The sequence below is a fragment of the Amphiprion ocellaris genome, chromosome 6 (genome assembly GCF_022539595.1).
Source record: "Amphiprion ocellaris isolate individual 3 ecotype Okinawa chromosome 6, ASM2253959v1, whole genome shotgun sequence".
Lineage (NCBI taxonomy): Eukaryota > Metazoa > Chordata > Actinopteri > Pomacentridae > Amphiprion > Amphiprion ocellaris.
In genome coordinates this window covers 7,163,137-7,421,393 of record NC_072771.1, presented here as the reverse complement: position 1 = coordinate 7,421,393, position 258,257 = coordinate 7,163,137, and the positions used below count along the sequence as shown (strand labels likewise).

General features: G+C 40.3%; 3 protein-coding genes across 9 annotated transcripts; all 3 read left to right on the top strand.

Annotated features, from left to right (window-relative positions):
- The first annotated feature begins 52,492 nt into the window (after nt 1–52,492).
- Nucleotides 52,493–148,356, top strand: tncb (tenascin Cb). 6 transcript variants are annotated; one of them, XM_023269448.3, is made up of 24 exons: nt 52,493–52,633; nt 92,528–92,719; nt 104,971–105,541; nt 106,411–107,631; nt 109,899–110,162; nt 110,245–110,360; nt 110,857–111,010; nt 116,441–116,710; nt 117,918–118,103; nt 119,863–119,952; nt 122,380–122,643; nt 128,602–128,877; nt 131,984–132,256; nt 133,456–133,578; nt 135,357–135,500; nt 137,538–137,657; nt 138,578–138,721; nt 139,888–140,018; nt 140,127–140,259; nt 141,029–141,180; nt 142,379–142,475; nt 142,947–143,108; nt 146,215–146,378; nt 146,834–148,356. In XM_023269448.3, exons 3-24 carry the CDS (start codon nt 105,055–105,057, stop codon nt 146,942–146,944), a joined length of 5,082 nt encoding a protein of 1,693 aa, XP_023125216.2. In that variant the 5' UTR covers nt 52,493–52,633; nt 92,528–92,719; nt 104,971–105,054; the 3' UTR covers nt 146,945–148,356. The 6 variants fall into 6 exon arrangements, with proteins under 6 accessions (XP_023125216.2, XP_054867216.1, XP_054867215.1 ...); XM_055011241.1 differs by lacking the exon at nt 52,493–52,633 and having other exon boundaries at nt 92,403–92,719; nt 105,019–105,541; XM_055011240.1 differs by lacking the exon at nt 52,493–52,633 and having other exon boundaries at nt 92,403–92,719.
- Nucleotides 148,357–150,343: 1,987 nt separating this feature from the next.
- Nucleotides 150,344–153,646, top strand: b3galt8 (beta-1,3-galactosyltransferase 8). The gene has a single exon (XM_023269451.3). It carries the CDS (start codon nt 150,487–150,489, stop codon nt 151,444–151,446), a length of 960 nt encoding a protein of 319 aa, XP_023125219.2. The 5' UTR covers nt 150,344–150,486; the 3' UTR covers nt 151,447–153,646.
- Nucleotides 153,647–156,399: 2,753 nt separating this feature from the next.
- On the top strand, nt 156,400–193,542 carry zgc:162952 (PKc_LIMK_like_unk domain-containing protein). Of its 2 annotated transcripts, XM_023269456.3 has the most exons (10): nt 156,400–156,603; nt 159,079–159,149; nt 176,859–177,052; nt 177,712–177,833; nt 182,299–182,347; nt 184,786–184,935; nt 189,531–189,704; nt 190,056–190,139; nt 190,357–190,443; nt 192,156–193,542. In XM_023269456.3, the coding sequence occupies exons 2-10, from the start codon at nt 159,119–159,121 to the stop codon at nt 192,258–192,260; spliced, it is 996 nt and encodes a 331-aa protein (XP_023125224.1). In that variant the 5' UTR covers nt 156,400–156,603; nt 159,079–159,118; the 3' UTR covers nt 192,261–193,542. The 2 variants fall into 2 exon arrangements, with proteins under 2 accessions (XP_023125224.1, XP_023125225.1); XM_023269457.3 differs by lacking the exon at nt 159,079–159,149 and having other exon boundaries at nt 156,401–156,603.
- Nucleotides 193,543–258,257: the final 64,715 nt, after the last annotated feature.

Sequence of the window (258,257 nt, the reverse complement as noted above, 5' to 3'; positions counted from 1 at the left end):
AATGGATATTCAGGATAGGAATCTATAATTCAAAGTTTCCTTCAATAAAACAACCTGCTCCACACTGAAATGTGCTTAAATTTGATTATGGCTCTGAGTACTTGATTGAACATGACAAATGCTAGCCAATTACATTCTGCTTGGACCCAGAAAAGTGGGTGCAGACAAACTGTGGTGCCAAAAAGCTATTTAACTCCTCAGCTCAGTGGAAGTCTTTCTAGAGTCTGGACTGTGAAGTGTAGATTTAAAATGAAACAGGATCTAAGCTTCTTACAATAACATAAAAAGTGACTGCAGTCCAAGACTTCACATTCTGTTTCAGATGGAAGATTTAAAGCACGCAAGCAAACAAAAAATGGATTGTATCAGTCAAAGACTAAATCATGGGAGACCAAGTCAAAGGTATGGCAAAAAAAACAACAACAACAACAACAAAAACAGTGGCTTATTTAGTTACAAAGACTAAATAGTGCTTATAAATGTGCACACTTGTCTTAAAGCAGCAATTTTTTGTTTTGAGATTCTGGCTGGTTTGTGAATGAAACTCTAATATTCACTCTTTTTTGCTCTGTTTTGGTCGTCACCATCTGACTTTTTCTAACTGTTAAATGCTTTACTGGCTCATTGCTAACTTTCAATTATTTGTTATCTATCTTTCTCTATATCAGGTGTTGTGATCCTTTCTCACTCCTTGATTCTCCTTCCCAATTTGATTGATGGTGGGCAAGAAGTTTGCGCCAGAAAATATTCAGTCAGTTGTTGGCAGTTCTGGATTTTATTTTTTTTTCTTCCTGTTGTTTTTGTAAACTCAATTCATATTTAAGACACGTAAGCACCTTTTCATAAGACACTACTACTCAGCAGCCATTTGTTGCTGAGCAGTAGTGTCCTATGAAAAGACACAAATGAGCTTAATATTATCTAGAAGCTCTAAATAGCAAGAAAAGCACTCAGAGAGCGCAGTCCTCCACCAAAGCTGCTCAGTCCTCCGCCAAGGCTGCTCAGTCGTATCATTTCCAATGGCTGAAATCTTGAAAAAAATTTGTGGCAGAAATCACAGCACCATAGAATGTGTCCATTTAATATAATGTACTCACAAACAAAATGACCTTGCGCTCAGCACAGACGTGTGTTCTGTATGTGTACGTTATGTATGGATACCGAATCACGTGACCTAAATATGTAGCGGGTGGTGGGAATTGATGGGATTCAGAAACACCCCCACAATTTAATCAGTTGTTCCTTGGATCATTTCTGATGGATAAGTCCTGATAAGTCCTCAGCGGTGGACTTGTAGTAGGATCACAATCATGTGATCATCAGCAGGCAGCTGACGTAGTGTTCACTTGTTGTCATGGTTACAGTGACACCGTGCTGCTGTCCGGCAATGACACAGAAATCTGTAACAAATCCGTGGATCCAGACTATAAGCTGCATCACTGCCAAAATCTGATCACTTGGTCTTTGTGTCATTTCTGACCTTCCTTGAAAATTTCATTTAAATCCGTCTGTTTTTGAGTAATGCTGCTGACAGACAGACAGACAGACAGACAGACAGACAGACAGACAGACAGACAGACAGACAGACGTACGCAGATCATCACATAATTCCACCACGTTCCTTGTTGTGGTTCAGAAAACCAAATCAATGAGCTAATAGATACCAAAGTGATCATTCTCTGTGGGTTGATGAGCAACTCTTTTCACATTACACATTCATCAATTACTAGTATAAAAATATTGATTAATGTATTTTGTAAACTAAGCTTGTGATCCAGTAGAACCTCTGGTGTGATCTGCATTCAGCTGCCTTACATAATAAGAATCCCACCAGGAACGTTTTACTAATTCAACCCAGCTTCTCTGTGCAGTTTAGAACAAAGCTGCTTCACTCTGATACAATCTAATGTTCCACAGATATATTCTAAAACCCAAAATGTACATTCTCCTCACGCTGGTGGTGTGCTGGCAGTGATGTTCTTACAAAGCCTCTATTCTTTCAATGGTTTTATAACATCAGAACATTCATCCCTTCCAGATCTGCTTGTGGTTGGCTTCCGAGAGGCTTCAGTCTGTCTGTCTCTGGACGGTCTGGACTTACAGGAGGCTTTATTTCCACTGCTGTATCCTCTGCAGCCCCGGGGCCTCTCACTGGGGCTGTGTTTTCCTTGTCAGTGGCTACTGTTTTCTTTTGAGGCCTCTTGCTCCAACTGATAGAGCTGCAGTAGCATAAGGTGAAGGGTTTCCCCCACTGAGTGACATCTGGGGAGCAAAACAAACAAAAAAAAATCCATCTTTGTAGAAAAAAATCCCTGAATGGTTCTCATTATCACACGTTCTGTACTGAACCTTGGATTTATGAGCCCGGCTCAGCTCGGAATGGACTGCGACACAGATGTTGCTGTTCTGTGAAATGAATGCCTGTTGCATGTGATGTAGAGGGATGTAAATCATGTTGTGGAGCTTAAGTGATCTAATTTAGACTCGGCCCTCTAACTGTGGCCCTCCAGTGGCACAGTGTCTAATATCCTGCAGATGTGTGTAACCCAATTTAAAAATTGAGATACATGTCTTTAGTGAAGTAAGAAAATGGGTCACCAAGTCACTCACCCATTCAGGCCCAACTGTCTTTTGATGGAAGTGAACCTTTTTACTAGGGGAGGTATAAAAGTCACTGGGATGGAGTGGGTGTGGGGGGATTAAATGATAAAAAATAGATAAAAAGCAGGGCCTTTAACCACTTTATTAACTCTTCTGCACTCACATTTTGTGTCCAAATTCACATCCTGCCTTCTTGGTTAAATTGAAGTAGTAGAAAGTATTCAATATTCATTGTTTTACAGATTTGTAGTATGGGATGGAGCATTACCACATGGGACACCAGCATGAATGTTACTGAAGAAGGATGTCATGAGTTTGTACAGCCACTGACAGGACAGTTTAAACCCTGGATCAGACCAGCTGGATTGTTTCAAATGGCGTTTTCAATCAAAATCAGTTAATTGTGTCGCTCTAGAACAGGGGTGTCAAACATGCGGCCCGCGGGCCAAAACCTGCCCTCCAGAGGGTCCAATCCAGCCCTCAAAGTGTGAAAATTACAGAGAAGACATTAACTGTAGATTGTAAATTTGTAAAACTATAAATTTAAAATAATTTCTAGACCATGACAGGTTGTTTTGATCATAAAGTCAAATACTAGACTGCTCATTGTTTTTTAGTCATTTTGTCTTGTTTTTTGTCAGATTTTTGTCATTTGTCTCATGTATTTGTTGTTTTGTGTTTCCTTTTTGTCTCGCTTGTGCTATTTGTCTTATTTTTGTCATTTTGTGTTTTGCTTTATTCAGTGTTTTGTCTTTTGTGTTTTTTTTTGTCTTGCTTGTGTTTTTAATCTACTTTTTTGTTGTTTTGTTTCTCACATTTGTCATTTGTGGTCTTGTGTCATTTGTGGTCTTGTGTCATTTGTGTAATTTTTTTTGTCAGTTTTTTTGTCGTTTGTCCATTTTTTGTCACTTTGAAACTTTTTTGTCTAATTTTTTGTCTCTGTTTTGTTTCATGTCGTTTGTCTCATTTTTTTTTATTGTTTTGTGTCTCGTTTCTGTCCTTTTGCATCAGATTTTTGTAATATTTTGTCTTGTTTTTGTTGTTTTTTTTGTCTTTTATTGTCTGACATTTGTCATTTTGATCATAAAGTAAAATACAATGTCACTCAGTTCCAGATACTTGTGACTAAATGTTGTGTTCCTTTGTAGAAACACTGTGATCTGGAAGTTGTAATGTGGAAATGATGAACTGAGGCATAATTTTACATTTTCAGAATTTACTTTTTTGCACTAAAACAAAGGGAAACATTTGGAGTTGTGGTTATTTTTAGGTTATTATGCTGTGATTTCACTGGTCCGCTCCACTGAAGATCAAACTGGGCTGAATGTGGAACCTGAACTAGAATGAGTTTGACACCTCTGACCTAGAACCTACCCTCTCTGCTGTTTCTATGTGTGCCAAAAAGGAATCCAGTCTTGAAATTACAGCTAATTTCTGTATTGCCTTTAGCACAGGGCTGACATTACTGCCTTCTTTTTTTGATAAATAAACACAACATATTGGATTTCCTTTACATTACAATGATTCCAAAGTTCAGGTTAAAAGACAACCGCAGTGATACCCAAGTGGACAGCAGGGATCCAGGAATCTGTGGGGCCCAATATGTCCTATCATATCATATCATATCATATCATATCATATCATATCATATCATATCATATCATATCATATCATATCATATCATATCATATCATATCATATCATATCATATCATATCATATCATATCATATCATATCATCAGGATAGTAGGGTTATACATATTGGTCCTTTTTACAGCAACCAGGTCTATCTGTGTCAATTCAGACAGAACCCAGAAAATATGTTGTTGCACCGTCTTAGATTCAGTTCAGAGTTTACTTATTGTTAAATCTGAGATGGTGCTGCACCCCTGCTACCTGAGATGACACAGAGTAACACTGCTTCCAGTTCATTATAAATATAAAAAGAATTGTTGTTATCTCCTCCCTCCCTCTGCTTTGCTAGCATCAACAAACAATGAAATGCCATAGCAAGGTGTTGCCATCTTGTATAAAGTTGTCTTTACTTGACCTGCCTCTTCTTTGCTCTACTTGCTTTGTGCGAATGTGTTTATTTAAAGTCTGTGATTTCAGTGAGTCTGTGACACCAGCAGAAGAGACAGACACATATGGAGCAGAGCAAAACAGAACAGAACAGAGTGAAAGAGGAGCAGAGGAGAGCTGCAACACAGAACTAGAGACTATCACACTGAGCTGAAAGAACATGAGTGCAACTAAATTATGCATATAAGGTAAATAAAAATGATTAAATTTAAAATTTTTGGGTTTCAAAAGGAGGAACTTACATACACTAACATGCATGTGCTGCCATATCAGCTGCTAAAAGATAGAACAGAAACAGAAAGAGTGTGACTTCATTGTCTGGTAAGGATGCTAGTTCTCCATTGTATCTTCCCAAGTAGATAGTTGTTTGCAGCTTTGCTAAATGATGTTAAAAATCTTGCCTGCAGAAGCTTTCTATACACACAACCATTCAAAAGTTTGACTTCACTTAGAAATATCCTTATTTTTGAAAGAAAAGCAGTTTTTTTCAGTGAAGATAACATGAAATGAATGATAAATCCAGCATAGACATTGTTAATGTGGTAAATGACTATTCTAGCTGGAAACAGCTGATTTTTAATGGAATATCTCCATAGGGGTACAGAGGAACATTTCCAGCAACCATCACTCCTGTGTTCTAATGCTACACTGTGTTGGCTAATGGTGTTGAAAGGTTCACTGATGATTAGAAAACCCTTGTGCAATTATGTCACCACATGAATAAAAGTGGGAGTTTTCATGGAAAACATGACATTGCCTGGGTGACCCCAAACTTTTGAACAGTAGTGTACATTTAAAAATAAAATTGAGGTGAGATAAAATGAAAAATGTAAAAATGTCTCTTACATTTTCATAACATGAAGTCATTGAACTTTTTCTTCCCACACAACCCTTGGAGACTTGAAGTAGCATTCTGGGGTACGTAGTGGAAGAAGCTGAATTATAGAGTTAAAAGCTACTAATTTTAAGAGGTAGGTTCACTTTCAACTCAATGCCACTAAATCACTGTCCTGCCGTTAACACCTTCACTGAAAATGCAGCTAGCTTTAAGTAGCTACTCATTTAAAGTGCCAGCACTACTTCGCTAAGTTTTACCTGGCAGTGTTACAGGTGAAGTTTCTAATAATGTCAATGAGTCTCCTCTGGTTCTGCTTACATTATGAAGGACAGTGTTTGTGCATTTCAGGCCCTCCCTCAAGGCTTTGATGGTCCATGTTCAAAGACTGCTGCTCTACTGGAGCACCTGGATCCTCCTCATGGTTTACAAGGGGCACCTATGTTGCAGAAATGGTAATAATAGTTATTATTTCCATCTGCTGCCGTCTGAAAGGTGGGTGTTAACATGGAATGGGGGCATCTGAACATGACCATTAAGCTGAGAAACAGAAATGGTGGATAGAATTCACAAGAGGTTAAGAGAAAAACGATAAGAAGGGAAATTGTATATTTATGCAGTTTTGTAGCCATAGGATGCAAAAAGTTTCAGCAACAAACCTAGCTGTTGATTTACATTTTCACACTCCCTCCTGCAATGCTACCATTTCATTGTGTGTGTCTGAATCGTATCAGAAAATGAGTAATTTAGTATCTCAGTGCCTCTGGCAACTCACCTGACTAAACAAATGCTGCTAGCTCCAGTAGTCAAAGCATCAGCACCACTATCTTGGCTTCCTGCCTTTTCGTTCTGCATTTTAATGGTAAATCCTTGACTTGGCTGAGCTTTCGCAGTCTCCATGTAACACGGACTGATGAATTTGAAGCTGTGTGGAACAAATTACTGGCACATATTCAAGGAGCCGACCAAGTTAAACATCATTAATGACTGAGCTGAAACTTTGCCGTGTGGCAGTTTTCTAAAGCACAGCCATTCCGGATGCTTTTTATTGTGGCTGTAAAGTCATTCCAGTTTCAGCTAATGGCATTTACCCGTGAAACCAGTGCAGAGACACATATTTCAGTCAGCGAAGACACCACACTTCAACAGATGTTTATTTCAGCAATTAAAAGATCTTTGACACTGATCCCCCTCAGTGAAATCAATTTATGGGGGTGAGACCCTGTAAATTGCAGTCATTCCAGACATCCCCCTGGGAGCTGTGGACGGAGCCTTGACAGTAGAGGTAGAGTGGAACAGCAGCACACACTGCAATGACAGTCAGGAGACAAAACAAGGTGGCATTACCAACCAGTCAATGCAGGGGATGTTCTGGTCCCGGACCCTGCAGGACCAAAAACACCAGGTCCAAGATGTGGCAATCTGATGCTCTTAAAATACTGTACACACAATGTGAACTTAACACGCATTATTATGTAATCGAGGGACCATGTGTTGTATATTGGTCTGGGGTATGCTACTTTCATTACTCTACAGCTGGCTGGATCATTAGTGGAAGGAAAAGAAGCAAATCTCCATGACCCAGTGAGCTGAGATGGGCTGCGAGGACCAATCATGGATTTGATTGGTATCTGCAAGAACTTAAGCCTGATCTGCTGCTTTTGTTCTCTGTCACACATATGGTGTAAACATGAATAATCCACTTAATATTGGGAAGCAATATCAATCAATAATTGTTCAACTAATAATGTAAATTCACCACATTTTATTGATGATGTGTTGATATTGCCAGTGAAGCCACAAACATGCACTATCATCATTACATATTCCACTAGGACAGAAAGGATGACCTAATTGATCCCGATTTGATTTAACATGTGCTGTGGCCGGAAGTCATTAAGCCTCACAGAAGTCGTGGCGCCCCTTTACTGCCTAAACTCCCACAGTGGTTGCTACAGTGTTAAACAGTAAGACTCTCCACCTGGTTGTATGACCAGAAACTACAGCTAGTCTAAAGCACCTGAAGTGTGTATTATCAAGGAAAACGTTATCAGTTATTGGCAGACATTAAATATTGAATGACTTGGATTGGATCAAAGGCAACCTTTATTTTGATTTCACCCATTTGAACTCTGTATAGTGAACTGTTGTGTTTTTTTTAAGGAGCCACATCAATACTTTCTACTTTCATTTAAAGCAGAATGTTGTCATGCATACATAGATACATACAATCAGTTCAGTTCAGTTCAGTTTCTTTGCCATTTGCAGTATAAAACCACACTGGAAAGAGGTGCAAGAAGCTCAAATGCAACAAATACAGGAGAAAATAGGACAGTAAAAAAAACAGAGAACAAATGCCACATAAAATATTTAAGAATAAGGTACTAAGATCCAATAAATAGTTCATTAAAAAAAAAACGTGTTAGAATCAAGGTGCATTATTTAAAGTCATCACAGCTTGTGGGAAGAAGGTCTTAAAATGACGAGACCACATGCTGAGCAACAACAGTGTCTTTACTATGACCCGTGTCATAACTCACTCCCCTTTTAGCTCCATTTCGGCCTCCACCAAGTCCTGACAAAAATACATAATGTTTTAGCTGCTAAATAAAATTAGAACTTTGTCTGTCTGCTGTTTATTGCTGGTCAGGTAATGCAAGGTTTTTGTGCTGAAAACACATTTTTGTTGCTGCTGCTTAACAATGGGAAAGAGCCTTGACACTGAATCAATATATTCCAAGTTTGGGGCAGTAAAACCTAAACATTGATTTGTAAAAGGCTACAAATGCTCTGTGGAGCTGAGGGAAACTGCAAGACAATTACCTGTGAGTTCAGCAGTACAAGCAGCCCCTTCACACAACACAGTAATTTAATCCATTGTTAATATAAAAACTATTGATTATAGCTGGCTTTAATTACCAATTCTTGAAAGCAGTCCTCACAACCTGCTATTTTCCAATTTTGTTCTATAAATGAACTTGTCTCAGTTGGTTTGATCAGGGGATTAGGTTTACCTTGCCCAAAGGAGGTGCCGATTCACCTGAAAAAAATCTAATTAGGTTTTAATGGAAAACTGTTTTAGCATTACCTGCTTACATAAATTCTGTTTTGGCAGCTTTTCCAGCAAACTATAAATAAAATAAATAAATAAAATTGGGTAAAAACATTCAATAGATCAGGCGTTGTGGGATTTCGGTGGTAACCCGTAAAATCATTGGGAGCCAATGTCTAATATTCACAGCATCAGTACAACAGTTCAGTCCTGTTAGCGGCTTTAATACACACAACTTTTGATGTGATTCATGGTTCTAGTGGAGCTAAAAAGTGGTGACATGGCACATTGCACTTCATAAACATACAGCAAGAAGCAGCACGGTTGGACTCACCTCATGTTACATGATTTCCTTCATTTCTACCACAGGACCAAGAGGTCAGCAGCGTGGCTTCAGCACAAAGACTCTCTGTTCTCTGAGGTCATCCATCCTCTCAGCTAAAAATCATCTCTACAGAACCAGGCCCTCCCTGAACTAGGTTCTGCAGGAGGTTTCTTCTTGGTAAAGGTAGTTTTTTCTTCCCATTGTTGCCAAGATCTTGCTCAGACGGAATCTTTGGGATGCAATGGATTTTCCGGTCTTCTCTCTATATATTTGTCAAGTATCTTGGTATATAAAATAAACTGAATTTAAATGAATTGTATTGAACTAAAGTCCCTGGACTCTCTGGAAGCCTCTTAGGGGTCCTCCAGCTGGGCCCTGCTGGGGGCCTCGACATGACAATCAGGGACAGTCTTCTGGACATCACACTGCCCTCTAAAGGTTATAACCATAAACTATGACATAAAGCCATGTAACCTCCCCTCAGGGACACATCACCTTCCTCAAACAATGACCCTTTTCAGATCTAGAGGGAGAAATTTAATGGTGAGTGGTACAAATGAAGTGTGACAGCTAGTCACAACAATAAACTTTCCAAACAGACGCATGAGGCTGACAGAGGAGGCATGAACAAGCAGACTGGAGGTTTTGCGTAGGCGAGTCATTGGACTCCCCAAACCCCATGAGAAATGTGGGTGGGAGGAAGTGACTAACGTTTTCCCTCTCCTCACTCGCTACTGTTGATGTGCCTTTAAGCAAGTAACTCAGTAAATGAATCCTCAGCTGCTCTGGTGGAACTCCTGATCTGTTGTTTTGGAAAGTGAATGTGAAAGTTTTGTTTAAATCCTCTTGATGAGCTAACGGTTTCTTACGCTACATTTAAAGATGAAGTCTGTTCACATGGCATAGTTTTCTCCTGACCTTCCAACAAAGGTCACTGTGCTGATTTGAATCCCTTTGCTTAGTTCAGTTCAAACGTGCGTGGTCACTGGTTATGTAGTTTGTGCACTTTTTTCCTCAGCCAAGCGTTCACACCTCAATACAACGGTCAAATGGACTTCAGAATGTACACTACCAGTCAAAAGTTTGGACCCACCTTCTCATTTAGTGGTTTTTATTTATTTGTATTATTTTCTACATTGTACATTAATACTGAAGGTTAACACTTTTTTGTTTACAGCATAATTCCATATGTGTTCTTTGATGATTTTGATGTCTTCAGTATTAATCTACAATGTAGAAAATAAATAAAAAAAATTCACAGAATGAGGTGTGTCCAAACTTTCGAACAGTAGTGTCAGTTAAATGTATTATTGTTCTTCTATCCTGTTATTTACAGCAGTTGTCAATTATGTTATGTTAGATTGTTTATGGCTTTTGCAGTCTTGAAATATGGTTTTAACAAAAAAGTAACACATTGTGTAAGACAGCTAAACTATAAGTGGAGATATGCTGCTCAAATTTGGTCATTTTTCTGTGAATGAAGTTTAAGTTTACATTTGGAAAGCTGTTGTACTACCTGTATCTCACTATTTAATTACATAACTGTAGTTTGGCAACCATGAAAATACAGGAGGTCCTCGACTTACGTCAGAGTTCTGTTCCTATGGTGTGACGTAAGTTGATTTTCACCATAAGTCAGAACGCCGGTGAAAATGTAAACAAGGCCGTTACCTGCATCACGATATCAGTCAGTTTACATATTTGTACAACTACAGTAACGACAAACGGTCATTATCTCACACTGAAACACAACTCGGTAGGAAAATACCAGCAAAAATGTAAACTGTAAGTCTGACTTACACTTGGGATCCATAATGAAGTTAGTGAATGTAGAATAATCCAACATGGCAGCAAATGCAAACAAAGCGGTCTTATAGCGCTGCGTGACTACTGTACATACAGTATTCATTTGCTCTGCTCACCAACTAGTTCAACTGAACCAGTTTCGATGTAACGACGAAACGCTGTATGTTACACTGAGGACTGGCCTGTAATCAGTTCCGATGTAATGGCGAAACAACGTAAGTCGAGGATGGTGTAAACCAAGGACCTCTTGTACTTGGGTCTGCACATACAGTACGTCGGTATTGTTATTAGTTCATTTAAAGGGTCAGCCATGGTACTAAAAAATTTGCAAAGGTAGGTGTAACATAATGTTGCTGGTTCCTCTGATGGAACCTAAATTACCCAAAATGGTCTTGTTTCTGATCTTGAAAGGTTCCTTAAGTGGCCTCTGCAAACTGCTGACACGACTTCTCTAACTGCAAAAAGGTGATTTATTGCCAATTGTGTTAATTATTTTTATTTTATTTCTTATGTGTTTGACCTCAACTTATCATAGAGTCAGCAGAAACACCAGCCTGGGGAAGGAAAACAGACACTAATGCACATATTAATTGGGCTACATGGTGTGGCTGCAGAGGGTCTAAATGTGTTGTTGTGTGTTGTGTCGGGGACAAGTACCATTCTGACAGTACAGCAACATCTGGGTAGGGACTTAACATTGTTGATTTGTAGCTGATTCCTGCCTATCAGCAACCATTTGTAAAAACCTGATAGCTGAAAACAAGTTTATATAGTTTTTGTTCATTGTGCTTTGAAACATCCATCCATTATCTATACACCACGTAATCCTCAGTAGGGTGATGGGGGGTGGAGTCTATCCCAGCTGACTGAGGGTGAAGGCAGGGGACACCTGGACAGGTAACAGTCTATCACAGGGCTACACATAGAGACAAACAATCACACTCACATTCACACCTACAGACAATTTAGAATCACCAATGAACCTCAGCATGTTTCTGGACTGTGGGAGGAAGCTGGAGAACCTGGAGAAAAGCCACACATGTACAGGGAGAAGATAGAGACTCCATGCAGAAAGATCCCAGGAAGGCCGGGATGTGAACCAGGGATCTACTAGCTGCAAGGCGATGGTGCTAACCACTGAACCACTGTGCAGCCCAGCCCCTTTGAAACAACAATATAAAATTCCTGAAATCCAGGAATTGTAACACCCACAGTGTGTTTTGCAATGGGCTTGCAGATTGTAGATCTGACCAAAAGCCACAGCAAAGATTTTAAACATGATTACTGTCACACACACATAGTTTAAATTAAGGGAAGATTTTTAAGTTCATAGCCACACTCTAACTCCTCAATACGCAGAAAAAGGAGGAGAAAACATTTCTATTCCCAAGGGAAGGGAGAAAATGCCAGTCCAAGGATAAGGGTCAGCTGTCGCAGGTTAGTTGCTTCTTTACAGTCCAATGGTAGCTTTTACACGTCCCTTGATGGCAGCCCTCACTGGTCCATCGACACGGACTAGGGGTGGCAACACATGTCAACTTTTGGAAGCCAAACTCTGCCTTCAGACTGTGGCGCCAGGAACAGACCCTGGCCTCTGTACACAGAGAAACACAGAGGACTAGATATTCAGACATTCACTGGAATCTTCCATGAACACCACATCTGCATGCAGAGAGACAGAAGGATGACGGGCAGCAGTGGCATTAGTAGACCACAGAGAGGAGGCACACTCACACACACCTGCCTTCAATTAGCACCACCACCACACACACACACACACACACACACACACACACACACACACAAAACCACACTAATTGGTGTCATTTAGTGTAAATATATATCTATCTTGCTATATGTTTGTCAATGTTTGCTGTGTCAGTCCCAATCAAATAAACATTAACATTAAATGAGAAATCATTTAGCAGCAGCCTTCTCTTTATTGTTTTCCAGCTGACTCAGTTGGCCAATCTTCACGGGTCTTCATACTGCGGTGAAAACACACTTAACAAAAAGTTCCTCAGGAAACTTGTAGTTCCTTGGAAAGTTCCAGGAACTTGTGATGGAAACGCATCTTTACTGTAGTATCTCATCCGTTTCAGACTCCAGTAGCCTCTTGGCTGATGTCACCGTTTAACTATGAGGAGCTCCTGGTGTGATGATTGTAAAGGAGCTCAGCTAACTTTTCATCTTACTTCCTCAGGCTGAGGCCATGTGTGGTGACCTGTGGCTGGCCAGGAGTCTGTCTGGGGAGGAGATCCCATGCGGTGAAAGGAAACACACAGCAGCACAATGACTGATTCCTATCTGTGACACAGTCCTCTTAGCGTAGGGATATTTTCCCATTGCATGGAGAGCCTCTGGGGAAAGAGGTAATCCTCTCTGAAGACTGATACCACTCTGGATTTCTGTGCGTCCTCCACTTTAACAGTTCAAAGAATCACTGAGTTATTGCCAGTGACATTCAATTACACACTGAATCTGTTGTGTACTTCTCCTATAATATCTCTGCAGTCGTCAGCTATTTAACATTTTCCTCTCCACACAAATTCACTTCTCGTCAGGCTCAATTAAGTCAACATATGGCAATTATTACCGATTACTATCTCCCATTGGCTAGGCTAATTGGAGGGGTCTGATGGCATTCTGCTTTGGCCATTAGTGTTCAATAGGATTTACCAGACTAAAGCCTGACCTAAGCCTCTGCAGTGATTTATTCTATCAAATTAAGAGCGTCGGGCACTGGGACCAGTTTCAAAGCCTCCCTCTACACTCTGGACTGAGGGCTGATAAATTCATTAGGCGTTCACTTCTTTTCATCTGTTTAATTGCCACCATTAATCAAAATTAAATCTCTCCCTCCCCAGCGCTTAGCATAACCAGAAGGTGGTGGCGCTCAGCTACAACTGCATTTACACCTTCTGCAACGGTTTCCAGTCTCAGCTCACCTACTGCGACCTACGCTTCAGTCGTACTTTACTTGTGCCAATAATTGTTCCCTCTGGATTAAGCTGAAGTTGCTAATGATCACATAAGTGTTTGAACGTGACTCAAGAGGATGAAGTCATGTGTTTTCTTTGTACTCCAGAGGTCAAGCCACTGGGGTGAGTGAGTGGGGGGTGTTGGATGTCTTGTCTGGAGTCTGCAATCCAATCCTGCACCCCTTCTGTCTGCTCATGTCTGCCATTGAATTTCAGGGTACTGTTGTGAAATTGAGATAAGTTTACAGCCGGCCGCTTGTGAGTGGATTTTCAGGAAGTCTGCTGGGAACAGAGAAAGTCTTGAAAAGTTAACAATGATGCAGGAGGCTGGAATGAATTCTAAGTGTGTAGTTGACTGTCAGAGTCAAAGGCAGGGCCATGTACTTACACCATGTAGCTTATACCTAAATGACATATAGGTCATTTGTCAGTGCCTTCCAGGATGATCAACATGTTTTCTGATCAGTGACCTCAAGGTTCAGTTGAAATAAAAACTCTGGCATCAGATTTACGATAAAATCCATATAAAGGGCTCATTCTAGCGCAACAGGAACAGTTGGTTGGAGCAGCAGGTGATTATACACTAATGAAAATATAACTATGAATATACATTTCATTAATGCACCCATTCATTATCGATATATCATTTCATCCTCTGTAGGGTCGTTCGGAATCTGGAGTCTATCCCAGCTGACTGAGGGTGAAGGTAGGGGACACCTGGACAGGTAACAGTCTATCACAGGGCTACACATAGAGACAAACAATCACACTCACATTCACACCTACAGACAATTTAGAATCACCAATGAACCTCAGCATGTTTCTGGACTGTGGGAGGAAGCTGGAGAACCTGGAGAAAAGCCACACATGTACAGGAGAACATGGAGACTCCATGCAGGAAGATCTGAGGCCGGTAACTGAACCCTGGACCTTCTAGCTGTGAGGCAACAGTGCAAACCACCAAGCCACAGTGCCGGCCTTTCTGCAAAATCCTCCTAAATCCTACATTGAGACACCAGCACTGATTGAGGAGACAGGACACACTTTGTGTAGCCACTTCCTTGCATCACAAAAAAATGTCAACATTTGATGCTATTGGGAATATCAATATTTTCCACAAACACTATGAAAATACAGAGAATAACTCCACACAACGAAAATTACTTTCTCGGACCTCCATGATTTCTAGAAACTTAAGCAAACATATCACACCTTATGAACTCTGAGGTTTTAGGAAATATCAGTGTATGAGGCTGTGAATATCACAAGACAGGAGCGTTCATGTGGACTCTCCTTGGCTCTTCTTTAGTCCTCTCACCTTTCATTTTTTTTCCATGTTAAGGTCAAAATTATCAGTTTATCTTATTCAATTGAACATTCTTGGTAATGACCAAATGAAAAATGTACAAACTCAATTTGCATCAGCTTTTGCATGTTCTGACTACTTTATCAGTGCTAACATACACTGACATGTTAACACATTAAACAAAGACATGGAAACATGGAAACATTATCGCTGCTCAACATCAGCATGCTAGCAACAAGGAAAGCACTCAGAGAGCGCAGTACTCCACCAAGGCTGCTCAGTCATTGTATCATTTCTGACCGACGAAATCTTTAATTAAAAAAAAAAACATCTTGTGCTGAGCAACACGTGTGCATTATGGATGGATACTGAATCATGTGACCTAAATATGTAGCGGGCGGCGGGAATCGATGGGACTCAGAAACAACCCCACAATTTAATCAGTTCTTCCTTGGATCGTTTCCGACAGATAAGTCCTGATAAGTCCTCAGCGGTGGATTTGTAGTAAGATCACAATCATGTGATCATTAGCTGACGTAGCGTTCACTTGTTGCCATAGTTACAGTGACGCCGTGCCGCTATCTCGCAATGATACAGAAATCTTTAACAAATCCGTGGATACAGACTATAAGCCGTATCACTGACAAAATCTAAACACTTGGTCCTTGTGTCATTTCTGACCTTCCCTGAAAATTTCATCCAAATCCGTTAGTCCATTTTTGAAACAGACAGACAGACAAACATCCACCGATTGTTACATAACTCCGTTGTGTTCCTTGATGGAGTAATTAAAAGCACAACCGATCCTAAGTACAGCTATGCAGAGCTACTAGCATGACTATGTGTTGTTTTTTAAAAGTGCCAACAAAATTTTGCTGTAGAAATGCAATGACAATAAATATCTTTGATCCTATGAATAATATCTTAAAGTTCGTTTCAAAATGTTACTGTTTCTTTCAAACATTTTTATTGATGGCAAAATGTACAATATGCTAATAAAATCTATTGTTTTGTGATCAAACATTATGATGTATGAGCATGTGTTTCCAGGTTTGTTTTTAATGACTCAATGCACTGGCTTCCCTCTGAGTGTAAACTATTGGACCATTTAGATTCATTCATTTACATTTTATCCCTTGTCTCATTTCCTATTCCTGGTTTAGATAGATTACACTAATTAGTCCTGTAGAAAATGGAAGATCCATTTTGTCATTAATCCGATAATATTTAAGAACCATTATTGACACATGTTCTCGGCTTCAGAATGATTCCTTGTGCTGCCTGTCAGTTCCGTTGTCAATATTTACATGGGAATATTTTGAATTAAACAGTCATGTACTGAGGGCTATGCTTCATCAAATACCTCTGTCAGGCTTAACAGGATATTGTATCTGTCAATATCAAAATGGATGTGGAAGAGTAGTGACTGAGAATGAAGTTGGTGGAAATCCCAGGATAGATCATTAGAGTACCTGCTCATGCCTCTCTATCTGCTCGCAGCTCACAAGTAGGATATGAGATTTATCGATCAAACCTCAGCTCTCTTCTGTGTGCGTGGAGGTAATATAAGATGAGCAGGACTGCTTTACACCCAACCATGTACTTAGCCCTCTGATACTGTACTTTGGAGGGGGATGAACACCTCCAGGCTCACTCTTTTTACACACTCTCCAATCTGGAGCACACTTGAGCCCTCTAGCTGGCTCGGCTTATTGAATATCATCTCGCTTTGCCGAAAACCTTGAGTCTGCCTCATGAAATTGTGTCATCTAAGCTGTCTCGTTGTTCCTGAAAAGGCTGTGAAACATTTCACCTTATTCCAAAGAGCAGAGCAACGAGCAGCGTGTGGTTCTGCTCAGAAACAGGCTTCCTGGTATGTATGAAGTGATTAAAAACACAGATGTGACGACTGGGGCTCAGTCATCCAGATAAATCAAAAAGGGAATGATAAAAGACGTCCTCTGCACTCCACACAAGTAAAAACACTTTCTGTCAGCATGTTCAAGCCTTCCAAATGTTAGCTCCCACACACTGGAAAGACTTAACCCAAAAACAGAAAGCAGTTCTACAAATTTGAACTGAGTTTTGACTGCTCTTGGTATAATGCCTACAGCATGTTCTCCCTGCAAATAGTCTGCTAAATACTGAACCCTATTATGTTTTAACACTTAAAGCATTAAGAAGTGTTTTATTTAACATTTTAAATGATGTTAATAAAAAGTAAATAAAACCAAGTAACCCATCTAAGCAAACCAATTAGGCAATAAAGGTTCTGCCTGTTATTGTAACTCCATTAGAGGTAAATATCTGTTTGAGGAAGCTTAGTATTTGAGGCCACTAAAGATGTATATAATTTTGATGTGTCTTGATTATTTAATGTGTTCTGTTTCAGAATATGTGAGTAAAGTAGCATCTTCAGCGTAAAAAAACAAAAAAACTCACAATCAAGTACTGATAATTTACACTTATCAGAAATAGTAAAGCAGTATCTACATCTAGACCTGGATCTCAAGATACCCTCAGTATCAATGCACTGAATGAATACAGTTAATATTTTTGATTAAATATCTGTTGCACCATCCTTTTTAGACGATAAGTCCTCCAGCCTACATGACAGTATCAGTTGCTAGTTCTTATCATCTGATGCCATCCCTGAAAGCATTACTGAAGCAACATGTTTCCAGTATAGTGACCACATTTTTCCACTTTGTTTCGTCTTAGTTTGTTATAATAAGCTTTACTTTCATTCACTCTTTAGTTTTCTTTTTAGTCAAAGCTGTGTCTACACAAAGGTGCAGTGTGAGCAGCAGCAGGTTTAGTGTGTAGTGTTGAGTGAAGCCCAATATAACAGGAAAAAAACATACAGCATTTTACCTGCTGGAAGGATCAGCAGCCAAAAGTCAAGACAATCCGTTTGATGGTTGTTCAGGGTGGATTGAAGTGCAAGTAATAAAAACATCATGTAGCAGACTGTGTGTTGAGATTAACCTGTAGTCTCAGTGCTGTACATGTCCCCCTTCACCTGAGCCCTGGGCTGCATGAATGCTATTTGAGAATATGACAGTGGGTAAAGGACATTTACCCTCCACTTGAAGACTGCTACAAATGAAGGCATAAATTTACTAGAATCAAATACTGAAGCAGTCTTTGGACGCCGTACAAATGTGCATGTGAGTGATTGTGCTTTATGTGTAGAAACACTTCAGGTCCAGGTTTCCCTTTGGATGCAATTTTTTCATTGTATTTTCTTTTTTCTTTTTTTTTTTTTGCATTGCCATATTTGGCCTGAAGCTCCAGCACAAATGACTGCAGCAGTGGAATCACGGCACTCATTCATGGTTTATAAATAGAAGGCATCCTTTTTTTTTGCAGGATCCTTTGTGCTTCCTATCAGCTGGGCAGTGATGTCAGAGGGAAGCCCTGGGTCTGCTGCCGTCTGAGCTGGTGGAACAAAGCCACTTGGGTGGGGGCTGGTGGAGGAGCAGAGAGGGGGGAGGAAACCCAGCTGTCTGCCTCACAGAGCCACTATTGTCTCTTTGCCATTGTACCCAGACCTGCTCTCAACTCGCAGAGAATGAATGGGATTACTGAATCTGGTCTGTCTTCCAGCTTCCGGCTGCAAACTCAGCATCCTGTTGAACTTCTTATACGGTGACTGTAGCAGTGAAGGAAGCTGACGGGTCACTTCTGTTCTGTGTGATGCCCACTTCTACCTTTCCTTGTATGCCTTCAAGACCAATCATCATGACATTAAAGGTGTATTGCGCAGGGATTTGTACAATAGCAGAGATCTCTGGGATTAAATGAGAGTCTAGGCCATTACCGTCCTCCTTCATCCCTCATGGATTGCGTTCCTTGCCAGATATGAGCAGAATTTGACGATATGAATAACTCAGATCCATTTGATTTTAATCAAACTTTGCCATGCATTCCCTGTGTATTTCAGAGTTCTGTTTACTCTGTGTCATCTTTGGTCTGATTAACATATTCCAAAAACTGAATAAATTACACCAATGTTTGTGTTTCCCAAAAAAAGTAATCCCTCTGACTTTGGTTATCTTCTCATTCATCAATCGCCATTACTGGGTCATGGTTTTAATTTGTGCAGTAATTTCATTTATGATCAAATGTCTGCAAGACTAAAGACATCCCTCTCAATATTCAGCTGTGCATCAACACCAGTAAACACCAGTGCATCATATTAATACTAGCCTAAACCAACATTGCTGCAGGCTCTTTGTATCTGGAAAATGATTTTAATAATTACTTTCTTTATAGAACACTTTTAATAGCAAAGGTTTACAAGTGCTTTGACACACAAATCAAAACCAAGTAGTCCAGAAAGCAATAAAACAACAATATAGATAAAGAAGACAACAGATGCAAAATGCAATAAGTAATATTAATACAAATAAAGTAATAAAAGCATTAAAACCTTAATAAAAATCTTAATAAGCAACAAAAAGACACATCACACAAAAGCAAGTCTATAAAAGTGCTTTAAAAGAAGTCAGTGATACTATGAATCTTCTCATGTAGGTCGGTCCAAAGCTGAAAGACTCTGATGGCAAAAGCTTGGTTTAGATTTAGACCCCACCTGAGGATCTAAGGCTTTTGCTGGTGGACACATTTCTGCTATGTAGCTTGGAGTCAAACTACGGTTTTCTTCAAAAGAAATGAGGAAAATCTTAAAATCAATTGTAAAATAATTAAACAGGAAACTAGTAGAGAGAAGCCAGGAATGGGGTGATGTGATCTTAAGCTAAATCCAGTAAGAAGCTAAGTTGCTGCATTCTAAACAAAAAAAGCACTCAGACAGAGTAGTACTCCTCCAAGGCTGCTCATTCCCCCATATGGCATTGTCAGAAATGCAGCATTTTTAAAAAAAATAAATGCAGCATTTGTTTATTAGTTATTGATGATCAGAAATCCCAGCAACATAGAATGTGTCCATTTAATATAGATGTACCCACAAACGAAATGACCTTGCCCTGAGTACAGGCGTGTGTTATGCATGTGTATGTTATGTACAGATACTGAATCACGTGACCTAAATATGTAGCAGGCAGCAGGAATTGATGGGACTCAGAAACACCTCCACAATTTAATCAGTTGTTCCTTGTATCATTTCTGACGAATAAGTCCTGATAAGTCCTCAGAGGTGGATTTGTCGTAGGATCACAATCATGTGATCATCAGCAGGCAGCTGACATAGTGTTCACTTGTTGTCATGGTTACAGTGACACCATGCCGCTATCTGGCAATGATACAGAAATCTTTAACAAATCCATGGATCCAAACTATAAGCCGCATCGCTGCCAAAATCTAAGCACTTGGTCCTTGTATCATTTCTGACCTTCCCTGAAAATTTCATCCACATCAGTTAGTCCATTTTTGAGTAATGTTGCTAACAACCAAACAGACAGACAGACACAGACAGACCAACACTGATCGTCACATAACTCCACTGCGCTTCTTGGCAGAGTAACTGACTGGAGGTGAGGGAATTTATTTTGGTTTATGCCAGAAAGGAGAGATCTGAAGTACTGAAGCGTGGAGAAAATACTGAAAAGTTCTTGATTTCATCCAGAAACAAAGGGTGTAACTCCCGTTTTGGGGCAAAACTGTATTAAAAAGCCTTATTTCACTGTCCACAAAAACCTAAATGTTTGAAGCAGAAAAAAAATCAAAGGAAATCTTCAAACTGGAGTTCTGTTGCTCCGGGAAAAAGCTCTCATTCACACAGCACAGGTGACAGAAGCAGCCAAATGTGGCTTTCAGCTGTTACTCCATCCACCTCACTCACTAGACTTGCACTGTCTGACTTCTGTTTCCCAAACATTGAAATTCACATCCCAACTGCAATGTTCACAGTAATAATAAAGTCATCCTGCTGTTAAGGAGTATCCAGAGGTTCCAAATGTGACCTTTTCCCACAAAGTAATAGCGAAGCTTGAACCTTGGTGGACCAAGTTCACTGAAGTTAAAGGAGACGATATTGAAAAATAATCCAACAATCTTTCTTTCTTTCTGTGACATTTTCTGGTGAGGCCGAGAACTTTCTGAAGTAACCTCATATGTGAATGAGTCGTCGCAGGTTGAAGTGTGAGATCACTGGTTTAATTCTGGAGATGGTTCCTAACTGAAGGAGTCAGGGCAGGACAACTTGTTGATCTGTTCTTCAGAGGTTAGATCTGACTGAAATAGTGCTGACAAATTTATTTCAGCAGGTTTCACATTAGCCGACGTTGAACCAAAGCCACGCTCAGTGAGACTGGCATGGTTTTGGGGGACTAAACGATATGAGTAACATTAAATTTTATGCCACCCAAGTATCGAAATCACTGAGACAATTTAAACCAACGGTTAAGCTTCTTGGGTCTCAGGGGAAAGTAAACCTGGGTGTCGTCTGAGTAGCAGTGAAAAAATACGTTGTGACATAATCATTTTTTAAATGATTATCTATCCTCAGTAGGGTCATGGGAGGCTGGAGTCTATCCCAGCTGACTGAGGGTGAAGGCAGGGTTCACCTGGACAGGTAACAGTCTATCACAGGGCTACACATAGAGACAAACAATCACACTCACATTCACACCTACGGACAATTTAGAATCATCAATTAACCTCAGCATGTTTTTGGACTGTGGGAGGAAGCTGGAGAACCTGGAGAAAAGCCACACATGTACAGGGAGAACATGGAAACTCTATGCCCAGGCTGGGACACGAACCGGGGATCTTCTAGTCCTAACCACTGAGCCACTAAATGGAAACATTAATGCAAAATAAAAATTTACCTAAAATTGAACCTTGCATCGTGCTGCAGGTAATATGAGCTGCAGAAGATGAGTAATTCCATATAGTGACTAAACTAAACCGACTTCACCCAAGACGGTTGTGATTGTGAATGAGGTACAGCAAAATGACAATAAATGATGTTTATTACCCACTAAACTATAATTAAGAAGCGTCAAACCCTTGAAGGATCCGTCTAAAGTGCACAGAGAGTGGAGGAAACAGGGCGTCAGCCAGTTCCACATCTAATATATTTTGTCTTCTGCAGCTTTGGGTCTTCTAACATTCTGCTGTCATTGTTTTCCAGGTACAATATCAATAAAATTTACCAGCTCCCAGTCTGAGATTTGTACAACGTTACATATGTGTGAACCAGCAGTACTTGATTCTGCTCCATCAATACCAGTGCACCTCAGCTTCCAGCACTCTGGCTCTGATGCTGGCCCAATGGGACATTGTTGGCTTGTTCCCTGCCAGAGATCTGGACCAGTTATTATCCCGGCTGAGAAAACTGAGCCCTGTAAATCATTCCCACTGCCTCGCCTCCACTCCATTCCTACTACCGTACATACAGTCCTCTAAGCATGTCTGAGCTGTGGAAGAAGCAAAAGTGTGGGACAGCTGTCAAGAGAATTGCCACTGTTATGTAAGACTTGTTTCCAGCATACTTACTGTAAGGCAATTGTAAATCCACATGGAACAGACATTTATACACTTTGTACCTGCAGATATAGATCTGGCAACATGCTGCATTACACAGATGGGAAAGTACTGTTAATATTCTGCTCTTGCTCTGTATTGAGGAGTCAGTGATTGGAAAGTGTTTTATCCTAAACTATAATGCTATATGTGCCTATGTAGCCTGATAGTTGCTGTTAATGACAGTGAACATGCACACTCCAGGAGTGAAAAACATATTCAAACATTTTACTTAAAGCAGCCATTATCTTTCAGATTCATCAAATGCCAACATGAAGGGGTCGCTTACAGTAATGAACCTACAGAGAACCATCAGCTAAATCTGGCTTTGAGCTCTCATTGTTGAGGTAAACTCCTTGTCCAGCTGTCCAGTCTGCAACATGTCTTTAGTTTACTTTCACTGCTTTTATAGTGATGTTGAGAAAAAGCTCTACTGTACGTTGTACCGTACCTGCCCAGCACCAAAGATACCAGAGCATATATCTGGCAAAGAACCAGGTGTTTTTCTGTCAGGTGTTGACAGAGAACAAAGACTAAGCAGAAAGAGATATTGGACTTACATTGGTGTACAGAAACTCCAAATAACAACAATGTTGCTCCATGACTGCTGGATGTGTCAGTTTTCCAAGTTCTCCGTAAAATTAAAATGTGATGTTGTGTACATACAACTTGCTTCCTGCATTTAAAAAAAGTAAAAATACAACCATAGAAAACTACAGTTAAAAGTGCTACAAACATCATTTAACTTTAAGGTGTTATCAGAAAAGGACTCATTGCACTCTTGGAGTTCAGTATTTAGAGGCTGACTCTAAGGGGGTAGGGTCTATTTTTGGTCTGCTAGTTGGAAGTTCTGCCATTTAGGGTTTGTTGGAAATATCTCATAACTAACACATACAACTGAGACGGACTATTGTGATATTTGAACACCAATAGTCCACAGAAGAAGAAGAAGCCCACGTTATAGATGAGCTAGCACAACTTCCTTCCCACATTCAACATGGATGTGTGGCAGGATAATAATTAAAAAAGCATCAAACCTTCCCGGGTGTGGAAAATATTCTACCTTTTATATTACTTCCAAAGGACATGATGAGACTGACCCAGAACCGTCTGGACCCAAGGATCAGTCGCATGTCTGATATTAAAAAGGGTAAGGTCTGTAGGACAGGAGGTACTCTGTCCCAACAGTTCAGTATAGAGGGGGCTGTTGTGGGGTGTGTGGTGCTAAAGGAACTTATGATACTGACTATGATGATGAATGCCCTCAGTGCATAGGTTGAGACTTGGCAATCAGTGAACTTTTCATGAGACATGGATTCAAGTGGACCAAAGCCTGGTTCAGGAACTGTTCCTGGAACGTCCTTATATGACTGTCTTTGTCCCTGGATTTAAAACCTACTGAAAAATTCTGGACTTGTAAGAGAATGTAAACTGAAGAATATTGACCTTGGTGGTTGAATAATTTTCCTTATGGGCCTTTTTTGAAGAAACATTTCTTCATCTTTAGTACTGTTACTTATTTACTGTAAGCTCACTCAAATCAAACATTTTTGTTTGCCAAGGCTTTCATGGACATATTTTCATTACATTTAATTCACGTCACTGAAATGTTGTACATCATAAGGGGGTGGAATAATTTCCCTTGCAGGTGTATGAACTTTCATTTCTCGAGGAGTATTGTAATGAGGTGATACAGTGCGATGATGCATGATGGACATGCGCTATATATAACATGAGATGCATTCATTGGGGCTTTCATCAGCCAGCTGTGCTGTTCAGTGTGTGCCAGTACTGTACGTTAACAAATGTTGACAGTTATCATGCAGCCATTGATTAGAACTTGGCACATCTCCTGCACATCTTAGATCAATGGGACAGAAATGTGCTGCAGTCTGGAGTGCTTTCCACACTGGTGTGGGTAGTGCAGCAGAGGGCAGCACGATCTGCAGGAGAATGGTGTCAACAGCTTACGATGCTGGATCGCAGCAATAATCTGACCCATCTTATTGTAAGTCACGGACCCGTAGCTAATGGGATTCCTGCTATCAGAGGATTATGATGATCTAGCTCCCTTTGTACACCAAGCGCTGCCTTTTTACATACATTCTTTATCAATTTGACACACACTTTGTCAGCAGCACTTGATAATGTGCCTCCCCCATAAAAAATCTGAATTACAGTATAAAGAACGTAATTTGATTAATAGTGAGAAAAGTAAAGGGATTTGAGGTGTCAGAGTTTTTCTTCTCTTTGAAGACAGTCTCATCGCTGAGAATATTACTTTGTGGAATGCTTCAGAGGATTGCCGTGCATTACATTTTCCCATCGATGACAGGGGATTAGTTCAAATGACAGGCAGTGGGAGAGGCAGGGGGTCGCCTGCAGTCTGGACAATTTACTTCTTGATTACCCATCCAGTCTTCAGCACAGGGTGCTTCATCATGAACATTGCTGTATGACTGGGGAATGATGAGGCTTTCAAATCAAGAAAGAAGCTCACAGACACCTCTCTGGCACAGAGTAAATCACTTCATATAACAGCTCATGACAGACTGGTGTTCCATATAATGACACTGTGTAAGTACGTGTATAAGAGGTGCTCGTGGCCTCAGAGCCCACTCAATCTCACAGTCCTTAGACTAGAAGGTCGTGCCTCCTGTCCTGCTGATGCACTTGATTTTCACAACACATCCCTTACAGCTGGCCAGAGCTATGATGATGAAGCCAGGCGTGATGGACTAAACTGACCCCTCTCTCGTGTGAGACCTCTCATGCTGCCATTATCGAGCCGATGGTTTCTCCTGCTTGCCTACATGTCTGTCCCTTAGCATCTCTTGGAAGTGGATGAATGCAGTGATGAGTGAAGGGATGGAGGGATGGGAGGCACAGCGGCGGGCTGGGAAGCTCAATGAGAATTAGGTCATTACCCGGGGCAAGTTCAATAGATGATTAGAAGGAAACGCCAAAAAGTGGGCCGGCCCCCCGTTTTCCTGATGCCACCGCTGTGAACACACACAAGACTCACGGCTCAAATGAAAATTCTCTTGAGGGTCCCTGCTGAGTGTGCAACAGAGATAGTGTCGTATTTTACTCAGCAATTTTCTTTGGGAGGATGTTCCACTGTCGAGCAGGTCAGAGCCCAAAGGAAATTACAATGTCTTTGTGCTGTATTTATCAGAACTGTGCTTATTTTTCAGTTTGAACTACTTCAACTCTTTTCGAAAACCGTGCACACATCCGTTACCATGGCAACAGCCTCTTTCTTCCAGTCATTTCAGGAAGTGTCGGCTTCCTAAGCTGACAGACTAAGAGGAGGGTATCGACCATTTTCTTCTTCTAACAAGATAAACGGTGCAGTTTAATGAGGAAGGGCATCTACGTATCGTCGTAGCTTGCTTTAATTAAACACATAGAGAGACATGCAAATTGATTCAGCACATGGCTTCCTGCATGTGTTTCACTTTGTCTGCATTGAGTTTGAGTAAGGAGCTAGTCGCACACGAAGCGCTTCCTCCCTCTGTTTGATCATCATAACCATTCTGTGCGTGGAACTCACTTTACATCCCGACCTTGTGCTGTAATAGATTTGCAATGGAAAGCTCATTAAGAATTTCAGCATAGAGAGTATATTCTGCAGTTACCACAAGCCACGGCATATTGATAATTTCTCTAAATACACAGTTTGCATTCAATGCATTATGGGCTATATTAATTTTTTTTTCTTACTGCACAAAACTGCAAAGGCATTTTTATTTTGGTGCTGATGTTATTTTTAGAGAAAGAAATATGTATTAGTTTTAATCAAGTTTTAGTCTACTCATTACTGTCAGTTTAGTTAGTTATAGGTCTTTTCCCGTAAGTTGTTAAGTGTCAGGAAGCACTGGTTCCAAAAGTTTTTTTCCTTTACAACTCCAAAGGGTTATGTTATGTCCACCAGTTTTAACTATTTCAACTTTGTTTCTTAAAAATCATATTTCTTTTGTCATTATGGTGTGTTAAACATGTCTAAATGTCACATGGACCGACAAGCCTTGAGACCTATTTGTATATATTTGTAACAGAATCAGAACAGCAGGTAGTTTAAAATGCATCATTGTAGTAGCATTACAAATGCAGCCCCCTTGTATCAGTCTCAAGCCTGGATGAATGCAAAAGCTTGTGTCAGGAAGGGCATCCCACGTAAAATCTATGCCAAATCAAAAATGCGAATCAGTCCTTTGACTTCCCAACCGGATCAGCCGAGGCCTGGGTGACCCCCATCGGTGCTGTTGACCTACAGAGGTGCCAGTGGAAATTGGGCTACTGCTGGTCAAAGAAGGAGAAGAGGAAGGCATGTTCAAAGGCAGAGAGAGAAGAGGAAAGTCAGGAGTCTAGGACTGAGAGTAGAGGCTTTGAATGTTGGGACTATGGCAGGAAAAGCTAGAGAGTTGGTTGACATGATGCAGAGGAGGAAGGTGGATATAATGTGTGTTCAGGAGACCAGGTGGAAAGATAGCAAGGCTACAAGTTCAGGAGCAGGGTTACAGCTGCTTTATCACGGCATGGATAGGAGAAGACATGAAGTTGGAGTTATCTTGAAGGAGGAGTTTGTTAAGAATGTTCTGGAGGTAGAAAGAGTGTCAGATAGAGTGATGAGTCTGAAGCTAGAACTTGAAGGTGCGATGTTCAATGTTGTTAGTGGTTGTGCCACACAGGTAAGATGTGAGCTAGAAGAGAAGGAGAAATTCTGGAAGGAGTTTAATGAAGTGATGCAGAGTATATTTGGAAGTAAGAAAGTGATGATTGGTGCAGACTTCAATGGACATGTTGGTGACAAGGCAGTGATGGGAAGGTTTGATATCCAGGATAGGAATGCAGAAGGACAGGTGGTGGTAGACTTTGCAAAAAATATGGAAATGGCTGCAGTGAATACTTTCTTCCAGAAGAGGCAGGAACATAGGGTGACTTATAAGAGCAGACGTAGGAGCACACAGGTAGACTACAGCTTGTATAGACGGTGTAATCTGAAGGAGATCTGTGACTGCAAGGTAGTGGTAGGTGAGAGTATAGCCAGATAGCATAGGATGGTGGTGTGTAGGATGACTCTGGTGGTGAGGAAGATGAAGAGGGCAAAGGCAGAGCAGAGGATGAAATGGTGGAAGCTGAAAAAGGAAGAGTTTTACGTGGTTTTCAGGGAAGAGTTGAGACAGGCTCTGGGTGGTCAGGAGGTGCTTCCAGATGACTGGACAACTACAGCTGATGTGATCAGGGAGACAAGTAGGGGAGAACCTGGTGTGTCATCTGGAAGGAAAGTAGATAAGGAGACTTGGTGGTGGAATGAGGAAGTGCAGGTGTGGAAACAGAGAAAGAGGTTAGCTAAGAAGAAGTGGGACACTGAGAAGACTGAAGAGAGTAGACAGGAGGACAGGGAGATGAAATAATGGGCCAACAATGACTTTTATGCTAGGTTGGACAGTAAGGAGGGAGAGATGAATTCGTACAGGTTGACAAGGCAGAGAGATAGAGATGGAAGATGGGTGATTAAGGTAGAGATGGAAATGTACTGATAGGTGGCAGAACTGTGATTGGAAGATGAAAGAGTACTTACAAGAGTTGATCATTGAGAAAAATGAGAGAGAGCAAAGAGTAGAAGAGGAACTGACTGTTGTGGACCATGAAGTAGCAAAGACTGGTAAGGGTGAAGTAAGGAGAGGGGGCATTGAATAATACATTTTATTTATAGGCGCCTTTCAAAACACCCAAGGACACCATACAGTAAAGTAAACACAGTTAAAGCACATTCACGTTAACGATATAAAACCTAAAGATGCAAAAAATTGAAGAGGATAAAAGTCAATTGATCCTGATGATAAACTACCCGCGGAGGTATGGAAGTGTCTAGGAGAGGTGGCAGGAGAGCTTCTGACTAGATTGTTCAACAAGATCTTAGAGAGCGAGAAGATGCCCGAGGAAAGGAGAAGTGTGCTGGTTCCGATTTTTAAGAACAAAGGAGATGTGCAGAGTTGTGGCGACTAAAGAAGAAGAAAGCTGATCAGCCATACAATGAAGTTATGGGACAGAGTAGTGGAAGCTAGACTAAGGACAGAAGTGAGCATTTGTGAGCAGCAGTATAGTTTCATGCCATTGAAGAGTACTGGAGATGCAGTATTTCAGGATGTTGATAGAGATGTACAGTGAAGGTCAGAGGGAGCTACATGACAGGGTGCCGAGAGAGGAACTGTAGTGTTGCAAGAGGAAGTCTTGAGTGGCAGAGAAGTATGTTAGAGTGGTGCAGGACATGTATGAGGGCTGTAAGACAGTGGTGAGGTGTGCTGTAGGTGTGACCGAGGACTTCTCGCTGGAGGTGGGACTGCATCAAGGATCAGCTCTGAGCCCTTCTTGTTCGCTATGCTGATGGACAGGCGGACATGTGAGGTTAGACAGGAATCTCCATGGAGTATGATGTTTGCTGATGACATTGTGATCTGTAGTGAGAGCAGGGAGCAGGTGGAGGAAAATTTAGAGAGGAGCAGGTATGAACTGGAAAGGAATAAATGTAAATTCTGAAAAGGGGATTTCTGCAGTCTGGACTTGCACAAAGGTTCAGAATGCCCCAAAACAGCCTGCAAAGTCCTGTAGTGGAAAACAGTTTTATGATGTCACTCATGACCGAAAATCCAAGATTCCTCAATTTTATCAAAAGATTAGAAAGACACAGACATGAGCAACATTTCTTTATAGAGCTTCATGCTACCGACAGTCTAATTCTTTGTGAAAAACGTCAGTTTTGTTTTCAAAACTTGCATTTTACATTTTTTTGGCATTTTGTGGTCATATTTTAGGTTTGTATATATAAAAAAAATTGTTTGCAACTGTCAAAGAAAACCTAGTAGCTACTCAGGGAGCTTTAGCCTCCACAGCGTCATTTTAGTTTTGCCACGTTTTGGACAGAGTTTAATCACAGAAGAGAGTGTTAACCTTCTCCTTTGTGTTAATAACAGCATAACCTCTAGGGAATGCAAGACATACTAATTAGAAACTTTGCCTTGTGTACATTATAAAATACCTCTCTCACGGATGCAGGACAAGTCGGTAATCGGGTTACGCTAATCCATCCCTTCACCAGTGTATCAGAATGCTAAATGAAAGCTTAGTTGAACGACAAAGCTTTGAAATTCACAAATCTGAAGGATTAGATGACTTTCAAGAATCAGACATTTGGAGTGCAGGGATACGGCGTGTGCAAACGTGGATATCATCTTCCTCCCATAAAGAATATTATATAAAAACACAGACACCAAGGGGAAAGTGGATGGAAAAGCCGAAAAGGGAGCAAAGACAGAAAGACACTGTGTCTTCTGCTGACTTTGTCGTTACATAAATACAAAGAGGTGGGGGATCCATGAGCCAGGTTCCTCTAATGACTAGCAGCACTCTTAGGTGGTCCAGAATGTTGCCTCGAGAAGACAGAATCTATAGAGAGACATTTATGTTGAAGTTTGCCATCCCTCTCTGGAGAATGGAAACTCAAATTAGTCCCCCAAGGGACCGCCTATGTGCCCATATATGCCTAGAAGACAGCTTTAAGGCAGTTTTTTCCACAGTGTTCCTTCTCCTTCAGGGAGACAGTCTGAAAAATAGCAAAAAATAGGCCTATATGTGCAGCGACATCCGACGTCTGCCAGACACTAAAAACAACCAATAAAAAAACAAAAACAAATAGATACCATGTAGAACATCATTAGCATTCTGTTTAACATCATTTAGTCCAGTGCTGTTGTTGATTTTTACAGTCATCAAGCATTATTAATTTTACACAATCAGAGGAGAGCTCCCCTGATTCTTCACATAGTAGTTGGCTATTTGCTGCTGTATTGATGATAACTGTATGTTGAAATTCTCACAATTTAAAATTGCCTTTAATATGCACTTTGTGCTCCAGTCTTTTATGGACACATTTACATTCCTCTGTTTAATATTCTGATTTAAGCTTTTTGATAACAGGGACACTATCTGAGTGAGATTCAAACATTCATATACTTAAACACAGAGTAAAAACATACGATAAATTTAACAGAATACCTGTATGAAACAGTATGTAACTGATAGAGATTTAGATAGGAAATAGTAATTCAAATCGAGTTTCTCTGTAATTAGGAAGGTTCTCATTTTTGAAACATTTTTTAGGAGCACATTGAAATTTGTTGTCATGAATAACAACATAGATTTATTATTTCACAGTTTTATTTTGCCCAACTGTGCTATTTTATAGGAGTCAGACAGTAGATGGATTTGAGAGTCATCCACATAAAAATGAAAACTGACATGGTGGTGGTGCTCAAGAAAAGGAAAGCTGTCTCCATGGAAGTGAAATTAGATTTTAGAAACTACTGGAAACAGGGCGAAACACTGACAAACATGGGTCAAGTTGTAAAAACAGGTCAACATATTGTAGTGACCCTCTGTGATGAATGAGTGAGACTTTATCTGGTTCTCTGGTGGTTTATTGAACCTTCATACAGGCTACTATGGGCCGTAGCCAACACCAGAATAACTAGAAAAACCCCAGAACTTAGCTCCAGAATTAGCCGCTGTTCCCAGCTCTCTCTACTGCTGACTCTCAGCCAATCAGAGGTGAGCTAACTAAACATGGCACATTCACTGACATTAGGTAAATCTGGAACTGATCAATAAACACTGAAACCTCAACATCAACAACAGCATTAGTCCGTTACAATATTCTGTTATCTTCTAGTAAAATGACTCATACATGCATGAAAGTCATTGATATTCATGACTTTTATGAAGAACTGATCATACATATCATGATGCACTGAACGGCTTTGTTTACATTTTTGTCCAAGTTGTGACTTGTGGTGAAAATCGACTTATGTAGATCAGTAGGAACGGAACTCCAACACAAGTCCAGGCCCTCCTGTGTGCTTTTAACACAGTGAAAAACATATGTTCTAGTGTTCTGGTGGAACAAACTGAGGCATGGACTCAGTTATTTGAACTACATCATGATAATTTGAGCAGAGTGGAGCTGATGCAGGTTAAGGACAACAATACGCTTACCAATTACAAAAAACCTTTTCATATATGCCTTTTTAACAAGCAACCCACCAAGCCATTTCAGACTGAACACATGCCCTTCACATGTTTGAAAAATTGTCATGACGTAACCTTACCCATGTGGTCTGGACCACCCCCCTCCCTTTGTCTCCCCCGTCTTCAATGAACATGTTTCAGTTGAATTTCTCAGATATCTGTCCGAAAAGCTTCAGTTTTAATCAATACAGCTGTCTACACCAGCTGCTCGTATTTCACTCCTGCAAATGTGACCCAACTGAGGTGTGGAGTGCGAAGCAGCGTTACAGATTGTTTCAGCCTATAATGAAGCAAAGAGGCAAATAACTGCTGTTTTAATGCACTACAGACAGTGACCTGAATCTATTACATGACAGACTGTGACATACAGTTAATTTCCTTGCAAAGAAGCTCAGCAGGCATTTAGTTAGTAGCAAGAATTTGTATAATTATCACATAGACATGATACGAGCATTTCATGCTAAAATCCACTGTCATGTCTGTGTTAAAATGCAATGCTGTCACAATGCGCTCATTGGCCTAGCTTAGCATAAGAAATGAAAACAGGGACACAGCTGGCCTGGCTCTGTCTACTTGTTTTATTTTTAAAAAAAACTCTTTAAATCTATTTAAATCTATGACAAATTCTGTCTTCACTGGTAAATCTGTACAGCATGAAGCCAAGTGGTCTTTATAGGAGTGGATTGGCTGAGATCAGTACTCGCACTGGGGCAGCACTTCCACTAATATCTCCTCAGGTTTGGTTCATATCGTGACGTCGAACGGGGAGACACGTTCGGTGAACTGACGAGATCGGGGGTGGGTGGGTGGGGGAGTGGAATCCGAATATTCGGATCTCAAAATAAATATTTGGATGCCACCGTCACGACCGAATATTCGGATATTCGGGTCCAGCCCTAGTGTGTAGTCCTCTACTATTGGTTGTATGGTGGGCCTGACTGTAGTCTATGGGGACCATGGCCACCCTGGGCCACCCTTGGCTCTGCCTCTGAGTCAGTATACAAATGAAACAACAAAATTTTGTTTTACATAGGGGATACTGACTGGAACTGCTGATTAAATCAATTCTGCAGTGGCATCCACCTTCAGCCTTCAGAAGTTGCCTCTTGTTCTGAAACTGAATATGAAGATAAATGACTCCCACCTCCAATGCATGTAGAGCTCAACCAACAGGTATTACGTTCCATGGAAATACTGCATCACATTCCTTGAGGAAACTCCAGCAATCTGCTGTATTAATAAATGTTTTATTCAGCCAAGTCACACTGAGGAATTTTAGCCCATGCGTGATATACAGTGCGAGTAACAAAAACTATGTAGTGACAGGAAAGTATGTGTGATTGAAAACTTACCTACGACTGTCTGAGCTGACGTACAACTGAACCATCTGGCAGTGAACACAGATTAAACAAACACAATTATTTACAGCTACTACTTGACCCAGTTCTCCCTCAGTTTATTGTCCTTTTGCCAGATGTTACACACCGTTCATGTCATTCATCACACAATGGAGAAACACTAAGTTCTCTAAGGTGCATGTTACTCCTCTACATCCTCTCTCAATTAGGAACGGCTGAGGTCAAAAATAAATGACTGGAACAGACATGCTGGATGACTAGCTAGGGCAGGTGAGGCATGAGTTGTAAACGCCTGGTGTCCATGGATGGGAATGGAAACCTCCTTTACAGTTTCCTCAGCGGGAAATGAGCAGTTGAAGAAGAGTTGAAGTGTGACACGGAAAGAAGAAATAGGAAGACTGGAGTGAAGTATTGGTCTGTTCTGTGAAGCATCATGTAGGACTGACCAGACATAGTCATGCCTTCCAGCTTTAAAAATATCTCATTAACATGGAATCATTAAATAACACTGTCTGCAAAAATAAAATGGTAAAAGCCTTACGCTATCAGTCAAAAGTCTGGTGAATGAACACTTATGGAATTATGTAGTAAACAAAAAAGTGTGAAATAAGTCAAAGCATGTTTTATATTTTAGATTCTTTGCTTTGACTCCTGCTTTGTACATTCTTGGCATTCTCTGGACGAGCTTCATGGGGTAGTCTCCTGAAATGGTTTTCACTTCACAGGTGTTCCTTGTCGAGGTTGATTTGTGGAATTTCTTGCCTTCTTAATGGGGTTGGGACCATCAGTCGTGTTGTGCAGAAGTCAGGTTGGTCCACATTTGACAGCCCTATTTGACAACTGTTGGAATCCATATTATAGCAAGAACCAATCAGCTAAGTAAAGAGAAACGACAGTCCATCATTACTTTAAGAACTGAAGGTCAGTCAGTCCGGAAAACTGCAAAAACTTTGAATGTATCCCCAAATGCAGTCGCAAGAACCATCCGGCGCTACGACCAAACTGGCTCACATGAGGACCTCCCCAGGAAAGGAAGACCAAGAGTCTCCTCTGCTGCTGACGAGAAGTTCATCATCATCAAGAGTGTATATTATTCTCTTTCACCACCTCTTCCAATTCATGTCAGGTCTTTCAGAGAAAAACTCATAAAAACCCAATTTTAGTTGTGATACCTCAGAGTCCAAAAGTTTAAGACTGCCAATGAAGAAATTTCAATGTATGCATTTGTTTTGAAATTAATAAAGAAATATTTCACTGCGAATAGTAGTATCAGTATAACAATGTGTGTGAAAGCTGAGTCTTGAAAAAATTTTCATGATTTTCAAAATTTAACCGTATTTATTATCTTCCATTTTTCTTTAATGATAGCAACAGTCCGACTACATGGACTCCAGCAGTTTGTGATGATCCATGTTCTCCCAGCAGGATGTGAGCTTCTTGTACTGTTCAGGAATGTCGCGTCTTAGTCTTCAAGTGCTGCGTAAATCCTCAGCGGGGTTGAGGTCAGTGTGGACCAAAGCCCACTTCTAATGCCAGGCCATAATACCAGTTAGTCAACAAAGTCCTGCTGGAAACTTGAGGCACAGCCATGTTTCTAACAGGTGAACAAAGGCTCTCAGAGTCGATCAAATCCAGCTGAGCGTCAGCAGAACGCTGCTTTAACTGAAGGGTACAACTCAGAGAAATCTAAGCTTTTTGCACAAAGGAGAATACAATATCACTGCAAGTAATGTGATTCAGTCTGATTTCTCACCTAGAATTAGAGCAGAATCTGAAATATTTACTCTCCATTTTACATGTCAGTGTCATGTGATTTTTAATATTTCTAAATCCTCAAACTTTGATTATTTCCAGGTTTGCATTAAAATAAGACAGGTTTTCATTGTAGTCTCAGACTTTTAGACACTATTATTATCACCATGACGACATGATTTAGATCCTCTCACGATTCAAACTTAACATAATATTAACCTGTCAAATCGTAAAATAGATTTTAACAGTGACTTCAAACTGCTTGATGTTTTCCTCTCCTTGCAAATAAATGATAGAAAATACTTGAGTTTTTGTGGACAATGACATAAGGCTTTAGAGCATACAGTTAATCCCTGAAATGGGAGTCGAACCCCTTATTTCTGAGGATTTTTTTTGAAGTACCCTCATATATACGAGTCGTGCGTCTTCAAACGACTTTGCATTTTTGTAGTCTGTGATTTTTGACTGATAATCTGTTATTGTCGGATGACATCAGCCAAACAGATTTATTGGCTGAGCTCTATTTTTAAAAATATATAGCTGAAACCCTTAGTCATCCACCTACAGTATGGCTAGAACTGAGGTCACTTGTGTTGTTCTCTAAAAATAACATAAACCTGCAAAGTAAGAGGAGGAAGCACCTCGAATCGGTTTGTCTGCCGGCTTCAAAAACATGTGACTGTCAGAATGATGCACATATTATTCTTTGCTACTGTGTTTGCTGTTTAAAAGCTTGTCTTTACCCGAGTCTCTCCCTGGCTTCCTCTGTCTCTGGCTTTAATCAGCCTCTTGGTGTCCAGACTGAGAGTAATGTTCAGCTCGGTAACTTGAGGATGACGGCCTCCCAGGGGCCTCAGAACTCCTTCCCTGGGCTTTCCGCTCTGGCTTGATGGCTGAAGTCTTCTTTTAGCGATTTCTGGCGGGTGGGCGCAGTAAATGAGAAAACCATCTGACAAAGAGACAGACATAAGGTAAGCAATGAAACCCTGACATCAGTGGGAGGACAGTCTAGGGGCTTCTGAGGGTAATACACCAGGAACATGAAATGACTGTTTCCACCATGACTTCTCAAGTTTACTTTTAGGTGAACGACAGTATGACTGTGAGTTTTTGGCTACTAATTCCTGAAACATGTCACACAGGGCGACACAAACACTAAAGGTGCCGTTCTGTATCCCTCCTTATCAAGGTGTACCCAGAATGTGTATTATAAATTCCGATTCAAAATACTCCACAGATCATTAATGCTACCGTGCTTTTACTTCCGGCCCTCCTGAGGGTCCAATCTGGCCTGCGAGATGACTTTGTAAAGTGTAAAAATTACAGAGAAGACATTAACTGCAGATTGTAAATTTTAAAATGATGAATTTAAAATAGTTTCTAGACAAGTTGTTTTGATCATAAAGTAAAATTGTGTATTGCTGAATGTTCTTTTGTCATTTTGTGTCTCATTTTGTCTTGTTTTTGTTGTTTTTTGTCTTTTTTTGTCTGACTTTTGTCATTTATCTCATGTTTTTGTAAGTTTGTGTCTCCTTTTTGTCTCTAACCCTAACCCCGTGTTTTGCTTTATTCTGTGTTTTTGTCGGTTTGTGTTTTTTTTTTTTTTTGTCTCACTTGCGTTGTTTGGCTATGTTTTTGTCTTTTTGTTTCCTCTTTTGTCATTTTTTTGTCTCATTTGTGTAATTTTTTTGTCTTAGTTTTGTCTATTTTTTGTCACTTTATTACTTTTAATCAGTTTTTTTGTCTCTTTTTTGTTTTGTTTAATGTCATTCGTCTAATTTTTTGTCATTTTGTTTCTCGCTTTCGTTTTTTGTCTCATTTTTGTCATTTTTTTGGCAATATTTTGTCTTGTTTTTTGTCTTTTTTTTGTCTGACTTTTGTTGTTTCAATCCATCCATCCATCCATTATCTATACACCGCTTAATCCTCACTAGGGTCGCGGGGGGTGCTGGAGCCTATCCCAGCTGACTCGGGCGAAGGCAGGGGACACCCTGGACAGGTCGCCAGTCTGTCGCAGGGCTACATATATATAGACAAACAATCACTCTCACATTCACACCTACGGGCAATTTAGAGTAATCAATTAACCTCAGCATATTTTTGGACTGTGGGAGGAAGCCGGAGTACCCGGAGAAAACCCACGCATGCACAGGGAGAACATGCAAACTCCATGCAGAAAGATCCCGGGAAAGCCGGGACGCGAACCAGGGACCTTCTTGCTGCAAGGCGAAAGTGCTAACCACTACGCCACTGTACAGCCCGTTGTTTCAATCATAAAGGAAAATACTATATCATTTGGGTCCAGATACCAGTGACTAAAAGTTATGTGCCTTTTTGTAGATAAACTCTGGAAGTTGTAATGTGTAAATGATAAACTGAGGAATAATCTTATTGGTAGGGACAATAAGCAGAGCAGAACCAGCAAACTGTAGCCAGAAGTGTCAGGATATACTGGCTACACTTTATACCTGCACACATTACTGGATGTTCAACTACAGCTTCTTGGAGGATCTTCCATGGTCAGTCTGTGGAGACATCCATTGTCATCTAATAAAATGGATCATACTGTCCTCCGTCACCAGTAGCTTTCCTAGAAAACAGTAACCTTTAAGGATTGTACCAGAAATATTCCCTGCACCATATTTTTTTCCCAAAAGAAACAATCCATGGACGTCAAAAGCACTTTCCAGAAATAACTGCTGGGGAATGTTTGCTAAAGAAGTATACTGAACATTTATTATTTTCTGTTTATTAGCACCCTGAACACAGTACATTACATTTGCCGATAAGAGAAATCAAGCAGTTTTCAGCTTGAAGTATTTCCCATTAATGTGGCCTAAAAAATTCAAGAAACGTGTGAATGGAATTAATGGAAAATACAGTATGTTAAAAATCCCCTTTATATCAGCATGCTGTCATTGTCAGTATGAGATGTTAGGATGCTAGTGTTAGCATTTAGCTCAATGCAAAGCCTCTCAGTGCTAAGTTAAGTGATTATCTTCATTGTTTAAACAAAAACTGTGTACACTAAGCTTTCTTGCTGATTGTAACCTGTTTATGATGTTCACATTACTTTTGCCAAACTGAGTGCCATCAACATGATCAAATCCAACGGCCAGTCAGCATAATTATGTACCTCTGGGCACTGTGATGCAAAATACAGTAATGATTTTAGATGCTTGTGAAAGTTAAAGTAGGTAATGAAAACTGGAAAATGTGAAGGTCTGCATTTTATTTTTTTCACCTCTGGGAGAAACATGTCATGAACTCCTTACAAGTTCATGACAGGCAAATGTATTTTTAGAGATCGTGTAGTCAATCTGTCTTTGAAAGCTTCATTGTGCATGGTCTCTGTTGGAAAAAGCATGAATGATGTTGAAATATGAGCTGTGGTTGGTGGTTGGACCTTTCTACTGCATGTAGTCATCATACATGACTCACACTGTCTACATGCTGCTGAGGCAATGAATCAGGCAACTTTGACGAAGCAGATGGAAAGCTTGAGCGTCGTATTACCTGTTGAAAGACCAAGCTGAAGAAGCCCACATGGAGTTTTTATTTTGAAAGTTGACCTAATTCCCCAGTCTTACATTGTCTCCATGGCAATGACTCCTGTTTGTCTGTGTTATGATGGACTTTACTGGATGTTGTCTTTTTATTCTGGTGCCTTTGATTTTGGTTCTTCACTAAATTGTACACATTGTAATCTCACTGAGTGATCAGATTGTCATATGGCAATAAAACATCTTAAACTACCATTCAAAAGTTTAGGGTCACTTAGAAATGTCCTTATTTTTGAAAGAAAAGCAGTTTTTTTTCAGTGACGATAACATGAAATTAATGATAAATCCAGTCTAGACATTGTTAATGTAGTAAATGACTATTCCACCTGGAAACGGCTCGTTTTTAATGGAATATCTCCATAGAGGTACAGAGGAATATTTCCAGCAACCATCACTCCTGTGTTCTAATGCTACATTGTGTTAGCTAATGGTGTTGAAAGGCTCATTGATGATTAGAAAACCCTTGTGCAATTATGTTAGCACATGAATAAAAGTGGGTGAAATTGTCTGGATGACCCCAAACATCTGAGCGGTAGTATACCTCCAAGGTTAATATAACCATGAAATCCCTCTAGAGGTATGTAGATACACTGAACTGAACTGAAAATGGGGTCCATGTTGGTCCAAAGTGCAATGACAACTGCTAACTGTTATTTACATTTCTTTTTTCTTCTCCTTTTCTTCTTTTCTCTTCCAAACTATCAAATTGGTGCCATCAAGTGCGTATCTCGCTGAACCATCAGTTGTAGTTAACAGATGCGTGTCAGCTCCATGTTTCCTTTGCTAAATCTGCCTGCAGGCTAGTTAGCTTGACAACAAAGCCATAAACCAACAGTGTGTTTAGGAAAACTGTGCTTACTCTTCTAAAGCGCCGACTAGCAGTGCTTTGATGTTGAGAATACAACTCTCAAGGGACTACAGCTAAAGACAAGACACTTTCTAGTGTCCCGGTAACCTAAATTTGTAAAAAAAAAAAGCCTACCCTACTATATTTAGACTGTATTCACTTTCATTTGCAATGTTAATGAATGGATCAACCCCCACATCACAACAGTCCTTTTCAGATGTTTTTCTTTGTTTGAGTTCTGCACTATATAGCAGGCACGTCGCTAAAAAATGCTACATACCATAACTTGAAATAAAACTGCACAGGAGGATGTCAGGATTAAATATAAATCATAAACCCCATCATGTCTAGAAATAAACAAGGTGCCGTGCCGTCATGGAGAGTGATTGACAGCAGACTTTTCTAAGTATAGGTGGTCTAATGGAGGGATGAATAATTACTTCAGTTCTCTTTCATTCAGGATCACTGAGCATTAGTCATATTTAATGGGAGTGATAGAGAGCAGCCATAAATCTTACAAGGACATGAGTTGTGTGGTCTAACAGAGGTCAACAATGGTGCAACCTGTAGAACCAGACAGGTGTGGACAAAGGAAAAATCTGTGGAGGCCTATTTTTTATTAATCACCGCCATGTGTCTTCTCTCCAACGCACCCGTCCTCCAGGGTGCAGCAGCTTCTCTAAATAATTGTAATTCAGTAGAGCATGATTCAATTTGGCCCTTATGTTAAAAAAAAAAGCAACAAAAGAATTAATAACTGTGAATGAAAATGAAATTTCTAGTGTCAGCAAAGCCAGCAGGGTTGTGTCTATCACAGGCACAAAATGCCGATAATTTTCATCTGAAGCTCCTGTTTTCTGAGCATGTTCAATCAATTTGAAATTCCCATTGGCTACAGATAAAAACATTTGACCCAATCTAGTGCTCCTCATTCATTTTAATGAGTTTTCTGAAATGATATTCCTCTGTGAGCATCTGTCACTGCTCATTTCTCTCCACACAGCCACCTTGTTTGGCAGTGAACAGTGGACGCTTTCTTTCACTACAATTTCATCTCATCTGGAAGGCAGTAGAAAAAAAATCACATTCATTGTGGGTTTGTTCTGCAATATTTCTGTTAGCAGGTTTAACGGCTCCATTACAAGCAGAGAGTTTGATGTTTCCATTGCACCCCACAACCTCTAACCTTCACATCAGCAGTGGAGTCTAGAAACTACTATCAGATACTGTTTGATGGTTTAAAACACATTGTTTTTATTTTACCAGGAAGGGATTAAAAGAATCCCTGGATGCTGATTTATGCTTTACATATTTTAATTGTTCCCCATGCTATCTCCATGATATATGCACACTGTGGACCTCTCACTGGTTTAGTTTTATGGATCGCAAAGATTGGTTTTCCACTGTCATCAACACACCCTCCAAGCTAATAGCTGAGACCTCAGAATTGAACTGTATCATCTGAAATAAGCTGAAAATTAACTGACTCCTTGTGTTTCTTGCTTATTTATAGTAATGTTCCAAATGATCTGAATCCAGTGTCTTCATAACCAACAGAAATGATGGTGAAGGCTAAAAAAATAACACCCAGGTAACACTATATTACCCTGTTTAACAAGGTGCTGTGGTGGCAGAAAATGTCACCTATCAGCACTTTATGTCCAGACATACTGGCATCAGTGTCAGTCTTCAAAGTCCCTAATCTGAACCGTGCTGATTGTAAAATCCTTTTATAGTCTTTTGTGTTGCGTCTTTGAAGTTTTATATTTGAGCTACAACTGTTTTCACACCCGGTATTGATATAGGCTCCCATGGCCTTTATTTATCTTTCCACAAAGCCATATTTAATCTGTGGAGGCAAAAACATGATCGTTAATGAGATTTCCTATGTGTCCAGACTTTAGGGACTCCCTGTACTGTTATCATATTGCTGTTAGGAGTAATTCCATGTTATCTATCACATCTAGCTAGCTACCATTTACTTTTAACTAACTTTTTCAGTTTTTCCATTACATTTTGCTGTTTGGGCCATTTATCCGTAACGTTTACCTAACTATTTAAAACTTTTAGTTATCTCTTTCACCCATTTATCCATAACCTTTAGCTAGCTCTGCTATTTTTAGCTAACTGTTCCAACCATTTATTCATAACTTGTATAACTATTTAAACTGTTACTTTTAGGTATTTGTTCCAACAATTCACTGCTACTTTAAGCAATTTTCGACCATTTATCCATTACTTTAAGATAACTTTTTCATGATTATTACTTTTAGCTATCAAATCCAACAGCTTATCCTCTGCATTTAACTAGTCACTACTAACATTTTTTAATGGTTTATCCATTGCCTTTAGCTGTTTGGGCTGTCTATCCATAACCTTTAGCTAAGTATTTCAAACATCTACTGGTTGTAATTCTCTGTTTTATACATTTACTCATGACTTTTTTACTGTCTATCCATTGCACATTTTACCATAAATCCACTGTTCACCCATTTAAACCACACCCCTAACTTAGGAACTATGTAAACCATCTGTTACTTTGAGCTTTTTGCTTGTTTTTCCATCATTCTTATACTTTAGAAAACTTTTTTTAATTATCAATTTGCTTGTCTACAATGTGAATGCAGAAATGTTCAGTCCTATAGAGTTTTACGTTAGAAATATACAGTACGGGTCCCCAGCGTTCAGAAGCTATTGCATGCTAATTTGCAAACGTCTGGTAATTTGCATAATTAGCATGTATTAGCATAATCACCTAATGACTTTTGGCTCATGGAAACAGTATTTGCGTGACTTTGGGGTTACTGAGGACACTGAATTCACTTGAGACGCATTAAAAATTCAAAATTGCAGTTTGTAAATGCTAGGGACCCATACTGCACATTCCTAACATGAGGTAGTGAACATGTAGGTCAACGGTGGGGATATATAGACGAGCAAATGAACTACATTCATCACCTTTAACTTTCATTACGCTTATCTGCTCCAATTCAGTTATTTTACCATTTATTAATAATGTTTAGCAAACTGTTCAACTATCTGTTATTTTTAGCATTTTTTTTCTGTTCATCCTTTAGCTAAATATTTGGATTGTTCATTTATTAGAAATAATTCTTTCATCTTTTGTGCTTGCTTGCTAGATTTTCATGCTTTCTAAATATCAATGTGGTGTTTAGTGTTAATTGACACAATATGTGGAAATATGTTTTTTTTAAACCAAGTCATTATCTTGTTTTCTACAATTATAAAAATTAAGCTGTTCCACAGTTTTTCCACATACCCCATTATAGTGTCATTAAAGCAACAGCGACATGTAGTTTTCACATTCATGAACACTAAGAATTAGAATAAGATCAATAACTTTACAACATTTACACTATGTGCACGTCATGTTCCAAAACCACGGCCATTACTGTGCTGCAACAGAGCCTTCACTATTCAGGTTTCATGTTTTCTGCCAGATGTTGGAACGTGGCTGCAGGGATTTGTCTTTTTTCACCCACAAAAGCATTAAGGTCCAACATTATTTGCTGATAAGGTCTGACTCACAGTCAGAATTCCAGTTTAACCAAAGCTGTTAGAAAGGTCTGAGGCAGGTAAGTCATTTTCTTCAGAAAATCATTTCTTCATCGAGTTGCCTGAAGGCCACTGTCGTGTTCAAGCAGGACAGTGTCCCCAAACTATTCATGCAAAGTAAATTGGCACTACTACCGAAAATGTCAGTGTATGCTTTATAGCATTTTTCTGGAGCTGAAAACTTAATTTCCTCTCTTTAATCAACAGTTTGGTCTTTCAATTTAAGAGAATTATTTCTTCATTTTGTGTTCACATTTTGTAATATGTTTCCTCAAAATCCTCCTCTTTTTTTTCAGATTAACCTCTGTTTGGGTACAAATCAGCTCAAACCTATTTGAGAAGACAGGCCAGAGTTTAGAGAGAAAGTTCTACAAAATCTGATTGAACAATAAAGAAATTCTGAAAGCGCTGTTGTCGTACACATTAGTGGATACATCTGCTTGTGCTTTTACTTGTAGATGCCTCCACCACTTTTTCTTCAGCATTCTGATCACAGATCCTGTATGTGTGATATGTCCTGAATGTGAACATTCAACATCTAGCTGAAACACGAGTGCAGGGTTTTATGAATAAATTAAAATGATTGAATCTATCATTGACATTAAAAGGTGCCACACACACATTTAAAGAGGTTTATGGCCCCAAACATGACTTATAAAAGGACAGAAGAGTAAGCAATACTAATAAATTAGGAAAGATAATCAACACAGTTTCATATTTGAAATTAATACAGAATTCCTGTGAGTCTTACTGCATTAGACATTCAAAATACTGACTCTCTTCAAATCCAGACTCAAAACTCACCTGTTCAAGACTATTTATTCTCTTGATTGCCTCTTTCTTTATGTATGGTTTTTATCTGTTCTGTTGTATTTGTTTTTCCTGTAAAGTGACCTTGGGTGTCAAGAAAGCCGCTTACAAATAAAATGTATTATTCTTCTTCTTCTTCTTCTTCTTCTTCTTCTTCTTATTATTATTATTGTTAGATGATGGTGAAGATGGCGGCTCTGAGCTCTCTACCCCGGTACATTTCAAACTCGTGTGGTCTCAGCAAGGCAAAGAAGATGCTGTCTGACCACTCAAACCCTTCAAAACCTTGTGGCCAGAGGTACAGAAACACTGCTTACCGGGCAAAACGACTGAGGAACAGTTTTTATCCATGAGCAATTAGGCTTTTAAACTCCAAGGAGTAACACCCACGGATACTGCTGGACAGTTTTCACTTGATGAAACATGGGACAGAGCAACATGAGCATGTGTGCATGAAGACTTTTATTGTTCTTTCTATTGATTACTTTTATTTTGTATGCATATTGCATATTTGTATTTGTAAAGTGCTCTATGGGGAGATGTGTACAATGACAATAAAGCTATTCTATTCTGTTCTATTTAAATCGGTACATAAAAATTCACCAGAATACTGGATTTTAGTGATTGACGTTTAATATTTTGTGGTGATGGTAGACTGGGAGGAATAAAGTGACCTTTTTTCTTTACTTAATATTAAAAAACTATAATAAACATGATTTTCCTGCAGCAGCACAAACCATCTCTACCATCACGAACTGAGCAGCAGACTTCTTATGTGAAAATCTCAGCCTCTTATTTCTGCCCTCCCAATATGGGAGATGCATGGTGGGTAATTTATTTTAACAAATGACCATCTGCCTGGCCAGTTTGACCGCACACACCAATGACCTCAACTAAGGTGAGCAGCAGATCTCACACATAGTGGATGATATTTCAGGATGGATTTCTTATCTTAATACCGCCAGCAAATATGGCTGAAAATTCCAGATTTGGTTCTATAAATTTAATCTTGTTACATGCATCCTATAAGAGCTGGACTTACAGGGCTGTATTTATGAGAACTAATGGTGTGTAGCTCAATCCCAGTCAAAGGCACGTAGCACAAGGGCACAGTGTCTGACTTTTAAGTTTATTGCCAGAGGCGTGCGGTGCATGTGTGGTGCAGATGGAAATGGGAGGAATACATTTTCGGTAGGTGCTGTGGGCCTGGCATCAGTCCTGATTGATCAAATCACCTCTTTTCTCTGCCATTAAAAGCAATGCACACAATGCCTCAGTGATCTGACAACTTCAAGAGGAAACAGAGTATTCACAAAAGCAGATGCAAACACAAAAGGCACCAAAGCTCCTCCCCTCAAGGACACAGTGTCCTTGTGTGGCAAGTGCGAAATCGCTATAAGTCAGCATAAGACACATCAGAAACGCTGAGGCTAAAATCCCAATGTGTGTCCATAGTCTACTCTGAATGGATTATTTAACCACAGCCACATGTACATACACTGCGTGAACAATTATTCGGCAAGTTTGTATTTGAACTTTATCGTCAATTTCATGCGTATTTTCTAATTACAAGCTAAATAAACTTGAAAGGCGTGATCACCAAACAATCCAATGTTTTGTTGCAAATATTCAACAGGGCCGCAAGCAATGTGGAGAAAAAAAGATGCAATTTAACTGCTAAAGGCTTGAGAAGAATTGAACATGAAGCTCCCAGGAACCCATTAACCTCCAGCGCTGCCATAAACCTACCTGGAGGGTCCAGAAGTAAACTAAATGTCAACACTGGGCCAAGAGATTTCTGAAGACAGATTTTTTGAAGGTTTTATGGATGGATGAAATGAGAGTGACTCTTGACGGTCCAGATGGAGGGATGGATCATCAATGGACACAGAGATCCACAGGTGGAGGTGGGGTTCTGGTTTGGGCTGCTATTATTCAGGAGGAGCTAGTTGGACCTTTTCGGGTTGAAGATGGGCTTAAAATCAACTCCCAAACCTACTGCCAGTCTTTAGAAGATACATTCTTCATGCAGTGGCTCAGGAAAAAGTCTACATCAGTCAAGAAGGCCATGATTTTTATGCAAGACGAAGCTCCATCACATGCATGCAAGTCCTCCACTGTGTGGCAAAGACCTTAAAGATGACAGAATAATGATGTCCTCACCGATCTAAACCCTGCAGGGAACTCTGGGCCCTTCTTAAACGTGAGATTTACAGTGAGGGAAGACATTACACCTCTCTGAACAGCATCTGGGAGGCTGTGGTTTCTGCTGCAGGAAAAGTTGATATTCAGCAGATTGAGAAACTAACAGACTCCATGGATGGAAGGCTCCTAACAGCTACTGAAAAGAAGGACGACTACATCGATCACTGAATATTTGTTGAAATGTCAGAGGTGTGCATTTGTTCTTCTTACACTAAAATGAAAATGAATAAATGAAAAAAGTGAGATGGGAATTTTTTTTTGTTGTTTTTCATTTAGTTGCATAATAATCCTGCACACTAATAGCTGGATATTAATTGTACACACATAGATATTCTCCTGAGAAAGCCAAAACCCACTTTTTTCTGTTATTTCTCTGGTTTGAGGTTGATTACCGCTTTGGATTGACTGAGAGAATTTTAGAAATAAAATGAATCCTCAGTAATACAACTTGCCCAATAATTGTGCATGTATATACAATATACTATGAGACATGCTAGCATCAATTAAACTTGGTTATGTCCATTCTCAGAAAACTCAGTGTTGTCTCCTGATGCTGCTATTGTCTGAACTTCCACTGTGCTGTCACCTCTCTGGTCTATTATTACATAAATGAAGGACGGATTATCAGACAATGGACTTCTGAGCGCATTAAAAGAAGACACCCAGACTGAAGGAGATACAGAACAGTTACAATCATTACTTATGTGTGTCTTTGTGGTTCTTGTGTTTCTATTTGCAGTCATTTTCTCTGTTTGCACCTATGGGCATTTTGTGTTGTCCTGGTTTTGAGTTTTTTAGGTTCATTGTGTGTCTCCCTGTGGTTGTTTTGTGTTTCTGTGGTTCTTATGTGTCTCTTCTAAGCTGTTTTGAGTGTTTGTAGTTGCTTTGTGGCTTTTTCTGGTTTTTGTCTTTGTGGACCTTTAGTGTTTGTCAGAAATGTGGAGTTTTGCATTCAGATGTTCTCACTTTGCGTTCAGCTTCTTCTTTTTGTGGCCAGTTTGTGTCTTTTATGTCATATAGTTGATTGACTTTAAAAAATGAAATATAAACCATCACTTCAGCGAGAGGCTCTGGGGGTCCCTTACTCCGCCTAAAGGCTGAAAAAACATTAGTGTTGGGAGGACAATGACATTAAATCATTTATCCTCATTCTTACCTGAAATCTTAAGTGAGTTGTACAGTCTACTGTTGAGACAGGCTCAGTTACAACACCGTATGTTCTGATATTAGAAGTTATAAACAGTTAGTTCCAAATGTGAGGTTGGATTGAGGCCCAAACGTCACAATAATTTGCAACTGAACGTATAACTAATTAAGTCTTGTATACGCCACCACTCAGACTATGATTTTTAAACTGCTGTATGTGTGTGTGTGTGTGTGTGTGTGTGTGTGTGTGTGTGTGTGTGTGTGTGTGTGTGTGTGTGTGTGTGTGTGTGTGTGTGTGTGTGCTTCTGATTGAAATCTGACCTTGTCTTTGTGGAAAAGACCAGCAGCACAGGTGTGTAATGTGATCAATATGATCCCCTTCACAACTCCAGCTCCAGATTAGCTGAACCTTTCAGAGAGACAGGTTTCTATTGTTACACCTCCAAAGATAAATGACCAGTTTTAGTCATTTGTCACGTTGAAGTTAAAAAAAAAGACCCCTGTGAGGTTTACTATGATCTGAGTCACAAAAGTTAAAAGCAGCAGAAGCACAGCCACATCAAAGTGTCACATGTTGTTTCACAAGGATGTCATTTTGTCATCCATGCTAGTTATTGTCTTTGTAGATTCAAGGTTAGGATATGCGATGACTCTTCTAATTACAATAGAAACCTTGCCACTAAGCAAGCCAGGCTGTTTTATATTTATTGTAACTTTTAAAGAAAAAAAAGGCTCACTTGTTTCTTTTTCAGAGTGAGAAGATGTCAGAATGTGGTTAGACAACATTGGGAGACAGAATGGAAGCAGTCTGATTTTATACTTCACAGTCATATGAAAAAATTTGGGCAACCCTGACAATTTCCATTATGTGTTAGCTTAGAACAGCCCTATTCAATTAACGGCCCGCGGGCCACATGCGGCCCGAAAGCAACCGTCGAGTGGCCCTAAAGCAAGTGCCGAGTGATTGGGACTTGAGTCCGAGAAAAACAGAAAAACATCTTTCAGTAACACTGACAAGTTCTTACAAAAATTCCAACATTATTGCAAACATTGAATGCAACACTTACCGTAACCTAGCAACTAACCCACAATGCATTGTGTTGAGGAGACGCGTTTGAAAAATTAACATTAGCAGTTCTATACAGGCGAAAATAGCAGCATGTCTTTTTCTATCCTGAAACGACAAATCGGCGAGGAAAACCGTCGGTTTAATCCTGCGTGGACTGACAAGTATTTATTTATTTACCACCAAGTCCGAACGCCAAACCAATGCGTTTACTCTGCAACGAGTGCGTTGCAGCGCTGAAAGATTATAATGTCCGAAGACACCACGTTGGAAAAACATGCCGCGTTTCGGACAAACTTTCCCGAGGAATGTCATAAGAGAGCGGCTATAATTCAGAGTTTGACTGCATCTTACAACCGGAGCTGTACTACAATGAAGCGGACCTGCACAGCTCAGGAAAGGGCCACGAAAAAGAGGCTGTTCACAGACTCAGAAACTGTGAAGGACTGCATGTTGGCTGTCGTGGATGAAGTTTTAACGGACGATAAAGTTAAGACGAGTGTGACATCTGCTATCAAACAGGTCTGACACGTCAAACATTCTCGGCACAGATGTCTTCGAGACATGGTAAGTGCAACAAAGCAGCGTGCTGTAGCAGACACTAAAGGTAGTTTTATGTATTTATGTGACTATTTTCTGGTCACTTATTAGAAGTTTAATATTTAAGAAAGACATTTTGTTTTGACAGTTATTTCACTTAGTTGCACTTTATTATGCACTTTGATGTCAGCTTTATTTCGTTTCAAAGGGATAGTAACTATTACTGTGCCCACTGTTTATTTTTTTGTTATATGCACTGAAGATGCGGCTGTCTCAGATGAGACCAAATATGGACAGGGACAAACTCTGTTTTTTGTTATTTCAAAAGAAGAAAAATGTCTCAAGTTCTGAAAAGTTACTGTTAAGCAAGTTACTTTTTAATGCACTTTGAGATGTGACCAAAACAAAAGATGGTGTTTCTAATCTGCACTTAGTTTTTATGTTCATATGCACCTTAACCTGTGCTTATATTTACCTATCAAAATGTGTTGAAGTTGTGTGTTTGAAATGTAAAATTTAAAGAAGCAGTATTTCAGCACAGGTTTAGTTTAAGTACTGCTCTTCTATTGTGTTTATGTACTTTTGGATGTGGCAATACGTTTATAAACATCCAGTGTGTTTGTTATCTGATCTGTTTGTGTTTATTTTAAATGGTTAACTTTGCTCACTGTCTGCTAAAAACATCCGGCCCAGCTCATGTTCTTAGTCTGAAAATCCGGCCCGAGTCAATTTTTAATTGAATAGCCCTGGCTTAGAATTAGTTTTTGGTGACTTATAAGCACAAATTTGTTAAATAAGTTGCTTCATGATATAGAAATACTATTAACCTATAAAAGTGATTGAAGGTCAGAATGCCTCTATAACATGTGATCTTGACTGAACACTTCTAATGTTTCAGTTTGTAATGAGCTTCAGCAGCCCTTTAAATAACAAACTAATCTACTGTTGAATGACCAAACATGTATGAACTTAAATTTGAACAAGAATATTGCGTGTTGCGGTGAATTATGATTCTGTTGGTCAAACTATAGTTTCTGTATACTTCAGTGTAGGGTAGCATCACATAGTTCCTGGGACTTTATTGGTGCCTTACAGGATGAATGCATAAGTTTGGAAGTAACACAGTTTAGACAAAATTGGTACAATGTCATGAAAGATAGATATCACCCATTGGTTTGTAGACGACCATTTTGAAGCCTTGAACTTGGAATTTGCCTTCTCATGTTTATTGAGGAAATAAATTGAGGTGGAGTAGTAATTTCTTCTAATAGACGTCTGTACAATCAGACTTCTATTTGTAACCAAAGGAGTCGCCCCCTGCTGACTGTTAGAGAGAATGCAGGTTTAAGGCGGTTTCACATTGGCTTCAGTTTTCAGACCCGGAGGCTACCTAGCAGGTAAAATGTAAAAATGAGCCATATACAAAAGTAGAGCTGAACTCACCTGATTTTGTCTAACAGTGTTGTGGAATATACTTTCTCCATGTGCGTAGTGTGCTTACCTTCTTATAGTCCTGGCAGAATCCAGCATCACATTACATGAGTTATGTAGAATTACATACAGTGGCATTTTTCAACCCTTATTTTTATCAGTTTGAATGGCTACAGAAATGCTTAAATTCTTTTTCACTTTAACATCATTTAGAAATCCGAAGCTGTGTACAGTATGTCAGTAAGTATATCGCAGTCTGACTGGTGCACAGAGACCACCCCATCTGTTTACTCTGTTTGGTTCCTTCCACCTGGAGATCTCTGTAGTAACATTGGAGGATGTAGAGGTGCTGTGGATAGGCTGTTAGCTGTGATGTTAACATTGACATTATATAGTCTATAGGTGTTAACGAAGTGTGAGCATTGAATAATCAGTCTCATTTTATGCCATGGAAATAGTGTGAATTAAATACATTTGTAATTTACGAAGAGCTTCTAATTTTTCCTGTCTATATTCACTTCACATCCATAGTTAACTAAGTAAGTTAACAGTGATGTCAACACTGCCACTGTAAGGAGTCTTATAAAAGGGAGAACTGACAAATGACTGATGCTATGATGAGTACCGGCAGCAGTGAGGTCTTCATGTTCTCACAGCTTGTTCCTGTTTAATGCTATCAAATACAGGAGTGAACAGTAAGTAAAATCATAACAAGATAGAATTCATCCATTTATAAGTGAAATATCAGTTTAAAACAATGAAATTAGCTCGTTAAAAAAGCTGCGATTTAGAATATTTGTCATGTAGTCTGTCTGACCCAATTTAAACTGTCAAGTCAGTAGTTATACAAATTCATCCGGTCCTCCTTGTGTGACAGTCCCTCTTTTAATGGCGTCTCATCTGGTAATGCTCAACCACATGTTGAAACTCTATTACACACTGAATACTGAATTTAAGCTTGGCTGTAAAGAAATACACTACTGTTCAAAGGTTTGGGGTCACCCAGACAATTTCACGTTTTCCATGAAAACTCCCACTTATTCATGTGCTAACATAACTGCACAAGGGTTTTCTAATCATCAATGAGCCTTTCAACATCATTAGCTAACACAATGTAGCATTAGAACTATGACTGGACCCGAATATCTGAATATCCAAATATTCGGTCGTGACGTTTGTATCCGAATATTAACTTTGAGATCCGAATATTCGGATCCCCCAGCCCCGAACGATGTGGCGCGATCGATATTCATCTGGTGAATTCGCCAGACGTGTCCCCCCTTCGGACGTTACTATACGAACTGATCCTAATATTCCCCTCGCCTCGACCGCCTGCCGCCCCCCCAGTTACGAAATGGACCGAATATTCGGATATTCGTCATTAATTGGGGCCGAATATCCAGAGCCCAGAAACTGCTATTCAGGCCAGCCCTAATTAGAACACAGGAGTGATGGTTGCTGGAAATGTTCCTCTGTACCCCTATGGAGATATTCCATTAAAAATCAGCTGTTTCCAGCTAGAATAGTCATTTACCACATTAACAATGTCTACACTGGATTTATCATTCATTTAATGTTATCTTCATTGAAAAAAATGCTTTTCTTTCAAAAATCATAACATTTCTAAGTGACTCCAGACTTTTGAACCGTAGTGTGTTTACAAATTAATTTGGCACATCTGACAGAAAAATTGCATTCAAATGGCTCAGCCCTAATATGCTAAATGTTTCACATCCTGCTGAATGGTAGATTTTTTTTTTATAACAAATAGAAGGATTCCTGTGGATCTAGTGTATGCTGCAAATAAATCTGTATAACGGATCGACACTTTACAGGACTGTGGAACGTGCCCCCTCAAGAACTGAATGCATGATGCCCTTGATTACACAGACTATACTCCAGAAGTTGTGAGCTGTGTGGCGTGCAGCTGTAATCACTAAAGAATGAGCACATACTACTACTCTGCAGCAAAGACACTGGGGACATCTGTCGTTCAGATGAGGACGAATATAGGTCACTGTTCCTCGCATCTTTGCTGAGCAGGGTCTGATTAATGCAGCAACCTACAGCTGACAACTCCGCTCTCCCGCCGCTGCCAAGTTACACAACATTTGATTTTTAAATGCGTTTTATTTTGCCGTTGTGAAGGCTGCGTGATTCTGGTGTCCTTCGTCACAGAGAACCTTTGGCTGCGACTAACGGTCTGCCTCTTAGAACAGCAGAGATTTGATCTCCCGGCCGTCAATCAATCATCCGGCCGCTGATGCGAGCCCACCATGAAACAGATGGTCGGCCACGGCCACATGCGTGCACCCCCACCCTCCCCGAGCACAACACTGTAAGCTCCTTACAATTTTTTTCCATGCTTATCACTAATTTAGGTCTTTTCATCAAAGCGATCATAGTCATATTTTTTGCAGCAGCATCGACACTCATAATACCGTTTTAGCGTGTAGCGGCTACTATTTCTGTTCATGTTAAACATTTAACTGTCATGCAACAGATGAGAAATGTGCGAAAACGTCTTAATGAGTCCACAAATCTGCGGCTGTGCTTAAGACAATAGCATGCCAGGGGGCTGAGCGATGGGTGTATTTTGGGGCAGGGCGGCGACCCCCCGACACCCGGGCCCGGCAGGCAGTGGAGGAGGAGGCTGAGCCAGAGCAGGTGTCTCTGCTGACATCTGCTTCAGTTCACTGGGGAAACACAAGCACCCTGCAGCTACAGCGCTGACAATGCCACTGAAGTGCCCCGGCTCCATATAAACAAGGTAGACTTTTTCCACTTCTCCTTATGGTTCTGGAATGATTAGGCTGAAGGCTCCTTTCTGTTCCAGGTTTCTGTTTGTGCTTTAGCTCTTCTATATAACATTAATGATTCATGTGTTGAAATTGGACCGTTGCATGAGTTGCACTCGTGGTTGTTTACACTCATATTTATTTCTTGATTTTGACAGTTTTCTGTGTCCCATGTTCAGCTGCTTAATCCATGAGAAAAACAGAACGTCTTCATATCAGAGCATTAAGAGGATTCGACCCAGATCTCTTACAGACATTAAAGAAGGAAATCGTTGGATGTTCAGTCTCATGCAATATTGATGCTGTCATGTTTACTCATCAACCCACTTTCCTCCTGAATCTAATCAAGCTGACAAGACAAACCCACAAGGCTGTTGATTCAGAGGCGGTATCGATCCAAGTTTGCGTTCCACTGACCCGAGTGCATTTTTAAAGACTTTGTAGTGTAATCAAAGGCTCTGTGGACGCCTCGCTCCTCTTTGACCTGAGCTCAGCAGATATAGCAGATGTAATGTATACGTTTCTTTTCTTTCTCTGCAGCTCTGACAGGCTTTCACATCACAGCGTTTCACTTTGTGTGTTTGCTATGATCAGACATTGATCTTTCTGTCTTCTCCTCAAACAATGGATTATAATAGGACAGCAATATGATAGCAACTGTGGAGGAGGACGATCTGCTGAGACAGATTTATGCTGAACTGAGGATTGGGGGGGGTGTCAGACGGCAGTACCTGATAGAAATTCTGAGCATGCACTGGGGTGGCGGTGAATCCCAGTCCATATGTGTCCTGTAAATGAAAGAAGTCTTATCACTGTAATCTGATCTATTTCAAAAACTCCCAACAAACGAGCAGCATTTTTAATCTCGGTTCCTCCAGATGTACTTTAAGATACAGGCTGTTTTAATGAGGCCGTGATGGGAATGGTATTGACCCGTGTTTGGCCCGGCTTGTGTTTTTCTCTTTCCAATGGTTTGCTCTTTTGCCCTTTATGTTCAAGACATAATTTTATTCTGCTCACACACTGTCTTTCCAGCCAACAAAGTGGCACTGTTTATCTCTTAGTAGCCAATAAGCGCTTGTAAAAAGCTAAATGTCAGGAGGTGAAATTGATCCTGGGTTATAGACGGCTTTGTTTGTTTTGACAGATTTAGGCATCTTTAAGATGTTGAGTTCTGGGAAAGCAGAGAGGCAGCAGGGTGTCTGTGGAGCAAATCTAGAGAGGGTTACAGCAATTTTCTTTTGGTATCCTGGGTTTGGTGTCTGGAAGTTTGCACAGCTGAATCCCTGAATCCCTGAGGAGACATGGAAAAGTCACATCACCTTACCTCTGGGCAACATAATTTCATATCTGAAGAAAGTAGTTCTAGAAGATGTGTCCAGACATTAGAAAGTGTCAGTGGGGATGTGTGACTGCAGGGCTACTTGTACAACTATTGTAGTCTACCTGCTGAGTATTGTTACCATTAGCTCCACTCCATAATAGTCTGCATGGCTGAGCCTTTAAGCAGAATGTTGATGGAAAATGGAAAATAAATCATTTAGTGGCACTTGTCAAGGGTGATTAATTAGTGTATGCATTTATAATGCATGCTATTAGTTTATTTGAAAAATTTTCATGAAAGTCTAGTTTTTTTCTTTCCTCAGGAAATGCAAATAATTTTTTCAAATACCTCAAATTTCCTGAATGTAGTCACAGAGTTTCACTGTGGTGCTACAGTCTGAAAGTCACTGGGAATGTTGTATATTTAAGATGTCATAATAACTTTCTACAGTGTTTACTGGAGCAAACTATGTCACTGGTTCAGCTTCTAAAGGAAGTGCAGTATTTTTTTAATGTGAGCTAGTTAGTGTAGCTGATAGGGAATCTGAACACATCAGAGAAGCAGAACTGACTAAAGCACACACAATAGTATTCTGTTTCAAATAAATTAATACTTACAAAGAAATTATTATTTTATCTGTCATCAGGTGAGTGTGAGGAAAGCATTGTGAGAGCTGAGGTGCAGATTAGTATAAAAAAAATCCAGTTTGCAGTGTCCTGAGGTAGCTGTAAGGTGCTCTCCCACACCTAGGACAATACATGCTACAGTGGTGACTTATGGAGGCTGATCCTCATGAGGAGACAGGGGTCCTCCAGCCTGAAGTCACTGCTGATCTGGCATCAGCCTGTCTGGGGACAGGATTAGGGGGTGAATGTGGAGTTGTGGACTTGCAGATAGATCAGTGGCCACTGACTGAGCCTCACATGCAAACAAGCGCATTATCAACCAGACTAATTTAGCTAGCATTGCTGAACACATGTCCACTGTGGATCGATCTCCTGCTTAATCCGCTCGTTGCAGATCCTAGAATATGATGTGATTACTACCAGCATATGAAATGTATGAGCTATTGGTAAACACAATAAACAGATGTGCTCTCCCACTGGAGATTGTATTCTACTGTGATTTATGAGATCTCTTTAACCCGATTTAGCAGATACACAGGGCAATGCGCTCAGCTTCTCTCCTGTTGAACCCAGTAGATTTATTATTGTTCTGAGTAGCCACTTATTGCATTTTAGAGTTAGCACAAACTGTTATCATTTTGCTCTTACAGAAAATCCCGACTAGCTTTAATCCTGTGTACAAGAAACCCAAATAGGATAGCTGGGATCTAGTGTAATTAGATGGGATAGTAGAGCATGTATACACCTTATCCCACTGAGGCCTGGATGGACTTTGCAGTCTTTGTTAATTGAGTTTCTGTGTAATTGCCAGAATATCTGTAAAGTTTGCTGGTAACTGCTGCATTCCCTGTGATACAGCTAATGCTAGTTTTTTGTACAGTATACTGGGCTCATCAGATTGCTTTTGCTGAAAAGAATCGGTTTGATGGGAGCACAATAAACCAAAACAGTTCCCCCCATGCATCCTGTCACGGTCCGTGTAGTCATTTGACTGTTTGTGAATACCAAAATATTGATTAGCACAGCTTTAATGAACCGTTTTGTTTGACAGATCATGTTTAAGTCCCATCTGGAACATCTGAAGTTGCCTTTAAAAAAATGCACACCATCAAATTTCAAAAATCAGATGATGTGTAGCTGAAGAGGGCGGTCAGTTTGAGCTTTGACCCCTGTAGGATCAATTTTCTGACCCTCCAATCTGTTCATACTGAGATGCTGCCATGTCCTGTGGGAACACACGGTGTTTAGAGCCTTGACACTATGTGACACACCCACCCACACTCATCTGTCTGCCTCCATACGTCTCTAGGTGTGTGTCAACAGCTACTTCGTTTTAGCTCATTGCCAAAGAATTCTCAGAGAGGGCTTCGGAGTCAAACTGTTTCCAAGTCTCTGAGTGGATGCGAACAATGGGTAGGATGAAAGGGGAAGGTTAAATAGGGGGTGAAAAACGCCAGCAGCAAAGCCTGTGTGAGGATGGATGAGGAGGCTGATGCACAGACACATGCACACACACTCACACACACACACACACACACACACACACACACACGCATGTAAACACACGTGCACACGCCCCTCCAGCAAGTAGATATGCAGGAGATTTAGTTCCCATTTGAATATGTAATGAGTTTAACATGCGTGATGAGCTGGTGGTTGATTCCTGGCAAAGCAGCTGTGATCCACGCAGCACATTCAGGATTATCTGCTGCTGAAGATAACGGCAAGAACAAAGCTGGGGAGAGCGCTGCAGGCGGAGGAAGCCCTCGCTGTTCAGCAGCGCTAGCCCCTCGCAGCTTACTTGATTGGAGAATTCCCCCCACATTACCTTTACGTGCCTCCAGGCTGGGCTTCACTTTTGGGGGTGGGCATCCTTGGGGGAGGCAGTTTTGGCTTGGAAGGCGGCAAAACATCAGCCAATGTTGTTTCTAGACTGAGTCTGTGGAGTAAAGGATGGGACTTTTTAAAGCTCTGCTTTCCATCAGCTTAACTTTGATCTCACTCAGGCGTCTGATAAACTGAAGTAGCTCAGCTGGAAGAATAGATATTACCATTAAGTTTGGGCTCACTTAGAAATGTTGTTTATTTTGAAAGGAAAGCATATTTTTTTCAATGAAGATAACATTAAATTAATCAGAAATACATTCTAGACATTGTTAATGTGTAAATGACTATTGTAGCTGGAAACAGCTGATTTTTAATGGAATATCTCCATAGGGGTACAGAGGAACATTTCCAGCAACCATCACTCCTGTGTTCTAATGCTACATTGTGTTAGCTAATGGTGTTGAAAGGCTCATTGATAATTAGAAAACCCTTGTGCAATTATGTTAGCACATGGATAAAAGTAGGAGTTGTCATGGAAAACCTGACAATGCCTGGGTGACCCCAAACTTTTGAACGGTAGTGTGTGTAATTTTTTGACTAAAACTCATATATTTAAAAAAAAAAAAATAATGCAGTTTATTTCTGTAGCATTGTTTATCCAACCAGTCCTACAATGCACTCTGCAACACGTGGGCTCTCACTAAAAGGTACATACCAGCCAAACAGAAGGGTTCCAATCAGTGCTGCAAACCTCCTCCTGAGACAAACAGAAATGTTATATTTCCATCAAGTTTTCTGCATCGTTTTTCCCAACTTTAGCTTTGACTGGCATTTTACCAAGGTCATGCCATTGTGTTCTCTTTTCTCCAGCACCAATTAGTACCACCTGCTTTATGGTAATTGATGGACACACGCCCTAATGATTAGAACTGTGCTGAATGGAAACCTAGCTACTGTGAATAGTAAAAGAAAATGTTTACTCATATTCAACCATTACCATTTACCGCACATGCTACTTGCACAGCAGCCATCAGTGTAAATATTTTATACAGAGAATTGGAAGTCTGTGTTCAGTGAGGAAAATATGGATTGGTGCTACTGAAGGTACCAGACAGTGTTTCAGAAATAAAAGAAAAGACAAATTCACTAAAAGGTCTACAGCAAACTAACAGACGTCCTTGGATTACACTGCTCTCGCACTTTTTACCACAACCGTCCTGAAAATTTAATGGTCCTGCAGGTGCTCACATTTTCTGCTGTAGTCTCTCGTTTTAACCTCAAGTCATTGTGGTGTAAGATGATAACTGCAGAAGTGGCTGAGAGTCCCACCGTTTAGCTTGAGAGGACCTTATTACAGGCAATTCAGCGCTTCTTTTCAGAGCTCCGTCACCTCGAGCAGCAGCCGCCGACTGAGGCTGTCCGAAGTTGTCGGCTGTTTCTGAAGAGGTGCATTTTTCTATAAAAACCTTTTCAGATGAAGAAAGGAGCTTCTTGACTGGCATGCCGACGACCACTAAGACTAATGACTTGGCTTTCGGTTCCCGTCGACAGATGAGACTCTTGACAGCGCCAGCCGCCGCTTACATTTCTGTAAAATGATCCTGAGCCTGATGACAGCATGTCAACAGAAAAACGACCCTTATAAAGTTATTAAAAGCTCTACCATCTTATCAGTTTAAAGATTTATATAATGGTCAGAGTTGAAACATATTCCTGTTTTCCATCCTGAGCCCACTGCAATGCATGATCCAGTAGATAAACTGCAGTCTGGTTAAACAGGAACGTGTATAAAATAGGATATCTTGTTTGTTCTAGAAATGAAATTAGGGTTGTTCTATTTTCCCTCTTAGTTTTCTGTGGCATCTTTTAACAAGATCTCCAGCGGCGGGTGAGGGGGAGTTTAAACATTCAGCCTTCTCTTGCTTCCAGTCTCCTGCTGGACTTGAATTACACGGTGACCTAGTTAGGAGGGAGCTGATGATCTCCCCCCACCTTGTCACCAGTGGCCTGAGACTAACGGATGAAATAATTTCCCTCTGTGTGTGATGCCATAAAGACAGTTTTCCTCCGGAGAAGGAGTGGACCCAGCCTCAGCCCAGTCTTGTGTGACACATAACAGAGATCTGATCAATGCGAACGATCCGGCTCCCTGGCGGCTTGGCGCTGGGAGCTGGCAAAAACCTCTCCGCTCATCTGGGCCCCGGCTTTTCTCTGGATCGAGCTAAAGACGTGCCGAGGGGGAGGATTCAACTCGCTACAGTCAAGTGCTGTTGGCAACCAATTAATGTTAGTAAAAGAGGAAAAGAAGGTTAGGAAAAAGCACCTTGCACTATGCTTTTCTCAGGCTCCTGTTTCCATGGGCACAGGCCCTCCAGGGGGGCTGGTGTCAGATTGTAACAGGTAGTTACGCCACGCTGCACCCTCCTCTCAGCTCAATTACGTCTTTGTAGGATTTTTTCACCTTTTTTCAGCTGCAAACTTTGTGACTTGAAGATTGCTGGAATGTGTGATTTCTCAGTTGTCCCTCGGGTCTGGTGGTTATGTGAAGGCGGATTCTGTTCGAGACCTTTTTCTTTTTTTTTTACCCCTTCTCCTCTCCCTGAGAGAGGGCGGCACTGTGCCACCGGATCATCTGCCAGCAGAGCTGCCCCACTGCCAGCTTCTTTTCATTCAAACAGAACAAATGCCTGCATTATTCAGGCTGCCATCTCCCTAGAATGGATCTCCTATCGCTCTGCCATGCCGCTGGGCTACATACTTACCAACCGATATGTTTACTGTTCATATTAGCAGATATATCTTTTCAACAGAGTCCATTTCAGACCCTGTTTTCCTGCACAAACCCCAAAGGCATGTGCCAGACAGCATGCCAGAGGATCATTCTCAGAACTTAAACCCCAGCAGCGTGGGATGTTCTCTGCTGATTTATTAGACAGTGATGAGCCTGAGTGATATCAGAGTGCTGCTGTGAAGTGTTGCACTTTACCACCAACACCAGCAAACCACCAGCGAAGTAGATGTAAGCATGTCCACACTCCATACATCCCAGGATAAATGAGTTTACATAGCATGCTCGGCTCCGCGCTACACTCTCGCTAAGTGGCTGTTAAAACGCTGCCCTTCTCCTCCCCTCCCGCCCGGTTGATGGCCAAGTGATGATGTGCGGAAGGTCAGACAGTAGGCTGCCGTGCCAGTGGTCCAGTGTGTCGACCTGTCGCCTGCCTGCCGCTCAGCGTCACTCCACCCACTGCTGTATGCCATCAGTGGTAATGCATGGGGAAGTACCGCATTCCAGGATATAATCAGTGCCTGAATTCTGCCCTGGTTCAACTGAACTAACAAAGCAGTCAAGACGGCTAATAAATGCTGGCAAACTACACTGATGAGGTCACCATCCTCCAGGGCTGCCTGTGATTGGTGCGACAGGTCAGGTCGTATAATAGCATTAAGACTACCAGCTTCTCGGTTCAGACATGGTTTCACTGTCTGTGAATTGAGAAGAGTGTATTTTATAAATCAAACTTTGCGAGTGAGATCACACCTGGCGTTCATAAAGACGCTACTGTGGTCTCATCAGACTGTATGCAGATGTGTCTGTTTTGCAGCTGCATGACTCATTGGCTCAATAAGTCCAAATTTAAATCTGCCATTAAATCTTATGATGTCATCATTAAGGCTAACTTGGACGGACGTGTGCTGATAGAATTCTTTTGCACAAGACAGAGCAGCCACATGTTTATGCTCTTGTGGTTATGATCTAATATGTCTCTACATGCCTGAAGTGTAACAACAAGTCTTGTTGTAATTGTAATGTACAATAAGTGTCAAACACACCTCTTTAAGCTCATCCAAACCCACAGTGTTTATAGACTGCCTGTGTGTCCTACAGTATGATGATTTTGCCTTAAGGAGCTGTGACTGATGGTTTCCTTGTTAAGACTTATGGCTATGAGTGTGTAATTTCACTACACAATATAATCACTAGATCACGAGCACTGACGGTGATGAGGAGTTAATGTTTTAAAAGGACAAAAGCAAAGAATTATGGAAACAGTAAAGGTGTTTTGGGATACATTCACTGGGAGTAAATTCTTGTTCCAGGCTCACTTACATGAACGCTCTTGTGTTTCTACGTGTTTACAGACCATTGTGTTCACCTCTGTACTGCAGGGGGTTGAGGGCATGATGAGCTTCTTCCTGAAGGCCTCTGAGATCCACAATAGCACAAACACTTGTGGAAGCAATTTATAACTCGGCTTTCCAGATATTATAAGCCTTCCAAGAAAATTTCAATTTCCTACTGCTGTATCCAAATGCATCCTAATAATTATATTTATGTACAAATTAATTGCAACAGCAAATATGTTTTTCTAAAAGCAAGAAGAATTGCATCTTGTTATTCTTTTTTTAATTAAAGAAAGATTAAAAACAACATTTGTGACTTTAAGAGCTGTTGTGAATTTTCTGTATTTCTGCATGATTTTAATACAAATTTTGTAAGTTGCATAAATGTTGATAATACAAGTATTGCTACAATGTAAAGAAGAATAAATCTGGCAGTGTAATACCCATCCAGGACAGGCCTGTACTGACAGTAGAATGAATCAGAACCATGATCTCACTCTAACCAAAGTACTTTTGGTGTTTAATCCTAAACCATGGGTTGGATGTGAGCCCTGGTCTTTGATGTGAGATTTGTGTGGCCGTCATCCACCCCAACCTCCTCCTGGAGAGCATGAATGCAGCATGTAAAAGGCTGCAATCATGAGATAATGAACCAGACAGGCTGGTTGTGTTGAGGTGGTGGCAAGGACATAAACATCTCTGGACAGAAATTAAAGAAAACTCAATTCAAAGCTCAGTGTTTGCAGAAATATTCACACCTTTTTTGTTGAATTTATGAAGCCATGCATGCAGACACCTCCCTCTTATGGATCTTTGCCATTGTTCAGCTACTTGCACATAAACAAGCCTGAACTCTAGTCCCAAAGTCAGCCATAAATAGAAATAAAAAGAACATCTAAATTTTGGGCACATTTCTAGAAAACCTCTTAAAGAAAATGAATATTAATGTGTGTTTGTGTCTACAGCTCCAAGAGCAGGTGGAGCTAATTCTCCAATTGAGTGAAATTTTAAAAATGCAGAAGAGGTGGATGCAACTAGATGATGCAATAAAAGGCAATAAAAAAGCCAAGACAGTTCATGTGTAAATTGTTTGGTAACGTTTAAAATTTTACACAATTTTTGACACTCAGGTTTTAAACACAAGTGGGTGGAATCTCACCTACTGTGGCATTTTTAAAAAAACTCCACCAGATGTTCAAAATGTGGTAACACTGATGAGAAAGACATGAAACAAATAAGAAAATGTATCTGGAGAAATGCTTGATCTTGTTTTTATCTTGTCTAGTTTCTGAGGCTTTTCAACTCTGGCAATGTGTCTGAGGGATCCGGACATGTATTACAACCATATGTGAATATTTCAGGAGGCTACAGTGGTTCCTTTGCCAGGGTTCACTCTTCGGCCTACAGTTCTGAGATGGATCACTGGTTTTCATGCATATGTCTTTTTACTGTCAGAGGAGGATTATATAAGCTAAATGTGTTTGAATTTATTGTCTGACACACATTCTTAGGTCCAGAAAGCTAAATTGAATAATAATGTTATTTTTCTCCATTTCTATTAGAATACTGGAATGTATGGGTTTATTTGACAGTATGTTGGTGTGCACTGGTTGTACAAAATGCTAGGAAGTGTTGCAGCACATTTACACTACTGCTCAAAAGTATGGGGTCCCTTAGAAATGTCTGTATTTTTGAAAGAAAAGCATTTTTTTTCAATGAAGATAACAGTAAATGAATGATAAATCCAGTGTAGACATTGTTAATGTGATAAATGACTATTGTAGCTGGAAACAGATGATTTTTAATGGAATATCTCCATAGGAGTACAGAGGAACATTTCCAGCAACCATCACTCCTGTGTTCTAATGCTACATTGTGTTAGCTAATGGTGTTGAAAGGCTCATTGATGATTAGAAAACCCTTGTGCAGTTATGTTAGCACGTGGATAAAAGTAGGAGTTGTCATGGAAAACGTGGAAATGTCTGGATGACCCTGAACTTTTGAACGGTGTTTACAGGCTGTTCGTTTGATTTTAGCTGAACAAATGATCAGAACACCACTGGGGGCCCAGTAGGTGTCCAGACTGTATTTATATGTGCCAGTCCACTGAGACTTCTGGTATAAATGGGTCTGAAAGTCATGGGAGAAGCAGCGGTGTTCGTTCTCCATGAGAGGAAGAATGAAACGGCTTCTGTTGACTCTAAATGCTTTCACTGCGAGAGGGATTGTTTGCCAACGGAGGCTGGGAAGAGATGAGCAAGTCTTCTGGTTATCTGAAACAGGACACTGATGAGAGGCTGGGTGATCCATCTGACCCTGGGTTGACATGTCATCATAGGGGATGGGTCCCCGGAAAAAGGCCTTTCACTTAGTTGGCGGAAAGACCCTCAATCAGGCCACAGCTCAGTGCTCACAGCAAAATGACTGGAGATCCCACTTACATGATGAGGAGACACAACAAAGTCTACCTTCAGACATCTAAATGAATCTTACAGATAGATATATATCATAAAGGATTCCAATTTAACAGTGGCCTCATCATCACTATGTATTAACAATGGATTTAGTTACTCTGCGTAACAATTTGAAGGGTGTCACTAGTAGTAACCACTGACTGTACATATGAAGATGAACCCAGAAATGAAACCAAAACTTTGCCGTTTCATCAGTCTGTTAGAGTGACTGCATTCTGTCATTCAAACATTGGCCTCATTCCCATCAATGTTCCTCACAGCTTTATTCACACATTCCCACCACAGTGTCAGAGAGCCACAATAAGCATGCAGCATTTGTAATATACGTGAGATAATACTGTAATATAATAGTATCATATAATATAATAATGCACTTAAAGACTAAATCTAAACAGCTTATCAACCTATCCAATAAGCTGATAACCATAACCTTATTTCGGATTGCTTCTTGTCTAATTCTCATTGAGTTTACTTCCTAAATCTGTCAGATAACGTTGCCAACAGACACACAGAGTTACAGTATGTAGGATGATTCTTATCAATGGTAGCACAACAGGTCAGCTGCTTTCAAACGTGAGGTATTTAAGATTGGGCAGAGTGTACATAGTTTTGGCCACCTTTCAAGTTCTATTATAAATCTCCTAATGTGTGGTGGTTTGGTGTGTTCATCTTTTTCATGCTAAACTCACTGGGGACAGTGCATTTATTTGAAATGTGTTTGGTTTCCACAAGTTGTCCTACTATCTCTACAAGTACAGTTTAAGGTTGGTTCAGCATTAAGATTTCCTTTTGCGACAGATTTGTATACTGAACACAGTCAAAACTCAACTCAAACGCAAGCTATCATCAAGTGTGTTACTTAAATCCAACAGCCTTGAAATTCAATGCTGCAACATCACAAAAACCTCCAAATCCAGGTTCTCTCTAGAAACAGTGAAGATCTGAGAGCGTATTGTGGAGTGTCAAGTTTTTTCACCATCTGTTCAGTCATGTGTCCTCATGTTTGGAGTGTCTGTGTTTGGGTTTGACATCAAGCTACTGTATACACCGAGATCGCTCTTGTCGGTCTTTTCTCCACCTAGACACTCGCACACTGAGCTCTTTGTATCGCTCCCCGTCAGGGACTAGCGGAGTTGTATAGAATAGAAGACGAAATCACAGCAAGGGAACCGCTGGTATCCGTCCATTCAGTGGCAGGACTCTCCTAGCATGTCAATGTAAAGGCCTTATTCTGTTTGACTCCTCAGATCACGCCAGTCAGCCATGCAATGAGATTACAGAGGCGGCAGCGCTTGTCAATCACACAACAGGAACTGCAGCGATGCCCGACCCTCCTGGGCTCTCAGGGATGAAAAGGCAAAAAGATGTTCCTCCACTTTACGAGGGAATATGCAGACTTGTCCAAGCACATACCTCGGAACACACACACACACACAAAAAGGCATAAATATTAAAGGGCGATTTCAGCACCAGCTTGGTCATCTAAGGGCATCACAGTTTGGAAAACCAATGTCGACAGACAGCTCTGTGCTATCTTTAATGTACTGAAGTTGAGGGAAAAGTTGTGTTTTGCCTCTGCAGGGGTTTGTGCAGAAGTTTGCTCGAGTTTAAGCTTTCAACTGTTGCTGTGGCCCAGTGGGGTGAGTTCACGCTGCGAGGCTCCAAAGCCCATCGAAGACGACTCCAAGCTGAACTCCTGAAAATATTTTGGATTCAGCAAATCCCTGCTGGTTTCACACTATACCAAGCTCTGCTGCAGCGTTTTGGTTTTCAAGCCGAGTCCACAGCCTCGGTGCTAGCAGCAGTCATAGTGATTGACAGATCCACACAGAACTTTTTGGAAGAAGCAAGTCAGGTCAAAGCCAGATTTATTCACGTGTTTGTTTGCATGTTTGTCCCAAAGTGCTTACCGAAGGCAGAGTACATCTGCAAACACAAGTGACTGTAAGTATATAGGCTGACAGGCTCTCCGGTATGCAGTAATGGGTCAGCGTGGACCCACTGGATGTAGGGAGCGAGGAGAGTCAGGAGGGTCACGGAGCTGCAACTGTAGCTGGGCTTTAGCTCCGGACAAATATGAGTGCTGGTGAAAGCTGAGATGAGCTGTGGCGCTGCCCTCAATGTTTTACATTCACAGCAGTCTTTCCCATAAATCCCTCATACAAGTGCTGAAACGGATCTCTTTCATCCTCACATGGCCTTGCCCAAACCTTAGTTTCACTGCCCTCCTTGTCTTTTCGGGGCACAGCAATGGAATACGATTTACTGCTGCACAGACCGAGGATTCTGATGTACAACCAGTTTTGTGCTGGGTTGGTGAAATGGTCCAGGGTCAGAGTAGGAAGGATCGAGGTCACTGTCTGGTGTTTTATTGCACACACAGCTCACCGGCTCCGACTTGTAACTCAAGACAAAGCCAGCAGAGCGGCTGTGTGTTCGTACAAATGAGCACCCAAGAGGGGTTTCCTCAAGGTGTGTGCGTATGTTCACATGTGTTCTCTGCATGCTTTATGGAACCTGCCCTGTACACAACTCTCACAGACCCCCCCACAGGAACACAGACCATAAATCACTTTCATAATCCATTTCTCTCTTTGCTCTTTTTATAGCTGAATGTGTACTCTATTTTTCTTCAGAATAGCTGTTTTTTGCAAGTTCTTAGAAGGTTTAGGACACATATGATGTATGTTTTTGATATGCGTTTAAATCAGAAGGTGAAAAGGTGAAAGTTGGTTAAATTATGAGGGGGCAGCTGTGGATCAGTCACAGAAATGGCAGTTTGATCTTTAGATCGCCCATTAAAGAACCCTTGAGAGGTAAAAATTATCCCTTGGTACAACTAAATAGTTTTTCCAATAATTACACTACCGTCCAAAAGTTTGGGGTCACCCAGGCAATGTCATGTTTCCCATGACAACTCTTGCTGGAAATGTTCCTCTGTACCCCTATGGAGATATTCCATTAAAAATCAGCTGTTTCCAGCTAGAATAGTCATTTACCACATTACCAATGTCTACACTGGATTTATCATGCATTTACTGTTATCATCTTAAATTCCTTATTCAAAAATACAGACATTTCTAAGTGAGCTCAAACTTTTGAACGGTAGTGTAAGTTCAGTGTCAATGCTTTTTAATGAATGAAGTTATGAATTGCAGAGGAGGTGGCAGATGTACAAACCAGAGAGACTTCTGAACGATGGACTTCCAGAAAGTTTTAGCTAAGAATAAATTAAGCAAACCACTATTTCCAAGAGCAACAACGAATCCTCTAACTGAGTTAATGACATAAGGGGTCACATGGCAAGAGACAGCTCACTGTCTGACAGACAATTAAGGTGCCCTCAAGCAATTAACATCTTCATAAATTTGGTAACTTTAACTGAAACTGCAGAGGACTACATATCCTATAAATATCCTAACTTTTGTTCCTAAGTATAAGTCAAATGTGATAGACCTTAAGGTTTGCTTTTTGGTTTGTCTTACATCGCTGTTCACCTTTTCTGTAGTAAACCAGTCCCTTTAAATCCTTTAAAAAGTAGGTAACATTACAAAAGTCGAAGAATGCTGTAATCACTGCTTGGAATACCGTACTGTAAGATTGGGTTTTTTGATGGGGGAAAAAAGGCTTCATGACAGGTGCAATGTGGAGTGCTAAATGGATTAAAGGAAGTAGACACTTCTCAAGTCTAAGGAATTTACCCCAATGATGGCATTTGACTTAGAGACCACAGTGTCTACAAACCACCAGGATTCTGATTCTTTCCTTAAATAAATGTACCAAAACAGCAATTAAAAAGAAGCTCTGATGCAGTTGTTGCATTCAAATGTAGTTAATTTATGAAATGTATGTAAATATGTCGAGAAATGTCCCATGGGACTTACATCTGCTACAGTGAGTTTTTTATGCTGCTGCATCAAAGTGTTGGTAGTATTTTGCTGCTGTATGTTTAAGGTGAAGCTAGTTTTAAATCCTGTATATTCAGGTTAGTTCAGCGGTTCCTAAGGGTTACCAGGTAAACCTGATTGGTCGTGAAATGATTAACAAAGTTCTGCAACACAGAATGCATTCATTGATGTAAGGCTTTTCTCATTGTCCTATCCTAAGCTGGCTTCTTTCTGAAGTTGTCTTATACAAGTGATTCCAAACTCCCTTAACTTGACAAACTTAAAAATTGCTTGTTCAGCAGATGGGATGTCATGTAATTGTGACGAGGTGGCTGTTCTATAGAGATACATCCCCAAATTTACATTTACAGTATATTATAAAGGACCTATTTGATGACTGAAGAGGTAGAAGAACACATGACTGTCAGAGAAGGCTGAGCCAACATGACCTATTTCAGCTGGAATCTTGTGAAGCGATGACATGTTTAGAAGCATGTTACAGATGGCTGTGTTGTTGCTCTCTCACTAGCCTTGCTCTGATAGCCCCGCACATTTGTCACAGTGAGCTGGTTGTGTGTTTGCAAAAGCATTCTTCACTTGCAGTAAATTGCCAGCTGCAACCCTCTGGTAGCTGTTTGGACCCTAAGGGACATGTCAGATTTTACTGACTTGCATGCGTGTGTGTGTGTTTGTGCTTCTGTGTGTGTTTCAGTGTGTGTATGTATCACTATGTGCTGTAATTAGCTGTCCAGCGTGCTTGGATGAGGCCACTCCAAATGGACAAGGCAGACTGATTTGTGTTATTCTGTCAGGATGTCTTTTGTCATAACTTTTCATGTTTTCCAGACAGATGTTAACCACATATCACCTTTTGCCATCTGGTATAAGTATATCCCTCTGTACAGGCTACCTGCTAGCTAGACAGCAACTTGACAAGAACATACAGTAAACTAGATGTTATGTTTGTATAGACCTAATCTGCGAAATCCAATATATTTTGAAAAAAATGTTATGCTAATTGGGCCATGTCTTCTCTTAACATACTGAGAAATACCAGTTAATGTATTTGGCAAGTTACAAAGCCCCGAAACATCATCTTAACTGTCTTATGACAGCATCCTGTAATTGCAATAGTAATTATGACGGAGGCAAAGAAGGTTACGAACAGTCATTCATAAGGCACCTGTTGACGTCCCTCAGAGTTGAAATGTGTATTATTTACGTTGGAAATTTACCCTAAAAGACTCTCTCTAGGGAAATTCCTGTTTTTTACCTTTTAATGTGTCCATATAGGTTTTTTTATATGCTCTAAGACATATTATGAGTGAAGCAGGCAATATATCCACCTTGAAACAGTAATGTGCTGATGGCAGTCTTAAAAACACAGATTCAGACAGTCTTTCATACTAACGAACCAAAGAACCAATACTGTCAACTTCCAGAGTAGGACTTTCCAGTTAGTTTAGAATAGTTTTTCAGTGTTTCAGAAGAGTCGTAGGTGAGCTGGTGTGCTCAAGCTGCAGTGAGTGGCAGAGGGATGAGTGGAGAGAGAGGAAGGAATTTCATAGATCAGCACATTCTAGAGCAGGCAGCCGTGTAGAGTTACATCAAACCAGCTTGGAGGCATGGAGGGATTATTTTCATGGAAAAAAAAATCTTCTTAATCTGTGATATTGTTATATGAGTTCTTAGGGTTTTAATAAATGACCAAAAATGGTCATACCAGTGAGCATTTAGGCAAAGGCCAGGCCTTTTGAAATTATGAGCATGGGACAGACAAACCAAATATAGCATTATTTGACCACAGTTACAGCAAACATGTTGTGTGCAAACCAAAAGCAGCTGTTTAGGAGAAGAACCTCCTCCTAACTGTGAAACAAGGTGGTGGAAATGTTATGGATGGGGGTTGCTTTGTGATGCCAAATATCTGAAAGGTGAACAAAAAGTGGACTTTTAAAATAGATAACATCAAAAAGAAGAAAAGGACAGTTTATTTAATGGCCTCATGAAAGGCAAGTATTGATTCCTATTAAAACGTCATGGTGGGTTGGAAAATGGGCAGTATATGAAAAGGTAGAGAGATAACTTTCTTTGAACTGAAGGAATTTTTCATGGAAGAGTGGTCAAAACTTTCAGCAAGCCTTTCAGTGTCAGACTGGTGGGCAATTATGCAAACCATGTAAAAGAAGTTATTTCTGCTAAAAGGGAAATACTAGCTTCTGAGTTCGATCACTTTAACCTCAAAATAATATGATATCAGTTGATATGTTTATTGAATAAATAACTGAAAAGGCCTCTTTTCCTTGTGATGTTGCATAAGTATATCACCTTTGATTGTAGACACCATTTCCTAGGAGATCAAATGTGTGCTTGTCCAAACATGTTAATTTCTTTTGGTAGTTTTTTTCTCTCCTTTCTTTTCAAAGTTTAGTTACAAAGTTATTTGAAGGGAGGAGGTTGAGGTGGAAGGATGGGTGGACAACAGATTGGATTTATCAGAGGAGACCACTGTTGTTCTCCTGTTTTGTACTAGTTCTCAACATTAGTTCTTTCAAAACTCTAATCATAAAACTGTCACATCATAAAGGGCATTGTTATTTATGGGTTGTATCAGAGGGTAAGGAAAAATGGCTAATATGTTTTTCCTGACAGTCCTGATGTGAATCCTGGTTCCTGCTGTCTCAGTCCTGTACATCTTCATCCCCCAAACTCAGGGAAACATTTGGTGATACAGGATCCAGAATTTATGGTCTTCCAGCTACTGGGAATGAAGGTCAGAACATCTTGTCATCAGCTGGTTTTGACCATTAGTCACTCAAATTTATCGAATGCAAGATAATTAACATGTAGTGTAAACTGTAGAATATGATGTATGAATTTGTCCCGTCTCTGAAAGGAAACTGGGGTTACAATCCTAATCCTAACTAGCTATGCACATGTATAACATTGTATGTGATGACGTCCATTATCTACACCATTAGCTATTAGCTATACTTTCATCTGTGGAGAGTCACTTGGATACTGGATGAAAACCAAGGTACAACCGAGTCCAACTAGAAGCTCTGGAAGAAATCCATTTAGTTTTCCTTTAGTGTGTTTTTGTTAGTGTTCAGTTCAATCTGCAGAGGAGGTTAAAAATTCACATTTGTTAACTCAACTTCAGCTGAAAGTACTTCGATACCAACTGAGCTCTTCTGATCTGTCTTTATGCAGCCTGTGTCTAGTTGTGTTTTACTAGATATTCATTAAGTTTACTTTTCTTTTGTTTATTTTCTGCAACTTTCAGTCCATGCAATCAGGCTCACGGGAGTTTTTGTGGAACTGCTCAATTTCTGGAACGGCTCGAATTGATCCATTTGAATAAGTGCTGGATGTAAAGGAGCTATATTTCCTTTGCTGCTCTTAGTGGCAATTACCCAGCAGGCACTCTGCTCTCACACTGAAGCTGCCTCTGTAATTATAGGCTGCTGGCACTGAGGCTATAGCTTTGCCTCTCAGCAGACCAGACTTGTGTAAGCAACATAGATGTGCACACACATGCACACACGGAACCAAGGAATGTGTAGAAAACACCGCAGACACAAGAAAAGCTCTGCATTTAAAAAGCACTGCATATTAGCTGCGAGTGTGAACATACAGGAGAGAAAAACCCGCCTAAGACTGATGAGCGTTCAGAGTCTTCCGACAGCAGCGGAAAGAGCAGAAGCACATGTTAAACATGCACATGGAAGCCATTACATTCCCACTCTGCTGTTCCAAAGAGTGCATCTCAGCAGTGTGTGATTACTGCCCTGAACGGGAAGCTCTGAAACCTTCACATATTCTCTCTGTTCCTTCCAGACTTCATTCACTTCACTTCAGCATGGCACCGCTGGTGGCATACAGATGTGCAGAACAGCTGCAGGTCAGACAAGGGTGAGCTGTGAGACGAATAAAACCACCCAACTTTTTAGAAGTTTTGTTCAGGAGTGTAAGCAAATCTAACACTAGTACGTACAGCGAGCTAGTTTTGAAGCAGTTTCATTGGTAGTATGGCTGTGTAATTTGGAAAAAAAAACCAAAAAACTCTATTTATAGCAGCTGTAAAAACAGCGTTCACACAGTACTATGGCAGTAAGAACATGCTAAGGAGATGAGGCAGAGCAGACAAAATAGTAGAAATAATAATGAGTCATTCCAGAAATGGAGGACATTTGGGCTTCAAAATGTTTGAAAAATAAATCTTCTCTTTTTTCCAGTTTTCTATTTGATGTTCATAAATAATAGTCCACTGCAAATCCACCGCTGAGGACGTATCAGGATTTATCTATCAGAAAAGATACGAATACTAAGCAGCCTTGGCGGAGGACTGCTCTGTGTGTGCTTTTCTTGTTTATCTAGTATTCTTTATTTTTATTGATACTTTTGTCTTTTGTTGTCTTTTAGAATAACAATAGAACAAAGAGAGCTGACATTTTTTGGATTTTGAATTTTTTTTTTTTTTTTACAGTTTTTAAGGATTTAAGGTTATTTCTTGTCATATGAAGCAATAGGAGATGGAAATAATCAGTTCCATTCAGTTTTAGTAGTTTTACTTGACAAACAGAGCCTTTCTTCTACCACTGCCAGCACCAACATTCAGAGAGAGAAAGGGTTAATAAAAAGCAAAGTCTGAAAACTAAGCAGTCAGCTGCTAAGGGTCCTTTTAATCATGAATCCATGTTTGTACATATTTATTATCTCTGTTGTAGATGAACTATGAGCTTGGGAATAAAGCTGTGTTTGTGATGAACATTTGCTGGATATTTTAACAGATTAATTTGATATGCTGAAAACTTGTTGCACTTGTAGCGGTTAGCATAGTCAGCATCACCTCCACCTAATGAAGTGTGATCACGCTCCACCATCATCGCAAACACCAGTCTGGATGTGTGTTCTGTATGGAGCTCAGTGTGTGACGGAGAGCTGGTCCTGCACACCAGCAAAAATACATCATAGAGTTGGTGAGATAAAATGTGCAAGACAACATTCATGTGGCAATGATGAAAAGGGAATGGATTTTTTACATTTCTCCAGTACACACAGCAGAACCAAATGTCTTGAAGAACTTAAATCCAGGACCTGTTTAGGGTCAATCGACTCTTTAAAGCTTTAAAGTTCCGGTCATGATTAAAATGTGCCAGTATCTGCGTTCTTATTCACCCAGCCATCTACCCCAACAGCCTCACTAAGCTTTTTTTCCCAGTGGTTTAGCAAAGTTGTGCTCCTCCTTCCGTTGCTACTGAGAGGCAACAGTAATTATTCTTCTGGTTGTATGAGGTCACATGAACAGAAAACCACATAGAATAGTTTTTTTCATTATTTCCTAAAAGGTCAGTGTCATTACTTAGGATCAGTTAAAGCCAGACCAGGTCTCCAGGACTCATTGTCCTGCTGCCTTCCGTTGTCACCATGCAATCATGGACTGTCTGATGTCCAGAATGTAATAAATGACCTGGTGCTGCTTTGGTTTCTGATAACCAGGGTTTAGAACCACTGCAGTGCATTATGCTGTAATTCAATCCACTGACAACATTGGGATGATTCAGTTATTTTCTTGACCACAATGCCACTTTCCCAAGAACACGATGTATTTCTATTATCAGTACTCTCACCGTTACAGGCTGGAAGCCAGCGCTCCTCTACTTCTATAATTTGAATCCATTAGAATTCAACCAGACCTGCCGTCATTAAAGAAAAGCTCTGGGGTAAATTTGGATGTAATTCATGTTTGCGAGGCATTTGTAAGCCTCCATAAGCGAGCACAGCAGGGTTCCAGATATATTCTCTCTTTGTTTCAAATGGCTGACAGGTTGTGAGAATAAATAGAGCACACTCTACACCTCAGGAGATCACTGGAGCCCTCCAGAGTCTCTGAAGCTAGTTTATCATTAATAAACACTTAGTACTTCCCATTTCCTTCCATCCTTCCCTCTCTGCTTCTGCACCTCCATCTCTCCATCCCTGATGAATCATTAACAGCATTTCTTCTCTTTTCTTTTCTTTTCTGTTCCTTTTTTACAGATGAACTTGCCTACAAGCTGAGAGAGAAGGGAAATATTACACATTTCTGCAGTACATCACGAGGGCAACATTCTCTCAGCGTATTGAACATTAGGAAGGATACAGATTATAATGGCCAAAATGTCACATCTTAACAAGTCATTTGAGCACTTTGTAGCTCACATTATATACACAAAAGCAATTTAAAGTGCTTTACATAATGCATTACCACCATTAGAGTAGAAATACAACATAAAAAAAACAAGGCAGAGAAAAGCAAGAAGGCAAATAAAAACACTGCATGAGAAAGAAAAAGCAAAAAATCTGTAAGGTATTGAAGGCAGTAAATAAACAGGTCCTTTTTCACTGTAGGAACTTACAGGCTATTTTAAAGTACCCCAGCACTTTGTGTGTGTTTCAACTGCCTCTTTCAGGAGGAGCAAAAAGTCCAGACTCCACGGTAGCTACTTCAGTGGCCCTGAAGAACTGCTGCCTTAGAGGTGATTGGTTAAACTCAGAGACAACATGTTTCTGCCCCTTTGATGTCCTTGTTGAGTTTCAGCCTTCTACTCTCTAACATGGCCATTAACAACATAAAATTCAGCATATGGGATCCGATAACCAACCTCCATTGTTCTACTTCTGTTGCGCTCACAGAACTGGAGTTACGTCCAGTGGCTATTTTTTGTCTCTGTTTTAGTGTACTCAGGGTTAACGTTAATGTCAGGTCCTACACGACGTTGGAGAATGAAGGGTCACGACTGTAAATGTATGTGGCACCTTGTATGGAAATCCTTCTAATGTTGCCTCTCCCTTTTTAGTTTGGACTCTGGGAACAATTACTACAACTAAACCACTCAGAGCTTCAGAACTAAGCAGCAGGGATTTTCACTCTGTCCGCTGGCTAAACTGAAAGCCAGTGTGGCGATGAGAGAATTTGTGTGATCTGTTCAGCTTTCATTGTTTTTGGTTGAAGTATTGTGAATCTGGGGATTTTTGGGGGAGACGTGGCAAGATTGAGGTTGACAATATGCTGGCCCTATCTGGTGAATGACCAATAAACTGGGAAAAAAGCTGAATTTACTGTCGAGTGTAAATATCTTGAGATTACATTCGACAGTAAATTCACCTTTGACCAGCACACCATGGACATCAAAAAAAGAAGCCACCAGAGACTCTCAGATATCCATAAACTAAAAGGACTTCATGTTGATCTCCATCTTCTTCTCTTGCTAGATTAAACCATCATCCAGTCCATTCTCCTTACTGCTCCACCTGCTTCTATAACGTGCTCTGTTGCAAACAAAACCAAACTCGTAACCACCACAGCCTCGAAAATAATCGGTCTTCCCACACCAAACTTCACAGAACTAAACAACAGGTCCATTACACGAACTGCAAAAATATTAGAACAGGACAAAACACACCCACTGAACACGCAGTTCAGGCATACACTACCGTTCAGAAGTCTGGAGTCACTTAGAAATGTCTTTATTTTTGAAAGAAAATATTTTTTTTTCAATGAAAATAGCATTAAATGAATGATAAATCCAGCATAGACATAGTTAATGTGGTAAATGATTATTCTAGCTGGAAATGGCTGATTTTTAATGGAATATCTCCATAGAGGTACAGAGGAACATTTCCAGCAACCATCACTCCTGTGTTCTAATGCTACATTGTGTTAGCTAATGGTGTTGAAAGGCTCATTGATGATTAGAAAACCCTTGTGCAATTATGTTAACACATGGATAAAAGTGGGAGTTTTCATGGAAAACATGGAATTGTCTGGGTGACCCCAAACTTTTGAACAGTAGTGTATATCCAGAACACTGAGAGGAAAAAGCTTGATCCCATCTATCATAGCAACCGTTAACAAAAGGCCAAGATGATCTGGCCAGAATGAAAACGACACTGATATGTTGAACAGCGTTTTTGTAGAATGTGTGTTTTTTTGTACTATGCTGTGGAAAAGAATTACCCCATGGAGACAATCAAGTCTAAGTCTAAATGAATAAATTTTTATGAAATAATAAAAGCAGTCACAAGTGGAATGTGTCATCCATAGTGAAAAATACTATGAGATTCTGGGTGTTATTTGCGGTTTCTGTTGTACTTTCATATCTTTCAGTGTTGTATTTGGTTTACTCTTAAAGCTTTCAGGCAGCCATTGACAAAACTGTGGCTAAAAGAATTCTGATTCTCATGTAGTACTGCACAATTAATTGAACAGTAACTACAATCACAGTTTTGGCTTCCAATAATTAAATGAACATGATCGACTGTGATACTGACATTTAAAATGCTCAGAAAACACTACAGCAGTCCATGTAGAGGACATCACCCATTAGAATATCTTCTTCACTATTTTCAAAGTAATATTTGGTCACACACCCGTATGAGCGGTTGTGTTGCAGTAACTGAGTGGAGACTAGAGGCTTCTCTGTGCACGGCCACCCAGCTAGCGTCTACCGTAACTTGCATTTTGAGGCATTTAGGGAACATCAGTAAATTGCATTGTCTATCTAAAAGTTGAAGAACCTTCTTTAAGTCCTATTTTGTTCCAGATTTATACATGAGCAGGAATGTAGTACAACATCGAATTGAAAGCAACTCGATATTTTGACAATAATTGATGTCAAAAGCATTGAAAAATGACATTTGACTAAAGTAAGTTGTGTAGTTTGGGATACATGATGATACCAGCACATCATTAGCATCAGCTGCTAAAGACTTTAAATCAAACAATATCGTCAATCCAGAATTAGCATTTCAAAGCTTGCTGTTTCCTTAAAATAAATATATTAATAAATATAAATATAGCATCTTTTACATGTAAGGAGAAGGTGTTTTCTTATTTTGCCCAGAGAATATCTACATTAAAAGCTACTACAAGAAAGGCTTAAGACTGTTTATATTTAAAATATAAGCATATATCTGCAGCAGTAATTGGCCAAATGAGTGGGTATATATCAACTTATCAGATACTGACAATAATTCAGTCTGGTGCATCCCTAGTTTGAGTATTGATGAAAGCAACACACAGCAAAGTTCAATGGAAACAGACTTGAATGAATAAATGATGATGTTCATGAACCATGTGACTTCCACTGAAGCTTCCACTCCACTGGAGAGACCAAAAGTAGCGGCAGATGAGAATGTCAGATCTATGTGGGGCAATGAGGCAATGATACTGTCCCTCAAATTAACGCTGATATTTTCACCATGTTCTCTACGGTCTTTTTCACTGTCTGAGCCGATATCCTTTAAATATCAGTCGTCATCTTGTGTGCACCTCTCAGGGATCTACTGGCGTCTGGCTGGATAGTTTACACCACCAGCAGTTAAACGTAATCATCTGCTATCAAAGTAGCAGAGGTGGGCAGAGGAGCCAAAAGTTGTACTCAAGTAAGAGTAACGTTACTTCAAAATATCACTCAAGTAGAAGTAAAAAGTAGTTATCCAAAAAATTTCTCAAGTATTTGGTGAAAAGACTACTCAAGTACTGAGTAACTGTTTGATTGTAATGTCCAACTTATTTGTTTTAGAAATGATGTGACCAGACAGACAAAAATGTAAAATAATGTGCAAATTCTGGTATTTCCAAATAATAAAAATAGCAAAAATAAATAACATCTTTACAAAATTACAAGTTAAAGCACAAGAAACACAAATTTCCAATTCTCAGTTTTTCACAGCAAAAAGCTTGTAGTAAGGTAACGCTTTTATGTTTGAACAGCAGTTTCTTTTGTGGAAATTTGTTTAAAATTTGCACAACATTTGGATGGAGATCTAGTTGTTGTTTACAGCAACCTTTGCAATTATTCCAAATTACCAGAGGCCCCTTGGCAATACTAGTCCCATGCAAATAGGGCTTATGCTGACACTTAAATATGAAACAATAAGGAAGAGATGCTCTGTTCTACTGCTAATGCTAGGTGTGCAGGACATGCATAGAAAGCAGTTCTGTTCAAACAGCCGCAGTTTGGAAATAATAACACTAACTGGATTTACTGAAGAGAGAGCGTCAGGTGTATCACTGCAGAGCAGAGGGGCATTAACCTGATGGCAGAATGAAGAATGACATCTGCAATCATGTTAACTGTACACCAAACTGGTGGCTGTTGTGGCCTCAAAAAGCTCACAAGATACTTGACAAAAGATATGGCGAAAACTAAGAAAATAAAAACTAAAATTGGATTGAAAGCCAAACATTAACAGTGCAGTGCAGTCAATGCCACGTTTTAATAAACAAAGACTGCAAAATATGCAATTTGCAAGAATGAAATCTCATGAAAGGGTTAATGACCACTTTCTAGAGAGCATTACTGTTTCCTGTGGAGCACAATGCTGACACGTAGAACAGCCTCCTGATGGCTCATCCTTGAAGCTGATAGAGAAAATAGAATAGACGTGGCGAGCGGAGCAGCACTCGGACCTCTTCACAGCTGCTTCATGTGATTTGTCCAATGCTGCCTCTTCAGGCGCTGACCTGCCTGCCCTCACCTCTCACCTCCATCCATCACAGCTGCACCACTCTTATGATGGACGGCTGTTTTCTGCAGAGGCACAGGCGCCTTCTCTGGCTCGCAGGTGATTTATTCAAGATAGCAGTAAATGCCTTTCTTTGAAATCCTATAAAGTCTGGGGCATGCTGCTTTTTTTTTCACCGCTTGCCAAAAGTAACGAGAGAAAAGATTCTTATGTTAAGGTAAGGAAGGAAGGCGTGAGGAAGGGAGAAAGAAGAACAGAAGGTAGACAATGGAAATACAATCCTCCTTCACAGCGTGGCTACCTCCAGCACAACTGCTGGGGAACATAAACAGTGGAGATAAGCTATAAAAGTTAACATCCCCATGCCTCAGTTTCCATTAGAAACACCTCTTTCTAAGTCTTTCTAAGAGAAAAGGCCTCATTAAAATTCATTGCAGCTTCTCCGACAGATATCCTCACGGAGTTTAAATGGATTTCCAAAACATGCCTTGTTTAATGTCTTTGCCTCTATAGCAGATGATGATATTGTGGATAGGTCTGGCATGGTGACATGACTGAAACAAGAGCTACATTTCATTGACATTCAGGGACCCCCAACAGCCTATCAGAGCCCAGTTCTGAGGTGGGCATCAATCATGGGAGCCTGGGCTGCTCTGTCTTGTATAGTAGCTCTTCCAAAGCAAAGGAAAAGGCTGTGACAAGGGCCCATTATTCAGCAGCTCATCTCCTGTCGCTTCACACATCACCTGTCAGCCCGTGGCCCAGCCTTGTACCCAGAGGTCACCATCGTCCATCCGTCACATCAGCGACATCAGAAAACACATCGTTACAGCCGGCTGCAGACGATGTTTAACAAGGTGCTATCAGATGTCACTCAGCAGTGCAGGACAGTAAGACAGTGTCAATTAACACCACACAGAAATGTCCACCTAAAGGCATCCGTAACAACTTCTCCACTGTGAGGCTAAAATAAACAACCTTTTGCATAACTTATGGAGAACTTAACCTTTGTCTCCACCCCTGCTGTTTGGATCTGGTCCATTTCTTGCTAATCCTCCAGCTTATACAGGGCTGAAGTGAAACCACAATGTTGCAGTCATGTTTCAAAGAAATCAAATCAAAACCCCTCAAAATCACATTGATATTTATAACTTCAGAAATAACTAAAAAATAGTGACAGTCTCAGCTCCATCCGTGTCCGTGCATGATGCGGTCAGGTGCAGTACTGCAGCCCTGTCTCCTGAACATTACATTTCTGTAAAAATAAACTGTATTTGTGTTTGTGTTTTGATGAAAACATGTTTTCTCCAGATTATGTGTGTTCATGACGTATCAATAATGCATTTCAAATCAACCTATTGTTGCCATTTATTTAATTGCTTCTTTTCAGTTGAACAGTCATAGATGGTGTGGGATTAACCTAGAAAATGGAGAAGGTAGTGAACGGGTTGTATTTTAACCCAAACCATGATATTTTCCTCAACTTAAGAGTTTTGATGCTTAAACCTAACCAAACATCCATCCATCCATCCATCCATCCATCCCTCCATCCATCATCTATACACCACAGGGGACACCTGGACAGGTAACAGTCTGTCACAGGGATACACATAGAGACAAACAATCACACTCATATTCACACCTACAGACAATTTAGAATCATCAATTAACCTCAGCATGTTTGTGGACTGTGGGAGGAAGCTGGAGAACCTGGAGAAAACCCACACATGTACAGGAGAACATGGAGACTCCATGCAGGAAGATCCCAGGAAGGCCAGGATGTGAACCAGGGATCTTCTAGCTGCAAGGCCCTAACCAAACAGTGAGAGGAAAATGAAACGCTGGTCTAAAGTCTGAAGAAAGTTCTTGTTTCTTTCATGCTAGAAACTTTTTGTTCAATGTCACAGTCTTGCCTCTCCAAGAGAAAAAACATTTCCTTAAAAATGTAAATGAGAATACAGTTTAGTTGTGTGTGGACATCACGTTGTGAGTTGTACTCATGTAGGTTTACGTCATCATCCATGTTAATAGCTGTGAAAGTGTTGCTGGTATTGTAAGATGTGTGGGTGTGTCCAGATAGAATCACAACTGTACAAGATACAGTAATGAAGGTTTACAGGTGTGTGGTTCAGATCAAAATGAAGGATAACTTTAAAGATGGATGTGGTCCAACCCCTGAATACTGTGTAGTCATGTAACAATGCACTATAATTACTGCAGTATTACATAGATACACACTGATGGCGTGATGTCTATTATACACTCTTTTATTTTATGCTCAGACAACGAGGAGACTCACGTTGGTATTTTTAGGACTTCTGTCTAATTGATTTGTAATGCTTTCAAATATTTTTTAACATCCAATTCATGTTTGAAAAAATGAGAGACACGGAATAATGTTGAGCTCTAATCTTCATCAATTCCCTAATTTTGTTACAGTCTGCCTCTTCCACGTGAAGCCTGACGGGGCTCGTTGCACGGTGCACAACGTACTGGACTTTGGATTTAAACATACTTGAATACAGTGCGAAGTAGTGAATGTATAATCTCCCTAGCACACCTCCATGTTCTAATGCTTTCACCTGAAAGAACACAACCACCAGATTGGTCTAAAGAAGTACAAACAAACCGTCATTTGCAGAATGATAATAAGATGCAGTCTCCAGAGCAGACGCAGTACTGTGGAGGCGCAAGATGCTAAGAGACTATCATTTTTCCTCTCGATTCTACAGCTAGTACTAGATGTCACATTCTACTTAAATGTGAGTTTGGTCACAAAGCTTAATTGAAGTCTGTTATAATCAGCGGTTGATAGAAAATCCACATCGATCAGTTACCAGTAATTAACAACTGTACAAGATATTTAGTCAATCATACCCTAAAATCAGTCACATTAGAGATGGACCACATGGTTCTGCTTGTTCTGCAATAAAAAGCTCATACCCTGCTTGTACAGGCCGTGGTCTGCAGTATGATGCTCTCTCTGCATTGCTGTCTGCAGGATTAGCGACACAGGAGAAGGGCTTATAAGCAAGCAGCAGCACACGACAAGCCAAACCACATGGGAGTTTGGTGGAATGACATGGGGATGGTGAGAATCGTACGTGTATGGGAGAAAATGGAGTGCACACAAAGAAATGTTTTTTACAACAAAAAAATGAAAGCATGAAGTAGCAAGGGCAAGCAGAAGGGTAGAATTTAAATGGCATGTGTGATAAGGTGACATTTAGAGAAATCTCAAATCCATCTCCTTTGAAAGAAAAGGTCTTATCTTGATCCCAGGGGGGAATAGAGGTATGGCTGCTGCACAAAAGTTGTAGAGGTGCAGGAATATGTGGTGGCATATGAGTCATGTTAAAGTTGTGATCGTGTAATTGGAAAAAGAAGCAATTACATGAACAGATCAAAACACTTTTAACCTGGAATGCGGAGCTGAAATTTGGTTTATTGTTTGCCTCATCTATGGGATCCATAATCGCATAGTGTTGAAGGGAAAGTAATGATGTATGGATGTTTTAAGTGTGTTGTTATGATCGTTATGAGGTCGTAGTTCATCTGCCTTTTTATGAGGTCTACGTGTTTAGTCAGGGGTTAAGGGTTGCCATGGAGAAACATGCAATCAGCTGGTCTTTCTCTTCTTCTTTCACCAGCCTTTCCCTAGGTATCGCTCCCTCCTCCGCCCATAGACAGAACAGGCCCTGTTGTAGTCAGATAGCGATAGAGCATGTGCAGTGTGGGAAGGAGGATCTCAGCTGTTCATCCTGGAGAACTCATCTCCCCTCCCGTTCCGGTTCTAGGTGAGCCTCAATACTTTTCCAGACCTCCCTTTCCTTTTGGCTGCCATTACCCAAACTAAGCTCATTTGTCCCCCCAATAGACCCATGATCTGCCTTTTGTTCGGGCCCCAACCTCCCATTCATGTCCCCCAGGAGAGCAGACAAAAGAGGAAAAGACGCAGGCCTGAACCCTTTGCCCAGACAGACTGTGGTAAAGGAACCATAAAGAGATGCTGGGCTTGAATGGACGTGAAGCTCTTTAGCTTTAACTACGGCCTCTGTGAAGATGTCCTCCTCTGTCCATATAAACAATGTTGGTTGAAGGGAACTTCAATTATTGTGTGCATCTTTATTTTTGTCTGACTTATAATGTGAACTATGATGGCCCTGAAAGTTCTATGAACAGCAAAAAAAAATTGAGAAATGGGCAACAAATAGGTATAATAGGCTAAAAAAAACACACACATCTTCATCAGTTTAATAGTGCAGAGCCAAATCTACTGCAATTACAGAAAAGCAATTAATGGAACAATCTGCTAAGTCAGACTAATGTACTAAAAAATTTGAGAACAAAGGCAAATGTAAGTTGTACTGCACCATCAGCTTTAATGTGGACGCTGCACCAGACCATCATGGTGAAGAGGAAGCTGAGTCAGAGGGCAAAGCCAGTCCATCCAAGTTCCAATCTTAATCTATGATCAAGAGCTCTGGGTAGTGACAGAAAGAATGAGATTGTGGATATAAGCAGCTGAAATGATTTTATCCTGTTGGGTGGCTGGGCTCAGTCTTGCAGATATGGTGAGGAGCTCCGACATTCAGAAGGAGCTTGGAGTTGAGTTGCTGCTTCGTCGGGTTGAAAGGCTGAGGTGGTCTAGGTATCTGATCTGGAAGCTCCCTGTTAGCCTTCTATCTGAGGTTTTCTGGGGATATCCAACTGGGAGCAGACCCAGATCTCACTGGAGGGATTATACATCTCATCTGGCCTGGGAATGTCTTGGTATTCCCCACGATGAATACGACAATATTGCCAGGATGGACCCATGCATGGATGGATGGATGGATGGGTGGATGGATGGATGGACTTACAATGAGTTAGGTCTCACTAGCAGCAGGTCAAACAAGGTAGCCCAGATGTCCTTCTCCCAGATGTTTTCCAGCTCCTCCTGGGGAACCATCAGGTACTCCAAGTCAGATGAGATTCAAAATCTCTCTTTTCTGGTCTGGGTCTACACAGGGCTCTTCTACTCAAGTGGATGTGCCCAGAAAACTTCCCAGTCCTGCTCCACCATTAGATCTGAATGCTTGAGCTCTATACCTGCCACTAAGGTTGTTCCTTGGGGAACATTAAAGGACTGAGGGACTGGTAAATTGAAAACCTTGTCTATCAGCTCAGCCATCTTTTCTGGTACAACACCTGTATCACTGATGGTAAATTTAGGTATGTGGAAAAGCCCAGTCATGTGTGTGAGAAACTAACAGCACAAGTTTTGGACATGCATGCTCGCCTGGAAAAGCAAGCTCTGAAACATGGGACTGAACTCAGAAGTGCCAGGAAGCCCATAGTGGTGCTTTCTGTGAGCAACCTTTATAGGACTTAATAGGGCCCCATGTCTGGACCCGGGTATCTTATTCCAACTTCTAGCAGCTTGGGATCTGGAGAGTTTGGAGACTAGGTCAATGCCTTGGGCTCCATGTCGTGTTCCTTAAACTGTTCATGAACAGTTTTTACAGTGTGGCAGAGTTCATTGTCTTGCTGGGAGAGACTACTGCCATCTGGGAGTGCTGTTGCCATGAATGGTGTGCTTGGTCTGCAATAATGTTTACATAAGTGGTCCTTTCTGTCTCAGTAACATCCACACAAATGCAAGGACCCAGCAGAACACTGTATTTCAGTTAGGTGATCAATGTTATACATTTGTCCATCAATGGTTTCATTATGTGACTGATCATTGTACTGTGAACTGCCATATACTTGTTTATAGGAAATGTGTTCCATAAGATTTGAATTATACAGTTAGAAAGTTAGAATAGTAATACAGAATTTTGGAATACTATTGATGAGCAGTCAACGAAGGTCTGATCTGTATTTGGTTGTGTTTGTTGCATTGGATTGTGTTTGCAGCACCTTTCTTTTTGGTGCTGTGATGCCAAAACGTATATTCCTCTGGACTTGCTCATGTTTATTTTTTTGCCACCATTTCTCCTAAGAATTGCATTGTCAAATTTCTGAAGGTTTTTACTTAGATTGCATGTGTTTTGGTTGGTTTGTCAGGTTGCAGTGCGTTTAGCTCCATCATAGACGTGTCAGCTCGGTGTTGCAATGCTGAGGAAGCAAGATGCAGAAAATTTAAGTCTTCCTGTGATGCTACAATTTCATCCTGATAATAAAATATCAACCCTGGATCCTTGTTGTCAGATTGAATTCTGCAGCTTATGCTTCTGTTATAGTTTGTGGCACAAATCACATAATATTTAAACCATAAGCGATACTACAGCTTAGGCTTTATAGGCTTGTAGAAATACTCTGAACTCCCTGACATGCTAATCTACAAAGTGATGCAGCCTGACATATACAGCAGCTGTGTATCTGCCTGTGTGATGTTAAATATGAGCTCGGGTTCGGCAAGCAGACAACGGATGGGATCTGCCATACTGTACTATAAGGGCCCCTCTGGAAGCTTTGAATAAAAGAGATAATAACAAAGTCTTGGGAGCCGTCTGTGCTGTTACATATTATCATCCATGTGGGGTTTAGATGTGCTGAAAATGAGAGGTTTTAAAGTCAATATCTGAATCTCCGGGGCTGCACAGTGGCTTGGTGGTTAGCACCAACGCCTTGCAGCTAGAAGATCCCTGGTCCTGGCCTGGGATCTTTCTGCATGGAGTTGGCATGTTCTCCCTGTGCGTTGTGGGTTTTCTCCAGGTTCTCCAGCTTCCTCCCACAGTCCAGAAACATGCTGAGGTTAACTGATTATTCTAAATTGTCTGTAGGTGTGAATGTGAGTGTGATTGTTTGTCTCTATGTGTAGCCCTGTGATAGACTGTTACCTGTCCAGGTGTCCCCTGCCTTCACCCTAATGAGGATTAAGCGATGTATAGATGATGGATGGATGGATCTGAATCTCCAAAAAATAATGCTCCTGCAATATGATGTTGGCATCAACAACCTCAAGTAAATAGGACTCTGCTGTACCTCGTTCACGGTACAGCAGGGTCCTATTTAAAATAAATTTCCATTGCAGTCAGGCATGACAAATGGCTGAACATCCGCCACAGGAACTAACAAACTCCTGACTGTAATAATAAGCTGTTTAATTAACTTGTAAAGTAAATGCTCATCCTGCAGCAGTGGCGGCTCATTTTCCTTCATCACCTGATTCTTTTTTCTAATGAAACTCCATTGGTGTGATAGACATGCTGGATTCATTTAGACATCCCTTCAGCATCCAGGATTGTTCTTTGGAGATGCTCTATTTAAGCCAGTAGAAAAATCTCCACACTTCATTCTAATTACCTCTGGGAGATGGAGATTTTTCCCAGCTGACAGACTCAATAGTAAATGTGACACGAGCTGAGGATTTCAGGACATTTCCGACCTTAGCCGCCACGTCCAGGTGCTTAATGCAGACCTGCATGCTGCTAAAGGTCAGGGGTGTGCTTGAGAAGAAGGAGTCTGTGTGTAGTTAGGAACCTCCCTCACCTCCACACAGCTGGCCTTCGCTGCATCAAGTGACAACACGTCGGGTTGTCAGCTTCAGAAAGTGGCAAAAATTGCCAGTCGCAGCCCCTCATTTCTTGACTACAGAGAGGTGTGGGTGGAACAAGGGTTCAGATGCCGTTTGAGACAATCACACAAGCAATTTGTTTGACTCTTTAAAAGGCGAAAAATTTCAAATCAGTTATATCCCCATAAATGTGCATTAAAATAAATTTCTATTAATGAATTGTGTTAGCATATTGTGACTCTAACTGACAGACTGATATTCACTGCTTCATTCTGAATTCTGTAACTGGGTTCACTGCAGCTTGGGAAAACAAGTGCAAATATGAGATATCTGCAAAACAAATCACACCATTCATTCATTCATTAGAAAACAAAAGAACATTTATGTTAGCTCATTTCCAACACCTACTGACCGTCACTAATGGCACTGTAACAGTGTCCATCACCATCATTTCTTGCCCTCTTGGAAGCACATTTGCTGCATTTCTCAGTTCTGTGTCTGAGACGTTTTCCTGATTTGCTTGTGTTTTATCTATTTGCATGCATTTTCTCAATTTGCAATGTGTTTAACTGTCAGACTAGCATTAGACATGTTTGAAAACCGAGTCATTGGGTTTCTAGAGTTGTATTAAGATGAAGTTTTAATGTTGGGGTACAAATTATTTATATTAAATGATCTATTACCAGTAATTTGCCCACTCCCGTCTATCGATAGCTTTTTATTACAATGTTTAATCACTGTTTTTTTTAAATACTTATACTTTTTTCAACTTCACGTTTTTATTCTATTCCCTCTCATCACTTTTATTTGTTTGTTTTGATACATTTTTTTTATTTGTTTGTCTTCAAGCAATTTTTTTCAAATTGATTCATTCATTATTCCTTTTTTTAATCACTTCTTGTGTGCATTTGTCTCAAATTGTTCCAAAACTCTGATCAGTCATCCTTAAAGCACTTTGAAATGCACTAAGGTGCTACAGTATGCTCATGGTCCAGCTCATGTATTGCTTAGGATGAAACTGTATTATTTTTAATGAAATTAATTTTTTTGTTTGTTGTGTGTCAGGGCATGATGCGGTGCTGTACATGTCCCCCTTCAGCTGTGACTCCTCTTGGCCCTGGTGTAACGCTGCAGGGAGGTTGAAAGATGACAGCGGTGTAACCTGGGCTTGGCTTGGGTTTGTGTGGCATGTCTTCTGACCCGTCACTCCTGGCTGAGGTCAGGTCTCAGAGTCATTTCACCCAGGAGGGTCTCCCAGCTCCTACTAGACACATTCCACTGGTGTGTTTTCTGGGAATGGACAGACCAGCTACTCTCACTCACTTACACTAACTGCCAGTTACACTAAGTTCCAGATTGGCTTCATCCCTGGCAGCACAGATCATTATTTCTGCTTGGAATCAAAGTACTTGGAGTAGATCGGCATTTAGAATTACTTCCTGTAGGTTTGATGGGTCCCTGATATTAAAATTCTCATTCAGTCTTAAACCCCAAGTCTTTTGTGGTTCCTTGACATGTTCTGTTAGAGCTCTGTTTGTTTATAGAAGTGATGTCCAGCGGTTAAACTGGACCATTCATCATAAAACAGGCAAAGACAGAGAATTGCACAAGGGTGGAATAATTGAGGGGTTGGTGTTTGTTGCGTAACATGTGGCTTGTAAGACAATCTGAGACTTAAAAGGGTTGCTTATAGTCTGTGTCGCCATGCAGCTTGCAATTTCTTGACTTTGAAACAGATCCAGAGAGTTGAGGTGTGGAATGGGCACCGCCAGGTCGGGCGACTGAAGCAGTTGTCAAGCATGCTGGGAACAGGGTGCCAACTGTAGCAACACAAAGGGAGGGTGGAGAATGGTTATAGGGTCAGAGGTCAGAGACCACAGCACAGATACAAGGTCCTGACACTGTGTTAAGAACATTTACTGGCCATTTCTACACATGGGTCCAGCAGTTGTGACTGTGTGTGGTCACACACACAGGCTGCTTCCTCGGTATTAACTGGTTCCATGTTAGTACAGGTGTAGCAGGCCAGACCCAGTCCTGATATACTAAACCCAGGGAAAGCCTGGCTGAGGCCAACATATACCTGTAATATAGTCTACTTTATTTGTGTCATGTTTTGTCGGATATATTCACATTATATAATTTCATTCAAATGAAGAAGTAGCAAGTCACTTAGCTAAATTGCTAACATAGCCACTCTTATAGCATAGCACCAGTAGAGTATTTCTAATAAATAAATACATTTCACGTGCATACAAAAAAGGCGGAAACACACTTAGACTAAACCAATACACTGAATTTTTGGGTTGTAAAATCCAAAACAACAAGCTGAAAGTTGCTACAAATCTACAGAGCCCAACAATGATCAGTGACATTTTTCACAGAGTCCTTTCCTCTAGTGTGAAGAAATGTAGACTTTTCCAGTGTAAAAATATCAGTTTTTGCAGCTTTAATGCTGTGGTAGGACAAAACTTCCTCACTAACCCTTCAGCATATTGTAATTTAAGTGATCTAAGAAGGACTGGACTTCCATACCGGCTCCTGGCTCTGTTTTTGGGTCTTACAAAATCCAGGACATGTCGGGAGATGTCAGATTTTCAGATTTTTTTTAAAGATAAAATAGTATAATTAGCAGCAAAGTCTGTGGTGAGTGCAGGATGTAGTGGCACAAAGGATCAGACTTTAACACATGAGAGTGAAGCTTGAATGCTAAGTGAAGCCACAGATGATTGTTGACTTTCATCTTGACTATCTTTGTGTTTTTAAAGCCCATGTTTGTCTGGTAGGAGGAGCTTAGAACAGAGAGAAGAGGGGTTAGAGCTGCAGGAGGAAGGCTGGTTCAGATTCTGGTGCGATCTTAATGCCTTTCCAGATTTGTAGAAGTGTTCCTAATGCTAGGACTCTTGCCTCCCACCCCTTTTCCAGCTGTTTTTGTGCAGTCAGTCATTTTACCTAATGACCTTCAGATCTCAGACCTGTTCCTCTGTTCATGTCTAAACTACTAAACCTCTTAGATAAGGCAATTTCTGCTACAAATATCATGCAGACAGCTCTTCAAACAGCTGCAGAAAGCAAAACGCAAACACTTGCTTTAAGTGCGCCTTTCATGAAAGCTATCTGGGGCCCATCTATTCCCTGTGTTATGAATTATGAAGCACTGCTAACGGACTGTTTCTCCCTTGTTTAACTTACTGTGGCTACAGGCTTAAGGCTGGTGGCTGCTGCTAGGTGGACTACCCACCTCAGCGCTCATCACCAACATTATACCACCTATCACTGTGTTATCGTCTCATTATTGCATTTCAGAGCAGGGGGGCTTCAGTAGCTTAGGGAGGAGGGTTCAGTCTCGGTCTCTGTCCAAGTGACCCTCCCTGAGGACTTAACCCACACCGTCCCACCTCGCTGCTGCATAATGGATGAAGGACAGACACTGGGAGGGAGGAATGGGAGCGGGGCCCTTATTACCTTGTGATTCATTTTTAATGAGGTAAACAGGTCTTTCCAGGTCACCTGAAAGCTCACACACACCCATAGTGGGTGGTGTGTCTTCCCCATCGACTGCCTTATTGCTGCCCGCTTTGACATCCACCATGGCTGCAGGGGCTGCATAGTATAATTAGGTCTCACTGTCATTGACAGAATGTGTCTTACTTCCCACAGAGTCCCTTTCTCTTCGTTCAAGTTAGACGCCACCAATTATGCAGTGGCAAGAAGACCTTATTATAAGTGCTCTAGGCAACCTTTGCCTCACTTCTCTTCTTAGATTAAATTTTCCAGCAGTAAGGCGTTTGCTGTGAATACCACCGCCACAATTAAGTTCCTGTGTATTGTTTCATAATTGATTTCATTGCACTTTGCAGCTTATAAATTGAATTTTAAAGCAGTTATGTCGCGGTGACCAGTGCCTGCTGATGTTTCCAGCCTCTGTAACCTTCAGCACAGGAAGCTGTTCTCCCTCTTTGGCATGTTATTGTAGCATTTTTCTTTCTGCGTATATGTTAAATGACAGCCGATAAAACTGAACATTGTTGTGCTATAATGGAAATAAAATGGGCTCTCTCAAGCAAACGTCTGGTTCTGAAATTGGATGACAGGCGAGGATGCACATACAGGGTGTCATCTGGGAAATCAAACCCGCTCAGCTCACTTGCTCTGAGAGTCGGTGAACAGGTACGCCTTCGCAAACAGGGAGGTGGAGAACTCCCACAGCAATTCTCTGTGTAGCCTGGTGAGGCTGTGAAGGAAGGAGGGAGAAAAAGAAAGAGAGAGTGCGACAGGAAGGTGAGAACAGGAACAGATGGAGAGACGCGGGGATTCTACATTTACATTCATTTAAAACAGGTGCTATAGATAGCCTAGCTTTCAACCCATCATCTCATCTAAACGATATCATTACAGCCAGGAGTCATTAAAAAAAGATCTTTTCCCCTGGACTATATAGATTTTCTCTCTCTCCCTGGGGAGCAGGGATGAAAATGATTTTAGTGCCCCTCAAGTCATTGAATTTGCTTTTTATCAGCCGATAGCCGAGCTACATATGTGCCATTGTGCTGTGTATAGGATTAGAGAGGATCTTTTCTGCCTGACTAGCTGCCGGTTCTCAGCAGCAAGACGTGGATCATTTCCCCTGCTGAGAAAAGCTCCACTCAACCTGGACGAAACCCTCGGCATACATTCCCCACTGATGCTCGGTACCGATCTGCACTCACATACCGACAAATCTATATCAATATGTGGGGATTTATATATTAAATAAGCATATTTCCCCGTAGGCTGCTTTACATAAGTTACGAAAATCATAGATTTATTTAGTTTAAAAATGTTGCCCTGAACCTCCATCATTAACGTCTTTCAAAGTTTGCTCAAGATATTCCAGTTTTGCTGAGCAGCTGTTGTATGATACATCAAGCACAAAAGAAACCCTGGATCCATATCCTCCAGCAGCCTGTTTGATCAGGCTGAGGGGTCACATTCTGACTTAATATGTGTCACACCATCCTTCACACTGGCTCTCGTGGAAGACCTTTTGATGTGCATTTCTCTCCGGTTTGAAGTCAGAGCTCTGATCCAGCCAACAGAAGAGGGTTGTATTGGAGCTGTGTGGTGCAGGATCCTCCTGAGCTCTTTGTTCCTATGTTTATTTGAGGCAGTTTTGCCTGTTTACAGCAAATTCCTGAGCACAGAACGGCTGGTAATTGCAACCAGTGTGCAGTTGGTACCCGGAGCAAACACTAATCAAGAAATGGTTACAGGCACCGTTGTTTTATCCAGTGTCAGGTTTGTGGCTGGTGGCGGTCCCACGAGCAGTTAAATAGATCAGCCATTCTTCTGTTTATCTTAACTGTGACATTCACATCTAAATTTGTTCTTGTCTTCTTGTTCTTGTCTTCACATGTGACTAAGATCAGAGTATGACCTCAACCCCAAAGATGATAATGTCCTAATGAGATGTTTATTGTATTAGATCCCATTTTTTTTGCCCATTTATGGCAGACAGCTTGTCAAAAATCACTAAGTTCAATGATTCATAACACTCACCCAGGATTAGCGAATCAGGTTTGACCGGAGGGAGACGTTACCATATGGTCTCAGTCTTACCTGAGTGCTCTCCTCTATCTAATATCTGCAGCAGGGAACACATAATGCTGTGTTCTGCTCACATTGGAAATTTCCAGGATCAGTGTTCTGAGTTCCATGCTTAAAGCGATCCACAACTCATGATACCAAATGTAAACAATGATCAACATGGCTGACCATGAGGAACTCATTTCCATACGGCAGGTCCAACGTCACCAGAACTTCAGTGAATACTGAAACAGAAGAGGATGAATGATGAATTAAAGAACCTCAGAACTGTTAGAATATTATACACTCCACACTAGACTCGAACCCAGCGCCTTGAAGATGTAAAGCAACAGTGCTAGCCACTTGATCACCATGCCACCCAAGAAAAAAAGTCAAAAAATTTACAGAGATGCCTCTAAATCATAGTCTCCAGATGCAAGGCAACATGCTTGTTTGGTGCTGACCATTCCTACTAAAGGTGTTCTGAATATCATAGTATCGAACTACAGGGTGTCCTGGAAGTCTGGACACAGAGGAAATCTCATTAAGTGTTAACACGTCCTTGGAAGTTTTCCATTTTTATTGCATTTCAACATTCAATTGCTAATTTATTATTACATCTATCTATCTGTCTGTCTGTCTGTCTGTCTGTCTGTCTGTCTGTCTGTCTGTCTGTCTATCTATCTATCTATCTATCTATCTATCTATCTATCTATCTATCTATCTATCTATCTATCTATCTATCTATCTATCCATCCATCCATCCATCCATCCATCCATCCATCCATCCATCCATCCATCCATCCATCCATCCATCCATCCATCCATCCATCCATCCATCCATCCATCCATCCATCCATCCATCTAGACACACTCTATATGCACTCAGACAGCGCAGTACTTTGCCAAGGCTGCTCATTCCCCCATATGGCACTATCAGAAATGCAGCATTTTATTTTATGCATGTGTACGTTATGTGTACGGCAGGAATTGATGGGACTCAGAAACACCCCACAATTTAATGAGTTGTTCCTTGTATCATTTCTGATGGATAAGTCCTGATAAGTCCTCAGCGGTGGATTTGTAGTAGGATCACAATCGTGTGATCGTTCACTTGTTGTCATGGTTACAGTGACACCGTGCCACTATCTCACAATGATACAGAAATCTTTAACAAATCTGTGGATCCAGACTATAAGCTGCATCACTGCCAGAATCTGATCACTTGGTCCTTGTGTCATTTCTGACCTTCCCTGAAAATTTCATCCAAATCCGTTTGTCTGTTTTTGCGTAATGTTGCTAACAGACAGACAGACAGACAGATGTACGCCGATCATCACATAACTCCTCCGCTGCGTTCCTTGGTGGAGTAACTAGGCTGACGCTGCTCTGGTGTAATCAGGTTTTTTTTTAATGAAACAGCCAAAAAAAAGTGCAGCCATGAACAAATCACCAGTTTCAAAAGTTTCTTTTTGATAGGATATTTTCACCAGTGGCTCAGTGCAACATTTCAGTGTATATTCAGTGCTGGGGTCGGCATCCTCATCAGTCTCACAAAGGGAGTCTTTGGCGGCCCTTGTTCATTCCCTGCTTTCAAGTTCTTAAACGCTATGTTAATGCAGGCCCCTGCATTCACTAATATCTTGCTTTCCATTGGCTTGCGCACTGCAATTTGCCACTAATGGTCCGACCACCACCACCACTACCCCCATCCCACCCCCTCCATCCACTTCCCCACCCCCTCCCCTCATTTTCCTCTCCTACTTTCTCCCTCTCTGTCTCTCTCCTTCCAGCCTTGAGGCGTCCCGTTTCAGCTCCTTCGCTTTCAGTCACAATGCTGTGGAGAGGGTGAATGGGTGGGGTGGTGGTGGTGGTGGTGGGTGCATTTAAGAGAGCAGTAGGTGGGAGTGGAGTCTGACCGCAGAGGGTCTACTGTTTAAGAGGAAGAGAATTCTCTCTTTCACTCACTCTCTCCCTCTCCTTGTCTCTCTCTCTCTCTCCTCACTGGCTGCACAACATCAGCCGGCTCTCTAGGTAGACTCGAGTAAACACTCAAAGAGAACAGAGAGAAGAGGGAAGATGACAGAGCTGTCAGCACTCTGAGAGATACAGACCGGTGAGAACATTTGTCAGGGCTGGCTGATAAGACTCTCTCAACACGGCTTCTGCTCAGATTTTCTCATCAGTGGAGAGGCTGTGAGCGTTGTGTGCGAGGTAAGTCACCTTTTTTACCTGCATGGAGCCGCCGGTTTGATTGGGAGCAGAATGAATGAGCTGACTGATTCACCTAATTAAGACAATTCAGAAGATTGAATTGCGAAGCTTGACAACTTCATAAGTTCAGTCACATCCTCTTGGCTCATCTTCACTTTTGCATGAGTTGATATTAAAACTTGCTGCAGGAATTATTTCCAGTTAAAGTCATTTAGATTAATGCACTGTGGTGATTATTTCCATTTTTTCTGTTGGTTATCAATTGTTGATTTTTTTCAGAAAAATGTGAAAAAAAAACATAAAAAACATAAAATGTTGAAATCTTTGGATTTTTGCTTGGTAAAATACTGAAACAGTGATTCTTATGGCAGTGTGAGTGAACAAGCCTGATGCTATATTTTCACCTCCAGTGAAGAATGTGGGTGATGTTAGCAATAACGAGATTCATCAAAGTTGTTGCTGTAATTCATCCTCGTGGTTTATGAGCCCGGTCATGAGAGACTGGTTTAATTTTGCTCTTTACTGCGTGCACCTGGGTGCCAATTATGTTTTACAGTGAAAAGTTTTCCTCTCTTGCTGGCTATTTGCTATTTATTAGCAGAGAGCAGGTAAAAGGAGTGGCGTCTTCAGAGATGGAAGGCTGTGATGATTTGCTGAATTATTCTGCTTGCATTAGGGCTGATGCTGAGTTGTGGTTTGATGGCACAGCAGAGCAGAGAGGGGCTGTGTGTGTGTGTGTGTGTGTGCGTGTGTGTGTGTGTCTATACATGCGAGTGTACGCGCTGCTCGCCGGAGTAGGTCCAGCTGTACACTTTATGGTTGCCAGCAGACAGTAGGCTTGTGTAACCCAGGAGACAGACAGCTGCTCTGCATTAGATGCTGCTGCTTGGTTCCTCTCCCAGATCTCCAGCATACAGTCTGCCGGCTGTAAAGTGGCAGCATCACTGACACACACACACACAGTCGCTTACTGTTCATCTCCATGTGCTCCACAGCCTCCCGTCCCCGGGTCAGCTTCATTTGTTTGTTATTTGCATCCCATGGGGAGACTGCAGAAAGAGAAACAGACAATCTGAAGGAGAGGATCTTTGATGGATTAGTAAATGAGCTGGTATTCACTGGGATGGATGTTGACAGCATATATATATATATATATATAGAGAGAGAGAGAGAGAGAAGAATAACTGACATTATTGAGGCATTTACTGTATCAGTTACACACCAATACCTGTAGAACTAACAAGGGTGTGTTTTACGACTCATTATCAAGAGAATAAATGTGCTGGTTGTGTTACGAAAATTCACAAAGGCTATGTGGCAGTTTAAAGTTTTTAAAATCCCAAACTGTTTATAGAGCACAGTGGGATTCTCCACGGAGAGCGGATGAATTTCTTCGAGGCGCTGTTGTCTAAGGCAGGGAGAAGGCAGGATTTATTGCAGGTTTCACAGATTTACACTGTATACCCCTGAAGCTGTTTGAGGGAAATCATATCCTCATGGCGGCTGATATCGGAAAGCTTCTGTACATCTCAGAGTGGGGGTGAATGGGTGAGTCACAGAGGAAAGACAGCAGTGAGTGTGTGTGGAGACGTGAGGTGGGCTGATGGAGGAGACCCACAGGATACCAGGGCAGTGTCTGCTGGATGGTAATTGTGTATGATGAGGAGATGCAGGCACAGCGAAGGAGCCCGGCTGTGTTTCAGCAGCTGTAACTTCAGGTTCATGCAGGCTTCTAAATCCATCTCAGAAATCTTCAGAACATGTTTGTCTCCTTTAGATTTATCTCCATGAACATGTCAAGCATGGTTTCTCTGTTCAGATACTGAGTAGGTCTAGCTAACAGGAACGCTGTCTGATCGTAGGTAGCAGAGCGAGCTTGGTGCATTAATGTTTTATGTTGCTTTGGCTGCACATGTGAGTAGCCACTGACAGTGACACTCGGCATAACGATGAGTGGGAAATGGGCCTTTGTTTGGACAGCTGTTAGCTCCCAACGCTCCATGCCCTACAAAGCTCCATGAGAGGGTGACTGTCTTTAACCCCACTTAGCTCCTCCAGTGGTGACTGAGAGCAAACAATAATCATGGCATTCATGACGAGCCACAGTGGGCAGGACTCAGGAGACATGTTTTGGTTCCACTAAATGAATATTATGTTTTATTCAGGCTGGTCCAGACTCTCTTTGCTGCCTCTTCTCCTTCTCTTCCCTTTGTCTTTCTTCAACATTGTCGCCGATTCCTGGTCAGATGTTGCGCTGTTTCTCGAAACTGTGGTGTTCAGTGAAGTTTTGCCACATCTGACCTAATTTCCTGGCACATCTTTGGACAGTTTCACCTGGCCTGTGCAGTCCACTGAACATGACCACCTGTGGTCCAGATGGTTCTTCATAAGCAAATGTAGAAAACCTGTGAAACTGAATACAGATATTACAACTTTTCTTTGACATACTGTTGCACTGACATTTGAGGTTCCCAGAGGATGACGTGGTGACCTCCTAACTTTTTGTTGAGCACCATCAGGACGAAATCAAGGTCAAATACATTCAAATTTTATTCACACACACAACCACACACAGTATAAAACAACAGTGACATGCTTTTTCCGGCTTTTTGTGACATAAGAGTGCAGTTGTGTTACACTGACGTTCGCATGTCACCCAAGTACTGCAGTGCATAATTCAATGTACGTATTAAGAAAAATAAAATAAAACAGACTCAGCGAGCTCCACCTTGTTCACAGAGTGTCATTAAATGTGTTAACCACTCACTTAGGATTATCTGCTCATTATAAAAGAGCATCAGCGAAGTTTTGGAATATCACTTGTTGTATAAGTTAAGGAGACACTGTTTCTACCGGGCGTATACTGAGCTTCTGATTTTAAGTCATCTTTGACCAATCCAGTCAACAAACAAAATATCTATTCCAAGACATTTGACTGAATGATTTGATTCTAGACTACTGTGCCTTCTTTTTTTCTGACAAATTTTGAATTCAAATAAATATTTCTATGGCTTGCAATTAACAGCAGTTCTCCACAAAAGTCATCACAGTCTTTTCCTGTCTCCCACTCAAGCCCAGTCAGATTAGTCATAACCAAGTGAACAAAGACCACCAACCCCACCAAAGAAATCCAGTGTTTTAACCATCCCAGATGGTTTTTAATGTTCCTCCGATGCTAATGGGCACCGGGAAAGGAGTGGAAGTCTTGGAGCTGTGGGATCCGGGATGCCTTTGTATTGCCTGGCCCTCCATTGGAGGCAGCCAATAGACGAACACATGTGGTAGACACTTCGCTCTGACACTTTGCCTCCACCAGTGACCTCGCACATTGGAATGCATGAGCCATAATGTTCTTGGAACAAGATGGGGGCCCTTTTGAGAGGGGCAGACAATTTAAATTGGGGAAAATGGTAAAAAACGGGGAAGCCAATGAAGAGCCGACCCCGGGGACTGAGGTCATTAGGCTCATACAAGTGTCTGAATGGAAGGCACTCCCAATTTGGACACGCAACACGCTTCAGGCTTTCATCATAGACAAGGACAAACAGATGTCCCGGTATCACAGCCAACATGCTTGCTTGCATTTCTAGTTGAGAGGAAAAAAAAATCCTTTCCGTTCTGTTTGAATGGAAGTAACCAATAAACCTCCAGAATTTGAAAGCCCATGAAAACTCCACTACGAGTTTGCTTAGCATTGTCTAATTCTACCCTTCTAGTCACTCTACAACTCAAATAGCTGATATTTGGAATAGAAAGGGGCAATTCCTGTTTGCTAAACTAAAACTGGCTTCTTCTGATGCATGGAAAGATTTGGGTCACTAAGCAAATTTTGTCAGTAGTGATTTGGAGTCTGCGGGTCAGCTAATTCATTCTTGATGACTTTCCACACTCCTCTCACATCTACCATTAGTGTCACTTTAGAAAATATACTGGCAGCCACTGGTAGGCAAATAGCAACCTGTAGGCTAGATCTGGCCCTCGAGCAAAAATATTTATTCCCCTTGTTATAATAAGAAGTTTGATTAGATTCCATAAAAACCCTATACGTGTTTTTCTCACAAATCTACTTGAGATGTCAAAACAAGGCCCATCCTTTTCAACATCTTGTACTGCTAGCCCTTAGTTTCATAATGCAACACTTGCCAAAGTAATGATGACGTTTTTAACTGTGATAAAACCGTCAGACACAATTCTAGAAGAAGCAGTTCTGTGAATCTCTCATTTAAATGCACTAAAAGAAAGGCAAAAATGCACATGATAGGGTAGATATGCTAAAGAACAATTGAAACAACTCGCTGACCCCACGGCAACACGTTCAAAAGCTCACAAGAAGTGTCATTCATCCAAAATTAGCCATCCAAAGCTCCTCTGGAGATTGCGCTCTCACCTTTCAGCTGATTACTTGAGTAGGAAGGTGTTATTTACATTGTAAGTTTAGACGAGTCCTAGAAGTTGACATCAATACCTCTGTGTAGCATTACGACGCAGACGGCTGCCAGGTACAAGTCAGATTTTTATAGTAATTGCAGTGCAGCGTGAAAGCTGAGGGGAGGAAGTAGCTAGAAGGGAGCGCGATGCAATTACAAGTGTCTGGAGAAAACAGCAGGTAGATGTGCTCTCAAGGCTGCACATGAGACCGCCAAGCCTCCACACCAAGCAGGGGTTGGGCTAATAAACAGTAGGTCACCAGCAGCCAGCATGTTAAAGAGCTCATGAACAATGACCAGCATCCTACCACTCCATCTGGACTCGCAGGGAAAGAGTCATAAAGAATATTGATGGGCCTCACGGCGAGCCACGAGTCACATCACAATGGAGTAAAAATTGCATTGAGAGTTGATTGTCTGCTGTACAATTGACCCAATGAGCACTGTGGCTCGTCAGCATTCGTTTCCTCCATATCTCTGTGTCAAAGCCGAAAATTGGTTTTGGTTGAAGAAATGGAGCTCTTTGGATGGCATCAGTCAGACACGTCAACTCCAGCTCCAAATCACTCTGCGCTTCTTGTGAGCGCGATAGGGCTCAGCGTTGGCAGAGCACTCTCCCAGAGTATCCAGATAAGTGTTTCTGCCGGTATCTCAGATCCAGCCTCCCTCGTCCACCTTATCAGCCATGAACACACTAACCCCCACCACTCCCCTGCTATCTGTGTCATCAGATCCAATGGGGTCACAGCAGAGAGCCAATGAGCGCAGCCTCAGTTTGATGAAACCAGTCTTCTTTTCATCCATCAAAAAACGTTGTATTCCCCATTTCATTCCTGTTTAGCAAGTCAAATTATTATTTCCTTTACCATATGGGAAATAACGATAGCAGAGAAAGAGTTGTAATGAAAATATTGATATGTTTCATTGATTTAACTTCAGTGCCTTCAGTCAGATCGTTGGTGTGAGAAGCAGAGAAGATTTTTTTCTTCAAAGGGAAAGAACTGGGTAACGGTTGAATGTGTTGACTTTGCAGCGCGGCTGTCTTAAACCAGCACCAGGACCTCAGTCAATATCACCTCATTTTACAGGAGCATCTCAAGGGGGTAAAGCATGAATAGTCATTTTCAGTATTTCCCATTATTTCACTGTAAAATCTATATTTTCAGTCATTTTCTTAAAATGAGGGAAGAAAGGTCACTGGACTATTTCAGTTCCAGATTACTTCATTTTCACTGGAAATTCGTTTTCAGAAAATAAGACTTCAAAACATACACAGCACCTCATAAAATGGTGGTGGACAACCTGTTTAACATCTTCAGTTATTAAAAAACAAATGTATTACATATTCAGGCATTTTGACACATGGTCCCTGGGATATTCAGTTTACTGTCATGAAAACCAGAGAAAAGCTGCAGCTATTTGCATTTACACAGCAGGAACAAGAAATGTAGTTTTTGATATTTTTCTCACTAATCAGTGATTCAAATGATCAGATTAGATTCGGATTTAAGCAAAAACACCTAATAGATACAATATCTCTTGCATTCAACCAGAAATCCAACTTTCAGTTCGTTTTAAGTGTTGTTTTGTCTCCACCACCTGAAGTCAAGGTTGCTCAGTCGTTGTATCATTTCTGACGGCTGAAATCTTCAACAAATTTGTGTCAGAAATCACGTCAACATAGAGTGTGTCCATTTATTGTAGATGTACCCATGAACAAAATGACCGAATATCGAATCACATGACCTAAATATGTAGCAGGCGGCGGGAATTGATGGGACTCAGAAACACCCCCACAATTTACTCAGTTGTTCCTTGTATCATTTCAGGTGGATAAGTCCTGATAAGTCCTCAGCAGTTGATTTGTAGTAGGATCACAATCATGTGATCATCAGCAGGCAGCTGACGTAATGTTCACTTGTTGTCATGGTTACAGTACCGCTATCTGGCAATGATACAAAAATCTTTAATAAAGCCGTGGATCCAGACTATAAGCCACATCACTGCCAAAATCTAATCACTTGGTCCTTGTGTCATTTCTAACCTTCCCTGAAAATTTCATTCAAATCCGTTTGTCCATTTTTGAGTAATGTTGCGCACAGACAGACAGACAGACAGACAGACCAACATCGATTATCACATAACTCCACCGAGGCTCCGCTTCCTTGGTGGAGTAACAATATAAATATGAAACAGTGCATCTCAGAAGTCAAACGGTTTGTAAGGTTGGTACCATTCCCTCTGAAACACCAGAAGTAAAATTCCAGATTTGTAAAAACCATGAATGTTGGTTTGTGAAGCTTGTGCTGACTAGCTGAACCTAGCATTCCTCTGAAACATAAGAAGCTGGAAGGAGGACACTGAGGATGCTTGTCTTCAGTCACTTAGCTGTGTCTTCATGTCATGACCTGAACACACCACATCTGAACCAGACCCTCCACTCAGCCTGGCCCTACCTGCTCATCCACCCTCCTCCTACACACAAACACATGCACACACATAATGAAATGAGCTGAAACTGATTGCTCCTTGGTCTCGTCTTCTAACGTTGCATCTCTTTGGCCATTAAGTGAGCAGTTTTCTTCTTTATTCTGCCGTTGGGGGTTTTGTGTAGTTCAGCACAACAGCACTGGCCATGTCGGTCATAAAAAGGCAGAAAGAGAAAGACGCCGCGTGTCTTTCAGAGCGTGAGGTGATAAAATCCAACAAACCTTTCTGAAGCAGCAGCAACAACCGTATCATCGATCGTGCATCGAGCAGTCGACTCAAGCTATGGCTCTTCCTGGAAATTCATTTCTGTGTTTGATGATTATAACTCACAGCCAGAGTGCTGTCCTCAGCAACTTGCAATCTCTCTGGCTATGACCTTGGTGGAGATACAGGATTCAGATCAATACTCACCTGCAGGACATGCAGTATACGGGAGATTTCTTCCACCTTGAAGGCAAGTTGATTGTGATAAATATGCTCATCAGCAGATGGTGGATTTGTGGTTGTTTGGGATGAGAGAGTGCCCTTTAAAGATAGGTAGGATTAGAGAAAAAAGTTTATTTCCTGATTCCTGACATGTTCAGTGAGTGTTCATGGCTGAGGCCTATTTCCTGCTCATTTTACAGTGTGACAGTATCTCAAGGTGAAAAGAGGCCCAGACAATAACCCCTCTTTCAGTCCTTATACTAGCGACCCACATTTGGATTCTGTACCAAAGAAAGCAAGCTGAGTTTTTGTCATGGGTGACCTACAAAACTAGGCAAGCTTGATAAATACTTCAGAAATGAAAAGAAAGCATGTGCATCCTATCAGACCTGTTTAACATACAGTCCTGGGACTTGAGTTGTAGTTGTAGTCATTGAATATTTACAGCTTTTACACACCAAGTGGGGCACGCTGCTTCATTATGCAGTTTGTTTGTTGTCGAGTTATCAGACGGATGCTGCGTTGTCTGTTCACGCTGCTGCCATTATCTGCTGATAGTTAGTGCATCTTTCTTCTGCTTCTCTAAAAAGCATCAGCTGCACTTCTGTGTTGTTCTGCTTTATAAAAACCCCGCTGCACATTGCACAGACTGATAACACTTGCCTTTCCTTTGTGCCAAAACAAATTGCATTTTCTTCTCAGAAGGAGTATACAGATAACCGCCGCTGAACGCTTGCCAAGTAATAGTTTTCCGTTCTGATTTATCTTGGACCTGCCATATGGTAGAGGTCTCAGCAAAGGTGGACTACAGTGACGATTAAGTTGGTCAGCATGGAGGCCTGGCTGGCTTTGAAAGTTCTGGCTTCTGTGTAAGACGTCTGCAGGAAGAGACAGGAAAGTCTGCTCATCAATCTTTTAACCAACTGAAATTAAAACTTGTGTCTAAAAGATAGGAGGGAGTACACAGAGGGAAGAAAGGGTCACACTGGTCATGTCATCATCCAACCAGGAGGTAATTATTTTCACTGAAGCAGCGCTGTCCAAATAGAAACAAGACTGACCGCTACAATATGACAGACCTTTGCGTGCCATGTTGGGGTGGGGGGTGTCCAGTTGCTTATAGGGGATTTGTGCTAACTGGGCTGTCCTGGTTTCAGTCTTATCTTGATCCTCTTGGTCCTCCTTTGTGTGAAATAAATGCGTTCTCTTGATTTACACAAGGATTATGGTTCTAGACCTAGACAACATGGGGGGAGAGAAAAGAAGCAACACATAGACACATGCTGGAATACATGCCTGGAGTGACGGATGCTTCATCTCATGTAAAGAGGCATTCCTGTGAAATGAAATTTTGTGTCTCTTTTGAAGTGACTAACAATCAAATCAAATGGGTTAATTAGAGCATCTTCTCCAGAGAGAAGATACTATTGCTCATTTAGCAATAATCCTAAAATTAGCAATTTTTTTCTTGAGGCTGACACTCAAACAAAGATCTCCTGAGGTCTTTTAAAGACATTAAATAGAATTTACACTCTGTCTGAACTCCACGTGGGATAGCTGGATAGTTTAGATGTGTTGGAGGGTGTGTTTCTGAGGAGAAGGTATAGATCCTGCTTCAGTGTACTGGAAACTGTAAATTTCCTAAACCGACAATTTGACATTTATGCCTACTTCACAAATGCACGTTTTTGTGGCATTTTGTCTCCGTTGTTCATCGATATCATGTCTTTGTTTTCACTGCAGGAACTTGGGGACAGCATGAGGTGGCATTAATCTCACCTTTCAACCTTTCTGTTTCCATCTGAAAGCTGCAACGGAAACTCCAAGTGCACCAAAATCAAGACAAATAGTAGCTACTGGATATACACTACTGTTCAACAGTTCAGGGTCACCCAGTCTATTTCAAGTTGTCCATGAAAACCCCCACTTTTATTCATGAGCTAACATAACTGCACAAGGGTTTTCTAATCATCAATTAGCCTTTCAACACCATTAGCTAACACAATGTAGCATTAGAACAGAGGAGTGATGGTTGCTGGAAATGTTCCTCTGTAGCCCTATGGAGATATTCCCTTAAAAATCAGCTGTTTCCAGCTAGAATAGTCATTTACCACATTAACAATGTCTAGACTGGATTTAGCATTCATTTAATATTACTCCAAACTTTTGAACGGTAGTGTAATTCCATAGAGGAGGTTTGTTATCTTAGTCTCAATGACATATTTGACTGTCTGGCAATATGAGAGAGAAACCTACATGTTGATGAGGACATCGAGAGGGCAGAAAAACCTTAGATGACAAATCTAACTGGTTGACTTGTTGGTCTTCATGTGCTGAAAACCATAAAGCATTGATTTCTAGTGATGTTGGCAGACAACAGGTGTCTGTCTGGTGCATACAAAAACTTAAATCCTGCAACAACAATGCCATAAAATTAATTCAGCGACAGACCTAATCACTTCTGAAACAGACCCCAACCAAAGCATTTCCAGCTCTCCACTGTGTGAGGTATAAAACTTCAAGTGTTTCCCTAACACTCAGTCACAACAGAGTAATTTAGATCAGTTGCAACAAATGTGTGTGTGCCAGCAGGTCTCCCCTGGTAAAATTCTTCTCACATTCAACCACAAGGCGGGCAACACGCTTTGTTGCTGTTTGAGAAGCTAACTATAGAGCAAAACCAAGTGAGGAAATAACAAAGCAGCAGCAGTCAGATTGTATCAAGTCCATGTCTATAGTGCCAGCAACCAGCTGCATTAGCATAGTGCCAGGGCCACAGGGTGCCATGAAGGAAGTCCAAACACAGGGATCAGCTCTGTTTCTCAGGGTCACTCTCACATTCTCTCACTGTGATCGTTCCGCTTCATATTAAAGAGCAGCGGATGGCAGCTAAGAGGAGAGAAGATCAAATCAAAATATTCCTAGCAGTCGGTGAAACTTTCTTCTGCATATCTATTTCTGTGTAAAGCCGAGTTCTGCCAGAGCCACGGATTCTCACACAAAGCCCGCTTTGGTCTCTCAGGGTTGGTTTTGCTCAGAGGTCCATGTGGAGAGCAGCCAGCCTTCAAAGTGAGAAAGCCAACCATCCGCCCAGAACTAAAACCTTAGCAGCAACTAAAAGCAATTTTCTGGCTATTTTGTTGATTTAATCCCGAGTTTGTGATGCTTGGGTGCAGCAGTGTGACTGTATTGGTGTGTGTGGGTGTGTGTGTGTGTGTGCGGACGTGCATGTACATGTGACATAGTGTGAGACAGGAGGGTGGGTGGTGGTGGCAGGGGGTGTGGGGGTTCTTTTGGACCCCTGAGGGCCCAGATCCTCAACGCTCCCATCAGCAAGATACATTAGCACTTTTACAGTCTACCCATCATGGAGGCGCTCATCCCTGCCAGTCTAATCAGGGGGCTGGGGGAGGGGAGGGGAGGCTGGGGGAGGGGAGGGGGTGAGTGAGGGGTGAAGCCGTGGGATCCCTCCAAGCTGAGCTCATCTGTCAGTTCGCCTAATCACACGTCAGGCTGAGATGAAGAAACCAAGCATCTCTTCATGGGATGTTACCTGTCGACTGTCAGCACGGCCAGCAAAGATGTTTCCACCAAATCCCACATCACTAAGCCAGGTGTAGCAGAGAAACTTAAACCCCGTCATGCATATTCCACCACAGGCTTGGAATACATACACCTGCGATCATGTATTTTTATGTCTGCTTATCCAGACATTTTCATGTTGGCTGCTAACAGCTGCTGTTAACCTTTACAGCAGCCAAGTCGCACATCGCTTTTATGAGAGTCAGGAAATGACCAGTGTCAGCGATTCTGACAAGGTGGGGTAAAAAGTGCAATTATATAAACTCAGTCTGAGCAGGACACTTTTAAAAAGTCTATAGCTCTACACAGAATCTGTCTTCACATTTTTTTCCTGGCTTTTGGTTCTAGTACTGACAGGCAAAGAATTCTACTTTATGTCTCTCATCCTACTTCTGAACATAAATAACAGGAACCAAGAAAACAAAACTCATCAAGAATCACTGACATACATACAGCAAGTGCGTGCCTTTAACCAACCTGCATATCTAATTTAACGTAAGATCAAATGGCCAGAAAACACATCAGGTTTTATGGTTGGCTTTAATGCTCCAACCTCAGCACAATTTTCCAGCAGACCTTTTAAAAGAATCATGTCTCAGACAGTAGGAATCCTGTTACAAAACTTAAAAGAAAACCCAGTGGATGTCAGGAGAGCAGTCCGGAACTGCTGACCTGCCTGTTTGTGCATATGGGAAGCTAGTGCAGACCCCGTGTGCTTTTACAGGAAGCCCACAGATGGTTTAACCACACACCGGTATTAATCTGTCAGCTCGCGTTGTGGTCTGGGCTGCAGAGAAAAGAGGAGACTCCCCAGCATGCAGGTGTTGCCGGGGCTGTTTGTGTCATGGTAACCTGTCTCAACGTGGTCAGTAAAAGAACGTTTCGCACGGATCCCCAAGGTCATACGCCACCCCTGCAGTAATTGCTGCTCTCGGTCCTCGCAGGAATTGTGAAGAATGCCTCAGTGACATCCGCTAAGTGTGTGTCTCCTCCACTGAGAGCAGAGGCGCTGAAATGGTTGAGAAGCAGCAACAGGAGTGGAGCTGGTCTTTTGTTAGGGCAACAGAAGAAGGTTAATTGCTTTTTAGTTGGATACTATCATATTTCACTCTAGCTGTGGGCCCTGGTGTGGATGTATGTGTGTGACAGGACAATGTTGTTCAGTCTATCCACAGTGGCAAGGGCAAACAAGAAAAGTGAACATCCAACAGTGTGGAGCTGTTTTCTACTGTGTGACAAAGATATGTGCTCAGAAGATAAACCCTGTGTCAAAATGAATCACTGACCTTATTTTTTTCTTTCTATTTGCACTTTCTTTTGCCCTAGGACTCAAGCCACGAACACCTATTTGACACCTGACTCTTCCTCACTCAGCTGCTTCCTCAGACGCTGCAGTGCCAGGGCATCATCATGGGGATGAAAGGCATCTTCTTGGGCTGCTTCACCGTGGCCCTGCTCTTCCAGCTCTCCACAGCTGGCCTGGTCAAGAAGGTCATTCGCCACCGCAGAGAGGCCCTGATGCCCAAGAAAACCCAGGAGAACCTCACGCTGCCCCACCCCGACCAGCCAGTAGTGTTCAACCACGTCTACAACATCAACGTCCCCTCCACGTCCCTCTGCTCCGTGGACCTCGACTCACCCGGAGGCACCGAGCTCAAACACAAGGCCGCCCCAGTGGACATGCAGAACACCGAGCACATGGAGCACACGGTGGATGGCGACAATCAGATCGTTTTCACTCACCGCATCAACATCCCCAAGCAGGCGTGTGGCTGCGACAGCCAGCTGCCAGACATCAAAGACATCCTGAACAGGCTGGAGATGCTGGAGTCGGAGCTGTCTAGTCTGAGGGAGCAGTGCAGCAGCGGAGCAAGCTGCTGTGGAGCTCAAGTTACCGGTAGGTCTACGCCTTTCACTGTCTGCTGAGCATGTAGTCAACTGAAGTGTAGTGTATTTCTAAAGTGCTTCCAGCAAACTGGTGCTTCAGGGAAGAAAGGTCATGAATACAGATTACAAACAACAGGACAAAAGCTGCCCTAGCTAAAATTTTTAAAAAGATATTACACATTTGAGGCCATCAAATATAAATTGCATGTGTTTTATCTTATTGACACCCCCCCTTTTCCAAGTTCATAAAATTGATAATAAACATGACGCTATGTTAAAGTGTAAGTATGTAAGTACAGTAAGTGTGTAGTCATCATCATTTACTGTCAGTTACACTATTGGACACTTCCATTGTGTTTTTGACAAAATAGTTATGTTGATCTTTTAGAAAACTCTTGATGTATCTGGGCTTAATATATCCAATTCAACATTAAGCATTTAACTTATTTATTACAACCAATCTCATTGTGTTTTCAGAATGCTGGCTTGTATGTCATACCCTTGTACACTGGTAAATGGTAAACAATTAATGAATAATCATTTTCAGCAGCAGTTGTTCACATTCACACTGTCCAATAAAATTAGGTCTCTTTCAAGTACATTTTCATGGTTTGCCCTGAACTCAAACAAATTTCTTTTATACACGTACAAAACTTAGTAACCTTTATTAGGCTACAACATGTATGATCACTGGACTAGTCCTGTAAGTCAATAAAATTCACAAAATGCAGCTAGAATAGACTGAAGAGTGCTCAATCTCCACAAACCAATAGGAGTTCACCTGGTCTGCAGAAGTTTCTGTCGTTCAAATCTCTGTCTTACCAGAGTTTAAGGAGACTGTTGCCAAAAAAATGATCTTTGTCTTCTTCTTGATCCCAGGTGAAGTGTCCACAAAGCCCTACTGTAATGGACGTGGGAACTGGAGCACTGAGACCTGCAGCTGTGTTTGTGAATCCGGATGGAGGGGCCCCAACTGTACCGAGCCTGAGTGCCCCAACGACTGCCAGGACCAGGGCCGCTGTGTGGACGGCAAATGTGAATGCTTTGAGGGCTTCGGTGGGGACGACTGCGGTATTGAGATGTGCCTGCTGGACTGCGGTGACTACGGTCACTGTGTTGACGGGTCCTGCCTCTGCGAGGAGGGCTTCATAGGCGAGGACTGCACCCAGACCAACTGCCTCAACAACTGCCTGGGCCGCGGTCGCTGTGAGGACGACGAGTGTGTCTGCGACCATCCCTGGACGGGCTTCGACTGCTCTGAACTCATCTGTCCCAACGACTGCTATGACCGAGGACGCTGCATCAACGGCACCTGCTACTGCGACGAGGGCTTCACTGGGGAGGACTGTGGCGAGCTCAGTTGTCCCGGCAACTGCAACAACCGTGGCATGTGTGTGAATGGCCAGTGTGTGTGTCAGACCGGCTACAGCGGAGAGGACTGCTCGAAACTCACCTGCCCCAAGAACTGCAACGAGAGAGGCCACTGCTTCAACGGCAAATGCATCTGCGATCCGGGATTTGAAGGCGAAGATTGCTCCGTCCTCTCGTGTCCCGACAACTGCAGCAACAGGGGCCAGTGCATCAACGGAGAATGCGTGTGTGACGTAGGATACCAGGGTGAAGACTGCAGCGAGCTCTCCTGCCCCAACAACTGCCAAGACCGTGGCCGCTGCGTTAATGGGCAGTGTATCTGTGACAAAGGCTTCGCAGGGGAGGACTGCGGCATCAAGACGTGTCCCAAAGACTGCATGGGACGTGGAGACTGTGTGGATGGCAAGTGCGTGTGTTTTGCTGGGTTTACAGGGAAGGACTGCGGCGAGCTGACCTGCCCCAACGACTGCCTGGACCGCGGCCGCTGCGTCAACGGACAATGTGTCTGCCATAAGGGCTTCACCGGTGAAGACTGCAGCGAGAAGACGTGTCCAAAGAACTGTCTGGACAGAGGCTACTGTGTGGACGGAAGCTGCGTGTGTTATGAGGGTTTCACCGGTCCGGACTGCTCCACGCTGACCTGCCCAGGAGACTGCCAGAACCAGGGCCGCTGTGAGAACGGAGTGTGTGTCTGTGACGAAGGCTTCATTGGAGAGGACTGCTCTGAGGGTAAGAAAGGCCGTGCATACATGCTGGGAAGCCTTCAGCGCAGTGCAGAATGGAGGCACAAGATTACATCGAGCAGTTGTGAAGTTGAACCAGGAGTTAGCTAAATGGTGCCTTTTTACACATAAACCACATGGAACAACGTGCAGGGTTCTGTATCATTACCCTTTCTCTGAATCAGCTTCTGGTTTTGAACACACATGGCTGAATTACTCCAATATTTCAAGTGTAGAGTAGTTTTACAGTGTCTGAGTCATAAGAGAGCTGGTGTGCTCGAGCTGCACCAAGTGGAGAGAGAAGCAGGGAATATATGGATGCACACATTTGAGAATCAGTGATGTAGAGTTACATCTGAGCAGATCTAAGCTGACATCTTTGGTAGAAAGGGATTATTTTCATGAATGAGACTTGTATTAAATATGTACCACAGAGATGAATTTCTTCAATTAATCAACAATCAGAGAAAGACTTGAAAGTAAACATCATTTTCCCTGCTTTACCTGGATTATGTTTGACTAGATAAAAGTGACAAATACACACAAGTACTTTGACTTATGTAGTTAATATTATCTGGGTTCAAGGTTTAGATGTTGGGGTATTTTCTTCTTCATAACCAGCTACCTTTGCCAAAGTAGGGAGAAAGGATCAAGGACACATGAATTTCAGTTTCAGTGGTGGTCATTGTAATGGATGAAGTGGGTTAACTGGTAATGGTGGCCCAGTGGCTAGCATACATCTTCTAACTGGAATATTATGAGCTACAGACTTGGTTGTGTACAGACAAGTACACAGAATCCAGGTATTCTGTGTGTAAAGTTTGTTGTCTAGAAGTCACTGCTCATTTTATTTTCCAGATTTTGTTGTTTTCTAAACCTTTTGGTAAGTAGGCATCTTCAGTTATTTTAAAAATGTGATCAGATAAAAATCACTTAACCTCACTGACAGCAAAAAAAAAAAAAAAAAAAAGCTTATTTCAAGCAAAAGAAAGCTCAACTCGCCCTTAAGTTTTTCATGTTTCACTCTGACCTGGTGATGGGGACAAGAGGTTTGTATTTCAAAATAAAAAAAAAAGTGTCTGTGAGCCATAGAGTCCAAAACAGTTCCAGCTGCTAGTGACACGTAGAAATAGAACAAACAAACAAACTGTTGGATTTCCAATAAACACAGTGATTTCTTTGTCCTATACTGAGTTTTTCAACTTCATAGACACACTAAGGTGATTTGAGTGTTCACTTAACAAAACATAAAATACAAAACTAAAAAAATAATAATATTGATGAGGATCTATTAATGTGTCTTCCAGCACATTATTACTCAGCTAACATTTAGTCACCTAATAAACTCCAGTCATTGGTTTATATCGGCAAAATATATTCAAAGAACATTTTTATTTGATAGTACAAATTATTGCATTTGTTCCCCGCAGCATGAATGAAAAATGTTCCTATTTAATGTTATTGTCAGACGGTGACAGATGAGATTTGATTTCCCGATTCGACCATCAACGCTGTGAAGTGAGGATTTGGTTTCTATTAGCTTGGCTATTTTCTGAAAAAAAAAATCCCAAGGAAAATGTTAAAATGTGGTTTTGGAAATTGCTGATTGCCCTTGGTGAGGAGTCAAGGGTGAATCTGCATCGGGGGAATAGTCAGAAAGTTCCACAGAGCTCAGGTTACGCTACAGATTATAGGGAATAAACTGTGTGCAAAATAGAGTCCAGGGTTCAGACTGAAGAATGCATTAGAATGAATGAAAACAACACTACATCATGTGTTAAAACTTACATTTCTTAAACTAAGTTTATGCTAGCCAGTGGAACATCCATTTTTTGTAGTACTGATAATGCCACTTGGAAAACCGTTGGACATATTGAGCCAGGATTTTATATTTTTTTGTAAAACAATTAATTTTTAAAAAATGCAGCTTTGAGTTTTCTCTACTTCACCTCCATAGAAGAGCAGAACTTTATGTTACAGTGAAAAATGAGCCCAGAGTGCAGAACCGTCCAGGACCTTTATTTTAGAGGTCCTCTCCATTTTGAAGAGACCACTTTGGAGGGAAAACCTACTGAAGTTTTGATTGTGTGTCCCTCAGCTCAAGTCTCTCTTTGCTTATTGGGATGAGGTGAACTTTCCTTGGGTCTGGACCCATGAAGATTCTATTTCATGTTATCTCTCTCTCGTTTGTCTTCATCAAGTCACATTTGAAACTTTTATGCAAGATGTTTGCAGTGTTGGTATGGATTAGTGACTTTCAGGTTCTCTCTACAGTGTCTCCACCCAAGGACCTAACAGTGGTGGAGGTCACCCCAGAGTCGGTGGACCTGTCCTGGGAAAACGAAATGCGTGTGACGGAGTACCTGATCACCTATGTGCCCACGGCCGCTGGAGGTCTGGAGCTGGACATGCGTGTGCCCGGTGACCAGAAGATGGCCACTGTTCGGGAGCTGGAGCCCGGCGTGGAGTATCTGATCAGCGTCTATGCTGTGCTCAGCAACAAGAAGAGTGTTCCTGTCAGCGCTAGAGTGGCAACACGTAAGTGGCAGCTGTCCATTTTTAAAATGCAGTTTATACACTGAAATGAACTGTTTTTAGACTTTCCCGATTTGCTTGTCAGATCTTCCTGAGCCTGAGGGACTCAAGTTCAAGTCAGTGCGGGAGACATCGGTGGAGGTGCAGTGGGACCCGCTGGACATCCCCTTCGATGGTTGGAACCTCATCTTCAGAAACACAGTGAGTTAATGGAGCCTCTGTGTTCCTCCTACCACAGCCTCAGTTATTATCCACATTTTTCTCTGGTGGAAATTCTATATGACCCACTGCAGACCCCCTACTTCAATTTTAGTAATAGCCTAATGTGCATACATGAGGATCAGGGTGAGTATCAGCTGGAAAATACTTTAGCCGAGCCAGAAGGCAAAACACAGCAGTTAAAACTGTTAGCAAGTCCTGACAGCTCCAATGAGCGTACAACACAGAGTGAATGTTACTTTGTTTAAGGCTTTATTTTCCTTTCTGAGTGCTCATAGAAACCTTTCCAAACACTGCTACTGGGATCTGCTAAAAGACACACTCTATTAAACCAAATTCCCTGTCAACGCTTAAGTCCAAACGCCACCCAGAATGCCTTTATGTATGATTTGGCTGTTTTTTTTCAGCTCACTCTGCACATTATGCACTGACTAGTCTTTGTAGTGTCTGATGACTGCTGTTTTTTCGGTGCTGGCAGAAAGAGGAGGACGGTGAGATCCTTAACTCCCTTGGCCGCCCAGAGACCACCTTTGAGCAGTCTGGCCTGGGTCCAGGCCAGGAGTATGAGGTCAAACTGGAGGTGGTGAAGAACAGCAAGCGTGGACCGCCTGCCTCCAAGAACGTCGTCACAAGTAAGTGTATACATTCACGCTGCTAATTGGCTTATCAGTCTTTTGTGTTAGACTCACTGGTAGGGGAATGGAGAAGATCTACTCAGTCTGCTGCTCTAGGAACAGAGTTAATATATGTACATTAAATGTTCAAAAGTTTGGGGTCACTTAGAAATGTCCTTATTTTTGAAAGAATGACTATTCTAGCTGGAAACAGCTGATTTTTAATGGAATATCTCCATAGGGGTACAGAGGAACATTTCCAGCAACCATCACTCCTGTGTTCTAATGCTACATTGTGTTAGCTAATGGTGTTGAAAGGATCATTGATGATTAGAAAACAAATGGATAATAAATAAAAGTGAATTAATAAAAGTGTGAGTTTTCATGGAAGAAATTGTCTGGGTAACCCCAAACTTTACATATATGTATATACACACACACACACACACACACACACACACACACACACACACACACACACACACACACACACACACACACACACACACACACACACATATATATATATATACAAAATGACTTTGTATTGCAGCAGGACGGCAAATATTTTTAGAGTATCTTTGGTGCTTATTGAGCCATGGATGTCTAAATTTGAAAAAAATAATTACTTGCAACCTTTCAGTGTTTTTCCCCATATTTTCTGAATGTATCTGACAAAAATCCCCATGAAATGGTCGGCCAGAGTCTTGTAGAATAAGTGCACACCAGTCCCTATAACTAAGATGACAGGTTTACAGCATTGCCTTCTTGAACCCTAAAACTTTTGGGTTTTGAGGTGGGAAAGTTTGAAAAAACTGTTGGTAATGACACAAAATAGCTCTATTTCCACCTTCAACATTTACACTTGACACCTAGAAAATGTCAGTCCAATTTTTACTCTTTTTTCCCACTGGTTCTGATGTTTCTACCAGATCCTGTAAAATAGATGGGTGCTGTCTTATTGCTGCCTTTTTCTCACTGCACAAATACTTCCCTCTGTTGTTGGTTAGTTTACTTTCTTAGACTCACTTGCAAACTTCGTAGCCATACTATGAATGATTTCTTCAACGAGCTGCCAGTGAGTTGAAGCAGGAACATTATTTTACATTATAGTACATCTCTACCATTGAGGATGATATTGTACTAACTGGACAACATTGCCTTGAGACAACAAATGGAAAATTATTGATTAGGAATATATATAGAGATATATAGATATACAGCCTGTAGCAGAAATCTTCAGGCAAAAAGAGATGGGTAATAGGAAATTATGTAAGTCATGAGAAATTGTGTGTCCTCAAATGTTCGTCTGCCCAAGCTTATCATTCTTGATACCAGTACATATTTTACCCCCCGCGACCCTCAAACTATGCAGGATTTTCAGAAACATGTTGTTACAACCAAGGTTTTACCCCTGACTGATGGATTCCAGAAATGAACATCAATAACTTGAACTCTGTGCTAAAAATAAAACATATATATCAAATAATTGTAATCCCAATTTCTATTCGCTATTAATCCTAACTACTGTATTAAAAGACATTCACAGCAGAATAAGTCTGAACTTGTTTTTCACCATCTGGACTCAGTGCTGCAGATTGAGAGAGTGAGACTTTCTGAAATAGAAGTCACTTAGAGCTGTCAGAGTTAAATGCTAAAACAGGTGTCCTTATATACCTTGCGTAGGTTCATTGGTTGCTGTATCTGGGTTATCCGTCTTGCTACTTGTGAGTATTGAAAAGAGACTGACCTGTCTAGGGTTAGAACTCTAGCCCTAACCCCGTGTCTCCTGTCTTCACCCTAAGTCAACTGGAATAGATTCAAGCCCCCCAGCGACACGAATGAGGATTAAGGTGTAAAGATAATGGATGGATGGATGGATGGATGGATGGACAGATAAACGGATGGATGATGGATGGATGGATGGATGGATGGATGGATGGATGGTGGATGGATGGATGGATGGATGGATGGATGGATGGATGGATGGATGGATGAATGATGGATGGATGGTGGATGGATGGATGGATGGATGGATGGATGGATGGATGGATGGATGGATGGATGAATGATGGATGGATGGATGTACCCTGAGTGATTAGCTCATTAGATGTCGCTGCATTGTTGTGATTCAGCAGGAGCAATAAAAAGAGCTTTGGGTTTCCAGCCCTATTGGCAAGTTATGAGATATCTCCATTGCTCTATCAGGCTATAAAACCCTAAGGCTCGTAAGAGTGAGGAGCTCAGAGCTGGAGATCAATATAAAGAGATGAAACAGGCATGAATTCATGGATTCACCTGCCAGACCAGCCACCAACCACCAGACTTTTCTTCTGTGTCTTGGCCTGGGTTGAGTTAAAACGCTGCTCTGACCCTACTTTAAGCTGTTAAATATGTATTTTCTTTAAAAGTAAGACTCCGTGTCTGGCTTCTCAGGCTGAAACTTAAGCCTGAACTCAAACTGTGCTCACTGTTACCCCAGGGAAACTTCTCTTTTAACAGAGCAAATTCAACAGGCGCAGCAACATCCCCCACATTCAGCACTAAGTTTAATAAATGGCCGCTCCATTCGGGCCTTTTCTTCGCTTATTTATGATGTGAGAATGGTCTGTATGGAAATACCATTAGAGACCTGCCATAAACTTTTCTTATACACACAGCAGTAAAAGCAGGTAAATGTCTGGTTGTGGTTCTGTCTAGTCAATAAAGTGTAAAGCACAATTTTACTTTTTGTTAAATTTCTGAAGTGGCATGTATAGTTCAAGCAGAGGAAAGAGTGCTGTGAGTTGGTGTGTGTCCTGTAGTGCTTCTGTGTCGTCATGGTTGGATGCTTTGGATTATTATTCCAAAGAAAAGTGCACCCTAAACTAGAAATTTACATTTTAATAATGAAATACCCAAGAGGATGTACAAACAGTAAAATTCAAATACTTTCTAGCATTTTTGGGAACTGTGCAGCTGCATATTGCTGCCACTGTTTCTCATTGAACCTTTTTTTAATATAATATAACAAAATGAGTGGATCCATTGTTCTGAGCATCACATGCACTTAATTAACCAACTTTCTTCACTACACGGTTTTATCACCTGTCATGTAAACATGCAATAAAGACCTCAGAGCAAAAATCCAGCGCAGCAAAGTGAACACACTTGGAACACCTGGGACCACTGAAACAGATGATTTTCATGGTTATAAAATGACCTGTGGACATCAGGACCTTCTCAGTTTTGGTCTTATGGGATGTGTCTATCTGTATGTCTGTATCATGGCTCCACATGGAAAAGAATTCCCAGAGGATTTAAAAAAGCTGATTGTGATACTTCAGAAAAATGATACAGGAAGATCTGTAACAAACGAAAGATTGTTCTAAATAGTTGATTTGAGTGGCTTGGTGGTTAGCACTGTTGCCTTACAGCTAGAAGATCCCTGGTTCACATCCTGGCTTTCCTGGGATCTTTCTACATGGAGTTTGCATGTTCTCCCTGTGCATGTGTGGGTTTTCGCTCTCACAGTCCAGAAACATGCTGAGGTTAATTGGTGATTCTAAATTGTCTGTAGGTGTGAATGTGAGTGTGATTGTTTGTCTCTCTATGTGTAGCCCTGTGATAGACTGTTACCTGTCCAGGTGTCCCCTGTCTTCACCCTCAGTCAGCTGGGATAGACTCCACCCCCCATGACCCTGATGAGGATTAAGAGGTGTATAGATGATGGATGTAGATATAATAATAGATAATGGACGGATGTAGATTTTCTGTAATAATGAGGATGGTTTGTAGTACTAATACTATTGTAATACTAACACAAAATCTGTGTGCAGTTTAACCAAAATGTCCTAATGGACACATCTGGAAACACCTTGTTACACAACAAAAGACAAATGAAGTAAACATTTGTGATATTCTGCGTTCACCCGTGTACACGCATGTCAGCACTGCTTGGATTATGAGGTTCAGAGTTCTTCATGTCACTCAGCCTCTCTAAATGTCTCCCATCATACCGGCTTGTGGGCACATACTGTGGGATTTGCATGCTGAGGGGCTAATTGTGTCAAGTGAGTCCCTCCGTTCTCCACTCTCTCCTCCCCCCGTCCAACCCAAGCCCTCCATGTGTGGGAGGTACCAGTCAGTCAAGCAGGCAGGCTCAGAGGGATGCTGGCCTCCCAGGAGAATGGTATTGTGACACCAGAATGACACTCTCGCAGCCTCCCCGGAAGACAAATCTGTGTTAAGCTCAAACGCAGATTCTTCATTTTATCAGCCCTGCACAGAGGATTGACTTTCCTGAAGTTGCTTGCGTGTGACAAATCAATTTGAGCGGCAGCGAAAAGGCGCCCTTCATGGGGCTGCGATTTGATCTGTAAATAGTTTGAATAACCTCATAAATGCAAGTGTGGTGTCACATTTGCATTCATGCTTTCAGTGCTGAAATGGCTGCATTCATGTATGTAACAGCGATGTTAGAGCCTCCTCCCCACACCCACTCTCCTGACTCCACCACATGCTTCCTCCTTTCCAGGCCTCTGGTCAGGGTCAGGGGTCAGATCCGTCAGTGGTGGAGCAGAATGTGACCAGGATTAAAAATGTTCCTTACTGGAAACAAACACAACGCAAACACAAACACACAGTTTGACTGTATCTCAGCCTTTTTGAAAATCATTTACTTTGATTTCCTAAACAACAGTCAGTGTTTTTTTGGAACGTGCTCATCTTCACACTGTATAATCCAACTGAGTTCTGGAGTTGCACACAATTTTAGTCTTTGTTACCTATTTATTTCTAAATAACATATTTGAAAATGTAAGATTTATTGTTAGTATAAATTTCACTTGAGTTTAATGCTATTATTAAGTAGAACAGGAAACAAATAGAAAAGGCCATGTCAAAATCATTCAAAAGATTTACCTCAACAAGGCTGTAAATTGAAATATCTAAATCAAGCTTCCTTCTTCACAGAAACATTTTACTTCTACTAATGGTGCTAATAGTTCCACATCAGACCTTGATTAAGACTTTGCTAGAAATTGCAAAATTACTTTAAAGCTGCACTAATCAATGCTTTTATATTTCCAGTGGGTCTGATGAGTAAATGCAATGTAAAACGCGAATAGTGAAAAACCCACCAGTGATTGTAACACAACTCTTTTTTAGCATCTTTAAGCCTTTTGTTTTGATTTAACGGCTCACAACTTTACTATTTTCAACAGAAAACATGTAAAAACTGTAATTACACTGAAAGCTTAGCGTTAATAAAGACAAAGGTAACAACAGGTCGATGAACAAGAAACACGTTCTTCACTTCAGATATTGCTGCTTTAAGCTTAGCTGTACAAACAAATCTGTAATATTTATGTGTCATCAAATTTCACCATCTGTGCATTTAGAAATATTGGAATTTTTCTGACCGGATCCCTTTAACAGCCACCACTATTCCCCCCTCTGCCCCTCCAGTGATCGATGCCCCCAGCCAGGTGGACGTGCGCGATGTGACCGACACGACGGCACTGGTGACCTGGTTCCAGCCCGTGGCGGACGTGGATGGGGTCAGAGTCTCCTACGGGCCCAACTCTAACCCTGCCGCTCGCAGCGTGGTGGAACTGTCCTCCACCGACACCCAGTACCACCTGGGAGGCCTCACCCCCGACACCCAGTATGAGGTGTCCCTGACGGCTCGGAGGGGCGACCAGGCCAGCATTCCTATCTATGAATCTTTCCTTACAGGTGAGGTAACAACAACTAGATGTGCTGAGTGTTTCAGACCAAAAAAAAAAGAAAGAATATTCTATAATATGACGTTCTTCCTGAAGAACAACAGTCAGCCATTAGCTGTTTATTACAGCCAGGTTTAATGAGCTGCTGTGTGTCGGCTGAGGGGGGTGGAGGGGTGGGAGCTGGACCACACATGCTTCACTTATGGCTATATGTTTACAAGGAGGATATTCTGCTGAGGTGGGTACCTGGATATGTGTGTGTTCCTTGAGGGCCCAGTGTCCTCACAAGTATAGACAGATAGTTTGGTTGGGTTCCTGGATCAGGGTGGAGGCTCTGGTCTTCCTTTGGTTGCTCTGTCTGTCATAAAAACCTTTTTTTAAAAACAAAAAACTAACAAAAAAAAAATCTTCACCACACAACAATTTATGCAATCTGTATCTGACTGTAGACTCAACACTTCTCTCATCACATCTTGTGATTTCATTTTTAGGTTCTGGGAGATGTATTTTTACATTAAACTCTCTTTTAATTTCCAAATCATGGACAAATTTGCTGCGGTATGAATCTACGCCACTTGTAGATGATTTACCTCACAGTGACATGATTTATTTCAAGTAATTTGGAGATGTTTTTAAATCCCTTGCCAGACTCATTGGCATCCACAGTCTTTCAGTGTCAGAGGTTGCAGAACATCAGGTTCCACTGTTAGACTTTCTTCATCTGCTGGTACGCCAGGCTTGCTAGGGTCTGCATGACCGAAATTTTGCCGTCTATCTAAGTCTGCAAGAGTCTGCATGGGCCCATTCATGTGCATCCAGAACTTTTATCTGTGTGGAAACTGTGCTACCAGGGCAGTAGTGCACATGTTCACCGGCAGCATGTGTGGAATAGGCAGACGTATATAATAGAACCGAAGTGCAACCGCTTAACAAGAGTAGGATGAGGGATTTCAAATACAATATAAATATCATCACATCTAATGAGTCTGCAAAACAAGCATCCAAAATATTAATATTTTTTGGGAGCATGCTCAGTTGTCACACTGGGAAACAAGTCTTTTTTTCTGGACAGGCTTCAGCCCCTTTTGACCCTTTACAGAATAAAGTGGGTATAGCTACTGGATGGATGGGAAGGCGCTACCTTTGGTTTAGATGGTCCGGTTACATGCAGGTTGGGGTAAGGCTGCAACTATCTAAAGTCCATTTCTGTGTTGTAGACCTGGACGCCCCCAGAGACCTGCAGACGGTGGAGCTGACAGACGAGAGCATCACTCTGGAGTGGAAGAACAGCCAAGCACACGTGGACAACTACCGCATCAAGTATGGACCTCTGTCTGGAGGCGACCATGGAGAGCTGCTGTTCCCCCCAGGACCCAAGGACTCCACCCAGGCCAAGATCACCGGTACTGCATCCCAGAGTCTAATTCACACACAAACACCCACCCAGATTGACATCACTACTGTCCAATAAGTTAGCATTGTAAAATATCTATAGTCTGCAGACCCACTATTTTCCAGTGTCGGTAACATTGGTAGGGACTTGGAAAAAGGTTATATATGATCATTTTTTTTATTTAAAAAAAAAAAAAAAATCCAATGATGAGTCATGATATTGTAGCTTTATTATACTGCACAGGAGACGTTGGCCGTGGCTGTACTGTGTCCATAGAGGTGGAAGAGTTCATATTACCATGTTAAATTAGCTTGTAGTTAGAAAAATGTGACAGGGGCAAAAACACCCACAAACAGCTTGAAGATGGAAGAGTTAATACAACTTACTGCAGCCATTAATTACAACTTAACAATCAATAAAGCCAGTGGTTAAAACTCATCAATCCCTGATGAAGGAGTGCTCTATTAAAAAATGTTATCAGGGTTTTGTTTCTCCCTGGCAGTCCAGATGGTGTTTTTATAAGTGGCTTATAACTGATATATAACAGGCATCAGTAGATGTTTGTTAGCCAGTAATAAAGCCATTAGCGCTCTTCTGTTATGTGAGACATTTCATTGGGAGATGCTGTGTTCAGGCTCGGCTGTTTTCATTCTGTTGCTGCTCTGCGATCACATTGTCTCATTATCACTTTGCATCCAAATGACACAGCTGAAAAGCTTCTGTGGAAAAAAAATACAGTGTGAAGTGTTTGTTCTCCTAATTCTTGGGGTGAGTGTTTGTGGTGCGCCCTTTTAAACGGTCAGTGTTATTTTCAGCCGGCTCGTTCTCCGAAATTGGTCGTCTTTGTTTTGTGTCGTGAAATGTTTGCCGGTCTACAAAAGGCCTACTTTATTAGAAACCCACCCAGGAGGGGTTTGGCATTCACACATTAAATGGAATAACACTGCCGCTTGTTTCACTGCAAGGTTTTGCTCAAACAAAAAAGCGGCCGTGTTTTCATCTTTCTGCACCGCTGACATTAAAAAGCCATGCTTTGAGGCGGATGTCTTTTTTTCTTGGTTTGTTTCGGCGCTGTGTGCTGCAGCATGGCAGGATTAAACACCATGAGAAACACACTGAAAAAAAACATCCAAAAACGGGCTCGTAGTGTCTTTGTCTGGCCCAGTTCTTTGTCCTTGGGAGGCCCATCCCATGAAAATAAAGCACTGTGTCCATTCAGCTGACGTCCCCCTCCGCTCCACACCTCAGCACTTCTTTCACACACTTATTATCTGTAATTGCCTTCACGCTCGTGATTTTATTGATAATGAGTTTCCTGGGCATTAGGTGTAATTTCATGCTGCAAGACTCTGTGTGCGATGACCTCTGTGGGAGTTAATAAAGGAATTAGAGGCGATCAGACCGAAAGAGGGCTTAATTGTGGAGACCAAAGGGCCTCTGGAGCCCGCTGTATCATAGCGAGTAGTGTTCCTGCTCCGCGACAAGGACCCTATAGATCCATCAATGCAAATACAGCGCTGATGTTCCACGGTGAGCACAGGCTCACCATGAAATGCAATTAGGCTACAATCTATTGTGCAATCAAGCCACAAGAGAGCATTTTTGTGTTTGCCATAGGCAACGGAGCCATTAGCTGAAACAGCTGGCCACTTGACTAAAGGGGCTCCCCACCGTTCATTTGTCGACACCTCAGTGGAATTGTACAAACAAAACATGACATAGCTTTTTATCTCTGTATCACAGTGCTTTTATGTCACCCTGTCCTGCAGGCCTGAGACCCGGTACAGAGTATGGGATGGGTGTGACGGCGGTGAAAGATGAGCGGGAGAGTCTGCCCACAACCACCAACGCAGTGACTGGTGAGATCCTGTGGTTTTAATGTCATTCACATTACAGGGAATTTTTTTTGTGATAGGTATTCATTGATATTACCACTTAGTGAACACAAACTTTTCTCCAATCAGACAATAACTGAAAGCAAAGCAAATAAAAAAAAGAATTTTATACATCTCATTGGGTGTCAGTATAATGTATTGGGAGTCCTACCTGTCCTATGTTCAGTTCCCTCAGGGTGCCTTCACACTTCATGTCATTCACTCAGATTTGACGACTGAACCGTTGTCAGCTAACCAGTCAGCCCTGTCTCCTGAAAATGATGTTTCTATACAGATAAAGTGCATTCTCTGTTGCTTTTTGTGTAAATCGTATGATGCATCATAGGCTGCACGATGTCTCTGCGGTTAGCACTGTGGCCTCACAGCTAGTAGATCCCCGGTTCGTGTCCCGGCCTTCCTGGGATCTTCCTGCATGGAGTCTCCATGTTCTCCTGTACATGTGTGGATTTTCTCCAGGTTCTCCATCTTCCTCCCACAGTCCACAAACATGCTGAGGTTAATTGGTGATTCTAAATTGTCTGTAGGTGTGAATGTGAGTGTGATTGTTTGTCTCTATGTGTAGCCCTGTGATAGACTGTTACCTGTCCAGGTGAACCCTGCCTTTACCCTCAGTCAGCTGGGATAGACAATTACAGAGAATTGATTGATAGATATCACAAAGATGTGTCAGGGTTCAGCCAACCACTCATATGTTAGATGGGGTGGGGGGGGGCGACTTGTTAACCGGTTAGTTCAGAAAACCTACCCACGCAGTTTTGGTGTTTAAACCTAACCAAAATGCAACTGAAAACTAAAGCCAAAAGCTAAACAAGTAAAAACACGAACCCGTGTGGATTTTGACATGTAGTCAGTGTCACTGATCTGCTCGTTACATAACAAAAAGATTTCAAAACACATGTAGCTGGGTTTCTATGAATAAAAACATCTTCCATTTCAACAAAGGTGGACTTATTTCAACTGCTCTGGACATGATTATTATGTTTGTGCCACCACTGGAAAACTAGCAGCTAACGGCATCTTTCCATTGGTTTTATTTGCAATTGCACTGCCTATAAAATGAGCTTGTAGCAACACGGAGCCACATTATCGCACCAGGTCATAGCAGCAGTGCACCTCATCAGAACAGATAATGTCTCATTCTGAGCAAGATGTTCTAAACCACACAGCCATGCCTGCATAAAGATGGAGATTACTTATCACTTAACAAAAATTGTCTCCCCACCACTGCATAGGTCTGGATTATTACTGAAGCTTTAGTCGTCATCGATCTTGTTTCATATTTTCCTGACATTTTTACAGTTCATTAGTAAGTTGAAAGATGACAGGAAAAGAGGCAGCGAGAGATACAACAGTTCATCTTTGCACCTCAAGGTCAACGTATTGACCCCTGGCTGATAGAGACAGCCCTTTTTGGGTTTTATGCTTGAGAGTTTTCAGTTTCTTAGCCTTCTTTGCTGCAATTGTTCCGATTCTTCTGAGGATCAAATGCTTTGTCCTCGAGATTTGTGCAAGTTGCTGCTCACTGGACTGGTGTAGTTTATGCATCCATCCATCTATTATCTATACACCACTTAATCCTAATCAGGGTCATGGGGGCTGGAGTCTATCCCAGCTGACTTAGGGTGAAGGCAGGGGACACCTGGACAGGTAACAGTCTATCACAGGGCTACACATAGAGACAAACAATCACACTCACATTCACACCTACAGACAATTTAGAATCACCAATTAACCTCAGCATGGTTTTGGATGTTTCATGTCCCCAGAGCTAGTCGGGTTGTGGGGGGGGGAGTTGCTTCCCCAAGCGAAGGAGTTCAAGTACCTCTGGATGTTGTCCATGAGTGATGGGAAAATGGAGTAAGAGATGGACATGCAGACTGGTGCTCCAGCAGCAGTAATGTAGGCGTATCAAACCGTCATGGTGAAGAAGGAGCTTCCCCAACCTGACCCCAGATAAATGGAAGAAAATGGATGGATGTTTTTGGACTGTGGGAGGAAGCTGGAGAACCTGGAGAAAACCCACACATGTACAGGAGAACATGGAGACTCCATGCAGGAAGATCCCAGGAAGGCCGGGACACGAACCAGAGATCTTCTAGCTGCAAGACAACAGTGCTAACCACCAAGCCACTGTGCATACCTAGTTTATGCATGCTGTACCTTTTTTCTTCAAAATATTTCATTTCAAATCCCGTGTCCACTGTAATGATGTCTTTTTTTTTGTCAATTCTGCTCTTTTCTTTCCAAACCTCTGCTAACTGCCCTGTTCTTCCTCTCTATCAAATCAAACTATGAAAGCATTCAGCACCTGAGAGGCAAAAAAAATCGATATTATAGTTTAAAACAAATTCATCTCTAGTATCAAACCTCTCCACCTCTCTAACTCACCAGCCCTGGATGCCCCCAAAGAGCTGACTGTGGTGGAGGTGACAGAGACCACCATGATCCTGGAATGGAAGCGACCCCTGGCCAAACTGGACTCCTACAGACTGGTCTACATTTCTGCCGATGGCCACCGGGCTGAAGACGTGGTTCCAAGCAGCTCTGAGTCTCACACCCTGAGGGCCCTGACGCCCGGCATGCTGTACACCATCAGCATCACTGCAGAGAGGGGCCGCAGGACCAGCGTACCCGCCACCATCTCAGCACCCACAGGTCAGCGCTGCCACAACATGCTTCTGAAAGCCGTGTTCCCAACTACACAGTAGGGCCGTGTTTGACATTTCAGAGTGTCTGAAATGTCTGGCAGCAAACGGTGCAGGACAGAGGAAGCAGAGAAAGGTTTATGTTATCCTGTTGGCATTTATTCCAACGTAGCGCTGACATTTCAGATACCCAGATAAGATTTAGGGTGCAGGCTATTTTAACACAGTCTCAGCAATCCTAAATCAGAGTGTACAATTTTCTATGCTTCATTGGATTTTTTATGAAAAATTAAAAACCTCTTATTTTCTCACTTAATCTAGTGGTATGTTTTCATGCAGATAGTTTTGAAAAGACCATCCTGGTAAACTTGGATATAACCAAAACATCTCTACTGCTTCAAGTTTTTGTGAAACTACAAAAAAGAAAAAAAAGTCCCTTTTTTTGTAGATTATCCACAAAAAAAGTAGGAATTTAGCACATTTTAGCTCATCTAGTTCTGCTATTATAGTCCACAGAGATACTGTTGATTTAATTTCATTGTTGCATTTCTGTTTGTAGGTATTCAGTCAGAATTTCAGCGAAACATTGAATGACCTTAGTGTCTACATGGTGCTCAGATCCAAACAGAAAACAGATCACATGACATTGTGTGGGTGACCCCAAACTGTTGAACGATAATGTACACATCCGGAGCATTGTGTGATTATCTCATTGTGGGCGCACAAAAGACAAGATTTCTGCAGGTTTTAGAGCTTTCTGCTGTATTTGGGCACCATTGATGTAAAGCATGTACAAATCAAAGCACCTTCAAAGTTTAGCGGCTACAACCTAAATTCCAACTCTTTTAATGATGAATTATGAAGGCGTGAGCCTCATTAGTAAGCATTAGTTTAAGTTCTATTTGTTCTATTTGTCTGCAATCACAAACTTCAGGCTACATACTGATATCCACGTAGAGATCTACACACAGACACTTGGGCGAGCTTGGGTGAAAGACAAAAATGACATCACAAGTACCTTTGTGGACACGTGGTCCTGAAAAGCATGAATGGGCCTTTATGCACCTCTGTCTGCACTACTGGCCACAATACTCACAGAACCTGTGGTCACTTATGTCACTTAAAAATATCTGCAAATCTGACCAGATAAACACAAAACTATCTGCATACCACTAGAATTAAATGAGACGTTAGCTCAGGCTGAGACTTGGCATGCGAGATCCTGAGTATCTTTATCCCACTGTTTCCATGAGGGTTCTAGCTGGTGGTACGGGGATAGAGAATAAGAGAAGTTTTCATTAACCATAGGTTCATTTTTTTGTCCTTCAGTACCGCAGCCAAACCGAGGCAATGAATTGAATTCATTGTTAGCTTCTCAATGTAAGTCACTGTGTCTCTACCCCCTCCTTCCCTCAGCAAGGCTCATTTATAGCATGTGGGATTATTTTTCTTTTTTCCCCATTTAAAAAAAAAAATAATTAAAACACGCCAAGACAAATGAGGTGACTGTGGCATAGTTTTCGTGCTGCGGCCAGGGTGCCTTCAAGACAAATATTTCAGAAGTAAATCTTCCAGTTATGCAACGAGTGCCCATTAAATGCATGGATGTGGGCAAAAATCAATACGGCATGAGGGAAAGGTTTGTACGCTTCAGAATAACTGCCTTTTGTTGCATTTATTTGTTTGGGATTGCATGCTGTCATAAAGAAGAGAATACAGACCTGTGTGTGTGTGTGTGTGTGTGTGTGTGTGTGTGTGTGGGTGTGTGTGCGCGTGGGTGTGTGTGAGTGAGCGTGCACGTGCATGTGTCTCCTCTTTACGTCCACTTGTGTGTGTGGTCATGTGTATCACGTATGATTGAGAGGCTGAGGAGCTAAAAAGATGGAGATAGAGTGAACATTTGGGGGGTGTTGTAGTGTGTGAGAGCGTGTGTGTGTGTGTGTGTGTGTGTGTGTGTGAGGTGTGGGGGGATCGTACGGACATGTGTGAACCCTGCACAATGTTCATTCATGTGATAATTGTTGGCGTGAGCCCCGCTCCCCTCTGGTTTTGTGCGATTTGACCACGATGAACTGTGGGTCTGTCAGATAAAAGGCCACATGCTGGGACTCCTGTTAAAACATTGTCTCCAAAATCAGCAGCCCTCTAATCCACAGCCTGGCCGATCCGCAGCCTTTATCGTCTCCAGACACGTAGCGCAAAACACAGATCACGCTCGTTTCACAGGAGGGGCTGGAGGGAAGAGGAGGGGTGAGGAAGGGAGGCTTCTGCTTGTACCTGAAAATCACTGAGAAGGATTAAGACCAAGAATTTGACATCAAGTGTTGCTGAGAAGAGCCACCGGAGTGACCTGCTGAGAGACATAATGCGCTTCTAAAAATGAAGATAATACTGAAACAAAACAATGTAATTAAAACAGGGAAATCAGCAAATACAGGATTGGATTGCCATAATTTAAACTAATGAGCCTACTGGAAGAGTTAGGCTCAGAGAACAATGACAAGAGGCTTACAGCCCAATTTGTACAAATGAAACACTGAACGCTGTTAAACAACCAACAGGGAGACCAAATGCAGTCTAATGCTCTAATCAGCTGTGCAAAAAAGTAGTCTAAAGTCTGTTGTATGATTGGTCGGCAGCACATAGCCAGAGTTGCCATCCCGTGGCCTCAGTCTCTGTCAAAAACTCTGAGTCAGATCTCAGATGTCAACCATCAGATCTGAACACACAGGATATCAGTTTCTGATGAATATGACCCAAGTGTCCATAAACACTCTTAGAAATCACAGAAAAGATGCTTCATGAAACTTGGATCACCAAGTTTGTAGGTTTGTTTCAGCATGAAAGTGATCCAGGGATAGTTGACTACTTCCTCCACTACCATTCAAAAGTCTGGGGTCACTTAGAAATGTCCTTATTTTTGAAAGAAAAGCAAGTTTTTTTTCAGTGAAGCTATATGAAATGAATGATAAATCCAGTGTAGACATTATTAATGTGATAAATGACTATTCTAGCTGGAAACAGCTGATTTTTAATGGAATATCTCCATAGAGGTACAGAGGAACATTTCCAGCAACCATCACTCCTGTGTTCTAATGCTACATTGTGTTAGCTAATGGTGTTGAAAGGCTAACTGATGATTAGAAAACCCTTGCACAGTTATGTTAGAATCTCTTCTTTCACTATTTTCAAACCAATACAGATGGTCTTTTTAGACGGTGGTGTATAGTGAAGACAAAAGATGAACTGCTTAAAGGAACTTTCGCATATTTCATTTTACGACATACTGTCAAATACAGACTCAAGAAATAGTGTAGGACTCATGTTATAGCCAACCGTGTAACTCACTGAGTCCACTGTAATGTTCTACTTTGTCACATCTGTCGATATCAGTGAAGGGTTTTAATGTGTAAGGTCACATTATCCAGAACGTTGCACATAATCTCAGTGTATCTTGCAACACTGCAGTCAGTTTCTACGTCCACAGGCTGGCATCAGTTTGGGCTTTGCGTCGGCTCATCTGACGTCACGGTTATTGTACTGCATGGACCGTAAACACAGGAGGAATGGAGATCAGAAAGCATGAACAAAGCAAGATCATTGTCCTGCATGCACTGACATGATCTGTGCTGCAGCTTGGAAACATGCGGACCCTGAATGAACGAGTGTGTATCAAATGGAAGATATCCGAATGAAACGGTGATATCTCAGGGGACCATTTGATTTATCATGACACTCATCTTTAACTGCATGAACTGGTTTGAAGAGTCGCTCAAATAAATAAAAAGACGTTCCGGTTAGCCATGTAGTTGCATTCATCTGATCTTCCACTGAACTGAAGCTAAGCAGCATTTTATTGTGGTGAAGGACAATTTAATGGCAGCATCTTTTTTTTAGAAACAGCATTCCTGCTGACTCATATGAAGTTTTTGTTTGTTTGTTTGTGTTGTGCTTTCTGCTGAAGAAATGAGAAACCACAACAAACAAAAAGAGACACGAGCTGGTGACATGTTTTTCATGCAGTGGTAGAAATGAAGAAATTCCTCTGAAAACCAGTAGCATGTGGAATTTTTAATAGTCTCTTTTTAAAGGTCAGAAGCCACCACAAATTAAAGTCATAACACACATAAAAATACAACACAAGATGGCAAACATCCCACATGTGGAACTATAACTGCGCAAAAAGCCATATTAAAGAGCCTATAATCAGCTCAATAATAAAATGTAGAAAAAATATATCTAGCTGTCCAGATACACCTTTTTAGATTCAAAATCAGATAAATTAACAAAATCAGTAGCATGTTGAATTCTTAAAGGTCTTTTTGGAAGATTAGAAACCGCCACCAATTAAATTTCATTCAAACCTCAAACGTAGACTTTGTTAAACCAGGCTGAATAAAACCCAAAGTTAAAAATGGTTGTTCTTTTCCTTTTAATATTGAGTGAAAATGTAATTTTGCAAATTGTAAAGATTTATAGATATAGGTAAATATATAAGGTTGTAAAAGACTAAAGCTTTCTACATTTGTACTATAATTACAAAAGGATTTTTTTAGCTAACAAATGGAATTAAGCTATATAAAATTATATTTTAGGTAGCTTTCTACTAATATTTTTTCCCCCAAGAAGCTTCAGTTTCCCTTTACTTTCCCCAAATTAATTAAACTGATTTTAGCTAGCTTTCTGATACATTATTTCCCAATTTCCCTTTATTTTCTCCAAATAGTGGCTTTGAACCTAACAAAAATATACAGTTTGCTACTTTAGACCTCTTTAAATAATCAATAATCAGTAATAGCATCGATTATCTGCTGATAATAGATAATAGAGTGATAGTTGATAAACACAGATATGTACATATGTATGCCAAACTATCCATTAAGTGATTATATTTTGGTTTTAAGGGAATTAAACATGTTGCTGTGTTCAGGATTATTTCTAGAAATCTATAGTTTGCATCTGTAACTGCAGCACTGACTCAGATTCCACACTTCAGGGGCAGAAAGTCATCAGACACATGTGCTAAATGCATTTTCCTTGCATTGTCCATGTGAGCTCTTCTACGCAATGATCAGCTGATTTCAGCGAACACTCTCCCTCCTTCAGCCCACATCACGTTCCTATTGTCTCCATCCCATTTACTCTCCACTCTGCCATACAGTGAGAAGAGGATAATGGAGCCTTGATGTTTACCTGTGCCATCTATCTCCGTCTCTTTCTAATCTAGTCTCTGAATGCTCGCACACACAATAGAGTCCAATTACAGGCTGCTGCACATTGCTCTGCATGGCCTCCCCATAGGTTTGAAGTGGACAGCGTACTCCTGCCGTACTGGCCGGGCTACGCTGCACCCTCAAATGTTAATGGCTCATTCACGGCCATTAATGTGCACAAGCTGCATCAGCATGTCTGCCTGCCGCTTTCTGTCTTCACGCCTTCCCACTTATATGGTAATATAGAGGAGATGGCTGTAAGCCGCCAGTAATAATGAGGCTGTTTGTTCTGTCTGGCCCTTTGTAGTGGAAATACGGGAAGATTTCAACTCCAGACAAAGTGACCGTCTTTTCTTCTTTCTCTTGACAGCAAAATCTAATGAGTGAAATACACAAAAGAGGTGATCACTGTTCTGTTCCACAGAAGTTCTGTCCTGTTTGTTTTTATATGTTCCACATGTCCACTCTTGTAAAGCTGAAAGGTTGAATGTAAAATCTCTGACGGATCTTTGTGTGTGTGTGTGTGTGTGTGTGTGTGTGTGTGTGTGTGTGTGTGTGTGTGTGTGTGTGAGTGTGTTGTAACATTTGACTGACATATGGAGCCAATTCTGGGTGTTTCAAAATGTTCACACTTGCAGTCCACTCCTAGTCTCTCAAGTTTCAACCCAAAAAGTCCAGCAGTGGCTTTGAAACTTGAATCAGTCTAACCTTTTGTGTTCACTCTGTATGTTGTTGATGTGTTTGTCATCACCTAGAGGAAGAGAAGCCCGTGGTGACCAACGTCACTGTCAGCGACGTATCGTGGGACAGCTTCCTCCTGTCCTGGTCTGCCGAGGACGGGGCGTTCGAAGCCTTTCTGATCGAGGTTACCGATGCCGAGACGGGCGCCGAGTGGCAAAACCACACGGTGTCCGCCGATGCTCGCAGTCTCAGTATCACTGGCCTCTCCCCAACCACCTGGTACAGGGCCAATTTGTACGGGGTGTACAGGGGGGTCCTCTTAGACCCTGTGTTTGCAGACACCATCACAGGTATCAACGCCGTCAACACTGAGGCCTTGCTCTTTCCTCTGCTTCCTTCTTCTTCTGCTGCACACCGTGAATTAACCAGCGCTTCTCCCTGCAGACGTCTGCAGACTAAATGACGCTTCACTTACCTGCAGATGTCAGACGGTGTTTGTCTATCCGTAGAGCTCTGCTGTGGCTTTTCAGCACTGAAAGTTAAGCTGTTTGGAAGAAAGTTCAACAGATTTTAGGAATACTATAAGAAAAAGTTATCTTGGGAAAATGGAAGCAAATAATTGGAAATAAAATAATTAACTGAGCCTTTTGTTTGACAAACCTTTTAGGCTGAAACTTTATCTGAGAGAATGACACAACATTTTTTATTCTTCCTCATCATGTGGACGCTATTTGAGGCTTTCATTTTCTGAACACAGACTGATTACCTTCAGCTTTGGAAGAACATTTCCAAAAGGTGTATATAAAGAAAATCTACACGAGCCACTGCGGTGGAGGTTATTCTTCACAGGGTAAACTAAATCTGTTCACCTGTCAGACAGCATGTACAGTCCAAACCACCAAACAACACCCCCTCATCAGCCATCTATCATACACGTCTTCTTTGTGAAATGGGCTAATGCTGCAACACCCACACAAAACCCATTCAATCTGTATTAGTCCAGCCACAGATCAGCGTCTGATCGAGCTCTAAGCTGTCTGTCTGCCTGCTGGTATGAGTCCAGCCTGAAACAGCACCTGGTCTGTTATGTGAACAGGCAAAAACCCATAAAATAAAAGATCAGTGTGCTGTTTAACTGGGGACCAACAGGTGCACTGGTTTCCCCTCCCGCTACCCTGGACACAGTCATTATCAGTGATTAACATGCTGTAAATCACAGCAGGGCTGGAAACAGTGAAACCAAAATCTGCTACTAATGCAGTTTTTCAGAAAAGCATAATAACAACATAATACCTAACATCCTCACTGACACCTTTTGAAAGCTTGTTGCCCAGACGAAAAGGTCAAAAATAACCAGTTAAGAGTTTGTTGACAACTTTCTTTTTTTTTTTATGTCAGCAGCTATTCCAACATTATCATTCAGTTTTTCACTGATGAGGATCAGTCAAGTGGAAGAAAGATGGGAGGACTGACAGAGGAAAAAAAACCCTAAGGCGCTTTTGTCACTTTGTGTGAGGCCTCTCTTCTGTATGCATCCCCAGCTCCCTCCAGCCTGGACTGCTCTTCATTCTCATGCTGCCATTGCCCCTGGGCTCTGGTGCTGGGATGCCAGGGGCTTCTGGGGCCACGCAGAATATGGCATGCGCTCAACACGGCCCATTGTCTGCATGCTAATGGTCTGGTGAAACCATCTTAACATTTTTCATTAGCATCACTTAATCCATAAAACATTCCAACTTGTGAATACAAGCGCGGACTAATTTGATTATGTTATGCACGGTGGTCATCGTCGGGCTCCTGCTCGAGGGGAAAATTAAGTCCTCCGCTGAAAAGGGAGTGAGGAAACTTTGATTGCCGGAGAGAGAGAGTTTTAGACAACAAATGATTGATGGAGCCACAAAGAAATGTGGACAGCGCCCAGAACGAGCTCGGCTCAGTTGTGATTCGTATCACCACAAGCTGCTCTCGTAAAGTTATCAGGCGAGACTGGAACCAGGCCTGGGATTCTGCTTGCAGACCCCGTTTTCAGCAGGTTAGCTGGCGCCGGCCGTACCTCCTCCAGTAACAGGCTCTTTTTTGTGCTGGGATTGTGTTCCCTCAGGTCCTGGGTGGGGGAGTGGAAGTGTAGGAGAGGTGGTGGTGGTGGTGGTGGGAGGGTGAAATCAGTACCAAGCTAGCACATATTAGCTGATGGATGTGGCCCTCCCTCTCTTCCACTGACCAGCTAAAGCCGCCCGGCGGCTAATGAAGAGTGACAGCTCCCTGGGATTTGTCTGCTCTGCTTCTCATTTTCACCGCTTCTTCTCACAACACATGCCTCACGCTTTTTCCCTCACAATAAAAAAAGGGTTCCAGGCTAGTTTAAGGACCCCTGAGACCCTCGCATTTGGTGTAGTGTTTTAATGAGCAGTGGCATTGGGCTTCATTGAGCCTTTCCTGAGCCCACTTATATCTGCTTCTATCCAGACTGCTTTAAAAGCTCTGACCGGTCCGTGCATCCATCTGCGCTGCTACTGGAAGTTTCTCTGGCTAATTAGCTGCAGTGGACTCATCCACTGGAGAAGCTTTTTCTCCAGCAGCTGTAGGCTCCTGCTGTCTCTCAGCCTCTCTTCCTATCACTGCCATCTTTAGCTGCTGCTAATCACTGCTTAACTACTGGTTTTTACAGCACCACATGAACACTCTCACATCTGTATGCACATAGCTAAATGTCTGCACTGCACTGGACAGGATTTGAACACTACTCAGAGTGACGCAGCTCCCGTTTGACACTGCTTCTTCACACAAGCCAAGTTTGTTTAGTTAGATTTGAAGAATCAACAGATGAAATTATACACTTGGAATGAAAATATAAATTCACAGAAAATTCTGAGCGTCAAGTTCAGCTTGAACTATGAATGAACTGTGAATCTGAACAGTGGTGACTTGTGTTGGTAATGCTTTCCTGTAAACTAAACTAATGAGCGTACTAACTCACCATTTCTTGTGGTCAGTGACTTAAATTGTATTTTTAGTTATTCACATCAGTAGTGTTGAATCCAAATTTGTCCAATGGTTTCATATTATGATTATCTGTTCAACACACGGCATTTGCTCTTTCCATTTGCAGCAGTGAAGAGAGCAACACCTGGCCATGCTGTGAGTTAGAAGCCACCCCCGCTGGAGGGCAACTCATGGCCTGTGGCCTTTTTACACTTTAAATTCAGGAGGTCATTTGTCAAATGAAATGCCAATAATGATTCCAATTTTTTTGCTAACCACTAACCCGATGGATCAGGCTGGCTCAGGAAGTGAGAACCTGGTGCCTGAACTTTGTTTCCTCCTCTTGTGTTGCGTGTTTTAAACCTCCTTTGAATTCAGACTGACACTCTCTCTTTTGCTACCATGTTCTTCAAATGTTAAAGCACTCTTAAGCTCTACAGAAGAGGAAAACTGATTCTCCCCCCTGTCACTCAGAGACTGAACCGGAGGTCCAGGCTCTCCTGGTCTCCGACGTCAGCCCTGACAGCTGTAGGCTGGCCTGGACGGCTGAAGAGGACGCCTTTGACACCTTCGTCGTAATGATCAGCCAGACCGAGAGCCCAGACCAACCCAGAGAGCTGGTGCTGGGCGGCGAGGAGAGAAGTGCAGCAATAGCAGATCTCAACGAAGACACCGATTACAAAATTGAGATCTTTGGACTCATTTTGGGAAGACGCTCCAAGTCTGTAATCGAGGGGATGAGAACAGGTACATCGAGAAAGGATGGAATCAAGAAGTCCACGCTGTAAACTCCAACTCTGGAAATGTCTCGTTAGCGTAGTCGATGTGGAATGGTGTCATGTCCTGTCAGTTCTGTCTTTGATGGTAACAGCATGAAAACAGTCATTAATCTGTTCTAACCTTTGTCCTGGATATCTCAGATCTTTACGTCACCGTATTTGTCTAGGTGTGTTATGTGTTGGGGTGTTTTGTGTGTCGCTAATCCTGAGTGGTTCCAGCAGTGAGCAGTGTAGCAGGCCGTTTTACGAGGATACACAGGTGAACTACAGCGTCCGGACTGCTGATCTCAACACTGCTGCTGGATCAGAATCACACTGATATCTGGGTTTACTCATATCAGGCCACTATTAAAATGGTTTTTGCCAGTCTGATCTGACTGTTATGAAGCTGCTTTTAAAGGACAATTTATTGTCCCATCATGGTCTTAATGTTATTCCAACCTGTAAATACATGGTCTCATTTAAATACACTGAACATCATTATTGCAGCTTCAACTCAAACGGCCTGTAAACTCATATGATCAGTCCACCTCCACTCAGGACATTTACACGGCTCTTTAGTCTTTTCGTTGTGTCATCTCCGCCCGGCTGTCCTCCAAAGTGTTGTTTGACTGCCTGGCCCCATGTGTCACCGTCTCTCTTTGTGAAGGCGGTGGTGGTTGGGGGTGAGGGGTGGTGTCTGTGTCCCCTGTCCTCCCTCAGGGTAAGGCTTTACTCTTGGGTTGCGTGGCGCATGTTTCACTTTTGTGTTGCCATGAAATGGGGGCAAGTTAATCTCCTCAGGTCTGTCACGCAAGATACTGTGGCTCGCTGTTAACCGGGAAGGGTCTCTGAGCCCGGCCTCCCCAGGCCTCCTTTGTCTGTCTACCTCGCTTTCTCGTCTGCACTCTTTCTTTCGCACTCCCTCTTTCGCTGTGGTCTCAAAAACAAGTGCCTTTCAGTGGTGGATCTGCTCTGGCTATAATAACACAATCTGTGTGTCTTTTAATGTCTGCTGCTTCATTCTGTAGCAGGAAATTGTCACTAAAACATGTCGATGCCACGTGTTTAGCGACATGTTCTTTATGTTCTGCTTATACAGTCCTCTCCCATCTGAAAAGGCAGTACGCATACCGACTAATGCCCTGTTTTTGCCCCCTGCTGCTGTCTCTGTCTTGTTTGTGCCAGACCTGGGCTCACCCAAAGGCATCCGCTTCTCTGATGTCACCGACACGTCTGCCACCGTCCACTGGGTGACTCCCAGAGCTCGGGTGGACAGCTACCAGGTCACCTATGTGCCGGCCCACGGAGGTCAGTATCTGTAGAAATGTGGTGAAACAGGGAGGATGTGGACACTTATTGTCACTGCGCCACTTAAATGTGATGCACTCAAATGTGCAGCTAAAGTGGGAAGGAAAAAGTAAACGCTGACAACCGAACTCTAAGAGTTTTACCATCAAATACGCTGATACTTAAGAGAGTTCAAGATTAGAGTTCTTCCAATAAACAGATGTCACAGTTTATCTATGACTTTACAGCCAGTACAGACACTGACTGCCCTGTAGCTGCTGTTCCATCAGTCAGTTTCATCCTCCAGCAAGTCTTTTCTGCAGTGATAGACTGATGCTGCCCCCTGCTGTCCACCTGTAGGAATGTCTTCTAAGCTGGAGTCTAAGGCAGGACAATTTGATCTCCAGTGGACCGGACCAGTAAAACCACAGCATAATAACCTATAAATAACCACAACTCCTATTGTTTCCTTTGTTTTAGTGCAAAAAAGTAAATTTTTATCTTTCCACAAAACATCATGAACAACTTGAAGTTTCTTAAGACAAATAAGTTCAATTTTAACAACATTCAGCCTTAGTTTATAATTTACACATTATAGCTTCCAGATCACAGAGTGTCTCCAAAGGAACTGAACTTTTAGTCTCAGCTATCTGGAACTCAATAATCTATTATTTTACTTTAATATCAGAACAACTTGTCAAGATCTAGAAATTATTTTAAACTTACAGTTTTACAAATCTACAATTTGCAGTCAATGTCTTCTCTGATTTTTACCATTTCCAAAGTCGTCCCGTGGGCCAGATTGAATGTTCTGCCGGACTGGTTCTGGTCCACATGCCGTATGTTTGACACTCCTGGTCTAAGAGGGAGAACATGAAAAATCATCAGGAAATTAAAAATAAATAAATAAATAAACACAATTCTTCATTTATTCAGATTTGCTGTTTAGCCTCTCAGACACAGTGTCCATAGTAACAAACATATTATATGCTGTATGGAATGAGAATGTGTTCTATAATTTCTAATCAGACTAATCAGACTGGAATCATAATAATTAAGGCAGCCTATAACAACATTAATGAGACGGTTTATGAAATGAACATGTTCCATTTAGTTCCATATAGCTCATGTTTCTCATAGAAGTGACCCTTTAATGAATCTAGTTCATTCCAGGATACTTCATGCACTTTGAATGACTATTTCAAGAACCATTTGGGACTGAGCAGAGGTCATGTTTTGACTTCATCGCCTACAGAAAACCATTTAAATCTGAAATAATCAACACATCATTCATTTCCCAAGAATGTCTTTTAAAATGTAGCCAGAAATAAGACATAGATTTGGACAAATCCCAAACAAAATGTATTCACAACTCATTTACTGACACACAAATAGACAATAACGAAAGACTGCATTTAACATTTAAAATCGGATTAAAACTATATGAATTTTACATTCGGTTCTGTTCAGCCTCTGTGTTAGCTGATGTGTTTGACTTGATGGTGACCAACATATCTGCTCTGTGGGTTTTAAACATCTATAATATAAAATGCAGATTCAGAGACAGAACTGCTATGAGGACTTTGAATAACTACATTTGATTAATTCACTCCAAGTCTGTCCATATGCATGTGAAACACAGACGTGGTTAAAACAGTCTTTAATGGGAACATCCATTATTAGATTGAAAACATTTGTTCTGTCTCAGTCAGCTGTAATGAGCTCACATAAAATGGAATCAATTAGACTTGGCAACTTAACTTTATTCACCAAATGACTCCAGGTGTTTTACCTCCCAGGTAATGCGAAGACGCTGACAGTGGACGGCTCCGAGTCTCAGACTGTGCTGCCCAACCTGACGCCCGGGGTCACGTATGAGGTCACTGTTGTCGCCGTCAAGGGTCAGAGGGAGAGCGAACCTGGATCTGACAGCGTCACCACAGGTGCCTTAGAGTCATGAAGCCCATTTCAGCAGTTCACACACTCACACATCTGGAGACACATCCAGTCACTACTGTTTACTGCTGAAACCATTTCTCTACACCTTTGTTGTTGTAAAAATAACGAGACGTTGTGCCCCCCAGTGGTCTCAGCCTGGCTATGAAACTGTTCCCTGTGCCACTGACTACAGCACACACAATCATTATGGCAAAGCTGGCTATCAAACGGTGTATTATGACTGGATTTGTCATTTTTTGTTATACAGTGGTGGAAAAAAGTTTTTGGACACCCCATACATTTGCATGTATACTGCATTAAGAATCACTCTTAGGTTTTCAAGTGTAATTTGTTTTAGTACAATCACAGCCAAAATACCAAACAAATCCTAAAAAAAGCCATTTTAAACTTAAAATTGATTGGTTCCACAAAAATAATAAATTTTGAGTATAGGGTAGTTTTGGTAGAATTTAGTTTTGTTGATTTTTCTTGAAAACAATAAACAAAAAAAAATATCATTTGTATTTGTTTGTGTCTGTCTAATGCAGCCACACCTTTTGAAACACAAAAACGATTTTTACACAAATATTTCATAATAATATTTGAGATTGTGTAACATTTTACGGGTGTCTGAAAACTTTTTTTCCACTGCTGTACTGTGAGAATTGCTTGTTCAGCTGCTATTTACAATCACCAGGGACCATGCAGATAAACACATACACTCATTAAACAGAACAGCAAATGAAAAAAAGAACAGGTCATTCACTAAAATGAATCAGTAAAAATGTTTGGTTCAAATATCATCACCATCTTAAAATACTGGCCTAAAAATTGGACCATACCACACTGAACCGTGACCGAGGCCGTTATACTCCAGGGGTAGGATGAGGAGGATGAAAGTGATTTTACCAGAGGTAGCCGGCATCATGACAAGATGATTGAGGCCAAAGAATCATTTCTGTGAAACAGTGACTTAGGCTATTATTTTAGGAAACTGACATATGCTCAAGTATAAATTAAAGGGTAGAGAAGCCTTTCTGCTTTTTAAACATGTCCACAGAGATCTATATTAATACGCTGCTCTACAAGCCAAACACAGAAACTACAGTAACATCTGATCAGAACTGAGTTTTGACCAGAGTATCTTACAATAATTTCAAATTTCACAAAATTTCAAATCAAAAGTGCAGTGATAGCGTTTTGTTTGTTTGTTTTCTTTTTTAAAAAAACTGTTATTAAGTATATTGGACAAAAGAATACCACCTCATGACATTTCCCTGCTTAAAGCTGGGCTTTCAGAGAAGCTTCTGACTTTTATTGAATTTTTCTTATTTGCTGTGGTTCAGCACCTTAAAATCAAACCCTGACATGTATGCATGTGTAGATTCATTTATTAGCTGCTCATTAGTTCAAATGGACAAAACAGCTAAAGAAGAATCAAAGACACATTTTGTTTGTTTGCTCAGACTGACCAGACAGTGTGTGTACAGTAGATATTTAGTGATTAATGATCAGCATGAAAAGTGTTCAGAAATGAAGACTTTACAGTTTATGTACACTAACGTTCAAAGGTTTGGACTCACTTCGAAATGTCCTTATTTTTGAAAGAGAAGCAGTTTTTCTTATGAAGGTAGCATTAAATGAATGATAAATCCAGAGTAGACATTGTTAATGTGGTAAATGACTATTCTAGCTGGAAACAGCTGATTTTTAATGGAATATCTCCATAGAGGTACAGAGGAACATTTCCAGCAACCATCATTCCTGTGTTCTAATGCTACATTGTGTTAGCTAATGGTGTTGAAAACCCTTGTGCAGTTATGTTAGCACATGAATGAAAGTGGGAGTTTTCATGGAAAACATAAAATTGTGTGGGTGACCCCAAACTTTTGAACAGTAGTGTAACTTACAGTTTGTGTCAGAGCTTTGTAGCTTCAAATTCTTTTTGCCACCTTCACTTTTTGTGTATTTATCCTTCTCTACCTTCGTGAGCCGATGCGACCAGCTCTCAGTGTTAACTTGGCTGACTGTCTGTGTTCCAGCTCTGGATAAACCCCGTGGTCTGACTGCAGTTAACATCACCGACACTGAAGCTTTGCTGCTCTGGCAGCCGGCTATTGCTACCGTAGACGGCTACGTCATCACCTACACTGCAGATTCAGGTATGAACACATGCCTACACACAGGTAGGACATTTAGTTTCATGGTTAAACACATGTACCGTTCATCAGTCCCACAGGAAAATGATTTTTTTGAAGAAGCTCGGTTCCATATACTCATCCATCATCATCCAAACCTTGAAAAAGAATGATTTGATGATGCTGATGAATGTGAATTACATTTTACAATAAAGAATTAGTTCAGATTTGTTAAGAAAACAGTCATTTTTCCAGAGGAAGGACACTCATATCGATATGAGAGAATATGATTAACACTCCGATGTTCAGTTTTAAATAAAAAGCTTATTTATACTACCAGTGAAAAGTTTGGACACACCTTTTCATTCAGTGCTTTTTATCTATCTGTATTGTTTTCTACATTGTAAATCAATACTGAAGATGAATACTTTTTTGTTTACAACATAATTCCATATGTGCTCTTTTATAGTTTTGATGTCTTCAGTATTAATTTACAGTGTATAAAATATTGACATAAAAACCATTGAATGAGAAGGTGTGTCCAAACTTTGACTGTACATCTGACACATCTGTCCAAAATAGTTTTCTTCCTCTCAGATAATCACCTATTTCTATTTTCTGCACCTTTTTATTTGTACTATGCTGCATTTTAGAGTGAAATATTGTACTTTTCTACTTCAGAACATTTACCTGACCGCTGTAGCTACTTTTGAGATGAATATATAAATATATATGTCACAGGAACTGCTTTTCTGCAAAGTACATTCAACTGATAGAACTTTTTTCTACATTTGTTTTTTTTTGTAGTAGAATCTTCCTTTACTGTTACTTGTAACTGAGACTCTCTGGTACTTTTACCTCAGTGAAGGCTTCCTCCACCGGTGTTCATCCTGCATGTTTGTCCTTGCTGTGCTAACTTAGATCTGTCTGTCTGCGTCTCTCAGTGGCTCCAGTGATGGAGCGAGTGTCTGGAAACGTGGTGGAGTTTGAGATGAGCTCTCTGACGCCGGCGACACACTACACTGTGAAGGTCTACGCTGTGAGGGATCTGGCCAAAAGCGCAGCCACTACAACCGAGTTTACCACCGGTCTGTTTCCATCCTGAGATCTGAAATGTTCACTTCTATCCGTTGAAATTAATGCAAGAACTAAGAGGAGGAACTACAGCGAGTCCCTAAAGTCTGGAAAAATAGGAAATCTCATTAACTATCATGTTTTTGCCTCCACAGATTAAACATGGCTTTGTGGAAAGAAGAAAGAGTTGAACTGGTACTTCTCAGTGAAGGATGGACATATCTAGATAACCTAACCCATGCCAGATAGCAGATGAATTTAATGCACATCATCCAAGGAGGATTCCTCTTGGCTTTTCCATGGTGGTGAAGGTGATTAAAGAGTTTAAAGAAACAGGTAGCATCATGGACAAACCCCCGTTCTGGACGACCAAATGGATCAGCCCAAACTGAAGGACTGATGATGACTAGAATTCATGCTAGCCCCCAAAAATCACCTTCCTAACCCTAACCTTATCTGTCCTTATGTCCATCCTTCTCGTCCACTGAGAAGTACCAGTTCAACTACTTCTTCTTTTGACAAAACCGTATTTAATCTGTGGAGGCAAAAAATTACAGTTAATGAGATTTCTTATGTGTCCAGACTTTAGGGACATCCTGTACATTAAAGAAGAATCCAATATTACTGCAGTAATCAGGTATATTAGCAGGATTAAAGCCTTTCTTCAGTTGCTGTTTTGTGCATATTTTTGCTTTTGGTTTCCATGAACCACTCTTTAATGTTTAGTAACTTGTCCTGTAACTCACTGAGCCATGGGTAATCTATTAAATTGAAGGAGGCCATTGAATGCACCATTAGTTGCTCACTTTTGTGTCTCACATTTGAGATTCATATTGGTTTCAATAAATAAAATATAAGTTGTAAGATGCTTTTATAAATTACAAAGCAACAGCAGCACCTATAAACTTTAAATTCCATATATGTGAAGGTTTCAGTTAAAATGATTCCTACGGCTGCATTTAAGTGAGAAAGACGGATAGACAGCTGGGTGTTTCTCATGGTAGCAAACTGCAGATGCCAGAATCTCCACAAAAAGAGGTGCTGCAGAGAGGGTCTCATGACTGTAATGAAGTCATCTAGAAAACTCACAAAAAGAAGCCGAGACAAAGAGTAACCAACAGGAAAACTAGAACTGCACAACAGGAAATGACTGTTTTTAAACCCACTGCTGTGCTTCCAGACGTGGACGCCCCTCAGGACCTGGCCGCCAGTAACATCCAGACAGAGAACGCCATGCTGACCTGGAAGCCTCCTCGCGCTGACATCACCGGCTACATCCTCAGCTTTGAGCCCGTAAAAGGCACCCCACGGGTCAGTAGATACCTCCACTGATGCTGCTGTCTGAAGGCCGACGCTGTGGCTGATCAGTCGTACATGAAGCCTGTATGATAAAACGTTTGAACGTGGTTCTCCCTCCAGGAGGTGATCCTGAGTCCCACTGCGGTGTCGTACAACATGGCTCAGCTCAGAGCCTCCACAGAGTACTCCATCAAGCTGCAGGCCCTCGCTGGTCCTAAGAGAAGCAGAGTCATCACCACAGTCTTCACCACCAGTGGGTGCATTCATGAACACACCGCAGAACTTTCACCACCATCCACGTGTCCGGAGCTTCAAAGTGTCACACTGAGTTCTGATTAACTTCTACACAATCTGCTATCTCCTGTCTCTTGTCTCACTGCAAAAACTCTCCTAGAAACAACACAAAATGTTCTAATTATTTGTGAATTTTGCTAAACTTAAGCCAAAAGAAAAGTTTTCTTGAAACTGACATCAAAATGTATTCACAGCAAAAAAAAAAAAAAAAATTACATCTTAGCAAAAACAAAAAATCTCAGACTTCAGCCTATAAAGCTTCAAATGAGCAAGTGACTGACAGAACTTAAAAGATTAAAGTTAACGGTTATCTAAATTATTTATCATTATTATCAGTTTGGGACTTTATATTATGAACAACATTCTTAAATTATTGAAATAAGAGCATTTCTTCAAACGTGACATTATATTCATGCTATTTCATTTTTTTTTTAAAGGCTAAAGATGTCTTCTAATTCCACTCAGTTTAGGAATTCATTTTCAAATTAATATCTGACTGTCTCAAGAAATGACATGAATTCTTACATTCAACCTCTTACAAGCTGTTAATGTTCCTGATCATCTTCTTTGTGTCAAAGATAAATAATCTCGTTAACAGATGCATTCTGTTTGTTTCGAGGTAACTGATCTGTAGTGAAATCCTTTAGTAAGACTTGTTTCTTGTCAGCTTAACCTGATATCTTGATGCGTGTGTGTGTGTGTGTGTGTGTGTGTGTGTGTGTGTGTAGCTGGCGTGCTCTACAGACACCCCAGGGACTGCTCCCAGGCCCTGCTGAACGGCGACACCTCCCCAGGCCTGTACACCATCTACCTGGGTGGAGATGAGAGCCAGCCCCTGCAGGTCTACTGCGACATGAGCACCGATGGAGGCGGATGGATCGTAAGTAACACGAACATACACGGTGTACAGTACATTCAGAAAGTACTCAGAGTCCTTCACTTTATTACATTTTGTTATGGTACAGCCTTATGCAAAATTATTTAAATTCATTTTATCTCATCAGTCTACACTCAGTGCACCATAATGACAAGTGAAAATAGGATTTCAGAAATTATAAAAGGTATTAAACGACCCCTCAGTCATGACATCGTATATGATATGGAAGGGCACCATCCTGTGTACACCAGGACCCATGTTAGAGCTCCAATCAAGCTGAGCAGGGGAAGGGCTTTGGTAAAAGAGGTGACCAAGAACCTGATGGCCACTCTGGATGACCTCCAAAGATCCCGTTTAGAAATGGGACAGACTCCCAGCAAAGATACTCATGTCTGCGGCGCTCCACTTATCTTGGCTTTGTGACACAGTGGAAAGACAGAAGCCTTTCCTTAGTTAAAGATGCATTACATTTCAAAATGCACCTAAAAGAAACAAGATTCTCCGGTCTGATGAAGCCAAGAATGAACTATTTGGCCTCAAAGTATCATATCTGAACTAAACCAAGCACTACTCATTACCTCCTCAGTATTATCCCAGTGGAGAAGCATGGTGGTGGCGGCATCATGCTGTGCAGATGTTTTTGAGCAGCATGAACAGGCGTCATCAAATGATTTTAGCTTCATTCAACTCAGTTAATTTAAGGGCTTGTTTTGGTTTAAAGGTTCAAAGCTTCATGGCTCTTATGACATGAACCTCACTTCCAGTCACAGCAGACAGCAGTTCAAGAGAAAAATAATAAAAAGCTCTAACATTATAAAATGACCAGCGTCAAAGCGTTGAGGTGTCTTTTCAGGAGCTGATGGACTGACATTAACACTGTTGCTTGAGATGAATGAAAATATCACTCTGTGGCTGTTGGATGTGTGAATAAGCAACACAATAACAACTTGAACATTACTGTCGCTGTGAAGTTTGGTGCTTGTTCTGTTGTAGCCACATAAACACAGACAGGAAATGAATGCAGCTAATATGAGTTACAAATGAAGAATATTGACAATAAAACTTATTTCTCTTCTTGTTCTCCTCTCCTCTCCATAGCATTTTAGTTTTGATTTTGGCTTCTCATTTTGTTTTACAAATCTATATGTGAAACTTCTTATAAAGAAGTAATAATCTGTTGTTTTGTTTTTTTAATTTGCAGGTTTTCCTCCGACGCCAGAGTGGCAGACTGGAGTTTTTCCGCAACTGGAAGAACTACACAGCCGGCTTTGGTGATATGAATGATGAATTCTGGCTCGGTAATTTCAAACCACAGCATTCTACAGCATATAAGGACATGGTTATATATGACTGGATCCAGCTCATAATTGAGATGCTTTATACGAAATGAATAACATTTAGCATTTTCTGTGTCATTCAGTGCTGTTATGATACATATTGGGATTGCACATTCATGGCTAAATGTGTCTACAAAACTCTGCTGATTCAAAGTGTTTTTTTTCAACATTTTCCTCTCTTGGTTTGCTTCCTTCAGCTTCAGAGGAGATTTAAAGTATTCTGTAGCCGGCATAAAGCACTGCATGAACCATTAAAGCTACTGAGTAACAGAGTAAAACCGATGCACTCTGAATGTTTTTTAGTCTTTATCACACTAAATATTTTTGTTCTGCATGTGTAAAACAATGATGTGATTCCATCTTATGACTACCATGAACATCAGCCGCTATCAGTGCTGCTGGTCCAGCTGAGATATCTCCTCTTTCACTCAGGTCTGTCCAACCTGCATAAGATCACAGCGGGAGGTCAGTACGAGCTGCGAGTCGACCTGAGAGATAAGGGAGAGACTGCCTACGCCCAGTACGACAAGTTCTCCGTCTCCGAACCTCGGACCCGCTACAAAGTCCATGTAGGAGGATACAGCGGCACAGCAGGTAGACCTGACTGATGTCTGCAGCATGTAGGCAGCACGTTCTCTTTATACTTTTTGACTTCATTACGTTGTCTGTCAGCAACAAGCCCACTGGTTCCCACTGAAAATTCTGTATATAAATATTTAGAAATCAATTCGGATCTACACTACCGTTCAAAAGTTTGGGGTCACTTAGAAATGTTCTTATGGTTGAAAGAAAAGCAGTTTTTGTCCAGTGAAAATAACATTAAATGAATGATAAATCCAGTGTAGACATTGTTAATGTGGTAAATAACTATTGTAGCTGGAAACAGCTGATTTTTAATGGAATATCTCCATAGAGGTACAGAGGAACATTTCCAGCAACCATCACTCCTGTGTTCTAATGCTACATTGTGTTAGCTAATGGTGTTGAAAGGCTCATTGATGATTAGAAAACCCTTGTGCAGTTATGTTAGCACATGAATAAAAGTGGGAGTTTACATGGAAAACATGAAATTGTCTGGATGACCCCAAACTTTGGCTGGTCGAGTACATTTTCATATATAGTTTACTCAAATAAGAGGAATCAGTGTATTTAATGGGCACCTTTTCAGCGGTGGATTAATCCACATTTGCTGCTCTAGGTGGTATTTGTGGCAGCAAGATGTTAGACTGAGTCAAAATAAAGCACTGTGGTGGTTTTAATCACATCTGGACAACAATGGAGCTCTATGGCACAGATGGATTAATGCCACACTGAACAGGTACAACACTGGAATAGAAGGAAAAAATTTCCATCCACAAAAAGCATAGAATATCAGGAAAAAATAGAAGCATTAGGCAGAAACTTTTTTAGTGATGCTTTCAGTTATGGATCTTGAATAAATTAAGACGATCTCGAAGATTTTCACACACAAATCATACATTCTTTGCACTTACTATTCATTAATTATTTGCACATTATCTGCTGCTTGTTAGTTTCTAGTTGTTGTTCCTCAGATGCACAACTGCTAAAAAACAAACATCAGTCAGCTTAGCATGAGCAAAAAGAATTGTGAATAAACAAGCAGTCAGCAGGTACTTTTTGGACTTTTCAGGGGTAGTTCAGTATTGAGTGTGAACTGCTGAAATAATAATGTAGATTTAGACCTGAGAAAGCATCTCTACAAATACATGATAAATTCATCTTGTTTACCAAAGCATCCCAAGAGTGAAATCCTTCTGCTTTTATCGAGAATAAACAACTTTTTCCGAACGAGTAGGTGAGGTTTAGCTTTCATTACCACAGAGAACAAAACAGGATTAACATGAAGGTTACAAACAGAAGTTACATAATGACATTAGACCCCTCCCTCTGAAACTATCCTGTCCAAAAAAAACTGGAATTAACTGAGCAAATAGGTAGGAGCCTTCCACTGGATAATTACTGCAGTGATGAAACAACTTATTGAACCCTAGCTGATGCAGTGAGGAGCTTCTCATTTCCTAAACAACCATGTTGGAAGACACATCCTGTGGTCATGGAAAGGATGATAATCTGTCTCAGACATTGCAGAAGCTTATTGAAGCGATGCCACAGTGAATGTGTGTTGTTCTCAGAGCTAAAGGCGCTCCAATGAAATATTAGAGTGTGCGACTGTACGGGCAGGGTATACGCAACAGTCTGTTTGAGAGACATACAATATACCCGCCCACCAGAATGGTTTGGCTTAGGAACAGTCAGAATCTGGCAGCCAGAGGACCTAACTCAGCCCAAGTATGGCTGCTGGACTCTTGTGAAACCCGGAATAAATGACTGTGCAGCATCGGCTCGGGTACACTGGTTTGAGTCTGGCATAAGGCCGCAATCTCCCCCACCACAATGGTAGACCTGAGTCTGGGTGCCGACACAGCCAAGACTGTGGCCAATTGGGCCACAATCTCTCTTGGATAAAACTTTATGACTCAGACTTTGTGTCCATTTGAATTATAGATATAGATTTGGTCCCATTAAGGATTCAGTCTGCCTTAATGCTCATGGTGCATGTCGTGTGTTTGTCCTAATGCCTCAGCATAATAAAGTAGGTTCATTAACTGAGGCCACACAACTCAGTTTCTGGAATTACTAAATGCTTTTAATATTATTTCTCTGTAGTTTTTTTTGAATTGTTGTTAAGAAAAAAGTGAGATTAATCCATTTTGGTACGTGCTTTAGTTACAGTTAGAGGTGTCATATTCAGTTGGGGGGAAAAACCATCTGCTCTACTGTTTTATACCTACAGACCTTTGATCAATGTGTTGAACCAGTGTTACTTTATATCCATCCCATTTGAAGAATGCAAAAAGAGGAGGTGCTTTATGAACTACCCAGTGCCAGACCCCCCTCCCCCAACAAGGGTTGGAGTGTCCTTAAAATAAAAAAGATTCTCCTTAAAATCAGGAAAAGCCTTTACTGAAACATCAAATGACAGTTGATTATTCAGTGCTGGTCATGTTTGATAGTTTCAATGACTTTTTTTTTTGCAATTTTGTGCTCTGTGATAAGAAAGGTACTTCTGAGAGGAGAAACTGTCCCGTGATGGCTGCGATAACGGTGGTATTCGTGCCTTATGCCTTGAAAAAAACAGCCTGAAATCCCTGTGCCACTCCACTGCTGACAAAAAATACAACCTTTTCTAGTTTCAAAATTAGATTTCAAAAGACAGACAGTAGGCTTAGTGTGGCATGCATCCAAGCAAGTCTTTAGCATCACTTTCTCCCAAGCAGCACGCTCATCATTTCTCAAAGCAAGCAGAGTACCTCCCAGTTAGCTTAGGACAGTCTTCAAAACTCTGGCAACTCAGCAACTTACAGAGACTCCTGCAGTGATTGTTACTTGTCTTTTGTGTTAGAAGACACTCCAGTTTGACCCAGGAGGGTCTTCCATGATCTGTTCCCCACCGATGAATTAAAAACCAACCAACCAACCAAAATCTTATTTAGATTGTATGATATTATGGGGGGAAAGCCAACACATTTTCTGCCACACATTAGAAATAAACTGGAAATAAATACAGTCTGAATCAGAATCTGTATGAACATACGAGGATAGAACATTGAATCTCTTACGCTGTAATTTGTCGCTTCATCTGTTGTGAAATTGTCCACTCTCTGCTGTGTCTTTGTAGGTGACTCTATGACCTACCACCACGGTCGTCCGTTCTCCACTTATGACCACGACAACGACATCGCTGTCACCAACTGTGCTCTGTCCTATAAGGGAGCATTCTGGTATAAAAACTGCCACCGGGTCAACCTGATGGGACGATATGGAGATAACAGTCACAGCAAGGTACAGTATTGTTCAGTCCAGGACAACCCACAGTACAGTCAGCTGACATTCACAGAGCTGCAAATAACTGTTTTGTAAACAATTTCCTATATTTGCTTGACTCAAAGCTAGATTTGTAGTTGTGCATTAAGGAGTTGTAGCCGTTGTATGTATCTGTAAAAGTTAAACTACACATCAGGGCTGTAGAGATTCCACATCAGCCACCACTACTGTCTGGAAGTATGTTGCCAGTACCTTAAACATAATTTATTTGCCAGAACTGCAATCTTTTCCTTAATCCTACCCATTCCATAGTTACCATGTGCAGAGACTGATGAAAGTCAAATAATGTGGGGTTTCCACAACTGTCCATTGTTGACATTGATTTAATATGAATCTGTGACATGAACATTGCTGTGGATCTCCACTTTACTTCTCCTTCACCCTCCATCTCTTGTCCTTGTGCTCCTCTGCAGGGTGTGAACTGGTTCCACTGGAAGGGCCATGAGCACTCGATTGAGTTCGCTGAGATGAAGATTCGGCCATCCAACTTCAGAAACCTGGAGGGAAGGAGGAAACGATCATAGATAATCTGGAAAGTTCAGCCACCGTGAAACAACAACAACAACAACATTACTGCTACTATTCTGTCTGGACTCCCCGTAAACCACCTCAACATCCTCACCCACCCACCCACCTTGCAGCGACCAAAGCCACTGCCGAGAGCCCTGCTGCCTCCACGCAAAACCAACGCTCCTCCCCTCATCCAGTCTGCTCAAAGATCGGTCTCGACTCCCTGAACCTTCCCCCTTCCCCATACTTCCCCTGTGATACGGTTGTGCAAATGCTGCCAGTGCGGAAATCGATGTGCATGCTACAAACTGGACTTAAATCAAAGCCCACACAGATTCTGCTCACGCACCAAAGAGAGCAACTCCATCTCACCTGATTCTGATCCCGTCTCTTGCCTTGCAGCGTCCGTGGGGAGGAGTGAGTGCAGCTCAGGCAACATGTTGTGTACAGTCATTAGTACAGTTCCCTATTTCACATTTACACCATGTTTGGGGTTTTACAGAAAAGACAGGCTGTTTATAGTACCATGTGGTCCTGAATAGAACCAGGGCCTCTTTGCTAAAAGTGATATTTCAGCTGGGTTATCAGAGAAATTCTATTGGTTGTACAACACTGTACAAGTATACATCTGATTTAAACATTTGAAAAGAGATGCTCCTCAGATGGCACTGCTCAGATGTCAGATATCTCCATCTAACTTGCCATTTGTTTGTCTTTGTGCAACTTAACTTGTCTCAGTGTCACTTTATTTCACCCCCCATCCCTCCACACGAGCCAACATCAGAAATGATAGAGATGGAAATAAAAAGAGAAAAATAAAAATCTATGGAAAACTATTTTACCCTCTGCGTCCCATGTCCATGTGAACGGCGATGTTTCCATTTATGACGTGAGCCCTTGAAGGCGTCATGCTGCAGCCACAGTATTGTGTTTGAAAAAGCTACAGAGAAAAGAAATTTTGTTTTGTTTCTCAAATGAATCTGAGGCAGGACCTATTATTCAGTGTATAATGACATGCGGTGATTACATTTTTTGTTCTTGCTTTTTGGAAAATGTGAATACAGTACATATATGTGCAACAAGAGAATGTTATGTGATGCTCGAAACATTGAAAAAAGGCCAACTCCAATTGAATTCCAGTTGTCATAGTAAGGTCTCTATGCTTATGTTGATGAAAATAGTGTTTGGACAGGCCAAAACTAGAGAACTAGTTACTGTTTCTACCCCCCTGCCCCTCCCCAGGACCCACCCACCTGCCCCACACCCTCCCTCCCCCACTGCTACAGCAGGATACTAAACCACTGACCTTCTAAAGAATGCCTGTGTAAATTAAGTTTGTTTTTATTGTTTTGTTTGTTTATAACTGGGTGAAAAACAGGTGTTTCTCTGTAAACTGTATTACAATAAAACAGTTTGTTTAAAAGTATGATTTTGACGAGTTGTTTCTTCACACAACGTAAACTTTAGAGATATTCTGCTGCTTTCAGCCACATCTCACGGTCTTCCTCGGTGGATATACACACCACAGTTAAGTGATTTATTGTATAACAAGGAATTATAGTCATATACAGCTGACAGGTGCTCACAATATCCATCCATCCATCCTCTATACACTGCTTAATCCTCATGCTAATGGATGCTAGTGTTTCAATGGTGGCACAAACATAATAATCATGTCCAGAGCAGTTGAAATAAGCCCACCTTTGTTGAAATCAAAGATGTTTTCATTCATAGAAACCCAGCTACATGTGTTCTTAAATCTTCTTGTTATGAGCAGATCAGTGACACTGACTACATGTCAAAATCCACACAGGTTCGTGTCGTTTTTTTATCTGTTGTTTACCTTTAGTTCTCATTCTGGTTAGGTTTAGACACTAAAACTGTGTGGTTAGGTTTAGGAACATACTACGGAAAGGGTTAAAATACAACCCTTTGTCAACACTTTTGAAGTTTCTCTGACATTTTCTGAGCTAACAGGTTAACGAGTCGCACTCCAATCTATCATATGGTTGGCTGAACACTGACACATTTTTGTGATATCTATTCATCAGTTATCTATAATTGTTGACCCCAGCTGACTTATGGTGAAGGCAGGGGACACCTGGACAGGTAACAGTCTATCACAGGGCTACACATAGAGGCAAACAATCACAGTCACATTCACACCTACGGACAATTTAGAATCACCAATTAACCCTCTAGTCCTTACTGGCTGATCATTACACAGGGTAGTGGCCACTTCCTTCTTCATCTGTTCCTGAATAATGCTGAATCAACCAGTGAGCAGCACAAAGCTTCACGACTCCTTCATCACTCCAAGTGTTGCCCTGTTCAGTTCAGCATCATACTCACTAATTAAATACCTTGGTTACTTCATGATTATCTGAACAATATGTACTTCCCTCAGCTGAAGTGTAAGTAACTGCATCATGTTATAACTACAGGTTGAATATTACTAATCATGATTTACCGTTTGGAGCTGTGTCTCTGTAGTGACTGACCAGCAGTTTTCCAACCAGCTGCATGTAGAGCTGACGTCTCCACTGACAGCAGTTCACCACCAGTATCACTGATCTCCAAAAGGATTCAGACATTTTAAGGCCAAAGCTGCTGACTGTGGATATGCACATGACTGCTCTTTTCCTCAGATTAAGCTAATAATTTGTAATTCACATGATCATATTTAAATATTTTTTTATTACAATTAGTCAAGTTAAAAATTCCAATTATGAGATTTGAATTCAAACTTTTATTACAATTATTCAAAAATAACTAAGAATTCTAATTCAAATATAAATTAATAAAATTCAGTTTCTAGTGGCACATATTTCTGCCCATAGCTGTGGGTCAGATTTGGTATGGGTATGAATAATTTGGGGTTTAACTGTATGCCTAACTTAAATATGAACTATTTTCATTAGTAGTAGTGGATTATCATGTCATTATCATATTCATATTGCCCTTACTTATTATAATTTTATAACTTTTTAATAAAAACATATGGAGGATTTTGTTGTTTTAATGTAAATTCTTAATCTTGTGCTTTAATCTAGCATGCACTTAATTTTGCTGAGTGAGTTGGTGTTTTTAGTTGTTTCTGCCGTCTTGGCCAAGCATCCCTTGAAAAAAGAGGTCATTGTGTCTCAACGGGACCGACCTAGGTAAATAAAACATAATAATAATAATAATAATAATAATAATAATAATAATAATAATAATAATAATAATAATAATAATAATAATAATAATTTACCACTGATAAACCACCTGTCTTAATTATTACCTGGTGGCTCTAATAACCAGCAATGATCCTGAAGGCCCGCCCTCTGTCACCAACCTGTCTACAGTCCACCAATCAGACGCCTCGGTGTCTCTCGGTGAGCTTCGGGCAGAGTCGGGTCCAGTCGGGCACAGTCGCCGTGCTGTCTAGATATGTATTTCCTGGTTCCCCTGCTGGGAGATATTTGTCCCGTTCCGTGTAACGCCGCAGGGAGCCATGGCGGAGGCCCGGTGCCCGGCCGAGGGGGAGGAATAGCGGAGCCCGACAGCGGAGGCGATGCGGACAACTTTGTGGTGGAGGTTGGTGAAGTTCTCCGTCGCTTCAGCTGTTCTCGTCCTGTCCGCTCACCTCCTGCTGAGCCCCGGCAGCCGACGCTCCACGGAGCCGCCCACGCTGTCCGCGGGGGAGTACCGGCTCCTCTCCCCGGACTCCTACCACTACCTCCTGAACCAACCCGCCGTGTGCCGGGACAGAAGCCCCTTCCTGGTGTTCCTGGTCCCGGTGGGCCCTCAGGAGGCGGGAGCCCGGGAGGCCGTGAGGAGGACATGGGGCGGCTCGGCCCGGGACACCGTCACCCTGTTCTTCACGGGGCTCCCGGAGGGGGACCCGGGGTCGGCGGTCCAGGAGGAGCTGGAGGAGGAGAGCAGGCAACAGGCGGACATCATCCAGATGAACTTCGTGGATAGTTACCACAACCTGACCATCAAGACCGTGCTGATGATGCGGTGGCTGGCCACGCACTGCCCCGCGGCTTCCTACGCCATGAAGGTGGACGCGGACATCTTCGTCAACGTATTCCAGCTGCTGGACCGCCTGAGGAGCTCCCCCCGCCGGGGCTTCATCACCGGCTCGGTCATCCGGGACGGCAGGCCGAGGAGGGACCCCAGCAGCAAGTGGTATCTGTCCGAGGAGCTGTACCCCGAGGACAGCTTCCCTCCCTACGTGTCCGGGGCCGGGTACGTGTTCTCCGCCGAGCTGGCCTCCAGGATCTCCTGGGCCTCCAGGTCCGTCCGGGTCATCCCGCTGGAGGACGTGTATGTGGGCTTGTGTCTGCGGGTGCTGGGGGTCCGGCCGGTGTACTCCTACAGCCTGCCCTCCTTCAGGAACCTGTTCGAGATCCGCAGCCTGCAGTACGACAGGTGCACCTTCAGCAGACTGGTCCTGGTCAACGGGTTCAGGCCTCAGGAGCTGCTGCAGGCCTGGGAGGACTTCTCCAGAGGTCACCACAGCTGCTGACCGGTTTATACATCTGCTGACCGGTTCATATAGGAAAGGAAGCCATTAGAACCAAAGACGTGTTTAGGGTTTGGAGAGAGCAGTTCTACTGAAGTCAGCTCTTCTCTGGAGTTGAGGTCAATCAGCTGATTAGTTGATGAACAGAAACATCTCAGCGGTTCTGATCATCCACTAGTCACTCCTCTGATGGTGTCTCCTGCAGTAATGCTCCATCAGATGTCTGAAAATGAAACAGGCAGATAATAGCAGCTTTATTTTCATTATTGATGAGTCTGTGGATTGGTTTCTGTTAGTTAATTGATTCATTTTTGTGCAAAAAGTGCAAAATTATTCACTTCAGTCACATAGAAGCAGCAACTACAGTTCAGAAGCTGAAAATACAGAAATGCACGACTAATCAATTACCAAATATCTTAAATTTATTTTGATTGCTACAACAGACCTTTTATTTAAAAAAATGTCACTTTATACAGATTTAAAAGAATGTAGTTATGACAGAAGTATTATGATAATCGATAATTGAAGTCATTTTAAATGCAAAAGTCTCAAACATTTGATGGATTCACTTTCTGAAATGTGACTGAATCTCATTGAGAAAAAGAATCTTCAGATGAATCGATAATTAAAATAAATGAAAGGTGCCTGATTTTAGGGTTGATTTCTCTTTCCAAAATAATGTACTTTAAATAGAGCGAACAACGAATACAAAACGAATCAAAAATATGAATAATGGTCGATTGTTTTCTCAGTTGATTAATCAAATGCCAGAAAGGGAGAAAAGCCACCAGTTTCCCAGAGTTTGAAGTGACAGCTTCCACTGTTCGGTGCTGCTGAAATCCCCAGACTTATTTTTGCTTTTGGAATGAGTAATTAATAGAGAAAAGACTTGTTAGTTGCAGCCCTGCTTGTATTAACCGATCACTGTGTTCTCCAAAGATCTGTCTTCATACACCACCGTTCAAAAGTCTGGGGTCACTTAGAAATGTCCTTATTTTTGAAAATCAGGACTAATGGTGTTGAAAACCTCGTTGGTGATTAGAAAACCCTTGTGCAGTTATGTTGGCACATGAATAAACGTGTGAGTTTTCATGGAAAACATGGAATTGTCTGGATGATCTCACACTTTGACCGGAAGTGTAGATGTATTTGCTTAGTTTCTATATGTTTTTCTGTGCCTCTAAACCACCCGTTAAGCCTCAAACCGATAATTGGTCTTTCTTTCATTTTCTGTATCCGAATAACCAGATTGTACGTTCCAGTTAGGAAGCAATAGTCCATTAACTCTTTAAAGGAGTCTCTTTATTTTTGGGAAGTCGAGGTGCTTGAGCTTCTTCCTGCTGTAGGTCTGACCTGCCACTTTCTGCTTTATACCAAAGACTTTTTGAAGAGTGTTCTTCAGTTGGTGCCTGACGTGTTGAGGTCCATGTGCCTTTACCCAGCAACATACTGGGCCTTATGCAAAAACATTTTTCTATCCTTGGAACCCTGTGACTTCCTCCTCTGAGGTTATGTGACTCCAGGTTAGACTCACCAGACTGTCTGAACTGGACGTTGTTGTAAGTTGCTGTACGGGCCTGATGGGTTTAGTCTGTTCATGACTTTTTTGACAGGCCTAGCTTCCTTCTTCCTGTAGAGACAGTCTGATGAAGGCCACAGATTCCTGTTAATCCACTGCTATGCTGCACTGAACTCCATATTTGTTTGTAGGAGTGGTTCTTGCATGAGACTCAGTATGATAGAAGATTTAAAATCTCAGCTGTTGCACTGCTGCTTTTCATTAGAATCTAGACTTTCTACCAGAACCTGCTGCTTGTTAGTCGGATTACTGTGCCTGTTCATGGACAGAATGAACCTCGTGACACTGTGCCTATTTCTGTATGTGCTGTAGTTGTAGCTGACAGCCAGCAGGTGGCAGTATGGAGCTGTGCTGCTGATAGACCATTACCTTCAACAGTCGTATTTATGAAGGAAATAACTTTTGCTGTGTCCTGAGCACCAAAATGCCTCATAGATTTATACCTCGATAAAATCCTGGGTTTGCCTGTTCGGAAGCCTTTTTTTTTCCTGGAGTAGGGAAACTTGCTGTTGCTGTTTTATTATTGCTGCAATCACTACAGCTGCTACTCCCTGGGCTTCATTGGAGAGTTTTATGCTTGAATGAAATGCTGTTTTCAGACTCAATAAAAGCCTTGGAAAAATACTGAGCACATGCTTTTTATTTCCTCTGGCCATGAGTGAATATTTAAAGATGGATTTGTTACATAGAAAGTCACACAGCACACTGAACAAAATACAAATCATTAAAAAAAGAAAAAATCAGAGTTCAAAAATGAAATATACATAATGCATTTATTAATAGTATGCAAAATAAAACCTGGGATACGACATATGGAAGTAAAATACTATTATTTCAATATAAAATACACTGTTGCAAGTAGATGTGTTGCATTCAGAAGTATTAGCAGAAATCAACCAAACTAAATCAGTGATTATTTTTATTTTTATATATATATATATATATATATATATGTATATATATATATATATATATATATATATATATATATAGGAGTTGTATACACTGCATAGAACTGGTCTGTAACAAATCTGACTAAACTGTTCGCCTGCTATGTTCCTCTTCCCCGTTCAGCACCTAAAGCTGTGTCCTATCTCCGCCGAGTGTCCGTTTGTCTGGTGTTTGTGTGCCGTCTGTTCCAGTCTATTCATTTCCCACACTGACTGAGTGGGTGTTAACGCTCTGGGCCAGCGTTCAGCATTGTTCAAAACACTCCCACCTCTGTGCTGTTTCTAGATACTTCTGATCAGCACAAACAACTGGGACTCCATTTCATACAGTGTTTTAGAGCAGTGTAAAGCGTGTGAAGACTCTGTGCCCCTGAAGTTCCTTTAAAAGGGTCTGGATAGATCTGAAGCTGCATCTTTGACTGAATAAAACAGCAGAAATCTGCTAAAACCAAAACAAATCACTGTGAAAATGTGCATCAGTTTAGAGATGTGACGTTTGTGAACGAGTCAGTCGTTTGAACAGCTCTTTTAACCCTTTGATGCATAACATGGGTCAAAAGTGACCCTAATCCAATGGAAAATGGGTATCTCCTGACCCACGCTGCACATCAAGGGTTAACTGAACCATGAGAACTGGTTGTAGTGGTTCATATGTGCAAATTGCCCACGCTTTCTTCACGTGTCACCTGTGGTCCCATGAGTCTGAGTTGTTCATGCTGTCTTCAGTGAACGACTGCTAATGACATCTCTGAGTCTGAGATGTCCACAGCAGCTCTATTCAGGTGAATGCAGCTCTATATGCAGCTAACTTACAGGAGGAGTCCTACTGACTGCAGACTGGAGCAGGAGATACTAGCAACAACAAAAATAACATAAAATGAGCCAGAGTCAAAGGCAACATAGCAGCATATTTCATATTCCATACTTTATATTTTTTCTGTTTTGTTAAAATGTCCTTGTGTGGAAACTTTTACAATAAAGTTGTTTTGTATGGAAGTTATCTGTGGCCTGCATAGTTTTTACTGAACCACTGGAACCGGTTTCTTCTCTTCTCTGTGTTGTGTTAATTCAGCTGACACAGATCTCTTTTCGGAGGCGATCTCTGCTTATTACAGCCGTTTACAGTTGATAAAAAGACAAACAAAATCTTCCGTCACACAAGACTTGTCCTCCTATACAAACTAAATAATATATAACTATACCAGAATGGGAAAGTGAACTTATAAGTACAATTACATGACATTAACCCTCATGTTGTCCTGTGGGTCAAAATTGACCCGGTTTAAAGTTTGAAAATGTGGGAAAAAAAATATTTTCACGGTGAAACTTCTGATGTCCACATTTTGAACATTTTTGAGAAATCTTTGAACATTTTTTTGGTGGAAAAAAAGAAATATTAAAAATGTTTCTTAAGAACATTCATTTTTTCAGTGTTTTTACAGAAAATAGAAGTTTTACTGATATATATGTAATCATTTCAGATATTTTTAGGATTTTTTGGAAGGTTTTTACTCATTTTTTGAAAATATTTACAAGAATTTTCTTGCCAAATTTGGGGGATTTTTTAAAAAAAATAAAACTTTGAAGGGAAACTTTTAAGGAATTATTGGAATTTTCTTCCTGAAGGTTTTGCAAATTTTTAGAAATTTGTGGAATTTCTTTGCTGAATTTTTTGATTTTTTTCTCAGACAAGGAAACAATATTTTTTGGTGCCCGTAAATGAGGGCAACAGAAGGGTTAAAACACACAAATTACAACAGCACAAACTGGCTGACCTCTCTCTCAGAACACACAAACAAAAGTAGAGCGGTAAGGTGGGAAAAACTCATTTATAGGATGACGTGGGGCGACTAAAAGTGTCCGTAGGGGTACAGGAGCCCCCAGCGAAGGTTCCACACAATAACCAAGAGACAGACCAAACTGTATGTTATTATAACAATAAACATAATTACAACAATAAAAGCTCTCAGAGAGCAGTACTCCTCCAAGGCTGCTCAGTCCTAAAGTTTTTAGGTGATCTCACTGTCAAATCATGGGGGAATGGCGCCACCTTGTGGAATGTTTACAATGAAAACACAAATAAATTACAATCAATATTTCGGAATATTTCCCACCAAGAGAGTACATACTGATGGGATGTGTCACTTTGAATTATTCTCATCCACATCTTATAACTGCTACCAGTGATTGTTTCCTTGATAAAGTTCTAAAATAAATGAATTTAACGACGAGCCAGTCTTTTGAAAGGAACGGTTCACTCCACAGAGCCATGAGTCCCATCTCTATCAGCTCCACACTGTCCTCCCGGTGTCTCCACACTGTCCTCCAGGTGTCTCCACGCTGTCCTCCCGGTGTCTCCACGCTGTCCTGCCGGTGTCTCCACGCTGTCCCAGCCTGCTGCTCTCTCTGGTCGTGGGTGGAGTTAAGCTGCTGAGGCTGGTTCCTAAGACAACCCAGGAAACAAGCATTTGCATGAGAGAGCGTCGTTCCAGCAGCACACTGAGCTGAATGTGTGCAGGAGGAGGCAGGAGAGAGGAAACAGTCCGGTCTGACTGCACCGATCAGGATTTATGATGCTCAGCTCCTCTCCGGTCCTTTAAACCGAGCCGTTAGAGAAGCTGCTGGACATCAGTAAGTACACTATGTGATGTTGTTGTTGTTGTTGTCGGGTTTAATAACTGCTAGAAAGCTGAAACACGTTAGAAACAATGCTGGGAGTGGAGTCAAACTTCCTACTGACTGCAGAGGACCGTGAAGCAGCGGTTCCCAACCTGAGGCTCGGGACCCCCAACATGGTCCCAGAATAAATATGAGGGTCATTCCAGCACTGGAGGAGATTTGGGCTTCAAAATGTTTTACAAAATAAACCTTCTCTTTTCCAGTTTTCTGCTCCATATTGATCAATGATAGGTATTGATTGGCTCAGCTTCCACATCAATGGTAGCATTTTTATTCCACGTTTTATTTGTTGTTTGCTAACCCTACTCTAATCACAGTAACAGAGTTGCTAATCCATGCTAATGTTAGCCTTTTCTCAGCAGTAGAAGCTAGATATTTAGCTAGCTGTTACTGCTGACCAAGAGGACAAACTGACTGATGGAAAACAATCAAAAGAATAAGTCTGATCCTGATAATATGAGGTAGAGTGAGACATTCAATCAAGGCTGACAATGGGATGAAAAGATGAAAAATAGGAGAGGACAAAGCTTTGCTCTACCCATTCTTTAGGAAAACGGTTTGATGATGTAAACGACAAAAACAAGACACAAAATGGCAAAAACAAGACACAAAATGACAGAAATGAGACGCAAAATGACAAAAACAAGACACGATAAAAGCAAGATTGAAAATAACAAAAACAAAACGACAAAAACATCATCAACAGGTTATGCTAGCATGCTGTGGGACACATGTTCCATGAATAATAATTACTACTTCAAATATTATGTTGATTAAAAAACATTCCCACAATTACAAGAGACATCAGTTAAAGAACATTAAAATAAAATTTAAAAAACAACAGGAGATTTAAATATCATTTTAACTGTTTTATTAGAGATTCAGTTTGGTCGTGAGGGGGGTGGGACAAGAGAAAAATGGCATTTTAGGGGGAACTCCAGACTTATTTAGTATTTTAAAATATTGTCAAACATTCTTTTCTCCTAATTTTTTCAAATTTGGTTTCAGTACAAGAACATTTACACAACAACTGCATGTTTTAGGATTTTTTATGTGGATTATTATGTCACAAGTTATGCGATGACTGGCGTATGTTTGTCTGTCTGTCTGTCTGTTAGCAACATTACTCACTTGTTGTCATGGTTACAGTGACGCTGTGCTGCTATCTCACAATGATACAGAAATATTTAACAAATCCATGGATCCAGACTATAAGTCGCATCACTGCCAAAATCTAATCACTTGGTCCTTGTGTCATTTCTGACCTTCCCTGAAAATTTCATCCAAATCCGTTAGTCCGTTTTTGAGTAATGTTGCTAACAGACAGACAGACAGACAATCGTCACATAGTTTCACCGCGTTCCTTAGCGGAGTAAAAATGCCACCATTGATGTGTAAGCTGTGTAATCAAGCCTTTGATAGTTTATTTACTATTATTGATGAATATGGAGAAGAAAACTGTGCAATAAAAGGTTTATGTTTCAAACTATTGAAGCCCAAATGTCCTCCAGTATTCTGGGATGACCCGTAAAATCATCCCCTAATGCAGATTCACTCAGTTCTGTGCAGCTTTTTAGCTTCTTTTCACTCTTGAGCCTCGCTGCTCTCTGTTTTCTGCAGGCAGCGTTTTTTTTTATTATTTCATTTTATTTTTATTTTTAACAACAAAATATTTAAAATCCACTTAGACAGAGCAGAGCTAAAAGCAGAGTGGATAATGGACTTGGGTTTGTGAGCATCAGGAATGTAAAAATAGGAAAGTCTTTCCTAACATGTCCCTCAGTCAGTGTGGTGCTACAGCTGTGGTTAGTGCACATAAATGTCAATAACGCAGCTTTAATGTATCATTAATATAACACACATGGAGCTGGAAAATATTCAAGAACAGACAAAGATTTAGTTTCTTGAAATTGAGTTTCACTTTTAACATGTGTCAAAGTCTGTTTATTTTTTCAGGACGTTTTCGTATTTATTTGTCCTTGTGAAATCATTGTAACTGTACCTCTGCAGGCCTCTTTAGTTCCGCTGCTCTCTGCTCATGTTGAGGCCATAAAGTGTGATGAGGTCAGACAGGTTGGGGACCACTGTCACAGGGCTGGAAAAAAAATAGATCTGTGTCGCTAAGTTCAAGTTCAGGAGACGCACCGTGATTCATTTCACCGAATCCTGAGCATTTCAACCTGGAAACAGTTAATCTGCAACTCTGAGACCTTTAAAGGCACCGTTTTTTCACTATAAATGCATACAGTGTCAGCTGTCTCCTAGTCCCATGTCCTGTCCAGAGTAGTCCTGCTGAAACCTTAGCCTCACGTCTGTATGTTGGTTTTAAATGTTGCTTTCCTGTCAGCCCACATGTGGTTGTTTCTGTGGAAAGTCCTGTCTGTGCCGTTGCTCATTTGTTGTTGCATGTATGTGGTTCCTCCTCAGTTTCTGCGGAGACCTCTGGCTTTGTTCCACCACCTACAAGATGCATATGAATAGCTTATTAAATCAATGGAGTAAGTACTGAGATATTCAAATACTTTTCACTTTTGTGTCTTCATATTGTCATTTGTTTTCCATGTTTCAATGCAAAGACTTCACAGTTTATCTGAGTGAAGTGAGAAACCACAGCTGTCTCCTGATGTTGCAGCGCTGCCTTGCTTCATGTCACTAAAGCCACATCCTCTGCAGTATTTGCTCGTGTGTCGGGTGAACTAGAACTCTAAGCAGGTGTATCGGCTGTGTTGTAATTGTGTTTAGCTCGGCATTGTTCTGAAATAGAAGGAGTTTTGCTCAGCATCCAGCCTGTCTAAACGTGTCCAAAGGTGGTGCGTCAGAGAAGTGTCCTGTTACCTGCCCTCCATGTTCCACACATCCTCTACAGCTGCAGGGGCGTCAGACTCATCTTAGTCCAGGGACACATTCAGCCCAGTCTGATCTGAAGTGGGCCAGACCAGTAAAATAGCAACATAATAACCCAGAAATAACCACAAGTCCACATTTTTTTTTAGTGCAAAAAAGTACATTCTGAAAATGTTTGCGTTCAAGGAATTATCTTTTTACAAAACATTATGAACAACCTGAAATTTAAAAAAAAAAAAAAAAAGTTCAGTTTCAACAACATTATTCCTCACTTTGTCATTTCCACATTACAACTTGCAGATCACTGAGTGTCTACAAAGGAACACAACATTTAGTCAAATGTATCTGGAACTGAATGATATAGTATTTTACTTTATGATCAAAATGACAAAAGTCAGTCAAAAGATAACAAAAAAAGACAAAATATTTCAAAAATGAGACACAAAACAAGAAAAACGAGAACCAAAATGAGACAAACGACACGAAACAAGACAAAAAAGAGACAAAAAAGTTACAAAGTGACACAAAATGACAAAAATTAGACAAAAATGACTAAAGAGAGAAACAAAAAGACAACAAATAGACAAACACAAGCAAGACAAAAAAGTACAAAACAACAAATCGATGCACAAAACAACAAATAAAGCAAAACACAAAATGACAAAAATAAGACAAAAAACACAAGCGAGACAAAAAGAAAACACAAAACAACAAAGCAGAAACAAAACGACAACAACACGAGACAGATGACAAAAGTCAGTCAAAAAAAGACAAAAAAAACAAGACAAAATATTACAAAAATGAGACACAAAATGACAAAAGGACAATGACCAATCTAGTATTTTACTTAATGATCAAAACAACTTGTCATGGTCTAGAAATTATTTTAAATTCATAGCTTTACTAATTTACAATCTGCATCTGCACTGGAGGGAAATGAACTAGAGGTGGCTGACATGTAGAAATACCTGGGTGTCGCTTTCAAACCACATGTGGAGAAACTTGTGAAGAAGCTCAGGCTGAAACTGGGTTTTTATTTTCAAAACAAACAGTGTTTCTCTTTAATGCAAATATTGCTGCAACTTATTTGTCTGTGTTGGATTAGGGAGATGTTTTGTACGTGAATGCTTCAGATGGTTGACACTGTTTACTTCTCTGAGGTTTATTAGGAACTGTAAAGAGTTGACACACCGCTGTGAGTTCTTTGGCCACCAGAAGGATCCATCATTGGTCTACCTTTATATATATATATATATATATATACAGGGAAATGCTTGGACTGCTGCCACCTACATTTGTTCTCTGATTGCACAGAAAAACGCTGATCTTTACTCTCTCCATTCACCAAAGAGCAATAAAAAATGGCTGAATCCATTGATGAAGTCAGTAAGTTGGCACCAGTGGAACACAGTTTGTCAGCTTGTTTACTTGAGAGTCAGGAGGATTGTGATGAATAATGAGAGGGACGTACCATCACCACTGTTACGACAGTCAAATACGTAATGGTATGAAACATAAATGCAATCATCAAATTAATTTGTTGTCATAAATCAAAACAGTGAAAATGTTGCTTTTATCCTCCTGTAACAGATTTAATGCTCTGTAATGAGTTTAAATAATCCCTGAAATTCATTTACAAGCTATTGTTTCATTGAGACATTTTACAGCTTATTGATATGACGGCTGGATTTTAACCACTGATAGATTGGTTCCATAGATTAATGCATATAAGAAGGAACTTTAAAAAGTTCTTGGCCTCAAATGGAAATAGCGTTCCTCCAGTTTGGGCCCATGAAGCCTCAAAGTTTGTTCTTTCTCCTCTCATTATCTAGTGGTCCTGAGCTGAAAGAATGAATCTTTGTTTGCTGTTTGGTTGTACAAAAGGAACCATTTTGTGCTGATTCCAGGTCAAAACAAACCCCAGCATCTGACAGTTTCCATTTAATATTTGATCCACAGAATCACAGAACACGTACGCTACGCTCTGTCTGGGCTCACCCAGACAGTTTCATGTTTTTCATGAAAACTCACACTTTTATTCACGTGCTAACATAAGTGCACAAGGGTTTTCTAATCATCAATGAGCCTTTCAACACCATTAGCTAACACAATGTAGCATTAGAACACAGGAGTGATGGTTGCTGGAAATGTTCCTCTGTACCTCTATGGAGATATTCCATTAAAAATCATCTGTTTCCAGCTACAATAGTCATTTACCACATTAACAATGTCTACACTGGATTTATCATTCATTTAATGTTATCTCCTTTGGAAAAAAATGCTTTTCTTTCTATCATAAGGACATTTCTAAGTGACCTCAGACTTTTGAACGGTAGTGTAGATCTAATAAATGAATTTGTTGCTTGTTCACACAAAGACTTCACATCTACATTGTTTATGACGACCTCAGGCTTGTCAGATGTGAACTGCTCGTAGGAGTAATGACTTAATGATATTTGTTTTTTCCTTTGTAAAGTTTTATCTCTGTTGGCTGTTTGCATTGTAATGGTTGAAGGTCACGATTTACCGCCGTCTTATTTACCTTCACACTTGCCCTGCTACATGCCTGGGAAACCTGGCTGCGTAGCTCCAGGCTTCATGTTTGCTCTGGTGGTGTAGGCTGCAGCGGGCCTTTGAAAGAAGTTCTTTGCGAGTCATCTGTGTTGTCTGCCTCCGTCCGTCACTGAGGACAGCCGTTTGGACTTCAGAGCAGACTTGTTGTGGGAGTGTGTAGTGGGTGGATGAAGGCGAGGGATGGAGATGGAATCCTGATGAATCCTCCCCACACTTCTTGTCCTGCCTTCGATGCTGATGTGGGGATTTGACGGGGATTCCCTCTGGCTGGGGATCAGACTGATCATCAGCCTGTCAGACCTAAGCCTCACCTCCCAGATGGTAAATGCTGAGAATAATCTCTCCATGAAACATAGATGAACGTCACATCTTAGCGTCTTGTGATGTCTCACTGTGCACCATCTGTGTTCTCTTCTTGTTTTTCTTGTTTGCATGGAGCTCATATGACTCAGGTTGCATCTTCGTTCATTGTGGCTACATGCTTGCAACCGTTGAGCTCTAGTCTGCTTCTCTGTAAGCAAAGCACAGCTGCTGAGGGTAGCAGGATTTAAAACACTTGCATTTTAATAGTTGTCTTTTCTATGTAAGGTGCCATCTTTTCTCTCCCTGCAACATTATCAGAAAGTAGTGCCCCTAGCCATTATAGCTTACCACATAGGAATATACTTCTGGGTAAATTCATGTCTCTAGTCTTGTTATCTTCTTGGTTATGTTGGAATAACAGATATTTAAGCAGCTAGTTTTGTTAGCTGGTAGGTTTTCTCTAAAGTAGAGCCTTGTGGAGTTCCTTGCAGTTATCTACCAGGGTTTATCTACCAATACCAGACCATTTTTCTCTGTCTACACTAGGAGTGGGTGACCTGGCCAGAAGATGATATCACCTCTTGGGGTAGAGTCGCGATCCACGATCTGAACCTCATCTCTTCCCACAGATTTAGTTGAACTTGTCAGTTTATCTCAGAGCTAATCATTCAAATAGTTGCATATTGCTTTTGCCGTGATTTTATTACTAGTTATTAGTAGTTATATGAGGATTGGCGTACGTTTCTCCGTCTAACTAGTCTGTTGGTCTGTTCGCAACACTACGCTCTACCCATTCTTTAGGAAGACTGTTGGATGATGTTAATGACAAAAACAAGACAGAAAATGACAAAAATAAGACATAAAATGACAAAAACAAGACAAAATGATTAAAACAAGACATAAAATTACCCAAACAAGATATAAAATGACCAAAAAAGATACAAAATGACAAAAACGAGACGCAAAACGACAAAAACAAGACAAAATGACAAAGGCAAGACATAAAATGACCCAAACAAGACATAAAATGACCAAAAAAGACACAAAATGACAAAAGCAAGACTTAAAACCACAAAAACAACACATAAAATGACAGAAATGAGACACAAAATGACAAAAACAAGACAAAATGACTAAAACAAGGCATAAAACGACAAAAACAAGACACAAAATGATAGAAACAAGACACAAAATGATAGAAACAAGACACAAAATGACAAAAACAAGAGAAAATGACAAAAACAAGACAATATGACAAAAACAAGATATAAAATGACAAAAACAGGGCACATATTGACAAAAGGAGACAAAACTCAAAAACAAGACATGACACAACAAAAACGAGGCACAAAACGACAAAAACGTCATCAACAGGTTCTGCTAACATGTTGTGGGACACGTTCCATGTATAATAATTATTTAAAATTTTATGTTGATTAAAAAAAATTCCCACAATTACAAGAGACATCAGTGAAAAACATAAAACCAAAAAAAGGAGATTTAAATTTAATTTGAACTGTTTTATTAGAGATTCAGTTTGGTCATCAGGGGGGTGGGACAAGAGAAAAATGGCATTTTAGGGGAACTCCAGACTTATTTGGTATTTTAAAATATTTTCAAACATTCTTTTCTCTGAGTTTTTTTTTTTAGGTTTGGTCTCAGGACAAGAACATTTACACAACAACTGCATGTTTTAGTATTTTGTACATGGATTATTGGAAATTTGGCATAAAATGTCCTCCAGTTCTGGAATGAGCCATGAAGTGCATGGCCAGTGGCAGGGTTATACCTACGTTTTGTACATGGAGTATTGGAAATCTGAAAACTAACCTCACCTATGCTTTAGGACAGTAATGCCTGGCTGATGCTACCACTGGACTACTATCATGGGCTGTTGTTTGCCGTGCTGCAGATTATCTCGGGGTGCACGTCCACATTTTTACTACATAGCATGAACCTGACAGAGCTTGAGGTTTGGCTCCAGCACTGGGTCGGTTCAGTGCTGTGGTGGTGGGAGGCAGTAGAGAGGGACAGAGATACATTGTGCTGTTTCCACATTTTCCATGACCTTCAACACTGTTTCCAGCCCACTCGTCCATCTTGCACAAGTGGCATGTTGTTCTCCAACAGGATTTTTCTTTGCAGAAAAATATAGAGAGAAGCATTTCTTTCTCTGCCAGCGTTTCCACAGTGTTCGGGGTGACACTGTGCTGTGGAGTGAAATCCACAATGTTTGTCTGGATGCCATGCAGAACCACAGAGGGAAGAGGCTCAGATTCCCAGATGGCCTGAATATATTTATTAAAATCCAGCGGTCCAAGTTGTTTATTACTATGAACATTACTTGAGGCTCTTGCTATAGGTCAGGGGTGTCAAACATGCGGCCCGCAGCCCTAAACCGGCCCTCCAGAGGGTCCAATCCGGCCCATGGGATGACTTTGTAAAGAGTAAAAATTCCAGAGAAGACATTAACTGCAGATTGTAAATTAGTAAAACTATAGATTTAAAATAATTTCTACACCATGACACATTGTTTTGATCTTAAAGTAAAATACTAGATTGCTCATTGTTCTTTTGTCGCTTTGTCTCATTTTTGTAATATTTTGTCTGTTTTTTGTTGTTTTGTCTTTTTTTGTCTGAGTTTTGTCATTTATCTCATGTTTTTGTTGTTATGTTTCTTGTTTTTATCGTTTTGTGTTTTATTATTTCTCTCGCTTGTATTGTTTGTCTATTTTTTTGTCTTTTTTGATCTCTGTGTCATTTGTGTAATTTTTTGTCTCGTTTGTCTACTTTTTGTGGCTTTGTAACTTTTTTGTCTAATTTGTTGTTTCTTTTTTGTTTCGTTTCATGTTGTCTCATTGTCGTTTTGTGTCTCATTTTTGTAACATTTTGTCTTGTTTTTGTTGTTGTTTGTCTTTTTATGTCTGACTTTTATCATTTTGATCATAATGTGAAATCCTAAATCATTCAGTTCCAGACAACTGTGACTAAATGTTGTGTTCCTTTGTAGACACTGTGATCTGGAAGTTGTAATGTGGAAATGATAAACTGAGGCTGAATGTTGTTGAAATTCTTTTTTTTTCTTAAGAAATTTCATTTTGTTCATAATGTTTTGTAATAAGATAGTTTATTAAATGTGAACATTTTCAGAATTTACTTTTTTGCACTAAAGCACAGGAAACAATTAGGTGTTGTGATAATTTATAGGTTATTATGCTGTGATTTTACTGGTCTGATCCACTGGAGATCAGATTGGGCTGAATGTGGAACCTGAACTAGAATGAGTTTGACACTGCTGCTATAGATGGTGTGTGTAGGTGTGTGTAGATGTGTGCTATCCCCTTACAGGCCTCCCAGCATGGTGAGCATAAAGTAGATCTTGTGTCACGTGTTGGTGAAAGGGCCCAGTGGATATTTGATTACAGTCATGCAATAACAGCTTGAGGCCCAAACTAATGCCCTGTGAGTTATTGCCTGATTTTGGATTACTCTTCAGCTAATAAACACTTAGTTCAGCTTTAGTTTATTACAGCCAGTTGATACTTACTGACATGACTGTTACTTGATCAGCTGACAGGCTGTCTTTGTTAGATGTTACCTGGTCTTCCATGGCATTCCCATGCAACCAGCATCACTGCAGCTTTAAGAGCCAGCAGGTCTTAGAGCAGCTGAGCACTCTTATTTTAAGATGTCTTGGGCGTTTAGATGATAGTATTTCCAGTGGTGTCCTGGTTACTTAGCAAAACATTACATGCATGCCCTACCTGAGCATTAGTTTCCCTATATTAATGTCGATAGGCCTTGAAATAGACGCTCTGTTTTGTTTTGTGCCAATCATACTGTAGGGGCTGCAAAAAAAAAAATAATACCAGTAATAAAAAAAAACCAAACAACAAAAAACAGATGGCTGAGGAGGGCGGAACATAAAATGACAGAAACAAGACACAAAAGACAAAAACAAGACACAAAACGACAAAAGCAAGACATAAAACAACAAAAACAACACATAAATTGACAGAAACCCATGAACCAGGGCTATAGTTCTCTATGCAGCAGCCTGGTTCAATTCCTGCTCATGGCCCTTTACTGTATGTCTTCCCCCCATTCTTCTCGCGACATTCTTGTCTGCCTCTTCACTGACCTATCAAATAAAGGCCAAAAGGCCAAAAAAAAACTTTTAAAAAATTGACAGAAACGAGACATAAAACGACAAAAACAAGACACAAAACTACAAAAACAAGGCATAAATTGACAGAAATGAGAAACAAAATTACAGAAACAAGATACAAAACAACCAAAACAAGACACAAAATTACAAAAACTAGACACAAAACGACAAAAACAAGACACAGAAGACAAAAATGAGGCACAAAACAACAAAAAGAAGACAAAATGACAAAAACAACACATAAAATGACAAGGACAAGACACAAGACGACAAAAATGAGACACAAAACAACGAAAATGTCATCAACAGGTGATGCTAATATGTTGCGGGACACGTTCCATGCATAATGAATATTATTTAAAATATTATGTTGATTAAAAAATGCTCCCACAATTACAAGAGACATCAATGAAAAAAATAAAATTAAAAAAAGGAGATTTAAATTTCATTTGAATTATTTTATTAGAGATTCAGTTTGGTCAACAGGGGGGTGGGACAAGAGAAAAATGGCATTTTAGGTTGAACTCCAGACTTATTTGGTATTTTAAAATATTTTCAAACATTCTTTTCTCTGAGTTTTTTTTTTTTTAATTTGGTCTCAGGACAAGAACATTTACACAACTACTGCATGTTTTAGTATTTTGTACATGGATTATTGGAAATTTGGCATAAAATGTCCTCCAGTTCTGGAATGAGCCATGAAGTGCATGGCCAGCGGCAGGGTTATACCTACAGTCTACATGTAGGGAGTCAGATTGTCATGTCGAACTACAAACCGTTTTCATTGCAGACATTTTGACTTGTAGCAGCAGCAAAAGCTCAGATGTATCATGTCCTTTTGAGACACCAGTTATGCAACATCTACAATGTTTTTGGACAGTGGGGCTGAAATGTGGACTAAAACCATCCTCAGGTCACTTTGCACAACACAAAGTGCATTTCTTGCATGTGTCTGGTGTGTTTTGGTGACTTATGTTGAAAGTGATACGAAAATGCGACTCGGTCCGACCTCGTCGGATTCCTGCTGCGACTCGTTCAGAGAAGAGAGCAGGGTTTTCATTCTGACATGAAGTTAGGATGCCATCACATCAACGGAAAGCGTGCATATGTGAACGTGACTCTAATGATGGCTGCATTCCACTTGGGGGAAGTCCTGCTTTTGTGCAAATGTCACGGCTCATTGGGCAATCATCAAGTCCCTCCCCTGTTGTCCCCAAACTTTTAGTCAGCCGTCCTTTCAGCAGGAACAATGAATACCCTCTCCCTTTCCTGACCGTGCCCCCCCAGCGCCTAAGAGTTTGTGTACAATCCCTTCATATACCACTTCCAAGAGATCACCCTTAAGCTAGCGTCTACAGCTATGACGTCTTCTTCCATGGATCCTGGGTTGCAACATTACCCACATTACCACTTCACCGTGGTATTGGGAGGTTTACCGCAGGGCAGAGCACATTTCAGCCAAGACTACCACGGCAGCTATCTGTTGCGTCCGACAGTGTTTCCATCCTCATGGTGGTTATTACTTAAGTGTTGTGCAATAAGAATAGTTAACACTCTGGACTGCTCTTTCTCAGAATGATCCTCCTTTCCATGCAGTTACTGCAGTAAGAAAGAAAAACGATGCAGTGAGTGAGCTGGTGTGGTTCGTGAATTAACCTCCGAAATAGGTTCCAGGAGAAAGAAAACAAAACAACGTAAGATGAGACGAGAAGGCAGTGAATGAGGTCAGTAAAGAAACAGGAGAAGAAATGTATAATGTATCATTTCCTGAGCAACAAGACAAGAAAGACTTCGACAAGAGTTTACTACAGCTGAGACACTTTGATGAACTGGTTGAGCATCAATCAGTGACATGTAGGTATTTATAGATAGGTTAAAAAGACCGGCTAAAATTCTTCACTCAGGCTAGAAGTTGCAGATAAATGCCAGAAGTCTGAATCTTGAAATCTGATGAATAGCTTTTTACCTCATCTTCTGTATCTTTCTTTTTGCACCTCCCTGATATGAATGCCTTTATGCATACACTACTATACTATACTATACTTATCCTGCTTTATCATATAATCTCTCTCCAAACTTTGCTGCTGTACCATAAGTAATCTGGTCTGTATTAGTCACTTACAATACAATAAATGCAACAATTGCATTTGTAGTGAGCGTGACAAACAACATAAAACGTCAACCGACACTTGACGTGTCTTTAAAGTGGCATTCAAACAGCGCTTTTGTCTGAAATCACACCCTGAACCTTGTGTGTCCTAACCTGTGCTCAGGAAGCAGTAGTATCCACTAAACTATGGCCAGCCACTAGTATAGATCACAACAACAGCGTGATACAGCTGCTAACAGAAAACCCAAATAGCTGCATTTTAATTCCACTCAAAATAAACATAAAAGCAGCAAATCCTGATATTTCTAAGCTGAAACCGAATGATGCAAATAATGTGCAGCTCAAAGAAAAGTAGCTCAAAGGATCAAATTTGAAATGTTTTAAGTAAAGTATTTGAAGAAGAGGTTTAGTTTTAGTTGACATGGTTTTTTTTTCTCTGAAATCCCTGACATGAGCTAGCAGGTGAGTCGGTATGGACTGAGCCACTGCAGGTTAAATGTCTGAACGCATTTGTCAGCATTTGTGTGACGGTTTTTACCCAGCGGCACCTTGGTTTGTCTTGTATGTGTTGCTTGTGACACACTGTTCCTCCTGCCTGCACACAACTAGAAGAAAAAAAATCATCATTGTTTTTCATCAGAACAGTGCTATTGTGCACTACCATCGATAATGCTGAAAAAAACATACCGTATACGACTGAACTTCTACAAAAACTAACAAGACGATCACCAGAAAATATGAAAAGAGGACAGTACATTTACTAAATATACTTTAGGTCAGCATTGCTATTCATTTAGCAGGGATATAGGAAGTACTTGACATTCAAAATCAACCACAAAATTTAAAGGCTCCCTTTGATTTTGACTCTTAAACGTGCACTAATCCATGTTTTTGCATTACCAGTGGATGAACTGACTAGTTTAATGTGAGCATCGTCTTCTTTTGGCCTTAATGGTTAATGTTCTAAAATGTTCTGCATGGTTCTGCATCACTGCTTTGCCCACCATTCAGTGGTTGATGCCAGTGGGCAGCCGCAGCTATGTGTGGTCTACTCTGGCTCTTCCTCACTGATCTGAGGTCAGCCCATCCTACGTATCCGTGATCATGATGCCTGCCTTCTTTTCTTGTGAAAACCTGCAGATGAAGGCAAAGAGCCGAGCCTTCCATGCCTTTGAGTTGAGCATCATCTCGCTTTGGAAAATCCATGAAGCAGTTAACAACTGCTGTGGCTTGGCTGTGGTGTAAATGGAGCGCTCAACTTTAATGCATTAGGCTAAAAATGTCATGACTGCAGGCTGTTAAGGGCAGATTAACGCTCTGCTGTGGTGCAGTTGTCGGCATCATCTAAATACTTTACGCCTGAAGTCACTGTGGCTCTGAGGCTGCTGTTATCCACCCAAACTCTGGACTGTCTCCATTCAGACCAGATGTATTTCTCTATGGGTTGACCTAAGCAGTCATTTTAACCCGGTCAATGATTTATTTATTATTTGATTTAGTCCAACACTTGTATCCTGAAATTGTAATCTCATCCATAACTGTGTCCTTCTATTTGAAATATCCACAGGGAGAATTTCCACCCTGAATGTTATCAGTTCAGAGTGAAATCTGTCTTTTCCATGAAGATCTTTATGCTTGTAGCTTTATCCACACCGGTTTCCCCTACAGCAACATGTCAACAGCCACAGATTTGCTCTGTTGAAACGATGTTTATCTGTCTATCTGGACAAGAAGTCTAACCACAACTAAAATAATCACACCTTCTGGAATGTAAAACATGTTTTGCAGCTGTTTGGTTTGTTAAAAAATGTATCAGTGACTGTTGATATAGGTTTGGTTCGAGATTTTAGACTTAAATAGTTCAAATTCTATCTTTTTTTCTCCAGACTTTTACATTATTAACATTTATTAATGCAAGATATGTCATAACCAAGCAACTGAGAATAAAATTCCACAGTATATATATATCAGTGTATCTGTATTCCAATAAAGGGATCTTTCAGTTTATATAACTAAAAATCAAAGTAACAGGAAACTAAAGTATGACTTCAATGAAATTTAGTAGCTTCTCTAAGCCACCTGGTAAATATTGTAGGATCAGTGTGAAATGTTATTCTTTGTTGCTTGGTTTTGACATTTCTATCATTATAACATCCAAAAGCAACACAACAATCAGGTATTTGTATTTCAACTGGCCCAAATGTAATAGCACAGCAGTAGAGATTCATCACACGAGCCTGATAGGGTAAAATGTACAAATATATCTGTGTTATTTGTCACTTTGATGGGCAGGAAACATTTTGACACCAACATATAAGGCTAACTTCGAATTAATATGATGATGGCAAGAAAGGAAAGCTGTCAGGAGAGCTTTGAGATCATCAGACGGGCTATTGTCCTGGCTAAATGATCTTCCTCAACATATAAAGCCCAGTGAAAATCAAGGTTTCTACCTTGTTAATGTGACCATGTAGTGTTTTTGTTTGTTTGATGGGAGAAGGGTTCCATACATGACAAAGCTAACAGGTAATGGTTTTAAAATCCCCCCCAGAAGAGAAATGGTGAATTGGTCCATCTTTGTGTCATGTGTGTCTTTGCATATTTGAAATATTCTCTGGCAGAACATATCCTCTGGGAAGTTAGCGTGTCAGCAACTTCATTAACACCTGTTTGGTGCAAATAGCAGCAGAGGCTTCTTCCTACCACGGTGTGACTTGTATCGTTTTTACCTCAAGTGTGAACCCTTGAGTGAGTCACTGCTCTGACCTCACCATGACGTGAATCTCCCTGTTTGGGAAGTCATCGCTCAGAAATCATGAGCACACACACAGATCCTCTCAGAGTGAATCCCTGTGCTGAGAAATGGCGTTCTGGGGAAAAATCTCGCTTTGGTGTGAACTGGTTTTTACTGTGCAACTTTCCTGAGCAGCATTCCTTATCAGCTGGGAGGACGTCAGCACGGTGAGGGCCAGCCTTGATATTCCTGTAGGTGGTGGGGATGGTCAGAAACAGGTCAAATTCACAGCAGGTTGCAATAATGACATATTTCCTGTGTAACCGTCTCATCTCATGTCTGACGATAACAGAGCTGTTGTAGAAAGCATGTCTAGGGCCATGAGCAGACCACACAGTTTCTTGTCTCTTGATCGTACATACTGTTTGAAATCTTCACAGTAATGTAGGAGTATGTATTTATATATGTGCTTGTGATTGCTTGTGTGTGTGTGTAAGCAGATTCTTAATCCTATGTCTAAATGTGGATTTTATGGCCTGTGAAAGATCACGGCACGTGGTAAACCCAAACTGCAGGCCTGGAAATGTTCAGAAAGCTAGGGATGACATAACAGATGGAATATCCGTGTTTACCGACAGTGTGCTGGTTTGGATTGAGCCACCAGTGGAAGGGAAATAGAAAGGACGAGGCAGAGACCCAGACAAAGAGTGAAAGAGACTATGGAACAGAGAAATGAACAGAAACAGAGATGTAGACTGTAGAATATGTTCATCATTAGCTGTAAAAGTGAGAAAAAAACAAGAAGAAGCAATCTGCCACCATGGTGACATTATACTACTTGTACTAATCGCATACACAGACAACAGTGTGTACTGTCAGCTGGCATGGGTTCTTTTTATAAATTGTACAATATTTTACAGAAATCAAAAATATGCAATTTGGTTTTTACCTGGAAAATGTTTTAAATACTTTTGGATGATATTTGGAAATGGAGTTAATATTGAAATCGCATTCAAAAAATAATGTTAAAACAAGGCAATGTTCATAGTACACAAAAGAGCACTTCAAAATCTTTTCTCTGGGTTCGTAAGGCGTCAAAGATGTTTTCTTTTATTAGGATACACTACAAGCGATAAAACCATCTATTTCCAGGTAGCTGGAATGGTTTGGTTCCCATAACAGCCTACAACCTGTATGCCAGAAGAAGGAACTTGTCTATTTGTCAGGGTTTTGACAAACTGTGAATGATACCCCACAACTGATGCAAGTACACTGGTCCAGTTCTGGGTACTGAAACAGAGCACTACCACCCTAGGGCAAAAATCACTCCAGCAAAAACTGTAAACCTAGCCTGCACTGTACTGTACTGGAGTCTGGGTATCAAAACCTAACTTACATTGTCAAGTTTGGGCCACAAAATACCTAAAACAGGCCCATACGTAAGCCAGTTGACAGTGTATAGAAAGGGTATGACTGATCCAGTATTCTTATAGATAGATAGATAGATAGATAGATAGATAGATAGATAGATAGATAGATAGATAGATAGATAGATAGATAGATAGATAGACAGATAGATAGATAGATAGTAGCTACACATTACGTACAAATAGATGGAGGAACAATGTAAAAAAGAGCATGCAGTTAACATGCAAATTTGCGGCCACCCAAAGTATATGCTGTCCTGTTGAAGGTTCTGGAAAAAGTGGTTTATGCTTTGAAAATTCTCGATCAGGTTTTAGGGCTTGACACAGCACAGATCCACTGCTACTAAGTGTTTCAAATGACTGGCTGATGTCCTTAGAAGATGCCATTTTCATTTTTTTTTAATTAGTGCCAAATTTACTTGCCTGTTACCTAGCAGATTTGTGTTTTTCAGTAAAAATTGGGAGTTGCTCCTCATTTATGTTCCCATCACATGTGGAGTACCTCAAGGGTCCATCTTAGGGCCCATTTTAATTTCTCTTTACTTGCTCCCTTCATAGACATGAGGTTTCACTCTATTGTTGTGCTGATGACACCCCAATATACTTGCCACCAAATCCTTCTGATTTCTCCTCAACCATTCTAATTTAAACTTACCTCCAGGAGGTGAAGTGCTGGATAACTTCAAACTTCCTTCACTTAAATAAAGATAAGACAGAGGTGATCCTGTTGGTTCCCAGCACAAAATGGCAGCCATCACTAACCACTTAGGACCATTCTCAGCCAATCTGCATCCCCATGTTATCTCAGTAAAAAAAATCTGTTAGTTTTCCCAGTAAAAGCAATTAAAATGTCAACTATCTCATGATACTGCACTAAATGTGATCAAAACTCAGGCAGAAAACTGGGGGGACAAGCATGAATATTTTTCAGCCTCCATCTTAGCGTGCAACAAACAAAAGGTTCAGAACCAAGCAACCAAGACAGAATAGAAGCAGAGTGACAGATAGAGACAGTAGAACAGAGGCAGAGAGTGACAGCTAGATGATAGGGCTGCACTGTAAGCGTTTCTCTCTGACAGCACCGCAGCTGAAAGTGCAGCGATTGTTTAGTCCGAAGCCGAATGAACAAAAGCAGCTTGAATAGCCGGGGTTGATTCCCCTCACTTGATTGACAAAACGTGTCAGCGCGCGCTTTCCACCGGCGTCATTGTGAAGGCGAGCGAGGCTGTTGTCCTGGAAAAAACAAACTCTGACCTTCACTGCTGTCACACCAGGCCTCTGTGACTGAAACTGGGTCAGGACTACCCCCTTTGTGAGGAACAGAGAACAAGCTTCACTGTAGGAAGTTTATTCCAGCTAGCCACATGTCCATCATAAAGGTGCTTTTTTTCAAGTTAGAAAGCAGTGTGTGAATATATAAAGGGTCACTCATCTTAAATATACACTACCGTTAAAAGGTTTGGGGTCACCCAGGCAATTTTATGCTTTCCATGAAAACTCCCACTTTTATCCATGTGCTAACATAACTGCACAAGGGTTTTTTAATCATCAATGAGCCTTTCAACACCATTAGCTAACTAATTAGTCCCTGTAAAAAAAAAAAAAAAAAAAAAAAAAAAAAAAAAAAAATTACAGCTACATTAAATCTCTTGAGGACAAATATGTCTGTTGACAGCTTTGGAAAGTGTCTGTCCAGTGACCTGTTATCAGTCGGCCCTGCCTCTATTTTAAGGCTCACATTATTCATTGTCTTTGTTTGGCCTCATGAAGTGGAAGCACTTTCCCTCATCCATGCAGTTAATAAGTGGGAGAGAAATTAGGCCTTTTGTGAGTCTCTCTTTCATCCTTGGTTGCTTTTATTCAGGTAAATGCATAAATTGCCCTGTTAATTGTCACATAGTCTTTTATGTTACTGTAATCAATTTAGCAGAAGTGTGAAACAATCATTTTAGAATAAGTTGGGCCAATGTATGCCACAATATGTGAATGTTAATAAAGACACAGAATATAAATGTGAATCTAGTTTGGTTCAACTCATTGCTCCGTGATCCTCAGCTGTCACTGACAAACCTACAATGCCTCTAGTTTTTCAGTTGAATTATAAAAAGCAGGAACTCGGAGTAAATAAAAGTCAGCACTATTAGGACATTATGTTGTGGTCCAGTTAGCAAATGTAAGAACTTATCTCATCATCAACAAAAGAAAACTACCCCATTCATTTATTTGAATTCAACACATGCAGCTTATACTAAATGATGTTTTAGAATCAACATAGAATTAAACAATTTCCATTTTGTATTTAGAATAAAAGCTAACCAGACATAAATCTAAAAGAGAATGTGCAGGTGAATGAACAGAAGTATAGGCAGAGAGGGCTCCAGTCTTAGCTGATTTTTACCTGGTCAAAAGGAGCAGTGCTGAAGTAATCAGGCTGAGAATCGGCTTGAATACATCCACGTTAGACACAAATAGACATTTTCACTATGGAACTGACCACCCCATTGCAGAACATACCTGTTAACCCAGGTTCTGCTTTCTGCTGTCGTCCACCCACATTACAGTTCTGTTAGCTTGGCTCCTTTCATAAGTTTGCATTGAATCTTTCTCCAGTGCACAAACTGTACCAACATGCTCTGGGAATGTCATTTTCCCCCCACTTTTTGAGATACAGCATTTATTAAGTACTTTTTTTATCTTTTCATTTTAACATTATTCCTTTCAACAAGAATATGAATAATATCAATAGAAAAACAGATGAAAAGTAAATGCTGCTGCTTCATTTTAACACCATGCAGGGTTAAGCTTGTTGTGTTTTACTTTACCATGGTTGGCATCAAAAAAGAATTAAAAATTGTGCTGCTGAACTGGTGATGAATCGCCCTCATGCATGGATCGTACATCAATAATAGCCTATTTTTACCTATGATCCATTGTGTTGAAGATCCAGAAAAATAAAAATGCAAGGCAAAAAAAGCAAACTGGCAATCAGTTTGAGACCCCACCAAAATTCCACAAATACTGTTTCCAGGGGAGTTCATGTCCTATTAGGATTTTGTGATCAGCCCAAGTCTGTGACACTCCATGTGAACTCCTCAGCAGACGTGCCCAAAATTTGTGACTACGCTACAAAAGCAGTGGTGTGCATGCCTGAAATCTGTAGACACTGCTTACGGCGCATATGGAACGGACTCCTCCAAACATACTCCAAGGGGACTAGAGGGTCTACCAGTATAAGACCAACAGTTGTCTGTGTGCATGTCCCCAAGGGAGTCCAACCAAGGCCTTAAGACTCTCTAAGCTCCCGTCTAGTTCCACCCTATTTCAAGGTGCTCGTGGGTTGAAGGGGTGATGCTTGCAGTGTTGTTGGCCTTGATGAATCAGGCGGGTAGTAGTAGCCACCAGTCCACTGTTGTGTGCACATTAACGAAGACTTGTTAAACTTTTTATAATGAAGAACAATGGAGATCGTAATGTGGAAACATAAAAAAAGACTGTCTGTCTTGCTGTGGCCTTTTTAACAACTTACATTTGAGTCATGTTGTCTTTACAGCCGTTCCCTCCCCGTTTGTTAAATACAATGGAAAGTTCTCATAAGGAAAGGTCCAGGTTACGGGTCTTTTAGTTCCCATAATGAAAAAGCAGGTATTGACATACAGATCTGGGACCTACAGCGCTCTAGTAGGATTCTACCAAGCCCAACCCAGCACATTTACTAGCAGCTGATTGGATCTATAAACACGTCCACCGTCAGTCAGCAAACGTCCCTAGAAGACACATCAAACCCAGAACTGCAGGGAATGTGACAAAGTTAGGAAAATAAGTCAGAAATACAAACATCTGTGTTGATCTATGGTGACAAATACAGTCAAAACAAATCAGTCTGCCTTGATAGGTTCTACCATGGGCTGGACTGTTATTTCATGAGTGATTCCTTTCTACATTTTGTTGTATAAACTGATGAAATGACTAATTACAGCAGAAAATTGCAGTATCCACTTGTATAACAGCTCCACTTAAACAGGCCTCTGTGTGTCTCTGCTTTCCCAGCGGACATCTCCAGAATGTGTGATGTGGACGTGTCCTCAGAGCCCACCAGTCCGACCCTTTATGGTGAATCTTCAGACAAATACTACCATGTGGATCGCTGGCAGAAACTTCGCACAGCTGTCCGCAAACTGGAGTTTTGGGAAAACTTCAGTGCTGAGCTGATCGGGAGTGGCTTCTTCTCCAAAGTCTATAAGGTATTTCTTCTGTCCTCCCACCACCCCCGTTTTGTCTTCCTGCTAGCCTACGTGTGAGTTGACATTAAAGCTTGCTTTGTTCCAGCCACTAATTGGGACATTCTTGCCATTCCTTGATTGGCCCACCAGCTTTGAGACTGTGGGGGAGTAATACTCACCCCCAGCTGAGACTTTACATACTTTCTACCATGATACCAGTGCAGCAGAGCTACAAGAAGAGCTCATTTTCATACATTTAGGCTTTGTCCCTAATGGAATAACCCAGAAAGAGGCCACTGAATAGGTGAGAGACTGGGCAAATCAGAGCTTTGATGTGTCTGAACTGAGTGAGATTGAGGAAGACAGTATTTGCTGATTTTGGACTTTTGTTCCAGTCGAGTCAACTTCTGCCTTAAAGCAACCCTACATAGCTTTTACAAGACAGAAGAACACAATTTGGCTCATGAAATGGTTTGTAAATATACCTTGCTTTGAAATTAATACATTCACTTCTAGAAATTATAAACGGATACATTCACTTAACAAACCTTAGATTAATTTCATTGTGCGAACATGGTCATTTTGATGACTTATCTGCTCTAGCTCTCCTGCCTGCTCCATCACCACTGATATAACCACCACTGCCTCTGCTCTCACTAACGGACACCGCTGTCCTTCAGGTGATGCACAGCACCAGTCGGAAGGTGATGGTGGTGAAGATCTACAAAAACGACGTAGACCAAGACAGCATCATACGAGAGATCAGCCTGCTGCAGAAACTCTCCCACCCCAACATCGTCAGGTAATATTCCACATATTACTGAAACCTCTGGGCTTTGTCTAATGATTCCATCTCTGCAAAAAGGAAAAGAAACTGCTTGAGGATTTTCCTCCCAACAGATGCACTCCCTCCCTTCTCAACACGCTCTACACCATCCCACACATCAAACTTTACTCCAGCCTTCACAGCTTCACTTAATGGGTATTGTAGTTATGCAACAATGTAATGGTAGTGCATTTCAAACATATTTATAATTATTTGTGCTGTATTAAATAATTTCACTGTAGATTATACTGTTGCATTGATAAAAAGAAAAGCACTCAGAGAGCTCAGTACTCCTCCAAGGCTGCTCAGTTGTTGAATCATTTCCAACGGCTGAAATCTTGAAAAAAAAATTATGTCAGAAATCATCATAGAAAGTGTCCATTTAATATAGATGTACCCACAAACAAAATGACCTTGTACTGAGCACAGGTGTGTATTATGCATGTGTATGTTATGTACGGATACCGAATCACGTGACCTAAATATGTAGCGGGCGTCAGGAACTGATGGGACTCAGAAACACCCCCACAATTCAATCAGTTGTTCCTTGTATCATTTCTGATGGATAAGTCCTGATAAGTCCTCAGCGGTGGATTTGTAGTAGGATCACAATTATGTGATCGTCAGCTGAAGTAGCGTTCACTTGTTGTCATGGTTACAGTGACGCCGTGCTGCTATCTCAGAATGATACAGAAATCTTTAACAAATCCATGGATCCAGACTATAAGCTGCATCACTGCCAAAATCTAATCACTTGGTCCTTGTGTCATTTCTGACCTTCCCTGAAAATTTCATCCAAATCACTTAGTCCGTTTTTGTGTAATGTTGCTAACAGACAGACAGACAGACAGACAGACAGACAGACAAACAAACGCGTTCCTTGGCAGAGTAATTACTGAAAAAAAAAGTACAGAGGACACCAAAGCACATCAAACACGCATCATATCACGCTTTATATATGTAAATGAACAGAGACTCTGAAGAGTTGTACAGCTGTGGTTCTTACGCCCGCCTCATGTATGTTAATGGCATGAACAAAACAGAGTGGCCATCATCACCTGACAGGAGCACAAAATGTATTCATTTGAGCCACTATTTTGTTTTGTATTTCTTTAAGAAAATGTAAATATAAAATTTAATTCAAAGTAATTCCAACAACTCACAGAACTTGCAGGTAAAATGTCACGAAATGATTTTATTTTAGTTGCTGGTTTTGCAGCGTGACTTAAGTGCAGCCTTCCTGCCTCTGACATCTGCAGTCAACACAAATGAAAGGAGACTTCAGTGCTGTTTAGTAGTGGCACCTTCATCCACCGCAGTTACGTAAGGTGTGAAACCAGGCAGACATAATGTTTGTCTAAGCAATCTCATTTTCGCCATTTCGCAAGGTCACAGCGGTGAGGTTATCAGAGGGCAGCTTATGTGCTTACAGCTGTGATGAAAGCAGTGGGAGTCCACTCTGTTAGTACCTGGTACCCCGCTCACACTGCGTAGGCTGAGGACAAACACTCATGGAAATGATAATAGCTGCCTGACTGTTACAGCATTAATAATAACTGTGATCAGCTGTAGGCCTCTCAGTCATTCAATAAATCGGTTGAGTGGAGCATCATTTAAATTGTCGTCAAATTTAATGTTTAAGATAAAATAAGTTTTCTTGGTTCCTGAGTCAAAGACGTGATATCTGAACATGTTCAGCTGTGAAGGCAGCGACAGAAGATTAACATGTAAAAAACAAAACCTATTTTAACCATTTGACCTCTCTCTGTTCTCTCTGTTCACATTTAGATGATCTTAAAACTACTTCTCTTCCTGAATCGATTGCCGTGTTTTCCAATGGCAATATTACAGTTTTGTATTTGTATTCAATGGGATTTTATATGTATAGCATCAATTCACAACATATGTCATCTCATAGCACTTCACATAGTAAGGTAAAGACTTTAGGAAACCTTTTATGACATCCCAATCTACCTTATCAAGTCATATGAAGGATGATGTTGTGACGGGCTCCAGAGTTTCGGTAACATTTCGGTAAAACATGTGACCAAAAGTTTGTCAAGTGTGACTAAACATTTTCAGTGGCCACACAGGTGCTTCTGACATTTAGCAGGTCTGGCTGTCTTTGTCCTTGGTGGCCTGCCTAGGTGAATAAAATCACTCTACAGGGGGTCCTCAGTTTACAACATCATCGACCTACAGTGTTTGTCATTACGTCTGAACTACATGGAACTAGTTGATGAGTGGAGCGGATGAATACGTCGTCACGCGGTGCTATAAGATGGCTTTGCTTCCGTTCTCCAGTTGTACGCCACCTTGGATTGTGCTACATTCACTAACTTTTTGTCCTTCATTATGGCTCCCAAGCGTAAGTCAGACTCTTCTGATGCTTGGAAGAAAAGGAAAGCCGTCTCCATGGAAGTGAAATTAGATAGAATAAAACGCTGGGAACAGGGCCAAACACCGACCAACATGGGTCAAGTTGTAAAAACAGGTCAACATATTGTAGCGACCCTCTTTGATGAATGAGTGAGACTTTATCTGGTTCTCTGGTGGTTTATTGAACCTTCACACAGGCTACTGTGGGCCGTAGCCAATGCCAGAATAACTAGAAAAACCCCAGAACTTAGCTCCAGAATTAGCCGCCGTTCCCAGCTCTCTCTACTGCTGACTCTCAGCCAATCAGAGGTGAGCTAACTAAACATGGCACGTTCACTGACATTAGGTAAATCTGGAACTGAACAAGAAACATTGCAACCTCAACGTCAACAACAATATCAGTCCATTACAATATTCTGTTATCTTCTTGTAAAATGATTCGTACATGCACGAAAGTTGTTGGTATTCATGACTTTTATGAAGAACTGATCATAATGTGATGCACATAATGGCTTTGTTGACATTTATACCAGAGTTGCGACTTATGGCGAAAATCGACTTAGATCACACTGTAGGACTGGAACTCTGACGTAAGTCGAGGACCTCCTGCGCTGAGGTAAATGTGACAGTAAAACAGCTCATTAGAATTATTTCAAAATGATCTTTAGCCACACTCCTGTTAGAGTGTGCTGGAGAGACTAAGTGGAAACCAGAAGCTTCAGTGCTCTACTGCCTAACCAATGGATGTGGGACATTTAGGGGCCATCTGTAAATTGTAAAGCCAACAAACAGTGCAGCTAAAGCATGACTTGGAATAAGGCTTTTGCTATTGGAGTGCTAACACTCTGAACATTGAAAAGCTGAAAAACCACAATGTCTCCAGAAAACAAATCCTGTGCTGTGACCGGACAGTGGCAAACCGAAACAATGAGGAATTAGAAATGATAATAAATGTCTCATTGCTCATTATTTAGCTGAAGAAGAGCTACCTTTGACCAACTTTAAGTTCCAAATCACCCTGATGAAAAAAAACAGGAAAAATGTAGAAAACATGTACACTGCCAGTCTAAAGTTTAGACACACCTTCTCATTCAATGGTTTATATTTCATTATTTTGTACATTGTAGATTGATACTGAAGACATCAAAACTATAAAAGAATGCAAATGGAATTATGTTGTAAACAAAAAAGTGTTGATCTTCAGTATTAAGCTACAATGTAGGAAATAATACAAACAAATAAAAAGCATTGAATGAGAAAGTGTATCCAAATTTTTGACTGGTAGTGTATCTGCATTTTTATTCCTGTTTACAGGCCTTTACATCCATCCATCCATTATCTATACACCGTTTAATCCTCATTAGGGTCATGGGGGGCTGGAGTCTATCCCAGCTGACTGAGGGTGAAGGCAGGGGACACCTGGACAGGTAACAGTCTACAGAAAGTTGGAGAACCTGGAGAAAACCCACACATGTGCAGGGAGAACATGGAGACTCCATGCAGAAAGATCCCAGGAAGGCCGGGACACGAACCGGGGATCTTCTAGCTACAAGGCGACAATGCTAACCACCAACTGTGCAGCCTGGACCTTTACATAAAAACATTGTCAGTATTTATGGGAAATGGCAGAAAAGTTCACACTTATGAAGTATTATTTGGTGAAAAAAGATGTTGTGAAAACTTTAGGTTGAGTCTGAGGCTTCAGGAAATTACTGAGCCTTTTTCTGAAAAAAGTAATACGTTAAAAATGACTTCAGTTGGAACCAATTGATTGAATGACCTCTACTTTGTTTTAAACTTTGTCAGACCGTACATGCTAATAGCTTGTTGAAGTTTATGTACAATGGTGCCTTGAGTTACATGCAAACATTAGTGTGCTATTGTTAACTTTATTTACAGCAGGTCACGTGTCATTGATCACGTCACAAAATCAAGTGAGCAGAAACACACAAATTAACATCGACGTTACATAATTCCAAACTAACCCCCTCCTTCCGAAGTGACTTAATTTATCACTTCAGTAATAATGAACAAGTGATGAACATAGCTCTTGTTTTTCCAGATATCTGGGAATCTGTGTGAAAGAAGACAAACTCTATCCAATCTTAGAGGTGAGTGTTATCTTCTCCTGCTTTGTTTGCCAGTTGTGAGTCATTGTTACGGTGTGTGTTCATAGGCTGGCGCTGATCTGAGTGTGGAAAACACACATTATACCAATATTAACTGAGAGTGATAATGAAATAGTGAGTGAGTTTATTGTGTACCCAGATGTGGGCTTCCTGCCCCCACTGTGACAAAAATACGTTTTCTTCAGTTTCATGTTTTACCAGGAGATCTACATGTTTTACAGATTTCTTTTCCTGTTATTAAGGCATTTCCTCCCAGTTTATCCAGTAAATAGGACATTTTCTCACTTAACATCATGTCACGTCCTCTTTTTTAGGTCTCTTGTAATGAAATGACAATCACTTCTACCAAGTATTCACAATTCTAATTCAGAAAACAACCCATAGTCTAGATCATATGTCTAGATCAGACGTGTCAAACTCATTTTAGTTCAGGTTCCACATTCAGGCCAATCTGATCTCCAGTGGACCGGACCAGTAAAATCACTGCATAATAACCTAGAAATAACCACAGCTCCAAAGTTTTCCTCTGTTTTAGTGCAAGGAGTTCACATTTAAGGAATAATCTTTTTACAAAACATTATGAACAACCTGAAATTCCTAAAAAAAACAATAAAAAATTCAATTTCAACAACAACTCAGTTTTTCATTTACACATTACAACCTACAGATCTATAAAGGCATAAAACATTTAGTGACAGGTATCTGGAACTGAATGATATAGTATTTTACTGTATGATCAAAACAACAAAAGTCAGACCAAAAAAACCAACAAAAAACAACAAGAAAGACAAAATATTACAACAATGAGACACAAAATGACAACAACGAGAAACAATGACAAAAAATGTGGCAAACAACATGGAACAAAACAAAAAAGAGACAAAAATTTGGACAAGAAAGTTACAAAGGGACAAAAAAAAAAACGGGACAAAAAAATTACTCAAAAGACACAAACGAGACCAAAAATGACAAAAGCAAGAAACAAAACAAAAAAATAGACAAAAAACACAAGCGGGACAAAAAAGAAACAAAACAACAAAAACGAGAAACAAAATGACAAAAACGTGAGACAAACGACAAAAATCTGTCAAAAAAAGACAAAAAACAACAAAAACAAGACAAAATATTACAAAAATGAGACACTAAGGGTGCTTTCACACCTGTTACTCCGCTAGAGTGGTTCGTTTGGACCCAAAAGTTGTTACAATGTTGCTATTTTCAACTGGTTCGGTTCGCATTCACACCAGTGTTTTCGCAGTTGAACCTACTCCAATTAATGTTATATCTCCCCCCAGTCGTTTGGCGGCGCTGTTTACAAAAGAAGGCGTTTACGATGACGTAGGTGTACGCTGATTGGCGCAGCATGTGAAGAGGGAAAAATCCCGGAAGAAAACAACAGGCTGTGTTTATTTCATGGACCGTGAACTATGATCTCCTGTTCGTTCTTGTTGCCATATATTCGTGTTATTGCTTTATGCAGCAAGCACAAATACTGCTGTTGTTTCAGCATGAAGCTCGCATTCGGTACGAGAACATTATACAGTCGTTTTTGGCACGGAGAAGACGCATTGCAAGACGTTATCGGAGAAAGCGGGCTAGCGCGAATTTTTTTTGCGCCTCCCAAAATTCCCTGTGCAGTTTGCTACGGAAGCTCCCGTAGACCAAAAAGTCTGCTGCGCCATCAAGCCGGTCCGAATGGAGACAGGTTTGTGTTCTCACCAGGAACGAACCGAACTGGAGTTCACATAGAAGCGGACCGAGACCACCTCATCATCATGTTATAATAATTCATGTTATATGATTTCTCAAGGCTTTTTCCTTGTGTCTATTTTTAACAGCATATCATCCATACACATCTTTTAATCATGACAAAATATGTCACAATAACTTTAAAAACTCTTGTGAAAACAGACTGAATTGGTGTCTTGTAATGTAGACAAAATATGTCACAAAATCAGAAAAGGTTATTGGTGAAAATGAAATAAATTGGCATCTCACAATGTAGTTTCTACCACCTGTCTACTATCCCATAATAACAGGAACAGTTTCTGATAAAAGCTGAATATGCTGAAATCTCATCATATACACAATAAATCATAGTGAGAAAAAGATCTTGAAAAAAATGACATAAAATTGTCATTTTCACAAAGTTTCTGATCACAACAAAGGTTTGGGTTTCTTGTAAAAATGACAAAAGTTGAAGTTTGTTGTAAGCAAAGTACACAAAATAATTTAAGACTTACACTTTGACATGATCTTTCTGCATTGTCCTCCTTTATGAAGCTCATATTAATCTATAATAACTCATATATTATTACAGTGTTCCTGTTAAATTAGAATAAATCTGGCTGCTTTTCTAATTCCATTTATTCTGATGAAAGTTTCGTCTTGCCTCAGCTGCTGTTTGCTGCATGTTTCAGTACGTGAACGGTGGCTGCCTGGAGGAGCTTCTGGCCAGGAAGGATTTTCCTCTGTGCTGGAGAGAGAAGGTGGACCTGGCCTGTGACATCAGCAGAGGAATGATCTACCTGCACTACAAGAACATCTACCACCGAGACCTCAACTCCAAGGTGAGGCCGCCACTCTGCATGAAGCTCTGAGTTCTTTTGAATGACAAAACACATGGAAATAAAAAAAAAACAACAAGTCAGTCTGTCCTGGATGCACTGCAGCACACCTACAAGTTTATTAAAGGCATGTCCAGGAAGACCTCTACTGGACGGAGAAAGGAGAACACTATGTGGCCGTTACTGTCCAGTCTCAGAAGAAATAGACACTTACAGGGTATTATTATAAGAATATTATTATTTTAAGAACATACAAATTCAGGAATGATTTTTTCCTTTAAAGAATCTTAGTTTTTGCTTCACTGTCCCTGACTAACTGCATCCTTTACACATCAGGGAAGGAAATCCTTGTTTTCTTCTTCTTTCTTTGCACCAACTAGTTCTATTCTAATCCGTTGTGTGGGTATTTTGGTGTGTGTGGGTGCTGTCTCTGCTTTGGTTGCCAGGCCTCCCAGAATGTCATGCAAAGGGACAACATGACGGCCTCTATTGTTATGGTAATAGATTGTTGCTAACTAAGTGCTGTTGCTGCACACACAACTTGTTGCTGCTCACATGCAGCCTGGATTTGTGTGAGAAAAGAGGCCTCTTTCCTCTCACCATGCACGCCACCCTGAGGCTGCTCATTTTTCTCCATCCCCATTCTCTTTCTTCACACACAAGGCCACAGTTCATTTACGTCACAGAAAGAGGATTGATCCATCCACCGTGTTGATCTGTAATGATTTCTGACAGCTGGTTTGGAGCTATAAAGCCGGGCTAATCGTTGTTTTGTGGTAACAGCAGATAAAGTACTTAGAGTTTTCACACACACCAATCATTGAGAGACTTTAATTCTGTTAAAATTGCCTAAAATGAGCACAGAGGGGAGTGCATCAGCTATACCCTCCTCAGTGTGAAAAGTGCAGGACGACAGAGAAAAAAAGATTTGGAATTTAAATGCATGGAAAGGTTGGACTGCTTTACTGTGATGTCTTTTATCGTCTGTACTCTCTACCAATAAGTTATGTTCTCCAAGTTTTTATTTTATTTCATCTGTTGAACTCAACAAAGATAAATGGCCTTTAGTTTGATTATTATTTACATCCCATAGCTTTAAGCTGTGTACCTCAGGGGTATTTGAGAAAATTCTTTAAAAATGTATTACAGATATAATGCCGTATTGAAACTGCTGTAATCATTACCTATTTACCTAGATGTTGTGGGTGAGACACATGCCAAAAGTAATAAACAGTGAATAATTCAATCAGATTAATGATTAACTACAACACTTGAAACAGGATGAAATAATAAAAGTAATGAATACACATTTAGCTAAAAGTAATGGTTAAAACAGATCCAAAAATAGTTCACAGTTCGACCAGCTGAAAGTAACAGATGTAACAGATTTAAAATTAATAGTTTAACTAAATGAAATGGATAGAAAGTTCAGTTAGCTCCAAGTAATTATTGAAATATAGTCATAAACAAAAGTTCACATACACTTGGAAATGTACACCATGGCAGTAGTGAGTTTCCAATGAGTCCTGTTGACTCTCAGTTTTCTATGAACACATGGTTGAAGCGCGTGTATCTTGTTTGCAAACAAACAAACAAACAAAAAACAATCATTCATTATTTTTTTCATAGATGTCTTTTGGAAATTCGACAAAAATCTAGCATTAGAACACAGGAGTGATGGTTGCTGGAAATGTTCCTCTGTACCTCTATGGAGATATTCCATTAAAAATCAACCATTTACAGCTAGAATAGTCATTTACCACATTAACAATGTCTAGACTGGATTTATCATTCATTTAATGTTATCTTCATTGAAAAAAACTGCTTTTCTGTCTTTCATTCAGTCAGTTACAGCTCCACTACTATAAACCCTTCAGCTTGGGATCTATGGATAAGAGGCACTTGGGAGACTTTTAAAATACAATACATGTCCTCTGTAGACAATGAGATTTAAAAAACAAACCAAAACCTGACAGCCTTTTTGTAATGAGCCAGTGACACTAGGTCTTTTTCCACTGCAGGAACTTGCAATCCTCTTTCACAGAGGACAAAGTTGGTCGGTACTTTTAAGCGGCCTGTTAGGTGTGGCTAAGTGTCATATTTTCAGTCCTGATGATGTTCCTGGAGAGAAGCAGTCTTTATCTCTCTGACATCGACATCAATAAAACACAGCATCTGTAGAGCTAAGTTACCCCAAACAGTTTGCAAAAAAATCTGTAATTTGTACACTATGTGAAAGATTTATCCCAGTCTTTAAAAGTAGGGGAAACACCTGCCTCATGCACTGTAAAACAAAGGTAGTGAAAGAAAGTTAAACTGGAATTTATTCGCTCTGGGCATGTGAGACCTTTGGAAGCAACATTTCAGGATGTCTAAAAGGCAAATTAGATTCCAAAGCCGCCTGGACTAATGCAGTCATTGTGAGTACGCCTCAGTGGATCAACAAGTTAGCTCAACTAGAGTTAAAGTTCCTGGAAAAGTTTAGGCCCCTTTCAATTGATGCTTTTTTCCCCCTTTCTTTTAGTATCTATGGTGCTTTCTATTTTTGTTCCCCAAACTGTTGCTTTTCTTGGCAGAGGTGAAGGGCCATGGTTAAATTTAGAGCTGGAGTCTGGGACTGAAGTTTTCCCCCAGGAGAGCCTCATAATGACAGGCTACTGGACGGAAAAATACTTCTTGTTCAATGGGAGCCAGATGGCCGATACGTCACTTCCACACACACCCAGCCACACAAACACACACAGACCTGTACAAACAGAACAACACACATTACCAGTCCAAAGTCTGGACACACCTTTAATGTTTTGTCTTTATTTTCATGACTATTTCCATTGAAGATTCCCATTGAAGGCATCAAAACTATGAATGAACACAAATGGAATTATGTAGTAAACATAAAAATGTGAAATAAGTCAAAAGATGTTTTATATTTTAGATTCTTCAAATGATTCAATTTTAATAAAAAATTGCCAATAATGACTCAAAATCGGTCCAAACAACTTGTAAAACAAGTTGAAATTAGTCCAAAATGACTCGAAACCTGTTCAAAACTACTCTATTTCCCAAAATGTGTTAAAAATGGAACAAAATGATTCAAATATCTCTAAAATTTGTTAAACTCGTCATAAATGACCCAAAAGAAGTCCCAAATAACCCTGAACAAGTCCCAAACAGACTCAAAATTTGTACAAAATGATTGAATTTGTCCAAATTAACTAAAAATTGCCAATAATGGCCAATAATGACTCAAAATCTGTCTAAAATAACTTGTAAAACAGGTTGAAATTTGTCCAAAACTGCTTTAATTGTAGTAAATGACCCTGAACAAGTCCCAAGAAACTCAAAGTTTGTTCAAAATGATTCAGTTTGAATTAAAAATTGACAATAATGACTGAAAATCTGTCCATTCTGTTAGATTCTTCAAAATAGCCCCCCTTTGCTTTGATTCCTGCTTTGAACACTCATGGCATTCTCTGGATGAGCTTCATGAGGTAGAACCTGAAATGGTTCTCCAACAGTCTTGAAGGAGTTCCTAGAGATGCTGAGCGCTTGTCGGCCCTTTTGTCTTCCCCGACGGTCTTGGGGATATACTCAAAGTTTTTTACGGACTGACTGACCTTCAGTTCTTAAAGTAATGATGGACTCGTTTCTCTTAGCTGATTGGTTCTTGCCATAATATGGATTCTAACAGTTGTCAAACAGGACTGTCAACTGTGGACCAACCTGACTTCTGCACAACACAACTGATGGTCCCAACCCCATTAAAAAGGATGAAATTCCACAAATGAACCTCATGAAATTCATCCAGAGAACAAAGCAAAGGGTGGCTATTTTGAAGAATGTAAAATATAAAACATCTTTTGATTTATTTCAGACTTTTTTGTTCACTACATAATTCCAGATGCGTTCAGTCATAGTTTTGATGCCTTCAGTGAGAATCTACAATGGAAATAGTCATGAGGATAAAGAAAAACCATTAAATGACAAGCTGTGTCTAAACTTTGACTGGTAGTGTCGGTTTATGTACATGCGAACCTGTGCTAAACCGTGTATGCTCGTGCATCAACACCACACTGATGCATTGCACACACTCGCCCCCACCCACCGTTGTTATGCAACTGCAGCTCTTAGCAGCTCTCCCACTTCCTCCCTCTCATCACACCTCCAGCTCTCAGCCTTTAAACTCAGTCAACCAGCGCTTGTATGAAGGTTTTTGTAGAGAATCGTGTGTGAGTCAGCCGCTCAGTGTAACACACAACCACCCAGACAGACCGACTCTCTGATGTGCTCTGGACTCTCACATGTGGTCCAGGTGAATTATTTAGTGAGCCAGAAAGGTGCTGACAGCAGATCCTGTTGAGTGTATTGACAAGTGGAGAGGCTAAACAGAGACTGTTTGTCTGCTAGCAGTTCCAGGAAACACATGCATGCACAATGGAAATAAATACAGAGATCTTTCTTGGTATATGAAAGCCAAAGTGGACAAAATGAGCTATTCATGAAGTCTACCCTTTCGGCTGTCAGCCTTACACTGCCCTCTGCTGGCCAAACATCACATCACAGCTCTTTTCCTGTTCTCTGCCATCGTGTCTCTCCAGAACTGTCTGATCCGGGTGACGTCTCGCGGTCGGGAGGCCCTGGTGACGGATTTTGGCCTGGCCAGGGAAGTAGTGGAGCTGCCAGTGAAAGACCCCGGCAGGAAGCTGTCCCTGGTGGGCTCAGCCTTCTGGATGGCCCCAGAGATGCTCCGAGGAGAGCCGTACGACCGGAAGGTAGCTGTCCTGCCTCCGACTGTCACACTGCTTAACCATGGTCACTGGAACTTTTCATAGAGGATGTCTGAAAGTTAGTTCAAAGCACAACACCTTAAAGAATCGTGTGATTAAGTATAAAAATACATACAAAAATATGAGCATTCGTTATTGATTTATTGTTTTGTGTATAAAATGAAAGCTCAGGCTGATGACTCGTTCTTAGACAAAGAAAGCAGCAGGATTTTATGTGACACAAATGATAAGCAGGGTCTCTGTTTTCCATGATAAATGAATATCAGGTGTATTATTTTGTAAAAGTACATTCTTGGAGGACTCGTTCCATCCAGAGTTTTATTTGGTTTGTTCCAGGTGGATGTTTTCTCCTTTGGCATTGTGCTCTGTGAAATCCTGGCCAGGATCCCTGCGGACCCAGAGATACTCCCCAGAACCCAGGTAGAGTTCAGGAACAAACCCCTGATACAGCAGAGACCACCAGCTGTAGAATTCTAGCGTTGTAGCGTTGAGCGTTAGCATCCAGACAGTAGGTGAACAGCAGCATTAATCTGCTAATATGTCCTAATCTAATCTGCCATGTGATCAAACACACAGATGTTTATTTTAGGAACTTTAGCACCCGTGTACACTGACTGTTGATGTTAATACGTTTCAGGACTATGGGCTGGATGTGAAGGCTTTCAGGGAGCTGGTGGCTGACTGCCCTCAGCGTCTCCTGGAGTTAGCAGCCAGCTGCTGTATGGTACGTAGATGGAGGGAGAAAGAAACAAACACAGAAACAAGGATCATCATAAATCTGACAACACCTTTTGGGACAGATGTCAGGTCATCAGGCAGTTTATTCCAACAGACAGGGCCAAAGTAGGTTCAAGATCTGGATCTTAGTCGAGTTAGGAAATCTGCAGTTACCAACCTGACAGTTCTGAGTGGAACCAGCCTCTCACAGCTGGAGATGCACATCCTCTAACTGTCCTGTATGTTTTCCAGTTTGGTTAAAGAGAATGAGTAGACTTTGGTATTTGGCTCAGTTTGGTGCAGCGTGGTGGACGTGAAGCTAAGTCTAGTTTGTGGATTCCATATCTGTGGACAGTCCACACAGTGTGTAAAACTCCAGACATGGCTGAATCATGACATTTACATCATGTGAAAACCATAAACTGGTTTGTAGGCTGGTGTGGACTGTAGGGGATGAAATAGAATCAGGCTGACAACGTGATTTAGAATGTAATTTTCTGGGTACTACTTGTCACTTCCCTACAGTGGCTCTGACAGCTCAACACACTGCAGCTTGAAACACCAGGAAAACAGACAGAACACAACCGTTACTCCGACAACACAGATGCAGCATTTAACTCTCCCAACCCCAAAACCTGCTGGCAGCTTTGAAAGGAATGTGTGCTCTAAAAATCATCAAATTAAATCATTCACCAAATACTGCAAACACAACCAAATACTAGAACTGCAACCAAATACTGCAAACACAACTAAATACTGAAACACAGCCAAATACTAGAACCACAGCAAAATACTAAAAACACAACTAAATACTAGAACCACAGCAAAATACTAAAAACACAACCAAATACTAGAACCACAGCAAAATACTAAAAACACAACCAAATACTAGAACCACAGCAAAATACTAAAAACACAAGTAAATAATAAAAACACAACTAAATACTGCAAATACAACCAAATACAGCAAACACAACTAAATACTAAAAACACAACCAAATACTAGAACCACAGCAAAATACTAGAAACACAACCAAATACTAGAACCACAGCAAAATACTAAAAACACAACCAAATACTAGAACCACAGCAAAATACTAAAAACACAAGTAAATAATAAAAACACAACTAAATACTGCAAATACAACCAAATACAGCAAACACAACTAAATACTAAAAACACAACAAAATACTGCAAACACAATCAAATCCACAATTGCACTGAAACACATAAAATTCTTTTCTTTTGTATTTTCTACACATGTGATGTCCAGTTTGTCAAGATGTGTTCATTGTTGGTGTGTGTGTTGTTGCGGCAGACAACACACTGGCTCCTGACCAATCACAGCTCGTCATGTTTTATGATCTATGATGTCATCAAGATGTCTGATCCAGGGACTGACTGGCAGACATAAAGAGATGATGTCATCCGATGCAGTGTGTCTGATCCTGACTGTCTTGTGTTTTGAGGAGGCTGAGGAAAGGCTAATGAAATGATGGGTCGCACCAGGAGGGCATTGTGGGATGTCAGCTGACTTGTCTTTGTTGTGTCATTGGTTGTCGTCCTCTATGATGCAGCAAATAGGAATAAACCAGACTAAACTTTGTTCCCTCCACTCTACGTCTCTCAGGCTGACCTATTTTTTCGTGCGTCTGTACTTTTTGTCAAAGTTTTCTGGTGAGTTCTAAACAGATTCCCTTCCCTCCTTCGTCTCTAAGGTGGAGTCCTTCCGACGGCCGGCGTTCACAGAGCTGCTGGATGAGATGAGCGAAGTCGCTGAGAGTCTGGAGCCACCACCAAAATCTGACCTGACCACGAGCTGAACGGTGTCTCTGTAGACCTCACCTGTCCAGCATCAGGAGCAGAGGCTCTGGGATTAGCATCGGTCGCTGTCTGGACAGTAGCCTGGACGGAGTTAAATATAAAAACGCACCTGGATATCTCTGTGGCATCACCTCTGCTCCTCCACACAACACACCACCATGGCTGAACTGGTCCTCACTGAGCTGCTGCAGATGTCGTGTGTTTCCAGAAGGCAGTGGAAACTCTCCTGACGTCCGCGGACTCTTTGCTTCGACCACCATAGTGTACAGATCATTAGCGGTTAGGAGTGAATGCACTCAGTTTAGTTGTTCTTTGACTAAAAGGTCTCATCCTGTCCTCTCTTTGTGGGGGTTTGTTTGTAACTGACGACACAGATCAGCAGGTCTGTGGATGTTCTCGTCCTCTTCTGTCTGCTCCCCTGGTCCCTTTGGATTCTTCTCCATCAGGAAGCTCCATGTGTTGACTGAGTGCTCTGCTCTCTGCTTGGACTTCAACAAAGGGATCACTTCATACCCAGCGGGACACAAAACTCCTTCAGAAAGCAGAGCAAATGTGAATATCAGCTTTAGGTTTGACTTTAACAATCCATAGTCACACTTCCAGTTACAACATCTCAGTTTTAGCTCTTTGTTTTTCCCATAAAATGGTAATTTTTGTTAAAAATACTGAAAAGCTCCAACATATCTCCTCTCCAGGGACACAGAAAAAAATCATTTTGCACCTTTAGCTTTATTTATCAGAATTACTTTGCAGTTTTGAATTAAGTGGATTTTGCTCACAAGAACTACAAATTTGTGTCCAGTGAAATCACAGAAATGTTTCAGAGCGATGTGCCCAGTCTGACGTCTTTCTCTTGTTTTGCTTGGTCACGTTTTGTCTTTACTTCTCTGGGTTAATGGAGTTACTTTGAATATGTGCGTGTAAATACTTAAGCTTTTCTCTTTCACTCACTGCTTTTAAAAAGAAACAAAAAGCATCTGCCACACATTCTTTTGAGTTTATGTTCTGGTCATGTGTGGTCTTCTGGAGGTTTTTCAGGCAGCTATGATACACAGCGCATTGATTTCTATCCTGTTGACTTTAATTTGCCTTTTTTGATGGAAAATGTAAAATAATATGTAACTTTATTTCCCATTTAGCAGACAGCTCTCTATTCGAGGGTACGAATGTTCATTTGCATTCAGGAATGGCTGTTTCAGTTTTCACATTCCATCATAGAAAACAAATGGAAGCATTTTCATTTAATCTACTTCAATAAAGTTTGAAAAAAATGTCGATAAATGTGCTTCTCAAGGCTTTCATTCATGTTGTACATCTCTGTGTAAAAAGTAAGGAGAACTGGGTACCAGAGTAAAAGATGATATTATTACTCTGCTAAGGAACGCGGTGGAGTTATGTGATGATCGGCGTTGGTTTCTGGCAGTGATGCGGCTTATAGTCTGGATCCACAGATGTTAAAGATTTCTGCATCATTGTGAGATAGCGGCACTGTAACCATGACAACAAGTAAACACTACATCAGCTGCCTGCTGACGATCACATGATTGTGATCCTACTACAAATCCACCACTGAGGACCACACATTTTTTGAATATTTCATCCACTGGAAATGATCCAACGACTGAGCAGCCTTTGAGGAGTACTACTCTTGTTATAATTATCATTGTAGACTGCATAATATAAAGATGAACAACATGAAAGCTCCTCAAAAGTGAAGCCAATATCATTTTGATCTTTGAGGTCTGCAAAGTTCAGCCAAGGCCGATGTGCTTTAAACCTGTATTCTTTCTAACAGCCAGCAGGGGGCGACTCCTCTGGTTGGGAGTAGAAGTCTGATTGGACAGAAATCTTTGAGAAAATGATTCTCCTTTGCCCTTAATAATGTCCTCAATAAACATTTTGCTTATGAGTTAATGGCCTCAGTAGCAGGATACATTTTAGGGTGGGGTTACTCTGTGATTGACAGCTTGGTACTGTATGTGTGTGTTGGTCAACTCGTCGCTTGTTAAATCCAGTTTAACAGTGCCAGCCAAATTCAAAGCCACTTTCTTCTCTTTTGAAAACTCAGAAAGGTGTTGCAGCGCTTATAGAAACTATTCAACCCCTTGGAAATGTTCGTATTTATTGCTCTTCAATACTGAATCATGGTCAATTTAATTTGGCTTTTAGACAAGAATTTACAAAAAAACTAATGACATGATTTTTAATTAATTGACATTTTGTGGAAACCTGCTTTCACCTTGACATGAAAATGGTTGTCAAAAAAAGCAAATTAAATTGACCATGATTCAGTGTTGAAAACATTCCAAGGAGGTGAATATTTTTAAATATCTCTACATCAGTCTTTCATATGAAATTTACTCATCTAGGGCTTGAACCAAAAAAAGTTTCAAAGCTTCTGGGTTTGTTTGTGAATTGTGTGGCCCAGTGCATCAGCGTTTTCTTACTGTAAATCTGTTCCTGTTTGCAGTGTGAGGTGTCCTGTCAACAGTTCTCCTTCATAATGACGGTTTATGGGGAAAATACCTCAAGAAGCCAATGACTGTATTGAAGGGAATTTGGTTCATTATGTTAAAGTTATATTCCAAGACCTCTTTAAACTTGCACTGTGGAAAATTAAAATACATTGTCTTTTCTCACGTTCATTCCATTGTAAAATCTAAGTCGTCCAACTACCCAACTGAGAGTGTGAAGAAGAAACAAATCCTCCCTTTAATACTGTGTTTACTGTTATATCATCCATCTGTGATGTCTAATGGATTCCAGGGCTGATTTTGTAATTCAGATTCTCTGGAGGCTAGCTGCAGACCAAGAGCATGAGGAATACTTCATTTATTTCAGCAGAGCAGCAGTTAGGAATAAACACTTTCCTATGCAGATGTGGACCGTCTCATACAGCAGGGTAACTTTCTTATTCCCCTCTGAAGGAAGCCGCCTGTTTGAGGCTTCAGTCTGTTCAGAACGAGTCAGCTGCAACAGGAACAAGAGGAAGCTTTAACTGAGACGTGATGTCAGACAGTGTTGGTCTGGCTGTGTGGTAAATGTGTCTCCTTGCACCTGCACGGCTTTAGTTTTCAGCCACTCCAACGCTGCTTTACAGATTCTACAAAGGTTGACAAAAGGTCTGAACTGTCACAGATCTCACATGAAACCTAGAGAGCATTCACTGCACCGCTCTAGGTGGAGCATTATTATGTTAGTTTGTCCAAAAAGTTCCACCTCCTGGAACCAAACACACCTGACATGCTGATGGTCCCAGCATTAGAGTGGCTAAAACCAGTGGTTCAGCCCTTCTGTGTTTCAATGATGCTCCCACAATCCCTTACTTTTAATAGAGTCCAGCAAGTTCTCAAACAGTTGCATGTGAATCTGCAATAACCAAACAACATGCAGTGACCTTGGGGTTATAGGGCTGATAAGGTTCTGAAACAAATTAGACCTTTATTAATCATTAATATAGGAGTCATTGTTGACTTGTATTTCATTCCTCTTAGGCTTCAAAGTCCTCAAGCAGCAACTTCAGTTCTGTTTGCTGTTTAGTTTCTTCTGGATCTAACAAACATCTGCAGCTTTCATGTCTGTTCCTGGAACACTTCATACCTTCCTGGAAGCTGTTGACCATGTTAATGATGAGGCTTTGAAGCAAACCTTTTCAGCATAATCTGTGTGAAACATAATGCAAATATTTCCAATTAATGGACCAGAGTGAGACGTCCCTTTGAGCCCTTATGAAACACTGAGTTCTTCAGGTTTTCTCCTGCCTCTCAAGACTGACCACCTCCTCCTTCTGCTCACAGTCATTCATCGGCTCATTTTTATTGCTAACCTGACATAGAGCCATTGTGCAAACACATCAAAAGATCATGAAAGATTCAGCAGCTCCTTTCAGAGGCTTCAACAACATGCTCTTTCTGAGCTCCACCTTCCTCCACGGCATCAGAATATAAAGAAAAGCCTTGATGAGGATGAATTATGCAACACTGATATGTTTTTTTGTCCCTTTGTGGCTGTGTTTTATCTGATGAGGAGGAGCAGAACAAGAAGAAGGGATGGTTTTTAATAGGACACACACTGTGTGCCTATAAAAGCTCTGGATCATGAGTTCTGTATTGCAATCAAACTACTTTCTCAAAAAAAATTTGCAACATTACCTCAACTGTACTGTTGCATCATTTAAAAAAGCTAGACTTGGAAATAATTACACAGCAAAATAACAATTATTATAGAATACAAAGTACAGATTCAAGTAATAAAGTGTCCAAACAGACTAATATGTTGCAGGAACATAAAGCTCAGCTTTTACTTTGGGTCTAAAAGGCTCTTATAACTTTTCCGTTCAGCTTGTAACTCTTTAAATCTGTGACCTGTGAGGAAACCTTCCAGGAACAGTGGAGAGGATCAGACGAACCTTCACCATCTGATTTTTCACTTTGCTGACTGCCTTCAGACGGCGGTGAGTCACTGGAGGTTACTGTAGTCCAAGAAGGTCCAGATTTACAGAGAAAGATATGGGAAAGAAGATCTGGAGAGTTTCTAGTGGTTACAAAGGAACACAGTTTGCTTTAATACAACTCTGGTGCATCATTACCTCACCTCTACTCATCATAGAATGCTGTTTTTGTTGTTTTACACATATTTTGAACTAGGAAATGGACAGAATCATAAGCTTTTATAAATGTATTGTTTTTGTGTTATTTCATGTACGTATGAAATTCTAAACTGCAAAGAATTCACAAATTATTACTATTTGTGTTATGATCCTGCTCCAGCCTCTGCCCTTCTTCCTCCTTTTCTCTTTTCTCCCATTGTTCCTCATCTGTTTGTGTTGACCTGTCTCTCTCTCTCTGGTTCCCTCTGTCTGTCTGTCACCTCTCCCTCATGTGTCTCTCTCTCTCCCTGTCTCTCTCCCTCCTGCTTCACCTGCTTCACCTGCTTCACCTGCCTGCACTCTGTCTTGCTGATTGCTACAATGAGTTTCAGCTGCAGCAATCAGTTCACACCATTCACCTGTTCTCCACCTCACCTCCACCTATTTAAGCTCTGTCCGTTCATTCACTCCCTGCTGGATCATAGATTCACATCCCTTCATGGCTTCCTTTGCATTCCTAGATTCTGTTTCTCCCCACCAAGCCTCCTACCCCCTGTCAGCTTCAGCCCTTGGACTAAACTGTTCCCCCCATCCTGGATTTCCCTCTCGTGGACTCTGTTTAACTTTTGTTTGTTCTTGGATACTCCCCAGTCTTCAGTCTACCAGTTTTGTTTCCCCACTAGCTTCTGATTCCCCAAGCCTGCCTAGCCCTTAGTTCTGTTTTCCCCTGGTTTGTTGTAAGTACATTGCTGTGTTGTTTGGTTCAGTTTTTTTCCTGTTTGGTTTTGTGGTTTTTGTAGCTTTAGTAGTATTGTTTCTTTTAGTGTTAGATTCGGCTTAATTTATCTCCTGGTTTGTTTTTCCCTTTTCTGTATTAGTTTAGTTATTTGGTTGAATAAATCCTTTTCCGTAAATTCACCTGTCTGCCAGTTTTCTGTGTGCCTGCACTTGGGTTCTCCTGCTTCCCCCCGTAACAATTTGTTATTAATAAATAAGTAGATCATAACAGCAAGAAAACCATATTTCAGTCTGTGATAATAATCTAACAGTAAAATGAAAATACCAACCATACTGGCTCAGAACAAGCCTTTTATTGGCTCAATTACCGCTTTCGTATGTTATATTATATTTGTTTTATATTGTATTGTGTCTGAGGTTTACTTACATATGATCTGTAAGTGATTAATAGTCTCCTACAAAGAGGCAAAACACAGCATTGGTCAAGTTTGAGTTATAACCCAGATAATACAGAAAAATACTCTCAACTAGAAGTGAGCCATCTAAGTGAATAGCCTTTTAAATGTGCAGTAACTACAAAAAGAGATGAAAATCCAAAGTGCAGTATGTGTGCTTGGTGTGTGTGTGTAGTTGCTGCCTTGTGTTTTTGTATTGTTACAGACTGCAGTTACTGTGACTTGGAATCTCAGCACACTCACTGTGCCGCCATAGAAACACAGCCAAGCACACAGGTAAAGCTGATGTCCACCTCACAAAGGACACCTTTAGATTTAATGCAGCAAATTATTCAGGGAGGTTTTTCTCATATTTCTCCCAACGCTGTACCAGCAGATTCAAGATATACGACACCTTTTTTATGATCTAAATTGCTGGAGGGACACAGTGAATAGCGGTCTGTCACTATGAGCATAATTCTGTTCGGTGACCATCAGGGTTAAATTTGTCACTTTGATGATTTAGGACGCTGCTCTGTAGAGCCTATCGATTTACAGAATAGTATAGAACCGAGAATTTATAGTGTGTAGTTTAAAGAATGTCTTAGATCAAAGATGAAAGTGACTGAGATAAAACCGCCCAGTTCCAGTTCCATGAGCTTCTTCAGCACCACGGACAGCGTCAGAGCCGTGGTCCCAGTCTTCTACTGTAACATGTACAGACTGAGTGATCCAGTCACACTAGACTAACACATGAACTGAGCCCTCTGCACCTACATCTGCCCTCTGTTACTGTGGATGGTGAGAGTCAGGTTACTTTTTAACAAGCTGGCTTCACAGTTAGACTCATAGGAAGAGACTAACTACACAAAGTCCTGGGGACAAGCAAACCACGCTGTTAAAGTTAAAGGAAGAAGCTGATACACAGTTAAAGTCAGTGGTTAGTACTGTCGCCTCACAGCTTGAAGATCCTCGGTTCACGTCCCGGCCTTCCTGGGATCTTCCTGCATGGAGTCTCCATGTTCTCCTGTACATGTGTGGCTTTTCTCTAGCTTCTTCCCACAGTCCAGAAACATGCTGAGGTTAATTGGTGATTCTAAATTGTCTGTAGGTGTGAATGTGAGTGTGATTGTTTGTCTCTACTGTTACCTGTCCAGGTGTCCCCTGCCTTCACCCTCAGTCAGCTGGGATAGACTCCAGCCCTCCTAATGAGGATTAAGCGTGTATAGATCCATAATGGATGGGTGGTTTGTTATTCCATATAAACAAAAAATCCATGAGTCAAATCAGTTCATAATAGAAGATTGAAAACAGCTAAAGGCAGAAACCTGAGAAGTTCTCTGTGACTGCCATATCATTTGTTGACTCTAGTGATTTTCATATTATTTGGCATGTAGGCTGCCTTTAAATCAAATACTTCACGTGTTAAACTCTAAAATGTCACATTTTGATTGAAGAAGTCAGCTGGAAAAACTTTTTAGCACCAAATGAAAGCAATTCTTTTGTTAAATATAACTTTAAACAATTGTTGGTAGATAATGTCTTCTACCTATTAATGTGTAGATGCCTTTACAACCATTAAATTTCTCATAGGAGAGAAATTCAGGTTTCAAATCTGCTACTGAACTGTACTAGACTGAAACACAGGCAAGACCGTGTCTGTTTAGCAGATATTACCAACACTGTCCACAGAGTGGGAGTGTTTGCTCAACCAACACTCAGCTTATTGAAGAGCTGTGGATGGAGGCTTCTGGGACAAACATGTCAGTGCAGCAGCACCAACAGCACTGTTTTCTGGAAGCATCTACTGTAAATGACAGCTGGGGGCAGGTCAGTGTCATCGTCAGCTCTGAGGCTTCTGTTAATACTGCATTCTACCGCCGCTGGTTATTAAGGGATGCTGCCGTGCTTGTTTCAGTTGTCAGGTTACAGGGAGCAACGTCATGCATTGAAATTTCAGCTAAAGAGTTGCTGCACAGCACAGCATTCCCAGAACAGTATACTACAGTCACATCCCACCTGACGCAACAACAGAGGAGAAATCTAGCTTTATAAAGGCACCTTACCTTTCAAAAAGCACTTTTTTCTTCAGAGCTATAAAGCAGCATGTTTTTCTGCCCTAAAACAGCTGGACTGCCATTAACCCTGACTAGCAAAGACAACAGAACAAATGTCCCCACATTAGTGCAGTAATCTATAGGCAACACTCCACTGAGTGCTGAAGAGGTGGACTTTACTTACAGAGGGGAAAAAATGCAAAATGAACAAAAAAACAAAGCAAAAAAAACACAAAAAGACAAAAAATGCCACAACTTTTGTTTTGCTTCAGTCTCAAGTGTTTTTGTTTGTCTCCAGCAGCAACATGCAGCTGATTTCAGAACAATGACAGTCCTCCTGCACTCCTGCAAGCATCACCGCCACTGAGGCAAAGCTGGCAGGTATTTATAAAAATAAATAGAAATATATAAAATATAAATATAAAAAAATCATGACTAAACTACAAGAGTCTAGGTCTGTCTGATATAATACACTCTAAGTTTCAATTTAATGCTTTTCTTCTTACCTTTATTTAAAAAACACAGATTTTGCATGTGTTTGCTTGTGTTTGTCTTGTTCCATGATATTATAGCTGCTGTTTGTATCGACAAACACTGCAGTCAATACATTTTATGCTTTTGTGGTCTGAAAATCTCGTTTTCTAGACATTGTTTTGTCTTTCCCACATACAGCACATGGAGCTGTATGCTCATTTAAGTGTTTCAAATGTTAGGCTTTGACTCAGCAACATGCTGCTGATGTGAAGAGGCTGATGAAATGACCACATCTGTGCTCAGTCCTCCTCCTTCAGCTAATTAAAAACCTTAAATTATCAGCAGCAGCATAAATTTGACAGGGCTGGGATGCCTAATTCATTTGATGCAGGTTTTATCCAGGTTGTTTTCTCCTGATTAGATGCTTGCTTGTGTTGGATCTACTTTCAGAATGTGTAAAAATCACAACACCAGTCTGTCACTGGTCTAGTCACTGGTCTTCCTCGTACAAGTTACTCCCCGAACATATAAGACTTTTTCCTAAAGTGACACTTTTTTTTTTTAAAGAACTGTTTGTTTAAATAAAACAAATATGACAGGATCAGACTATGGCAGTGTCTGGCTCCATCTAACTCCCAACTAATACAAAACTAAGGAAAGAAGTGGAGCATGAGTGCAGCTGAGGTGGACCATGTGAAGGTCTCCAGGCCTTGGACTGTCCTCTGTCCACACCTGTCACTCAGTGTGACCTCAATTTTACATAACTTTAAGCTTCAATACTATTTATTGGTCATCGTATTTTGAACTCTGTGCAGTTTTCATTTTGCACCAGCCTCTGTGCACAAAGCTTGAAATACTGGAAACCTCTCATTTCACTGTGCAAAGTATTTTTACTGCCTGATGTACACTACCGTTCAAAAGTTTAGGGTCACTCAGAAATGTCCTTATTTTTGGAAGAAAAGCTTTTTTTTCCCAATGAAGATAACATTAAATGAATGATAAATCCAGTGTAGACATTGTTAATGTGGCAAATGACTATTGTAGCTGGAAACAGCTGATTTTTAATGGAATATCTCCATAGAGGTACAGAGGAACATTTCCAGCAACCATCACTCCTGTGTTCTAATGCTACATTGTGTTAGCTAATGGTGTTGAAAGGCTAATTGATGATTAGAAAACCCTTGTGCAGTTATGTTAGCACATGGATAAAATGGAAAACATGGAATTGTCTGGGTGACCCCAGACTTTCAACAGCAGTGTAAATCCAAAGGGTGTATTTGTGTAGTAATGTGAAACAACACAGTCTCCTGATCCCCATCAAGGCTCCATGTTAGGATCCACTCTGTTACATTAGTTTAGAGGACCTAAAATAAACAGGGTTCTGCTCTAAATACTCACTTAAAGCTTCCCTGTGCCCACCAGGAAACACCAGGCAGAGCTGTTGACAGGGTCCACTTTCTCTTGGGCATTAAGGGAAGATTAGTTCAGCATTGCAGTGGACCTACCTGCACATGATGGCAGCATCTATAACCAGGATACTTCAGCTTCATTTGTGTTCAGTGGGAGGAAGAGGAGACATGCCTTTCACCTTCATCCCTCTGAGCTCAGATTCAGCCTTCCTGACATCTGTCCTGTTATCACCTGTAACAGAGGCTGCTCCTTGTCCCTGCTGGGTTTCAGGTGGTTTAAGTTTACGGGGCAGTTCTGTGTGAGGAGGTAAAGATGTGCATTCACTGCCTCCCTCTCTCCCGGATGTAAATGCGATGGACCCACACCTGGCAACTTAATGAGTTTCTGGTCTTGTGGGCGAGACTATAAAGATTCATCTCTCTTCTGTCGCACATACAAACCACCATAAAGACCCGCAGCGATCCAACAGTGAGCACACAGAATATGAGGGTCTGTCTGGAGCACATGTGTTTGGGTTATTTGTGCATGCCTGGTTGTATGTGAGTAGCTGTGTGTGGTATATATCCACACGGCTTCCTACACATGCATTAGTGTGTGTTAATGTGTACCATAAGAACCTGGATATGAGCTTAGAGCACCATATAAAAGGCACTGTTCTGCTTTTTTATGAGTCTTCCTGCTCTGGAAGATTATGGGTGTATGGGTGCAGTAATCACTGCAGGCCAGACAGAGCGTCTTCCAGTTTAATGTAGTGTGTAGAATGGAGGTGATAACAGCAGGAAGGAAGGGAGGAGGAGATGATGATGATGATGATGATGATGATGGGGAGTGAGGTGCTCCTGACCTTCATCTTACATCTTCAACACTGCAGCCCTGATCTGCATGCGGCGAGAATACAAAGATGAGGCCGAGGCCTTCAGGCTCCTGAGAAATACTTCTCTGCTGATGAGGTTCTACAGAGGAACAGTGAGAAGCAAATGATGCCCAGGAAACCAGATTACTGGGAGAAATTAGGTTAAGAGAGGAAATCACAGCAGGAGTTAACATCCACTGCAATGACCTGGAAATATTCCCATTTCCAGCAACTATCACTTCTGTGTTCTAATGCTATAATTTTTACTGTATTTTTATAATGTTTTTATTGTATTTTTACTATATTTTCACTGTATTTTTACCATATTTTTACTTTATTTTTACTGTATTTTATTACACTACCATTCAAAAGTTTGGGGTCACTTAGAAATGTCCTTATTTTTGAACGAAAAGCAGTTTTTTTCAGTGACGATAACATTAAATGAATGATAAATCCAGTGTAGACATTGTTGATGTGGTATTATGTTGTGCCGGTTGATGAGAGCAGTGAGATTGATTCAAAACAGGGAATTTGTCTGCCATAAAAACCAAAACAGGCCGCTGAACGACTCTAAAATGCATTTAAGCTATGAGGGGTTTGTGAAGGAAAAATTATTCTCTTTCCTTCTACTAAGGAACTTCCTTGCAGCTGTTAGCTGAAGCCATCATACAGGTTTCATCTGTCAATTGCAGTCACCTTAAATCATCCCATAGATCCTCTGAGTCACTTCGGACTGGCCTACAGGCCTTTGATCCCTGCTCCTATTTACTTACAAGCTAAGGTTGTGAGCACGTTCAGGCCTTCTCTCACCCTTATATGACCCTGAGAAAGGCAGATGCTGTAAGAAAAAGACATGAGAAAGACAACTGCTTAGGGAGAAGACATGTCAGGACTCCCTGGCCTGGTCACGATTAAATGTTTAGTCTGACATGTCTGAGGGGATGAGTTGGCTCCACGTTAGGCTGTAATCTAAATCTGGCATTCCTCCCAACCCAATATGTACCCATGGTCGAAGGGAATCCTCAGAACTGATGCTGGCAGAGCTCACATGAGTGTGCTGCTTCGTTGTATCACTTCTCCTGAATTCAGTAAAACCTTATTCTCAGCCGGAACCACCTGAGTCTCCAGAGTGTCTCTGAGTCTGCCTCCTCTTCCTCTCTCCACATCGCTGAAATTCCACAGCAGGGATGTGGGTGAGGGGGTTAGCATTACCGGGTCGCATCCCGGCCTTCCTGGAATCTTTCTGCACGGAGTCTCCATCTTCTCCCTGTACATGTGTGGCTTTTCTCTCCCACAGTCCAGAAACATGCTGAGGTTAACTGGTGATTCTAAATTGTCTGTAGGTGTGAATGTGAGTGTGATTGTTTGTCTCTATGTGTAGCCCTGTGATAGACTGTTACCTGTCCAGGTGTCCCCTGCCTTCACCCTCAGTCAGCTGGGATAGACTCCACCCCCCCATGATCCTGATGTGTGACTTTCACTCTGTATGAGGACTCATAAAGACATGGTGAGGTTGTAGAGAGGAGGTCATCCTACAGCACCTCATCATTATTTTGCTGAATAAGGAAAACATTCTGCCAAGCGCTCTGTTTGTCTTTTCTTCAAACCATACTCAGCTGTGTTGGCCAGAGCTGAAGGAAGGATGCAGCAACTGTCCTCAGCGTAGAGACAGGTGGAAATGTCTTAGTCAAACATTTCTATCCAGGGATGTGATCACAGTTATTAAAATGACTGATTCAATAAAAATGGCTGCTTTACTGCACGGTCCCATTGCTCTGCAAAACTTGATCAAAGGCAGGTTTCAGAAACTGACCTGTTTAAGACGCTGGACAAAAGAAACGCCACCTGATCCCTCAGTACTGTATGCTGAATGCAGAATGCATGTAGTACTGTTGGATGGTGTCTCATATAGTAACACTCCATCACATATTTTAAATCTATTACACAGTGACTATTGAGCTGAAGCTTGACTTAAGAAATTAAATAACAAATGAAAGCATAATATTTATGGAAAGATTTGATGTTTTCCCCAAATCAGTCAGCACCACTGCAGAAGCTTTCTGCTGTGTTGACAGCTTTGAGGGGAATGCGCTTGAACTGCTGAACATCCCATTCTGTAGCTTTATGCTGCTTCGTCAGGAGCAGAAAAGTGGAAATAAAAGTCTTCTCTTTTGGGTTCCAAAAAGAGAAGTCCACTTACTGTCTTCTTGGTTCTTTTCACATTAGTCATTTAATTAGTTTTTCTTGCTCATGAGTTCAACCACATAATGGATGTTGATGCACCGCGGTTGAAGAATAGGAGGTCTGATAGATTCTGGTGTCTGTGTGCACGTGTTGAAGGCCAGAGAGGCTCTTCTGATGCATTCTTACGTAGATTACCCTTCAGATATGATGCATTGCTGGGTTCTGTCTGAGGTTAATCAAAATGATCTTTGGCAACTCAGCTTTGTTCTCCTGTGTGATTTATGACTAAAACGTAGAGAACAGAAGGAGAAGGAGAAGAGGGGAAAGGTGTGAGCGAGGGAGGAAAACAGAGACAGAAGGTAGGTTTGTGTGAGAGAGAGAGAGAGAGAGTTGTTGAAAAAAGGAGGCTAGAAATGATTATGAGACTTCAGGATGTTGTTAAAATCAATGAAGGTGATTTTGAACCATGTCCGACTTGTTGATGATGGATTCACAGATGTTCTTTTTTTCCTCCCTCTTATCACAGATACAGTATTTTATAGCTGCTATTGATTGAAATCTGTAGAAATCCAGAAGCATTTCAGCCACAAACACTTCAAAGGAGGTTTCCACTTTCACCAGCTGGTGACAGTTGATCAAATCCAGCATTCACACAATTTGCAGACTTTACTCTCTGACAAACAACAACAACACAATAACTCTGCTTGCGTATTTCAGTCTTCTTTGCACCTCTGCCAGCGTGTGTCGGACTCTTTCAACATACCAACCGACACACGCAGCCTTTGATCGATGAGCAGCCTGGAAATGTCAAACCCCAGACGTGCAGAAACAGGCCAGAGGGATGCAGCAGGATGCGACACGGCAGCAGATCTGTTCCCTGCAGATTCCCAGTGAACGATCCAGTCAGATGGGGTGTCGGTGAAATAGTGCATGAAGGTGTCCTGCAGGGTGGGGCTGGCGTTTTAGATCAATAGTTGGAGGTAAACAACTGGGTTACGTGGAGGTTACTGATGTCTATGACTGTATCTTCTGATGCTGAATAGCTGCTGTGTGTTTCTGACATGCCCAGGTGTTTCAGATGTGTGGATAGGAAAACGTCATGCACTATTTCATGTCTCATTTCCTGACTAATAAACAGCCCAGAGAGCAGAGTCTGTTTTGTTCCAGGAGCTTTTCAAATTCATTCATTTTCGGGTCATGTACTTCCATCATATGGGAGTGATTGTGTGACTAAAGTAGGCCATGAAGACACTCTCCGGTCCGCAGAGAGGGGAAAACAAAGGTGACCTAATATCAAAGAATGAAGCACAAATTGATTTTGGAAATGGATTTTTGGAAGGGCATTTCTGTCAGGCTGAGGCAGCTCACAGGTCAGCAGTGTGTGCGTTTTGTTTTATATCCTGCTGGATGGGAAATCAGCACAGAGGTCGGCTCCCTGATCACCTGATGTGGGCTGCCAAGCACAGAGACAAGTGCTCCAAACCTCCAGACCCTCACAACCTGATTGGAATTATTCCTAAAAATACCACCATGAGCTTCAGACAGACAATATGCTCTGTCTTAAATAGGATAGAAAACACACGCGCACACACACACGCACACGCACACGCACACGCACACGCACACGCACACGCACACAATTCAAATCAGTAATATCTCCACAACCAAAATTAGAAACCTTGGGCTCTATGGACTACAAAAGGCATTTAGTAGGAATTATTTTCTGCCACCCATCAATTTAGGAAATACATGAAAAGACATTTTCTTTTTTAGATTTTCATTTATATTAGTCATAGTAGCACTAGGTGGCATTTCCATAGAGAGTTTAGAGAGAACGTCCTCTGATTTGACTTTTTATATATCACATTGATATTGGCATCTAAACTGAGTTTGTCATCCAGAAGATACTCGACTGCTGCCCTACTGCCTCCACTGACTCCCCCTTAATAAGGGCTGGCACAGAGGTTGGGAGGATTCCTTCATAAATCAATAACGTCTCCTTGGTATAAGTCCCATCCTAATGAAGAGAGGACTGATGGAACCAGCTCATAACATTTTCTGTGACAGGAGGCTGACAAATGACAGATGAAGGACAAAATGCTGCCTCGTGAGGACCTAGCAGAGTACAAGAGTTCTCCAGATGAAGAGCTGTTAACCTGGACTCTCTGGAGCCTGTTGGGTGTGGCAGGGGAAACAATAAGGCACACATGAAAATGGTGACCTGGAGCAGATGAAAATACAGAACTCTGTCCTCCTCACTGCAGTGGGTGCCACCTGATGCACCTTGGAGTCTGATGTTCAGTTGTTCTTGGTGCATCCAAGGGAACTACTGTCCATCCAAGGTATGGGAAATAGTTGGGGTACCTAATCATAACATTGCTCACATATTACATGCTTTTTGTTTTTACATGGATACACACCAATCAGACATTATAAGCACCTGCCTAATATTGTGTTGGTCCCTTCATGCTGCTAAAACTCCTCTGACCCAGTGGTTCATGGACTCAGGACCTCTGGGGATGTCCTGTGGCACTGGGATGATGGCTGTGGATTCTGTGGGTTGCAGGGTGGGACCTGGCACAACCTACAGATGCTCAGTAAGATCAGGATCTGGGGAGTCTGGAACCCGGGAGAACACCTTAGCTCTATCATGTTCCCCAGGTTCTCCTGAGCAGGTTTTGTGGTGTGTCAGGCTTCATTGTCCTGCTGAGGGTAGAAACTGGCATCAAGGACTGCTGTTGAGTGGTGGGTGGTACATGTCAAACATCCACATGAATGTCAGGACTCAAGGTTTCCCAGCAGAACGTTGGATTATAACAAGATGATGGATGTTCTTCACTTCACCTGTCAGTGGTCACAATGTTGTGGCTGATCGGTGTTTTTTACTTGGTTAAATACCCCTCTCAGAGTGGGTTCAAGCTTGTGACAGTAAGTTTTGACCAACAGGTGCACTGAACTGAGGAAATCTCATCCTGAACTGAGTGTCCTGTACAGAGTAGTTCAGGAGGAATACATGCCCCTTTACATTAGGGCTGAACAATTCATCCATTTCAAATAGATACGAATGTCGGCTATCTGAGGTGTGCTTATTAAATAATGAGACTAAGGCTGCAATTAAATTAAATGTAATTTACCTTGCGCTGAGCACAGGCGTGTTACGTGTGTGTATGTTATGTACGGATACTGAATCATGTGACCTAAATATGTAGCGGGTGGTGGGAATTGATGGGACTCAGAAACACCCCCACAATTTAATCAGTTGTTCCTTGGATCATTTCCGACTGAAACGTCCTGATAAGTCCTCAGTGGTGGATTTGTAGTAGGATCACAATCATGTGATCGTCAGCAGGCAGCTGACGTAGTGTTCACTTGTTGTCATGGTTACAGTGACGCCATGATACAGAAATCTTTAACAAATCCATGGATCCAGACTATAAGCAGCATCACTGCCAAAATCTAATCACTTGGTCCTTGTGTCATTTCTGACCTTCCCTGAAAATTTTATCCAAATCTGTTTGGATCTGTTTTTGAGTAATGTTGCTAACAGACAGACAGACAAACCAACACAGATCATCACATTACTCTGCCCCATTCCTTAATGATGAAATTTTAGAAACCATCAAAAAATATTGGTAGAATTGACATATGCTTTAGGGACATTATTGTTTATGAATGTTTCCCCTTTAAAAAGTGAAATGCAACTACGGCCTCTGATTTTGTGTGGTATCAGTTTAGTACTCAGTATTGGCTGTTTCCCTCAATATCTCGAAGTCTGTTCAACACACTTATTAATCCATAGTAATGAAATAGCAGTTTCAACAGTCCAAATGAGAGCATACAGCTGTAGATATATCATAAACATAGACTTATTTTAAGCACTTTTCAGCTCAGACGCCTGTATAAAGGAGTGGTCTGCTCAGAGTTAATGAACAGCATCCATTGTGCTTGAAGGCCTTAATGGGAGGGTTTTCTAGGAACTGACCCCCATTCTCAGGGAGAGTCACTGGTGTGGAGCCTCTCAGTACAACAACCGTTCAATTACTGGCTCAGGGGCCCAGTCAAGGCTTGTGTTATTCATTCGTCTCCCTATAAATGACTGACCCTTAAAGTGCTGAGAGAGCTGGAAAGCAGAGTGAGTGGAGGCGTGCCATTAATGGAGAGTTGGAAGGAGATATCTATAAAGAGCACAACAACGTGAGGGAGGTAGGGCAAAGAGGGAATCTGGCCAATCCCAGAGGTAGCCCAGGACAGATGACACCCAAGCCCTCTAATCCAGCAGGCCTCCCTCCCCCACCACAGCAGCTTCATTGGTATTCTGAGAAGCTCTGCCTCTGCTTTCACTAGGTGTAAACAGGGTTGTACTTTACTGTTGTTTCTGTAATTGGAGTCCATCTGCTGATGGAGGATTTACTGCTGTGCCGATAGCGGATGATGGACGATGGATCAGGGCTGGCAGAGCGGCAGCAGATTGTAGTTGGGCCCCGGTGACAGAGCTGTTTGTTATCCGCTGACCGCTAGTCGGAGTTGCTTCAATGCCTGCATGAGAACTCAAAGGAAATGTGAACAAACAGTGATGAAGTGCAGCGAAAAGGAGTCTAAAGTGGTTACAGCAGGAGGAAGATGAGGCCAGGAGTGGGAGTGATGAAGAGAGTTCTTGAATCAAATCGGTTTCTTTAAGTCGTCCGTCAGCTGTGGTTTGTCTCTCAGTGTTAACAGAGGCGTTATATGATGGGATGCAGCTCAGACTGAACTTGTTTGCTTGAACTTGTCTCCTTAAAGTGAACAGCACAGAAAGATTGCTGTGATGATGTAATCCTGGAGCTGATCCACAGACAGTGATTAACAGCAGGACTCCAGGGACAACAGTAATTTAACTGGGAAATGAGAACAGTCTGCTTCACACTCACGCGCTCATTCAGTGTAATGGACAAACTCCGAAAGGTGTCATCTGAGGACATAATAATTTCAGATCTTAATTTCCAGCTCAGGAAGGCGGTGTTGGGAGAGGTTCGTCATCCTGTCACTGTCAGTATCGCTGGACAACCTTAAGCCAAAAATCCTGACATTAATGTCTGCAGCTTTTAGAACAGATAGTCACAGAAACATCCTCAGGTACAGACACATGTCCAATCAAAAAAGTAGTAGTTATATTTTACTACTTTTGTTTATCACATATCTCTACATATCACACATAAATATTCAGCCATGCTGTGAAGACTTCATATTAAAATGCTCTAAAGCTGCAAAAAAATGTTCAAGTCATTTGTTTATAAATTTAATCTAATACTTTTATTTTTTCTCAAGTCAGAAATAGTATTTTGATACAAAAGCTGACTGATTTGAGAGACAAAACTATTGACTTCTTTGTGTATTGCATTTTCATGCATCATTAATGTAATACATTTTAATGCACATTGTGAAATGTTTTTAACAAAGAATTTTAGAAAATTAGAAGTCTTATGTTAAACCTGCAGAAAATATAAAATGTGGAGGATTCTCCAGCAAGTTCTCAACTGTTCTGGAATGTCTTCATAGAGTCTGTTGGACCTACACTACTGTTCAAAAGCCTGGGGTCACTTAGAAATGTCCTTATTTTTTTTAAAGAAAAGCATTTTTTCAATGAAGATAACATGAAATGAATGATAAATCCAGTGTAGACATTGTTAATGTGGTAAATGACTATTCTAGCTGGAAACAGCTGATTTTTAATGGAATATCTCCATAGAGGTACAGAGGAACATTTCCAGCAACCATCACTCCTGTGTTCTAATGCTACATTGTGTTAGTTAATGGTGTTGAAAGGCTAATTGATGATTAGAAAACCCTTGTGCAGTTATGTTAGCACATGGATAAAAGTGTGAGTTTTCATGGAAATCACGAAATTGTCTGGGTGACCCCACATTTTGAATGGTAGTGTATTTTTTGGAAAAGTTTTAAATGTTCAGGATCAGTTTCTGGAGTTAGCATTACTTTGCTACTGAATTTTAAACAGATCATCACATGAACCCAACCACACAGAACTACATTCAAAACTATGCTTCTCTGTGTTACAGCTGGTCTGGAAAACAGGTGCAGACACAAGAAGACAGGCAGAGTCGGGGAATGACTAAATAAAGATTTATTCAAACAGGAAGTTATCACCAATCAGTACTGGAAGTGAAACTGAGCTTGGGGGAAAACTGAACCAAACCTCATTCCAAAAAAGGAGCTGCTGCTGATCCTGGACTAAGCCTTGCCAAGTCCCAGTCTCACCAACACTACACTCTCTTGAATTCAATAAATGATCATGATTCATCTCATGGTGGGGTCCTAGCTCGTGGACTAACTACTGAGGGACATCTAAGAAAACCATAGATGAGTAAACTAGACTAAGCTAACAGAACTGGGTACTCATGAGGTGGGGGAACTAAACTACAGAGGGCAGGAAGGCTCGGGGAATCCGGGTCTGGTGAGAGGAGCTACGTTAAAATGTTTCCAAATAAGGTGTGTCCATCTAACTTTACGTGCATTCAATTTTATTTAAAAAAAAGGGGGAAAAAAGACACAAAAAAGTGAAAAATTGGGGAAATATTTCAGAACTTTTGGAATTATGATTGCTTTTTCTAATGCAATGCTGAAAATAACACTTCGAAAAATTGTATTTTTGGCTGTTTGTCACAGTACCATTGGTGTCTATGTTGGTACAGAGCATCATTTACTGTGATACTGAAGCTGTGTAAATGAAAATGCTGCTCTGTGACCGAAGCAGACCTGCTCCTGATAATTACCCTCCACCTCCAGCCGTGCGGTGGAGACTCCATGGTGACTCGGCTGTCAGTGTGGTTAAAAGGTCAGATGCTCTTCTCATAAAATCATGTTATGTAATCTGCTTCTGAGGTAATAATTGGAACTCTGACCAAGCAAATGGCCACTTTTTCTATGCTGATGATACGGATGCTAAAGACGATTAGCGTCCTTCCAAATGTTCTCAGTGAACATATCTGATTTTATTTTAGCAGTTGTTTGTATGCTTTTGATAATTTTCTGACTTATATCAATACAAAGCATGTCCTACCTAAATTCATCTGTATATAATATTAATCTAAGCTTTTATTTTTTATTTGGTGTAATTTTGTGTATAGTGCTGCAATTAATACTGATCATATGATGTATGTGTTTTATGTCAGGTTAGCTGAATGCCGCATCTAACAGGGATTTTTCATATGAACTAAAAAGAATCATTTATACAGAACTGCTAAATGTAAATGCTGTGAAATTGTTTAAAGAGACCCAACTTGATACTACAGATTCAACTTTAGCATTTTACTTGTATGTGTATTTGGAGATCAAATAGTTCTTGGTCTCAGCCAACACAAATGGTAAAGAAAGTAACTAATGAATAAATATCTGATTTTGAGAAGTTAGTAGTTTAACACTGCAAGATGAGATTAGAATGAGCAACAAAGTCACTGGATTTTTCCTATTTGAATGTCTGCTCCAGTGGATATTAACAAGCGGTTATGTCAGATCATCAATGTTATGTTTAATCTATGAAGGTAGCTCATTAGTCTTCATTTTTTAAAATATATTGAAAACACCTTTTAGGTTAAAAGTACACATTGTAAACCTACTATTGCACCAGGCTGTACCTCTCATAGAGCTAACTCTGGTCCGATTCCAGTCTCTAAACACTGAACCCTCAGAGACTCAACTGTCACAGCTGCAGTGCTGAGTGTGAGTCTGTGAGGGCTTGAAATGGTTTAATGGGATAATGGTATGCTGTCACTGACAGATTAACTTCTAGGCAATTTTTTGACACCAGCCATACTTAGTTTCCGTACATGTTGTTTGTGTATATACAGTTGTGCTCATAAGTTTACATACCCTGGCAGAATTTATGATTTCTTGGCCATTTTTCAGAGAATATGCATGATAACACAAAAACCTTTCTTTCACTCATGGTTAGTGTTGTGCTATAGTTTTTTATTATCAAACAACTGTGTTTATTCTTTTAAAATTATAATGACAATAGAAAGTACCCAAATGGCCCTGATCAAAAGTTTACATACCCTGGAGGTTTGGCCTGATAACAGGCACACAAGTTGACACAAACGGGTTTGAATGGCTACTAAAGGTAACCATCCTCACCTGTGATCTATTTGCTTGTAATCAGTGTGTGTGTATAAAAGGTCAGTGAGTTTCTGGGCTCTTGACAGGCCCTTCATCTGTCATCCAGTGCTGCACTGATGTTTCTGGCTTCTAAATCATGGGGAAAGCAAAAGAATTGTCAAAGGATCTTCGGGAAAAGGTAAGTGAACTGTATAATACAGGAAAGGGATATAAAAAGATATCTAAGGATCTGAAAATGCCTATCAGCAGTGTTCAAACATTAATTAAGAAGTGGAAACTGAGGGGTTCTGTTGAAACCAAACCACGGTCAGGTAGACCAACAAAAATTTCAGCCACAGCTGCCAGAAAAATTGCTCGGGATGCAAAGAAAAACCCACAAATAACTTCAGCTGAAATACAGGAGTCTCTGAAAAAAACTGGTGTGGCTGTTTCAAGATGCAAAATAAAGAGGCACTTGAACAAAAATAGGCTCCATGGTCGAGTCGCCAGAAGAAAGCCGTTACTACGCAAATGCCACAAAGCATCCCGCTTACAATATGCTAAACAGCACAGAGACAAGCCTCAAAACTTCTGGAACAAAGTCATTTGGAGTGATGAGACCAAAATTGAACTTTTTGGCCACAACCATAAACAAGGCTTATAATGAGAAGTACACAATCCCTACTGTGAAACACGGAGGTGGATCGCTGATGTTTTGGGGATGTGTGAGCTACAGAGGCACAGGAAACTTGGTAAAAATTGATGGCAAGATGAATGCAGCATGTTATCAGAAAATACTGGAGGAAAACTTGCACTCATCAGCCCGGAAGCTGCACATGGGACATACTTGGACGTTCCAACATGACAACGATCCAAAGCACAAGGCCAAGTCTACCTGTCAGTGGCTACAACAGAATAAAGTAAAGGTTCTGGAGTGACCATCTCAGTCTCCTGACCTCAATATCATTGAGCCACTCTGGGGAGATCCAAAACGTGCAGTTCATGCAAGGCAGTCCAAGAATTTACAGGAACTGGAGGCTTTTTGCTAAGAAGAATGGGCAGCTTTACCATCTGACAAAATAAAGACCCTCATCAACAACTACCACAAAAGACTTCAAGCTGTCATTGATGTTAAGGGGGGGAATACATGGTATTAAGAACTGGGGTATGTAAACTTTTGATCAGGGTCATTTGAGTAGTTTCTGTTGTCAAAATGATTTTAAAAAAGTAAATACAGTTGTTTGATAATAAATGGCTTCACCCAACCACTTACCTACTTACATGCGTGAAAGAAAAGTTATTGTGTTATCATTAATATTCTCTAAAAAATGACCAAGAAATCATAAATTTTGTAAACTTATGAGCACAGCTGTGTATGTATATATATATATATATATATATATATATATATATATATATATATATATATATATATATATATATATATATATATATATATATATATATATATATATATATATATATATATATAGCTCATACTCATATACATATAGCCTCAGCACGTGTTTGGACTGTGGGAGGACTTGGTAGAACCCACAGAGAACATGCAAACTGTACATAGAAAGAAAACAGATTCAAACCCACGACCTTGTAATTAAGAAGAACTTCAGGACTGGAGTACATTCTCTGTGGGTTCATCACATTAAACTGCTCTGTTCAAGTACGATTAGTAATGTGATCTACTGGTAATTTAAAAACTATTGATCAGAGCAGCTGTGAGGATTATTGCACATTGTGCTTTCAACCATTCTGTCTGTGGAAGTTACAAATTTATTATTGCTGCAGTTTCTGTTATATAATTTAAACAACACACAGAGGACTGAAATAAACACAGCCTTTTACATGTAAAGAACAAGGAAATCAACACAGACCTCTCCTGTTGTGTCTCTAGTTCCTTGTCTTTCTCCAGACTCAGCAGCTCATTGAACTGATTTATATAGATGTGTATGAACATAAATTGGATTACTTGCTAGCATTCTGAACTCGCCTTGTTTTTTTTTTTGTTTTTTTTTACCTGCACGCATCGAGTGCCACTAATCCACAGCTAGAAATGAAAAGCTGTTCCAAAGTGATTTTCTGCCTTCAACTGCTTTCTGATTATTCTCGAATGGAGCCATCAATCACAGAGGAATTTGCAGTAACTGTATTGATGTATCTCTGTGGAGAACCTGCAGGGCAGACGGTGAATTCACACAGCTATGAAGAATAGCTGTGTGCTGTGAAATGTCGGTTTGTTCACGACTGTCTGGTAGCCCTGAACACTTCTGTCACAGCTAGAGGTCATTTTATCTGTCAGCGCTGAGAGCAAGAGAAGAAGGACAAAATGAAGAGCTGGAAAGGAGGGCAACAGCAGGACTACAAGTGTGCAGTGAAGTAAAACAAATAACACAAATAACACAGATGCGAAGGCAAGATTCACCCTTCCTCACTGACACACTCAAAAATCACATTTGGTCTCAGAAATAAAACCAGTTGATCTAAACACATCCTGCCAGACACATCGGTCTCTCTGACTGAATCAACAGCCATAAATCTGTGATGGAATCACAAAAAGGTCTGCAGGAATTGTTAATTCATGGTACAAATTTGTGAAAATCTAAAGAGATCAGTGAGAGCAAAAGGCTCAGTAATTTCACAGCAACACAGTCCTGCTGCAGTCAAGAAAAGAAAAACATCCCTTCATGTCTTAAAATGGCTCAGATGGAACTAGAGTGAATGGACCTGTCTACCACTCAACTCGAACACTATAATACTGGAAGTTGTAATGTTGCAGTAGTTCAGACGTACATGTATGAACACTAAATCATACAGGAAGTAGAAAGGGTTGATTCTTCAGGTTTGTTACAAATGAAACCCTCGGAGACCAAATCCATTTTTGAGTCATCAGTAAATTGCAGTTTCAATGTGTTTCAATGGACATGAAAAATACAAAAAGTGGAATAAAACAGAATATATTGCATTGTAGAGCTGCTGTCACACAACTGCTGCCATACTGAAATTATTTCTTTTGGTGCATATTTACATTACCATTAAAAAGTCTGGGGTCATCCAGACAATTCCATGTTTTCCATGTAAACTCCCACTTGTATTCATGTGCTAACATAACTGTACAAGGGTTTTCTAATCATCAATGAGCCTTTCAACACCATTAGCTAACACAATGTAGCATTAGAACACAGGAGTGATGGTTGCTGGAAATGTTCCTCTGTACCTCTATGGAGATATTCCATTAAAAATCAGCTGTTTCCAGCTAGAATAGTCATTTACCACATTAACAATGTCTACACTGGATTTATCATTCATTTTTTTTCAAAAATAAGGACATTTCTAGGTGACCCCAAGCTAGTGTATGTATGGACATTATAAAGCTTAGCATATCCCCTGGCTTCATATATTTCCCTCTATAGTTCCATGGAACTAAAACCATCATATCCACCCATTTTTGCGCTTTTCTGAATATCCCAATTTAATCTGAAAGTAACAACACATGGTCTGGTAACTCAGAGTGGTCGTGGTTCCACTGAAAGCCTTAAATAAAGGGAGCAGCAGCTACACCAACCACCTGTGGTAGCAGCGTGTGGAGATGAGGTCTGCCAGGTCAGTCACCAGCAAGAAGTAACTTCTACCTGTCAAAAACCACCTGTACAACCTGTTATGCATCAAAACAAACTGTAACCTTTCTGCCAAACTGCTCGGACAACAGTGAGTCATTCCTTTGACAAATGTGCTCACACTTACCAAAGTGGCACAGAGAAAGGTCTGGGTCAGGGCACATCCTGCTATGATTTACCAAGTAATAATAAAGTAGGGATAAATAAAATGTTGTCCATCACCATTATGTTTCTCACAGATCTGATGCTGAGGATCCTAACGAACATGTCAGGTTATGATGTTTCACAGTCTGAGATTTGGCCGAATGACATCTGAAAATCATCCACTGAATCTCCACTTCTGTCAGCGTTGAATCCAAGCTGAAACATTTCACCTACCACAGCACCAGTCAAACATTTGGACGATGTCCTGTACAAAGTCTTTATAAAAAAAAAAACTTGCAATATTGTCATTTTTCGTCTAATAATTTACAAAATGAAAATTATACTATGTTCAAAAAACCTCAGGTTTAAGGCACCTCTGCTTTGGCTTCACTTTTTAGATCTGGAGGTTTTGTCCATCTTTTACATACATCTTTGGTTTGGACACACCTGGACATTCAGCAATTTTTCCTAATTTTCATTATTTTAAACAAAACTGAAGAAATCTAACTAGACTAACACGTACAGAATGGGTTACTTGTAGTGAGAAAAAGGAAACAAACCAAACTCTGTTTCATATTTTAGACTGGTCAAAGCAGACACTGTTTGTCTTGATGATAGACTTGTACACTGTCAGCAACATGCTAACCAGACTTATCAGCTGGAATGGTTTCCATTGAACAGATAAATGTTGTCAAAAGTTAAATGGTGGGATTTCAGGTCTTCTTAATGATTCTGTGACCAGCAGCTGGGTTGTGTTATAGTGTTAGTAAAGAGAAAATAGTCCAAATCGTCTCCTATAGTAATTCATACTATGGCAAGAATCACTCAAATATAAAAAGAGAAGAGAAACCCTCAAGAACTTTGAAAGATTCTTCAAATACTGCTTCAAAAATCCTGAAATGCTGTAATGAAAGTGGCTCCCTCAGGAAAAGGAGACCAAGTGTTCCTGGTGCTGGAGGACAGGCTCAGTAGAGCCTCAGAAAACACCAAAAACAGCCCCTCACCTTTCCTTGCTTTTTTGAAATATATATTTTTAATGCTATTTGAACTATCCGTCCGTTTAATATGTGGTCAGTTGTCTTCTTCCTGCTGTGCTCACCAAACTTCAGGCTGCTTGGAGATGCTTTCGGCCTTACTTGGCAGTTATTGTTTTCCTTATTATCTCTTCAAACAAATACACTCTTTCTCTTGTTTCTTCAGTTTGGTAAACTCAAAGATGTCAAATAGCACATTTAACACTTCTCTTCATTTAAACATGCCGAGTGAAACTAACTGGACGCAACAATCTGCTTGAAACATCACCACTATCCCCTCATTGATCAACGCCTCTAAGGAGCTCTACAGAGAGCTCCAGTCACCGATTCTGTAAACTCTGGCAAACCAAAGACATGCACACTTCCGGTCAAAAGTTTTAGAACACCTCAGTTTTTCCAATTTTTTATTATAAATTCTGCATGTTAATGTCTCAATGTTCTATGAAATGAAATCATAGAACAAAAAAAAATGAAGTTAAAGAAAAATCAATTTAAAACCAAACTGCCTTATAAACTTTTGACTCATCAAAGTACCTCCTTTGGCAGATCTAGCAGCTGAACTCACTCATTCTTTCCACAATGGAAATCAAATATTCTTCAGAAAGTTCTTCCAGCTCTGCAGCAGAAGTTCCCATAAATGTGTGGTTCTTGTAGGTTCTTTGCTTTCACTCTTCTGTCCAGTTCATCCAGACCAGCTCCATGGGGTTTAAGTCTGGAGACTGTGCTGCCACTCCATGTTTTCAACCATCTGGTTCTTTGTTCCTGAGGTGGTTCTGGATCCAGCAAAACAGCCCCAGACCATCACGCTTCCTCCTCCATGTTTGACAGTTGATGTTCCAAACTGAGGAACCATCCTTTCTCCTACTCGATGGGGTACAAAAATCCTGCTGATGAACCAGAGATTTCAGATTTAGATCCATCAGTCCATAACACCTTCTTACAGTCTTCAGTAGTCCATTGACGATGTTTCATGGCCCAGACAAGCCTTTTTTTCTTTTTCTGACATCTTAGCAACGGCTTTCTGCTGCAGCTCCACCTGTCAAACCTGCAACTCCAAGTCTTCCCTTCACAGTCCATCTGTGACTTCTTCCTGTGACCACTATGAAGCTGACTGAAGCTGTTGTCCTGTGAGCTGCCTATCATCAAGCTGTTGAGTCTCATAAACTGGTCTTCTGATTCTGTTGTGGCTTTGGGTCACTGACACCTTGACTTTCTTCAGTTTCTCTGTAGGAAAGACCTACATTTTTAAGTGTTCTGATGGTCTGTCTCTCTTCTATTGTTAATTGCCTTTTCCTCTCCATTTTTATAGTAACACACTACTTTCTGCAGTACAATCCTGTTCAAATAATGCTCTGGAGGGTATGGTGCCATGGTGGGTTCCAACACTACTTTATGCAGACAGAAGGGTTGGAAGGAATCTAGAAAAGTTAGGGCACCTGTAGGATTTGGTAGCACCAACTTTCAATGCTTGATCAACCTCCATTGCTGCAGAACAGCTTTAAGTTGTTAATCCATCTGTTGCTCCCTGAAAAAGGCCTTTTTGTATAATTCTGAAATGTACATTATTTTTCATTTTTGGGTAATTTGACCTTTTTTAACCTCTGGCAGTTCACCACTTACTAAATATTAGGGCATTCTAAAACTTTTGACTGATAGTAAAGGTTTTCACTGAGGTGTAAATGCACAAACAGTTTTGGTCAAATCAGTATAATGTAATGCCTTTAACTGATATTCACAACCCTGTAGAGTAACTGCAGAGTTTATAATATCATGTTTATTTGTTCAAGTTTTGCTTTGCTTTTTAATGGATTGTGCATGAGTCTCTTTTTAATTTTTTGTGCATTGATAAGTCAGTAGGGTTTTGGAATAATATGTGTTTGAAGGAATAAAACCAGTTTGCAATTCTGACCGGCCAGGGAACTAAAAATGAAACTGAGCTCCATTTTGGTGTAATAAATCTAATGGTAGCACGTGTTATTCATGATGTACATGATCTAAGTAGAGACAATCAAAACCGACTCAGTCAGTGTCTTTTTTCTGTTTCTCACAAGAGAAAGACGCAGAAATTGTGCAGCTGATGAAGCTGTGGGATGTTGTGAATAACTGACTGGAGCCTGGCAGAGAACTGTGATTAGTGCTGCACATGATGACAAGGAGCAGGTTTGAGATTTGGTCTGAATGAGGCTGAACTGAGCTGCCAGCTCACTGCTTCTCACCTCCTAAATCTTGTGAAGCATCTATTCAAACTGGGAGCTAAAGTAAGTGTGATCCCTCTGTTGCACCCATTTCTGACCTCAGTGATTGTGTCAGGAACGTCTCTCTGCAGTCTGAGCTGGAGCTGTTTCAGAAAGTTTCACATCAGAGAAACGAAGTCAGAGCAGCTGCTGATTTGGTTGAAGGCTGATCCAAAAGCTGTAGGCCTTTTATGGATGCTTTAGTTTCTACATAATGAAAAAAATCTCTCTGACTCTAACAGCCTGACAGATGCACTGTGAGTTCAAATTCACATCCTTTCTTCTCAGTTGAATTGTAGTTGAAGTATTTACTGCAGTGGTGTGTTTTGCATGAATATATATACTGCATAACTGGTCTGTGTGACAAAGTTTCAGTGAGAAAAAACAACTATTTTGAATTCACATTTGCCTGCTTTCTCACCTCTGCAGACAGGCTGTATGGGAACATTTCAAGGCATAAAATAATGACTGATTAATGTTATTTCTGTTGGGCTCTAATAACATTTTTCCCCACCCTCAATGGTTCTGATTTTGCCAGATACCAGACATTTCCCCCTTTATAATTATGAAAACTGCCACCTTTTTATGAAGACATACATGTAAAGACAATACTATAAAATGTATTTACCCCCATCATATGAAGGCTACTATAAAAACATCAAAAAGCATTCTATCAAATGATGGAATATTGGGATAGCTTAAAAAGAACAAAACACATACAGCGTATATGACCTGGAATACAGAATATGTTCCCTTTATGCCCAACAAGTCATGTTCTTTTCCACATTGTAAGCTGATCCGTTCAAACCCAGCAGTGTTTGGAATAGCAGCCCCATCTTCCAAGCATGATATCCTGATGTTCCTAACTAGAACTCTGAATGGATGCTGGTTTTGTTCCTTTGGTAATCAAGAGAAAGAAAGACCTGACTGGCTCTACAGGCAGCCAAAAAAGGTACTTCAACTGCTCAATGTTCACATCTGTCCTACATTTCTGCCCTCTGATTGGTTCCCTTGTCTCGACCGGCTGTATCCTCTTCTTCCTCCTCATAATTCTCTTCCTCGTTATTGTTCATGCCATTTCTGGGAGTTCCATCCTTTCTTGATTCTTCCAGGTGTTGTACTTCATTCTGTTCTTTGTTCTCTTTGTTATACGGTTCCTGTCCTTCCTCTTCTACTTCCTTCTGTACTGTATGACCAGATCTTATAATGACCAAAATAAAAGCTTAGAAGAAAAGAAAAGGAAATCTCCCTGAAAATAGCTTCCTGCTTATATGCATAAAAGCAAAATGATTACTAAATGCACATCAGCTGCTCAGTGAAATGTTACAAACATCAATAACACAAATAAACCATCAATTGAAACCATCGACACTAACAAATGTTTTAAGTCTGATTGGAAGGTAACAGTTCTCACTCTCTTTAATGAGAGTCCTCCCAAAGCTGACATAAAATCTAAAGCAGATGTTTGTGTTGACAGGATAGCTAAAACAGGAAAAAGTCGTGTGACATGAAGCTTTGAAAATGCCGCATGTTGGGATCACACTCAATAAGTTAACCTCATTTCAATCTGTTCCTTCTGTTACAGAGTCAGAGTGAAACTTCTGGGTTCTGTTCTACATTTAGTCTGACTGATATTTGTAACTCTGCTAAAAACCAAACACAGAGTTCTGGCAGACATACAGCATGTTGTGTATCTTTCTTCATAAGTCTGGATCAAGCAGTATTTTTTGACTTATAAGTCGATATTGTCTTGCCAATAAATATTACTGTTTTCTGTGACTATTTGTCATATTACCTGTACATATGTGGGCTAAAAACAGGTTGTATTGCTACTGCAGTGTCTCAGTGTGTGCTGTAGCTTTTTTTCTGTGCTCACACAGTAATAGTTGCTCAGCTTTGTTAAAGTCATGGAGGTCGCAGATTTTTAAGTGCTGCAGCGGATGGTGATTTATCTTAGAATATGAAAACACTTCATTTTTTCAGGATGACAGAAAAATGCTAAATGACAGATTGCACTGATTTACTGAGGTATGCAGAACAGAAACGCAGAACATTGAGACGTGATGTCAGGACTTCAGCTGTGATCAGGGGGATAGTAGTGAGAGGAATAGTGGAACCAAGTGTCTCCAAAACATGGAAGAGGCTTTCTAAAGGTCTGGAACTAAAGGTCTGTTTTCTTCTGCAAGTTTGAAATTTCTGAAAGCCCTCCAGCGTGAAAAGCATTTGATTCACCAGCTTCAAAAAAAGAGGTTTGTGTTAAACTGTAGACAGAACATCTCTGACTGCAAACAAGGCTTTTTTAAAAACCCTTTCTGATATCAATTTTTAATTCATGGAGGTTGTATATTCTTCTCCAGCTTCCTCCCACAGTCCAAAAACACAATGAGGTTAACTGGTGATTCTAAATTGTCTGTAGGTGTGAATGTGAGTGTGATTGTTTGTCTCTATGTGTAGCCCTGTGATAGACTGTTACCTGTCCAGGTGTCCCCTGCCTTCACCCTCAGTCAGCTGGGATAGACTCCACCCCCCATGACCCTGATGAGGATTAAACGGTGTATAGATGATGGATGGATGCATCGAGTTTGACATTGTGATCCACAATATATATATATATATGTATATATATATATATATATATATATATATATATATATATATATATATATATATATATATATATATATATATATATATATATATATATATATGTATATATATATGTATGTATGTATATATGTATGTATGTACTGACCTGTCATTAGTTTTAGAATGCCCCACTTTTTCAAGTTTTTAATTAAAATTCAGAGTATTTCAAGTCCAATGAATAGCTTGAAATGGTCCAAAGGTAAGTGGTGAACTGCCAGAGGTTAAACAAAGATAAGGTTACCCAAAACTAAAAAATAATGTACATTTCAGAATTATACAAAAAGGCCTTTTTCAGGGAACAACAACTGGGTTAACAACTTAAAGCTATGGAATGGAGGTTGATCAAGCCTTGAAAGTTGGTGCTACCTGATCCTACTGTTGCTATAAAATAGAGAGGAAAAGGCAATTAACAATAGAAGACCATCATAACGCTTAAAAATATAGGGGGAAACTCTGACAGGAAGAGGTCTGGAAGACCCACAGCCACAACAGAATCAGAAGACCAGTTTGTGAGAGTCAACAGCTTGGTGATAGGAGCTCACAGGACAACAGCTTCACTCAGCTTGGAGAGAAGACTTGGAGCTGTAGGTTTGATTAGGTTATTGCAGTGAGGTTTGCTTGTGTGATACAGTCTCTTTAAGAATTTGCTTCACTCTTCATTTAGTCATAGTTAGTCTCCACAAGTATTAGTCCCCTTTGAATTTTTTATGAACTCATCAGTACAAAAATATGTTAATATCTATGCAATAATCTGAATATTGTATAAAAATTCTAATATTTTTACTAATTCCTTCTGCTCTTTGACAGTTCTGCTAGTCAGATGAATCCGTCCCTCTTGCTTCATGACTTAAACTGTTCCCCAACGTTCCCATTATCAGAGACCTTTCTCTTGTTTCAAAGAGTAATGCGGTTTTGAAATGACTGCAAATTTCTGCATTGTCTCCAACACAGGGCTGCTGTTACTTTCCAGTCTGTATGAAGAATAAGCGTTAAGTAGTGGATTTGCTTGCAGTGATTCAAAAGTTGTGGTCAGCAGTGTGCAAGACGGCAACGCTGGACTCGTTGTTTGGTGGAGGGGGAACATTCTCCTGGTTTCATATTACAGAATATGAAGGCTACCATATAGACTGCTCTAAACAAAAAACAAGGTACAAGATGTGTGGCAGCAACCTACACCAACCAAGATAAGAGCTTTAAAGCAAGGCTGGTGAAAGGAGCCAGAACAGGTTGAGGCTAAAAAAAGCATTTTCCCCTGTTTCTGTTGTGTTAGCAAATCTTACTGGAAATAAACCTTCAGCAGCTTCAAAACTGTTTAACCAGAGTGATCAGTGTGAGACTGACAGCAGCTCAGAGCTTGAGCTGCAGATGCTCCTGTTTACTTGCTGATTTAGTTCTTTTTACAGTGGTGTCAGTGGATGTAGGAAGGGGAACCGTCAGCCTGCACAGAAAAGGCCCAGATTTTTATAATTTTTGCCTTGCATTGGTCAGAGAAGGTCAGAAATAAAAGGAGGAATAAAACGTAATTACTTTCTGCTGTCTTTACGGTGGTGTCACAGTGTGCTTCGCAGCAATATTAAACTACCGGTAGTATTTTTTCAGCAAATTGCACACATTTGTGCAGGATGTGTGTAGAATTCCTCATCTCTCATGGTTTCATATGATTTAGGGCCAGTTTGTTCCTAAGAGCAGGAACAGCTTCCAGTCCTCCTGCTGGTTCTGTCAGCACTTTGGTTGTGAAAACCCTCCTGCCTGAACCAGGTCAGCCCCAGGAGACCTTCCTGTCGCCCACACCGACCCCTCCCAGCCTCACTGGCTTGCTAAAACGAAAAACACCCTGATTAGGCAAATGAGCTGCGCAATCAAGAGTGTGAATTAGCAACTGGACCCAGCTGGAAGAGGAGCAGGAGAGGATGCTTCAATTATCCCCCTGAGGAGGGCTTTATTTCTGTGCACTTTATAAGCCTTCCTGAGCCTCTGTATAGTTTAGGATAACTGACGTATTGATATTAAGAGCTTGTCTGACAGTATGCATGAAATAGTTCTGCTGCTTGTTTAAAGCATTCTTCTATTGTGTTCAAATTTCTGATGAAATAGGCAACAATGTAAGATAATAAAACATCTTCATGTATTATTTATGAAGGCTTTTACTGGCAGAAATGCAGCTTGATGAGGACAGTGTGGGTGTAGTTTGATCACATTTCAGTGGTGATTAAACACCCCATGAACTGCTGGAAGTTTTTAAAGTTTTTAAATTCAGACTGAGCCGTGGAAGTGTGTGTCATCATGTTATTCTGATGGAGTCCTGCCCACTTCATCCAAAAGAGCATTCAGTCAACATATTACATCACCATCACTCAAAATGAGAAGCTGATTGAGAAAATGCATTTTCAGAGGCTTTAATACAGAGGTGTCAAACTCATTCTAGTTCAGGTTCCACTTTCAGTCCAGTCTGATCTCCAGTGGACCGGACCAGTGAAATAACAACATAAAAACTTATAAATAACCACAACTCCTAATGGTTCCTTTGTTTTAGTGCAAAAATGTTCACATATGAGGAATTATATTTTCACAAAACATCATGAACAAACTGACATTTCTTAAGAAAGATAACTTCAGTTGCAACAACATTCAGCCTCAGTTTATCATTTCCACATTACAACTTCCAGATGACAGAGTGTCTACAAAGGAACACAACATTTAGTCACAGCTATCTGGAACTGAACGACATAGTATTTTACTTTATGATCAAAATGCCAAAAATCAGACAAAAAAAAGACAAAAAAACTACAAAAATAAGACAAAATTTTGCAAAAACGAGACACAAAGCGACTAAAAAATTAGACAAACGACACGAAACAAAACAAAAAAAAGACAAAAAAGGTACAAAGTGACAAAAAAATGGACAAATGACACAAACGTGACAAAAATTAACAAAAGCAAAAAACAAAACAACAAAAAAATAGCCATAAAACACAAGCGAGAAAAAAAACACAAAACGAGAAACGAATCAACAAAGTAAAACACAAAATGACAAAAATAAGATGAAAAAACACAAGCAAGACAAAAAGAAAACACAAAACGACAAAAACAAGAAACAAAATGACAAAAACATGAGACAAACGACAAAAAAAACAAAAATGAGACACAAAGTGACAAAAGTGAGAAACAAAATGACAGAAAATGAGACACAAAACATCAAAAAAGAGACAAAAAGTTAGACAAAAAATACTGAAATCAATAAAATAGGACAAAAAACACAAATGAGACAAAAGGGAAACAAACCACAAAAACAGGAAACAAATGACAAAAAAGACAACAAAAATAAGACAAGATATGACAAAAATGAGACATAAAATGACTAAACAACAATGAGCAATCTAGTATTTTACTTTATGATCCAAACAACTTGCCATGATCTAGAAATTATTTTAAATTTATAGTTTTACTAATTTACAATCTGCAGTTAATGTCTTCTTTGTAATTTTTACCCTTTACAAAGTCGTCCCACAGGCCGGATTGGAACCTCTGGAGGGCCGGTTTTGGCCCACAGACCGCATGTTTGACACCCCTGCTTTAATATCTTCAGTGGATTTCAGACTTGGGGAGTCCTGTCTGGAGGAGAAGCAATGACAGCACTGTTCTGTAGGGACACGTTTTATTGCACTTATTGTCAGACTGCTTTATGAGGAGTCCTTTGTCCTTTTTGTTTGCAGCTGTTGCCAAAGCGTGGAACAACATGTTCTCCTGCAGGACTGAATCAGAGGTGTGTATCCACACCTTACTGTTTTATCCATTAATCATGTGTCACTGGTGATAGTACTGTTTTCTTCAGCTCCATTTCGTCTCTCATTCGAGCTTGTTTGTCTTTTCAGTGTGTATTTGTTTGTTATGTGTCTGTGATTATGGGTGGCCACCTGCTCCTCTCCACATGAAAACACCTGATGCCCAGCTTTAAATGTGAACAAATAAGTTTGATCTCAAGTCAGTGTGGATTTTTTCTAAATTAGATCAGGTACTATCTTTCCCCAACGTGCTGCCAGGCCTTTAGCAGAACCAGCAGAACTTTAATAATGCTGTACTTACAATAATAACACAACATTACACTGCAAGACTGGATATTTATGATCAGGAATCAGTGTGTAACTGATACATTCAGTATCATAATGCAATATTTACAACTTTTGATTTCTTTTTAGGTTAATACAAAACTTAATCGAATTTGCAATTTAGTTGTAAAGAAAAGTAATTTCTTGACACAGAGCTGTACATTATGCTTTAGACACTGTCTAATTTCTGGAATTAAATAGCAGCTTAACAGTGCATGATAATGAGTATTTATTCACAACTTTTCTCTTGTTGGACTCTGCAGGTGATGTTTAATAACATTTAGCTCAATCTGAGAACTCTTCAGGCGGCTCTCTGCAGGCCCAGCATCATTTAGAATACTATGAGATGGCCATGAGATTTGAGAAAGTATCCTGAGATGCCATCTGGCTGCTTAATGAGCACTCATAGTTTAGTTTTACAGAAGGGTTACATCATTTTCCACTCAAAATTTAGGATGGAAAAAAAAAGCTGTTGATGCAAATGAAAGCAAAATGTTCTGTGTCTTCTATAAGTAAAGATCTTCCTGCGTCAGCTGCACGTGTACGGTAGAAGTTGCCTCATCAAAGTGCAAAAGGAGGATGAGTCAGGGATCTGAGCTACTACATCTGTCAAAGGAAAAGCAAAGCCACAAAGAAAGGGGAGAAAATAAGCACATACTCAGCAGAGGAGCAACTGAAGAGCAGGTGCACGGGTTCAGCTGACTTTCACTTTCTGCCTCCTCTGTTGGGCCTCCTGAGGGTCAAGCAAGGTAGAGAGTTCATAGCAGAGGCAGGTGGAGAGCCGAGCAGAGGAGCTGTGCACTGCTGAAAGGACTGGATCGCACTGTAGTAAGGGTCTCATTAATAACAACAACAACAAAAAAAAAACATTTATGAAAAGTTGACAGTGCACAAAACTGTGTTCATGCTATGGAACATTTGACTCTATTGGTTGTGCAATTATATAAGAAATTTCTTTGAAGGACTTGTGGGTTTAGATGTGAATTTCACTGTAAACTGAACCTCACACTGTTGACTAATGGGTTAGAACGCAGCCAGAGTCATTACAGAGATGGACGGCATTTGGGCTTCAAAATGTTTGAAAAATAAACCTTCACTTTTACAGTTTTCTGCTCCATATTGATCAATAATAGGTAGTGATTGGCTCAGCTTCCACATCAATGGTAGCATTTTTATTCCATGTTTTCTGTGTTGTTTGCTAACCCTACTCTAATCACAGTAACAGGGTTGCTAATCCATGCTAAAGTTAGCTTTTTCTCAGCAGTAGAAGCTAGATATTTAGCGAGCTGTTACTGCTGACCAAGAGGAAAAACTGCCTGATGGAAAACAGTCCAAAGAATTAGTCTGATCCTGATAATATGAGGTAGAGTGAGACATTCAATCTATGGAAGCAAATCAGACTCATCAGGTTCTGAATTTTAAAAGCTGCTGAATTTCTTACTTTGAATTTTTTTTTTTGCATCAAAATTACGTATGTGAATTTTTTATGCCTGAATTTAGCTCATCAAAATTCTAAAAACCAGTTAAAAATTCAATGTCTTCAAAATTCACCATCAAAAAATTCAATGTTCAAAATTCGCCATCAAAAAATTCAATGTTCAAAATTCGCTGTTCACATCCGGGGGACTCAGGCGTAAACAACCGATCCTGGCCAAAATCGAACCAACGCCCAGCCAATCACGTGGCGCTCCTCCGGTCATGTGACGCAGACGGTTCTCCTCACAAGACCGGGGTCAACCACGACTACCAGCATGAACGACGGCGCTTCAGTGAGTGTATTAATCCTTTTTGTCCTGTATGTGGTTTGTTTTTGTGAGAGTCAGTAAGCTGTAATGCATGCCGTTAGCTGCGCTAGCACAGCGTTAGCCGCGCTAATACAGCGCTAGCGACGCTAATACAGCGTTAGCCGCGCTAGCCGCGCTAATACAGCGCTAGCCGCGCTAATACAGCGCTAGCCGCGCTAGCACAGTAATGAGGTCATACAGACAGCACGTTCTGCAGCTGGGTAGTTGAGTAACAATTTTATAAACGCACAAATGGGTGGAAGTGTGATTTATGCGCCCAAAAATGCAGGTAAGTCACAGAGCAGTGCAAAGAAACTGGTCACCTAGCAAACTGAATTAGTCTAGGTAACACTTTGTTTATTATGTGTTTTCTGCTCAAGTTAATGTCCTGGTTTGATTCATTTTAAATTATTCCTGATCTTGAAAGGTTTTAAACTGTGCAGTCAAAGTAGTTACAACTGTGAGCGAATAGCTTGAAATGAACTGCCCTAGACTGCCCTGTTCATAGCCCACCATTCTTTCACAGCTGTATCAAGAGTTTTTGTCCAATGATAGTGATAAATGCAGCCCATTTTTTCAACAGTTTCCTGTTTAGTATGCGTACCCTAGATTGTTTTTGATCATTTGTTGTAGCCATTTATTTAATCAATTTTAATCCACTCCATAGCAACACCGTCTGAACTGACCAGTCTGGTGAAATTCTGGACTGGATGGGAGACTCTACCAAGAACTCTCTCCTCAGAAGTAGTGAATGGCAGATACCTGACAGCCTCCACCTGCTATGAGACCTTACACATCCCAGGACATTACAAGGACCACACATCATTTAAGACTGACATCCTGGCCTGTATTTGCACTTGCCAGTCAAGATATGTTAGGTGTTGTTCTCTAGTTAGTTTTACTTGACTGACAAAACTAAGTGCACTTTTGGATTCCCTCCCCTACCTGTTCTCCCAACTCACCTGACAGGTTATCTGGCTCAAGTATGCGTGTTTCTGCCATACATTTAAAGTATCTGAAGTTAAGAATATTCCTGGTGAACAATACAGTCAATCACAGCATTAAAGCAGGAGTTAAAAATGAACTGGACTGTACTGACTTTATTTTCTCACTGGTGAATGGGATGAAAATCCGTTGCAATATTACAAAACAGCAGCCTATAAATATATATATGTATATATATGTATATATATATATATATATATATATATATATATATATATATATATATATATATATATATATATATACACACACACATACATATATATATATATATATATATATATATATATATATATATATATATATATATATAGTATGCTAAATACTGTCAGAGCAAAAAATATTTTTAAATTGCCCGTCACTGTCAACCTAATTCAACAGGCCTTTTTTTGCACATTGAAATTTTAGGTTGTTTGAATGACACTATCTCAGAACAATGATGAAGAATCTATAATACTGAACAAGTAGATCAATAATCTCAGATTATGGGTGAGTTGAAATATGAAAAAAATGAAGTGGTCTATGAAAAGTCCAGTCTTCGAAACCTGACATGTTGTTTTGTGTAATTTCTTTGTAAATTAGCCCTGCATCCAGTCATTACCATGACATTGGCATAATGGAACCATGACCACATATATCCTTCTGAATATAGTGGCATTTTTCCAATGGCAAATTTTCATGCTTTGACAGATACAGTGGTGGAAAAAAGTTTTCAGGCACCTTGAAAATTTTCCACAATCTCAAATATTATCGTGAAATATTTGTTGGAAAGTCTTTTGTGTTTCAAAAGGTGTGACTGCATTAGACAGACACAAATGATGCTTTTTTTGTTTATTGTTTACATGACTAACAAAACTAAATTCTACCAAAATGACCCAATACTCAAAAATTCTTATTTTTAAGGAACCAATGAATTTCAAGTTTTTATTGACTTTTTTAGGATTTGTTTCGTATTATGGCTGTGACTGAACTAATAGAAATTGCATGTGAAGACCTCAGAGGGATTCTTAATGCAATATTTCACAAATGTATGAGGTGTCCAAAAACTTTTTTCCACCGCTGTATTTAATCGCAGTCGGATATGCTTATGTTAGCAAGACAAATAAATGAAAATTTCAGGCTTTTATCTTGAATTATTCTGGAGCTATTACATATATATATAGCCTCAAATTTGAATGTGAGAAAAAAAAATACTGAAACTAGGTCTATGGTCCACTTAAAAATATTTCAGCTAATATTTCACAGATACCATTATCTATACATGGGACAGACATATTAAGTTCCAGTAAGTTACAAAGGTGCTCTGGGGATGTGACCATTCTTTGTCGCCCAGCTGCTCCTCTCTCTGAGTGCACAGTTGCAATGTACTGATTCCTGTTTTCTTTTTCTGAGCTGATGAGATGGTGTAGCTGTGTCAGTGCATTTAAAATAGCTGGGCAAACTTCTACTTGGTTAGATAAAGCATTTAAAAACACAAGTTCTTGTGTGCAAGTGAACTCTAAGAAGTCCAGATCCAGAGGCATGCGTCTGAGAATATGCTGCAAACGAGAACAAAGTCTCACATAAAGATGATTTAACAATAGTTCCTAGAACAGAGAAAAACAAAGCTATATAATGCAAACCACCAATGGGAAAAATGACTTAACCTGACTGACAGACTAGACTGCCTCATTAGACATTTCTTTTAGAACAAATTAAGAGGAGGGTACACATACTGAACAGGAAACGGTTGAAAAATGGGCTGCATTTATCTATCATTGCACAATAACTCTTGATATAGCTGTGAAAGAATGGTGGGCTATGAACAGAGCAGTCTAGGGCAGTTCATTTCAAGCTATTCGCTCACAGTTGTAACTACTTTGCACAGTTTAAAACCTTTCAAGATCAGGAGTAATTTGAAATGAATCAAACCAGGACATTAACTTGAGCAGAAAACACACATAATAAACAAAGTGTTACCTAGACTAATTCAGTTTGCTAGGTGACCAGTTTCTTTACACTGCTCTGTAGGGTTGCCACCCGTCCCTTAAAATACGGAAACGTCCTTTATTTGACAATTAATTGTTGCGTCCCGTATTGAATCAATACGGGACGCAAGTTGTTCCGTATTTTCATAAATGCCCTGTACACGTCTGTCACACGCTCATCAAAATTGTATAATAAATAAAATGAAACACAGGAAATATTAAGGGCAGCCAATTTCATCTTCGTAGGACCCATGTAGCGAGGACCCGATGCCAGGTCCAGTGGACAGACTTCAGACGTCTCTGCATGTCCGGTCCTGTCCGGTCCTGTCTCTGGTTGCCTGGTTACAGACGCTGCTGCACCCGCACGTTTAAAAATGTCTACACCTGAAACTCCACCACGTTCAAAGAAGCAAAAACGTTTGCAAATGTACAGACTGGAGTGGGAAGAGTGGAACCCCTGGCAATGGATACAAGGCAAACTGTGTTTTCTGTTGCTCATGGACTGTCTGAAGTAAGGCAGCATCAGGAGACAAACATGGAGGAAATATGACAACAGAGAGAACCCAACCAGCAGGTCACAGTTTATCATCATCTAATCATCTCCTAAAGTCGATATGGTAAGTGGACATCATGATGAGATCAGCTACATTTCCTACAGTGTATGGCTGTGAATTTACCAGAGGATGCTTATAATAATGCTGATGTGGCCGTAGACTCTACACTATTTTAGTGACTCAGTAAATGCCTAAGTTGGTTATTATTTTTTAATGCTTTTTAGTTTTTAATAAACATTTATTTAATAGCCTATATGTAATCAAACATGGCCTTTGCCTAAAAAGAATAATATTTCATTGCACAAGTAAAGGTATAGTAATTTTTAAAACTGTTCAAATTATTATATGTTGCTATAAAACAAAAAACACAAAAAACACATCAAAGTAATATGTCAATTAAAAAAAGCCTATAATATAGCATGTTCCCAACAAACGTCATAGTATGGCCTTTGGTCCAGAAAATGTCCATAGTACAGCATGTCGCTCTAAAATTGTCATAGTTTAGCATGTTGCTCTTAAAACGTCATAGTATAGCATGTCGTCCAACAAACGTCATAGTATAGAATGTCATCCAGAAAATGTCACAGTATAGCATGTCGCTCTAAAAATGTCATAGTATAGCATGTCGTCCAACAAATGTCATATTATAGCCTTTGGTCTAAAAACATCATAATATAGCATGTCGCTCTAAAAACGTCATAGAAAAGCCTTTAGTCCACAAAACATTGTTTTGTCCCGGCTGTCTGAAGTAGGTGAGGAGCAACACAAAAACAGTACAAACGCTGGTTTCCAGAGGGTTTGACGAGTATTTATTTGAAAGACTAAGTTTACAACAACACAACATGTGAGGGGGTTAAAAGCAAATGGGTGTTAGTAAAATAAAAATAAATAAACAGAACTAAAAGTGAACTTCATGTTGACATTGATGGGCATTCCAACCAGGAACAAAGTAAAAGAAAATCAATACTAAAAAAAACTCTTCCTGTTCACCTCTTAAAACCCAAAAACACACCGCAGTAGCACCCTAAACTAAAACTACCAATGGGTTCCCTGTTTTCCTTTGTGAACAATTCAAAGGTCTGCCTCTGAGAGGCAGCTGGCATCGTGATTGGACTGTACTTTGGTCTGTTCCAATCCAGCTTCAGCTCCAGAGACGGCAGGCGGGACGAGTCAACGGAGGCCTGGTGGACGAAGACATGCAGCTGAGTACAATTCAGAAAACAACAGAGGAGGAGTGCAGCAGCCCAGAGCCAGAACAACCAGAGTAGCATCGTGTGTCTCTTAGAAAACATCATAGTAGAGCCTTTGGTATGAAAAAACACCATCAAATACATCATATATTGTACAAATAACAAGTCAAAGGAAAGAGACATACATTGTAGAATTGTAGTAATTGTGGGCTGACTGATTTACTGATTATCAGTATTTTATTGTTTTTGCTGATTTATGGTAATAAGTACATTTAAAAATGGCGCTACTTTGGCTCTGAACCTTTATCTACCTGTGGTCGCTCTGTCTTCTGGAGTGATTTGATTGGATATCCATCACGAATAAAACTCTTTTAACTTAACATCTGTAAACAAAACAAAAAAGTATCAACAAAGTTTTCTGTTAGAGTTTGTGTTCTTCTGAGTTTAACTCCAAGATTTTAAATACTTTCATTTACTGCAAATGAATATCTACTCCAAATGTCTCACTAATAATCATTATCTGCCTTAAAAACCCACAAAACACCCCTCTATACTCAACCACACTTAGTACAGTCCGGTTCCCCCTTCTATAAATGTGCTTGGAATCTTCCACTTCCTGTTTGTCAAAGTGGCCTTCTACCTGGACAGGTTTTGTTGGAGCTCATGCAACAAACATTTGGGGTAACTGCACTTTAATATGGATGGATGACACTGAATTAGAGTCTGTTTTAATGACACTGAGTTAAGATGTGTAGCTCTGTCATTAAATAGGAAATTATTTCTCTGAATTCACAGAGAAAAGTCTGAAATATTTGCTAGGTTAGCGTTCGACATGTTCTTTGGCTCAGCTAAAGCTAACTCTCTGCAACTTCTGGATCTCTTGAGTTGCTTGTTGTTAAAATATCTTGCTGTAGGTGCTGAAGCTCAGAAAGTCTGAGATGTCTGTTCAAAGTAAGCTCATTCTCAAGTCTTATCTGAACTGTCCTCTTTTGTTTGAACTTTCCCCAAACTTAGGAGTTAATGACAGAGCAGCACATCCAGACTCAGTCTCATTTATGTAGAGATTAAACTTCAGTGTCATTCATTGATGTTAAAGTGCAGTTTTTCAAATGTTTGTTGCACATGCTCCTGACCAAACCAGTCCAGGTGGAAGACGATGTGAAGAGAAAGGTCTGGAGGATGAATGTCACACATTTACGTTGGAAATAAATGTCCTTTAATTAGACATTGTCATGCAAAAGTTGGATTTCCCTTTAATGATGTTCAAATCTTTGTTGAGTGTTTCGTGGATGTTGGTTTCTAAATGTTTTTTGACACTCGGCCCCAAAGATTAAAACCTTCTACAGCTCACAAGCTGCAACAATTCACACATTATCAACAATGTTTCTGACTAAACTAAGATAAAAAGTGAAAAACTGCCTGATTCCTGCATCATGAATGTAAATCTTTTTGGTTTTTATGACAGTAAACTGAATATATTTGGGTTTGACATTTTATAAACCAAAACAAGAAATGAATTACTGGAGAAAACAATCAACAGATTAATGGACAAAGAAAATGTGTTTTCCAACATGTATGACTGAATTACTCCAACATTACAAGATACATACAATTTGAATTCAATTTTATTTACATAACGGTTTACAGGTTACAGGTCAAATTGTCTCAAGACACTTTATTTTTCCATTTTCTGTCACATTTAAAATATGACAAAGTAAGAAATTTAAACCGCTTGACTAATCCAATTTATTATTTGGTTTTTAAGAGACTAATCGACAACTAAAATAACTTTCTCCACTAAAACTAATAAACATGAGGTCAAATAGAAGGAACAGTTTTAAATACTGCAGTCCCACGATGACAAGAATAAAGTTTCTCAACAAAAACTAAATCTGCTGGTGGATTCCGTTAAAGTCCTAACAAATGATAAAGTGTGATACTAAAGGTTTGTGGTGCTAAAAATGTCCAAGTAAAGATATCAAGTTGAACATCTGGATGGAGGTTGATAAAAGCTGACCTCCCTTCATTTCTCTGGAGTGACTCCATGGATTTTATGGATGGTGGTTAAAGACCTGCTCTTCTAGTGGTCTTCCTTCTAGTCTGTGTAAAAAGTCACTCCATCCTGGCCGACTTCAACACCTCTTCATGACAACTTGTTCTGCCTCCGACCTGGTGGAAACTCCAGAAACTGGGGAAAACCTGTGGAGACTCGAAGAACTCGTGGAGACTCGAAGAACTCGTCGGGCGGGGGAAGGTGTGGTGGGTGGTGGGGGAGTCTGGGTGGAGTCAGGGCGGAGAGTAGGCGGGGAGGTGGGTGGCAGACTCCCCCCCCTCTACCCCTCCCACCTCCCCGCCTACTCTCTGCCCTGACTCCGCCTTGGCTCCACCCATGTGGTCACTTGAGGAACTACGATGCCAAAGGGACGACGAATTTATTTCTTTGTATCTGATCTGTAGCTCAGTGAGTTAAGGATTTGCCTATGGAGCTGCAGGTCGCTGGTTCAAGACCAGACACTTCTTAAATTTTCTCAAAATCCTGACAAAGACAAAGAAAGAAAAGTGCCAGTGGCGGGTCTCGAACCTGCGACCCTCCGCTTGGGAGTCTGTCTTCTTATCCCCTGAGCTATTCGCTCAGATACAAATTCTTCTTTTTTTTGCGCATTTATCATCTATTTTTTGTCGTTTTCGAGGTTTTTTTTTTAACTCGAGTCTCGTCTCGACCGTTTTTCTCAGGAGGTTGGACTTCAGCCTTTGTGCTGGAGGGTGGAACCCTCAGTTCCAAGACTTTCCAAAGCCTCCACACCTCCCGAGTCCTCAGGACCTGAGCTTTCACACAGTCTGAGGGCTGAAATTTTCTAAGTCCCACAGTAGTTCTCTGTTAGATTTGACTTTCAGACAGTCCAAGGACTGATATCTTCTAAGTTCCTGAGTAGTTCTCTGTTAGTTTGAACCTTTAGACAGTCTGAGGACTGAAATTTTAAAAGTTTCTCAGTACTTCTCTGTTAGTTTGAACTTTATGGTTAACAGAAGCCTTAAAACTTGTGACCATGAGTCTTGATTTCACATTTAGATCATCCATCTGAGTTCTTCTCAGACCTTCACCTGTGTTTTTTTTAGAAATCCTTAACAAACTTTGATTCTCTTCACTGAACAGTAAAGTTTGTGGAGATCAGAAGGTAACATTAGTTTGATCGATGCCTTCAACTACGAGCAGACTTTATCTGGAAAGCAGTTTTCTGAAATGAGTTCTTAGTAAATCTGTCCACAATCAAACCAAGAACATAGAAAGAGGAAATGTTTGAAGAAACAACTTGATGTTTTCATTTCAGACTAGAAAACGCTTTCAGACCTTTATCTGTTTTTGCTCTTTTGATCATTTTATTGTTTCTTCTGTTTAATTTGATCTTCTAAAGTTTAACTGGTGTCTTTTCAAATGTTTTGTCTTTAGTTTGATTCTTCTTAAATGTTTAGTTTTGCTCTTTTCTCACCTTTTATTCTTTTCTAATGTCTGATTTGATTTCCAAATGTTTTGTCTTTTTAATGTTTAATTGTTTTTTCAAATGTTTTATCAGCTTGTTTGAAAAATATCCTTTTCTTTCCCCGTGTTGAATTTTTCGATTAAATTTTTAAGGTTTTTCTTTTTAAATGTTTTACCACCTTTTAATGTTTAATTTTCTTTTTAAATGCTTCATTGTATTTTCTGTTTAATTCCTATTTAAAGTTTTATTGTCTTTAAGATTTAATTTTCCAATTAAACATTTAATTTTTAATTCAGTGTTTTGTATTTTTAAAGGTTTAATAATCTAATTTAATGTTTTGTATTTTTTAAAAATGTGTAATATTCTTGTTTAATTTTATTTTTTAAATGTTTATCTAAAATATTTAATCTTCAATGTTTCATATTTTTGTTTAATAAATTTTGTTTAATTTCATAATTACGTTTTGTATCTTCTGTTTATTTAATTATTTTGTCTGTTTAATATAATTTAATTGTATTTAATGTTTAATTTTCTTTTTAAAAGTTTTGTTGTATTAAATGTTTTTTTCCTTTGATTTAATTGCTTTTTTAAAATGTAGTTTATTTTATTTTTCTGTAAAGATTTTAACCTCAACCTTAGGAATGAAACAAACCCTTAAATCACAATGAAAATACTTCTGTTGTCACAATCATGAGTTAGTCAATTATTCAGTTTATCAATTGAGCTTTATTTGTTCAGCACCTTTTACACAGATGACAAAACTGTGAAAAAAGAGAAAAAACTATGCTAAAACTATGATTAAAACAAAAAACATATTTAAAAAAAAAAAAGATTTAACATCGTAATAAAATCTGTTGTGTCCAGGGGATGGAGGGAGTTTATTGAAGTCTTCTTGGGCTCACATGGCAAATCATTTCAAATATAAACTTTATATTCAGTCTAAGGAAACTGGAAACTGCAGAGTGACAGAAGAACCAACAATATCTCCTGTTTTCTCCTTTAATGAGTCGATTCTTGTGCTTTCAGACTAAAGAACTACAGACTCTTCACAACCTGCTCAAACTCTTGGTACAGGACCTCACCACACGGGTCAAGAAGGTTTCTCATTTCTACTCTGAAGATCACTTTCTCCTGCTCAAACTGCTGACAAACGTTTCTGCTGCTCTAAAGTCTGGTCTCCAGAACTTCCTAAAAACTCTCAAAGTCTCTTCTGCTGCAGGTTGCTTTGTAGAACTGTTCCAGAAAACCTCACTAAACCACATGGAGGGGCCTCAAGATAGTCGTCCAAATGAAACCATACAAAAACCAAACTAGTACAACCCAAACGCTAAAGTCTCCTGCAGCCTACCAGAGAATCAGGACAGGAACTCTTACCTTCTGGACAACCAACGTTGGTTCTCAAACAAGAATACAGAATGTGTCTGACCAAAAACCTCTAAAGACTCACTACAGCCAAGATAAAGACACAACTCAGCTGTACCAAATCCACTAATCACTGCACACATTAGCACCATGTGCTAACTGTGTCTAAAGAACCTCATTTACCAAGACAACTATCCAGTACAAAGCCCTAAAACACACCAAGAAACACATTAAAGATGATTTTACTGCTGGAAGCTGCAAGTCAACGTCTAAACAACAAACTAAAGCAACAGAGCCAAACCCGGTTCAGTGCTGAAGGGAAGCAGAAGAAATGTTTGTCTGCAGCCACATAAAGCAGGAAGACAGTGAGCTGCTCAGGTGTTCCTGATAACACCAAGCAGCCACCTGGACAGCCAATAGGAACACAGCTTACTGGAAGTCCAGAGGGTTGGGTTAGTGAAGGAAATTTAGTTTAAAGTTGAGGCAGAAAGTTAACAAAGAAAGTTGAAAACCACCTTCTGATACCTGAAATCTCTGAGTTTTCACACAAAGAATGACTGAACATGTCAAACTGGTTCCATAGTAGAACCATCATTGTAAAAACGTCATAGTATGGTGTGTTGCTCAAAAAACATTATGACCCGGCTGTCTAAGGTCGCCGAGGAGCAACACAAAAACAGGTGGTATATTCCACCCAACATCCTTGAACATAAACTTAAAAAGTTCATTCAAAGGAATATTCCACCCAAAATCCTTCAATGTAGACCGAAAAATCTTGGTGTAAAGGAGTATTCCACCTTAAATGTAGAGCTAAAGGATGGTTTGGAGTAATATTCTACTCTAAAATCTTCCAATGTAGACCTAAAAGGTTGATCTGATGGTATATTCTACCCAACATCTTGGAACATTTACCTAAAAGGTTGGTTTAATGGTATATTCCCAGAAGAACCCTTGAACATTGGGCTTAATGGTATATTCCACCCAGAATACTTGTACATATACCAAGAAGTCAGTGTAAAGGAAATGTAGACCTAAAAGGATTGTTTAAAGGAATATTTAAACAATTACTTTCATTATTTAATAATCTGTTATCAGTCAGAACCCTGGCAAACTTATTTTCATCAGTTTTTTTAGTGGAAGTCACAAATAAAGGAGCTCTTGGTTTTTCCCGGCGTTACTGAGTCCAAAGCTGCTGTTTCAACACAGAGATGTTCACATGCATCCACAAACCTCTCAGCACTCAAACACCCGCAGACAGGAGGCCGGCTGGACCGAGGCTCAGCGGCGTCCTCAGACCCACGAGTCGGGGAGTCGCTGAACTTGTTGGTCCGGTTTGAAGGCCTCCGTGTGGTCCAGTAGAAGTCCACGTAGTCGGTGTTGGCTTTGAACCACAGCGACTGGCCACCATCAGGTGGATCGGCTTGTCCTCATTGGGCTCCTCCTGTAGCCTTGAGGGGACCACAGGAACATTCAGTAGCTGTTGGAGTTCTTCCTGTCAGGCTCATGGTAGAACGGCTCTGAAGAATCTTGTACTTGTCTTATCTGGAACAATCTAACAGCCTAAACTGTTAACAGCGGTGTAAAGAAGCAAACACACAAGCATTGATTAGGACACAAACTAGATTTATTTTAGAAAACAAATCAGCTTAGAGGCATTTGTTCACACATGTGGCTGAATAGGAGGCCGTCCAATCAGATTGGAGGTCTTCACTCTGTAGGTTGTTTGGTGAGACTCTTGGACCTCCATCAGCTGACGTGGATGTTTGATGGTCTTCTCCTCTAGTGCCAGATGATTCATCCATGAATTCAGCAGCTACAGACTGAAATGAAGCTCATGCTGCCGTTATTGAATTCCTGTTCCAGATCAAATGTTCAGAGCTCACCTTGAATGCAGCCGTCTGCTGTCTGATAGTTTTTCTCATTGTAGTCTTCAATAAAGTCTTTTTCCTTATGTCAGGATGTGGTGAGACTCTTTCTCAGTCGCTGCAGACGTCCCTCATTGTGCATCTCCAGAGAAGAAACAGAAAAACTGCTCACTGCTTCAGCATCACAAACACTCTCCAGCACTGTTCCCTCTAAGCTGCGCAATTGTGCACTGCTGACACGGTCTCCGCGCACAGAAAATCTGCGCTGCGTACAAAAAAAAAAATCCAACCTAAATTGTAAATAAAATAAACACGTAACAATTCATTCTGTGCTATTTTTCAATGTGAGTCAGTGAGTGACCGGTGACTGGCTGCTGCAGCCAATGATGCGATTCACATACGTATTTACCATAGACTGTATATAATGGTATTTACGCAGCTAATCAATGTCAGGCGTCCTTATGTGCAGCCACCGTTGTTCTCATAGATATGAATGAGTAGATAGGACACGCCCCTTTGAGCTGCGTGCTACGGCGAGGCTAAGCTAGTGGGAGAAAAGTTTCAGTGCATTCTGTTGATGTAGACGGCGTGAAAACGGAAACAAGTATGCCGGCTCACTGTGCTGCATACAATTACACACTGCGTCGTACGATTGAGACAGACAGTCTGAGGACTGAAATCTTCTAAGTTCCTGAGTAGTTCTCTGTTAGTTTGAACCTTCAGTCTGAGGACTGAAAACCTCAAAGTTCTTCAGTAGTTCTCTGTTAGTTTGAACCTTCAGACAGTCTGAGGACTGAAATTTTAAAAGTTTCTCTGTAGTTCTCTGTTAGTTTGAACTTTATGGTTAACAGAAGCCTTAAAACTTGTGACCATGAGTCTTGATTTCACATTTAGACCATCAATCTGAGTTCTTCTCAGACCTTCACCTGTGGGTTTTTTAGAAATCCTCAACAAACTTTGATTCTATTCACTGAACAGTAAAGTTTGTGGAGATCAGAAGGTAACATTAGTTTGATAAATGCCTTCAAGTACTAGCAGACTTTATCTGGAAAGCAGTTTTCTGAAATGAGTTCTTAGTAAATCTGTCCACAATCAAACCAAGAACATAGAAAGAGGAAATGTTTGAAGAAACAACTTGATTTCATTTCAGACTAGAAAACGCTTTAAGACTTTTATGTTTTTGCTCTTTTTGATCGTTTTATTGTCTCTTCTGTTTAATTTGATCTTCTAAAGTCTAACTGGTGTCTTTTGAAATGTTTCGTCTTTAGTTTGATTCTTCTTAAACGTTTAGTTTTGCTCTTTTCTCACCTTTTATTCTTTTCTAATGTCTGATTTGATTTCCAAATGTTTTGTCTTTTTAATGTTTGTTTTTTTTAAAATGCTTTATCGGCTTGTTTGAGTTTCTTTTTCTTTCCCAATATTTAATGTTTCGATTAAATCTTTAAGGTTTTTCTTTTTAAATGTTTTACCACCTTTTAATGTTTAATTTTCTTTTTAAATGCTTCATTGTATTTTCTGTTTAATTCCTATTTAAAGTTTTATTGTCTTTAAGATTTAATTTTCCAATTAAACATTTAATTTTTAATTCAGTGTTTTGTATTTTTAAAGGTTTAATAATCTAATTTAATGTTTTGTATTTTTTAAAAATGTGTAATATTCTTGTTTAATTTTATTTTTTAAATGTTTATCTAAAATATTTAATCTTCAATGTTTCATATTTTTGTTTAATAAATTTTGTTTAATTTCATAATTACGTTTTGTATCTTCTGTTTATTTAATTATTTTGTCTGTTTAATATAATTTAATTGTATTTAATGTTTAATTTTCTTTTTAAAAGTTTTGTTGTATTAAATGTTTTTTTCCTTTGATTTAATTGCTTTTTTAAAATGTAGTTTATTTTATTTTTCTGTAAAGATTTTAACCTCAACCTTAGGAATGAAACAAACCCTTAAATCACAATGAAAATACTTCTGTTGTCACAATCATGAGTTAGTCAATTATTCAGTTTATCAATTGAGCTTTATTTGTTCAGCACCTTTTACACAGATGACAAAACTGTGAAAAAAGAGAAAAAACTATGCTAAAACTATGATTAAAACAAAAAACATATTTAAAAAAAAAAAAGATTTAACATCGTAATAAAATCTGTTGTGTCCAGGGGATGGAGGGAGTTTATTGAAGTCTTCTTGGGCTCACATGGCAAATCATTTCAAATATAAACTTTATATTCAGTCTAAGGAAACTGGAAACTGCAGAGTGACAGAAGAACCAACAATATCTCCTGTTTTCTCCTTTAATGAGTCGATTCTTGTGCTTTCAGACTAAAGAACTACAGACTCTTCACAACCTGCTCAAACTCTTGGTACAGGACCTCACCACACGGGTCAAGAAGGTTTCTCATTTCTACTCTGAAGATCACTTTCTCCTGCTCAAACTGCTGACAAACGTTTCTGCTGCTCTAAAGTCTGGTCTCCAGAACTTCCTAAAAACTCTCAAAGTCTCTTCTGCTGCAGGTTGCTTTGTAGAACTGTTCCAGAAAACCTCACTAAACCACATGGAGGGGCCTCAAGATAGTCGTCCAAATGAAACCATACAAAAACCAAACTAGTACAACCCAAACGCTAAAGTCTCCTGCAGCCTACCAGAGAACCTCTGAGAACAGAGAATCAGGACAGGAACTCTTACCTTCTGGACAACCAACGTTGGTTCTCAAACAAGAATACAGAATGTGTCTGACCAAAAACCTCTAAAGACTCACTACAGCCAAGATAAAGACACAACTCAGCTGTACCAAATCCACTAATCACTGCACACATTAGCACCATGTGCTAACTGTGTCTAAAGAACCTCATTTACCAAGACAACTATCCAGTACAAAGCCCTAAAACACACCAAGAAACACATTAAAGATGATTTTACTGCTGGAAGCTGCAAGTCAACGTCTAAACAACAAACTAAAGCAACAGAGCCAAACCCGGTTCAGTGCTGAAGGGAAGCAGAAGAAATGTTTGTCTGCAGCCACATAAAGCAGGAAGACAGTGAGCTGCTCAGGTGTTCCTGATAACACCAAGCAGCCACCTGGACAGCCAATAGGAACACAGCTTACTGGAAGTCCAGAGGGTTGGGTTAGTGAAGGAAATTTAGTTTAAAGTTGAGGCAGAAAGTTAACAAAGAAAGTTGAAAACCACCTTCTGATACCTGAAATCTCTGAGTTTTCACACAAAGAATGACTGAACATGTCAAACTGGTTCCATAGTAGAACCATCATTGTAAAAACGTCATAGTATGGTGTGTTGCTCAAAAAACATTATGACCCGGCTGTCTAAGGTCGCCGAGGAGCAACACAAAAACAGGTGGTATATTCCACCCAACATCCTTGAACATAAACTTAAAAAGTTCATTCAAAGGAATATTCCACCCAAAATCCTTCAATGTAGACCGAAAAATCTTGGTGTAAAGGAGTATTCCACCTTAAATGTAGAGCTAAAGGATGGTTTGGAGTAATATTCTACTCTAAAATCTTCCAATGTAGACCTAAAAGGTTGATCTGATGGTATATTCTACCCAACATCTTGGAACATTTACCTAAAAGGTTGGTTTAATGGTATATTCCCAGAAGAACCCTTGAACATTGGGCTTAATGGTATATTCCACCCAGAATACTTGTACATATACCAAGAAGTCAGTGTAAAGGAAATGTAGACCTAAAAGGATTGTTTAAAGGAATATTTAAACAATTACTTTCATTATTTAATAATCTGTTATCAGTCAGAACCCTGGCAAACTTATTTTCATCAGTTTTTTTAGTGGAAGTCACAAATAAAGGAGCTCTTGGTTTTTCCCGGCGTTACTGAGTCCAAAGCTGCTGTTTCAACACAGAGATGTTCACATGCATCCACAAACCTCTCAGCACTCAAACACCCGCAGACAGGAGGCCGGCTGGACCGAGGCTCAGCGGCGTCCTCAGACCCACGAGTCGGGGAGTCGCTGAACTTGTTGGTCCGGTTTGAAGGCCTCCGTGTGGTCCAGTAGAAGTCCACGTAGTCGGTGTTGGCTTTGAACCACAGCGACTGGCCACCATCAGGTGGATCGGCTTGTCCTCATTGGGCTCCTCCTGTAGCCTTGAGGGGACCACAGGAACATTCAGTAGCTGTTGGAGTTCTTCCTGTCAGGCTCATGGTAGAACGGCTCTGAAGAATCTTGTACTTGTCTTATCTGGAACAATCTAACAGCCTAAACTGTTAACAGCGGTGTAAAGAAGCAAACACACAAGCATTGATTAGGACACAAACTAGATTTATTTTAGAAAACAAATCAGCTTAGAGGCATTTGTTCACACATGTGGCTGAATAGGAGGCCGTCCAATCAGATTGGAGGTCTTCACTCTGTAGGTTGTTTGTTTGGTGAGACTCTTGGACCTCCATCAGCTGACGTGGATGTTTGATGGTCTTCTCCTCTAGTGCCAGATGATTCATCCATGAATTCAGCAGCTACAGACTGAAATGAAGCTCATGCTGCCGTTATTGAATTCCTGTTCCAGATCAAATGTTCAGAGCTCACCTTGAATGCAGCCGTCTGCTGTCTGATAGTTTTTCTCATTGTAGTCTTCAATAAAGTCAGTTTGAAGTTTTATTGTCTTTAAGATGTAATTTTCTAATTAAACATTTAATTTTTTAATTAAATGTTTTGTCTTTTTTTGGGGGGGGGCTTTTTTTTTTTGCTTTTTATTGGATAGGCGTAGTGAGAGACAAACAGGAAACGAGGGAAAAGAGTCTGAGGGAAGACATGCAGCAAAGGGCTGGGAGCGGGATTCGAACCCAAGCCACTGCGTCAGAGACCAGCCCTTGTACATGGGTCACCCACTTAACCCATTGAGCTATACAAGTACCCATGTCATGTCCTTTTAAAGGTTTAATGATCCAATGAAATGTTTTGCATTTTTTAAAATGTTTAACATTCTTCTTGTTTAATTGTATTTTTTAAATGTTTAATTCTGGAAAATATTTTATCTGTAATTTTGAATATTTGTATTTTAAAAATTTTGTTTCATTTCATAATGACATGTATTGTATATTGCTGAATGATCTCATTCCATATTTTGTCTGTTTAATAGAGTTAAACATTAAATTACATTACATTCTATTAAACAGACAAAATATGGAATGAGATCATTCAGCAATATACAATACATGTCATTATGAAATGAAACAAAATTTTTAAAATACAAATATTCAAAATTACAGATAAAATATTTTCCAGAATTAAACATTTAAAAAATACAATTAAACAAGAAGAATGTTAAACATTTTAAAAAATGCAAAACATTTCATTGGATCATTAAACCTTTAAAAAGACAAAACATTTAATTACAAAATTAAATGTTTAATTAGAAAATTACATCTTAAAGACAATAAAACTTCAAATAGGAATTAAACAGAAAATACAATGAGGCATTTAAAAAGAAAACTAAACATTAAAAGGTGGTATATGTATATATAATTTAATTGTATTTAATGTTTAATTCTATTAAACAGACAAAATATTGAATTAGATAATTCAACAAGATACATGTCATTATGAAATGAAACAAAATTTTTAAAATACAAATATTCAAAATTACAGATAAAATATTTTCCAGAATTAAACATTTAAAAAATACAATTAAACAAGAAGAATGTTAAACATTTTAAAAAATGCAAAACATTTCATTGGATCATTAAACCTTTAAAAAGACAAAACATTTAATTACAAAATTAAATGTTTAATTAGAAAATTACATCTTAAAGACAATAAAACTTCAAATAGGAATTAAACAGAAAATACAATGAGGCATTTAAAAAGAAAACTAAACATTAAAAGGTGGTATATGTATATATAATTTAATTGTATTTAATGTTTAATTCTATTAAACAGACAAAATATTGAATTAGATAATTCAACAAGATACATGTCATTATGAAATGAAACAAAATTTTTAAAATACAAATATTCAAAATTACAGATAAAATATTTTCCAGAATTAAACATTTAAAAAATACAATTAAACAAGAAGAATGTTAAACATTTTAAAAAATGCAAAACATTTCATTGGATCATTAAACCTTTAAAAAGACAAAACATTTAATTACAAAATTAAATGTTTAATTAGAAAATTACATCTTAAAGACAATAAAACTTCAAATAGGAATTAAACAGAAAATACAATGAGGCATTTAAAAAGAAAACTAAACATTAAAAGGTGGTATATGTATATATAATTTAATTGTATTTAATGTTTAATTCTATTAAACAGACAAAATATTGAATTAGATAATTCAACAAGATACATGTCATTATGAAATGAAACAAAATTTTTAAAATACAAATATTCAAAATTACAGATAAAATATTTTCCAGAATTAAACATTTAAAAAATACAATTAAACAAGAAGAATGTTAAACATTTTAAAAAATGCAAAACATTTCATTGGATCATTAAACCTTTAAAAAGACAAAACATTTAATTACAAAATTAAATGTTTAATTAGAAAATTACATCTTAAAGACAATAAAACTTCAAATAGGAATTAAACAGAAAATACAATGAGGCATTTAAAAAGAAAACTAAACATTAAAAGGTGGTATATGTATATATAATTTAATTGTATTTAATGTTTAATTCTATTAAACAGACAAAATATTGAATTAGATAATTCAACAAGATACATGTCATTATGAAATGAAACAAAATTTTTAAAATACAAATATTCAAAATTACAGATAAAATATTTTCCAGAATTAAACATTTAAAAAATACAATTAAACAAGAAGAATGTTAAACATTTTAAAAAATGCAAAACATTTCATTGGATCATTAAACCTTTAAAAAGACAAAACATTTAATTACAAAATTAAATGTTTAATTAGAAAATTACATCTTAAAGACAATAAAACTTCAAATAGGAATTAAACAGAAAATACAATGAGGCATTTAAAAAGAAAACTAAACATTAAAAGGTGGTATATGTATATATAATTTAATTGTATTTAATGTTTAATTCTATTAAACAGACAAAATATTGAATTAGATAATTCAACAAGATACATGTCATTATGAAATTAAACAAAATTTTTAAAATACAAATATTCAAAATTACAGATAAAATATTTTCCAGAATTAAACATTTAAAAAATACAATTAAACAAGAAGAATGTTAAACATTTTAAAAAATGCAAAACATTTAATTGGATCATTAAACCTTTAAAAAGACAAAACATTTAATTAAAAAATTAAATGTTTAATTAGAAATTACATCTTAAATTTCTTAAATCTTTTTAATAATAAAACTTTTTAAAAGTTCTACTGTATTAATTTTTTTCCTTTAATTGCTTTTTGTTATGTAGTTTATTTTTTTAATCTTCTTTTTCTGTCAAGATTTTAACCCCAACCTTAAAAATGAAATAAACCCTTAAATCACAATGAAAATACTTCTGTTGCCACAATCATGAGTTAGTCAGTTATTCAGTTTATCAATTCAACTTTATTTGTTTAACACCTTTTACACAGATGACAAAACTAAAGAAGCAAAGAGAAAAAACTATGATTAAAACTCAAAAACATAAAAAAAAAAAAAAAAAAAAAAATTAATATGGTAATAAAATCTGTTGTGTCCAGGGGATGGAGAGACAAGAATACAGAATGTGTCTGACCAAAAACCTCTAAAGACTCACTACAGCCAAGATAAAGACACAACTCACCTGCACCAAATCTACTAATCACTGCACACATTAGCACCATGTGCTAACTGTGGCTAAAGAACCACATTTACCAAGACAACTATCCAGTACAAAGCCCTAAAACACACCAAGAAACACATTAAAGATGATTTTACTGCTGGAAGCTGCAAGCCAACGCCTAAAGAACAGACTAAAGCAATGGAGCCAAACCCGGTTCAGTGCTGAACAGAAGCAGAGGAAATGTTTGTCTGCAGCTAAATAAAACAGGAAGACAGTGAGCTGCTCAGGTGTTCCTGATAACACCAAGCAGCCACCTGGACAGCCAATAGGAACACAGCTTACTGGAAGTCCAGAGGGCTGGGTTAGTGAAGGAAATTTAGTTTAAAGTTGAAGCAGAAAGTTAATAAAGAAAGTTGAAAACCACCTTCTGACACCTGAAATCTCTGAGTTTTCACACAAAGAACACCTGAACATGTCAAACTGGTTCCATAGTAGAACCATCATTGTAAAAACGTCATAGTATGGTGTGTTGCTCAAAAAACATTAGGACCCGGCTGTCAGGGGACAAACATGTAAGAAACATGAGAACAGAGAGAACCCAACCAGTAGCTCACAGTTTATCATCATCTAATCATCTCCTGAAGTCCATATGGTGAGAGACATCAGTATCTGGTTGTTAATTTACCAGAGGATGCTTATAATCATGCTGATGTGGTCTGTACTCTACAGTATTTTAGTGACTCAATAAATGGACTTATCTGTCGGAAATGATCCAAGGAACAACTGATTAAATTGTGGGGGTGTTTCTGAGTCCCATCAATTCCCGCTGCCTGCTACATATTTAAATCACATGATTCGGTATCCGTACATAATGTACACATGCATAACACACACCTGTGCTCAGCGCAAGGTCATTTTGTTTGTGGGTACATCTGTATTAAATGGACACATTCTATGTTGCTGTGATTTCTTATCATCAATAACTAATAAAAAAATGCTGCCTTTCGAAAAAAACATGCTGCATTTCTGACAATGCCATACGGGGGAATGAGCAGCCTTGGAGGAGTATTGCACTCTCTGAGTGCTTTTCTAGTTATTTTATGAGTTTAGTGCCTAAATAGAGCTCAAAGGAGCTTTGGCTGAGGAGCCTCGAAAGAAAAAACTATTAATCATTTTCAAAAATGTAATTTTGACTGCCATGCGTGACAACATAATGGCCTACAGTGCTAACACTGATTACTGGGATTAAATGCTTGCATACGTTACGCTGTAGCTTTGTCAATAGAGGAATGCTATCAATGACACAAATGATGAGACTACTGTCATTTTGACTTCCAAATCTTCTGCTGGTGTTCCCTCTTTTGACAGTTTTATTCCATTTTAAAGCGTAATCTAGTTCATAACAGGAACAATCTTTGATGCAGCACAGTTCTATATTCCTTTAAACGACAGAAAATAATCTAAACTAGTGAAAAAATGCCTGATCATTCTTGGGTTTAGAGCATTTAGGTCAAATTTGATTTGTCCTGCTTTAGTTGTAACTCTGTCCCCGCTGTGCTGAATATTCCTCTAGATGCTGTTCTTATAGCTCATAAGGAGAGGGACTGGGAGGCCACCCTGGATAATACTGGTGTGAAATGTTAACTTTCCTGAACATCATTGTAAATGTTACCTCCTTGACAGATTTCTTTTTCCTCTGGGACTTTATCAGATGGTGACAGTAGAGAAAGAGGCAACAAAGGTCTCTGGTCAGATTACCTCAGATGAAACTGATGATATCAGAAGTCACAGTTGGCAACTTCACCTCCCAGCCACCAGGGTTTCTGCTATGGATGTCAGGTTAATATTATTTAATTACATTCCTGATACTGTGGCTGACTCTGATCAACTTCAGCCCAAATACAGAAGAAATTCTTGTCACTGTTTTTTTAAAAAAAAGATTGCTGATTGAAAAATTCCTTCATTCCTCCAAAACTGATCCGACATTACATGATCCACTGAGGAGCATTGCTCAGAATTTACGGCTACATTCCAGTTCCTTTCTGGAACAGGTCCAGTAGATATATGATTATCTGCTTGTGCTCAGGCATGCTTTGAGAGGCACACCTAACTCAGCAAACCTCATTCAAAGGAGGCACTCTAATGGAAGCATCATAATATACACTCACATTTACAGTTGGTTTATGGCATCCTGCTGCCAGCTCATAAAAACACAATACACCATGCAGCATAGAAAGGAATTCAATATTCATCCTTTACTCTACAAACAAATAACCCAAGGAGCCATTTGTGCTGCTCACCACCATCAATCAGCCTCCCTGTCCTGTCCAGTCTGATCAAGATGGATGACCAGTCTGCACTGAACACACTGTTCCACAAGTTCCATAAAACGAGCAGAAAGTGATGACAGAAGATGAGAGTGATGTGATTGCAGGTGTTTGGTGTAATGCAGGGCTGGTAATTAGGTTTGTTCTGTTGGTCATTTAGTCGTTCCACCATTTCAGTCCAGATTGAAATCAGCTGATGGTTGACGGATGAGCAGCTGTGGAGGAATCTAGCAGATAATCATCCCAGAAAGGATAAATGATGATGTTGTGCCACCACCATGTCAAAGACGTCAGTTATCTGGTGAAACATCTTAACATGTACCAGATGATATACAGTACTATAAACAGTGTACTTGACTTAACTGGACTAATGCTGACACCAGTTCTCGTACAAACTTGTTGCCCTTGTTGCATATATTGAGTGAAAGTAACACTTGTGTACAACTCTGCTTTAATATTGAGCCTGTCATTTTATTTTCCCTTGGCATGTCTTAAAATAGGGCTGCACAGTGGTCCAGTGGTTCGCACCGTCGCCTTGTAGCTAGAAGATCCCTGGTTTGTGTCCCGGCCTTCCTGGGATCTTCCTGCATGGAGTCTCCATGTTCTCCTGTACATGTTTGGCTTTTCTCCAGGTTCTCCAGCTTCCTCCCACAGTCCAGAAACATGCTTCTCCCCACGCCAGGGGAAATTCACATTGTTACAGCAGCTTATGTAGCAATAAACATAGTAATAGTAATAAAATAATAATAAAATAGTAGTAATAATATTTACACTATATACAGGGATGCGAAATGAGAATGAAATAATACAGTATTGACACACTGTAAACAATACTAAAGAGAGAAAGCTGAGTGTAAAATCAGACTTTGGGTTTCAATGAGCTACCTTGGCTTTTAAAAAGTGTCCATTGAAGATGCTGATGATTCCTGATGCTGCTGAACAGGTCACACTGAGTTCAATGATGAACCTACTGATGAGGTCTGCGCTGATGTGATAATGATGTCATGACGCCAGTGATGACTGTGATGCTGAGGCGAGAGCCTGAGCTGATAATGAGCTCCATGATGATGCAGACGATGAGCACAGCAGGAAGTGACTGTGAGGATCACAGTCCTGATGGTGCTGTGGACGGAGTCAATGACCATCTGTCACAGAGACACTAAGCACTGTCCATTTCTGTTCTGCTTCTGCTGTAGTTTAAGTCCAACACAACTCACACATAAACACAATGTGGCAGCGTGGCCTCAGCACCCTTACCTGAATAGACTATACAACTCATTGTGGTAGTAGAGAAAATGTACAGGGAGTCCCTAAAGTCTGGACACATAGGAAATTTCTAACTATCATTTTATTTCCTCCACAAATTAAATATGGCTTTGTGGAAAGAAGAAAGAGTTGAACTGGTACTTCTCAGTGGATGTGAAGGTTGGACATATGGAGAGACAAGGTTAGGGTTAGAAAAGGGTAGAGAGGTGATATTTTGGAGGTGATTTTAGCCATGATCAATCCTTTAGTTTGGCCTGATACATTTCTCAGTTCCCTAATTTCTGGCACACTGGTAACACTGAGGCACACTCCAGCCCAGTAGGTGGCGGTAATGAACCTAAAGTCTGTTTTCCAGCCGTGAAGAAGGACACACTGAGTGATGTCAGAAAGTTTGGTGAACAGTGAAGGAGGAGGACAGGCACTGAGCTTGTTGGGAGAAAGTTTTCTTTTAAATATCTTCCTGATGGCAGCTTGGATAAAAGCCTGGCTGTGTGCAAATTGTGCAACAATGAGTTTTCTGATAACCTCAATGTAAAACATGTTGCTGTTAGCACCAGAGCTACTGTTAGCTACGACAATCCTGGTACCGGCTAACGGTGAAGCCATCCCATAATAGGCGATGGCTCCACCATCCCCTATTTACTTTAGAAGACACTGAAAGTGCTTGAGTTTATAAATAGTCTCAAAATGCTGAATATAATCACTATAATTACACTTTGAGTTTGCAGTAATCTGTGAATGTAGTAGACAGATGAAAAATGCAGATAAATAGAAATAAAACAAATGTTTTTATTGTTTAAGTTCACGTATATGTCTATTCATCTATTCAGTCATCAACCAGCATTTATTTAAATGGAAAAACTTTGCTTATTGTGTCAAATGTTTGAAAAGAATGTGATTAATCGTGATTAATTAATTACAACGCCTCTAATTAATCAGATAATTTTTTAATCACGTCCCACCACTAGTTATTAAGAGAAAAACAAAAAGCAGTCCATCTGATGCAACTCTGTTTTTTTCATGTGAGTTTATTTAGGATCTCCTGATTAGATGTAAGATAAGAGGTGCTGTGAATAAGAGAAGATGTGTGATTGGACTGAAGATTTTAATGCATACACATTGAAGATTCTCCTACAAGAAACAGAAGCACAGCGTTCTGCCTGAAACACTTCACATGCTTACTCCAGGTCAGTCCACTGGGATATTGACTGTTTTTCTTTGTCCTCCCCTGTAATTAATCAATGCTCGGTTCCTGGATGAGATATTCATGATGGAATGCTTTCATTGCATTGATTTTTCTCCACACAAATCTGGATTCATAGCAGAAAACCTCAGGTTTGTAGCTCAGTCACATTGGCCTCATTTTGAATTGCAGGATTTCATAGCAGGTTAGCAGCTACTGATGCACAAGTTACTGCTTGTTGGAGCCCAGTATGAGGATCTGTGTGTAGCCTTGCGTTAAAGTATATTATTAACATACAACACTTTGACAAACGTAATGAGGTTAGCCCTGCTGAAGACACCACCAGACAGGGGAAATCGTATCTGAGAAGAGCTGCAGAGCAAACAGCAGCAGGATTTAAAGCTGGTGTTGCTGTAAAGGCCTGTTCTAGAAGCCATACAATCTGCTCTGTGACCAGCTTCCAGTCAAGAGGGCTGTCAGTGAGGAGGGGCTGGCTGAGAAGGTCAGGACGGCAGTAAACTGAGCTCTACTAAACCCTCAGACACCAATCTGCAGCAGGGTGTCGGCTCCACCAATCAGGAACAAGGAGGTCAGCCTCCACTTCAATTAGAATCAAGTATCGGAATTTTAAAGTAGTGGGTGTAGAGCAGCTTTCAGAGCACAGGTGATAGTAATCCCTGGCTCAGACGACAGGATATTTGTGTCTGATGTTTCCTTTTTAACATGGAAGGCTTCTGGAGGAGGGAAGTGTGTACTCTCCCCTTCAAAAAATACAAGTCAGAATTAATTCCTGTGTTTCTGCTTTTCTTTTCCATCATACTAAATACATCAGCATGTAGTAATATTAAGTGCCGAATTCAGACTGTTCAATGCCTGTAAAACTTGATTACATATAAATATTTTCATTAAATGTTCAATTTGAGAAAATTTTCAATTGATTTGCTCAGAATTCTCTTACAAAAGGTTATTTTTTGGGTGCCCCTGTACCTTCACCGGTTGAGCTGGCGACCCGTAAACAGAGTCTATAACTCCAACCCGTGGTCCTTTGCTGCATGTCTTTCCCTCACTTTTCTCTCCATGTTTCCAGTCTCTCTCCACTGTGCCCTATAATAAAGCCCCAAAAATAACTTTAAAAACAGGCAATTTTTGCAAAAATTTCAGTTTAAAACATGAAAACAAAATGAGGCAAAAAAAAAGAAACAGTTTAATTGTGAGGAGGTGGAGCTCAGGGCTCACAGATCAGACAGCAGACAGTAGATCCAGTTATATCTGTACAATGAATTATGATTGTCCACATAAATAAAGAAAATGTTGTGGAAAGAAACGCTGCAGTTGTGTCAGGATGAAACTTCATAATCAGATGGTTTAAACTGAATCCAGCTATGAACAGCCAGGTACCACTAAGATTCTCATTTTCTTTTATTTCATTTATATACTTCCTTTAATTAAACTTTTTGATAATTTGGATTTTAAAGAACTCTGAAAAAAGAAAACTCAGTTCTATGAATTCACAACAGACACTAATACAACCCCCAAATACAGTGCAGTAGAAGACTACTTTTTCTATTTTGAAAATATATTTATATGCATTATTTGCATTTAACTCATGGTTCAGAAAACTCTGACATCTTTGCACTGATCCAACTGAAGTATTTACAGTAAGTTAGGCTCAGCCTGATAAACTGTTCATTCATCATGATGACTGATTGTTGTTGTATTTTTTATTTATTTAAATCATTAGGTCAGTTCATGCATGCAGTAAAGCCACTAATGGAAGTATTATTGCATTTGCACACTGAAACTGAAAACTCCACTCATAACTTCCTGTAATAATCCCCCTGATGTGCCAGAAAAAGCACCATGGCTCTCCAGAGGAAACAACATTTAGACTTTTGCTGTAAATGGATTCATTTTTGCTACACAGTGGCTCGGTGATTAGCACCGTCGTCTTGCGGCTAGAAGATCCCTGCTTCGCATCCTGGGATCTTCCTGCATGGAGTCTCCATGTTCTCCTGTACATGTGTGGCTTTTCTCCAGGTTCTCCAGCTTCCTCCCACAGTCCACAAACATGCTGAGGTTAATTGGTGATTCTAAATTGTCTGTAGGTGTGAATGTGAGTGTGATTGTTTGTCTCTATGTGTAGCCCTGTGATTGACTGTTACCTGTCCAGGTGAACCTGCCTTCACCCTCAGTCAGCTGGGATAGACTCCACCCCCCATGACCCTGATGAGGATTAAACAGTGTGTAGATGATGGCTGGATGGATTCATCTTGAACATCACCACTTTCATCCTGATGATTTCAGTGTAGAAATCTGAACACAACTGCTCAGTTATTTGCTGTACAGAAAAAAAAAACAGTTTGACAGTGATCAGAATGACACATCAGAGGATGTGAATCCTTAATGAAGCTTCTCCTGCTGTGCCACCTGAGTAAGTCGTGCACAGCTCCTCTCTCAGTCTGGAGACAGTATGGATCCTGATGCAGCTGCTGAATAAAGTACAAAATGAAAGAAAAAAGGGCACGTTTTGCTTCTGTTTGTTCAGCGTGAGATGTTGTCTGTAAACTGATTTCAAAAGTTGCATGTGAGTTGGTAAAGCTGCCTGCCAGCTGAGCACAACTTGGATGTCAGCAGGTGGAGTTTAGCTCCAGTCGGCTCTAATTGGACCCCATTTGCATCATTTCATACCTCAGATTTGTCGGCACCTTCACAAGTCTTTTTCTCACACACATGAAATTAGCTGAGACAGAATATTAGCTTCATCTTTGTGTTTGCCGAGGCGGCATGTTGTTGAAGTATGCTACAATCCTACTCATCTAAAATGGATGATGCTTGAGACGTTTTAAAAAATGAAGCTTTTCTTGTGCATGTTCAGACTGTATGTTACTGTTCACATCGCTTGGGCAGTGGAGGCTTAACAGTAAAGATTTCAGAGCAGAAGGTCAGGAGTTTAAACCCCAGAACCGCTGTCTGTGTCCAGTACAGTCCTGAAACCAGTCTGCTCCAGGGGAACAACATCATGGTTGACTCTACAATCTGACTCCGGCTTTCTAACAAAGCTGAACAGAGACTAACGTCCCTGTACTGTAATATACAAGTGAGCTGTAAAAGCTTCTTCTTTAGTTGCAAACAGACAAGTTCACAGAAAACAGGAGCATGTTCAAAGAAGGTCATATTTTATTACACTATTGACCACGAGTGACCACTGGGAAAAACTGCCAGCAAGACTAAGTGATGCAACATCTGTGATCAGTGGGTTTCATTACAACATAGTTTCCAGCAGTATTCTGGGTGTTTTTTCTTTAAGCTAAATACCTGATAGTATTCTTCCACTGACTTACTTCTCACAGACTGGATCAAGATGCTGGACTGTTTTTATCATGTGTCAGCTGGATTTACATCCAAATGTTGCACCAATTTGCAACAAAAACTAATTTCCATTCACTGCTGCTGTGTGAATATTTGGAATTGGTTTGTCAAGACAGACAGCTGGTGTCAGCTGCTATTAAACACCTGCAGAAGAAAAGAACACAGCAAGATGATATAATTAACACCTCGTCTAGAAAACATGGAGCAGATTCATTTGTTTTTGGTTCATCTGTTACTTTAAAGGAGGCTCAGCAGTTTTCTCAAAGCTCCAAACAGATCTGGTGTCTTCATCATTCCTCGTCTCTGCATAGAGTCATATTTAGCTTGTACTGATGAGCCAACTTCAACACCTGAGCCGAGTGTAACAGCTTTTTGTGTTATTTGGATTTCCTTTCTTTCTTCCACTCAGGGTTTTTTTTAAAAAAAAAATGTTTACAGAATTTGCTAAAAACAGGTTGATGGCAACATGCCTGAGAAAATCCAGCAAAGGTCCAATAAAACAGTTGAGACATTTGTCGGTTTGTGAGCATGTGTGGAGTGAACACACAGAGATTAAACTTACCTCTCTCCCTCTTTGCCTCATGAGATGTCCCTCGCTCACCGATGACTCTCTTTGTCCCACAGCGAGGAAGAACTGACTCTGTTCCTGTGTGGTCGGCTTCTCTCCAGCGTCTCTTCTATTATTCATCACAGGCTGGTTACTGTAAGGCTGCTGTGTCCCTGTATGACTGCATGGTGTAGAAATACATGAATCTGTGCACTGAATGTGTATACTTGCTGTACCTGTAACATGTTACCTCAGCCAGTCATGGGGCTTGCAGTGATTTTAATAACTGCTTCATCTGGACATGTTTGTAGCTGAAGCCTAAAAATGCACATTTGCAGCCTCTGCACATTTACTACCTCTGTTTGTTCAGTTAATAATTATATTTGTTACTCACGGTGGAGTTATAATGCATATTTGCACTATAATAGTATGCACTGCAAGAATCTCTCCCTTGTGCCATTTCTGTCTGACAGTGATCCTTGAATGTGCAGTAGGATTGAACAATGTATATATATATATATATATATATATATATATATATATATATATATATATATATATATATATATATATATATATATATATATATATATATATATATATATATATATATATAAAAGACTAATAAATCAAATAAATAAATGCATGTTTAGAGGGAATGGTCATCTCTTTTCCTCTGAAAAATATATAATAGATCTGAAAATGAAATTCTGCTAAGATGGTTAGTTTGACTGTGTGACCCGTTTTTTGTCCTGTTCTAAATGGACTGTTTGAGGGTCTGCTCCATTAAATAGAGCTGAGCTGCTGCCGTCTGTGCTGCTCAGGAAGAAGACTCTGCATCTATCCTGTGCAGTGATTAAACAGGTAGCCGGCATAGACATGAATGAATGTACGACACCCAACATTCACTAATGTTGCAGTTGCTAAATCTGTATTTTAGTGGTGCAGAGCCACAGCTGGATATCCACCTTAGCTTAGCTCTGTCATGTTCCTCGGGTTTTCCTGAGCGTTTTTTTTTTGGTGTGTCGGGGTTCATTGTCCTGCTGAGGGTGGAAACTGGCATCAAGGACTGCTGTTGGGGGGTTGTTGACCTGCAGTGTTTAGGTGGTGGTACATGTCAAACATCCACATGAATGTCAGGACTTGAGGTTTCCCAGCAGAACGTTGCATTATAACAAGATGATGGATGTTCTTCACTTCACCTCTCAGTGGTCACAATGTTAACTGTGAGTATATATGTAGCCTACATAAGCGGCGTTACAGGAGCTATTTCACAGAAAACAAACACAAAAATCTGTGAATGAGAAATGAAGCTTAATTGGAAATCTGGCTGTAATAAAATACAGTATATGTGAGCACAGAGAGCAGGAAAAGTAATGTGAAGAGCTGACAGTAGTTCACTTTAGATCTCTTTGAAGAACAACAGGTGACAGGAAAACAGGAACTCACTCAGTTTTTACTTAATGGTTTTTAATTGCTTGTAAAAATTTCAGCGTTTCTGAACGTCTGAATTTGGTGAGTTTTGCTCATGGCTCAGACATTTTAGAGTTACCAGAAGACACCTGTGAGGCAGCTGCTCATTCTACATTCTGGGTGACTATCAGTCACCAAGTTTCTATGTAGAAACTAGCTAAAAGTCTTCCTGGCTGTTGGGAGGAGAAGGAGACTAAAGCTGAAGGGGAGCCAGAGGAATGGCAGTAGTCTTCATATTCTCATTAGTATTCATTTTCTTTATTTTACACTCTTAAGTTTATAAAAGA

Coding starts and splice junctions, on each gene's coding strand:
- tncb (XM_023269448.3), top strand. CDS start 105,055: ATGGGGATGAAAGGCATCTTCTTGGGCTGCTTCACCGTGGCCCTGCTC. Junction 137,658..138,577: donor CACCTACACTGCAGATTCAG/GTATGAACACAT, acceptor TGCGTCTCTCAG/TGGCTCCAGTGATGGAGCGA. Junction 140,019..140,126: donor CCGTAAAAGGCACCCCACGG/GTCAGTAGATAC, acceptor TTCTCCCTCCAG/GAGGTGATCCTGAGTCCCAC.
- b3galt8 (XM_023269451.3), top strand. CDS start 150,487: ATGCGGACAACTTTGTGGTGGAGGTTGGTGAAGTTCTCCGTCGCTTCA.
- zgc:162952 (XM_023269456.3), top strand. CDS start 159,119: ATGCATATGAATAGCTTATTAAATCAATGGA. Junction 159,150..176,858: donor TAGCTTATTAAATCAATGGA/GTAAGTACTGAG, acceptor CTGCTTTCCCAG/CGGACATCTCCAGAATGTGT. Junction 184,936..189,530: donor ACCGAGACCTCAACTCCAAG/GTGAGGCCGCCA, acceptor GTGTCTCTCCAG/AACTGTCTGATCCGGGTGAC.